The sequence below is a fragment of the Xenopus laevis genome, chromosome 9_10S (assembly GCF_017654675.1).
Source record: "Xenopus laevis strain J_2021 chromosome 9_10S, Xenopus_laevis_v10.1, whole genome shotgun sequence".
NCBI classification, from domain to species: Eukaryota; Metazoa; Chordata; class Amphibia; order Anura; family Pipidae; genus Xenopus; species Xenopus laevis.
The window spans coordinates 59775656-60064013 of record NC_054388.1 but is presented as its reverse complement, the minus strand read 5'-3'; the positions used below and the strand labels follow the sequence as shown (position 1 = coordinate 60064013).

Here is a 288358-nt window from a genome sequence, read left to right as displayed (position 1 = left end):
ACATGAATGCAATTGCAGTCGTAAATGAGTCCTTATATCTCCTATGTTCAGCAACAACCATTCCATTTACTTAAAGGAACAGTAACCGGAAAATATAAATAAAGTAATATAAATTTATAAATATAATGCAGTGTTGTGCTGCCCTGGTAAAACTGGTGTGTTTGCTTTAAAATCACTACTATTGTTTATATAAATAAGTTGCTGTGTTGCAATGGGGGCAGCTATTCAAAGAAGAACCCAGGTTACACAGCAGATAGCAGATAAGCTCTGTAGAACATAATGTTATCTGTTATCCACTATTTAACCTGTGCCATATATCATTTTTTCAATTTCACCATTGCTACACAAGCAGCTTGTTTATACGAACTATAGTAGAGTTTCTGAAGCAACCATATTCAGTTTTACCAGTGCAGGGCAACAGTACATGATATGTTCTTTACTTTAAAGGGGACCTGCATTCATAGCTATTGTAAACATTTCAGCTGTCAATCAAATATTGCCTGCTCCTCCTCTATGCCTTAGGCATAGAGGCGGGGCAGGCACTTACTTTTACTTTCCATTCAGCTTGCCTTAATAACAGTGTCAACAAAATGGCTCCTGTCTGCATGCTATAGTTATGAATTTCCAGACTGAAGGAAACAAGATTCAAATAATTTATATAGTGTAATTAAAGTTTATTTTGCTTGACTAACATGATAAAATAGGATTTGAATTTTTTTTTTAGGTTCACAGGTCCCCTTTAAAACACTTTCATTTTTTGGTGTTACTCTTCCTTTAATTAACACATTTGTAAGGGGTTGGGTGTTTGGCTCAGCCTAAACTTGGAGAGTAACACATATTTCATGAAACTACTTATGAGTCGGTACACTACAGGCCCCCTATATCTCTTGCGTTCCCCCCAGAAGCAACAGGCAGAGTAAAGTTTGCTGCACTACAAGGGATATAGCTTACCAGAACGTGATAGGGAATGTCATAAATGACATGCCAAAGATAAAAAAGGGGACATGGCCTATAATGTCCGTCCAGCCTGATTTGCAAATCTTTGGAGGTGTAGCACCCAATTTAACACTACCTGGCTAATGCCTATGGGTGACTTGAACTGGTAGAGTTTGCCTTTATATTATTATTGAAGTATTGCACCTCCTCCTTCAGCACTTTCATGCCACATTTTGACAGTCTCCAGCCAGTGGTTAAAGGTATCCTGGACTAGGAAACATAACATGATGCTGGTAGATTTCTACTGACACAGTAACAGACACCCATGAGGGTATTTCCTGACAGCAGCGTTTCCTTGGCCATTGCTCCTGCATGCATGCACGCCAAATGATGAATTGTACTTTAGGCCTTTGGACATTATAACTGGCTAATGAAATATTCACCTATTGATTCACCAGCTAGTGTCTGACTCATGCAGTATTTCACCCATGTTTGGGAAAGTACTTAGTAAATTAATTATATAGTTAAGTTCCTTATTAGTGATTGTGCATACAGTATAAACTTGGTATGTTCAGCATATTTAATTTCTTTTCCCTTTCCCCAAAACCTTTGAAAATGGAGATTTCACGGATGTATTAGTTGCAAAGGGTCAATAAAACAGATAAGGGCCGCAGGCTGAGTTATACAAGGGACTCTGAGTATCACTCATGTATTATAAGGGATAATGTACCCCCAAGGTGGATGGATGATTATGTTAGCTTGGGGGGGGGAGAGTTGTGTACCACTAGAGGGAGCTGCTTGTTAAAATGTTCTTTCATTGATATGTATTCTCTCTGCTAGTGGATATACTTTTCTAGCTTCATTTTCTCTTTTGCTCTCTATGGCGTCATATACTTCCACCTTGAAATGCATGTACAAAGTTGGCCATGTTGGAGCTCTAATAAACCAGTTGTTTAAGCATAACCAGTGAGTCCTGCACAACCTCCCCTGTGAAAGCAACATCCGTACTATAACTTTTAGAAGTAACTGAAGGGTTCTAAGACCATATAAAGGCACAAGGCTGCAGTCTGTGTTATACAGGGAGTATAACTCATGTATTATAATGAATAATGTACCCCTACTGTAAATTATAAGAATATTAGAAGTCACTGATGACCATATAAATGCACAATGCTGTGGGCTGAGTTATACAGGGAACCCTGAGTATCACTCCTGTATCATATGGGATCATATACCCCATACTGTAAGTTAGAAGGATACTCGAAGTCACTGAGGCATTCTATGACGAGTATAACTCATGTATTATAATGAATAATGTACCCCTACTGTAAATTATAAGAATATTAGAAGTCACTGATGACCATATAAATGCACAATGCTGTGGGCTGAGTTATACAGGGAACCCTGAGTATCACTCCTGTATCATATGGGATCATATACCCCATACTGTAAGTTAGAAGGATACTCGAAGTCACTGAGGCATTCTATGACTATCTAAAGGAACAAGACTGCGGGCTTAGTTATACAGGGGACTCTTGATTATCACACTTATTATAAGGTATAATATACTCCCTACTGTAATTTATAAGGGTATTAGCACTGAGGGGTTATGTGACCATATAAAGGCACATGGCTGCAGGCTGATTTATACAGAGGACAAGTGAGTATCAATCATGTACTATATATTATGTATAATGAATAATGTACCTACTACTCTAAAATATAAGGATATTAGAAGTCATCAAGGGGTTATGACAGCACATAAAGGCACAAGGTTACAGGCAGTGTTATACAGTGCCACAAATCCGGGCTTGTTCATGCCTTCCTAGGCCAAAGTATTTTCATGGCCTCTTCATGGCTTTACATGCAAGGATAATTATCTATCTTGTATATTTTAAACAGTAGAACATCGTGGGTATGTTTGACCTGCAGTATTTATGTGTATGTGTTGAAGTGACTGGCATTGTTCTGGCACTGGATGCTATGCAGTGTACTGTTTCTATAGACTCGTGGTTATGTACACCACATTTGTTCCCAGTGAAACCTACATTTGATACGACAAACAGGGAATAACAAAGCAAGAATAAAAAGTTGCTGAGAAGGAAATATTGACTCTAGTTCACCCATCTGAAAAGCTCCAGAGTACTTAGTATTATTTTCAGGCTATTTAGAGGCTTTTCTGTGAATATTATTTTGTACAAACTGAAGAGGATCAATTAGCTTTCATATGCAACAGTATCCCATGGAGTAAATATGGGTTCTGCTCTAATCTTTACCTGTACTATTGTGCAGCACTGGAATCAAATTATTCTGTAGGCTGTGAAAGACGGGCTTCACTCTGTGCACAAGCATCAACACGCAGGGAAACTGCTGAATGTTTAATGGCTTCCTGGCTACGGCAAGAGCTGCTGTAAATACCAGTCACGCTGAAAAAAGAGGAAAAGTGGCATTTTCCCATGGAGGTGGGAGGCAGAGCAGAGGGAAGCGTGTGCTTCTGGTAAAGGAGGTTAAACACAATGGGTGTAAAGTTACATGGGGTGAAATCTCAATTCACCGAGAGGCTGGCTGGTTTTATAGTAGGGGTGATAGGAGCAGAGCTGTTTTTAGGTGTGTTGCAAATAAGGGTCCCTGAGGCCACACAGAGCAGAAGTTGTTTGTATGGAGACTGCGTTAATAGCAGATATAGCAAGTAAATTTGGACACAGTAGGGCTACACGTTAAGGCCTATCTAAGTTTGACATCGTTGGTCAGAGGATAATTTCACCACTCTCTGTGTACTTGTATATGATTTTAAGGGGAAAATTTATCAAGCGATGAACCAAAGGTTGTATACGGGTGAATAGAGTGCTGAAGAGTAACCCCATGGTATACTTTTTCACTCTTTGATAAATATGCCCCATAACAGTGTTGGCCCTTACTGTGCTATTGATTTACCACCCAAGCCCCCTCAGACAGCCACCAGTTAGTCTCCCAGCCCTGTTTTATGGAATCTCAGAGAGGGCATTTGCCCTATCATAATCTTAGGTGACTATTTACAGTAGGTGATTTTAGCACCGCCTAGTTCAAATTTCTCTATATTATGACAAATATCTGATGTGTCAAAATGTTCAAGGCCTGGATAATATAAAAAAGGATGGCATACAAAGGTATCTATGGAACTATTGTGTGTTTGAGGGCCATAAAAATATTTGAGAACTCAGCGCTTAAAGCATTGGTTGCCATTTCTGTATGTGTGTGATACCATAAAGCATATGGACTAAAAGTGTGGAAAGTCACTATGGTTTTTACTAATGGCTGATATGGAATCTGTACATAAGTCTCACGTAGTATGATTTTATCTGCAAATAGTAACTGTTAGCCTATTTGATACCCTCCATGGTTTACTTCAAGTCTAGTAACCCACAGCATCCAATCAGTTATTTTCTATCAAAGACTTGAACATAAATGCTACACAATCTGCACTTGTTACATTACAACAATGAAGTGTCAAGGTTTTACACATAGGGACCCCTACTGGCAAATATGGCACTGGATAGTCTGGAGCTTGCTTATCTCCCCTCTATAATTTACCGTTGTCTCAATTAATACTTTAATTCTCCTTCTATAAACCCAGTAAGCAGTAATCTTTTCCCTTTTTCTCGTAAGTAGCTTTAGTTTGCCTTGATAGTTTTTTTTACCCGATAAAAATATCAAAAAAGAAGATAAGGGACACCAATTGCATGCAAGTTTCTGTACTAAAATTGGTAATTTTGGTAATTTTGGTAAATTCCTGTCATATTTCCTAGACACACCCCATTGTTGTAAAATTGAAATTCATACATTTTCTTAGTTTGCATATGACTATGCCAGCTGCTTGTTATTATTATCTGCAGTGGCTGTGAAATACATGCTAGTAAATTAAGAAATGATCACAATGCATCATGTAGCCAAATGATTGCAGAGTAATAGGAGACAGGATGGGAAATAAACCTTCTCACTCAGCTGCACAATGTTGCCAGTGTTACTTGTAATGAGTGGGCAAAATTCATAGGAGGATAAGTGGATAAAATGAGGGGGCAGGTGTGGGCTGAGTATTAGAAGAAGCAGGAGATGCGCTTGATTATGCACTTGCATAGATACACATAGTACTGCTGTTTATCTGTTCATGTCTAGGAGCACTCGAAGCACAACCAATGCATGGGAGTTGTAGTTTAAGAACATTGGGAAGATCATGTCCCATCCGACCATGTTATAGAATATGTAAATGCCACACAAGCACCATGAGAGGTAGAAAGGACGGTTGTGACGACAGAGGGGGGAGAATAATGGAGGCTCACATATAGCACAGGTTGAGTCGATGGCATCAAAATATGCGGGTAAGGCAGGGTAATTAGTATTAGCACTCAGGGCAATGCTACTTGGCCCAGTGCTTTCTGGTATGCCCCTTCCAACTACTCTTCCAGCTCCAAACTCCTGCTGCCACTACACTCACCACTTCACCCCAATCTCCCACCAGTTATTCATTTACTTGATTGCCTCCTTCCTCCCTCATTTTCACCTGCTGGTGGTTCACTTACAATCGATGCTCCTGGCAGGTTGTCTGTGATTGGCCATTGAGAAACAAACTTAAAGGAAAACTATACCCCCAAAATGAATACTTAAGCAACAGATGGTTTATATCAAATTGAATGACATATTAAAGAATCTTACCAAACTGGAATATATATTTACATAAATATTGCCCTTTTACATCTCTTGCCTTGAACCACCATTTCGTGACTCTATCTGTGCTGTCTCTGAGATCACCTGACCAGAAATACTACAACACTAACTGTAACAGGAAGAAGTGAGGAAGCAAAAGGCAGAACTCTGTCTGTTAATTGGCTCATGTGACCTTACATGTGGTTTGTATGTGTGCACAGTGAATCTTACGATCTCAGGGGGCAGCCCTTATTTTTTAAAATGGCAATTTTCTATTTATGATTACCCAATGGCACATACTACTAAAAAAGTATATTATTATGATAATGGTTCATTTACATGAAGCAGGGTTTTACACATGAGCTGTTTTACTCAGTATCTTTTAATAGAGACCTACATTGTTTGGGGGGTATAGTTTTCCTTTAAAGCAGCCATTTATTCTCTTATTATGTGTCCCTTCTCTTCAAAAGCCTTAGTTTGTTATGGGATCAAGTTGAAACTCATGATACCATTTTATTTACCCATGGGTTTGCACAGGTTTTACTGTAGGCAATAAGACCCAGTTGGGTTTGGTTTAATAACTGCATAATAATAGGCACAGGGATCCCAACAGATGCTGGGGGTCAAGGGCTATATGGTTTATGGGGTGGTGTTTCAATAATTGGGACAGGGGAACGTCTAGCTACACCACAGGTGCTTGGTCAATTCAGACCCTAATTGTTTGTGAGCATCCTTGTTTAAGCCTCAAAGCCAACTAGTGGTGTGTTGGTTCTTTTGTAAATGAAGGTTCATTATGGTTTCCAGATGCTAATCTTGGCAACTCATGTGGAAACCAGGATGCTGCTACAATGACATCCATGTTGGCAGGATAGGAAAATCATTTTCATTGTAAGTTGGATTTTGTGAATCAGATTGCCTTCATCTGCATTCCCAAACACACTTAATGTTAAATGATAGTTATGAGGCATGAAATCGTGCATCCAGAATACTTTCGCTACTAGAGCTACTGCTCTAAAAACACCTTTGCATCTTGAATGATACAATTACATCTTTAGCTTAGCAGAATACTGGTTTGTGTGTATAGATTTATTCATATAATGCTATCCAAGAGTGCCCCCTTTTTCGAAGGGCTGGACTTATGGGGTGCTAGACTCCCTTTTATCTGTACTGACAGTTTTATACTGCAGTCTTGTTTAGTGGGACAGAAGGTTCTGCCGTGACTATAAGGTTGTCTGTGGACTGATGGGTCTTTTGCATGGCTGTTAAACAAGATCTTTGCCCATTTCGACCACCTTATTGGTAGAACAGTAATAACTTGGTTATTTGGCTCCTTGACCAATGACTAGATCACACATGCAAGGCTAATTCAGACCTACCAGGAGAAGATCCTATCTATGACCCTTGGACCCAGGGTCCTTGCCATCAATATCTGTGAAAGCCTGATACATTTCCAACTTGATCAAAGTCGAGTAAGAAGTCAATATCAGCTTGTGTATGGCCAGGAGGTGAATGGAAACTCTTGCAATAACACGTGCTTGTGTTTTATGGTGTGATCCCCACTGCTCAGGAGTTGAATAATATGAGAAAAAAGTACTGCAGCTCCCTTTGCAGGCCTTTCACTTATATGAGCATTTTACACTGCTATGTTCTTTCCACAGAAATTGCCATTTTTGTGCTCTGTCAGTAAATTCTATGGTGGTCAGCAAATGCAGAGGCCTTTAGTCTTTATTTTAGATTTAGATGTCTGAGAGCTGCTATTAATACACATCAATCATGCCCATCCTGCAGGAATGTAGCAAACACTTTGAGAGAAGTGGTGGTTTGGCATCTGCCATGCCTTCTAGCTATGCATTGTGAGTTTACCAAGGGTCCTTAATGTGGTCCATGAGAGCTAAAGAGGCATATTTTGGATAGTCATATTTCATAATGTATTATATTATATGACAAAGTTAAAGGAACAGTAACACCAACAAATGAAAGTGCTTTAAATGAATGACAATATAATGTACTGTTGCCCTGCACTGTCTAGCTGCTGTGTAGCCATGGGGGCAGCCATTCAAGCACAGGATACACAGTAGATAACGGATAAGATCTGTAGAATCCCATTGTACACTACAGAGTTTATCTGTAACCTGCTGAGTATCCTTTTTCTCCCTTTTCCTCTTTAAATGGCTGCCCCCATGGCTACATAGCAGATTGTTTATATAAGCTATATTAGTGTTGCTGAAGCAAACATACTAGTTTACCAGTACAGAGCAACAGGACATTATATTTTCATTACTTTAAAAAGTTTTTTTTTCATATTACTGTTCCTTTAAGCAAACCATTTCTCTTAGTAATTTGGCAATTGGAGGGGGGTTATTCATTAGAATCTATTCATTAAGTTTACTGATCAGAACAATCACTGCCCAGTACCATGGGGGGTGGCAGCCCCATAGTCTGGGAAACCTTAGTTGCTACCTTGTGTCATGTTTTGTGCCTGATTGTGAGGGAAGATCTATCGATCGATCACTTAACTTTTGTGTGAAAACTGTGGATATACCATACAGTTTCCACAGTCCCTAATGCTCCCATTTTTACTCTGGCTTGTCCAATCTGTTTTTGTGGGGAAACCACCACACTCCTGTTAATGACGCCAGTATGCAAAGGACCTTAGAAGTGTCCTAGGCAGCTTTCTTTATGATCACTACCTCCAACATTGCAATTCATAGCACAAGGACTTAAACAAATACAAAAAGCAACCCATTTAATATCATGTAATTACCCACATTAAGTGTAATGGAGCATGCAGATATCAATTTATCCCTTTTGTAAAGAGTAGAAGGAAGGCCAAGTTGAAGCTTTTAGTTACTGATTGTTTTTTCCTTAGCCTTAACTCTCAAGGGTTGTTTGCACTGGGCAGTAGAAGAAGTACAGCCAGGCATATATATTCAGAGTTGTTATCACCTAAATATAGCTTGTCACTGCAGCACGTTATCGCCGTCTGTTTAATAAACTGATTTTGGCTGCCCACCAGAACGCTTCCCTGAGAGCTTTGGAACAGTATAACTATTTGATCCAGATTTCTCTGAAAAAAAGTGGCCTGCCAGAGAGCTGTGGTGGCTGGAATTTATAGTGCTCCCCCTCATTCTGTATTGTAGGCAGCTGACACCGCCTCACAACTGGGAATCAGGGGGGTGTCAATTCAAAATGAAACATTCCGACCAACTGCAGCTGTTTTATGTTATTAGTAGTGACGCTTCAAATGGGATAACCAGGGCATGCTTAAGGGCCTTAGATACTTGGTGCCAAAAATGGTGGTTCAAGGAAAAAATAAAATATATATATATATATATGTTTTGAATTTTATACGGATATTCAAGGACTGGCTGGTCAGGGTAAAAGAGATCCAGAAATTTGAGGAGCTTAAGTCTAACTCAGAAAAAGATACGACTCATTTTATAAAGAAATGGTACTATTGGTTCCAATTTATGGAAACAGACTAATTTAAAACCATGTGGCTAGGGACTCAGTGACCTCTGAGTGGTGTATGCTCGAACCAAACCTTCAAGGCGTTCGGACCACCTTCTACACTCATACTGCTAAGCAACACTTCGACTCCTCACTTAATCAGGGTCAACGTCTTCCGGGGATACCTCGCCTCCGGAGCTGACTCTTCCTCCCTCCTATCTCATTTTGTGAGGGATAGTCAGGAAGGTACCATTACTTACCGCTTTCCCGTGTTGGGAACCCTCTATTCCTTCTCTCTCTTTCTGTTCCCACTTTTCTCTTTTCTGGTTCTAACCATGTTCCATACATAGTAGACACATGTTTTTTTTTTGTTTTTTTTTGTAGATGGGGGAATTGTGATTTACTTATAGATCCTGGATTCACTCTGAAGGGCCATAGCTGCCCCCTGAAACCGTTACTTCAGGAACCTAACATTCCTTACCATGTGTACCACTAAGGGTTCCATCAGCACTGCCCTATTCCTACTATTGACCATAGACTATTATGCTTTTATTTTTTATTGTGTCATTGTGTACTACTGTGCTATTGTTCTATATGCTAAAAAATTTCTCAATAAAAAGACAAATTGAATTTTATACGGATATTAAAAGTTGGTTTTATGACCATATAAAGACATGCCCAAATGTCATAGGTTATAGGACAACTCCAAGCATATGACAGTCACCCTGCTATCACCCTTAGCATTCCCCAAAAAAGCATTCACCTTTGTGGTGCTATTAAACGAGTATATTGCCATGAAGCCATTCATATGTACGAAGAATAGAAATCGGTGTGTGCAGAGGGAAGGCTGGATTCACATAGGAGGACCTTCTTGCATCACTTGGGCTGTTGGGATAAGAAAAAAATATATTAATCTGTGCTGTAAGACTACAGTTCCCAGCATGCTTTATTGTTTGATTCATGACCAAATCTTTTTCCCCATAGGGGAAATAACTCCTACCCTTAAAGGTTTACTGTGATTGATTTAAATATTCACCCAGACTATAGCGAGTGCAAAATTCTTCACAAATAGATGTTTTTCTGAGATTAGAAATGGTTTGTTAGTGTTCCTTTTCCACCTAGCATTTTTTTCTACTGCTACAAACAACCCAACTATTCTGTGTGTCAGTCAGGGATCAGCCAGTCAGAGAAGGTGGAGATCTGTCATTGACTCACAGCATGGGTGTGTTGTTTGTTTGCCAGGGAAAAGTGTTGGGTTAAGGGAATTACAGCTACATCAGTGAATATAGAAAAGACTACAAGAGAAAAATAATAGCGGCTATAATATTTGTGAAATAGATTTATAAAACGCCCAAAGCCTCATATTCCACTGCAAGTGCGGTTGCACTAAAATCGATGCAGGTTGTGCACATATTGACTCTATTCTTAAACTGTACTTGTGCCTAAGATTCTACTTGCATGCATTTTTGCAAAAAAATTCTAGGAGATAGGAGAGGCATTTCAATAGGGAATGTTGTTTATAAATCTAAACATACAAAAAGACCCAAACATTTGCGTTGTTATGAATATGTTTTGATGGCAGGCTACAATCCCGGCCATCTGTGCAGAAATATTTGATGTGTGATAGGGGATTTTCTTTAGAAGTAATGTTATTTATAAACCTCGTAATTATTCAGCTCTTTCTTATTGGGTCTGTGGTGGAAGCATTGGTTGCAAGTTTTGCCTGATAACGCCCTGCAATTCACTGACTGGAATAGACTGACAGCCCAGTGAAAAAAAAGTCCAGATAAAGGGAGAGCCACAGAGATTACTTGGAATTAAGTTCAATTTCAGACCACCTAATTTTGACGAGATATACTGTATACTGTACATTTAACTTTTCCAACACCACTAACACTGTGTCCACGACACGAACACCAGTGAATAAATTATTGGCTCCATCTTAGTGACAGTTCTTCCTGCGTTAGAGCAGGATCATCCATAAAAGCTGCCCCCAGATAGGAGATATTATAAATATACTGGACATGTAGAAATCTATAAGCCCATTGAAATTATTGCTGTGTTGAGATTGTTCAAAACATCATTATTTTCTGGAAACAGATATTTAGAATGGCTGGTTAATATTAGATACTATATCTGCATTTCTATTATTATACACAGCCAGGCAGATACAGCAGGTACCTGTCATTTGTTTAACAGATTTTTGTTTTTATAGCCCCTTGTAAGCCAGAGTAGTCTGAATACAATCCAAATAATGTAATTGAACTAATATCAGTTGTGCTTTCATATAAAGTAGTTACTTTGTATGGATATCAGTGTCAATGGTGGTCATTATTACTGTTATATTATGAGATTTCTTGTGTTCATATGATATGATATAATAATTGCTAATTGCATATTGACTGGTGGCTTTCGGGCTTATCATCGTGACAAATTAGTGATGGAAGCTTTCAGATTTGGCTTCCTGTAAAGAAGAACTGATAAAAAAGTGTAATCCTATAAAAAAAACAGTGGTGGTGTTAATGGCTATGATAAAAGTTTCTGCAATGCGTATAGTAGCAGTGGGGATTAGTGATGACGCTTCGCTGGCGTGAATACATTTGCGAAACTCCCGAAAAAAATTTGGACGCACGGCGGAAAAGTCATTTGCGTTAAAACCGTTGCACGCCAACATGATTGGACACCCATTGACTTTGACGCGAGCGTCAAAAATCACAAATTTTTTGCCGTTTCACGAATTTCATGGGAAATTCGCAAATTGTTTGGCGAAACGGGAGAAATTCGCCCATCACTAGTGGGGATAATAGCCTCTGGTAAGGGACTGTATCCATGACATAGCAGGTATAGTAGAGAGAGAGATGGTGCCTATAGTAGCAGTGGTTATAATAGTCTCTGGGAAGGAACTGTGGCTGTGGGATAGCAGGTATAGTAGGGAAAGATGGAACCTATAGTAGCAGTGAAATAATAGTCTCTGGGAAGGGACTGTGGCTGTGGGATAGCAGGTATAGTAGGGAGAGATGGCGCCTATATTAACAGTGGAGATAATAGTCTCTGGCAGTGGACTGTGACTGTGGGATAGCAGCTTTAGTAGGGAGAGATGGTGCCTATAGAAGCAGTGGGATAATAGTCTCTGGGAAGGGACTGTGGCTGTGGAATAGCAGGTATAGTAGAGAGAGATGGTGCCTATAGAAGCAGTGGGATAATAGTCTCTGGGAATGGACAGTGACTGTCAGATAGCAGGTATAGTAGGGAGAGATGGTGCCTATAGTAGCATTGAAGATAACCTCTGGGAAGGGACTGTGGCTGTGGGATAGCAGGTTAAGGAGGAGCTAAATAAATTCTGTTTTGTCCTTGGCCAGCTACCACTAAAACAAACTATGGTTATAATCTCTGTTATTCAAATTGTCAATTTTATGAATGCAAGGTCCTTTTAGCTAATTATGGCTATTTGCATTTGTGCTGTAACATTGGAATAGAGAAACCAAAACTGGCACTTTTCACTGGGAAAGGTCCAAGAGAAGAGACTAAACTGAATTGTCTTAGAAGGTCTGTTGGATTCAGACAGATAATGACAATTTTGTGTGAAATGAAATTATTTGTAACGCAGGCTTGATCATATCTGCATCATGATATTGCTGTCTGTGATGGCTGTGATGTTTTCAATACTAGAATATGACATATAGTAAGGGACAAGTATTTGTAACTGTTTATACAGCTCATATTTTGTACTGCTTCTGTAAAAATGCACACCAAACCTTTAGTAGCTTTACTTTCCTCACTGTTTGGGTGAGCTAGAAACACTCAGCATTTTGTATTGTAGGAAACCAGCCAATCACCATTAGACAGGCAACCAGCAACTTGATGGACCAGACAGGGAACTGCATAGTATATTTCACTGTGTGAATGCAGAGCTGTGATTGGCTCCCCACATTTTGTGTACAAAAGAAAAAAATCTACACTGAAAGTGTTTGCTAACTCTCTTGTAGTCACAGGGACACAAAAATCTATTTTATTGGCATAAAACCCAATGGCAGTTATGTGAACTCTAGTGCACTGTATCATTGGTGTTTCTGCAGCCCATAGGCAGTAAAGCACCTAAGCATTATATTGCCAGCCAATGATGATAAAGCAAATTAAAATATGGATGAATGGTTAGCATTAGCTGTGCGGGTCGGCTCGATACCTGTGGGACCCGGCTGGGCTTATAGGTGCGCGCCTGTCCATGCCCCACCCCTTTTGTGATGTCATTGGCAGGGCGGGTCTATAAAAGGAAGGTGGAAGTCGGGTGTGGGCGATCGCGGATTAGGGATAGGTCGAGTTTTTCTCAACCTGCACATCACTAGTTAGCATGGCTCTCAACAATCGGGATACTGTCCACATTACTCTCCCTTGCATCGTGATGCACATGGTGACCAATGGATTTTGCCTTTATTTTATTCCTTTTCTATTTTTTGGGGTGGGGGTTTGTTAGGAACATTTAGAAGCAATGATTATTTATGAGGCACCGTGTATGGCAAAGTTTTCTAGTTGGTGGTAATGCAGTAATTTGGGTAGCTCACCTGTAATCAACTAATCCTTGTCATCAGGGTAATGATGATGGACTCCAGGCATTGAGATCTGATTTTATTTAACAACTGAGGAATAAAGCTCAATTAGGTTTAAAATAGTCCAGAACTCGATCACTCTAGTGACATGGAATAAGGTGACATCTCTGGATCTAGGTAGAATCTAGGTGTGTGCTTAGTTGATTGGGTCCTCCAGAACTGGACCCAGAGTACTGGGACCTTGTTATGAGCAAAAAAACACTATAAACTAAGGCTGTAGTGTAGAGGATCAACTCCATTATTGTCAACAAAAAGGTACACGCTGTTATATATTCCGTTATCCAGAAACCCGCTATGCAGAAAGCTTCAAATTACAGTATGGCCGTCTCCCATAATCTCCATTCTAATCAAATAATTCAAATTTGTAAAAAATTATTTCCTTATTCTCTGTAATTATAAAACAGTATCTTGTACTTGATCACAACTAACATATAATTAACCCTTATCCGGAAAACCCCAGGTCTCGAGCATTCTGCATAACAGGTCCCATACTTGTATAGTTACATGTTCTCAAATTAGTACCTGCCTCAAACAAAAATATCACCGTGTTCCTCTGTGGTTCTGTAACCTGGTTACAGTGCCTGGTTAAAGGCACCTAAAAAATTTCTAGAGCTCAAAGAGTCTGAAGACATCTGTCTTAAGGAGTAAATTTGCATGTCCTCCACATGATAAATCTTATTTTTGGTTTTTTTTAAGCAATAGTTCTCCTTACAGTTCTTAAAGTTATTAGCAACTTTTCGGTCATTCTTAATGATTATAGTTTTTTGATTTGCAATTACAAACTGCACAAAGTGCTAGTACTTGGCTGAATCAGAATCCTGGATAAGGTGTATTGCTAAAATACAGGCAGGTTAGGAAATGCTGAGATTAGATTTTGCAGCTCACTAAGCCAGTTTGTAATAGGGAGGATCATTCTTCTAATTCTCCATAACCTAATTGTGTCACTTCTTCCCAGCACAAACTCATTGACCAAAAGTAATGGACCAAAAATTGAACAAGAACAGGGACAGTTATTGGCTAAAATGATTGAGTTGGACACACAATTCTGAAACATTGGGCACACATAGTAAATCAGAAAAGTGCTCTTGTTTCAGGCATTATTATTTAACATGTATAAATAAAAGGTATAATTGCCCTTTAAGACTTTGCTCTTATGCAGGCTGAAGTGTAATGGAAATAATATCATATCCTGTTTTTAAATAGACCTATAAAATATAAGCAAAAAATAACCTTTATTTGTTTGTGCCAGTAGTTTTTTGTCTTTACATTGTAATATACAGGTTCAGTAAATAAGACATTAAAGGGGATCTGTCACCCTAAGAAATTATTCCAAATTCTTTTCTATTATGTTAGGTGAGCAAAATAAACTTTACTCACACTATATTTATTATTTCAATTTTGGAATTCTTAGAATTCACAGTCATCGTAAGCAGGCAGGTACAATTTTGTGGACAAGGCAAGTTGTGTATCGCCCCAAAATCATGTGTATGCACCAGAATGGGTGACTTTATGCCCATGCATGGTACTCTGCATAATTATATAGTGTGAGGAGGGAAGGGTAATGTTAAGAGTGCAGTGACATCTACGAAGGGCAGAATGGAAAGTGAAAGTGAGTGACTGCCCCAACTCTATGCCTGAGGCATAGAGGAGGGGCAGGCAATATATGATTGACAGCTGAGACTTTTAAATGAGTTTATTAAAGGTATGGATGTTTTGAAAAAAAAAAAGAATTTTGGTTTCATGTTTCATTTGCAAATTACTTTCATTATACAGCTTTTTATGTCTGGGTGACAAGTCCACTTTAAGCATTAGTTCGTATTTATGAATATGTTGCCCATGTTTGCCTTTATTTCATCTCAATTACTTTTGTCTATAGATAATACTCAACTTGTAGACTTTATAAACTAGAACTAACCACAGTATTGTCTGGCTGAGGATTCTGGGAGATCAATTACTGCACATTTGAATGCTTCTTTTTGGCATTTCATCAGCTTGGGGGTAGTGTGTTGTGTGTGTGTGTATGGAGAGAAAGCAAGATACATTTATTTCAATGGCTATTTGTGTTCTAACGTCTGACCTTTTGTAAGTAGCTGTAGATTAAAGGACACATACAGTCAAATGTGTTTCTAGGCAAGCACCCAACATCTTGGGCTGCTATTTCCTGCGCTGAGGAGGCACAGCAGTTTCATCGGAAGTCTATGGAGCAGTATTAGGTATCTAAAATAGATAGACTCTGGTTTGGAGAGTGTATTTTGTTTAACACATGAACCAAATAAATATAGAAAAAAGGTGAGGAGCAGAGGTAGAAGAATAAGGTGATCTATTACATATATATATATATATATATATATATATATATATATATATATATATATATATATATATATATATGTGTGTGTGTATATATATATATAGTGAATAAAGTACCCCCTCTTGTAAAATATAAGGATATTATAAGTTACCGAGGAGTTTCATGACCATATAAAAACACGAGGCCGAAGGCCGAGTGTTTTTATACGGGTCATGGAACTCCGAGGTAACTTCTAATATCCTCATATTTTACAACTGGGGGTACTTTATTTATTATAATACACAAATTTTAGTGAGTCATGTGACAGAAATGACATCACTACTCACCGTTTATAACTGATGACATCACTACTCACCGTTTATAAGGATATAATTTACAGGATATTCATGGCTTTTGTGTATTTTATATATATATATATATATATATATATATATATATATATATATATATATATATATATATATATATATGTTGACCACAGAGATGGGGGAAAAGTTGTTTTTCACTTAATTTCTCACCAGTAGTAAAGAAATGTGCATCCTCAATGTAGTTCATGCCCAGATGTTTACTAACAATCTTCTCTTATACTGGGCAAACTGCTTTGCTTAGCGCTTTATAAATGTCCCATAATAATATCCCATAATGGGATATTGATTGCTTAATGGGGATGTGGCTGCGCTACACCTCGGTGCATGATTTAACTGCTAATAATAATATATCCAAGTTTGCTGGAATTGCTAGTCTAGAAACCACCGAGATAAGTGTGCTGGAGCAACTGGGGCTCATTTGCTAACACTGTAAATTATCCTGTAAATTACACTAGTGCACATACTTTTGGTATCCAATCAAAGGTTTGCTTTAATGGAGAAGGAAAGTATAAATTAAAATCAGTTTGGCACACCCCAGAGATTAAAATCTCTTACCTGATTCTTCAATGCTTGAGGCAGATGCATTCGTAGTAGAATGAAAAAGTTCAACTTTCACTCTACAGCACAAAAAGCTAAACAGCTAAAAAGAAGATTCAGGAAGTGAGTTGGTCCATGGTGCTAGCTGAGAACCACAGACCAGTGCAGTTTTCTGCCAAAAGGAGCCCGACCATGAGCCACAGACAGAAAAAGGGGTGAAACTAATATGCAACTGTGAAGTGGTCAATGGAAAATCCCATGCCTGCTCCTGCTAGTGGGGTGATAGGACTCTTTACATAGGGAATAATGTAACAGGGGATATAGATATTCTATATGTAGAATAGACACATTTAAATGTCATGTGACACACACACACACCAATCACTAGTTCTAACTTGAGTCTATACACCATTTATACGGATACAATACAAAAAAGCCATGAATAGCCTGTAAATTATATCCTTATAAGTGGTGCTTAGTGATGTCATCAGTTATAATTAGTGCTTGGTAATGTCATTCTTTGCCACATGAATCACCAATTAAACTTCAAGATATATAGCTTGCTTGGTCATGGAACGCCTTAGTGACTTATATTGTCCTTAAATTTTACCAGTGGAACTACACGATTCACTAATCATTACAGGATTCGGTTAAAGGCAGAAGCGAGAGCCGAGACCAGGGAGCTTAGCTTGGGTTCTGGATATAGGGTGCCGGACGTGACAGGATCTTTCCTTAATTTGTATCTTCTGATTTATTATTACAGCAAAATTGGAAATAAAAACAATTTTGAATTATTTGTCTATGGGCGATAGCCTTCCAATAATTCAGAGCTTTCTGGATAGGAGTTTCTAAATAATGTATCACATACCCATGTATGGATATTTGAGGATTCAAAGTAAATGATATACATTTTTTAATTACATTAGTAATCATTTCATAGATACAAGTATCAGTTGTGCTACAGATAAAGGGAGAACAGACAATAAAGGGGTAATGTAAAAAAAAATTGCACTACTAACCTATAGCGACCAATCACATGTTTATTTTTAGGCAGGTGTTTAACAAGTGCTTCCTGCATATGAGTTGCTATGGGTTACTAGACTGATGTGAGTTTAAAGACTTCTCTTGTTATTCCCTAATGCCTATGACATTGTTTGCTGTTTGCATTGAAGATAGCTGATTGGATGGTTACATTTACACCCTGTGATGAATTGTTGTTGCAGGGTTCAGCAGATTCCTACACAAGCAGGCCATCCGATTCTGATGTCTCTCTGGAAGAGGACAGGGAAGCTATTCGGCAAGAGAGAGAACAGCAGGCTGCAGTCCAGCTTGAGAGAGCCAAAGTAATGCTTTTCTGCTTACTAAGGAACATCATGATCATGTCTTTATTGCAGCATTAACCTCTTCCCGATTAAACAGATTCAAAGAAATCTCCACCATCTCGTTGTGACAAAGGGTTTTTTTTCTCCAGCATAGAACTATTTCTCTTTCTATTTTTCTCTGAACACCTTAAATAATGCCGAAAATGATTTATTTGATTTGGTCTAACAGTTAGTCCTATCTTGCACATCTGATCGTAGTTTATCTAAAGCAGAAATCCTGAATTTTTATTTGTTAGATATCTGCTCTTCCATCTGTCGGATCAGCAAAACCTTGCATTTATATTCAGTGGAACATGATAATACATTACTCATTACCTTGGGAAAGTGAATCTATTTTATAGAGAGATATATAACTTGCTAGAAAAGATGCAGAATTGTCAAAAGTGCAGAGCAAGTAAATATTACGGGTAAAAGCGTGCAGGGCCTTCTGGTCCTATTTTTTATTATGTAAACCATATTTGTTAAATTATTACAAGGCAATGAAAAGCACCATGTAATGGTGGCCATAAACACACAGATCCTATCGTACGAATTAAGGATTCGTACGATTTTCGGATCGTGTGTGGGGAGTGCCGACAGCTTTCGTCCGGCGGAGATCGGTCGTTTGGAGCCCATGGCACATCGTAATCGGATCAGAATCAGATTACCCCCGATATAGCCATGCTCGTTAATGGCATATCGGGGAAAGATCCGCTCATTTGGCGATCTTTGCGTCTTTGGCCACCTTAACTTGGCGCTATACAAATAGATGATGATGATGAAGGCTATATGATCCTTTAACCCTTTGCCTGCCAAGCACGTACGGCGTACGTGCTGGCAGGCAAATGCTCAGGCTGCCAAGAACGTACATTGTACGTTCTTTAGCAGCTGAGCGCTCTCTCTGCTTCGGCGGCTTTTGCCGCCTCCGCAGAGAGTGGGGAGAGAAGACAGCCCCCTAGGCAACGAGGCTGGGGGGCTGTCAAGTCGGATCTGCGACTCGATTGTCGCAGATCCGACTTCAAAGTAGCAGACGCATCGCATGGAGCGTCTGCTACTACACTCACCTTCTTCCTGCCTGCAGAGCCGCCCACGCACTTCCTGCTGCGCAGCAACTCTGCAGACACGCTGCCAGGACTCCTCCAAAGAAGACAGCGATTCTCCTGCTCCAAAAACGGTAAGTGCACGTTTTTTTACACACTTACCTGCACCTACACATACTTACAGTACATTTATGCATTTTAGTAAAGATTGGAATTTTTTTAAATTTTTTTTTTTTAATTTTAGCACACTTGGTCCCTTTTGTACAGTTATTTACACTTATTTACACTTATTTACATGTATTTGCACACTCAGATAACTTTTATTAGTGCACAAATATGTATACACAAACAGGTGTTTTTTTTTTTTTTTACGAATTCATTATACTGTTATCTTTTGTTTTTTTTTGCCTAAAAACGTGTTATTTTGGCAGCGTGACTATTGGATAATCGATTTCGGCCACTAATTACACTGTCAGAACAATTATTTTGTTATTTCATTGATTTACGCTATTTTTGTGGTTTTATTGCAATTTTATCCCTGCATTATTGTTCCCTATGTATCTTTAGTATCGTTTTGCTGTTTGGTGCTTTGGTATAGAAAGATAGATTTTACTTAGTTTGATCCGCCAAAATATGTGCTTTCCAAAAATATATGGGTTTCTGGGGGTCTTTTTACAGTTTGGGGGTCTTACGGCACATAACGTACAGTTAGGGTTCTCTTTTCTGCAGCTTAGTTGGCTAGCGTGAAAATTCATAGTTACGTTTTTCATTTGGGGTCCATACACAACACATACTTTGGTAAATCTATACATATTGGGCATCAAACTATTTATTAGACCTCTGACGTCCATATTTAGAGAGATTTTTCTTTGTACGTAAAACATTGTGTCCGATAAATGCGGCAAACTGCAACATTTTTAGGCGATTTTCAGAAATGTTGTAAAAACCTATATGTTTAGAAAAGCTTTGCAGTTTGGTAGTTTCGTGTAGAAAGACGTCGTTATCTTTGTTGGAATCGGCAGAATGTGTACTTTCCAAAAATGTATGGTTTTGGGGGGTCATTGCTGTTAGGAGGGTCTTGAGGCAAATAATATGAAGTCAAGGGTCTATGTTCACAGAAGGCGAATGGGCAGCGGAGAAAACTCATATTCACTATTTTTATTTGGGGTCCGCACATGCCAGCTGCCTTGGTATATCTATGCATATTGGGCATCAAACTGTTCAGTAGACCCTTGGCATCAATATTTATGGTGTTTTACAATTGTATGTAAGAAATTGGGTGAGATAAATGCGGCCAATTGCAATATTTTTAGGCGATTTTCAGAAATGTAAAAACAGTTGCTTTTATCGCCAAATTTAGGAAAGGCTTGCGACTTGGTACTTTGGAGTACAAAGACATGCATACCCAATTTGGATTCGCAGGAATGTGTACTTTCCAAAAATATATGGTTTTATGGGGTGAACGCACTTTTTTCTACCTTTGCCCCCCCCAAAACAATGTAAATGTGTTGATTTTGCAGTACCTGAAATGACAGACCATATGGGGGTCTTTGTTTTGGGGCCCCTATACGCCACGTGCTTGGGTACACCTATACATATTGGGCATCAAACTGTTCAGAGGACCCCAGGCTTTCATATTTGGGGTGATTTGTCTTGATACCTAAAAGTATGTGGGTAATACAATGCTGCAGGGTCGAAATTTTGAAGTCATTTTTGGAAATGTCCCCCAAATCACCAAATTTAGGAATGGTTTGCGGCTTGGTACTTTGGAGTACAAAGACATGCATACCCAATTTAGATCCGTGGGAATGTGTACTTTCCGAAAATATATGGTTTTCTGGGGTGAACTTACTTTTTTCTACATTTTCCCCCCTCAAAACAATGTAAATGTGTTGATTTTGCAGTACCTGAAATGACAGACCATATGGGGGTCTTCGTTTTGGGGCCCCTATACGCCACGTGCTTGGGTACACCTATACATATTGGGCATCAAACTGTTCAGAGGACCCCAGGCTTTCATATTTGGGGTGATTTGTCTTGATACCTAAAAGTATGTGGGTAATACGATGCTGCAGGGTCGAAATTTTGAAGTCATTTTTGGAAATGTCCCCAAAATCACCAAATTTAGGAATGGTTTGCGGCTTGGTACTTTGGAGTACAAAGACATGCATACCCAATTTAGATCCGTGGGAATGTGTACTTTCCGAAAATATATGGTTTTCTGGGGTGAACTTACTTTTTTCTACATTTGCCCCCCTCAAAACAATGTAAATGTGTTGATTTTGCAGTACCTGAAATGACAGACCATATGGGGGTCTTCGTTTTGGGGCCCCTATACGCCACGTGCTTGGGTACACCTATACATATTGGGCATCAAACTGTTCAGAGGACCCCAGGCTTTCATATTTGGGGTGATTTGTCTTGATACCTAAAAGTATGTGGGTAATACGATGCTGCAGGGTCGAAATTTTGAAGTCATTTTTGGAAATGTCCCCAAAATCACCAAATTTAGGAATGGTTTGCGGCTTGGTACTTTGTAGTAGAAAGACATGCATACCCAATTTAGATTCGTGGGAATGTGTACTTTCCGAAAATATATGGTTTTCTGGGGTGAACTTACTTTTTGCTACCTTTGCCCCCCCCAAAACGATGTAAATGTGTTGATTTTGCAGTACCTGAAATGACAGAACATACAAGGGGGGGTCTTCCTTTTAGGGCCCCTATATGCCACGTGCTTGGGTACACCTATACATATTGGGCATCAAACTGTTCAGAGGACCCTAGGCTTTCATATTTGGGATGATTTCTCTTGATACCTAAAAGTATGTGGGTAATACGATGCTGCAGAGTAGATATTTTGAGGTGATTTTTGGAAATGTCACCTAAATCACCAAATTTAGGAATGATTTGCGGCTTGGTACTTTGGCGTAGAAAGACATGCATACCCAATTTGGATTCGTTGGAATGTGTACTTTCCGAAAATATATGGTTTTCTGGGGTGAACTTACTGTTTTCTACTTTTGCCCCCCCCAAATCGATGTAAATGTGTTGATTTTGCAGTACCTGAAATGACAGACTATATGGGGGTCTTCATTTTAGGGCCCCTATATGCCACATGCTTGGGTACACCTATACATATTGGGCATCAAACTGTTCAGAGGACCCTAGGCTTTCATATTTGGGGTGATTTGTCTTGATACCTAAAAGTATGTGTGTAATACGATGCTGCAGGGTAGATATTTTGAGGTGATTTTTGGAAATGTCACCTAAATCACCAAATTTAGGAATGATTTGCGGCTTGGTACTTTGGCGTAGAAAGACATGCATACCCAATTTGGATTCGTTGGAATGTGTACTTTCCGAAAATATATGGTTTTCTGGGGTGAACTTACTGTTTTCTACTTTTGCCCCCCCCAAATCGATGTAAATGTGTTGATTTTGCAGTACCTGAAATGACAGACTATATGGGGGTCTTCATTTTAGGGCCCCTATATGCCACATGCTTGGGTGCACCTATACATATTGGGCATCAAACTGTTCAGAGGACCCTAGGCTTTCATATTTGGGGTGATTTGTCTTGATACCTAAAAGTATGTGTGTAATAAGATGCTGCAGGGTAGATATTTTGAGGTGATTTTTGGAAATGTCACCTAAATCACCAAATTTAGGAATGATTTGCGGCTTGGTACTTTGGCGTAGAAAGACATGCATACCCAATTTGGATTCGTTGGAATGTGTACTTTCCGAAAATATATGGTTTTCTGGGGTGAACTTACTGTTTTCTACTTTTGCCCCCCCCAAATCGATGTAAATGTGTTGATTTGCAGTACCTGAAATGACAGACTATATGGGGGTCTTCCTTTTGGGGCCCCTGTATGCCACGTGCTTGGGTACACCTATACATATCGGGCATCAAACTGTTCAGAGGACCCTAGGCTTTCATATTTGGGGTGATTTGTCTTGATACCTAAAAGTATGTGGGTAATACGATGCTGCAGGGTAGATATTTTGAGGTGATTTTTGGAAATGTCACCTAAAGCACCAAATTTAGGAATGGTTTGCGGCTTGGTACTTTGGCGTAGAAAGACATGCATACCCAATTTGGATTCGTTGGAATGTGTACTTTCCGAAAATATATGGTTTTCTGGGGTGAACTTACTGTTTTCTACTTTTGCCCCCCCCCCTAACGATGTAAATGTGTTGATTTTGCAGTACCTGAAATGACAGACTATATGGGGGTCTTCCTTTTGGGGCCCCTGTATGCCACGTGCTTGGGTACACCTATACATATTGGGCATCAAACTGTTCAGAGGACCCTAGGCTTTCATATTTGGGGTGATTTCTCTTGATACCTAAAAGTATGTGGGTAATACGATGCTGCAGGGTAGATATTTTGAGGTGATTTTTGGAAATGTCACCAAAATCACCAAATTTAGGAATGATTTGCGGCTTGGTACTTTGGCGTAGAAAGACATGCATACCCAATTTGAATTCGTGGGAATGTGTACTTTCCGAAAATATATGGTTTTCTGGGGTGAACTTACTGTTTTCTACTTTTGCCCCCCCAAAACAATGTAAATGTGTTGATTTTGCAGTACCTGAAATGTCAGACTATATGGGGGTCTTCCTTTTAGGGCCCCTATATGCCACATGCTTGGGTACACCTATACATATTGGGCATCAAACTGTTCAGAGGACCCCAGGCTTTCATATTTGGGGTGATTTGTCTTGATACCTAAAAGTATGTGGGTAATACGATGCTGCAGGGTCGAAATTTTGAAGTCATTTTTGGAAATGTCCCCAAAATCACCAAATTTAGGAATGGTTTGCGGCTTGGTACTTTGGAGTACAAAGACATGCATACCCAATTTAGATCCGTGGGAATGTGTACTTTCCGAAAATATATGGTTTTCTGGGGTGAACTTACTTTTTTCTACATTTGCCCCCCTCAAAACAATGTAAATGTGTTGATTTTGCAGTACCTGAAATGACAGACCATATGGGGGTCTTCGTTTTGGGGCCCCTATACGCCACGTGCTTGGGTACACCTATACATATTGGGCATCAAACTGTTCAGAGGACCCCAGGCTTTCATATTTGGGGTGATTTGTCTTGATACCTAAAAGTATGTGGGTAATACGATGCTGCAGGGTCGAAATTTTGAAGTCATTTTTGGAAATGTCCCCAAAATCACCAAATTTAGGAATGATTTGCGGCTTGGTACTTTGGCGTAGAAAGACATGCATACCCAATTTAGATTCAGGGGAATGTGTACTTTCCGAAAATATATGGTTTTCTGGGGTGAACGTACTGTTTTCTACCTTTGCCGCCCCCCAAAACGATGTAAATGTGTTGATTTTGCAGTATCTGAAATTACAGAACAAACGGGGGGTCTTCCTTTTGGGGCCTCCTATGCCACGTGCTTGGGTACATCTATTCATATTGGGCATCAAACTGTTCAGTGGACCCAGGATTTTATATTTGGGGTGTTTTACATTGATACCTAATGATGTGTGGGAGATATGTTGCTGTAGAGTGGAAGCTTTGAGGTCATTTTTCAAAAAATTCACCAATTTCTATAAAACACTATAACTTTAGGAAACAATTGCAACTTGGTGGTTTGGAGTACAAAGATATTTCTACCCATTTTTGATTCACCAGAATCTGTTCTTTCTAGTAATGGGTAGTTTTCTTGGGTAAACCTACTGTTAGTGGAATGTTTGGCCTTGAAATCAAAAGTATGCCGTTTGGGGAGTGTTGCTTTGGAAATTTGGTTGTGTACTGCTTGTAGATTTTGAGCTATACAAGTGAGAAATCTCCATAAAACTATATATATTTGGTATTGTCGCGTTCAGGAGACATAGACCTTTCTAAATCAGCTGTGTTCTCGTACGTAAAATGAATGATGTTTCTGATATATGTGATTGTTCTTCGTGCAACATGATTTTTTTCATTTTATTTGACACTTAGAATCCAATATTTTTTTAGAGAAGTAGAATTACACCAAAATTCTTGCATATTGTGAAAGTTCAGGTTGTCCTGAAAAAAACAATATATTGTTTTCCTGGGTTAACTAAAAGACCACCCCAGGAAAGGCCCTTAAAGTGAAAGAGTGCAAAATATCTAAAAACTGCTTGGCAGTAGATGTTCGCATCTAGGACAAAACGGCTGGCAGGGAAAGGGTTAAAGGAGGGTCTAAGTCGACACTGACACTTTTGCACCCCTAGCTTACTAAAGCAGGCATTTTAAATTTAATTGCAGATAAAGAAAGAATTTTTTACAACCCTGATGAATTAGATCAACCTGAAAACTCGAATCAAATTAGAGTCGAATTTAAAAAACTTGATTCGCCCAAAAAAAAACCTCTAACGTCAAGAAGGCTGCAAACAACTCCAAATTGATCCCTGGACCTCTCCCATTGACTTAAATAGCTATTCAGCAAGTTTTAGGTGGCGAATAGTGGAATTTGAGTTCTTAAAGGGCCTGAGTATAATAAATCTCGAAAATCTAATTTTAATTTTTTTAAAAACTCGAATCGAATTTCAATAACTGCCTAGTCCAATTTGACAGTTTTGACCATAAAAAAATTTTAAATTTTGAATTAGACAAAATTAATTAATTAATAAATCTGGCCATAACTGTCATCTCACTGTTACCAAACATATTGAGATTATGGTACAATTGAGCTAAAGAGACAATTTTAGGGAAGGTTTTAGCCATGCTCGGTGTCTGTAGAGACCAGAGTTTAGAGACCAACAGGACAGTAATGAGCTGACCCTCATTATAAGCAGTACGTATCATATAAAGTTACAGATATGAGACAGTTTATGGGTATTCATGATGGGTCCTTATGCTTTTAGACAAAGCCGGTGGCATTCGCTGTGAGGACGAATGTGAGTTACTGCGGAGCATTGGATGAAGATGTCCCTGTGCCAGGCACTGCCATATCTTTTGATGCCAAGGACTTTTTACACATTAAAGAGGTAAATATAGGGTGAAGTGCTCTCGCCACCTGTCACTAGCAAGTAAAATATCAGCGGCAAGACTGCAGTTTAAGGCTAAAAGGGAAACTGTCCGGCTGCCAGCGTTTGGAACACATTAGCTGATTAACTATTTCAATAGTAGATGGTACTATTTCTAAATGTATACTATTCCTTTCATCTAGGAGGGGAAATGGTTAAACCTGCACCATCAGATCCTCATAGGCATGTCCTTTTTTTCATTTGCAAATTTCAGCTTTTTCAGAATTTATGGATATTTTGCTTTATTTAACTGAGCCTGAAAGAGTATTTTAGGGAATATTCGTATATTTTTGATTGGTCATTATCTACTTATGCGTTGCAATCAGAGGGAAAGTGACCAATATTGTACTGTGGCATAATGTGCAGGCACTTAATGCTGTCTCTTGTATTCAAAGGGGACTTTTAAATTAATTGCATCTGCTATGTATTGTCTTAGCCAAATATCAATATTGACTTTTTTATTTTTTAAGCTGTGACAAGTAGCTGCTACTCTAGCTTTCTTTGTCTTCACCCTATGGATGGTGGCAGACATGGCTACTGGGTCGCCCAGCAACAAATTGCCTCTTCTTCGGGCAACTAATCTCCCCTAAATGCCTTCCTGCCGGCTAGAATGTAAATCGCCGGCGGGATGACACCCGGAATACTTTTTTTTCTAAGTCGCCGGAACTTTCCTCCTGTGGCAACTTATAGTGACTTCGGAAAGCCAAATCGATCAGAGTGGCATCCTGCAGGCAATTTGTTGCTGGGCGACTAATAGTGATGTGCGGGTGGCCCGATACCTGCGGGACCCGTCAAATGCCGGCTTCCGACTTCTGGGTTCGTCTTTTATAGATGCTGTGCCTGCTCGCTCCGCCACTTTTGTGACATCGTTGACGGGGGGGCTCATTGCGGGCCTATAAAAGCAACCTGGAAGTCGGATGCAGGCGTTCGTGGGCCAAGGTTAGGGTCGGGGAATCCCATCACTAGCATCTAATCTCCCCCAGTAGCCAAGTTTGCCACCACCCTAAAGGAGCCTGATACTTCTCACTACTATAACTTGAATGTAAACAAACGATCAGTGTACAGCAACAACAGATAAATGTGTCTTCTTTTATTCCAGAAATACAACAACGACTGGTGGATAGGAAGGCTGGTGAAAGAAGGATGTGAGATTGGGTTCATTCCAAGCCCCCAGAGATTGGACTACATCAGAGTTCAGCAGGAGCAGAAGAGAGGACGACCACATGGAGGGTAAGAATTATTTCTGCTATAGTAAACTGTCTGTTAAGAATGGAAAATGGGTAATATTTTGCTCTATTGTCATTATTAAGTGAAACAAAGCTTTTATTCTAGTTCCAAACACAACATATTTCTTAGCTCCAGTTTATATAGTAGCTCAGGAAGTGAGCTTGTGACCTATATAAGGAATATATGTCCTATATAATTTCCCTGCTAGTTATTAAATCCTTAAATTCCAGCTGGCATTCTGCAGTGCATCTTCTAACTGGCAGATCTTTATATTAAGCTATATGATATGAGAAAAGTGGAGCAATGGAACAACCCAATACTAAATATTATGAAAATTCTTATTGTTATCACTGGTTCCATTACTGGATTGAATCCCAAGTGCTCTGGGTGCTGCAGCTTCAGACTCCATTTGGCCCAGATGGATCTGACCTCACTACGTTTTCAGGCATGCAAGACTGCTGCTTATGTCTGTAATGAAACTAATACTTTGCCACTTGCAGATGGAGCAGATTTGATAGACATGCAGAGCCACACTATATTCCTGTTAAAAAAGAGAGGTACACTGTGTACACCATGTATATTACATGTATTGATTAATTAATTGGCCCATCTCTAGGCCAATACATTGGTTTCATCCAGAAAAATATACTTTATTTGATAGATACAGTATCACTGATCTTACAAAACTTCAACTATTGGATCAACTGCTAGACCCAGATTTCTCCGACCAGTTATGCTTAATAATGGCAGTTGTAGTTCTGCAATTGTGGTACCACGTTGGTGTTAGTTTGATCATATTTTAAAGCTTTTAAGTGTACAGTTAAGAGAGAGAAAAAGCATCAATGTTTTGATCCTCTGGTTAATTTTATCCATTTTTTCCTACAGTAAATTAAGTGGAAATTCTTCTTCCAGTCTTGGGGAAATGGTATCTGGGACATTTCGAGCAACCCCTCCATCTGCTGGTGAGCACACACAGAGCATATAATTATGTTCTTAGAGCTGGGTACTGTTCAGCCCATGTGTTTGTCCATATGATCTCAGTGGGGATGGATTTGGAGCAAAATTCAGTGATCTGGGGTGATGAACTGGAAACGCCTCTAATCGCGCATGCCTTCCCAACGTTTGTCTTTATTTCAACCTTGAAAACAATGTAAGAACGACACATTAACACACAATGTGTAGTGGGGACTATATTTGGAAACTAAAACTGCACCCCTATCACAAATTATCAAGCAGAAAATTAGGTTGACCTGTAAAAAGCTGATGCACAAGGCTGATTATTAAATTATTATGCTAATTGCACTGGTTTCTGTGCTGCCATGTATTACTGATCAGCCTTATATTGTGGCAATTATATTTACTTATTATGTGTACTATGTTTACTGTATATTTTGAGTTGGTTTCTAAGCTTAGTAAGTGACAGCAGCACACGGCATGTGCAGATAATTAGCAGAAAAGAAGACGGGGAGCCACTGAGGCATGTTCATAGACCCAGATCTTCCTTGCTAAAAAAAACCGTGGTTGCCTTGAGTTGGTACAGAAGCTCAAAACATAATGTACAACATTTCTAGCCTACTTCTTTATTTATGCTTAGTTCTCCTTTAAGCACTGATGGATCTTCAAGGTAATGACATCACTGATGGATCTATATCAAAGGCTGTTCATGGCTTATGTATTACAGTCCCTTGGGAGAAAACAAGCCCCTGTCTAAGATATGTGACGCAAAACAGACGATTTAAACGCTTGTGTTTAAAGGCTAAGAATATCCTGGCTTGTAATCCCCAAGTATATCGGCGTGCCGAGTGATGTGCTGGCTGCACGCTGACACGTCTGTGATGTGAGTGAAAGGAGTTATCTTCAGAAAGCCGTCAGCGTGCATAACAAGCCTGGAAATTGTCTTCTAATATTAGACAGAGGAAAGCACAGCCGAGAAAGTAAGCGCTGAAAGAGGGAGGAGCATATTGGTACCCGGGGCCCGAGTTAGAAAATGGTTTTCAACAATAGGCTGTCCTTTGTATCATTATCTATAATCTCTAGCGCCCCCCTCTGCTTTAGTAAGCATTGACCCCCAATAGAAAACTGGAAAGAGTCAGTAGAAGAAGGCAATTAATTAAAATATACTATAACAAATTATGAAGACCATTTGAAAAGTTGCTTAGAATTAGCCATTCAATAGCATACTAAAAGTTAACTTAAAGGTGAACAATCCCTTTAGTGGCAAGCACCCTAGCTCATGCACAAAGAGAGGTGACCTTGCTATGGGTGCCATTAAATAACATAAGGAGTGGTGAGGCAGACATGGGTATGCCACTGTTTTCAGCTGGATGGCAGCAAAACATAAATTGTATTGTGTTGTTTGCCATAAGCCTAACCATCTTGGTCCTACCATTGTTTTTTACAGTTATCAGTTCTGATTTTGTTTTCTTTTTACTCCCTAGCCAAACAGAAGCAGAAAGTGGTAAGTCATTTAATCAATATAGATGTGTAAGAATATCCCTTGTGTTGCTTTTGCTCCAGTTGCATAATTGGCTTTGCTATTCTGTTTCCAGACCGAACTTGTTCCGCCTTATGATGTTGTGCCATCCATGCGACCTGTTGTGTTAGTGGGCCCGTCTCTGAAAGGTTATGAGGTACGAGAACGTCATCCAAAAAACTCCATGAACAGCAGAAATGAGCATAATTATGCATACATATCAGAGGTTGAATATTGAGGCTGGGTAATGATGATATCAAGTTTTACTGCATACATCGTGCCCAGCTACAACCACCTTGCCCTTCTATATCTACTATTCTCTAGTCTTCCTACCTGCAACTGCCCCTCTCCAAAACGCTACTATTTGTACCTCCATATGATTAAATATAAATAAATTTATATAGAGAACTTACAGTTTATGGAGACCTGAGAGAGATCTACACCAGGAATGATAGATGCTGAAACTGTCAAAAATTCTAGCCCTTCTATTTACAGATAAGGAGCAGTTTAGCTGTCAGGGGGGATCTTATTAAATCACTTTTCCTCCTTCCACAGTTGCTTTAAAGGGCCAGGAATTTGGAATGAAGTATAAACTGAAAGTGATCTTGAACTTCACTGTTACGTACGATTTCTTAGAGTAGACCATACTTAGAAAAGCTATAGATTACTTTACGTTTAAACAATGAGCAGAATGCACTTACAACACAAGTCCTGTTCCTGGGTTAATATTTAAAGTGTACAGTATAATCACCTACAGTTAAGGTGGCCATAGACTTAGAGATCCGCTCGTTTGGCGATGTCAGAGGCCAACCGGGCGGTCGGATCGCAGGGCCGCATCAATGAAAAGATGGGATTTTCTATCCTGCCCGATTGACATGAGGCATAATCAGCCCATCTTAACTCACATGAGTAGTTTTTTTAATGTATATTTAACTTTAGTGTGGTTAGGGCAAGATTCTAAACTTGCTAGACGTAGCTTTAGCAACTGCTACATTAACAGGACCTCCTGCAATAGGCAGGTGGCAATTACAAGGTTCTCCAAGGAGGATAGTGGGTACAACGCATGTGCACTTTTTGCAATAAGTCATTGGGCAATCTACCAGGGAATGTCATAAAAACCTGAAATTCCACCTGACAGCCTAGTAGGCAATACACAGCAAAGGCCCATTCATGCTTCATCCCCTAAGGCTTCGGCTGCTGTTGGTAATTCATGTAAACTATTGGCCAGCTCCAGGAAAAGTAATTAAATGCACCTTGGCGATTGTTGGGAGTAAGTACCATTTATACTGTATTGCTAAAACAAAGTAATAAACTCAACTAGCAAAGGGTGTGACAAACTTTTCTCTGGGGTCCACCTGAGGAAACGCCTTTCTTTGTGTATATGCTGTGCCAGCAGGTTGCATACTATTTGTGTCCTATTTGATCAAGTGGATTTTGGTAACATATTCAAGCAAAATCATGCAGACATTTGCCTTGTCTGTGACATGAGCAGAACAGGAGCCTTGTTGTAATCTACATAACATCAAATATTTTATCACCAATGTTTGCCTTTTCTGCTAGGAATGATGATCATTTGCTTCTTCTTTATCAGGGCTTAAATATCAAGAGTTGTGCTTCATCTTCACAGTCAATACCTAAGGGAAAGAAAGAACACCTGCAAGAATTTGTGGGTGTTAATTTGTTCTTTGTAGCATCACAGGAAAGCAGAATTCAGTGTAGCCACCCTTTGTATGACAGAGAAGTGTGAAGCAGTTTTTAATGAAGTTATGGGGCTCTTATACCACAATCTTCTTTTCTCATCTTTTCCTTTTCTCTTCCTTCCTGTCCTTCTTGGTATTCACATCTTCTTTCTACTGGGAAGGTGACTGACATGATGCAGAAAGCCCTATTTGACTTCCTGAAGCACAGGTTTGATGGGAGGTGAGGAATAAGCTCATTCATGTTCTGGCCTTGTCTTCTAATTAAGAACATCAAGCTAAAATAGGCTTTGTGTGGAAACTGGATGTGCATTCAGTTGTCTGTGAATTAGTGCAAATCTCATCATCATTCTTGACACTTGATTTCCTAACACAGCACTTTTTTTAAGGTATTTGTTGCCAAAAGCACATACTATCTATTAGGATCAGTCTTCTGGTGTTAACACATATATAATATATAGTATATATATAAAGTATTTGTTCTACACTCTACCCACTCTACCCACTCGCCCCTCCTTCTGTTTGAATATATATTTATATATATATATAGCCGAATTTACAAAAGCAAAATAGACATAGTTATGAGAAAAAGCCTATGTATGGTACATGTTATATGCTTCATCCTTTACCCCAGGATTATATTTGAACTGGTGAAAGCAAAGTTTGATGTGTCATGGCAAACACTTCTAAATATGAGGAATACCTCATTAAAAAGTACTTGTTGCACATATCATTCTATTGGGCTAAAAACACATTATGGCCTCACTTAATGGTTGACTGTCCATCCAAGGTAGTCACCTGTTTATTGGACAGGCTAGATGTAGTCCAATAGAAAGCAAAAAGGTCTGTCAAAACCACCTTTCAAAGGGAACATATATGTAGTGAAAAATTGTCTTTCCATCTTACTCTGTGTATGGCTACCTACGAATAGGTTATATGCCATTTCAGTGGAGAAAAAAAAAGGAGATAAGAAAACCAACTCCATTAAGGCTTCATCAGACTACAAATGAGCCTTACAACAGGGGTGTCCAGATCGGAATCTACCAGTAGACCTTTAATTGGTGATCAATAGATCTCAACACACTGTCATCAAACAGCTTGACTAAATTACCCTTCTGTTTTATTCTTTTCATTCAGATATTTATTGTAAGGTTACATAAGAAATAGTTGTTTTTTTTAAATATAGTAATACAAATGCTCTTATAAATCAATATAATATTTAAATAATATTTTCCATGGAACAGAATGCTGTTATTATGGATGTAGATCATAATGGGACAACATCACTAAAAGTAGACCCCTCATTAGTAAAGAATGGGCACTGCTGCCTTACAAGCTGGCTATACGCAGAACAATACTGGCACAATCCTTTGGCTAGATCTGACTCTATAAAGTGTGCTCTGTCACTGGCCCAGGCTAAAAATTTGACCGTCCGGATTAATATATGATTGGATCCAGTTGGGTATTAATCGGGAATATTGAAATATCGTATTGGGTTGATGTTTAATTAGTCCATGAATGCAGCAGTCTTCTGATAGGTCTGCAATGACCTCATACTGACTGTTGGCCAGGCTGAGAGGCCAGATAATTTCAAAATGACTTGGCCAATAACTTCTGTGGGCAAATGGGGCAATGATCTGCTCATTTGGTGACCTCAGCCCACGAGATAATCTACATGTTTATGGTCAGTTTAAGAAACATAGGCATAGAACACAAAACTTGATTTTACAAACCTAAAAAACTGCAGGGCTGAAGGAAACCCTTGTAGGCCAAAGCTATCAAACAAGGACAAAGTGGTTTTCTAAGATAGGAAAAAGTCAGATGGTACCTGAGTTTGTCTTCTCTGCTTGTTTCTCTTTAGAGAATAGAAAAAAACTTGGTATGTAACTCATAGCACATGCTGTGAGTCTTTGAAAGTGAGTAATGGGACATGTCTTCACTGCTCCTTAGCAAACTGCCTTTCCATTATACTTGGATATATTGGTTGAAGATACTGTAGTTTCTGTGCAAGAAGTTATTTGATGACTGTTAGCAAAGCAGTATAATCCCCACCTCCCACTAAAACATATCAAAGTTTTCAATACTCCTAAATCATTCAGACGTGGTACTTTATCATTTGAGGGGAACCCAAGGGTTTATCTCCAAAGGCAAGGCAAGGTGTAGTGACCGATGCTTTGTACCAATAGTAACAGCACCGTTAGGCGTGATTTTCTTTTTCTTAGGCTTAAAGGTGTGATGTGAGATTGAAGGTGCGATGGTGGGATGATTTGTAACCTTTTTTTTTTCTTTTTTAGGATATCAATAACTAGAGTAACGGCCGATATTTCTCTTGCTAAGAGGTCGGTGTTAAATAACCCAAGCAAGAAGATGATAATTGAACGTTCAAACACAAGATCTAGTTTGGGTAAGATTTTTTTTTTTTACATTTTCAGCCAACTGTAGCTGCTCTGTGGAAATGTCAAGCAGGCTTCAAACTCATTTTATAAACTGCAAATATTTTGAAAATGAGAAAAACAGAAAAACAGAGCTCTGAGCAATTATGACATTTATTGGTTTTGAGAGGTCACATTTCCTTTTATGTGTTTGTGTTGTTGCCATTCATTCTGAATAACCCAATTGTGCTGTGTGTGATCAACTGGCAACATTTCATAGACATGGATCAAATCAAAGTTTTATCCCATGCTCACATCATTCCTGAACTTGTTAAATCAGTTTATTGTGCTTTACAACCATTGACAGCTGAAGAACATTTCTAAGAGGAGAATGACAGAAATTCCTTACATTTCCCCTCTCGCTGTGATACTGGTGTCAGGCTGAGTTAACATACAGGCTAATGCCTCTGACTTTGTTATACACCAGGATGTATATTGCTGAGACTGGCAAGGCTGTAGCAGGGGGAAGCAAGAATCTGACACAAAATCAATTAGACTCTTTTGCTGCTTGAGGCTGTGCCAGCATGACCAGAAGAGGAGGTTCCTGGCAATGCACAAACACACTGGCACTTGTCTGAAACAACCTTTGGCCATTTGATTATAACCAAAAGATGAACGGATAAAAAAAAAAGAAACAACCTAAAAGAGAACCAAACCCCTTATTCATGAAAACTTCTACCCCGCTACCCTACATAGTCCCCCCATGATGCCCCCCAGCCTAGGTGTAAACTCCAGTAATTGCCCCTAAATCTAAGAGCTCACGGGGGCCATCTTCAGCACTTCCGTAATCTTCAGTAATAAGCACCGTATCGGCGCATGCCTGAACAACTGTGCATCCCCCGAAAGTCACGAAAATAGCCGAAGGGATGGAAGAAGACCCGATTACCGAAGCGCCGAAAGATGGTGCCCATGAGCTCTGCTGCACTGAATCTACAAAGAGAGGTAAGTAAAGACTTAGGGGAAAATACTGGAGTTTACACCTAGGCTGGGGGGCAGCAGTGGGGGCTATGTAGAGTAAGGGTTTTTATGAATAAGGGGTTTGGTTCTCCTTTAAAGGGATCCTGTCATCAGAAACGCATCAGTTAATAGTTCTACTCCAGCAGAATTCTGCACTGAAATCCATTTCTCAAAAGAACAAACAGATTTTTTTATATTCAATTTTGAAATCTGACATGGGGCTAGACATTTTGTCAATTTCCCAGCTGCCCCATGTCATGTGACTTGTGCCTGCACTTTAGGAGAGACATGCTTTCTGGCAGGCTGCTGTTTTTCCTTCTCAATGTAACTGAATGTGTCTCAGTGGGACATGGGTTTTTACTATTGAGTGTTGTTCTTAGATCTACCAGGCAGCTGTTATCTTGTGTTAGGGAGCTTGTGTTCGGTATTCTTTCGCAAAAGATTCGGGGGTTCGGCCGAATCCAAAATAGTGGATTCGGTGCATCCCTACTTCCCATGTATAATGCTCACATGGATTTAAGGTTTGGGAATGGAGCCACTCTAATTCATGATGCCAGCATTTTAACAATCAGCTGCTAAAACACCAATAAAGTCTGCTGTAATGAGCTGAAAGAATTCACATTTCTGTGATGAATGTTCAGTTGTGACTTTTCTCGCTTTATTTTTAAACCTCCTAGTATCCTGTGCATAGTGGAGGTAGATGTAGATAGCATTGTGGGGAAAAGTGATAATTAGATGAGAACTATTGGTAACATGTATTGTGTGAGGTTGTTAATTAGATGCTATACAAAGCACATTCAAACCCATGCGAACATATTTATATAGTATGTATATACCGTGTATATATATATTTTGTTTTGCGCCAAATTGAAACCGTTTACCTACCTAGTGCTTCTTTTTTTTATGTTTGGGCTCATGCTGTTTTAGGTGAGTAACCTGTGTCCCTCTCTTTCTGTAATTAGGGGATTAGGGTAGGCTATAATAGGGGGTTGGTGTGGAGTTGTAATGATGTGTATAAATATGCATGAATGTGCGGAGAATTTTTATTGATAACGAAAATTCAGGTTGATGCATATTTAGTTTTATATTTATATTTAACTACTGTTTTTCTTAGTAGTTGTATATCTGTATGTCTCTTTAGTTGCTTGTTTTTCAATAAAAAATTAGGCACTACATCAGGGATTAGCACAGGTCGACTCCTGCTGGCACGAATAGTAATAAAGTCATGGCAGTCGGGCACAATCGGGGCAGAGGGCTACTCACAAATTGCTGTTGAAATTGCTTTTCAAGTGCATTAAAACTTCCATCCATCTCTCTACATATATATTGGCAATGTAGTGAAAGCTGCTGCACTAGTTTTTTCTTTTTCTTGAAACTGTTCATAGACATCACTTGTAATTTAATTTAAAAAAATGCTGCAGAAGTGCAAACACTTTCTTCAAATGATATATATATATATATTGTTACTAAAATAAAAGAGCCAGCGCCAGAGGCACGGGAGACAGACAAACAGGCAAATAGGATAATATCGTTTTGCAATGTTGCCACCTCTTGTGTAGGGAACAGATCGCTTGTTACACCATATATGTGTGACCTTTCTTTACTGTCAACCTTCACCAAAAAGGGTTAGAAAGGACTCTCCTCAGGAGCTTGTTTAGGTGGGTACTCACAAACAAATAGTATCAGCTTGCACGTAAAATCTGGAGCGTGAAGGGATACAAGTGGGAGCCGTCCAACTGGAGGCCCCCCTGATTGAAGTCTTGGGACTTGTTGCTGTGGACTGGTGCAATCAGGGGGGCCTCCAGTTGGACGGTGCATAGATATGCTCTATTTTAACCATTGCCATGTGAGTGCATTTTAATCTTGTTTTACAATTATTAAAAAGTTTTTTACACTATTTGCTGCTATTTGTTGATCTACAGTCTACACGAAGGGAAACGCTCCAGATTTTACGTGCAAGCTGATACTATTTGTTTGTGAGTACCCACCTAAACAAGCTCCTGAGGAGAGTCCTTTCTAACCCTTTTTGGTGAAGGTTGACAGTAAAGGAAGGTCACACATATATGGTGTAACAAGCGATCTGTTCCCTACACAAGAGGTGGCAACATTGCAAAACGATATTACCCTATTTGCCTGTTTGTCTGTCTCCCGTGCCTCTGGCGCTGGCTCTTTTATTTTAGTAACAGAATTTGCGGACTTGAAGGGATACAAGTGGGAGCCGGCTGGGATCTGTGGACACAATCAAACCTGGGCCTATCTTTCTGGTTAAGATATATATATATATGCACAGTCAAAAATATGTACTTTTGCAAGTAGGACCAACACACACTTTTTTAATTTTATTTAATTTAATTTTTTTCAATTTATTTTACACAGCTTTTCACTCAGTTTTTCTGCGAATTTAGTTTTACACAGCATGCCCCTGGGTGTTTTATGTGCTTATTTGGGCTGGTCGCACTTACAACTAACTATATATACGCTGTCTAATGACCGATCTTATGTTTAATGTAAGCAAGTGATGAGCAATATGAAGCTCCCCAGAAATATAGAGCAAATAAATCAAAAGAGTTGCTTTTGTCAATCTTGTATTTTGCAGTACTGTGCTAACTGCAGCCAATATAAATAGAACACATTATTACGCTATGGTTTTATTTGCTCACACTTGACTGGATTGTATTTCTATCGCGCTAACACATATTTCCTTGATTTATCGCCAGCTGAAGTACAAAGCGAAATTGAAAGAATTTTTGAGTTGGCCCGATCTTTACAGCTGGTCATTCTAGATGCAGATACCATTAATCACCCGGCACAACTAATCAAGACATCGTTAGCACCGATTATTGTACATGTCAAGGTTTCATCTCCAAAGGTAACTATTGCTGTGTTTTTGTGTTGCTTTAAAATGGTTATTAAAGGAATGCCCTTGTGAAATTAGGACTAAATTCATGTGTAAACCTTTTTTCGTTTTTTTTTTATAAAGTTATGCGTAAATACCTTACCTGTAATATAACATAGGCAACCTTTTCCTGGGTACAGTAAGCTATAAAAACCAGTCAAATGTTTTCTGTCTTTATTTGAACTGCCATAGATCAGACTGAAACCTTTCTTTAATGGCAAATGTATAATATCTAAAAAAGGAAAGGAATTTTTTACAATGAATGCTGTTAATTGTTCTCATGATATGCATAGAAACAACATATAAATGTAGATAGAATCAATCTCAAGTCTGAAAATATTGACCACAACATGCAGTTGGGTGTGTTTTAACGCATCTGATGGGATTGCAGCAGGCAAAAATCCATATGCAGCTGCAAATTGCATCCAAAAATGCAGTTGGCACAATGTGGCAGCAGTGTAAAATAAGCCTCTAACTGAATGGCCATATAAAGTAGTTGCAAGTAGTTCTAAACATAATTATAATAGTAGTTTGAAAAAACAAAACAAAACAAAATGGAAGCATGCAACATTTTTTTTTTTCTTAGGTATTACAACGGCTCATTAAATCCAGAGGCAAATCCCAAAGTAAACACCTGAATGTTCAGTTAGTTGCTGCGGATAAGCTTGCACAGTGCCCTCCAGTAAGTACACAATCTACACAATCTTTCTTTCCATCAATTCAAATAAAAAAATATCAGTACCCAATGAGTCTTATCTTATCTGCAGTAATGCTGTACTTCCAGCAATTGTCTTCAAAGTATAAATGCTTATGGCAAGGAGATTCTTTTTTTAATATGAGCGGCAAAACTGGCAGTTGTGCTATCACCCTGGAAGTAGGAAGATTTAAGGCAACGTACCCAAAGGCAATGATTTCTCGGTTGGTGTGGAATGAGCGGGATGGAGCTCAAAACTTATTTCTGATGTCACTGGAGCTAAATTAAGGCAGTATTTTCCATTTGCTACTTAGTTAAGAGGCCCCAACCATATGTTTGATCATGGCAGGCAGGGTTTATAACAGTCTAAAAACTACTACCATGAGGCTTATTGTACATCATTCCTGTTTTAGTAAAGATAAATGCCCCTGAGTTGCTCCTCTTAAGCCCCATATCTGATCTTGGCTGGCCTTCCTTCTGGTATTATGGATCCTGCACATACTCCGTATACACTGGGGGGAGGGGCATATTTATTATGCTGTGTAAATAAAAAACATGGAGATAATACACCACACATTGCCATGCTTTGCCTTTTAAAAAATGGCATAACATTTTTACAAGCAGGTGGAGAAAATTAGATAGTGTGGGAAATACCAGTTCTGGACATTTACATGGTATCAAACTTTTGCTTCCAATTTACACATTAAAGGAGAAGTAACCCCCCCGATAAGAAAAGCCCCATCTACTACCCTCTCTGCTTTCTACCCACATAGTGCATAATTCCAGAAAGTGTCCCTGGACAGCACGCTCATTTATGCAGAATAACGCAGTGGTAGGCGCCATCTTCCAGGTCTTCAGTCTTCTTCGTATTCTGTACCTTCCCTTCGGCAGTTCACAGAACTTTTCAGCGCATGTGCAGTTGGTACGAATACCAGACTGCTCCAACTGCGCAAGTGCCAAATACGGCGTTCCCTTACAGAAGACTAAAGACCTGGAAGATGGCTCCCATGAGCTCCATTGCGCTACTCTGCATAAATAGCTGTCACTTTCTGGAATTATGCACTATGCTGTTAGGATCAGGGAGGGGGACTATCTAGGGTAGTGGATGGGGATTTTCTTATTGGGGGCAGTAATGTATCTAGAGGGGGTGGGCCCTGGTGCAGGACGTGCAGACGTCCCCCCCCCCCCCCACCGTACGCGATTTTCCGCCCGGAAATCAGTGGTGTGCGAGCGGCCGGGGGCTGCCCAATAGTTCCGCCACTGATTGGGGGGTTAGTTCTCCTTTAAACTTGTTTAAAATGTACCCAAAGTTCCTATAGGGTTTAAAAGGAAACAATCTGAGAAGGTACCTTTCAGGTAAAAGCTATCTTAATCAAGTAAATCTAGTAAATCCTATAAGAGACCTAAAGCACACAGGTACAGAAATTTCTGCAATAAACCATGGAGGTAGAAGAATTGTTTTTTCTCCCGGACATAGTTAAGTGGCATAGTTGTGAACAATCCCGATGGATAGCATCAACATCATTATCATACAGTATATTTGTCATCATAATGGTTTTATTTTGGATTTCTCTCCCCAAACAGGAAATGTTTGATGTCATTTTGGATGAGAATCAGTTAGAAGATGCATGTGAACATTTGGCAGAATATCTTGAAGCATATTGGAGAGCTACTCACACCACAAGCACCACACCCATGACTCCTCTTCTAGGACGAAATCTGGGATCTACAGCACTTACATCGTACCCAACAGCTATTTCCGGTTTACAGGTAGAAGGGGCAACCAATTAAGATGATCATATTTATATTCAGGCAAAACGTTTCATCCTGCAATATCCCATCTGGGATGATGGTGCTGTGAACAGTAAAAGAAAAAACTTGGCACTATTTTGGCAAGTGTAATTTTAGGTAGAGCTGGAATATCCTATGAGGCTTTGATTTAGCTGTCTCTAAAGCTGTCTTTTTGGTTTAGTTGTCCCTAAAGCTGTGAAGTTATGTAAAGAAATATTTGAATACAGGGTTGCGATGGTGCTTAAAGGTATAAGGGTCTATTAGGTGCCCAAGGTAGCAAATTTACAGAACATTAAAGAGATACTGACACCAGAATTGTTTTTAATATCTATCATATCATATCATTATCTTTGAATGCTATTAATAATGTAGCCATAAAAGTATCTGCCTGATGCTTTTACATTACCTTTCTTACGCCTATGTTACTCTATGAGGGGGCTGCCATATTTGTGCAACAGTAGTCGGTTAGCATTAGAAACTCTAAAAAAAGGTATTTTGGCTATAGGGACTAAAAAACTGTTTTAATTACACAAAGCATGACAGAGACCTCTAGTGACCAAACTGAGGTAATACTCAAAAAGTCCAAAAAAATTCTCTATAGTCATGCTATATTAAAAATATATATTTATTGAGTCATCTAAAATACAACATTACCCCACACAGGCTCCATGTGGGGTAATGTTGTATTTTAGATGATTCAATAAATATATTTTGTTAATACAGCATGACTATAGAGGATTTTTTGGACTTTATAAGCATTAGAAGCTGTGACAAGTTGAGATGGGAGAGTCAGGTTGGCAAAACAGTCAGGTTTAGGAACTTCAAGAAACAATTAATTACAAAACCAGAACTATCAATGAAAAACGATCAACATGACCTATAGGTAACTTTTAATGTAGATTAATATTTTGAAATAACATTTTTAGTGTCAGTATCACTTTAAGTCCTAGGATAGAGTATAAGGGTATCAGTAATAAAAACAGGTACAGAGGATGAAGATCCTTAGTTGGAGAAAATACTTAAAGTGAGATCATACAGATGGAAACAAAGCCAGTAGAGCTGTTTCACCTGGGTTAGAAGATGACAAATCCAGTTAGAAGATCATTGTTGAGATCTTTATGGTGTGTTAAAGACAGATAGCTAGTAGTAGGACCTGAAATCATCAGGTGAAACTCATGGGTGATGAGGTGCATGGTGGCCATAAACTATGGTGCTTTGTGTCTCTTCTTTTGGACTTTGCAACTTGCCCCATTATAACTAGTAACTGCTCCTTTGACAATACATGCTTAACCAAGACCTCCTGAGAGCAGTGGGTATGCCAGTCATTGTTCAAACTTAGACAAACACAAATGCTGGTGCTGAAATAGGAAAACTCCCAGTTCACAATCTATGGTCAACAGTTCCTGGTATGCCAGTCATGCTGATCTTGGGGTCACGTTAACCCCGTTAACCCCCCCTGTAAGTGAAGTATGTATGACTGGTAGCACCAGCATTTCTAAAAACGGTGTCAGAGGGAGGCGTTAAAAATTAGTTAAGGGTGGATTAAGATTAACATAATAGGAGTCTAGGATTATTTCCTACTGATACTGAAATTATCCCTAATGTTGATAGGAATGTGCCACTCCTTAAAGTTTTCCATTAGCACTTATATTATCTGCAATATCTTTTTATGTCTTAGAGCCAACGTATGAGACACAGCAATCATTCAACTGAAAACTCTCCAATAGAGAGAAGAAGTTTAATGACGTCTGATGAAAATTATCACAACGAAAGGGCTCGGAAGAGCAGGAACCGTTTGTCTTCCAGTTCCCAACACAGTCGCGACCATTACCCACTCGTGGAAGAAGAGTTCTCTGACTCATATCAGGACACTTACAAGCCTCACCGGAACCGTGGTTCACCGGGTGGATATAGCCATGATTCTAGGCATAGGCTTTGAGTCACAGAAAATGAACAAACTAAGTGGTCATCAACCCATTTGCTGTCCATTGAACCTACAGTGCAGCCAGAAGTTCTGATATGCATTGCAGGTTGAAAAACTGCATTGGGGTGATGTAACTTGCCACAACATATGGTAGATAGAATATACAAATCACTTTGTTTTGCCAGTTGTAACACGGTGTCATCTGATGCTATATCACAGGCAAAATAGTAACCATACCCATATGTATACGTGAAGGTAAACTTTATTGTGCCCTATCCACAGATATTTTACTAGAACATTAACATTATGGCAGTATCTGTTTCCATGGAGTATTACACACATCTATTTGTTATCTAGGGTACTCGTCAAGGCGCGTATATGTACAATTTCCTGAACTGGAAATTCCAAATGAACAGTTCCAGTTGGAACCAATTTATACGCCAATTCCTTTTGGAATTTGGGTTAATTGACTGGAAAGTCTATTTGAGCATGTTGCATTCATTTAAATATAATTATTACGTTGAACGGTTTGGGGGGAGGGGTTAAGAAAAAAAGGAACACCCAAGGAAAAAAAAATAGTAGCGATTTTTTATTTGAATATAGTGTTACAATTTTTCCTTTGCGGGCTGTAGAATTTAAGGCTGAATCATATCAGTGGAAACAATTTCGTTTTACAGGGCTCTAACGTTGAGTTTAAACTGAATCGAACTGGGCGAAAGATTTTTAATTAATTACTGATGGTGGATTTCTTTGCAAGGCTAAGGCAGTTGACGTGTATTTTTATTGGATGACAATATTGAGTTATTTTGCCATCAAAGATCTTTTTTTCCCATAGAATCAAAGATCAATTTGAAATCATTTTAGAATTTCTCAGCATCTATACAATTCTCTAATGACCAAATAACCCAATAGTTAGAATCTGGAAGGTGATTTTTATAGTATACTGAGCCATTAATCAACACAAATCCTAAATCATGTTCAATCGCAGGAAAAAAACATTGTTGCTTTCTGGAGCCATTCATAGTTGCATGCAAAAGAATGTGATTTTTTTTTTAAATTAGGTGATTATGGGGTTTCTATTTACCACGACTTTATTTTGATTTTCATATAACACTATTATAGCTGATTTTTAACCTGTACATTAGTGATGTACTAAATCAGTCTTTGGACAGTACAGATAAGTACCAAGTCCTCCGACGCGATAATGATTGGATAATGTATATTAGCAATGGGCCATTTTCCTTTGATTGACTGTAGTTCCACTGATGATAGTCAATTTGATGACTCCTGTATAACAAAATGGCTGTAAAACCAGGATTAGAATTGGGTTGCCAAATCCAAAGTATCTGGATGATGCTGGCTTTGGTGTGACACTAATGTATAGTATTATTTCATAATATTGATGAAATCTATGGTTCTTGGTTTAAACCCACAGAAAATTTACTCGAGATTCAATAACCTCACAAACTGCAAACCAAATTCTGTAAAACTTAAGACCAATTATCAAAATCACTACCACAGTCAGGTGCTCATGCGATTCAGGTTTAGGCTAATAATAGCCAATTGATTCCTAGTCACACAGGTAGGGGCCTATTGTGTTTATTGTTTAAAGATTATCATTTTAGCATAGATCTGGCTCTTTCTGTAATTATACAACTGCAAGTTGGAACCAGCTTGTATATAATGAAAATAAAAATACTGGACTTGGTGTGTAGTTACTCATTTTATGCTAGAAAAGCTGGGCCCTTCTTAGATCAGTGTGTGCAGGTATAACATAAGTTTTGAATTACACTATATTAATTTTGCAAAGTATTTGCACATATGGAACGCTACAATTGACTAAGGCTGTATATTGTTTTTGTTTCTTAGTTTGCGGTAACCTGTACAAAGAACGTCCTGTATAACTGCTGAATTTAGACATTGCTAATATAGAGTGTGAAATGCGGGGAATATCTTGGGCAGGTGAGAGATGGCCTTCCTGTTATCCGGATGTTATCGGGTTTTTCTATCTACTTAAATGGCTCATGACAAGACGCAAAATGTAGCCTAAATACTAGCAATGAGATTGTGTAAAACCTTCATCTGTACATATATAAAGCAAGAACAGTGACAAAAAATAAAGACAAAATTGATTTTTGACACCAAATACCCAACCTGCCCAGTAAACACTTAACCAGAGATTTGTACAATAAGATTCAGTCTTTGGTCAAATCCTAACAAAACACCCCAGCATAAACCACACAACACACCCCAGACCCTAAACAGAACTCAATACAACCCTGGAATCCTAATCCCATAGCAGAACCCACACATCATATTCTATCCTTACCCACATCAGCTCTTCATGTGGTGCCCATAGTATTCAACATATTTCAGTATCAATAAAAGTATTACATCCGTAGCTGATTTCTTCCTTTGCTAAATCAACGTACCAAATTGATTTACAAACAAAAGCCAGAGTAGTTTGAGACTTTAGTTTCCTTTTTCTAGTTTTTTGATGATGTGGGAATAAGGCAGAAAATAACTCCCAGTTACAGTATGTAGGAATATGCTAAAATAGGCTCTACTCAATTGCATAATATCTATATTATAGGTTTCAGTTATGTATCAACTTTCTATGTTTAGCAATATTGCAATCTATCCTAGATTATCTATTAATTTCTGTTTCATCCTGCACCTAAATACAGTTTATTTCTTAATATCACGCTACATGAGCTGATTTTTTTGCTGCAGCAAAATGTGAGAATTAGGGTTGTTTGAATCATGAGCATGCAAATGATTTGTTGTACATGCATTACGGAATGTATCTGCATGTAACTACCCTTAACCTTGATTAATTCAAGAAAGAGCAACTTGTTATTCAGGCAGTAGACCTTTCTAACTCATGTACTCATGTTTTCTTATATCTCATGGAAATATGGGCAAGAAACATGAATTAGTTCTAGATCATAGTGATTTCTTACTAATGAAGCTCCACACTTTCATCTGTCTATCCCAAAAGCAAGTTACACAGTTGCAGTTGATGACTAGTCCACATGTAGTTAGAATTTCATCCCTCATCCATAAATCTGATTGACACACACACAATGTATGCAAATGTTATGAGACTAGTAGTAGTTGATGACTAGTCTTCATGCAGTAGCAATTTTTTGCTTATGTAGCTTCATCCTGGCATGCAAATGTTCCAAAAGGTAGCTACCAAGTGGCTTCTAGTTCATGACTAGTCTTCATCCAGTAGTAATTTCTTGCTCATGTAGCTTCATCCTGACATCTGACTGTTCCAAAACAACGCTACACAATTAGCTTCTAATTCATGACGAATCTTAGCAATTTTTTGCTTATGTAGCTTCATCCTGGCATGCAACAGTTCCAAAAGGTAGCTACCAAGTGGCTTCTAGTTCATGACTAGTCTTCATCCAGTAGTAATTTCTTGCTCATATAGCTTCAGCCGGACACCTGACTGTTCCAAAACAAAGCTACACAATTAGCTTCTAATTCATGACTAATTTTCATCAAGAAACAATTTCTTGCTCATATAGCTTCATCCTGACATCTGGCTGTTCCACAAAGTAGCTACCAAATGGCTTCTAGGCATTTCTTAATCACTTACCTTCATCCTTATATCTGATTGACGTACAAAAGAGCTACACAAACGGCTTATAGTTCATGACTAGTCTTCATGCAGTAGCAATCTTTTACTCACTTACAGTGACGACCATAAATCTTTGGACATAGACATCTTTTTTCTAATTTTGGTTCTGTACATTACCACAATGAATTTTAAATGAAACAACTCAGATGCAGTTAAACATCAGACTTTCAGCTTTAATTCAGTGGGTTGAACAAAAAGATTGCATAAAAATTAAAGCCTTTTTTAAAAACAATCACTTAATTTCAGGGGCTCAAAAGTAAATAGACAAATTAAAAACTGAAAATAAAATGTTCATTTCTAATGGTTGAAAACCCTTTGCTGGCAATGACAGCCTGAAGTCTTGAACTCATGGACATAACCCGATTCTGGGTTTCAGGGCTGGACTGAGAATTAAAATAGGCCCTGGCATTTCAGGTACACAGAGGCCCAAATAACCCCAACCAGCCAACTAAATACTGACTTTCTATGGCACATTATAGCAGCCCCTCTGACATTTGCCAGAACCAACAGATTGCCAGTCATGGCCTGCTGGGTTTCCTTTGAATGCTCTGCCAGGCCTTTACTGCAGCGGCTTTCAGTTGCTGCTTGTTTGTGGCCCTTTCTGTCCAAAGTTTATTCTTCAACAAGTGAAATGCAGCTCAATTGGGTTCAGATCAGATGCCTGACTTGGCCATTTAAGAATATTCCACTTCTTTGCTTGAATAAACTCCTGGGTTGCTTTGGCTGTATGTTTTGGGTCATTATGAAACGCCTCCCAATCAATTTGACTGCATTTAGCTGTATTTGAGCAGACAGTGTCTCTGAACACCTCAGAATTAATTCGGCTGCTTCTGTCCTGTGTCACATCATGGATAAACACTAGTGTCCAAGTGCCACTGGCAGCCATGCACACCCAAGCCATCACACTGCCTCCGCCATGATTTATAGATGATGTGGTATGCTTTGGATCATGAGCTGTTCCACCTCTTCTCCATACTTTTTTCTTGCCGTCATTCTGGTAGAGGTTGATCTTGGTTTCATCTGTCCAAAGAATGTTTTTCCAGAACTGTGCTGGCTTTTTTAGATATTTTTAGCAAAGTCCAATCTAGCCTTTCTTTTATTGATGCTTATGAGTGGCTTTCACCTTGCAGTGCACCCTCTGTATTTACTTTCATGCAGTCTTCTCTTTATGGTAGACTTGGATATCGATACGCCTACCTCCTGGAGAGTGTTGTTCACTTTTTTGGTTTCTCTTCACCATGGAAATGATTCTAAGACCATCCACCACTGTTGTCTTCCTTGGATGTCCAGGTCTTTTTGCGTTCACCAGTGCTTTCTTTCTCATGATGTACCAAACTGTAGATTTTGCCACTCCTAATATTGTAGCAATTTCTCAGATGGGTTTTTTTCTGTTTTTGCAGCTTAAGGATGGCTTGTTTCACCTGCATGGAGAGCTCCTTTGACCACATGTTGTCTGTTCACAGCAAAATCTTCCACATACAAGCACCCCCCCCCTCACATCAACTCCAGGGCTTTTATCTGATTCACTGATAATGACATAATGAAGGAGTTGCCCACATCTGCCCATGAAATAGTCTTTGAGTCAATGGTCCAATTACTTTTGAGCCCCTGATTGTTTTAAAAAAAGGCTTTAGTTCCTCACATTTTTTATGCAATCTTCCTGTTCAACCCACTGAATTAAAGCTGAAAGTCTGCAGTTCGACTGCATCTGAGTTGTTTCATTTAAAATTCATTGTGGTAATGTACAGAACCAAAATTAGAAAAAAGGTGTCTCTGTCCAAAGATTTATGGGCCTAACTGAAGCTTCACCACTACATCCTATTGGAGAAGTAAAAAGCAATTAAGCAGAACATTTGAATTATGTTTAGAACATATAGTTTGTATGGGGCTAAATGCCCAAATGTCAAATCTCAATGTACATAGTCAGATGTGAGATGTGCAGTAATCAAGATTATCTCCACAATTTAAGCTTTTGCAAGTAAAAACATGATGTACTCTGTTGTTCATATCACTAACATGGAAGTTAAAATTTTGTTTATGGTTTATTTAAGCCCTACCTATTTGGCCTAATCCAAGTCTTGCCAAAAACTGAATCAAATCCCAAATCCAATGCATGCTGAACTTACTGCTACCGAGTATTTAGCCTCATCCTACTTTTGCACTATATCTGTGCTCTTTGAAGAATATTCTGAACAAATCTCTTCTGTGGTAAACATATTTTCAGGTATTTCAATATAATAAAATCTGTCTGTAGCATGGACTTTTAATGTAGTGTAGCCTTCTTAAAGTTCTGTGATGTGCCATAGTGTGATTTACAGAAGGTAGAGTGACATTGTGCCCTGATGCCTTTTTCCTAAAGGTTTGGTAGTGTACACTGTTTCTCGAAGAAAAATTCTACTTGTTGCTTAGAGATTTATCATAGCTTGTATGTATGCTGCCTTAATTATAAGGAATAATGTTACCACTCTAGTGCCTCTCCAGCACTGAACTCCTTATATCTTTCTGAACCCTAAACATTTTCACTTTCCTAAGGCAAAGAAGCTAAAAGAAGCCATTTCTGTGGATTAGCGATATCCAACCTGCCACTCTATCAATTCCCAGAATTAATAAATGCTGAAAGCCACAGGTTGGCTTATCAAAATAAAACTCAGTTGGGCTCATTTACTAACACTAGCTCAGAAAAGTTACTTTTACTAGTGCAGTAAACCATGGCAACCAATCAAAATTTTGCTGGCACTGTTCTACCTAGAGCTGGTTGAACAGATAGGTTGCCATGGCTTACTGCCTAGATACTAATATGCTCAAGAGTTGGAGTCTATATCTTAGTTGTAGCTTGGAACAAAACTGCATGTGCTTGCTTAGAAATGCTTCCCAGCCTGCCAATAACTCTCTTTTACCAGTAAGATCATGAGATTGTTTTCGATTTGTTAACACAAATGTGATACATTTATATTTGCCTGTTTTCTCTTCAAGGCCTTTTGACCTTCACGGTCTTCAGAAGCATGCAATATTATCAATATTTCATATAGGTTGTTAATATGTTTGTTAGTTCCATGCCTGTAACCAAACTAAGTCTCTCTAGCCAGACAGCCAACAATGGTTTTGTTTTAATTATCAATGATGCATTAGCTAGTGCAGAAATTAGGTTTTTTTCGATATATATATATATATATATATATATATATATATATATATATATATATATATATATATATATATATATATATATATATTTATATTTATAATTTTGTTTTAATATTTTTTTTAACCTGGGCAAAAATTAAGGGTTTTGAATTAAGGCATGGGTTTGGCATCTCTGCATAACAACTGAGTAGCATATTATTATTCAAAGCTGACAGCAATTGGCAAACTATACATGAAAGCTAGATTGCAAGGTTGAGACCAGGGCTGATTCTTCCCCCAAACAAAAGTTTTCTTGGTGCAACTGATTTATAATGTTCATCACTGAGTTTAATCATAATCCAGTTGTTTGAGTGCACCAGGGAAAGGTAGGTGTTTCTGTAGATATATCTCAGAAATACCTGGCTCCTCTACTTTATGCTCTACTCAACAGCAAAAAAACACGTGATTACTTTGAAAGCCTTTAATGTTTATTTTAAGTCTTCCGTTACATGCTTGAATATAGAGAGCGTTCAGATTAGTGTCACTGTCATTATTGCATACAAACATTGCATTTTCTGGAGTGCCAATAACAGCTGTGGTTAGTGCTAATGGATATAAAATATTTACACCTTCTTCGGTGAATGTTTTCTTATGGAAATGATTTCATGTTTCTGAAGCTTTCCTTTATTTCACTAGTTGTATGTTGGCCTTTATTTTGTAAATATGTTGGGTGAGGAAGCAGGATCCAAATATAGTAATATAAGGGTGATGCCGTTATCTATAATCTCCTGCTAAAGTTTTTGCACAGGATCCAGTAGAATTGCAAAGAGCACTGTTTCATGAATGTGTCTATTTACATGGATTTATGATTTTGTTGTGCAGTGGTCCTGCTTGACTTGGCTTTGTTGGTTTACTTTTGCTTCAGCCAAATTGGCGAACCATTGCTATATGTGTAGGCTCAGTGGGATGCAGCCATCATGCTATCCTAAGGAATTGAATCAATCTAGGTTGTTGGTGTTCCCCTCAGCACATGTAGGGGAAGAACCAACCTCCCACTTCCTTTTATAGGCACTCTTTCAGCCTTGCAGCCAAATTAGGTATCAATTCAATCTGCCAGTCCAGAATAAAAAGGAATCCTCCTCTGCCTGACCTCTTATAGAATAGCTTTGATTTTTTTAAACTCGCTTTTGACCTGTATGAACATTTCTAATGGATTGGTTTCAATGTAAGCTATTTTAGTCCAGGTTCAATATCTAAAGCTGGCCATAGATATAAAGATCTGATCGTTTGAATCCTCGAACGATCAGACTTCCCCATCTCCCGACCTGCCACTAACCATTCAGCCGACAGAAATCTTTTAACCTGTCCGATTGACCAAACGACCGATCTCCGCCAGCCAAAAATGTCGGGACTCTCCACACACGGTCCGAAAATTGTACGAATCCTCTATTCGTATGATCGGATCTTTTCGTCTATGGCCAGCTTTATAGAGGGTAGATGGGTTGTTGGGTACTGCCTACCTGTAGTATGATCCTGTTTTCAAGAGTTCCGTTTGTGCTGTTCGTGAAGTGTGATCAACACTCAGTTGTGGAATGAGTGACACAGGGTAGTGTGCAGTAATTAATCTTCTATCTTTATATGCCTTCATCACATCATCAAAATGCAAACATATAAACAGATACTCTACCATGCAGTGACTTTTAAAAGTGAGGAAGGGGTTGGAAGTTTCCAAAGCAGAAGTATTTAGAGGCAAGTTTACTGCTCCATTATAATTTTTTCTGTTCTGTTGTCCCTTCTGCAAAAGCACAGTACACAGAAGCCCCTTCGATAGAAATTAAGATAAAGCATTAGTCACAGAAACACATTTCCAGAACTTTTTAAATATAACCTGTGGTCTGTCACATCTCCTTTAGTCCCAACTAAGAAAAACCTCAAAGCCTAGGTGTCGGTATAACTCATGGCATAGTTTTCCCAAGTCACTGAAATTGGGTCAGTTCTATCATAAAATTAAACAATGAGACCCCAAAAGGAAATTTAAATCTTTGGGGGCTACATAAACATTGTACAGTTGCTCGGCTATCTCAAGAATTAGTTTTGTTTTATGGTACAACATTTGCTGCAGCTACAAAATACACAAGCCAGTCTAGGAGCACATATGGGCTATGGGTTGTGCGTTCCCATAGAGTTCACTGCTGGGCAACTGATTGGTGAACAGAAGAATTTGCTCATACTTACATTAGAAGGTACCTGCATTAGATGCAACAAAATAAGTTACGATTCATCAGATGAAGGTACTTGTGGATACAGTCAGATGCCTGGCTGGCAGTGAATGCTACTGGAACACAAACGGGTCAAGAACAATGTACTTTGTGGTGATAAATTATATATTTTATAGTGTTTCCAAGATATCAACTCCACAGAAGCCTCTGGGTACTTGGGGGCTCATGTCCTCTGCGTGATAATTACAATAATATCAGTCAAAAGTAAACATACTATTTTTACAAGACTAACAATGTAGAAGCAAAGATCATTTAACTATAAGTCAAAACAGAAAGAAGAATGAGAAAAATATAAACATTTTTGATAGATTTTTTAAAATTAAATAGCAAATATAACGGTCTCTTGTTGAAATGAAATATTTGGCTCCTGGATGCACTTATATATGCTGTATTTATTATATGCCTTACAGAGACTACAGAGAACCATTAGGATTAGAATGATGAGGCTTCAGTAAAGACTACTTTATCTGATGTCAATTAAAGTTAAATTCAACCCATCACCGGAAATCCAGTTTACATATCTGTAGAATACACAACAAAGCTACCTGTGTATCATACATGTTGGCAAAAAACCTCATGAACCGGACAATGGTTGCCAAAGCCAGTCCACCTCTTCCAGATAGCCTTATGCTGCTCCCAACATTAACTCATCTATTATATATCCACTTGTGGTGACCTCAGAGGTAACTGGTTCTGTACTAGACTGGTTTAAACAAGAACCACCAGACCCTTCTTTTTGGAATGTTTTTTTAGTGTTTTAACTCTGCAAATGTTTGCCACTTAATGCAAGCTTACAGATTCCCTGATTCTCTGGTGCTGCACGTAACCTTAGTAGTTAGTTGAGTTTCGTTTTCTGTGTGCTTTAGGAACTAATCAATGTAGCAAACGTTATATGGTCTATTCAGCAGAAACCAAGGCTGGAAGAATATTAATTTAATAGATGACATACCTAGCATATTAGTTTAGAACATCCCAAAGTGTCCAATGCAAAAGAAGTTTGTTCCCACCTAAGCAGTTGAATTGGGTTTTTTGCTTCTCCCAACATTTCAATTACCTATCTTGGGTGTTTTAAAAATGTTTTTATGTTTTTCACAATATGTTTTAGTAAGTTCATAGTAAAGCCTATGAAACCTGCAGCTGGCCTCGGCTCTAAAACTGGTGCAGGAATGTCAACTTGTTGCTGATTTAGCAGGTGATTGCTGGATAGAACATGGTGGATGCTAAATTGCATCATGAGCAAAGTTGCTTAGTCAGTGCAAGACCCCTATAATAAAGGTTTCATTGTTTTCCTATTTCATTGTTGCTACTTTTTGTAGACCAGGTGGCAATGAAAACAATAAAAAAATTTCTGATCCTGTAATATCAATTTGGGGCATATTCATCAATGGACCAAGAGAAATGTGTTCACGATTTACAGCTCCAACATCAGCAACTGGACTTTTAGAGTATTTTGGTGAGAAATCCTTTTATAAATTATCTATAGTAAAGTGGGAAGAAAATAAGCATGACTTGGCACTGTTCACTTCTATTGCAAGTGTCTTGAGTGTTATTTTAATTTTAATCAGGGCACTGTCTGTAAGGAATTTTATCTCAGTATCAATACAAGGAGGCAATATTGGAAGCATTATATTTATAGGCCTGCATTAGCCTAAAAAATGCAATCCCAGATATAAGAACTACTCATTTGGATTACTGCACACTGCCTCGGAGAAGAGGCAGCGCTTCTTAAGCAGTGCATCCTACAGGTCCTGAAAACGGTGATGCTAAAATATTATAACAGGTAAATTATAACAGGTAAACATTGTTGTGAGTATCTCATCAACACAAGATGAATTTGACCCTGGCCTGTTATATGAATGGGTGAGGGAAGAACTTTTGTAAACGACTCTGGGCCAGGGGCTCCGGTACATTATGATCAGTAACATGTCAGTAATTTATAAATAAAGGATAAAAAAAACCCTATATTTGTTATTTTTGTTATAAAAAAATCTTGCAAAAATGAAATCGCTGCCCCCAAGTGACAAAATAACTACTGGGCCTGTATTATACATATGTAGAGTATAATCTTGCTTCAAAATATGTAGTTTTACAAAAAGTTCTAAAATTTAAAAATGGATTTAGTGCATATTTTGGTAATTTTGTAGTGATATCAGAATCTCCATAACTAAAAAATATGTGCAATTTTGCCTCAACAGTTGCGTATGAAATTATTTTTGTAAAATAAACAAATTTTTGTAGAGTTTACAGAACAAATAGGGAATAGAGTTTCTTTTATCGACTGCAGGTTCTGAAAGCCTTTGGATAAAATGTATAATAAATACATTTATGATTTCAGTTTCATATTAGTGTCTTCACCGCACATTTCCACCCATACCATTTTCTGTTGAATAGACCAAATAATTGTATAGTACGAAAATAGATATATTTTGCCAATACGATTCAAGATTTGAAGCACATTTGTATTAGCACAAGTTGATACGTTTACAACAAAAAATGATTGTAAAGCTTGGCAGCTGTTTTTAAATAAAACATTTTAAAAAAGACAGAAATTAATGCCAGGTATAGGATGATTTCCAACGCTTTCTTTAAACCTTCACCTCATTGTAAGGATAATTTCCAGTAATTGCAGTTCGTGGATACTTCCACTTTTTCATGAAGATGTGTATTTTTCTTTTACAGGACACTGTAATGAAAAAAAATATATATATGTTTCTCTCTGTATAAAGTAATGTTGTTATCTTTGGTATCTTAATTACCATGACCAATAAAATAATGTGAACGCAAGTGTGATATTATGAAGAGCACAGAAGTAGTTTGTGTTAACTAAAAAAAAAATGTATAATTTCTGTATTTTCAAAATGAATCAGGACCTGAACCAATGCGTGGCTATACCGCTTTAAAGAATTAAAAATATTTAATATCTAAAAAATACAGGACAAAATTGTGATGTTTTTAAATCAGTGGAAATCAAAGTATTCATGCTCCAATAATGTTGCGAAAAAACATATCTACCCAAAGCAGATACAGTTGGACTGTGGAGTTCATTTTTGCCTTTAATAAACCAAAACAGTCTGAAGTTTGTATATGTTTTATTCAGATTTTTTTCCCTTTCTATTTTACTTATGGATATGTGTAGCATTCAACAAGGCATGCTGGGTAACAAAAATACTATGCAAAAACGTAGTGTTGCATGTTCCGCCCTCCCCTTGCTTTAGTAGCTTACAGAGATACAAAAGTGGTGTTATTTTTGTGATAAAAAGGAACATTTAACAAAGAAAATGCAGATTGCATGCTTACAGCATCCTAATTTCTCTGGGCTTGTTTTATGGAATTTAAAAGTGTAAAAATGAATTGCATTAACATGTTCTTTTTTTCTATAATAAATGCAAAATCTTGTAATGACCGTTTCCTGTGTTTTGATTTTATTTAATGGCTCAGTTTACTTGTATATAAGTAGGGCACATATATAGATAATTGGCAAATATTGGCACAGGTAATTTTGTTTGAATTTATCTATGTATTTGTGTGTTTTATATCAGTAGGGAAAAAAACATGATTGTTCCAAAACTGATCATATTCCTGGGCATCACCAGCTACCTTTTACAGCAGATTGGCATATTAACCGCCTGACTACAATATGGGGAAACATGGAAACAGATCCAAGCCTGAAAACCGAATGGACTGGTACTTCCACGACTCTCAAGATACTGACAGGGCCGCAGATGCGTATCCGCCTTCCCCAGCCTCGGACTGCCGTACTGGCAATGCCCCAGTACCTGAACCCACCAACGTGAAACTACTTAACGGCATTAAGGGAACCCATGCGTCCATGACCGCACAGTTAGAGACTATCAAGGTCGACTTGTCGCTCCTGCGTCAGGACTTCCAGAACCTTTGTGAGCGCACAACTGAAGCGGAACGCAGAGTGTCCGAAATAGGAGACACAATGCGCCCCATTCCTGATGAAATCACTCAGCTGTGCAAGTGCAAACAATTACTAACCGGGCCGAGGACAGGCACCACCAAAACAACCTTTGATTGGTAAGAAGGAAATGCCCCAGAAACCTATGCTAAGAGCTGGTTGCGGGAGCAGCGGGGAGCAGACAACTTCTCACAAGTGCTAATAATCTAACGCATTCACCGCATCCCCACAAGGACCCTACTACCTGGCTCCAACCCACGGCCATTTGTCATGCGATTTCTGAATTACTGAAATAGAAACGCAGCGCTAGGAGCAGCATGGAAGAAAGGCCCACTCACCTACAATGGAAGCCCTTTCAGTCTCTATCCGCATAACTCACCTGCGATACAAAAGCAACGCGCCTCCTTCCAAGGCATCAAAAGGAGACTGCGGGATGCTGGAATCACCTATTCAATGATCTACCTTACAAAACAAAAATTACTCTCCCTCAAAAAAAGATGGGTTAACAAGGTGTACCATGCCCCCATACTCCACATACTCCAAAGGAGTGTCTATTTTAGTTTGGAAAAATTAGCAATTTGAGATATTAAATGTCAATACGAATCATTTTTGTAGATTCATAATCATACATTGTAAAATCAATAACCAAGCAATGGTACTGGTCAATATCTATATTACCCCTCCCTTTACAGCGGAGTTGCTAGACCTTATTTTCACTAAACTCTCTGCATACCTGCCATGTCCACTTTGCATCATGGGGGACTTTAATACAGTACTAGATCAAACACTAGATAGATTACATGCCTCTACAGTGCAAGCTACCCCCCTCAATCAATGGCTCGGAGCTGTAGGCTTAACAAATATATTAGGGATGCACCGAATCCACTTTTTTGGATTAAGCCGAACCTCTGAATTGCTAAAGATTCGGACGAATAACCTAATTATATGCAAATTAGGAGTGGGAAGGGGAAAACATTTTTTACTTCCTTGTTTTGTGACAAAAAGTCACGTGATTTCCCTCCTGCCCCTAATTTACATATGCAAATTAGGATTCAGATTCGGTTTGGCCAGCCAGAAGGATTCGGCCGAATCCGAATCCTGCTTAAAAAGGCCGAATCCTGAACCGAATCCCATATTGATATGGCCCTTGGCTCTCCAGACTTCAACCAGTGGGTACAAGAAGCCACATACCTCCCTAGAGCCCTGTCTGGCCATGTCCCACTATCCCTGGTAATAAGCACTACACCCCAAACCAGGCACTTCCAGTGGAGACTCTCTCCCCTATAGCTTAACAAGTAGTAAGGAGTATGTGACATACTGGAAGGTAAACTCTCATTCAGCTTAAAGCAATATAGTATGGGAGGCCTCTAAAGCAGTAGCTTGGGGCTCTCTGATCTCAATGATCACCAGAGCACACACAGCTAAATAAGCAGTCACAGAAGCTGCTGATAAAGTCCTGGCATCTGAAAAAGCCTACTGTGACAAATGGGAATGTAGCAAGCCATCAAACCCTAGTTATTGCCCTAAGAGACCTAGACCTGGCACAGATTAATAACTCCACTTGCAAGAAGCTGCTATACACCAACCAGAAGGTCAAGGTGATAAAAATGGAAAGATCCTTGCTTATCTTGCCAAACTAAACAACCCCCCTAAAATGATTGCCAGAATCAGGGACATGCAGGACAATTATGTGACTAGAACAGAGGATATCGCATAGGCCTTTGCAGACTACTATCGGGACCTCAATACCACGCGCACCTCCTACACCCAAGAAGAAGTAGACCAATTCCTACAAGGAATTACATTTCCCAGACTAAGCCTGAGTCCACCTATCTAGATGGCCCAATAACCCTGGGGGAAGTGATGGAAGCCATTGGCAGCCTCTCCCCAAGAAAAACTCCTGGGCCAGACAGTTTGCCGACTGCTTGGTACCGACTCCTCTGTGAGCAACTAGTTTCCAAACTACATGCCACACTAGTAGGGGCGAGGGAAGCTGGCTCACTTCCCCAATCCTTCTACTCTGCTACAATAATACTTATACTCAAAGAAGGGAGGGACCCAGAGTCTTTCTTCTCTTATCAGCCCATCTCCCTTATAAATACGGACGTTAATATAATAGCAAAAATTCGGTCCCAACGTCTAAATAAAGCAATGACCACAATTGTGCACCCGGACCAAACAGGGTTTATGCCTAATAAAAGTACTGCCACCAACCTGAGGAGGTTATACTCCCACCTCCAAGTTGAGCATAGTAATGCCGGTACCAGAACCTTAGCGTCTCTAGTTCTCCAGCACCTGCCATAGGTATGGCCATTCAACAGAGTCAAATGCCTTGGTAACTCTAGATGTTACCAAGGCATTTGACTCTGTTGAATGGCCATACCTATGGCAGGTGCTGGAGAACTTTGGGATAGGGTGTTACTTTATAATATGGATTCAACTACTTTACCAATCCCCAATCGCTCGAATACAGGTAAATAATACTCTCTTCAAGGAATTAAAGAGCAGGCAGGGCTGTCTCCTGTCCCCCCTATTGTTTGCCCTGGCAATAGAATCATTGGTCATAATGATATGCCAGTCCCCTCAAGTTGTTGGAATTAAATATAAGAGGTTGTAGAAAAGATAGCCCTATACACTGACAACATTCTGCTATTCTTAGCAGACCCTGAGGAATTTCTGCATCATGCTCTAGACCTGGCAGACCACTTCAGTGTATTCAGTGGCCTTGTAATAAACAAAGGGAATCCACTCTTTCTATTAAGGTGCCTGATTGGAAGGTGACATACAAAGACTAAAATGAGTGACAAGGGTTAAATATCTAGGGTTCACTATTTCCTGTTCCTTCGCATGCTAATGGGCACCAATGGAAATCACCCCCTGACATGTGACTTAATTTAGCAAACACTGGGCAATTTCCTATAATGCCCCAGAGTGTTTTTTATTACATTGTCTCCCCTGGTATTGAGACTGGGTGGAGGTAGGGTGAGCAGGACATCAGAGCACCTGTTGCCGGATCATCATGTTGATTAGTACTCATTCAAGCTGGGAACTGGTGTTCAACTATGAATTTTCTTTTATCGCTTATCAACTGCCAGTGGTTTGGATTCATACTCCTCCAGAGAAACTTTGGAAACCTGCATTTGCTAGGTTCACAGCTTGATAGAGCATATATGCTGTTTGTGTGCTGTCCCTTTAAGGGAAGAGAGGCTGGTGCACACTCATTGCCTCCGGCATGCAAATGACTATTGGATTATTCTGAACCTTTTGGGAGGTGCTGTAGGTGTATGAGTGTAGCACACCCTTGAGTGTACTTTTGCTGTGTATTAAGGCGATGTGTGACCAGGCCAAAACTGCTTGTAGTGTGCCCCCGGCCCCCAGTGTACCCGTGCAACTCCCGGTACCTGGTGTAGATCAATGCAGCAGGATAATCAGCCAGACAAGTTTCTTTGCAGTAACATAATGTTGTTTATTAACAGAGAACCGTTGCAATGGAGTAGTTCAGAGATACTTAGATGTTCACAGGCATAATAGGATAGCTTCAAACAGCAATATTCCCTCCAGGGGGTACAAGGTGCTCCAGGTGAGATAATATCCAATATATCAAAGTAACAGCAATAATCGACTTAGGAGATAGTTACCACTCTCACTAGGCACTATCCCTCTGGAAGAACACTAAGGCTTGGGTTTCTCAGCCTGGGGTCTTGGCACCGGACTTGGTCCTCACCTCACCCACTGTATACAGCCTCGGGTCTTGGGTCTTGGCACCCTATCTGGTCCTCAACTCACCCACTGTAGTCCCTGCTCTAGTGGTTCAAATACCACGGGGTCCTAACCCCACTATTTCTCCTCGTTGGAGCCACATCTGCTCACTAGCTACCCTGTGCTGACTCTCACTCCTAGAGTGGCTATCACCATATTCACTATCACTAACTCACACTTAACTAACTTCATCGGCAGACCTGGACCTGTAGTACCTCAAAGTGAGACAAAGTCCCAGGACAGACCCAGACCACATGGTGCTAAACCCCTTTATATTATCACATAGTACCACCTAGTGGACAAACTCTGTGAACTGTGAACTAATGTGGACCCAGCAAGGGACATCGCTGCCTGAGTTAACTAAAGGACCCGTAGGTGTCCAAATACTAAAGGGGAACTGCCTGAGTAATTTAACCCAAATCTCAGGGTCCCTACATGAGTTTGAAGCAGCAAATTGGCTATCCAGCTATACCAATGAAAGATATTAATACAATTAATACAGGCTTTATTCAACACAGTGCTTCCCAATGCTAAAGCTCTATTAAACCTGTTGCCTCAATATGGTAGTGGAAATTGTTCAGCTTACTAAGTGCATATCTGTAGTAGGGATTCGGCCGAATACCGAACTAAATCCAAATCCTAATTTGCATAGGGTGGGAAGCGGAAAACATTTTTTACTTCCTTGTTTTGAGACTAAAAGTCACGTGATTTCCCTCTCCACCCCTAATTTGCATATGCAGATTAGGATTCGGTACGGCCGGGCAGAAGGATTCGGCTGAATCCGAATCCTGCTGGAAAAGGCCGAATCCCGAACCGAATCCTGGATGTATGCAGACATAAGTGCTATAATGATATAGCCTGTATTTATCTCACCCTTGCATTTTACCATGCTACTGTACTGCACATCCGTATTAAGCAGTTCTATCATGATACAGCCATTCAGCATATCATACTAAGTGCACGCCTGTAGTTCATTTTGCTACCATACTGCAACATCTGCATTTAACCAGCGCTACCATGAAATAGCCATTCAGTTTATGGATTAAGGCACTTCTACATTTCATTATTACTATATTGCAATTTATGTAACAATCAAAGTTAGCACTGTATAGCCATTCAGTTCACCTACAGTTCTCTATACTACCATATTGTGATGTCTGCATTTAACAGTACTAGCAGGATAACCATTCCTCATAGGGATACTAAGTGCACTTCTGCAGTTCATTATTGCTATATGTCTGCAGACATCAGTGCTATCATTATATAGCCATTCAGTGTATTTTCTGAGTGCTCACCTACAGTTAGGGATACTAAGTGCACTTCTGCAGTTATGTCAGCATTAGTACCATCATGATATGGCCATTCAGTATTTTGTACTTATCACATCCTTGCAGTTCAGCAGGCTACTGAATTAAGCAATTCTATCACGATACAAGGCTAACATACTTAGCATATGGATATTAAATTCACTTCTGCAGTTCCTTATTACTATAACAGTGTATAGTCATGCACTGTGTTGCTCACTTTCAGTTCTATATACTACCATATTGTAATGTTTGCAATTAACCAGTATTAGCAGCATATTATACTAAGAACACCCTTGTACTTCACTTTGCTACAATACTACAGGGGGCAGGGAGGCTTCTCCCACCTCGACCCAGGAGCACCTCTGGACCCCATGTCAACCGCGGGACATCTGCATTAACCAGCTCCATCATGATGTAGCCATTCAGTATATGAATATCAAGTGCACGTCTGCAGTTCATTTTTACTATATTACAACTATGTAACTACAAAGCTAACACTGTAAAGCCATTCAGGGTGTGGAATTAAGTGCATCCCTGCAATTCACTACATTACTATATTGCAACCTTACAATTGACAGCGCTATCATGATATAGTTATTCAGCATATGAATACAAAGGGCAGCATAGTAGTTCAACATGATTACAACATTGCAACTTCAGCAGTTATCAGTACATAATTACAACATTGCTATGCACCGCCTTTCAGCAATCCACAATTATACAGCTTGTGCAAGAAATATCATGAAATTATTCTCCATATTATGGTTCATGCACCATATTAACACGGCACTTCAGGTCATTGCATTTGATTCTGCAACTACTTAATATTGTTCTCCATGTTAATCCAGCTATTAAAGGGGTTGTTCCCCTTCCAACACTTTTTTTTAGTTCAGTTGGTTTCAGATAGATCACCAGAATTAAAGACTTTTCCCAATGACTTTCGATTTTCTGTGTGTAACAGTTTTTCTAATATTGAAGTGTAAAGTGTCATTTTTGACCTTCTAAAGCAGCTCTGGGAAGGGTGGGATCTCCGACCCTGTAAACTGTTCTAAATTGATACATTTAATTGATACATTTCCTATCTTTGTCCCTGCTGAGCTGAAGGCTGTTAGAATTGATACAATAATTGCTAATACTCCAGAGATGCAGCTGAGAAATGTCTCAACTCAATGTTCCAAAATTGTAACAGTTCAGAGTCTGCACCTGAATTACTGAGCTGCCAGACTCAAACACCAGAGACACGAACATTAAACTTTAAACTTAGATTTTGGAAAAACTGTAAAAAATAAGGAATGGAAAGTTATTGGCAAAAGTCTTTATTTCTGGTGAACAATCTGAAAACAACTGAACTGAAAAAAGTGCTTAAAGGTGAACCACCCCTTTACCACCCTCCAACTTCTGAAATCATCATCATACCACCCATTGCATTGCTGAAGCTCATCCGGCTTTCATGTTACAACATATTATGGGAGGAATCCTTGTAACTGCTCAATAAACTGTACTGGTTGTTGGGTGGAACCCTATAGTGGGCCTTTACCATTATTCTACCATACTGAGTACCTCTGCAGGTCTTAACTTGTGTTGTGTTCAATAGTAAGCATATCTACACTTACTGTGTTGCACCTACAGGTGCGAGTCCCAGCAGCTTATCTTGTAATTCAAGAATACATTGATACTGGTTAGATAATTGTTGTCTTATTCCAACGATACAGCTACTCGGTTTTAGGTGCATTCTACTGTCGTAACAAGTGATACAGCTTCCAAGTGTATTGAATACAGTGTACATCACTGCTCTTTTACTAAGGACATTAGATAATGGGGTAACTTCATGTACTGCAGTTCTCATTCTTATATTATGACTCCTCAGCATGCTACGTATAGTGTGCATATTCCCAGCTAGTGTTACCTTGTCCACTACGCAGTATTCATTTGTATACAATACTGCCATTCAACACCATTATATCATGCCCTTGCAGGGTACTAATGCTATGTGCAGGAAACCTTTGGATTATGAATGTATAGCTGTGGCAATATTATATTAATCATCTACAGTCATGAATTACTCACATGAGGCAGCTTCTTCTTATATATATATATAACTGTACTGTAATGCTCTAGATGGGCGTCTGTTGTAGTATAGTATTCAAAAGGAATATCATCATTTATGTTACAGTTCCTATGCTGTCCTGCATTTTATTATCTTTATCAGTATATAAAACTGGTACTGGCAGATGAGTATTATTAATACCACATGGTAGCTATTCAGCATTTATAATGTGGGCATGCAAGAGATTGTGAGTATGGGCCAGGAGACAGCTGCTTGGAATGTCAATGCTATTATTATGCCGGATTATATTCTTGTAGCAGATATGTTTCATCGCAGTAATGCGTATACAAATACACTATTCTGTAGGGTACAATGGTATTGGGTTCCCTCCCTATCTAAATTGAGAGCGTTTCACCAAATATAGTATTCATAGTATATATGAATTCTGGGGCACTACTGCAGTTATCCCTGCCACATTAGTCAGGGTCAATGCTCTACTGGATTTTCTTCAATGTCGATACTATGTCTGCGATTTATCTGCAGCACTTTTATTCATCTTGTTTGTTATGATGTTCTTCATTGTCATACGCAGGTCCGGACTGAGAATTAAAATAAGCCCTGGCATTTCAGGTACACAGAGGCCCAAACAGCCCCCACCAGCCCACTAAATAGTCACTTTCTATGGGATCTTATAGCAGCCGATCTGGCATTTGCCAGAACCCACAGATTGCCAGTCCGGGCCTGGACGGCACATGTAAAGTTATATCAGTATAATACACAAAAGCCAGGAATATCTTGTAAATTATATCCTTATAAACGGTGAATAGTGATGTCATCAGTTATAAACGGTGAGTAGTGATGTAATTTCTGTCACATGACTCACTAAAATTTGTGTATTATAATTAATAAAGTACCCCCAGTTGTAAAATATGAGGATATTATAAGTTACCTCGGAGTTCCATGACCTGTATAAAAACACTCGGCCTTCGGCCTCGTGTTTTTATATGGTCATGAAACTCCTCGGTAACTTATAATATCCTTATATTTTACAAGAGGGGGTACTTTATTCACTATATAAGTTGCAATGTTTTGCTGCTACTTAGCACACTTATTTAACACAAACGGCTGCAGTATAGCAAATTGGGATGTCAAATTTCCTGCGGTAACTGCAACGCGTCAGTATGATATTATTGCGGTATATAGATGTCAGTATATTGATATATTATTATACGTTATAGTGATGCAAATATAGGGGTAATGCTTACTGTTATTAAATAACGTGATCTACAGAGCTGCGCAATATGTTGGCACTCTAGAAATAATTCATAGGGATCACATGACATAATCCTGCCATAGGTATATCGCCATTTATCCAGTACATATTGGGTTTTCTGCATCAATTGTATTTTGAATTACTAATCTCTGTCTACAGCAGGTTTTAACCTGTCTAATAATGTAAGTATTGTCCATAAGAAGGAGCCCTAGTGCTACAAGTATAAGTCGAGTGTGGTGAGTCTGCTACAAGGTGAGGCTCTATTGTATCTCTATGTTATTTGCTAGAATTCATTTCTCAATAGAAAAAGCTTTTAATGCCTTTATTCTGACTCAGTCACCATTTCATTTTCCCAGTTAGGCCACAAAGTCGCAAGATAATTTGGTGAGGCATGTTCAGAGCGTGATGGATGTGCAGCCCTATTCTATTCAATGAAGAACCGGGAATCTAGAGAGAGCAGCACTGTGCTTTGAACAGGAGATATAGGAAGTATTGGAAGGTATACCTGTACCTGAGTTTTACAAAGCACAGCCGATCACATGATTCCCTGCACTGCTGCCCACTCACACCTTTTATTTCTACGTCAGAAATACTAAACAAGCCGGAAAAGTGGCCACTCCTGGCTTCGCGCATGCGTATTGTACATTGGCGTCATCAGCTGTGCGACACTGACAGCCGGGTGTACCGTAGCTCTTCCTGCCAGGGAGATGGACTAACCAGGAGGGATGTACGGGACAGAGCTGCCCAAGCTTGATTCCTTCCGGCGTTTAGCTTGAGATTGCTGATCCTGTATCATCTGATCATGGGAATCCTGTTCGCCAAGATATGGAGGCTGTTCAGTCACCAGGGTAAGGCTCGGGCTCCACAGTTATAGAGTAATGTAGATTTCCAAATGCTCACACAGTCAGCTGTTCAACTACAAATCTCAGAATTCTCTCTTACATCTACATAGTATAGTGGAGTTGTAGTTCAGCAGCTGCTAGTCGTCCAGCTTCTCTGGGCTCGAGTCTTCACATACTAAAGAACAATGTGGGAAACAACACATTTTCGCATCTTAATTTGTCATACATGGCAACAACTGTAGTAGGCGATATATTAACCTCTGGGAAGGGAATGTGGCTGTGGGATAGTAGGTAGAGATGGTGCCTATAGTAGCAGTGGGATAATAGTCTCTGGGAAGGGACTGTGACTGTTGGAAAGCAGGTATAGTAGGGAGAGATGATGACTATAGTAGCAGCAGGGATCATAGCCTCTGGGAAGGGACTGTGGGATAGCAGGTATAGGAGCGAGATATAGTGTCTATGGTAGCAGTGGGATAATAGTCTCTGGGAAGAGGCTGTGGGATAGTGGGCAGGGGCGATCCTGGCCCCTCCGCCACCTGAGGCAGCAGCAGTTGCTGCTGCCCCCCCTCCCCCGGTAATTCGCTCTTAAAGTACCAGGAGCAGCATTTTTGCAGCCCCTGGTACCTAGTGGGGCGATGCCGCCTGAGGCGACAGCCTCAACTTGCCTCATTGGCGAAGCACCCCTGATAGTGGGTATAGCAGGGAGAAATGATGACTATAGTAGCAGATGGGTAATAGCCTCTTGGAAGGGACTGTGGAAGAACAGCTATAGTAGGGAAAGATAGTATCTATAGTAGCAGTGGGGATAACAGTCTCTGGGAAGGGACTGTGATTGTGGGATAGCAGGTATAGAAGGGAGAGATGGTTCCTATAGTAGCAGTGGGATAATAGTCTCTGGGAAGGGACTGTGGCTGTGGGATAGCAGGGATTGCAGGTATAGTAGGGAGAGATGGTGACTATAGTAGCAGTGGGATAATAGTCTCTGCGAAGGGACTGAGACTTTGGGATATCAGGTATAGTAGGGAGAGATGGTGCCTATAGAAGCAGCAGGGATAATAGTCTCTGGGAAGGGACTGTGGGTAGCAGGTATAGCAGGGAGAAATTGCACCTGTTATAATTTAGGCAGTGTGTATGTATTGTTGTCTCTTGCAACTTATTTGAGTAGATGAAGTATGTTCTCTTTGATATGATATTTCACTCATGTTATTTGACCTGTAATTAAATCATCAAATGTTTATTTGCACAGTGATGCTTTTTCAAGAACAGGTCTAACAATTCTGAGTGGAGTAACCTATTTTTTTTTTCATTTGTATTTGTTTATATGTATGAATAATGTCAGGAACGGATGTATAAAAATGCCCCATCCCTGCAAAAAACAAACAAACAAGTAGAAGGTAGAACATAGTTTTACAGTTAAGAAGTGATTAATGATATTTATTTTATTATGGGTAACTTCATCTTTCACACGCAAACTGCTTCAGTCAAGATAAAAGGCTGTCCCATGCCAAGCGAAAGTTGGGCGTTGAATATTTGAAAGTGTTGACATTTGTGGTGTAATTTACTTTACAGGTAACTGTGTGCATAAATAAATAGTGTCTCTCATTTCAGAGACAACCCCTGATCCTGTGAAAAAGCAGGGATTCCTTTGGGGCAATCTGCTACAACAGTCATGGTTGCCAATAACTGAGCCCTAAAGTCAGTTCAAGAGATACAGTGTTCACTTTCCATCACATTGTCGGTCAATGGAATATGGATATTTACTTTTATACTGTGTGTCATTGTTAATATTGGGAGCTAGGGACTCTTCTTTTTACTGTAGAGAGTCTGACCCCTATTTCAGTATTTTTCAGGCTTCTTGGGTCACTCTTAGCTTTTCTGCTTGCAGCATGATTTCTCATACTGATCCTCAGCAACCCCCCCCCAGTACAAAGCATTCATTATATTGTCCTGATCTGCCATTGCAGGTAAAATACACCTATGCTAACTTAATTTCCATGTTATCCTCTACACAATGCTTAATTCCTTAAAGGAAAACTATACCCCTCAAACAATGTAGGTCTCTATAAAAATATATTGCATAAAACCGCTCATATGTAAAACCCTGCTTAATGTAAATAAACTATTTTCTTAATACTATACTTTTTTTAGTAGTATGTGCCATTGGGTAATCCTAATTAGAAAATTGCTAATTTAAAAAATGACAGCCCCCTGGGGTCCTAGGATTCATGGTGCACGCACACATACCAAACAAACTATACAGAGACAAAGTTCTGTCTTTTGCTTCCACACTTTTTCCTGTTACACAGTGGCGTAACTAGATGTTACTGGGCCCCACAGCAAATTAATTTTAGGGCCCCCAACATATTGAGAGGTTGCCCTGTTTTACCAATATATATTGTAATGGTTTAATAATTAGGGCCTCATGGGGCCCCTTATACCTCCTGGGCCCCCCTGCAGGCGCAGGGTCTGCTTCCTCTGTAGTTACGCCCCTGCTTTTACAGTTAGAGTTGTAGTATTTCTGGTCAGGTGATCTCTGAGTAATTGTGGAGGTTAGGAGCAGCTGATATCCCGTATCCACATGCAGGGAATCTGCGAACCGGTGTATCCAGAGGAACCGCTCTGGCCACGGCTTACAAACAATTCGGAATTTTGAAATATGTGCTCATATCCCCTGCCCGCATGTGATTTTAAAGTGATGTTCAATAAAGTATTTACAATTTTAAATACGTTGGTTTCCACGTGGTTATCATCCCATCCGGTGAAGTCCGTTTCCAAAATTTCCGAATCAGGTGATCTCTGAAGCAGCACACAGACCATCATGAAATGGTGATTCAAGGCAAGAGATGTAAAAGGGCAATATTTATTCACATATATATTTTAATAATATATCTGTTGCTCAAGTATTCATTTTGGGGGTATAGTTTTCCTTTAAGCATTATTATTCCTGTGCTGTGGGATAAAGGTGTCCTGCTTGGCTGGTGTGTTGCCTGGGACCTTTTCCATACTATGAATGATTTAGTAGGAACATGTCAGTACGTCACTGCTGAAACCGTTCATTATCTAACTGTCTTCAGTTACTAGTGTAAACATTATGATGCCTATAGAACAGTGCTGCACATTCTATTATTGTAAAATACTGTTATACTTTTATCTTGTTTTGAATACACAGTACTGAATGGGGCAAGTTTTGTGAGTTTTTTTTTTTTTTTATAATCACTTATGGGAGAGTATTAGTCACAAGTGAGTTACAGTCATTTTGCACTGTTTGGTGAACTTAGGACCTGTAAGGCACATGTGTCACACACCTGTATGGAGCAGTTATCATTAGCCTCTTTCTATAAAGTGCTGGTCTATTTCGCAGAACTTTACAGAGCAAGTTAATCATTTATATCAATCAGAGCCACAGTCCTCACACGTGGATACTCGCTAGGGTCTATATTAACAGGAGCCAGATAACCTGCCGGTATTCTGTGTGTGTGTGGGAGGAAAGCAAAGAACTTTGATTAATCTATACAAATACAAGGAGTACAAACAAACAAACTCCATTTTTATATAACAGACACAAGTTACTGACTGACTTCTTGTAACACAGCAGTCTTTTATTATAGAGAGTAAACATTATCTTTCCAGTTGTGATGAATAAACCCTTATTTTAATGGTGTGTAATGTACTGTATCTGAGCTTATACTGGCTAAATGCCTCATTGTTGTGTACCCTGTCCTAAAAAGCAGAATAGTTTTTAACACATAGTAGATTGTATCTATAGGTCACAGCGATACAAGGAAGGGAGTTCTGTCTTACAAACACAATATGTAATTGGTTGTCTATAACAAAATATATTTAAAGGGGTTTGTTCACCTTTAAGTTACCTTTTAGTATGATGTAGATAGTGATATTCTGAGACAATTTGCAATTAGTTATCATTTTATTATTATTTACAGTTTTTGAGCTTTTTATTTAGCAGCTCAAATTATTCTTGCAACCATACACTGATTTGACTAAGAGACTGGAATATGAATAGGAGAGGCCTGAATAGAAAGATGAGTAATAAAATGTAGCAATAACAATACATTTGTAGCCCTACAGAACATTTGTTATTTGGATGGGTTAAGTGACTCCCTTCTGAAAAAAAGGAAAGAGTCCGAAGAAGAAGGCAAATAATTCAAAAACTATAAAAAAAAGAAAAAATGTAAACGTGGCTTAGAATTAGCCATTCTATAAAATGCTAAAAGTTAACTTAAATGTCAACCACCCCTTTAACACAACTTTTCAAAGCCCTTGTTATGTTAATGCTAAACATATATATTTTTTTACAATTCTTTTCTGTTTTAGAACATAAAGTAATTATCGTGGGACTTGATAATGCCGGAAAAACAACTATACTATATCAGTTGTAAGTATACACCAGATAACATTACAGGTGCCAAGTGTATGATTATATGCCTACAAGAACCAATTACAAAGCTATTCAATTGCACCTTTTTGGCAATATGGCTTCATACAGCAGGACAAGTAGTACATTTTGGCAGACAAGATTCTGGCCACAGCTGAGCAGTAGCAAGGAAGGTTGGATAACGCCACAAGAGGCACTTCTTCCTACATAGGGAAGTTACTCAGTCTGTCTAGTTGCCTGCTTTCTGTTAAAGGATTTGTTCAGTATGAAAATAAAAACTGGCTAAATAGATGCATGTGGGAGCCAGAAGGAAAGGTTAAAACTAAGTAAGCCTTATCAGAAAGGTCCACCTAAATATACCAGTAAACCCTCAAAGTAGTGCTGCTCTGAGTCCTCTTTCAAAAGAAACACTGCATTTCTTTCCTTCTATTGTGTACACATTCTGTCTCTGTATCAGACTTCCTGCCCTCATCTTAAACCTCCTTGCCCCGGGCATGAGCATGCTCAGTTTGCTCCTCTCCCCCTCCCCCTTCTCTGCTGTAATCTGAGCCTGGAGTGTGATACGTGAGCAGGGAGAGACTCAGGAAGTGATGTCACACCAAGCTAATACTACAGCTGCGATCCTAAACAAGCAGAGAGCTTCTAGAGCTTTTTACTTTGGCATGGTAAAACATTCCACAGAATAAATAGAGCATTCTAGCTTGCACTATTGCAGCTTATCTATTGGGAATAAAATGCCTCTGTAGCTTTCCTTCTCCTTTAATTATTGACCAGAAGCATGGGCAATGGAAGCAGATGTGGTCGGCAGTTGCAGTCAGGATACCAAAAGCAGGATGTGACCTGAAGCAGAAGATGACACCCACTATCTCTCCTGTGCTACTTTGTAGGTCCATAGCCATGTATGGGTGCCAAAGGGGCAAGCACCAATGCAATTGTGGGTGAGGCTTTTACTTACAGAGGGGCGTTCAGTTCTCCTTTTAAGTGTCAGACATTGCCTTCATCTGTCCACACAAATGTCTGGCATATGGTAATTGTGTTTTATTTGTATCATACCAGTGATTATTAATATTAAAATATTAATTGTTAGATATTAACAAACACAGATTATTATCTTAGCATCTGTGTGTATTCATTATGCATGTTTATTACAAATGAGTGTCTCCATGACAGTTTGCAGTATGGCTAAAGTTCCTGCAGAGTAAGAGAGAAACATTTTCAGCCAGATGTCAATACATACTGTTGAATATCAGGCCCTTGTATTGTTGCTGAGCGTTGTATTATAGTAGCAGCTTTATAGGTGTAGGTACAAAATGCAAGATCGAATTGTTTCTTTTCCAATGATAACTATAATTAAGCTATTGATAGGGGCCTTATTCTGTTCATGTTCTTACCTTCTAGCTCTATGAATGAAGTTGTGCACACATCCCCTACAATAGGAAGCAATGTAGAAGAAATAGTCGTTAATAACACACGGTTTCTAATGTGGGATATTGGAGGTCAAGAATCACTTCGTTCTTCTTGGAATACCTATTACACAAACACAGAGGTAAGCGTCCCTGTGCATAGGGTTACACTGACCTTTACACTGTTTTGATTGGAGCTGTTACTTTTCCCCTGAAATAATGGGCTTGTGTTTTTTGTACGATAGGATTGCTTTAAAAATTAAAGGACATTTTCTGTAATCTTCCAGGAGTCACTCTAAAGTGAATTTTGAATTGCACCATGCTGCTAAGAATAGGGTCAGCCAGTTGTTTGAATTAAATGTTTGGAAATCTCCCTGTGACCCATAGACCCAAAGGGTGAAGTAGCACACCGGAAGTGAAACGGAATATAGACAAAACTATGGTCCATAAGTGTGTGACTTTTGAAACAGAAAACCGTACAGTGCTAATTATGGTGGTGCGTTAGTAGAATCTGCATGTAGTGTATATAATAGCTTTGTCTTGTAACGTTTTGTTTTCCTCTTGATATTTAGTTTGTAATCGTCGTTGTGGATAGCACAGACAGAGAGAGGATTTCTGTAACCAGAGAAGAATTATATAAAATGTTATCCCATGAGGTAAGTGTTAGATATCAGAGACTCACCCCTGCATTAGGCCTAATATACAGTACACATATATATATATATATATATATATAGCATTGAGCACAGTTAGACAAAATGTTAGGAACCCCCCCCCCCCCAGTGGAATAGATTGCTAAGTTTTTCCTTGGGATGGTGTTCCTTTTAGGAGGAAATTACACCAGACCTTGGAAAAACACTCTTACATGCTTACCTGGCCGGTGCATTTTTCTCCTAAAAAATAGACCATGAAATAGAATTTCCATGTCTTGAAAAGGACTGTCTGTTCTCGCAGCAACGAGCTCCTCACCCTCCAGTTAGGCTACCGTTGTATTGACTCGGTTGCAGGCACACACAGCTGATTTTGATGTAAGAATGCAACGTCTTGTATTTCTATGCCAAAATCAGCAGGGTGTGCCTGCACTTGAGTCAGTACAATGAGTTCCAGGTGCAGGCTGGAGATGAGTCTAATGCCCGTGTAGGGTCTAATTTTAGGCCTGCACATTTCAGGCTGACTTCAGCCCCTGTGGGATACTAGCCTTACAGAGTGGTCTAATCCCCTCCCTCACCTTGTTCCACTGTGATGTTATATATTCTGCATCTTGACGTTCCTTTGCTTTCCTGTGCACTGCCCACTATGAAAAGCATAGTTCTCAGAATCCATCACTTCACAGTGGAACAATAGGAAGGAGGTGTAGCATTACACTGTCTATTTATAAGGAATGTTGGGAAATAGTTGGGCAGAGTATCACGTTTTCTTTTCAGTCTGTGTAAAAAAATAATACAGGCATGGGATCAGATATCCAGAAACCCGTTATGCAGAAAACTCTGATGATTTCTAATTTATTTGTAATATTTTTAATAATAAAACACTACCTTGTACTTGATCTAAACTAAGATATAAACGATCCTTAGTAGAATCAAAACCAGCCCAATGGCTTTATTTAATGTTTACATGATTTTCTAGTAGACTTAAGATATGAAATTCCAAGTTATGGAAAGATGCATTATATGGAAGGATTCTGCATGATTGGTCCCATACCTGTACATTTACATATATTTTTGGAAATTCAGATTGTGTTTACGCACCTTTTCTACATAAGCCCAACTGCATGAGCTTGTGTCAAAAAAAAGGGGGTATATTTTCCCCTTTAACAAGGCAGCATGCACCTATGTTTAACATACACAAGAATGGTCAAATTTCAGCCAACATATATGCTGATAGGGGTCACTAGTTGGTGCACTTTTCCATTTTGGGAATTGGTTTAGGTGCAGTCACACCAGAAACTGAGATGAATGGATGCTTGTTTACATACACAGGTCACTGTCTCAATTTCTTTTTTCCCCCTCTTTATTAAGGACTTGAAGAAAGCGGGGCTGCTGGTTTTTGCAAACAAGCAAGATGTAAAGGAGTGTATGACGATTGCAGAAATATCGCAATTCTTGAAACTGACTTCTGTCAAGGACCATCCCTGGCACATACAAGCATGCTGTGCTTTAACAGGAGAAGGGTGTGTTGCTTTAATATGCTTAATCCTATGTCCCCCTGTTATTGTTTAACACCAACTACAAAATCTTTGATAAAGAGATTTATTGTTTATTTAGTCTGTTAAAAGTCCCACTAAACCCCTAGAAAAAATGCTGCATTGCCCCTAGGAATGTTTGGAGGCAGTTCATGTCAGAAACTTGCAGTCACAAGCATGCGACTTTTGGTGTTTTCAGTGTCAAATCCCCCTCTGTTTATAATTGTGTCTGTGTACAGAATAGATGGATCCATAAGAAAGGATCAAAAACTTCTATACTGTACATTGGAAAGTGCACAACAGTCCTTTGAACTGCACGTATCAGATATTTAAGTTGTAGAGAGATTGTAAGGGCTCTTACACATGAGCGTTTTTACCTGCGCTCCCCTGCGTTCCGTTTTTTGGCGTTCAGCCGCAGGGGAGCGCAGGAATAGACGAATTTCATTATTTCAAATGGGGCTGTACTCACACAGGCGCATGTAGGCGCCGAACGCAGGTTGAGACGCAACATGCTGCATTTTTCCTGCGTTCGGCGCCTACACGCGCCTGTGTGAGTACAGCCCCATTTGAAATAATGAAATGCGTCTATTCCTGCGCTCCCCTGTGGCTGAACGCCGAAAAACGGAAAGCAGGGGAGCGCAGGTAAAAACGCTCATGTGTAAGAGCCCTAACACTGCAGTAGGCCAATGAGAGGTGACAAAGGTTGTGCTCCTCCATATAATGGTATATTGACAAAGACAACAAAAAGGTCCCATACAGTACTAATAGCCATCATTCTTTTCATTGGTACAAATCTTTATTGTATGTTGACCTATAAATCTGTTCTTCAAGCATCATTTAATTCAGTGATCCCCAACCAGTAGCTCGTGAGCAACATGTTGCATCCAACCCCTTGGATGTTGCTCCCAGTGGCCTCAAAGCAGGTGCTTGTTTTTGAATTCCAGACAAGTTTTGGTTGCATAAAAAACAGATGCACTGCCAGTCCATATAGGGGCTACCAAATAGCCGATCACAGTCCTTATTTGACATCCGCATGGAATTTTTCATGCTTGTGTTGCTCTCCAAGTATTTTTACATTTAAATGTGGCTCACAAGTAAAAAAAGGTTGGGGACCTCTGATTTAATTGGAAGCAAAGCTGAGACTGTAGGCATATAATGTATTTTCACCTCCATTAAACCGATATAAAAGTAAAGTAGATGATACTTTTGTGGCCCTATAACAGTAAGAGTTATTACCCCAGGAATACAGCTCTTAGGGCTGATTTCTGTTTTATGTCAATTCCTGAGTTATTAATTACTGTTTTTTTCTTTTACTGAATCAGCCTGTGTCAAGGACTTGAATGGATGATGTCGAGACTTAAAGCTAGATGACCACAGTGACTCATGGAAAGGGACGGTACCTCTGCAAAATGCTGTGTTTATGACTCCCTGAACTGCTACAATCTAAAAAAAACATTGCATTCAAATGTGTCCATGGGCAAGAATGAATGTTCCAGAAGTCTGTGAATTTGGAAGCAAAACTCTATTCAGCTTTCCTTTTTCTTTTTAAAACGGTGACAGTCTCTGCAAGTTTATTCTTCCCTTCAATATGGGAAAGAAGAATTTTAAACACTCGGCTTTTTATAAAGTAATTTTACAAGTCTGAATCATAGGAGCCGAATGTAGCTGGGCCCGGTAACAACCTCTAGGAGCTAAATTTAGCACACACTTAATGACTGATCAGTATTTCTAGACTTAAATTGAATACAGAAACCTATGTTATGTACATATCACTTTGTATTTCCTGTGTGCTAGCATGCTTGCTCCTGTATTTGTACTAACAAGGAACTATCACCTTGTAACTATGAACACAACACCTTGTGGACAGGTATTGCTGGAAGGCTAGTGTATCTGGAACCACATCCAGTAAGCCAGCAACAGTGCCTCCTGCATATTCATCTGGGTATATGTGTAGATAACCCCAATTCACCTTTGGCTTAGGAGAGTTTTGTTTTTCATACTGGCCTTTAGTGCAGTAGGATGGTTTAGCTGTGGAAATGTTTCTTCTGAGTATTTTATTATTCTCTTGCTCTATAAGGAATGACATTTTCAGTGGCATACTCCAATGCAGGTGTCTCTAAACTCATGATGCTGAATTGTATCTCCAAGTATCCCAGTAATATCCAAGGCAACATCTGGAGGGCTGCAGGTATCTACATTTCTAGACTTTTGAAATGCCAGTGATTATTTCCTGCTGATCCTTGTGAGCTCAAGGCTACACCTGCCACCGTTATTATGGCACCCCAAGGATTTTCAGTTTCCTTTCAGCACCTTAAAGGACATTGTGAATGAGTCTTAACATTTGATTGCACTCTACTTTGTCCAAACAATTATCAATGATGGCTGGAAGTTGTCATAATAAAGTAGAGTTTAAACATCTTTTCTCCTAGGTGAATTATTTACAATATATGTATTGTATTTTTGTTTTGTTTTTCAGGAGCTAACCACCAAAAGGTATTGTATATAAAATGATTAGTTGTCATTTATTTTGTGTCCAGGACCTAGGTGTGTGTTGGATTGGAAATCCAGAACTAGGTTCAGAGCTTGCCACCAGCAGGTGCTGGTAAGTACAAGGACTTTGTTGTAGCTTGCACCTGCCAGTGATGCACAGGTTGGCCACCCATTCCTTCCAATGATTCCATGATGGTGAGGGCAGGTATGGGTAAATAAACATAGTGTAATAGGTTGGGTTACGGCTAGTTAGGTTTGGCGCAGCTCAAAGAATTTTTGACCCGAGCATCATTACTGCTGAACACAGGCTGCACTGTATTTATAGGGTGAAAGCAGTATCTATGGCAAATTGGTAAACAGTGGGGTTCATTTAATAGTGAATGAACCCCACTGTTGGTTTACATATATGCAACAAAAGGTGGTTGCTCCAATTTAGTTCAGGAACGCTGCTATGGGGCCTATGGAACACTGGGCATTCCCTTATGCAGGATTCGGATACTTTGAGCTGATGAACTCTGGAAGTCTCATTTGCAGCCGGAGAAAAAATGTTAAGCAGTAATTTTTTTTTTACTTATAAACCCAAAAATAAAAAAATAAATAAATATATATATATATATATATATATATATATATATATATATATATATATATATATATATTCATTTAATAAATCCAGGGTTTTTGAAGTTTATTTTTAAATGTAATTGCAGTTGTAAGCAGTAGGTCTATTTCTTTGTCGACTGCTGGTTCTGTCTCTTGAAACAATGTAGTCCACATTAGCTGTAATTACTTTGTCACATGTCTGTTAATCAGCTGGCTTCTGCTACAATGTGTCAAAAGTCAGAATCTGCTCTGCTAAGAAAGGGACAAATACGGTAGCTACTCAGAAACATCAGCTACTCAATAAAGCTTCTGCATTAATAGCTGCCACTGCTAAAGTAGCAATTACTCTTTGCAGTGGGGGAATATACAGTACAACTGCCATGCCAGCACTTCCATCTGGCTTCATCATCCTGCCAGATAAGGGTGATAAACACATTCCACCTGGGCTTGTACATCACTATCCATCAGGCACAACAGGTGTGGGTTCAGATGCTAGGGGCTGTTTGATGAGACACTCTGAAAGCCTGGCTTTTGTAAGCAACTGTAGCATTCGCTGATAGAACAGGTTTTTAAACAAAGTCATGCAGTAATTTGATGGCAGCACGTTAAAAGTATAAATGTGTTTTCCAAATATTGCTCTCTTTATATGGCTCTGAAAAGGTGCACTGAGGTCATTGCTTTGTTTCCAGCCATGGCACTACAGTTTTACTGTACAACCCCCATTTTTTTTTTTTTTTTATTGGACTTGACTATTTACAGGAAGAACCATGACAAAATAGTTTAGTATTTTAAAGACTTGAACTGACATGCACTTAAACCTGCACTCCCCCTGCATTCTGTTTTAAAGCACTTAGCCACAGGAAGGAGCGCATGTAATGCATTTAAAGGGGCCTGTGTTTGGAGCTCACATGCACCTGTGTCAGTATAGGTCCATTTAAAAGAGCTGGGCGTGTCCCTTCATGTGCTCCCCTGCAGCTGAGCACTTTATAACAGAACACAGGGGAGTGCAGTTTTAGCATTCGTCAGTATGAGACCTAAACCTATTAATTTCACCAATAACATTCACAGGATTTTTTGGGAACATCAGGACAAAATTCTGGTGTAAAATCCATGAAAACTTGTAAAATCAGGGAAAAGCACCCACTGAAATGCATTATATATTGGTAGGACCACAAAACCAGTTTAAATTGTGGGAATACTTAAAATTAGGTAATGCAATTTAAGGGTTCACTGTATCTTCTAGGAGTTTTTATGTTTTGTCCATGCTTCCAACACTCCAAAAGCACAGGGACAGGGGGGTACTGATGGGAATGATGTATAATCTCTGTGAAACACTGCAGAATATGTTGGTGCTTTTTAAGTAAATTATAATGTGTGAGTGTTATACCCTTTAAACCTAGACTTATTGCATTTATACAGACATAGAAGCTACCATATTCCTGTGGTATGTTCCAGAGCACACTAATGGCAAGAGGGTGGTTGTTTCATGGAAAGTTCCATGAACACATTTGTCTGTGACTTTATATTTTGCTTCTTCAAAAGAGAAAAATAAATGGGAGAAGAGCCCTGCTTAAACAATAATGTCTGGTTTTTTTTTTTATAATAAACCAGGAACTCCACCAAACATTTTTTATACATAATAAAACATAATGAAAGACAATGGCTCTTGAAATAACGAAGTAAAAGTTTGTTCTCCAGGTCTCTAATCAGCTGTTTCAGGAGGCAGAACTAGAGTATAAACAGCCAGACAGATACTGCTTTCAATAACAATTACAAATATGTTTAAACCATATGGAAAGCTCCTTAGAAAGATATTATCTTTCATTATACCATTAAGGTGATGTATATTTATAATCATTCTATATAATAAAATGGATTCCAATGAACTACAGAACATACTCATTCTAAAACTTTGGTTTATGGTAGGTTTTTATTAGGTAATTAAAGTCAGCTGAAGATAAGAAATGTGGACTCCACAGTAGTTGTATTTTCCCTATTGCTTCGCAAACGGCATAGGAAACTGCGGACCACATTCCAGTGCTTGCAATGCAGAACACTGAAATAGCCCCAGACCCATGAATTTGCCCCAAAAATGTAACCCATTTTATTCCCCGGTGACATGGTGAGAAACTACTTTTTTTTGTCTACAATGGAGCATGCTCCTATGCATTTGGATCAATGCTATTTTGTATCCAGTGCATACATCACTGTCTGAATAGTTTACATTTACAACAATACCATTTTATCTAGCCCAGATTGAGTTGTTTCAAATGCGACAGGCAGGGGGCAGTGGGGTAGCTCTACTTAAGATGCATTTCTCAGTTGCTGCTTGGCTTTGCAAGTACCGTATGTTTGTGCTTTATTAGAGGGAACTGATTCACCTATGCTAATCAACTGACAAACATATCTTTATGCTTATATTTAAAATAGGGTTCTGGCAAGTGTTGGTAGAACTCTGTATTTTTGCTGGTAATACTGTTTTCTTGGCTAGGCTCCTTAGGCCCTAAAAAAACTGTCAATCAAGGCTCACTATCAAAACGGTTATCAGTAGCCATTGATACAGTATATTATAGGTACTAGGTACTCTGACCAATCTGACCCTGTGTTGAAATTGTATGAATATGTCACAGATTGCATAACACATTTACCATAAAGTTGGTAAGTTCCCAACACATCCAAGGAACCTTCATTTTCAAGTGCCCCGATTTAATGTAAATATCTTTATATGGCATTTTTCCAGGAAATAATGCTTTTTTTTGTTCCACCTATCAATATTTGCTTGCTTGTTTTGTACCCTTTGCAGATTTGGGTTCAGTTCTTCATTTGGTCTGTCCCTTGCCTTACACTGTGACTGACCTGCTATATCTGACCATGGCTATTTCTTTGATTACTACCATATGCAGTCTATCCCAGCCAATGCCTGTGATTAAAATGTGTTGTTGGCATGGGACTTCTATCTCATCCTAGTCTGCATGGCTGCATCCTTAGACCATGATACCACCAAACACCCTGACCAAACAAACTGCATTCTCCTGGGTTTATATGCCCACCACCCTATTATTTTTAATGATGGTGCAATCCTATTTGGTGACCTCTACACAGGTACCCCATATACCTTTCGTTGAAGCAAAATAGTAAAGTGGAAAACTTTGAAGCAGAATTATACTGCACTGTCTTTTATTGGCCGCACCACATATTTAAGGCTTGGGATTAAGTGCATTTCTACTGAATGCTGACTGATGCTATTCCTCTGACAATGGAGCTGCTAATGATTGCTGAGACAAAACACTTCAAATCATCTCTATACAGTGTTTGGTCTACAGGTGATAGTGCTCAAGTCTAGTCTTTGGCCCTAATTACAGAGCCTGGATGATTTGGCAAGATTTAGAGAAGTGCCAGACTGAAGAAGTGGAGAGGCATGTGCCCAGTTCCCTCTTACTGTTGCACCCTAGGAAGGTGCCTCTTCTGCCTACCCTACCCTTCAGGCCCTATTCCTATGTACTATTTTGTTGGTTGGATACAGTCTCCCTGGGAATCATGTGCTCAGTTAACTTATGCATGCTGACTCAATTGGAATGGAATGTTTCATGTGCCAATTTCACAGCATATCACATGAGATCCGACTATACAGTGTGTGGAAGGAAAAGGCAACCTCTGTGCCGCTAAATGTTGTTGTACTAAAACTTCCACATTTCCCTCCATGGTGATTTGTGGTTTAACAACACGCATACTGTAGAGCTGCAAGTTGCCTATCATTGATGCACAAGCAAAATAATTATTGGAACAATTAATTTCAGTAAGAGAATGCATCCATTGCACAGACATCCAACTTTACAGCAGCCATCTTGAGCTTGAGAACTGTACAGAATTCCTGGTATTACATTACACAGGGCTTGTGTCACCCCCAGTGTACAGTCTCGGGGGCTCAGAGTTATAGGAGCTCAAATGCATGCACACACAATATGAAAGGGTCAGTGGGTGGATGAGACTACATTTACTGTGTATCCAGGACAGCAGCAATGCAACTTATTTTATAGAATAATAACAGAACTCATGGATTATGTTCAGTGCAATGGAGTCATTAGACTGCAGCAGAATTACACCACTACAGCAGCCCTATGATCCTCTATTTTACAAAACCAACCATCTCCAGGAAACTCATGGCCGCTGCACAATGTGTGATAATTGTCACATGCTCTATGGGGCTGACTAGGGAGCATCTGTTAGAAAGAAGCTGCTTTGTTGGTTATAATATTCCTTCATAGGGCTGCTGTGACTGCAAGCTCATACAACAGTTCTGTGACCCAAATGCACTAAATAAAAAAATATGGTTTAGAGTACCGTAGAACAGAGAGGGCAATTCATCAGAGGAACCGTCACCATATACAATTTAATGTACCACCTTCTAGCTGTTGTTGAAATGCAACTCCAACCATTGAAAGCTGTTCATTTATATCATCCCTACACTCAAACAGGGGTCCTACCCTTCTTGCATTGCCACAAGCCCTCCAGCCCTGAGTATTGGTAACCAGACCTCCATATTTTCACATTTCATAGACTTAGACGTAGACATTGCCTGCACACATATATGTATAAAGAGAGAGGTGTCAATACTTTTAGTGATTGGTTTCATTAAGTGCTTGTGTCGTGTTTCCCATGTGCAGATTCACAGTGCAGCTGTTGTTGCTACTCAGTCAGAAGAAGTAGGACAAGAGAAGATTAAGGTACTATGTTTTAACTCTCTTTTTGATATCCCCTTTATTTCTGTAACATAAAATAAGTGCACCGTTAGCAGTGCTTGATTTGGTTTAAAGGGGACCTGTCATAATCCTATGTTATCACACCAGTCAAGCAAAATAAACTTTAATTACACTGTATAAATTATTTGAATCTTGTTTCCTCCAGTCTGGGAATTCATAATTACAGCAAGCAGGCAGGAGCCATTTTGTGGACACTGTTATTAAGACAAGCCTTGTATCATCTCAGAATCTTGTTTGTGCACCAGAATGGATGGACCTGATGTCCATCCCCGTGCCCTGGTTACACAATTAAAGTGCAAAGAGAATGAGGGAATGTGGGAAAAGCAGTGACATCTAGGAAGTGCTGAATTGAAAGTGAAAGTAATTGTTTGCCCCGCCTCTATGCCCAGGGCATAGAGGAGGGGGCAGACAATATTTGATTGACAGCTGAGATGTTTAAATGAGCTTACAACAGCTATGAATGCTTTAATAAAAAATAGAAATTGGATTTCATGTTTAATTTGAAAAGGACTTTTGTTATACAGCTATTTGTGAGTGGCAGGTCCCCTTTAATTAGAGAATGGTGTGATGACTCTAGAGCACCTCCTGAAACATTGCTGAAATTACTGAATTAGCCTATATATTCTTGACACTACAGAGAGATTTCTAGACATACTTAGATGTATATTTATCAAAAGTGAAAACAGAATTTACCCTTTAATAATTATGCCCTTTAAACCTATGCAAGTGACTAGAAAGCTGTGAAACTCCCTCAGGCAAGCTACAGCAAGCACTATGTTCACTTTGTTCCTATCTAACAAAGGCTCTTTAAACTATAGTGTTCTTGCCATTTACTTAGTCTTAGTACAATACATTTTCACTGCTTAGTGAGAATCTTCCTTTCCTCTCTCCCAGCTGATTTTCCTTTGGCTTCATTTTGGGATTCCCTAAGGTCTGTTCAAATAACTGCATGTCAAATATCTAATAAGCAGGATACACTGCAGTGCAGAACTCCACAGTGTTACAGGACTTTTTCTCAGCCAAGCTCAAGTGTGGGTTGCCAACAGGTCAAAGCTTGTAAAAATGCTCCCTGATTCCAATTTATTGTACCAATGTATGCAGCAGTGGAGAGGGATGTGAAAGATAGGAAGGCTGAAACTGTAAAAACCCTAAAGGTAGTAAGAAATATAAGGCCTTATTTATCAATGATATTATGGAGCATTAAGAGGCACAAATAGGCCCACTTAGAACTGATGCAGGAAGCACTTGCTCCCTTTACCCTTCCTATATTTATATATATATATATGCGGAAAATAGCGACACTCACAGGACTTTACTGATGCAAAAAAAAAGCGATTATTTATTAAAAACTCAGCGTTTCGATCCCTCACATGGATCTTCGTCAGGAGAAAGCATCAGTAAAGTCCTGTGAGTGTCGCTATTTTCCTCATATATACCTATTCTACTATTGTGGGCACCCAAGCATTTGTTTGAGGAAACGGAGTGCACCTTTGGGACTTGTGTGTGTGTGTGTATATATATATATATATATATATATATATATATATATATATATATATATATATGCTGATGGTTATTGAATTGTACTGGCAAATTAGGTCAAATTATCATGTCATGCTGGACAATATCAATGAAACCAAAAAAGAATGCAACACTATCAGGTGAATTCATAAATCCGAAAATTAAATAGTTACAAAATTCAACAATAAATGTAGCTATAGGATAAATCAGAAAACGGCAAGGCACTAGCATCTTACCTTATCCAAAAGCTCAATAAAAGAATCTATAAAAATGAAACAAGTATAGTTAATATACAATGTTTCAACATTTAAATACAGTAATTACATACAAATATAACCTTACAGAAAACAAGCCATGTTAAAATCTTCATTTAATCCTCGAGGCTGTTTAGTTTGTAATAACCATATCCAGAAGCACTCCTTTTGTAGTAACTTTCTTTTTATTTCATTTTCATTTTGCACCTGAACCTTCTCTAGTATCTGCTTGCAGTTCATTGGGAGAGGCGCCGACCTCTCTAACCAACACTTGTTATTTTAGTAGAGAAACTGGAAAAAGATGCTTCTTTTCTTCCCTTCAGCCAGTAAAAAAGAGTATGTATAGAATACAGCTTAATGATGAGCTCCTATGAGTTGGAATCCAAATATGTATATACTCCCTTGATAACTTCTAGTTCTAGTATGTTTTGTTGTGTTTGTGTTGTCGTTATGTTTGATAAATGTAGCACCACTGATTAAACATTATATAAATCAAAAACTGTTTCATGCTGTGGAAAACAAAAAAACAATATATGACAGTATATGAAACATATTCCCGCATCAAGGAGAACAACATGTGTTCATTTTCTAAATTAAAGCTCTAAACGGAACGTGGTCATTGAGTAAACCACTATATTTTAACTCACCCTTACCGCTGTAGCTGATAATCTTCCATGATCTGCTTTCTATTAATGTCTGAACAGTCATAGTCATTGGGATAAGAAGAAAGGGCAACAGTTATTGTTGCATACTGCACATTTTGTTTTCTGCACTTGTGTCATCTTGTTGGAACTGGGAAAAGGAAAACGAAGGCCTGCTTTAACGTTTCTAGTACAATATAATGAATCTAATGCAGAAATTCTGTTGTCTGACAGCATCTGGTAACTTTTGCTCTTAAATGAAATATGTGGTAGTACAGTGTGCAAAATTACACTACAATGCTCACCTTTTCACATTTTTCAGTAAAGAAATTAAAGATTGCTTGCTCCTAAAGGTTTTAATTCAGTAGAGTGCATAATCCCACTGTGTGCTTTTATTTATGTGATGGAAGATCTCATGAGAAGCTGGGCTCAAGCCTGAAGGCCATTTAGGGTGACGTCTGGGGATAAGCTTTGTTTCCTCCTGCCTATACCCCTAAAAGAACAGGTAGAAAGTTAAATAGAATGAGATTTGTAACAGAAAACATATTTACTCCCCTAGATAATTTTGAAAATAGATGTAAATTGTTGTTACAGCAATGTAACCATAGCTGTAAATCCTGTTGTGAGCTAAGGGAAACCCCGTACAAATGCAAGTCCTCCAAAGGAGGCCTGAACCAAAAAAATCCAACACGCACTGGTTAAAGCATGTTTATCCAACTTTTACAAGAAGCACACCAGTCATCTGATTCAAGACATGTTGGCTGGTCAGATTAAAGTACAATAATGTTGGAATACAAATAGTCATACTGAGCATATGGGTAGGTTTATGGCAATTATAATGTGGATGTGGCAGTTGACCTCAATTGGACAACCCTAAGTTTTTGACTCATAGGCTCTTCTTTCCTCACCTACCCACTACACCTAATTGGCATAAGGACTCAATGGATGGAGTGCATGTGAGGGGGCCGCAAATGGTATGAGCTCCCTTTCATGAACACATGAAAGATTGAAACAGCAAAAAGTTTAGAGGAGCTGCATCAACTTCACTTGATCATGTACTGGCATGTACTAGCAAACATTTCAATTCAGCCAATAATGGTTCATATCTGGAAAGTAACAGTGGCTCGTATGAACCAAGTAACTTGTTTGGCTTCAGAATACGAGATAAAAAATGAAGCCCTTTACAGGAGAACAATCTAAAAATGAAGACCTTATTACATAAATGGATCAATCTAAATATTATCTGTATCTGTCATGGACTGGCAGGCAATGGGTAACCAGATATAGACTTATTTAAAGATGTGTCAAGGGGGTATGAAAATGTAGGAAACTGCTGGAGAGCTGCTGTGAGAGTGAATTCTAATGGAGATTACATATGAAAATAAAGATTTGACAATGCAGAGAGGTTATGTATGTCTCAGTATATCCTGTAGTACAGGATATACTGAGATTTGACCAAAACAGCACTGAGTAAATTCTGTGTAAATTGTGAAATTAATACATTTAACTCACATGAATTCAAAATTCAACCATTGATAAATCTGCCCCTTAGAGTTCAGATTGTAAATTGCAGGCTACCAGCTGCTGTGGGAATACAATATCCATGATCCTCAGCTAACCAAAATACAGGCACCTTCTCAGCAGTTGTCTTTTAGCACCAAAATACATCAACTTTTTTACATTGCCCTTGCATCTCACTATGAAGAAGACTTGATTAGGATATCACATCATTCTTTAAGGAGGAAAGTGTACCAGTTCAAGAAATGAGGGCAAGGCAGCCTGAAGTTTTATGATTCCCCATAAACGTAGATATTATGTACCACACTATAATGTTTTAAAACTATGATTTGGCTCTGATTGTCTTCATCTTGTATTTGTGTTAGACCTATCCCATAATTTGGTATGAGTGCTATTGTCTTGAAACATCCTAAATGAAACAGTGGTTACAACATAGGGTGCACCTAGTCATTTAAAATGCATTGGCCATGGGGCGTGGTCCGCATGGCTAGCTGAACGGACGTGTGTTCCAGAGCTCCGCGCCAAATTATCCTGTAAATCCATAAGGAACTCTTTGGGGTAACTCATAACCTCTGCCACGGTTATCCCACACACAGCACCCATGATGGGAGGCAATCGAACCCAGAAAGCCCGTTCAGATGCCGCCGCAATGCTGGAGCAATATGCGAGGAACGCTCCTCAAGATGGCGGAGTCTCCCCTCCCCGTGAGGAAGGAGCCACAGGCCCAGCGACGGGGCTCCAAGATCAAGCGGTGCAACTTCTGCTTAACGCAATCACTGACTGCAGAGCGGCCCTATCTACTAAAATAGAGGAGGTTAAAACAGACCTGTCTCTCCTACGAGCTGATCTCCACTCGTTGCGGGAAAGGACGGCCGAAGCGGAGCAACGGATATCCAGATTGGAGGATATGTGTAATCCTCTGGCGCAACAAATACAGGAACTCAGGGCCCAAAACAGCGGGCTCAGCTCCAAGCTGGATGATTATGAGAACAGACAGCGCAGGAATAACATCAGGGTGATAGGCCTTCCTGAGAAAGCGGAGGGTGCGGACCCTGCACAATTTATTGAACGCTGGATTCGGGAACATCTCCCTGAGGCCGCACTCTCTCCTCAATTTGTTGTGGAGCGTGCTCATCGAGTGCCTACTCGGCCACTGGCCCCTGGGGCCCCACCACGACCCTTCCTGCTTAAACTCCTGAATTACAGGGACCGGGATGAAGTGCTGAGAGCCTCTCGCCAACAGCCTCAACTAACCTACCAGAACAACCGGATTCATCTGTTCCCTGACTACTCTGCGGAGCTCCAGAAAGTGCGTGCAACGTTTGTCGGAGTCAAACGCAGACTGCGGGAAGCGAATCTGGCCTACGCTATGCTCTATCCGGCCAAGCTTAGAGTGCAAGCTGATGGCAAAGCGCAATTCTTCACGACCCCGCGAGCTGCGTCGGAGTGGCTGGATTCTCGGGGGCACCACAATGTGCGGGAGGAGGACCGCCAATAAGGGGCCGTGAGTACAACCTTGCCCGACTCGGGTTTGAGCCCCTATAGCCAGGATTTTGCACAGGGCCTGGGCCTTCCCGCAAGACTTACACTTAGTGTTGGCCACTGCTCCTAGCCTCTAGGGGCTGGAATACTTCACTGGACTGCCCTGGGGAGACCGGGTTCTCGTAGCTGCCCTACTGTTCTCCCTCAGCCCACCCCATTCGCTTTGTTCCTTCCTTTGCGTTTGATGGACTGTGGATATGCAGGACTGCCAGATCCTTTCGTTTTAATAGGTTGGGACGACGCTTGGGTTTATGGACTATATTGTAAGGACGCTGCACACCACTATGTGTGTGGGGACGATGCTGGTGCCCTTGAGGGTCGCGGTCAAGTTCTCTGAGAGATCCGGCGCCCCTTGCTTCGCACTTGCTTTAGGACATTGGCGGAATCCAGGCGCCCCTGCCGACAGTCCCCGGGAGCTTGCATACCGCAAGTATATGTCTTGTATCTTGTTGTTGTACATACTGTTTGCATACTTCTAACTACTTATACTGCTGGCTAGCTTGTTCTGCAGAGTGACCTGTATATTACAGAGATAGGGGGAACACAAAGCTGGAAATTTGGCTCCGGGTGGGCTGGAGGTGGGGTTATGACCCCTTATTAAGGGCGGTAGTCTTTCCACGTGTAGGCAGTACACAGGTATATTATTGTGGGAACTGCTATGGTCACCCAAAGTTAGCCTAATATTATAGCGGAAGCTGGTTAGACCCAACTGACCAACCCCTGTACTCAAGTTAAGTGAGTTAGTTATGGGATCAGAGACCTGCCACGTTCTCCGGCAGGTAGGGAAGTTCGACGGGAATGTAAGTAGTTTTTCTTTAGGTTACCCCCCAACCCTGTTCCCGCCCCCTCTTGCAGGTACACAGTCTCTTTTTGGTACATCGCTACCTGATGTCATTGATTCTACTACAATTTGCGATGGAGTCACTTAGTATTATGAGTTGGAATGTTAGGGGTTTAAATACGAGATTTAAACGTGCCCTGGTGTTCGATTACGTTCGGAAACACTCGCCCCATATTTTAATGTTACAGGAGACACATTTGGAAGGGCAGCGTTTGCTGGCCCTGAAAAGACCATGGGTGGCGCGGATGTATAACTCCACCTTCTCCACACACGCTAGGGGCACCTCAATCCTAATTAGGAAGAATCTCCCCTCTGAGCTACTTCATCTAACTACTGACCGGTATGGTAGGTTTATTATACTGTCCCTGCTTATAGCGAACAAACCTATCAACCTAATTAGCTTGTATGCCCCCCCACCGCTGGCACCTTCACTGTTAGACCTATTGTTTACTACCCTGGCTAGACACCCGATAGCGCCCTTATGTATAATGGGAGATTTCAATGCCACAATGGAGGCGGATAAGGACAGACTCAACATCACTTCACCGCATAATAGCAAACTGTCACAATGGGCAGGGGCCATGCAATTAACTGACATCTGGCGCTGGAAAAATCCGGATGAGAGAGTGTTCTCATGTTACTCTGCTACGCACAATACCATGTCCAGGATTGACCTGGCCCTAGTCTCCACTGACCTATTGCCTTGTGTGCGTACAGCACATTATTTACCCCGTGGCGTCTCCGATCATGCCCCCCTACTTATCACACTAGGATTGCTCTCACCCAGAGCAGCCAAACCCTGGAGATTGTCCCCACTATGGTTATCCAATGACACAGTAGCAGAGTCATCAGCTCGAGCTGTAGCAGACTACTGGGCCTTAAACGATGAGTCCGCAGCCCCTCCTGTAGTTTGGGATGCCTTCAAAGCTACAATGAGAGGAACCCTAATTAGTGCCATAGCGGGTGCTAGGGCCAAAGCTGCGGAAGAAATCCAAACAACGCAAAACTCTTCCGCTAGGGCTGAGTCCCAGTATATAGCAGACCCCTCTCCTGCCAATCTTCAGGGGTATTAAACAGCACAGGCTGAGCTGGAAAGAGCCCGTGTTAAAGCAACTAGGAAGAAAATGTTGTATGCCACCCAACGCACATTTGACAAGGGGGAAAAGAATGGGAAGCTATTGGCCTATCTGGCTAGCTCACACTCCGTCACTATGGCGGTTCCTAGAATCCGGATGGCGTCGGGTACTATAGCCACAGATCCTCATAGCATTGCTGCAGTGTTCTCCACTTATTATCAGGACATATACACCACACGAACCACTGCCGACCACTCCCAATTGAATAGGTATCTAGACACTATACCCATCCCGAGGCTCCCACATGACCTGAGAGCGGTACTAAATGCCCCACTCACTGTGGGTGAATTTTCCCTGGCCATTAACTCTATGCCTGCAAACAAGGCCCCAGGTCCTGATGGCTATCTGGCAGAATGGTACAAACTTCATACTGATGTCATAGCTCCACACATGCACAAAACCATTGGTGATGCGATAGCCCGAGGTTCCCTTCCACACTCTTATCACGAGGCCACGATAGTAGTAATCCATAAAGAGGGTAAGGATCCGATGCTTCCAGGATCATACCGGCCGATTTCCCTACTTAATGTAGACACTAAAATTTTGGCCAAAATACTGGCTAACAGGTTGAAGCAGGTTATCACTGAAATAATACACCCGGATCAGTCGGGCTTTATGCCAGAGAAATCGACGGATATTAATGTCAGGAGACTGTATACTAATATACTAGCAAAACACAGGGTAGTAGGCTCTAGGATGGTGGTCTCTTTAGATGCGGCCAAAGCCTTCGACTCGGTCGAGTGGTCGTACCTGTGGGAAGTAATGGCGAGATTCGGTCTAGGTGACCAGTTTATTTCGTGGGTGCGGCTCCTGTATCAAAACCCCCGGGCCCGTATTAGTATCAATAATATATTATCCGGTACTTTTCCGCTGAGTCGTGGGACCCGCCAGGGCTGCCCCCTCTCGCCGCTACTGTTCGCTTTGGCGATAGAACCAATGGCTATTTTAATACGTACTGCTCACAGTATTGAAGGTTTGCGGCTAGGAAGGGTGGAGGAGCGTATCTCTCTGTATGCTGATGATGTGTTATTGTACCTAAATGACCCTGGCCCCTCGCTACAATCTACGTTAGCAATTATAGACACATTTGGAGACTTTTCAGGCCTATGTATGAACTGGGAGAAATCCAGCGTTTTCCCGATAGATGACGGCATGGACCCCGTTAACTACCCCCCCTCCCCTCTGCGGTGGGTAAACTCCTTCAAATACTTGGGCATTATTATTTCTAGGGATAGTGCTAAATATACCGAGCTCAATCTCTCCCCAATAACGGACACGATGGCGCTCAAACTCAGGCAGTGGGGGAATCTTCCCCTAACTATATGGGGGAGGATCAACCTGATCAAAATGGTGTATCTGCCAAAATTTTTGTACATCCTCCACAACTCACCTGTATATATCCCCAAATCAGTATTCCGACCTATTGAACAGATGCAATCCTCGTTCATATGGGGTAATAAGTCTCCGAGATTTGCCAGATCTAAGCTAAGGGCCCCAATTAGTGAGGGAGGACTGGGTTTCCCAGACTTGTATTTTTATTTTTTAGCCTCTCAACTATACTATTTGAGCTGGTGGTTCGTACTGGACCCCAATAACCCCAATTTTCAACTACAAGCCACTCTGGCGGGCTCGGCTGAGACCTTGAAATATATAATATATAGGAGACTGGCAGACCTGAGAGTACGACACCCTATTCTCACCACCCCACACAAGGTCTGGACAGCACTTCTACGAATTGCACGCCTGAAAAACCCACTACTCACACCGGATCTGCCCCTTTGGGGCAACTCACACCTCCCTCACTTTCACCAGATCTTGCCTTATATTAATTGGCCCAGAGCCGGAATCAAAACTTTGGGAGATGCGGCACCGAATGGGCAGTTGCTCACCAGAGACCAATTCTTACTGAATCACCCTGGGGCCCATGTTCACCCCTTAGTGTATTTACAATTTAGGCATGCCTTTATTACACAATTTGCATCATCTAGAGTGGACTTGGTCACGTCTCCCTTCTTAGAGACCCTAAAGTTGCCAGACCAGAAGAAAATGGTTGCCAATCTGTATGCGAAATTGCTGTCTACACTTCCCTCACCATTCGCCAAAGCATATGTGGCTTGGCACGTAGATATCCCTACTTTGACGATGGAAGAGTGGGAGGAATGTACGGATAAGCCGTACCAGTATCTTATTGCCACTAGAGACAGGCTAATCCAATTTAAGATATTACACAGGATTCATATAACACCATTACGCCTAAGCCGTATGGGAGATGTGGCCAAGTCCTATTGCCCAAAATGTCGCCAACATGAGGCCGACTACATACATATGCTGTGGAATTGTCCTCAAATCAGTAACTACTGGAATAGAGTTATGTCCCATATACAAGACAAAACTACCTTCCCCAAGATAATGTCTCCGCAGGTCTGTATACTAGGGGTGATAGATGATGTGGTTCCGTTAAATGCCAAAAGGGATCTGTGGCGATCCTTGCTGTTTTATGCGAGGAAAGCCTTACTTATGAAGTGGATGGATCCGCAACCACCTTCCCTCCAATTCTGGCTCGACCTAATAAACAAACATCTCCCACTCATACAATTGACGTATCTAGCTAGAGGGTGCCCGAGCAAGTATGAGAAGATTTGGGATGAGTGGACGGAGGCCAACTCTTAATGTCTGTCGTGGTTGCTGGAACTTAGTTGATTGTACCCAACCTCTTCTCTAGTGCACTGCTGTGACTTGCAAATTGTCTGTGAGAATGGTTATGTGATGTGATACCTCTTGTGATTTGTTTGTACCTGAATCCCCCCTCCCCTCTTTCCTTCTGTACCCCCCCTCCCCCCTTTTGGTTTTTTGAAATTGAAAAATAAAAACTTTTAAAAAAAAAAAATGCATTGGCCATAATCCCTAAATGCACAAGAAGAATTTTGGCTAATATTTGACCAGTACATACAGTACAAGCATTGTGGGGAAATAAGCATAAGTGACTGCTGCAGAGGACATGTGGAATAGCAGTCAGCACATTCATTAAAATGCCTGTCTTTCTCTGACAATTTATCTTTGTTATCTCATAGCATGCATACTTTTCTTTTGCTCTGCATATGATGACTACCTGCCATAATTTGAGCTAAAACTTTTGCAACCCTTAAAATTTACCAAGTGGGTTTTCCTTGTTGGGATATTAATATAAAGTAATAAATGTATTTGAGGCTTGGTTATCCACTGGTAACACAACAGGCCCACCCAAATTCTAAAGCACATAATAATTAAGCCACCAATGGGTTAAATATAAGAACAGATACATAGATAAGCACATACTAGATATGAAAGAGATAGATCCCATTAAAAAGCAGCTAACCAGACATGGGAACTTTAGTTATGTTCACAAGGAGCCACTCCAAGATACCTTATAAAATATTCCTTTAATTTATGTTTAACAAGCACTTTGCCATCTGTAAATGAGCCCTAATATGTTTTATGCAACCAGGTTACTGTCTCGGCAAGACTCATCCCTTCATTAGTCAAATACAACTTTTTGATCAGAATTTGAGTTTGTAATTACTAAGGGGCAGATTTATCAAGAGTCGAAGTGAAAATTCTAATTTTGAATTTAAAAATTCGTATTTTTTGAGTTTATTTTAGTGTAATTTAACTAGGGAATAGTTAAAATTCGATTTGAGTTTTTAAAAAAAAATGTAATTAGAATTTTGAAATTTTCATGTACTTGCCCTTAATAATTCTATTTGCCACCTTAAACCTGGCTTATTGTTGTTTTAGCCTATGGGAGGACGTCCTGGAATTTTTTGTTGTTGTTGAAAAAACTCGATTTCAATTTGATTTGAGTTTGCGGGTCAATCCCATTCACCCGAATTTGAATTTATTTATTTTTCTCGAAATTTCGAGTTTATGAACTTGAACCAAATACAACCCTTGAACTTCGGTTCAGATTTATCAAGGGTCGAATTTCAAGTTCATGGGAGTTTCTAAAAACTCCCATAAACCCGAAATTGAAAAAAAAACGATCAATCAAAATTAATTAATAAAAATAATGTTTTTAAAATTCGGGTGAACAGGATTGACCCGCAAACTCAAATCAAATTAGAATTGAATAGGCTAAAACACCAATTCGGCAGGTTTTAGATGGCGAGTAGTCGAATTTGAATTCTTAAAGGGACAAATTAAAAAAAAAATGGAAAAACTCAAATCGAATGTGGACTATTCCCTAGTCAAATTACACTAAGATAAACTTGAAAATACAAATTTTTAAATTCAAAATTAGAATTAGAAATTAGAATTTTCAATTTGACCCTTGATAAAATCTGTTCCTTAGTGTATATGAAAATTTAAAAAAGTGTTTATTTTACATGTACAGAAGGACATTTCTGATTCCATCCTATTTATGTAATCCATCAAATCAGCAACTGTACAGTATTACTACCTGTGCAATCAAATGACATTTAGTAGTGTTGAATACATATCTAATTGTGGAGCATGACACGTAAATATATGACAGCAGAGAGGCATCCTCTGGCTTTATGAGCATGCTTGCTTATCCATCTGTTATGAAGTTTCAACTTGAGATCAATCAGTCAAATCTGTTGCCCTAAATCAGAGGTATTCTCTTGAGTTAAACCCCAACTTTTTATCCAATTTTCACTCAGATCTCCTTAGCTCTTAACGAGGCATCTAAAACCATGGTCGTATTAGCCTTCCTGATAGAGTTCCCTTAGATTCAAAGGAAAACACAGCTGGGGATCAAACGCCAACCATTTTTGTAAGAATATGCGTTAAAGGGATACTGTCATGGGAAAAATTTGTTTTTTTATATTCAATTTTGAAATCTTACATGGAGCTAGACATATTGTACATTTCCCAGCTGCTCCAAGTCATGTGACTTGTGCTCTGATAAACTTCAAGTACTGCAAGTTAGAGTGAGATCACCCCCTCCCCTTTTCCCCTCAGCAGCCAAACAAAAGAACAATGGGAAGGTAACCAGATAGCATCTCCCTAACACAAGATAACAGCTGCCTGGTAGATCTAAGAACAGCACTCAATAGTAAAAACCCATGTCTCACTGAGACACATTCAGTTACATTGAGAAGGAAAAACAGCAGCCTGCCAGAAAGCATCTCCTAAAGTGCAGGCACAAGTCACATGACCAGGGGCAGCTGGGAGATTGACAAAATGTCTAGCCCCATGTCAGATTTCAAAACTGAATATAAAAAATTCTGTTTGCTCTTTTGAGAAATGGATTTCAGTGCAGAAGTCTGCTGGAGTAGCACTATTAACTGATTCATTTTGAAAAAAAACATGTTTTCTGATGACAGGATCCCTTTAAATAAAAAAAATACAAAAATAAAAGGTTTAATTAGTAATGATAGCTACTTTGACACTAAAGAATCCATGCATACCAACCAACAAGTTAGACCATGCCTAGTTACAGCTGAACACCCCCACAATCCATCCTAACCCCACCCACCTCCCATGAAGCCCTGCCTCCTTTCAGGTCTGTGATGTGATCTTCTAATTATTCTGTTCCTATGCATTGGGAGCCAAGGCTAGCAAGGGTGACTGAAGCTGAGTAACACTGAGCACTATCAACCCATAAAGCAAAACGGTGTTTGACTACCGGAGATTTTTGAATACATTCTGATGATCTGGCACTGGTATAAACTTAATAAATATGTTCACAAGTTAAAAGCTTTCCTGATCACGGATCACATTGCTGGGAATACGTCTAGATTCCTCAGTTTTATTGACAATTAAATCTCCTCCATGTCTGTAGTTCATGGATTAAGCTTTTATTATTTCAATTAATGTTTCCATACTCCTCACTCCTCACTCAAGGCTTGCCTTGTCTTCTGGTCACATGACCTCCCTGGGGAATACACAGACTCAAACTGTGTCCATTTTACTTTTGGCAATTTTACTTTTACAGTAACAGAAATGTAGCATATGCAGCCTATTCAGATAAACCTAAAGTGAAGTTCAAGGTCACTTATGTGGCAACGGAGCAATTTCAGGTGGTTTGCCTAATAACACTTGTTGGATCTATGCTTTTAGGCAACAATTACCTGACAGTTGATACACAAAGAAAGCAATTGGAGTGATTCAAACTATTCAGTCCCCTGTCCCAAGCTTCTAAAAAAATATAGTAGTTAATGTAAAGTGTGTGCCTTACATTGTACATTCTGCCACATCCACTTGAGAGATGGTAAACTAACATTCCCAGAATCCTCAGCCAACCAACTGAAGCTGGGAGCTACACTTCCCATAAGCTAAAGGGCTCTGGGATCATTCATAACCCTTGCAGCATGCTGTGCATAACTTCCTTCCCAGTTAAATCTGTACATGTATAAATATGGATCACTATGACCTAGGCTAAACTTTATGCAGCCCGCGTAGCTTATTAAAGGATACAGGTGAATTTTTTTTAGTACACATCAATTTGCAGCTCCTCCTTTAACCTGACATTTAAAACCATAATCATTTAAGGCTACCATTCAAACTATACATTGTTGGCTAAGGTAAGTTGAATCTTACAGTGTCATTTCTGTTATAATGCAAGGTGAGAAACTTAACTCAGGAGCCACTTTACCAGGGGAAGCAAAAAGGTGAATTTCCATTTATAAACCAGAAATGAGTCTCTTTTTTAATTAGGGAGCCAAATAGCAGAACTAAAAACACTTTAGTAGCTATAAATCACCCCATACGCTGCACTTGCTTCCAGCATTTGGCTGCACTTTGCTCTTGGCACAGATTAAAAAATCCGGCATTAGGTTCAACGTGTATTTTCAGCAGGAGTGTATTTTCAGCAAGAGCAAGGCAGACCAGTCTTTACCAACTGTCATATGGCAGACAGTAAGTACATGGCCCAGTTATGGATGTTCACTCTAACTAGCAAATCTAAATGACATCCATGTTAGAGAAAAGTTGGGAGACTAGAGGGCAGTGTGCCTACCTTCCTGCCCCTTATGAATACAGCAACGTTGAGCATAGACATGGGTATCTGCTGGGAATGGGTATCTGCTGGGCATGGGTATCTGCCCTTTTTTTTAAAGCTCATAGACCTGTGGCAATTTTGTATGGGCAAGGAACAAAGTACAAAAAACTTGGCTGACTGTGCTGTTTTTATGAGCCTTTTTTGACCCTGCCCTCAGATCTCATTCTATTAGACTTTTAGCTGGTTTGTCAGGGGTGTATAACAGAACAAATGGCTTTATTCCCAAATCTCACTATTGCCTCCCCTGCCCACCACTCCAGCCCCGTCCAAAGAGAGGGTCAGTTGCACAGGTTAGGAACCAGTGGTCTACGTCATACTAAAAATTACAGTTAAAAACATGGCCTTCCAAGGGAAGTGTTGGAAAGGATGTGAATTTGGGTGAATGTGGATTTCTTACTGAGGAATATTATAATAGTAGGATAAGTGAATAGGAAATCTGTACATGGATTCAAGAGAAGACAACAGTGATACACCAGAAAAAGCTCATTGTTATGCAACCTCCCTTTGCACAAAGATGCTAAATGTATACTGGTGTGTTTGCGCCTGTATATGTGTTGTGCATGATATAAGCATGGTGTCACATCAATTGATTCTTTAGCGCGAACCCTTCTTCTACTTATTAGCCAGAAAATACATATATATTTGTATATAATATTTGGACTCAACCTTACATGTTATGATTTGATCAGAATGCAAGCAATTGGCCCTGCTCTCTGTGGATTTTATGAACAGGTGGTCTGTAGCGGGGTCACTAGGTATATTTAGACATGTGAAACCTGAGCAAGCTGGCCAGCCATTGGCTGGAAGTACCACATGATAATTTAGAAGCTGGAACATTTGCTTTGCTCTTGCCCAGCGTTTCTGAGGAGGGAAGCGTTGAAGAGGCTTTGCTGCTAAGGATATTAATTTAATATTACTGGTAAGACTTCTTTCCTCCACATTTTCCCCCCATATATCTGCATGGTTAATAACAGAAGGGATCCGGAATTATTTGTAGGTACGATGGGCCAGAACCAGGAAAAGTATTCTTTGGATTATATTGGAAGCATCTCATCTGGTAATGGGTCTACTTTGTCCCTTGGTATACAGGGGTTTGTGTGGATCTTTCATTACTTGCATTGAGGACTTTGTTCCATTGAAAGCAGTTAAAGCAAGTTGCAATATGTTTTACTCAGAATTCCAGTGGGAATATTCATAAAAAAGGGGACCCACAGCCAAAGCAGATGGTCTGGGGCTCCTGAAAATATTTTTTAGATCACGGTTTTAGCCTTCAGCTGTGGTTGAACTACAACCCCCAGAACCCCCTGTGAATCTTTCAGATTGAATAATCCTGACACCAATACAAAGAATTTCAACACAATGGAACCAGCTGTCATTGTCCTTTGAATAATGACATGTCTGGCCCCTCTGATGTTGCGGGTACTAGGAAAACACCCTCTGTGTGTCCGACCCTAAAACCAGCTCTGGTGCACTGTACTTTACTAATAAAATTCAGATTTTTAAAATGTCTTTACATTTGGGGAATCTGATCATTTATTTAAAAAAAAATATGTTTCCATTTTCATCTGCCACTAAAAAGGAGCAGCATTAAATGTTCCTATATTTAAACTGCACTAGTGGGCTTCAGTTGCCTCAGAAGGATTAAGCTATCTGAGCTGGCTAAATAAATCCAGCCAATCAATCGGCGGTATTAATTTTCATGTCAAATTTCTTTGGATTAAGGAACAGCTGCTGTGATGCTTCAGGGGGATAACTTTGGTGTACTGTCATCCACTATTATAAAAACTCAAGCTAAAAAAACCTGGATGACCTGACTGTAACGCATTCTATTTGACATAAAGGGGGAAAAAAATAATCTTATTGCATTTTTTTTCAACAACATAAATTATGATTTTTTAAATTTTTCAGGTTTGATCCAAAAACAAATACCAGCTGCAGAAACAGGCACATGCTGCATGGAACACAATTAATCTCGCTACCCTAAGGTCATTATCATTGTGTTATATCTGTGCCACATTTTGTCTATTTGTACTGATTATAAAAGTGTAATAATAAATGGCTAATTTGTTTCTACATTGTCAGTTAATGTGTATTATGTAAAAAGATAGAAAACTTGCACAAACAGGTGGTAGTGATATTAACATGCTATATTAATATTTATTAATTTCATTGTGTTTTGGAATCTGGAAATATGCATAGACATAACTATATTATAGGAAAACCTTTTAATTGTAATTCTTTTATTAGCTTGTAGGTGACAGAGTAAAAGGCAACCATGGCGGACGATGAAGAGAATGTGGAATATGAGGTAAGAACTGTTCCTTGCAGGGACCCACTGGGGCCATGGGAAAAAGCAGTGTTTGGAGATCTAAAAAAATAATGTGGCATTACTATGTTTAGCCAGGAAATAACAAGTTGGAAATTCATTGTGCCACCTCAGCTAATGGTAACGAGGACTGTACCTATGTGATATTGTACCTACTGTGATACCTATGAAGTCAGCAGATATAGACCTATGGAACTTAATGGTGGGTAGAGGAGCTGTTCCAGCGCTGGCACCTGAACTTTCCATTTGGGTGGCATTTTCTATGGTCCATGAGTCTCATGCTCAGATTCTGTTATATCAGCAAAGTTTTGATCCCTGGAGTTAGAGAGCTCCTGTCAAAGGGGATCTAATTCAAGGAGGGAAATTATGTAAATTACGGATGCCTTGTGCAACACAATTTATTGTATATTTTTTTTTATATAAAAAGTTCAGTAGCAACTATACCATGTGGAGCATACCTTTTGCATATAATGAAAATATCTAGTAATTAGTATACAATAAAGGTCTGTATTTTTTTTTAAATGGGACCCCCTTTGGTTATAGACCCTAAACCAGCCCTGCCAATTAGCTTTAGCTTAGACACCGTTTAAACATTACAGCAAGAACATACCTGCTTTAAAAGGAGAATTTAGGTTTGCTGACCTTTCAGGAATTAGCAATTATATTTTTCTGTAACAGTTTTTAAGGGTCATTCATTTTACACTAAGTAAGAAGCCGTGGCGACTACTCAGCACAAGATGGATTTGTGTTAGTGTTGCACCAGGGTCATCGTTAAAACACTAATATTAATGCCAGTAGGTGTATAAATTAATTGCATTTTAGATATGATTGTATGCCAGGGCCCAGGGGCAATACTGAGATGACTTGGTCTTGTTCCAGAAACACATTCCATAGCACACCCCTGCTTAGCACACAGTTATTAATAACCCCCCTATGGGTTTGCCAACTAGCTTCATAACAGCTAGCCAGTTTGATCTGTTTTAAAACCCACTAGAATCAAATCAGACAAGCTGGATAGGTTTGGTACAGAAAAGACAAAGGTACTACAATTATATGGTGGGCCAAACAAGGCCCTACTTCATTTGTTACAGATAGGACCATATTTGCCCTACCAGAGAATCGGTGTATCTCCATCGTCTTTATAGCACAGTGGAAAGCAGTATTTTGGTTAGCATGTACTGACCAAAATACGGCTGAACGTTTTCCTCTGCTTTATACAGAACTATTCTTTAAAGTTCAGTTGAAAGAAAATTCAGGCCTCTTTGAACAGTATTAAGATCCAATGGGGGAATGTAATATGTTTCATTAGCCAAAAACACTTGTGAGAACATTAGCGATCATGTTTTCGTCCTTTTTTCCTGATTACAGACCTCAACTTCCATGCAATGTACATTGATATTCGACCATCGAAGTAAAATCCTTCGACTTCGAATATCGAAGTTGAAGGATTTAACGCAATTCGTTCATTCGAACGATTGTAGGAAAAATTAAATCATTCGAATAGAACAATTCGAAGGATTTTAATTCATCGATCGAACGATTTTCCGTCGCTAAAATAAAACTTAGAAAGCCTATGGGGACCTTCCCCATAGGCTAACATTGGTGCTCGGTAGGTTTTAGGTGGCGAAGTAGGTGGTGGTAGTTTTTTTTAAAGAGACAGTACTTCGACTATCGAATGGTCGAATAGTCGAACGATTTTTAGTTCGAATCATTCGATTCGAAGTCAAAGTCGTGGTCGAAGTAGCCAAAAAAAAACCTTTGAAATTCGAAGTTTTTTTCCTTCTAATCCTTCACTCGAGCTAAGTAAATGTGCCTCGCAGTGTATGTAATAAAATTTTGCAATTGCAAAGCGTTTTTTTTTAGATAAAATATTTAACAAAACTCCAGAGCAGGTGTTAATGCTAATCTTTGCTTGCACCAGACTATTGAGTCATGACAGGGTCATTTTTTCACTTAGGCTGATAGCTTATGTGCTTTGCAATTTCAGTTATTTTCTTTGATTGCTGATACTCTTTCCCTGAAAAGTCGAATACATAAAATTCATGGAACTGGAGGTAGACTTATCAGATTTGAATTGTGGGTAGTGATTTCAGTTCAGGACTACCTGAGGATCATCCCATTGTAGTCAATGGAAAGAAACCCTGAGCAATTCCTGAAATTATGTTCTTTTATTATACTGTATTCAGATAATCTATTGTCATTTTTGTGTGTGTGACAGTGACCCTTGCATTCTGTGATTTAGTTATGCAAAACCCCCATGGCAATAGTTCTAAATTTATTTTAAACCACGTCAAAGAGACAATGACAGTCGCTCTGGAGAATTTGCGGATGGAAAAATATACTCAGACATAAGTGAGCTGTGAGTACAGATTATAAAAATAGCAATCCCAACTTTAAGCAGGTGTCCAAAAAAAGAGCTACCATTGTGTGCAAAGATTTCAGAAAAACAAGTAAAAGTATTGTAAATTATAAGCAAAAGTATTGTAAATCTGTGTGTTCCTTCTAAATGTTGTTAATTTGTTTTTAAGGTTATTCTTATTTGAGAGCAAACATGTTATTTCAAATATTTTTTTTCATAACGGTGGTACATAGAATAGTGTCTGTAGAGTCTATTTTAAAATCTAGGGCTTTCACTTTGTTTCTTCATGCCATGTTTGTTCGTATTTGGCTAGCAACCCTCAAAATCTTTTTTTCCAGGCAATTCCCTCATGTAAGTTATGGGCAGATTGAGAATAACAATTGTTTAGACAGATACTATTGGCGAGTCATTGATACTCTGTAAAAGTTATGGTGTCTAATTGTACTGTTGTATATTTGTACTTATCTAGTTTCTGAGGATATATGATTTATTTTCTATAGGATTCTATACAATAGATGTTGAAAATCCTACATAGTTATATAGTTAGATCGAGTTGAACAAAGAACAAAGTCCATAAAGTTCAATTCCTCCAAATGAAACCCAGCATCCATACATACAGTATGCACACTTGAAACAATGAGGAATAAGATGGAGCACACGATCCGCAGTCTCTGCTGCAAAATACTTTATTTGATAACAACATGTTTCGGATCACATGGATCCTTTTTCAAGTGTAGAATACAAATATCGACAATCCAAACCCACAAAGTTACTCCTGCCCTTGTGACATAAGAGAAGCTTCAATTCTTCCAAAACATGCTTCCAAAGTGATTCTTTCATGTCCACAATTAAAGTGCAGCCTTTCACCAAGTCCAAAGGGGTGTTTTACTGTCCAATGATAAGATATGGTATACTCTTTTAAATAGACGGTGTCGTTTCCCACATTTTAGACACTGCAACATTACAATACTGCAAAATTAAAATGTAACCTTTGTTATATCCTTGCAACAATTGTTGCAGAAAATAAAAAAAGTTTCAATAACCTGCTATAAAAATACCTTACTTGAAACTAGGAACTAATGTCACTGGAGTCTACCTACCAATTCAAATCCAAAAACATGTCTCTCCAATGGAGAAAATATCCCTTACGTCTGTCAATCAAGCAGTATTAACGTAATATATTTCATTTATTAATTGCAGTAGAGGTGGATTGTCGACATTTGTATTTTACACTTGAAAAAGGATCTGTAACGCTAATCTGGGCTATCCAGACCACAGATAGTTAATGTCCAGCTAAATGGTAATGAGCATGGGTTATATTGGACTCACACATCAGGATTAGGGCCTTCACTAAGTGGAAGCTGTCCCTTTAAGGTGTAGTGCAACTACAACACACAGGCTACTGTATATAAAATAGATTGATTGGACGCCAGGAGGGTCTTTGGATAACAAAATGGTAATTTATTGTTCAAAGACAATGTCCCCAGGTTTACTCACAGTTGGTAACTTGGTAAGAGGCAGATGTAGCATATCACAGAGGAAGGAGGATAGCAAAGGATGATACAGCAAAATGAAGACTGTCACTCCCATAAGGCATAGTAGTCAAGTGTACATCAATTCCCAGAAGACAGATATACCTTTGTGGGGATCGGGATCACCAGTGGAGTAGTTAGGGAGATGAAGTCTAAAGCCAAACACCTTATCCACAAACAAGGTGGCAAACAAAGGCAAACAAAGAAGCCTTTGGGAAGCTACTCACTACTACTATCCTTGATGGAGCACACAGCTGCTCATGCTGTATATATGCTGTCTAACTCACTCTCCTAGAGAGTCTATTAAAAATCTGCCCTGTGATAGCTAACCTCGTTCACGGGGTTGCCTGGTCCCCGACTAAATCACCAAAGGTACAGGTCCTTTGGGGTGATGGCTTAACTGGGGCCTTGGTGATCCCAGGCTCAATGGGAAACAACCTGCTGGAAGGACACCAGGAGCCAAAGAGGAAGAGGCCACTCCTTTCCAACACTATTTAGAAGTGTGGCAGGAAGTGGTCATTACACCTTTGGCCAATAATTAGTGGTGTACTAAAGGAAATGTTACAGAGTTTATACCCAATAACAAAAGAGTACAGAATGAAGGTAGGGATTTAATTCTATAGGGGCATAGCAATCCTATAGGTCCCTACAGATCCATGTGATCCGAAACATGTTGTGATCAAAAAAGTATTTTCCAGCAGAGTCTGCGGATCGTGTGCTCCATTCTATTCCTCATTGTTTCAAGCAATTACATTGGTCTGCTGGTGTGACCAACAAGGAAAGAGAGCAGTAACACAGGTGGCCATTATTTCAACTAAGTTTTATATTCAGTTTGTTTACATACACACAATGGCCCCTCCATACACTCACTAACTATAGTTTTTGGTATCATAATAGCCTTGCATATTATGTTTGTCCAAAAAACCATCATAACCACTCTAAAAGGCATTAACAGAAACGGCCATCACAACATCATCTGGCCGTGCATTCAACAACCTCACTGTCCTCACTGTGAAGAACCACCTACGCTCCTTCAAATGAAAGTTCCCCTGCTATTTGTCTATATTATACTCCAATATACTGTAAAGTGTAAACATGTCCCATCTCAAGTGTCTTTTTTCCAGAGAAAACAACCTTAGCCTTGACAGTCTACACCAGGGATCCCCAACCTTTAGAACCCGTGAGCAACATTCAGAAGTAAAAGGAGTTGGGGAACAACACTAGCATAAAAAATGTTCTTGGGGTGCCAAAAAAGTGCTGTGGTTGGCCATTTAGTAGCCCCTATGTGGATTGTCAACCTACATTGAGGCTCTGTTTGGCAGTGCACCTGGTTTTTATGCAACTAAAATTTGCCTCCAAGCCTGAAATTTAAAATAAGCTCCTGTTTGAGGCCAATGGGAGCAACATCCAAAGGGGTTGGAGAGCAACATGTTGCTCACGAGCTACTGGTTGGGGATCACTGGTCTACACTCATAATTTACCTCCCATCCCTCTAACCAGTTTAGTTGCACATCTCTGCACTCTCTCCAGCTCATTTATTATGTTTTCATCCCTTAAATTTTTGCCTTTTTTATGCAAAACAGAACTTTATTTTCTTTAGTGGTCACGGAATGACACTGGCCAAAATTAAACAACTTGTTATCTACAAAAACCCTAAATCCTCACAGTACTTTCAATGCCCACTTCCAGGTCATTAATAAACAAGTTGAAAAGCAAAGGATCAAGTACAAAGGATCAAGTACAGAGCCCTGCAGTACTCCACTAACAACACTGGTCCAATTAGAAAATGTTCCATTTACCACCTCTCCCTGTAATCTTTTAACCAGTTCTCTATCCAGGTACAAATACTATGTTCCAGCCAACATTCCTTAATTTAACCAGTATCCTTCTGTGTGGCACTGTATCAAATGCTTTAGCATTTGATACAGCAAAGTAGATCACATTTAGCAAAGTAGATCACATTTAGCAAAAGTAGATCACATCCACTGCCTTCCCAGAATCGAGGTCCCTGCTCACCTTCTCATAAAAGGAAATTAAATTAGTCTTGCAAGATCTATTGCCATCATGTTCTACAATATATTGACTTTTCCATCATGTCGCACCCTATTCCCATACAACTTAAGTGGGAAAACCAAAGCTAATGTCTTCAAAATAAGTACCAAAAGAATAAGTGTATTTTTCATTTTTCTTGAAGAAAGTCAAGTAGTAATACTTACTATATAGTTGATAGCACATAATACATTCAGATCTGCATATGCTAGTTATTCAAACTTCATTTTGTATCCTTAAATTCACTATCTCTTGTGAATAAAGAATTTTTGCTACAAATGCTGGAAACTGTAATCTGTGTTCTTGAGTTGCTAACATTTTAAATGTTTTTTTTTTTAAATCAACCATGAATTATAGAGGTCCTCATGAGGATTGCGTCTGTTTTTGATATTTGTGTGTTATTGAGTGAGTAACATTATGGAACAGAAAAGAACATATGACATTTTCTTCCTTGGTGTTCCAATGAGATGTGCTGTAGGATAAGACTGATTCAATGTAGCAAGTGATCTCCATTTACCATTTTTTATAGTACTATTATGAAGAAACAATCACTGAAGATGGTGGAGTGGTGGAGGTAGAGGTAAAACACAGTGGAACAAACATAACCAAATCATAAATCATTCATTTTAACCTGCTATTAAATCATGCTGTGCAAAGCTATTTTTTTCACCGTAAATTCTGAAACTTTGGTTTTATAGGTAAAATATAACCTTGTGATCCAGTTACAAAGACAATTTCAGCCCCTTCTGACCTATTATAAAGAACTCCTATTACAAAGGGGGATTCCCCAAAAACAACATCAGCCTTAAAGGATGTTTTTCAACTGATTCAAACTGATTTGACCAAGCAGAGCTTCTTTCAATACATGACCAGATTTGATTTCTCTAATTATATTACCTTATGGAATAGACAAATAATAATAAAGGCTTAGGGAGACTTGGCAAACTTAAAACTAGGCCAGCTTCTATATATTTATATATGGATAAAGTCCTTCTTATAATAAGTCCTTATTTTTATTGTCACCACCTGGACATAGGCATCAAATTTTTGAACTGTTAAATTAAGGCATGATAATATTTATAGTGGGCTAGCTAGACAGCCTTGGGCCTTGCAAATATTTTTGACTGAAAAATCCCAGCACCCTACAAAACATGGAACATACTGAAGCTGGAACACTTGAAATCTTTAATAAACCATATTTACGGTGAAAAAAAACCTTTACCTGCTAATGAAGATATTTAGCTTTCAGATTTATAGTTGCCAAAATGTAAGAAGCTAATTAATCCTTTGCTGCTTGGAGCTTGTGGGAAAATATCTTGCCCACTGCAGGCTTGGCCATCTGAACAGCGCATCAGCTCAATCCAGAAGCAGGTTTATATTGTAAAAAAAACCTTCATCCAGTGAAATTGGTTAAGCCATGTTTTACTTAACAATTTACAATTAGAAATGTTTTTATATCTATAAACCTAAAAAGAAAATCAGTGGCTTCAACCTGCTGCTGCATTGATAAAATCTTTATTAACCACATTTCTCTTACATTAATGTTTTTTGGCAACAGATCCTTTTTCATCCCATGTTTGCAATCTTATATACATTTCCTTCCGTTTATGTTGTGAGCTGTGTTGCATTTTGTAACTAATTATAGTACTTTTCTTGAGCTTATTCCAAATGGGCATTGTGCATTAATTCCTAGAGGTGTTCAGACCTTGAAATACTGTTATTTCTTTAGATTATTTTATGAGAAATTCACACCCCAAATGAAGTTGGGGAAATTACAAAAATTAGGGAAAAGTCACTACACTGACCAACACTGCTCTTCTCGCTGGGACAAGAAGGTCACTATATGAAGCTAAAGGCGACATTCCTATTCTTGGCCCATTACAGCTGGGCCAAGTATTGACATTTGAAACAGAAGGCAATAGAGCAAAAACTGAAAAACCACAAGCGAAAGAGCATTCAAATGATATGCCCATGTTGAATAACTAGCGTTTAACTTTTCATTTGTCTGTTTGTATTCATGTCCTGGATCTATGTGGTTCTTGCTTTAAAAATCTACTTATGGTAAATCTTAAAGTATTTTCTATTTACTCAAATATCTTTACAGATAAGATTTACCATAATGGATCTTAAGTTCTGACACTGTCAGCTTTCACTTTTTTTTGTTTTGAAATATCTTTGGAGCAATTCCTTTCAATTCCTTATACATTGCTGACATATAATAATGTCTAATTTTTAGTTAATTTGTATTCCAAATTTTGGAAACTTGTCACTTTTGTTTTACCCAAACATATGCCACATTTTTCATATATTGTCTTTAGATCACAAGTGCAATCATCAGATTCTGTTAAAATGACATATAATATTAAATTTCAAGTGCAATTAGTTTTCTAATTTGGTGGTTCAATCTTCCTGCATTTCCTGGGACTGTTTAATAAATTACCCACATTTCCCTAAACAACCATGATAAAAAAAGCTTATCTAATGTCTTTTCTATCTTTTCATTTTACCTTTTTACCTTTTGGAAATTAAATAAACACATCCAGTATGTTTCCCTTCATCTCACACTAACACAAATATTTCTTGGTTACATAGCAAAAAGGTTCTGGACCAGCTGTCCCAGCTGTCCCAGCTGTCTCCACTGGTCAACCAGAACGAAAGAGGGTGAAGAAAAAAGTGGACACTTCTAAGTTCATGACTCCTTATCTGGCCCACAGCAAGAAGATGCAAGAAATGTTCAGTCAGGTAACAAAATACTTTGAAATAATTTAGTAAATGCTAAATGATTTTAGTCTGTGGAGGAATTAAGAAATCATTTGATGGAGATTTTCTTTAGCTAGGAGCCACTAGGCTTGGCACACTTGGAGATTCTCTGGTAGTCCTGTTTGCCCTGAAAAATGTATTCTAGCAGTGTTCTAGTCTTGTTTGTTAACACAGATTTGTTAAAGTAGAAAGGGGTGCCAAGAGTATCCGAAGTGAATGAGAAGTGTAACGTCAGCTTTTAAACAAAACAATAATCAAGTTTTTATTTTTGTTCACAATTTTTTCTTTTTTGAATTTTTCCCCACTGAAAAACATCATCATAGGTTTTGAGTTTTTTTCCGCAATCGTTTGGAAATGAATAAATAAGCCTCTTAATGTGGTTTTTAACAAATCATTTTCATTTAAAGATAATGCAGTTTTGTTGACTTTTGCAAGTTATGCAATAGCAATTAGGAAAACTGAAAAGTATCCTTTATTCTGACCTAACATTTAAATTCTATACAATTTCTTGCACACAAATTTGTTGTTTTAGAACAAGTACAAGGAGAAATATGAGAAGCACAGAGGGGAACCCTATGCCATCACAACCGATACTCCTGAGCTGCGAAGGATAAAAAAAGTTCAAAATCAGCTGAGTGAGGTATAAAACACTAGAGTTGACTCTTTCTCTGCCTCTTTCACTATCTACAATGTGTTGCTGGTCACATAATGCCTACCTATCAGTATAACTACAAATCTATCTAGATATCCATCTGTCTATCATTCATTTCTATGTATCTCTTCAAATCTATCGATCTGTCTATCTGCCTTTATTTCTCTTATTGACATCAGTCTCCAAAATGTAAGACATTTGTGATCCTCCACAAAGAAAATATTACAAGAGGAAGAGGGTGACATTTTTTAGGCTACTGATGGAAGGTTTTTCACTGGAAAATAAAAGCTATAAAACAATATATGGCAATTAAGCCTCCCTAAATCCATCTATTATGATATGACCTATAATGGCCTTTACATATTTATTTTAAAACAGGTAAAGTATCGCATGGGTGGCCAGATTGCCAGGACTGACTGTCACGTTGATGGGAAGGCCAGGGATATTGAGCACGCAAAGAAAGTCTCACAACAATTTAGCAAGGTATGTGTGTGATTAGTGCTTCCTCCATGTCTAGTAATATGTTTATCAAGCAGGCTTACAAAAGTCAATAATCAGAAGTGAATCGTCATAAATGCATTATACATTTTTGGACAAGCTTTTGTTTCCCCCAGACACCCACCTCTTAATAACAAGCTGAACCTGAGTCAGGAATAGGAAACAGAATATTCTACTGACTTACATGTCTTAGGCACTTATACTGTATTTTGATGTTTTCTCCCCCAGGTTTTATATAAGCAGAATTGGGAAGACACTAAAGAAAAGTACCTGCTTCCACCAGATGCTCCAGAACTTGTTCAGGCTGTGAAAAACACAACAATGTTTAGCAAGGTAAATTCTACTTCAGTGATGGAAAACCAACAGCTACATTATCGTTATTGAACTACAAACCTCTTATGTAATGAAAAGAATGGCTTTTGCCTATTTACAATTGAATACTATTATGGGTTTTGCTTTTGAAGGGCATAAACGTTTACAGTGTACTTGTATAACATTTTGAGTGATGCAAGAACTGGCTGCTGTTCTATCTGCCACTCTAACATCCTTATGAATGAAGACCATTTCCCAGTACATGGTTTGCTTGTGCTCTGCACGTGCCAAGATTTTTTCGAAGTGAGTCACTGTAAGCAGCAACAGCAGACAGTGATGAAATTTGGGGAGAGGATGAAAGTTTCTTTCAACTAGATATTTTTGTTCTATTTTCTAACACAGTTGTAACAACAGAGGGGCAGTATCTAGTAGTAAGTCAAAAGCAACTGGGCATAAAATGTTTCACCACTCATCCAAGCAGCTTCTTAACTTGAACTGAAAAAGTTGCTTGGGTGAGTGGTGACATTTTTTTCAAAATCACTCAGCAAATTTAGTTGTTTTAGACTTCACAGCTTCTAGAAATTGTATGTCATAACTTGTATGAAGAAAAACCTTTCTAGACTTTTAATAACACATCAGTTCAGATCTATTGTTATTTTCTATAACTATATAACCTTCTTATGCGCATCGTGGGGTCCAACCAAATGACCCAAAACGAAAAAGTTGGAGACAAACTTTTTATGATACAAAGAGTTCTATGTATAAACCACTGAAGCTTGAAGCAAGAACTAAATATTGCTTTGATGAATGTTTGGCTCTTTATAAAGCATTTTAATTGAAATCAAACTTTATAGCAATTTTAATTTAAAAAAAATGGTTTAAAATAGAAATACTTTTAGGGGCACATTTACTAAGGGTCGAATATTCAAGGGTTAACCCTCGATATTCGACCATCAAAGTAAAATCCTTCGGCTTCGAATATCGAAGTCGAAGGATTTACCGATCAAATGATTAAATCCTTCGAATCGAACGATTCGAAGGATTTTAATCCATCGATTGAAGGATTTTCCTTTGATCAGAAAAAGCTTAGAAACCTTATGGGGAAGGTCCCCATAGGCTAACATTGGTGCTCGGTAGGTTTAAAGTGGCGAAGTAGGTAGTCAAAGTTTTTTTTTAAAGAGACAGTACTTCGACTATCGAATGGTCGAATAGTCGAACAATTTTTAGTTTGAATCGTTCGATTCAAAGTCGTAGTTGAAGGTCGAAGTAACCTATTCGAGTACCCTAAAAAAAACTTCGAAATTCGAAGTTTTTTTACTTCGAATCCTTCACTCGATCTTAGTAAATGTGCCCCTTAATGTTTATAGCTGAAGGAAAACTAGTGAAACTTGACAAATTTTGACCAGTTTTCCAATTTTAACAGGTTAGAAATAGGGTCCAAAATAAAAAAAATGCTGGAGGGTATTAAATGCATACAAACAATGCACATCTGTGTTTTAAAGCACATAAAGTGTTTCCTACTTATGAAAAGTGTATTTGTTTTTCTATTATTAGAAATTGTACACAGCTGACTGGGATGAAGATAAAACATTGTATTTCCCCTACTCTGATAGTCCAGAACTAAGAAGAGTGGCCAAAGCTCAGAAAGCTCTGAGTGATGTGAGTATAATGTGGCTCAATAGGAAACATGTCTTTATTCCTGACATACAATAATGGTGTCTGCAAGGATTAAATGAGGAGAAAGGAATTGGTTGCAAAATATCTAACATGTCTAACATGTATTATTTGCAGATAAATTATAAAAAAGGACACAATGAGCAAAAGTTACAGTTTAGCTCAGTGGCTGACCGACCTGATATTGAGATGGCAAAGAAGGTGACTCAACAACTGAGCGATGTAAGTTTCTATTTCAAGTTTTGTTCCTGCCTTGATTCTCTTACTTGTATTCAGTGTATCTTTATACATTATACGGAAACCCGTAATCCAGAAAGCTCTGATTTACTGAAAGGCCATCGCTCATAGGCTCTATTATAATCAAATAATTCACATTTTAAAAAAATAATTTCCTTTTTCACTATAATAACAAAACCTTGTACTTGATCCAATCTAAGATTTAATTGATCTTTATTGGAGGCAAAACAATTCTATTGGGTTTATTTAATGTTTAAATTATTTATAAGTAGACAAAGTATGGAGATACAAATTATGGAAATAACCCTCTGGAAAACCCCAGGTTCAAAACATTCTGGATAAAAGGTCCCATACCTGTGCTGTTACCATCTTCTAAATTTTTATTTTCTTCAACATTCTCCTCCCTCGGTTTCTCCTCCCTAGAAACCTTTATTAGTCCATAGCTATGTTTTTACATCATCCATCCATTCATTTATCTATCCACCATCCATCGTAACCGATATAAGGCTATGTGCTAATTTTTATATCCCTCAATCCATCTTTTCATTTGATTGTCGCCAATTCATCTTCTTATTTTTCTGTCCCTCCATATATCCATACAGTCATCTACTATATTTATTCATCATCATTTCCAGGAACCATCCATGCCCTTATGAATCCATCATTCTATCTATCTTTCTTTCCATCTGTTCAGTCATCCATTTATCCATTATTTTTTCATAATTCCTTAATTAATTGGTTTTGAACAAATTGCTGTTATGTTCCTCCTACCAATATGTCATGTTTTCATGCATTTTATGACAGATAAAATATCGTGAGGATTATCAGAAGAAAATCAAAGGAAAATGGAGCCAGACACCATGCTATGAAATTGCAGTTGCAAGAATGAATGCAGATAATCTTAGTGATGTAAGTATATTTACACAATAGAACTAACACCAGCGGATGTTTATAGCCCATACTGTGCACAGAAACCATCTTAAATTCAATTTCTCTGAGAAAGGCTTAATGTCAGTCTTTATTTTTATACTGTATACTTTATATACTTTGCCAACAGAGGAAATACCAAGAAGATTTTGAGAATGCAAAAGACCAAATTTACTTCATGCAAACAGAAACTCCGGAATACAAAGTCAATAAGAAAGCCAGGCTCAATGCTAGCACGGTAAGGGGGTCTTACTAAAATTTACAGTATGTCCTTGAAATCATCATAACTCAAAATTTGTGTTGATAAAGGATTCAGAACATCTTAAAAAAAGAGCCAATGATCTTAATGGGAATGAGCCTTGACTTTGGGGTGTTAATAAAAAGTGGTAAATGTTTTAAAATCTTTGTGAAAGGGCCCTTTCCAACCTCCTTTACTCCCAAATATTCTTCTTGTATGGAGGCAATAATAATAGTAATTACTCCCTTGATGGCATCATACACAGCTGCAAGGAGGATGGGTGAGCTTAAATATTTTTTTTTTAAATTGTCATTTTCTTATAGTCCCAGCTCCTGTTTACTATTGAGTCTTCATTGTTATTATTATCTAGTATAGGTAAATCTTTAGCAAGTCCAGTTGTTTTTAGATTTACCTATACTAGATATACCATGAACTGGATGAATGAAAATCTTCATAGTCATATTGTTATTATTATGCTGCCACACAAATAGATTTCATGCTGATTTAATTTTCTATTGTTTTCCTGTTTTGCAGGTACAATACAAAGCTGATTATGAGAAATCAAAGGGACCCACAGCTTACCATACTCTTCCTGCCACAGAAAATCCCCTGCTCAGGCAACTAAGATTTGCAGGCAATGCCCTAAGTGATGTGAGTTATAAGGATTTGGCTTGGATTTTAAACTTTCAACGGTGAAAGGTGTTTGGCCGTTATATGATAATATTCTGACAGTTCTGTAGGCACTGTGTGATATCTAAATTAAAAAAAATAAAATATATATATATATAATTATTATACATGTATAATAATTCAGATAACTCTAGTTGAGAACTGTTTTTATGATACATAATTCATCAGAAAAAGCAGTGATCATTGGAAAGAGATATACTTAAACGGGGGCTCATACACTAAAATATAGTTTTGACTTGTCTCACTAATCTTCTGTTTTACCATCTTATTTCATCATGTTGTCCATCTCCTTCAATTTGGGTTTCCTATTCTAGATTTTTTTATTCCTTTCTCTTTTTTAATTTTCTTCTTTGTCATTCTGTCTCTTCTCTATGTTCACTGTCTCTTTCTTTTCCAACCAACTTATTTCTATATATCTTTTCTTCTGCCTTATGAGCTATTTTGTGACTAAAAGCTAGAGAACCCTTTAACCCACTGCTAGGCTGCACCTGGTATAAATCCCCCACAGGGTTGCATACATGGGACAATAAAGCTCTTGTTGACACCATGTTTAGTGGCACACTAAAAGCTGCAGCATCCCAGCCCTGAAACTATGTGCATCAGAAAAAGCAGGAACTAATACAGTATATTCCCGTATTGGCCCATCACCTACAAACTGCAGTGGATGCTACTTAGGGACGGTTGCAATTACCCTGGAATTCTGAAGGGAAATGTTGTATTGTGGGTAAGAATCTAAGATTAAAATCCAAAGTGTCTCTTTTTTTCTTTTTCCAGAAATTATACAAGGATTTATATGAAAAAGCAAAAGGAACAAGTATTAATTACTGTGACACACCTAAGTTTAAAATCGACAATGATCTGAAAAACTTCAGTGACGTAAGCATGTATTTTTATTTTTGTACACACAACAAAAATAGTTTTTGTTTGGTGAATCAAAACTACCGTTACTAGAATTCCCATGGCATTCCAAATGCAAGCTATATAAGCCTTTTGTATATGTTTTTGTAATTCAAACGTAATAGTTCCATAGCTGCAACATACACTCTTGAGCAGTTAAAAATAGCCCACCTGGCTAATATTAAATGCATATAACTTGTTAAGCAGTAGTATCTTTCTTTTTATATTGCTGTGCAGAAAGAACATTTATTTTCTACCTGTTCATATAGTGGGCACTGTTAGAGTTCTTCCTTCTGCTAAGACTACTATTATCAACTAAAATCGTCTGTATAGTAGAATATTCAGCCCTGGATACATTCTATGTGTGTCAATCAAATATCAATCAATATATTTATTTATCCCTTTACATTTCAGCTTAAATACAAAGATCACTACCAAAAGAACATTGTGGGACAATATGCTGGCAGCTATGAAGATCCATACATGCTACATTGTGCCAAAGTATCAAATATAACTAGCAACGTAAGTAAAGATAAGAAGCAATGTAACTAAAAATGCCAAAATGGATGAAATATATCTAAAGAGCTATTTTCTGCCTTTACTAGAAAAATTATAAAGCTGATTATGAAGAGGAGAAGGCAAACTGCTACTTTCCACAGACAATTACTCAGGAGTATGAAGCTACTAAGAAATTAAATCAATGCAAAGATGTAAGCACTGTAAAACATATTTTTCTCATGTGTCTAGTTGTCTACAACTATTATTGATTATTTTGCACAGATTCTCAAGTTAAAATGACTAACATAACAGTTATTTTTAATAATTACATTAATATTAATTGATTCACGTTGTTTTCATGTACTCAAAGAATAGGCTGCAGGCTTCTTAATCTATTTATTTTTTCTGGTTACTTTGTTATGTAAAATCTGATGATTAGCTACTATGGAGCTATGGATAGTGTTATTACCTTAACTGTAGTTACATCGGGGGAGTGGGGCAGCATAGTTTAAAAACAACGTATTGGATTGACACCAAAAAAACTAACATCCCATTATAAGGGCCTCTGCATGGTCCAAACTACCCAACCTGTGAGGAAGGCAAATGCTTTACTTTAAAATTTCATTGCTTCTTATTATCATCCATCTTACCATCTTTCTTTCACCAGTGATGTCCAACTGCAAACATCATTAGACTGCTGAGTATACTTACAGTACATTGTATTTATTTAGCTTTTGTTGTGTGAATTATATTTATGAAGCTAGATTAGTTACACTAATTAGTTACAGCACTTTAAACCCCAAACCAGTTCAGCTTGTGGGGGATGCTCGCAATTATAGCTTTGCTCCTTACAGAAGGCACCTACCTACCACCTACCAATTCATGAATGCACTATAATGTACTTACACAACACTGTATTGAAGAATACATTTTCATTTGATATTTTCTATGTGTCTTGTCTATTAGTATTAAGTACAATGAATCCTGGAAATATCATATACTCTGTTTCTTTAGTATGTCTACAAACAACGCCCAGATCAAATCAACTTTACTCAAGTGGTTGATTCTCCTGTGAGTGTCCAAGCACAAAAGAATTCCAAGCAGCTAAGTGATGTGAGTAATAAGTGTGCAAAATGGCTTAATTTTAGTCACATTCAACACTAATTAGCCCACCCACGTTTCATTCAACCATTATTCTTTACTCTAAATTTTCCCACTAGTGGCTTGTAGTTAAGTTTTCTTAGTGACATTTTATTCAGTCAGTCAGGAAGGATCTGTCAATCATTAAAATGAGAAAATTACATGGCATCCTTATTGGTCTCAAGATTTTGGTCTCAAAATGCCAGCCATTCTGATTTTTTATTAACCTTCATATACATTTTATGAGAAAGGATATGATGTAAAAGTTTAATAACTTAGGCACAAACCTATCTGATGAGCTAGCTTCAGCTGGAAAGTTCAACCTAAGTTTAAAAAAAGCTCAGTATCTCCAAATTGATCTGTCTTGGGATAAGGCCAAGCCAAGATGAAAGTTTGATCTTGACCTCTGTCATTTTTTTTTTAATGAATAGCACAGGTCACATGCCATGACCATATCAAGGAGTTATAAAGCACAACACTTTGACATCTATTATTATCATAAAAATGAGTAAAGAGAATGTTAACACCATGAAGATTTCACCATTAGTTTATTATTATTCTATTATTCAAATGACTTTGTTTTAATTTATTTTAGCTAAACTATAAAGAGAAGTATGAAAAAGAAAAATCCAAGTGCTCTATTCCTGAGGATTCACCCTTTATACTACAGTCCAGACTTAATGCATATAACCTTAGTGATGTAAGTATGATTTACTTTTTGTACTAATTACCTGTTGAGTACAGAACATTGATTGTGGAATATCCATGCCAAGTAAAGATATTCTGCTTGGTTAGATCAAAATTGCTATTTAATTTTTTTTAAATGACACTATTGTTTTTAATGTCATTTATATGCCCTCTTTTATTATGTAAACTGATTATTACTAATAATATTTTTATTAAATTATTTTTATTTGCATACCCACAATATTTGAAAGTCTAATAAACCTCATACTAACGTTCCATTTTCGTAAAGTGTGCTAAGGAAAACCATGAAACAGGGGGTATTTAAATTTATCTGAATCAGACAGATATGCTTGACATCCCAACTCACATTAAATCCATTAACACTTATAAACAGAAATATTAACATATCTTGCCTACAGTTATTTTGGAATTTGTATTTCAACAGAAATGGTACAAATACGACTGGGATAGAGCCAAAGCTAAAAAGTTTGACATTAATATAGATGCAATTCCACTTGTGGCTGCGAAAGCCAACAGAAAAAAAGCCAGTGATGTAAGTAAAAAAAAGTTTCCATTTCCATTTCTTCAAGCATTATTTTATCAATAGAAATCCTTACCTACACTGTCTCTTCTTGATTTATAGGTAGAGTATAAAAAAGATTATGAAAGGAACAAAGGGAAGATGGTTGGCGCACTTAGCATCCAGGATGATCCCAAGATGTTGCTTGCGGCACAATCGTCTCGTAATCAAAGTGATGTAAGTTTCTTTGTTCCTCTTCATCACATTATATTGTGAGGCCGAATTTTAAGCAACAAAAAAGCACAAAAACAATGCAATTTCCTATAGTTTCTCATTAAAACAAAAAAAAAAACTCCACAATTCTTTTTACTTGTTTACAATTGTTTTTACTTGTTAGTTTTTTCTCTGAAATAAGAGAATGCCATGTCCTTAATGATAACTAAGCGAGCATAAAACATGTTGGTGGCAAAACACTCCTATTGGGGTTTTTACAATAAAGCAGGTTGATTCACAATATGAAAATACACCTTAGGATCCAAGAATTCTAAATAATAAAGTCTATACTTGTAATTTTGTTTTTACTTAGTCATATGAATTCATTTAGTTAAGGTTAAGCAGCAACTGTCTTAGAGGGCTCCCACATCTTTGAGTGGGTGTGGGGTCTTGCAGGCAGAACAATCCCCTTGCTGCTGACATAACCAGAATGCTCTATCTGATCAGCGGAACAAATAGGGGCTTCTTATCTCTTCATTGACAAGCAATTGGCTCTGGGAGAAGATATTCCCAGCAGCAGCATGTTATAGATACCTTGTAAAAGTTCCCCATATATATGGCTCTAATCTAAGGGGTTTGTTTATTAAAATCTGTTTTTTTTCTATTTGGCGTCTTAAAGGGGAAAAGACATTTTTTTTGTGGGAAAAAAACCTAGAATAAAAAAGTACCCCATCTCAAACCTACCAAGGTCATGTAGAAGCCAATGGCAGATGTCCTATTTATAATTGGAAGATATCATGATCTGCGGTGGGTTTTGTCCAATAATCTGAAGAATTTGTGGTTTTTGGGCAATAATCTGAATTAATTTTACAAAAACAGAACATTTTAGAAGTGAATTTATTAGGTTTTATATAAATTATTTAACAAAGCAACAGCACAATCTATTTTTTAATAAAACTTTATACTTATTAACTAGTGCATAATGTCAGCCTTCTGTTTCAACCATGTTTATTTTAATAAATTTTATATGTTTATACTGGAGAATGTACTGACATATCAATATTCCTTTTGCTTCTTTAGATTTTATATAAAAAGGATTATGAAAATTCAAAGACCAAATATTCTGCACCTCTAGATATGATCTCTGTTCAATTGGCCAAGAAATCGCAGTCCATCGCCAGCAATTTGGATTATAAACACTTGATTCATTCTTACTTTTGCCCTCCTGATAGTGTGAACCTTTCCTTAGCAAAGAAGGCCTATACTATGCAGAGCGATGTAAGTTTTCTGTTAGCATGCTGCTCATTTAAATATGATTATACAACAGAAACAACCCTGGATAACCTTTACATTATTAAAGACTAGTGATGGGCGAATTTATTCGCCAGGCGCGAATTCGCGGCGAATTTGCGCGATTCGCCGCCAGCGAATAAATTCGTGAAACTCCCGCGAAATTCGCGGAAAAAATTCGCCGGCGTCAAAATTTTTTTTTCGAAAAACGAATGCCGGCGTCAAAAACGGGCGCCGGCGTCGGAAAAACGGGCGCCGGCGTCAAAAACGGGTGCCGGCGTCAAAAACGAGACGCCGGCGCCGTTTCGCGAATTTTTCGCCGTTTCGCGAATTTCGCGCGAAATTCGCGAATTTTTCGGCGAAGCAAAACGGCCCAAATTCGCCCATCACTATTAAAGACAGTGATAGTAAATCATGCATGCAGAATATATCAAAGGAAACCTTATTTAGCAGAGTGATAGATATGTTCAACAACTTTTTCCAAACAAATGGAATGTACAGTATGGCTGAAGGTGCCAACCTCTTTTCGTTGAGACCCACTTGTTTGGCACATTGGCTGTGCGATGTGGCCATATAGTCTAATACAAGGCAGATTGATCTGATGACCCAAAAACTGGCCCTTGAATCTGTGCCTTTGAGCTTAATTTTTTTAACATGAACCCACAATGCTATACTGTCACTAAAAAATGTTTTTTTGAAAAATATCAGTATATCTATGAGTGTGTACTTTTCTCAATTCATACAAAAATAAAGCTCACAACTTTTCTCTTGTCCTGTCAAATTACAAGCATATACCAACACCAAGGATTAGTTAATTGAATTTTTTCCCTACAGGAAAAGTGATTGCCCACCTGGATTGTATTTATTACTGATTTTACCACTATTTATTTATAAATTATGTATTGTTTTTTCTGGCAGGCCAGTGTTTTAGTGATTGTATAATAAATTGTATTTTAAATATATTGGTTTTTGCAATCCACCTTCTATTTATTTTTGTATTTGGGCATTTATCCCCAATAGGACCTTGGGGATTGAAGGTGTGCAGTCTTGACCAGTATAACACCCTTCCCCCACCTGTCACAAGATTTCTAATTGTACTATTTTTCTCAATTCATACTCACAAGTGTCAAAAGTGTCTGACTGGTCATGTTTTGATCATTGTCTTTGCCTAAAGAAGTGATAGTTCTGACAAATACTGTGTATATGTATGTATATATATATATATATATATATATATATATATATATATATATATATATATATTCAACAAATTATAGTTATTGCATGACAAAAAGGCCTTCAAGCAATTGAAAATGATCCAATTAAATTGACATTTAAACCAACTTCATAATTAAAAGTTGTTACACTGTAGCTAGACTTAGTAAAATGTACATTATTATTATTTCAAACCTCTGATTCAGTTATTCTGCACACAATCAGTCTAACTCAGCTGTGATGCTACATGTAAAAGAAATAAATCAATATGGTTTGTATCTTTCAGATCGACTACAAATCTGATTATAACAACTGGGTTAAAGGTTGCGGATGGGTGCCCTATGGATCCCTGGATGTAGAAAACGCCAACAAAGCTTCACAGATTCTTAATGAGGTATTGGTTCAGGGGAACATTGTATCATGTTGATACCAATAACAATGGTCGTATAACTCATGAAAAGTGCTCTACAATGCCCATGGGTCAAGGTTTAAAGTCCTTTTATCAAAAGAAACTCTACTATACATTTTTTTTTAACTACAAAATTACTATGGCTATGGCAATGGATTTTGATTATCCATCCTTGAGGGCCTCTACCTTGCAATATCTTATGCATAATCTCATGTATACGCATTTATAGTCTTTAGCGATCTCACTAGTTTCTGCTTCTTTTCCACCATAACCATATCAACATGTGAATCCATTCCTATTTCTTTTAAATTGTTCCTATCAAATTGTATGTGTTTCTATGTACTGCAGTTCATTAAACCCTCTTAACTTGACTCCATGTCTTCTACTTTATTATTGATAATGCCTCTGAATTAGCATAAATCCCAGTGGTAAATGACCTTAACTTATTCTTGAGGATCTCTACCTTGAACATCTCATGTTCTATATCTTGAGCCTCATTCATGATCACTTATCTCCCACTAAGTTCTCCTCATTTTTCCATAACTATTTGCTTCATATACAAATCTGAATCTATTCTTACATCCATTATATTGTTTGTCACATATACCAATGAACTCTTCTTTGTGTAGTATCTATACAAAGAGGTTTATCAAACCATCTAAACTTGACACTGTCTTTTACTTGACTATTAGTAATGCATCCAAATTAGTATAATTGCCAATTTATTCAACAGCAAAGAAATCATATGTAATAATGTTTTTATTCTGCTCTAACAGAAGAAATACCGTCAGCACCCAGATACGATTAAGTTTACCTCAATAGAAGATGATCCAGTTATGGTCCAGTCAAAACTTAACCAGAAGATGAGAAGTGATGTAAGTTTTTTTTCTAAAAAATAATTTTCTATGTAAGCAAAGCTAATAGAAGAAATTGTTTTTTTTTTTTAATGTTTGAAACAAATAATAAAACTTTGCTTAAACCACTTCTATGCACTGTTTTTTTCAGATACTTTATAAATCTGAAGGAGAGAAAGTAATTCACAAGTATTCGCTACCAGCAGATGTTCCTGAACTTATTCAAGCACGAGTTAATGCTTACAATTTAAGTGATGTAAGAATGTATCTTCATGAAATCTCACATTTACAGTGTTAATATTACCTATTAGCTCTAAATCAATTATATATTTTTCTGCTTCTTAGAATTGCTATAAACAAGGACTGGAAGAATTAAAGTTAAAGGGATATGACCTCAAGGCTGATGCTATCTCAGTTAAAGCTGCCAAAGCCGCCTGCCATGCTGCAAGTGATGTAAGTAGCTGCTAAAACTTTCTACAACATTTTTTAGTCATTAAAACATATAAATAACCAAGTCGTAAAAATGTTTTTGCTTTTATGTAAATGTCCATGTAAATAGCTGTTTCAATACTGTAATAATGTGTATAAAACAGAAATATATTCCATCAGCCAATAAACATATAGCCAGCATAGTGTGCATACCATGATTGTGATAATGTGAACACAAACATTTAACTAGAATAGTGTCCATGTAGAACCAAGACTAAGTTCTGAGCAGTGATCAAAAGGTGAATATACAGCCCGTGTATACTATCCATAAAAACAATTCTTACCCTGAGGACGAGAGTACAGCAGCTGGATTGTGTTCTCCCTCTGTCGCCCCTGTAGCAGTAGACGTAACCCAATGAAGTGCCGGTAAATCCCTCAATTGACCACAGCCATGGCTTAGGTTTGCGCATAGCCATGGTTTACCAAAGGATATATATACAGTATATATATATATATATATATATATATATATATATATATATATATATATATATTATTTTTTTTTTTTTACAACGATTACATAATGTTATCATTGCTATTACCAATATGATGAAGCGGATATTTAAACACTTTTAATTAAATATTTAGAAAAACACATAATGTTTAATATTGAGGTCAATTCAACAGGTGTTCTGCTGTTCTGCTGTCCTGCTCGTTGGTGCTAACCACCCAGATATGTAATCAGCAGAAAGTGAGAAGAAACCATAGATGTTTTCTACAGAACCTTCTTACTTCCTGCTGTTTCCATCATTAGAGTGGATGCCATATGGCCCATTATATGGTACCTATCCATCTGACCTGTGGGCCAACTGGTTATATCTATAACTGTCATATCTGTCATATTTATTTGTTTGTATATCTCAAAATAGATAAGTTAACCATCATTTGCTTTGATTTTTTGATTGGCAATCAAATTGAAATTAATTGCTGTGTTGTTGCAACTGTATTAGGCAGTTTATTTGTTATGAAATGGCCTCCAATATGTAGTCATGTCATATCAGTACAAATAGTACAAAGCCATATTATTATTATTGATATTATTATTATTATTATTATTATTATTATTATTATTATTATTATTATTATTATTATTATCAATAATAATAATATTATTATTATTAATAATAATAATAATAATAATAATAATAATAATAATAATAATAATAATAATAATAATTTAAACATAGATACAGACTGTGTCTACATAAAACGAGTTGCTATTAGTTGATAAGACAATATATTTTATTAAATATATTATATTATTTATTAAGGACATATTATTTTCTAAACATCCTCTTTTGTTTATTACAGGTGCAGTATAAAAAAGCTTATGAGAAGCAGAAAGGCAAACTTGTTGGTTTCCGTAGTTTACAAGATGATCCTAAGCTGGTCCATTTTATGCATGTTGCTAAAATGCAATCTGGAAGGGAGTATAGGAAGGACTATGAGATAGCAAAGACCAAATATAACACTCCATTAGATATGGTCAATGTTGTTGCTGCCAAGAAGGCACAAGACATTGCCAGTGGTATTCATTATAAGCAGTTACTCCATCACTATACCTACCTCCCAGATGCAATGAGTGTTGAACTATCAAAGAAGATGATGGAGATTCAAAGCGATGTGAGTGAGACAAGCCTCAGTAAATCAAATTCAACATGGTTTTGTGTGATTACCTTTTTTTCACAACTGTGTTATGTTTTCATAGAATCTCTACAAAGCAGACATGAACTGGATGAAAGGAATTGGTTGGATCCCACTTGGGTCTCTGGATGTTGAGAAAGCCAAAAAGGCAACAGCAGCTATGGATGAAAAGAAATATCGTCAGCGCCCTGATACAATTAAATTTACAAGTGTTGTTGATTCCCCAGTTATGGTCCAGGCTAAAACCAACGCTCTTCAACTTAGTGATGTAAGAAAAAGTAGTAAACAAAAATAACTTTAATGACCAATCAAAAATAAAAGTTATTATAATTGGGAAGCTGAAATTTTCCAGTTTTCCCTTTCTGCATTAGTAAAAATATCCTTCTATGTTAGCTGTTTTGATGACTGACTTGTAATTGTATTTACCCAAATAGCTGTTATTCTGGGTAGGAAGTAATGTGTTATTTTTGATGACCCAAAATCAGATTTTTCCCCCTCCACCATTTTCAAATCAAAATATGAGCTGATTTTTATATTCACATTGAGTGAAACTTTTCCCCCATATTTTCTCTCCGATTCAAACTCAAATATCAGTATAATATATACAGTAGATGAATATTCCATTAATTGAAAATGTATGCACCAAACACAATTAGTTCTTATAGTTTACCAAAAAACTTACTGTGATTTTTCATTTACAAGAAAAAAGGTACAAAGTACAAACATAATGCATTCTTGATTCCATTTATAGTTATAGTGACAAACCAAAAAAGTTTTAAATCAGTTTCATTTTCATTTATATAGGTATGCAGTGATTGTGCATTTAGAATTTTTACAGCCATTTAAAATAAAGCAAAATAGGAGTAAAACTGGACTTGTTCTTTTAATCATGTTTATTTCTTATCCCCTTCACAGAGGCTGTATAAATCATCAAATGAAAAGATTATTCATAAGTACCGTTTACCTCCAGATGTTCCTCAGTTTATTCAAGCTCGATGCAATGCAGCCAACATTAGTGATGTAAGTCAATTTGGCATCTGCTCAACAATTTATTGTTACGGTTTTATCAGATGTTAATCCTTAATGAGTTATTACTGTATAATCAAACCTCTCTGCATGTATAATAGTTGTATATCCATTAATAATCACATTTTGCCTGTTTAAGGGAATTTAAAATAAGGTTTTGCAATTAACCTTTTTGCTGTCCTCTATGGGACATCTGTGTTGCAAAGTGTCATTTGTATAGAATAACTAAGAACTAATTGCTTAAGGCACTTGTAGTCAAGTACTGCACTGACAATTTCTGTGAATTCTGTTTCCAAAATCTGTGTATAGAATAAAGGTTGACAAAAGAATGGTTTTGAAGATGTTGTCTAGAAACATGAAACATGGAGCAGACATAATAATAATAAAAAAAAGGCTTGCCCAAAACCAAAAACATTGCATGAGGAAAAATCTCATAAACATGGATAATGCTGTTTAATAATTGTATTACAAAAAAAAAAAGTTTACCTTCAGTCATTGCCCACTAATCCTATGATAACCCCTAGCTACACTGCTTAATAAATGGTTGCCAATTGACTATGTGGAATAGCCTGGATTACTGCTCTTGCATTTCATCTCTGACTTTAGTGTGAAAATGTTTTCATTAAATACTGTAGTTATTCAAACTCTAGTTAAGTATTTGCATTAAGGCAGTTTATGTTATAGGAAGTTTTATGGGCTCAAATAGGTGAAAGTTTTATGGGCTCAAACACTTGGATGGTATTGACCAAATATCAACACAACTTAAATTAAAGGAAAACTACACCCCTGAACAATACAGGAATCTATACGAAATATATTGCATAAAACAGCACATGTATGTAAGACTCTGCTTCATGTAAATAAACCATTTTACAATAATATACTTTTCTAGTAGTATGTTCCATTGGGTAATGCTAAATAAGGGCTGACTCTGGGATCCTACTAACAAAGTTCTTTTTTTACTTCCACACTTCTTCCTGTTACAGATCGAGTTGTAGTATTTCTGATCAGGTGATCTCTTTAATATGCCACTTAATGTGATGTAAACTATCTGCTGCTTAAGTATACATTAAGGGGCAGATTTATTGAGGGTCGAAGTGAAAATTCGAATTTTGAATTATCCAAACTCAATTTGAGTTTTAATTTATGTGCTTTTCTTGCAGAAATATTATAAACAGGACTGGTTGAAGACTATAGCCAAAGGTCATCATGTCCTGGGTGATGCCATTTCTATCGTTGCTGCTAAGTCTTCAAGAAACATTGCTAGTGATGTAAGTTCCCATTATTTTTCATAAGCTTTACTCAATGTCCTGTATAAAATTTATGGGAAAGAAAATTAGCTTCATGAGATTTTATTTATTTTGTAATGATTAAGTGGGGTGGGAAGTGAGGAAGAAGATATATTGCCATGATAAAACATGTATGTAAAACCGTTATGCAGAGATCAACAGTAGACACCACATCCTCAATTCACCATCTTAATATTTTCTCCCTTTGAACAATGATATTGCAGTACAAATACAAACAAGCCTATGAAAAAGCTAGAGGAAAGCATGTTGGCTTTAGAAGTCTTCAGGATGATCCAAAGCTTGTCCATTTTATGGATGTGGCAAAGAAGCAATCAGACAGAGAATATAAGAAGGACTATGAAAAGACCAAGACCAAATATCACACTCCTCTGGACATGGTTAGCATTACATCTGCCAAAAAGTCCCAGGAGGTGGCCACCAACATCAACTACAAACAACCTCTTCATCACTATACATACTTACCTGATGCTATGAGCGTTGAACTGTCTAGAAAAGGAATGGAAATCCAGAGTGATGTAAGTAAATATCTTGGGTAATATAGTCTTGGGTGTTGTTTTTGTCAGGGGTTTATTTTTAATGTATTTATTATACATTACAGTATGAATATTTCCACCAAGATTTCATCTTAATAATGTCTACTGTTTATTAACTGATTCCCATTAGATACAAAATCATCCATGTTCTCCTCTCCCTCATGCCATTCTCTCACTTATGCCATTAGCACTTCTCTAGAACAGCCCCATATCCATTGCTTCACTAGGACTCTGCTTCTCTGTACCTGCTGTCAAACATTTAAGGTCCACATTTCAAAAAAGTCCATTTTGCTTTATCAGCTCATAACACCTTTTTTCTGCGGTACTCCTAATATATCTTTAGTATTCATACCTGCCTCCAGATATGCTCAGATATGCTAAATATGTCAGGCATGGCACAACACATTTATGCAACATCATCACAAGCCTTACCGAGTGTATTCCGTTGTAGTGCAATGTTCCTAGATCAATGATTTCCAAATGTTGAGGCAGTGACTAGGGTCAGACTGAAGGGCTGAAGTTGTTTCCCTTCGCCAAAAAATTTGCGAATTTCGCGAAACGGCGAAAAATTCGCGAAACGTTTTTGCCGTGAATTTTCGCGGGCATTTTGCGAATTTATTCGCTGGCGGTAAATCGCGCAAATTCGCCACGAATTCGCCCATCACTATTGTTGAGCTAAAGGGGATCCTGACTAAGAGGCAAATTTATCAAAGGTCGAGGTAAATTTCCTAATGAAAAATAAACGAATTTTCGAGCTATTTTTTGTGTACTTCGACTAGGGAATAGTTCAAATTCGATTTGAATTTGAAAAAAATTCAAAAAGAATTTGAATATCGAAATTTATCTTGTACTGTCTCTTTAAAAATTCAACTTCGACCATTCGCCATCTAAAACCTGCTGAATTGCTGTTTTAGCCTATGGGGGACCTCCTAGAACCCATTTGGAGTCAATTGGTGGACTTTAAAAAATCAAAGTTTTTTTTTTGGGAAAAACTTTGATTTGAATTCGATCGATTGCGCTATTAATTCGATTCGAACAATTCGAATTCGATTGGTCTTTTTGAATTCGAATTTCGAAGTTTTTTCAATTCGAAATTCGACCCTTGATAAATATGCCCCCAAGTGTCAAAGGGGGACTTAAGCTACAAAAGCCTAAAACAAATGACCCAAAATAGAAAGATTTGATAGACAGGACTCTCTCACTTTATATCTGGTGTATGATTGTTGAATTGTGTGTTGTTGGTCTGTCAACAATCATTCTATTGTACAGAACTGTGGAACATGCTGGTGCTTTATAACCATTTTTGTTTTTTTACCCTCTCAGAATTTATACAAACAAGATTATAACAGTTGGTTTAAGGGGATAGGATGGATTCCTCTGGGGTCTTTGGAAGTGGAAAAAGTGAAAAAGGCTGGAGACGCTTTAAGTGAAAATAAATACCGTCAGCGCCCAGACACCATCAAATTTACAAGTGTTTCTGATTCAATGGAACTTGCTCTAGCCCAGAACAACAGCAAACAGAGGAGTGATGTGAGTATTTTATATCTGCACTATATTTTAGATTGGTCTTATCAATCACTTCTCGAATATCAGTACACGTATGGGATTAGTTATCCGGAAACCCGTTATACAGAAAGCTCCGAATTACAGGAAGGCCATCTTCCATAGACGCCATTATAATTAAATAATTAAAATTTTCAAATAAATATAAAACAGCACCTTGTACTTGATGCCAACTAAGATATAATTAATCCTTATTGGAGGCAAAACAATCCTATTTGATTTTTTTAATATTACATTCATTTTTAAGTAGACTTATGGTATGGATCCCTTATCCGGAAAAAAACTGATACCAAGCATCCTGGACAACAGTTTGCTTACCTGTATAGCCATTTTAATAAGCAAGAAAATCCATGCAGATGGCCAGTTTAAGATATTTTCCCTTATGGTGCCAATCAGCCTAATAAATAGGGCCTGTAAACATAGCTCTTTGAATTTCAAGAGACAAAGGCAGGTGCCTTTTGGCACTCATTTTTTAAAAAAAAAATACATTTACATTTATATGCTGGAGACAAATATCTTAACCAAAACGTATATTATATCAGAGTACATTTGTTTTGAAACCAGTACTATTACAATTCAATTACAATTCAATACTGCCAGGATCTTATAAATTGTGCTGGGTTTCACTGTATTTTACAAATCAGCATTTCTTGTTATATTTTTCTTAGTTATTATATAAAGCAGAAGGAGAAAAAATGAAGCACAAATATTCACTGAACCCAGATGATCCTAATTTCATTCAAGCCAAAGTCAACGCTCTCAATATAAGTGAAGTGAGTATGGCACTTTATACAAAGAACTAACCATAACAATTGTGTATCATTTTCATTGGCAATATATATTTATCAGGGTAAAATTATTATTGTATGAAATCCTGTTTATAAAATTGTTATCATCTAATAATTATGATATAAGTTTTAGATTATTGCACTGCAGTTGCAATGTTGCTGCATTGCACACAACTAACATTTTCAAAAATAAATATAAATCCAGTGGTCCGTCAAAATTTGGACATCTGGAATCTGGATTCACCAAGGGCATGTACTATTGAACCCAGACAAATGCCTGTCCTAAACCTCACCCCCTTTATTAAAAGCCCCTCCCTATTTCAGATTTGCTAATCAAATTGACCTGCCTAAAAAGAGACGGACATCCATTATCAGAAATGCTGAATTTGTTGGCACATGACAGAATTACTTGACCTTTCTCATCTCTGTTATAGATCAACACTAGCTGACACCTATGAGTTCCATTTCCTGTGCACACGGGCCTGTAACCTCATGTCTTTTTATAGTAATAAGGCACAGGAAACATTAACATTACACAACTTGTATAAACACTGTATGTCTCTGTTACATTGCAGTCTTACTACAAAGCCAACTGGATCAAGCACCTTGCTAAAGGCTACGATCTCAAGCCAGATGCTATTTCTGTTAAGGCCGCTAAAGCATCAAGAAATATTGCAAGTGACGTAAGTACAGTCATATTTTTAAAATCAAGACATTTTACAAATCTTTGTTTTCTCTGGATGCTTGGGCTTTGCATCATTTTATAATTTACAGAAATATCATTACTAGAGTACAGTAGACCACCTTATATCATCCACATACACTGTAGCAGAACTGATGGAATAGCAGTACATTTTATTAAATTGCAATGGATTTCACATTTTGTATTTGAATTGGTTGTTATTGCAGATTGTACAGAAGCAGTGTAATCAATATAAATCATAGCCTGTGCTTTTTTGTACATTTTTGTCAGTGTATATGAAACACGGATGTGTTATTCATACATTTAAGTACATATTTATTATGCCATGTAAAAAACAGAGGGATAATAAACCACACATCACCAGGCTTCTCTGTGTAAAAAACAGCATTCATTTTTTAAACGTTTGTTCTTAGAGTGATTTCCACTGGAACCAAAGTAAAATAACAGCATCAAATCAAAATTTTGTTTTACACAGCATAATAAATATGCCTTTTATTCGCATATACCACAGGCCCAATCAGGGTCTGCACTACAACAACCAACACAGTGTCGGACTGGGATGCCAGGGGCCCACCAGAAAACCTTAGACCATGGGCCCACTTTCCAAACTATTATTCCTCCTCTCCTCACTTAACCGCTTTATTCTCCAATCTTTTATATCTACTTACTATACTATATTGTTCTATTATTAAGCCTCTTTTTTCCTAAAAAGAAATAGGGAATGACCATGATATATGCCAAATGGTTAGAAGCAAGAGGGCCCACCGGGAGTTTTCCTGGTATAATAGTGGGCCAGTCAAACACTGAACCAAAACAAATATTTATAGAAAGTTCAAAAACATCAGATATCCTACAACTGGAGGTAGCCTCCAAACTAAAACTTAATTGCTAGAGGTAACTTCTAAACTAAATTTAATTGATGTAGTAACCTTGGAAATCCCTGATATGTATATCTTTGGCCATGTGTCCTATATGGCAATGATATAGGGATGGGCGAATTTGACGCACAATGCCATACAAGTCCATGGGCATCATTTGCGCGGCAAAAAAAGGCAAAAATTCACCCATCCCTAGCAACGAACCTTCTTAATTTTTTAAAATATTCTTATAAGTTACAGCAGGGGGTACCGTATATACCCGTGTATAAGCCAAGTTTTTCAACATCCAAAATGTGCTGAAAATAGGGTCAGCGGTACCCGACCCGAGTAGCTGAGATTGCACTCACTTTTAATCATTCCTATACCAACAGTACACTTGGGGAGAGACTGCAATATCCCACAATGCCCTCTGTTGGTTTTATGAAAGAATAACAGTGCGCCCTCTGATTGGTTATATGAAAGAATAACAGTGACTGCAATATCACACAGCGCCATCTGTTGGTTGTATGAAAGAATAACAGTGACTGCAATATCACACAGCGCCATCTGTTGGTTGTATGAAAGAATAACAGTGACTGCAATATCACACAGCGCCATCTGTTGGTTGTATGAAAGAATAACAGTGACTGCAATATCACACAGCGCCATCTGTTGGTTGTATGAAAGAATAACAGTGACTGCAATATCACAGCACCCTCTGTTGGTTATATGAAAGATTAACAGTGACTGCAATATCACACAGTGCCATCTGTTGGTTGTATGAAAGAATAACAGTGACTGCAATATCACACAGCGCCATCTGTTGGTTGTATGAAAGAATAACAGTGACTGCAATATCACAGCGCCCTCTGTTGGTTATATGAAAGATAAACAGTGACTGCAATATCACACAGTGCCCTCTGTTGGTTATACGAAAGATTAACAGTGATGGCAATATCAAACAGCACCCTCTGCACATGGTAGTGGGACAGTGGGACAGTGCACACAGTAATCCGTTTGGCAATTCTCTGTCACCATCAACTTTGCAAAGAAGTCCGGTTGATCGCTGGGGGGGTCGCTTTGGCAGAATGTGCGCTGCTGGGAGACAGGGCTGTAGTTGTGTCTAGGCTTATACTAGAGTCAATAAGTTTTCCCAGTTTTCGTAGGTAAAATTAGGTACCTCGGCTTATACCCGGGTCGGCTTATACTCGAGTGTATACGGTACATTATCCCTTATAATACATGAGTGATACATTTCCCTGTATAACTCATCCTGCAGCCTTGTGCCTTTATATGGTCAAAGTACCCCTCAGTGACTTCTAATACCCTTATAATTTACAGTAGGGGGTACATTATATTTATGTATATAAATAAATATAGTCAAATACAAGAGTCCTCTGCACTCAACCCATTATCAATATATTTAAGACAGCGACATTTTGTGCATACTGCTACTAAAAAATGCCTTACCCTTTAAACAAAACAGGGATTGTTTGTCCATATATTGCAATATATTTAAGCTGGCCAACTACGTCAAAGTCATCCCATATCTGGCCAGTCCTATGCTCAATTTTATCTGATTCATTAAGAATTCTATTGCTTCATTATACATTTTACAAAGGGACTAGGTTTTACCTGCAACTTACTTGCTGCTTTCAAAGTAAACCCCCATACTTGGCTGCCCTTTTATTAGACACCAGTGGGATCACCTGACTATAGCTGGGAGGGGTGGGAGCTACAACATGGAGCTGGTCACTGCTCCTGTATAACTATAACAAACAAGGGAAAGTTGTGCTCACCACTATTTTTTAAATAAAATATAAATATATATATATATATACTGTTCTGTGACTATATATATATATATATATATATATATATATATATATATATATATATATATATATATATATATAGTCACAGAACAGTGACTCTGTTTTTAATAATATGAGCATCTACAGTACTTGACTAAGTTGACAGGAGATATTCAACTGTGCCATTAAACATTTGAGATTTTTCCCACATATCATACAGAACACATTTTCCCTTTTTTTTCTTTTTTTTTCAAAAATCAAAATGACATTCTTTTCATGCTCAAACCCTAAAAATTTGTAGAGCAGGCACTCAAATGAAGGCAATCTTCCACCAGACAATAGCTATAAGTAAAATTATTTATTATGTCACATATAGAGCCTTACGAGTTTTGTGTTACAAACACTTAGGGGCAGATGTATTAAGGGTCGAATATCGAGGGTTAATTAACCCTCGATATTCGACTAGGAACTAAAATCCTTCGACTTCGAATATCGAAGTCGAAGGATTTAGCGCAAATGCTGCGATCGAACGATCGAAGGATTATTCCTTCAATCGAACGATTAAATCCTACGAATCGAACGATTCGAAGGATTTTAATCCAACGATCGAAGGAATATCCTTCGATCAAAAAAACTTAGGCAAGCCTATGGGGACCTTCCCCATAGGCTAACATTGACTTCGGTAGCTTTTAGCTGCCGAAGTAGGGGGTCGAAGTTTTTTTTAAAGAGGCAGTAATTCGACTATCGAATGGTCGAATAGTCGAACGATTTTTAGTTCGAATCCTTCGATTCGTAGTCGTAGTCGAAGGTCGAAGTAGCCCATTCGATGGTCGAAGTAGCCCAAAAAACACTTCGAAATTCGAAGTTTTTTTACTTCGAATCCTTCACTCGAGCTTCATGAATCGGCCCCTTAGTCATAGGCCTATGACTAAGTGTTTGTAACATCAAACACGTAAGGCTAAATGTGTGATATAATAAATAATTTTACTTATATTTATTGCCTGGTGGAAGATTGCCTTCATTTGAGTGCCTGCTCTACAAATTTTTGGTTTTGAACCGCTCCATTTGCTGGAGGCTCAGGTTGGTGCATCTGGGCCTCTTCCTTAACCTGGTGAGTTACTTATTGATGTTGGAGTACCATATTTTGCATGCAAACTAAATGACAGCACCATCAAGGAATTCAATTAAAAAGCCTTTGTTACTTTTTGGCTTCATAATCTGGACAGTTATGAAGCCAAAAAGTATCAAATAAATGCTTTTTAATTGAATTCCTTGATGATGCTGTCTGCTACATTTTGTTTGGATATTTGAAGTCGGTTGCAGTGGACACGGAATGACGTGCACCAGATTATTAACAAGAAATTGAAACACTTGGTGAGTGCTGGCTAAATTGCCTTTTCATACGATATTTTGCATATATTTCTTTTCATGCACTTTCTTTAGTTCAAATATAAAGAGGCATACCAGAAAGCCAAAGGAAAACATGTGGGATTCCGCAGCCTACAAGATGATCCAAAGCTGGTCCATTACATGCATGTTGCCAAAATCCAGTCAGATAGAGAGTATAAGAAAGATTATGAGAAGAGCAAGACAAAATACCACACACCTCTTGATATGTTCAGTGTCATGGCTGCAAAGAAAGCACAGGAAGTATCTACAAATACCAATTACAAGCAGCCCCTCCATGCATACACACTGCTGCCAGATGCCATGAACCTTGAGCTGTCCAGGAACATGATGCATATCCAGAGTGATGTAAGTAAATAAGTTTAGAATGCTTCTATAATGAGTCATTATAATTTTAAGATTCAGGTTAGTTTACTTCACACTGTAATCCTGCAGTAGCATTAGCCTTACATACTATTGACAGAAAATCTGTTTGCCCTCTTCTATTCTCTGTAGAACCTCTACAAATCTGACTTCAATAATTGGTTGAGAGGAGTTGGCTGGGTTCCAATCGGTTCATTGGATGTTGAGAAGGCCAAGAAGGCTAAAGACATAATCAGTGATAGTAAATATCGCCAGAATCCAGACCAATGGAAGTTCTCCATCCCAATAGATGCAATGGATCAAGTACTTGCTAAAACGAATGCCCAGACAATGAACAAGGTATAACTTTTGTGCTCCAAGCTAAAGTAATACAAATTTTAATAATATCTTGTTGGATCTTTGACATGATTGTTATAAATTCAAATATACTGTATAAAGTGTAAATCCTTTTAAAATGTAAACCCCTTCTGACTAAATGGAAAGTTGTGTAGTTATTGGTGTAACCTTGACTGTCCTTGTTGTTTATACAGAGACTTTACACGGACGCTTGGGAAAAAGATAAAACCAAAACTCATATGATGTCAGACACCCCCGAAATCCTTCAGTCTAGAGTCAACCAACAAAATACAAGTGATGTAAGTAAAATGATATATTGTGTGGGATGATATTGCTTCTTGTTTTAGCTGCAGCCAATGTATCTACTCAGTATAACTTGTTTTATGTGTTACTTTCAGAAACTCTACAAGTTGGCTTGGGAAGAGCATAAGAAGAAGGGTTATGATTTGAAACCAGATTCCATCTCCATAAAGGCAGCCAAAGCTTCAAGAGACATTGCCAGTGATGTAAGTTTACACACTTACATATTATATTATTTATTATTATTATATTATAATAATATCTAGTTATATTCTTTTTACACTTACATTATTATATATGTAATAGTGTACTGTATATAGTGAGTGGGATTATACTTTTTCATACTCTATTGTGCTTTGAACTCTGTTTCAGTTTCATGTGTCAATATATTTTATATATTTATTTTATATATTATATATAAATATATATTCATTTCAGGAATTCCCCTTATAGGAAATTATATGTAAAATATTAATTATTATTATTGGTTTTTTTTTTAGTACAAATACAAGAAAGCATATGAACAAACAAGAGGAAAGCATATTGGGTTTAGAAGTCTTCAGGATGATCCTAAACTGGTGCACTTTATGAAAGTAGCAAAGATGCAATCTGACCGTGAATATAAAAAGAACTATGAACTATTAAAAACAAAATTCCATACCCCTGTTGACATGCTCAGTGTGACTGCTGCAAAACTGGCCCAAAATGTTGCTACAAACACAAACTACAAACGGCTGATTCATCACTATAATCTTCTGCCTGACGCTATGCCCCTGGAACTCACCAGGAAAATGATGCATATCCAGAGCGATGTAAGTCATTATGGACAAAAAAACAGTTTACCTTCAGAGAACTTATACTTATGTAGCATGTTGTCAAGATGATCTGTTATTTACTGTCTGTGGTCCTAGATTGTATGCAAAGTATTGGTAGGTTGTTTTAAAATATGGTGTCACCACATGAAATTGTTAAAAAATAGCATTTATTATACATTAGTGAGCTTCAAAGTTTAATTAAGTTATTATCTTTAAAAATCATATAGATTATTTTTAATAAGTTATCTCTCTGTAAAGCAACATACAGTAAAGCTAAATACAAATGACTAGAGAGTTTAAAATATATTTTTCTAATGCTTTCTGCAGCTGTTGCCTTTCTACTAAATATTGTAATTATTTACCTCATTTTATCATATCTACAATGAGTATTAATATAAGTAACCAATAGTGCTTTGGCAAAAAAGTGTATGTGTAAAGCATGGACAACTGACACTTGCTTATGCATAATTCTATGTTCTTGCCATTATCAGAATATTTACAAGTCTGAGTACAATGAATGCTTGAAAGGTGTGGGGTGGATTCCATTCCTATCACAAGAGGCTGAGAAGAACAAAAAAGCAATGGAGATCCTCAATGAGAAGAAATATCGTCAACATCCAGACACCCTTAAATTTACTAGCATCCCTGACTCAATGGAGATGGTTTTGGCAAAGAATAATGCTCTCACATTGAATAAGGTATTTTCCTCTCATTCAATATTATTCCAACTATTAATGTGATTATTAGCCACTACTGCTAAAGTTGAAGAAAGAGTTTATTTTTTATGACAAATTACATTCCCATTGGCAGTAGTAAAAATTCATTCACGTATCTGTGCTTATTTTTAACATCTCCTCTAAAAGAGTTTCCTTATCAATGATGGACAAAATGAAGGTTGTACACATTAATACCATAATGTATGTTACTTTTCATGACACATTCGTTGTGCAATTTAGTTGGGAATGGATATGAGAGCTAATATTACATCTAATCTAATATCTAATACATGAGGCTACTGAGTCTATGTTTATGCTCATTAAAAGAGAAAAAAGAAAAGAAAATACAAAATGAAGCTTAACCTGAGTTACTTTTTTATTACTGAACCTTTAAATATTTATCTTTGCTAATCTGCTTCTGTCCTTACTCTAAGGGTAAGGACACACGAGGAGATTCAGGGAGATTTTGTCGCCTGGCTACTAATCTCCTTGTCTTTTGAGCAACTATCTCCCTGAACTGCCTCAGCGTTTTTCCCCATAGGCTACAATGAAAAGTCGCCTGCGCTAATGCACACACGGTGATGCGTTTTCAATAGTTGCCCAAAGTTGCCTCAGTATTTTATATCCAATGAATGGGATGATTAGTATATAAATTGCCTATAATATATGTTCAGACCAGTACAAAAAAACTAATTTAAATACAGTATGATTTGTAAAGAAATAAAATAAATATTGATTTTGTGTTTGCCTTGTTTACTTCTTTTCTAGAGCTTGTATACACAAGCTTGGGATAAAGATAAGACTGCCATCCATGTTATGCCAGATGCACCAGAGTTTCTACAAGCTAAAGTCAATGCCATCAACATCAGTGAGGTAATAATTCTTGTGGGAAAAAACAAGAATACATTTATTTCAAATCCCTTTTAGTTAATTTTACTAAAATATTTGTAGGCAACCTTCGTGGAGGCTTTGGAATGGAAACATTTTTTTTAAACTAGTAATACCAAAGCAATATTTACACTATTATAAATCCCTTGTACTAGAACAGATTCCCTATAGTCCCAACATTCCACTTCAAATAATTAAGCCCACTCATTTAAATATTTTTCATTTTAAACATGCAGAAAAAATACAAGGAAGCTCTGGAGAAGTCAAAAAAGAAAGGATATGATCTCAGGGCTGATGCGATTTCCATCAAGGCTGCTAAAGTTTCCAGAGATATTGCAAGTGATGTAAGTTTTGATTGATTGCTTTATTAATGTATATATATATATATATATATATATATACTGTATATATATATATATATATATATATATATATATATATATATATATATATATATATATATATATATATATATAATATTATAATATTTATTTTTGTGTTAGGTTAATTAACCAATTTGACATTTCTATTTGTTTCTTTCAGTATAAATATAAGAAGAACTATGAAATGGGAAAAGGTAAAATGGTTGGATTCCGTAGCCTGCAAGATGATCCTAAACTTGTCCATTACATGAATGTTGCTAAGATGCAATCTGACCGTGAATATAAGAAAGACTATGAGAAGACCAAGACCAAGTACCATACACCAGTCACCATGTTCAGTGTCATGGCAGCAAAGGAGGCCCAGGCTGTTGCAACAAATCTAAACTATAAGCATCTGATACACAAATATATTCTTCTTCCAGATGCAATGCATGTACAGCTTGCAAAGAATATGAACCAAATTCAGAGTGATGTAAGTGAATTTCTTGCCATGTTTCTTGCCATCTCCTTTAGAATACTTCAGTATACTTAAGGAGATATTTCATTGTTTCAGGTCATGAGAGCATCTACCCAGCCTATACTTAACAAGAGCCAAATTTTTTTATGATTATTTTGGAATGCATCTCTAAGATTGTAACATAACATCAAATACAAACATGAAAACTAGAATACTTAACATTTATTAACAATTCAGTATCTATTTCTGTTAATTAATGTAATGTATTTACACATTTTACTTTGCCTGTGTTTTCTGCAGAATGAATACAAATCAGACTACAATGCCTGGTACAAGGGAATGGGCTGGACTCCAATTGGTTCTTTAGATGTTGAGAAATCTAAAAAAGCAATGGAAATTATGAGTGATTCTAAGTATCGCCAACATCCAAGCAAATTCCCATTCACCAGACATACTGATGCTATGGATATGGAACTTGCCAAGCAAAATGCTGAAATTATGAACAAGGTAAAGAAATAATGAGATAAAGTTGTTTGCTGCTTTTGTAAACTAAAGTTTAAGTTGTAAAGTTGTAAAAAAATGTACTCACAGACCATCATGTTATAAACTGGCCAATACATATAGTACTGGAATGGAATAACTGATATAAAGGAAAACATGCTAACAACTTTAAGATTCATTGTTTTGATGTATGAACAAAACAAACTTAGTTTCTACCAAAATTACTAAATGCATATTACTCATTGTATAGCTATAAACTGAGGTCAGACTTGCTTTAATTTCAAATCAGACTCATGCAGTTTATATATATATATATATATATAAAAAAAAAAAAATATATATATATATATATATATATATATATATATATATATATATACAGTCCTCCATGAAGCCGGCACTCTCGATACATGGTTTCAAACGCCTGGGTGCAGTATCAACAATTCCAATCTGTAAATGCAAAAAAGATCCGCACTCACAGGTCTTATGAAAATTTTAGAACATTTATTACACGAGTCTAATGTTTCGGCCTCCTCCGAGGCCTTTTTCAAAGTAAAAGGCCTCTGAGGAGGCTGAAACGTTAGACTCGTGTAATAAATGTTCTAAAATTTTCATAAGACCTGTGAGTGCGGATCTTTTTTGCATTTATATATATATATATATATAAGAAACGGAAATAAAAATTGTTATTTATATAGAAAACGTAATATGCTGACCATATGCTGAACCAAATCCAAAGAACCATTAGGGTCAGTGTCAGACTGGGACACCAGGGGCCCACCCAAAAACCTTAGACCAGGGGCCCACCAAAATTACTAAATGCATATTACTCATTGTATAGCTATAAACTGAGGTCAGACTTGCTATAATTTCAAATCAGACTCATGCAGTTTATATATATATATATATATATATATATATATATAAGAAACAGAAATAAAAATTGTTATTTATATAGAAAACATAATATGCTGACCATATGCTGAACCAAATCCAAAGAACCATTATAGTCAGTGTCAGACTGGGACACCAGGGGCCCACCCAAAAACCTTAGACCCGGGGCCCACCAAAATACCTTTTTCTAGTCTCTATTCTTTACATACTATAATATATTATTCCATATATTTAGCCTCTTTGTTCTCAAAGAAATAGGGAATGACCATGAAATAGGCCAAATCTTTAGCAGCATGAGGGCCCCCTGACACCTGGGCCCACCGGGAGTATTCCTGGTATCCCTGTGGGCCAGTCCGACACTGATTAGGGTTTGGGGCAATTCCTATTTGCTCCTTGATACTCCAGTGTGAGGTCAATTAGGGTGAATTCAGGATGAAAATTATTTACCATCTTTCATATTCTAAGTGCTATGGCAGAATGGTGGATGTAACAATATTTTTTGTATATATCTCTAAAATTGCTATGAGCTAAGGGGTTTTTTAAACAAAGGCCGAACTTCTTAATGGGTCTTTTTCTGTATATGTCAGATAAACACTAGGGGGTTAGGTTAACTAAGGGTTAGGTTTCAATTTCAGTTAAATGCTAAGGATTTGTCCAAATCCTGTAAAATTAGAATTAGACATATCATATTAATGGGCGTAGCAAAGAAAGGGTTTAACAAAGCATTCCTTAATACCTGTTTAATAAACTATATCCTTTTATTTTTGTCAGCGCAAATACATTGATGACTGGGAGAAAGAGAAAATAAAGATCCATGTCATGCCAGACACACCAGAAATTCTTCAGGCAAAGCAAAATATGACCACTTTCAGTCAGGTATCTTGTGCTCACTGACATGTCAAAAAAACATAATTTTGTACAAAATAGAAAAACAAAGCAGTAAAATTATATTCTTTATATTTACAAATACACTAAAAGCTGTATATTATCCTATATAGTAGACTGGGTTTATTAATATAATAACTACTGTGTATTAAATATCATACATCACAATAACACAAATGACTTATTCCACGATTGAAACTGAATAATATTTAATTTTTTTCTCTAGAAACAATACAGACTTGGATGGGAAGAGACCATTAAGAAGGGCTATGACCTTCGACCAGATGCCATTTCAATTAAAGCTGCCAAAGCATCTAGAGATATTGCCAGCGATGTATGTATGCTTAGCAGGAACTGCCTGTTGTAGACTTTATTCATGTAGGCAGGCATGCTCATAATGTTCCATAATGGTTATGATGAAGTCAGTTATCAAGAATATGCTGAGGTTTATATTACCTTAAAAGTGATCATCTACATTGATATGTAGGCATATCAGTACAACATGGCATTTGTGTGATTGTCATCATATTATCAATGAGTTTCCCTTATCAATTTAGCATCATCGTGTCATTGTGAAATGAGAGATACAGTGGTGCTAAAATGACTTTATATGCTCAGATCTTCTCAACCTGGGTATGTGCCCTGTTGTAGGTCTCTGTTCCCACTGATTAAATTAAAGTCTGTGAACTGACCTATATGTCTGCATAACGTTAACTTACTTTTCCTCCCTTAGTTTAAATACAAAACAGCTTATCGCAAGCAACAAGGGCATCATGTTGGATTCCGCAGTCTTCAGGATGATCCAAAGTCTGTATGGGCCATGCATGTGGCAAAGATCCAAAGTGACAGAGAATATAAGAAAGACTTTGAGAAATGGAAGACAAAGTTTAACATGCCCGTTGACATGCTGGGCTTCCTGCTAGCTAAGAAATGCCAGACTTTGGTCAGTGATGTTGATTACAAAAGACCTCTGCACAGCTGGACTTGCCTACCTGATCAGATTGCCTTTACTCAAGCTCAGAAGGTGTATGAAATACAGAGTGATGTAAGTTGAGAGGATAGAACCTCATAAAAGTGCCCATAAATGGACTGTCAGGTTAAACATACAGTATTTGCTAAATTGCTTCTTTGGCTGAACAATAGATCCTATGTAAAGTTTATATCTTGGTATTGCAAAGACAGCCTTTTACTTCTCATATACTAATTGATCAACTGATTTTTAATTGATCCAGTTAGATTGTCAGTGTTTATTAATGGTCAGCCATTTTTATAATTACCAAACTGGCCACCAATATTGTACTATGCATTAATGTACTTTCCCCCCTAATTCTAGATATACTGTATGATCTTGCATGAATATAAAGTTATGATTTAAATTCTCATAAGTATTTTTCTACTTCTTTTTGAAATTTTCTCTGCGCTCTCTACTATAGAATAGCTACAAGGCAGATTATAATGAGTTTATGAAAGGTGTTGGTTGGATTCCTTATGGCTCCCAAGAGGCAGAGAAGAACAAAAAGGCAATGGAGATTGTCAGTGAGACGAAATACCGTCAGCATCCAGATACTCTCAAATTTACCAGCCTACCTGATTCCATGGAGTTAGTTCTGGCAAAAAATAATGCTCAAATAATGAATCGGGTAAGATACTTTTGAGTCGTTCTGTATTATATATAGGTGGCCTTAAGGCATTACTCTAGTATATGTTACCTAGTCATTTGAAAATGTACTGTTTGCTTGCAATATTTCATTCAAAGGCATACAAAATAGATCTCAACAATAGATTCTGAACACGTTTCTGCAGAGGATGATTGCTGCTAACCTTGAATATATTTTCCTTTTTCAGAAACTATATACAGAAGCCTGGGAAAAAGACAAGCTACAAATTCATGTTATGCCAGATACCCCTGAAATTCTGCAGGCTAAAGAGAACTTAATCAACACCAGTGACGTAAGAACTCACAAAGTTCTCTGATAAAGATACATATAAAAGCAGTACAAAGTAAAAGCCATGTGTATAAGAGTAAAGATAGAGTGGGTCAGTGGTGGGTTTTAACGAAGAAATATTATTTTGGGATTTCAATGTTCTATTTTTCTTTTTCGTGATTTTTCTTTGTATTTTGAATTCTAAGGGGATTATGTAATAAAAGGCATTATGTTTGCTCATGAGCAGTAGCTTATAGCAGTTGTAGGTATCATTTACTGGTCACTTGTTTAAAGCAAGCCATCTTATTGTTTGCTATGGATTACTGCTCCTGGGCAAACTTTTTTTTTACATTTTATTTTATATGGGGGTATGTGTCCTCCATAAGTGATCCCAAACACATGTACAGCTAACTGGATTTCTGTCCTTGAAAGTTTAGGTGCTATACATAATTTTTCTATGATGTTAATAGGAGATTTGTACAGCATAAAACCATTGGAATAAAATTCAGACTATGAAACGATCACTAAATGAATAAGGACTATATGTTGTACAAAAACATTCTAACTAATACAATGAAGTTTAGATGCAGTGAAGGGTGTTTATAACATTTACAGTTAGATATTTTCCCCATTAGGTATTAAAAATCCAGGCCATTACCATTTGGGGTAAAGTAGTAGCTGATAATGAGATGATAAGATGAATTCTAGTCACACATACTAAAAGAAAGTTACACATAAATATTCATGATTGAAATTTAACATGATTACTCTCAATTGTTATCAATATGTGACATCTTTTAACAGAAACACTACAAGTCTGGGTATGAAGAGATAAAGAAGAAAGGCTATGATCTGAGACCCGATGCCATATCGATTAAGGCTGCAAAGGCATCAAGAGACATTGTCAGTGAGGTAAGAACTTTCATGACTAGAAAATGTAATATATAAAATAATATATATATATATATATATATATATAAAAAATTGACATTTACAATATTAAGACTGTAAGCTCTCTGGGGATAGGGACCTCCACACTGCGGCTGCTTTAAGACTTAGCTTGTATGGAACTGTATTTTTTTTATTGTATTGGCCTTGGCTGTTCTATTAACATATTGTTATACTGTACAGTGTTACATGCACAAGTAGCACTATATACATACAAATACAGAATATATAAAAAAAACTAAAATATATGCTATACATATACTGATAGCTCCCATATTGGTTTTTGATATGCTTAAATTTGCGCCTGGATTTTGCACCAGTTTTTAGCTTGTGCAAATAGTCTGCAATTCTAAGGGAAAATGCTGCAGCTTGCAAACATATTTACATTATTGCTGTGTTTTTTACCTTCCTATACTTTTACCTTTTGATAGTTTAAATACAAAGCTGCCTACCGCAAGCAGCAAGGCCATCACATTGGTTTCCGCAGCCTCCAGGATGATCCTAAGTCTGTGTGGGCCATGCATATTGCCAAGATCCAGAGCGACAGAGAATACAAGAAAGACTTTGAGAAATGGAGGACAAAGTTTAATATGCCTGTTGACATGCTGGGCATCCTTCTGGCTAAGAAATGCCAGACCCTAGTCAGTGACATTGACTACAAAAACATTTTGCACAAGTGGACCTGTCTGCCAGATCAAAACGATATAGTTCAGGCCAGGAAAACATATGATATTCAGAGTGATGTAAGTATGTTTCCTGCTACTATACTAGACCAACCAGTAAAATGTAGATTAGTTTAACACTAATCAAAATCTGAAAAGTTCTCACTATTTTCTGAAAACTACTGTGACCAAATCTGCGTGGACTTCCCCCCTCCCCATTATCAATACATTTTTCATATTTTCGCTGAAAACTGCAACTTTTTTGGATTTGACGCCCACAACCTGAGACTTTTTCCAATTTTAATCCAAAAAACATTTTTGGATTATTGAACGAAACCCAGAGCAGATCAGGATATCAACAGGACATATGCCATCTACATGAACATGGCAGGTCTGTGTTCTTGTACTTTTTTTATTCAGACTTTCAACACCATCGGATTTTAATAAAACTTGGAAAATTCGAGATTTTTTTTCTATAAAAAAATTGTGGTTTTCCCCTTTAACAGTCTGACCAGAAAAAATTGGACTTTAATAAATAACGCCCTTAGAGTTGCTTTATTGGGATCAGTACACATTTTATGAATTCAAGGCTGTGATAATTAGCTGGAGCCTATATAAAGCACTTTTCATGGTTATACTTTATTGGTTTATAGCTGTGAAAACATTTATCTCACCATTGCTTTCTATCTTTTAGGTTGCATACAAGGCTGACCTTCAGTGGCTTAGAGGCATTGGATGGTCACCTACTGGCTCCTTGGACAATGAGAAAAACAAGAGGGCAACTTTGATTCTAAGTGAGAATAAGTACCGCCAGCATCCAGACAAATTTAAATTTACTAGTATAACAGACTCTATGGAGATGACTTTGGCAAAAGCAAATGCTGATATTATGAATAAGGTACAGTATGTCCATTTAATAAAGAAAAAGAGTAAATAAAATAGTTATTTAACAATTGTAAGGTCCATATTAGCATAACATTTTACATAGAATAACTGCTTACTTACACACTAGTGCATACACAATGAACAGTAAAAACCTCTATTGCTCAAGGGTAAGTGTATACTGTAAGTCACGCAAATCTTATCAATCATGTCTTAAAATCTGTTTTATTAATGATAGACTGTAGTGTATGTATTTCAATGGATTTTTTTTGCTGAAAAGGGATTTTATTAATGTTTAAATTTCGTTTAAATTGTGTTCTAAAATATTTTGTATACATTGCTACTACTTTATGAATATTTTACATTGTTGTATTTTCCCCATCTTTTAGAACCTTTATACTCAGGCCTGGAACAAAGATAAGCTCCAAATCCATATAATGCCAGATACACCAGAAGTTGAATTGGCAAAACAAAACAAGATCAACTTTAGTGAAGTAAGTGTGAATAAAATGTGTATAAATCTCTCTCTGTATCTCATGTAAATACTAACTTCTTGTCTATCTTGGTAAATACATTCAGCATGACTAAGTAGCATTTCTTCTTTTTAGAAAAAATACAGGGAAGCTATGGAACTTGCTAAGCAGAAAGGTTATGATTTGCGCCCTGATGCCATCTCTATCAAAGCAGCTCGAGCCTCCAGAGACATTGCCAGCGATGTAAGTTTTTTATTTTTCTCGAAGATCTTACCATGGAAACATGGGTTTCTCCATCACATCAGGAGTCATCAAACGTAGTCACACACTTCCGACTAATTGGGTTGAACATGGTTAGATACAATTAAGTAGTTTTCCTAGTAGTTTTCAAGTATTTTTACAATTTATTATTTACATTTTTTTTATTATATTGTAAATAGATCCCTATATTAGTTCTGATTGGCAGAGGCTCCTATAAATCATTTCATATTTAGTATGTCTTTATACTGAGTGGTTTGCTTTATTTTAGATTATGTTATATTCACAGTTGAACTTCTGTGATCCTTTTATACAACTCTAAATTCTATTAAATGTACAATATGACAATGGATTTTATTGTCTACAATTTTATTCTTGTTAGTCAAAGCTATTTTCCTGATTTAAAACACAAATGTTTTCCCCATAGTTCAAGTACAAAACAGCTTACAGAAAGCAGCTCGGACACCATGTTGGATGCCGCAATATACGAGATGACCCTAAACTTGTGTGGTCTATGCATGTGGCTAAGATCCAGAGTGACAGAGAGTACAAAAAAGACTTTGAGAACTCAAAGACAAAGTTTAACATGCCAGTAGATGTGCTGGGTTTCCTTCTGGCAAAGAAATGCCAGACCTTAGTCAGTGACATTGATTACAAGCGTCCATTGCACCAGTGGACTTGTCTGCCAGATCAGAATGATGTTATCCATGCCAGAAAAGCCTATGATTTGCAGAGTGATGTAAGTATATATTTACAATAATTTAATAGTAAGATATGTTATTCCTCTGAAGAAATAATACAGAACAGTTAGTGAACACAATTTGAATTGTGTATCAACTGTCATTTCCTATATCTGCAGAATCAATACAAAGCTGATCTTCAGTGGATGAAGGGCATTGGCTGGGTTCCCATTGGTTCCCTTGATGTTGAAAAGGCCAAGAAAGCTGGAGAAATCATAAGTGATAATAAATATCGTCAGCGTCCAGACACCATCAAATTTACCAGTGTAACAGATTCAATGGATGTGGTACTGGCTAAGAATAATGCAGACATCATGAACAAGGTAAAGCTTGTTTAATTAACATCACATGGTAAAATACACAATAAGCTTTGAAAATGTTAGCCTTTCATGAAACCTTAACCTAAGCCTGATATCTTTGACCTGAGCCACATAAACCTGTATGGAGATCACATGGCATTCAATAATTAATAAAACAGCATATGTTGGGAAAATAAGTTTTATATAACCAATCAATATAATCTTTTTTTATGCACCCTTCTAGCGACTGTATACAGGAGCATGGGAAAAAGACAAAATAAAGATTCATATCATGCCTGATACTCCAGAAATTACCCTGGCAAGACAGAACAAAATTAATTTCAGTGAGGTAGGTTTCATATTTTTTTTGAGGTGGTTTTATTTATAGATCTTCATTAATTTATAGTTATTCAACTTTAAGTATAAGTATGCAGGAACTGATGTGTTTTTTTATTTTTAGAGTCTTTATAAACAGTCCGTGGAAGAAGCAAAGAAAAAAGGCTATGATCTGAGAGTGGATGCTATTCCTATCAAAGCTGCTAAAGCATCTAGAGATATTGCCAGTGATGTAAGTTCCAGCAGAGAATCCCTTTGTTAGTGCATCATATTAGTGAGGATGCCAGATATTATAACATATAACAACATATTTGGGCAGAATCTGAGTCAGTACCATCTAGTAAAAATATTCAGAGAACATTGTTCTAAAACTATTGCAAAAATTACTTTACCTCAAGTTAGCACCAGTTTTAAATATTTGCAATATGCATATTTAAAGTATATACTGTAGCTTCCAAATCAATTTTTACCACCCATTTAATTTCAGTTCAAATATAAAACTGGATACCGCAAACAGTTGGGACACCACGTGGGCTTCCGAAATATGCAAGATGATCCGAAATCTGTGTGGGCCATGCACGTGGGTAAGATTCAGAGTGAAAAAGAGTACAAGAAGGACTTTGAGAAATGGAGGACAAAGTTTAACATGCCTGTAGACATGTTGGGTATCCTTTTGGCAAAGAAATGCCAGACCTTGGTCAGTGATATTGATTACAAGCATCCCCTACACAAGTGGACTTGTCTACCAGACCAGAATGATGTCATCCATGCCCGTAAAACATATGATATCCAAAGTGATGTGAGTATTACCATAATGTTACCAATGTAAGGGGAGTTTTAAATATATGTAATATTTGCCATTGTCAAAGATCTATGGCTTAATTCGTGCTGATTACCATTGCGTAGGAGTTTTAAATTCTTCTTGCTTCTAATTGATGACAGAATCAATACAAAGCTGACCTGTCATGGATGAGAGGTATTGGATGGGTCCCCATTGGCTCACTAGAGGTGGAGAAGAACAAAAGGGCTGGTGAGATTTTAAGTGACAATAAATATCGTCAAAAACCTGACACCATAAAGTTTACCAGTGTGACAGATTCCTTGGAGATGACTCTTGCCAAAGCAAATGCTGAGCTCATGAACAAGGTAAAAACTGAAACATTGTATGAAAGCTACATAGAGTTAATGAAGCAATTGATACATAATATCATAAGACCTTTGTACTTTTGTGGTATAATTGATGGCAATTAAAGGATATACTAGACTACCACCAATTCTAAAATTTCTACTTGATTTGAAGTCTGAGTTAAATGTTAAATGTTGAAAGGGCACATAGGGCATTCATAACATCTTTAACTAAGAGGATTAATACATCCATATTTATATATATATATCTATCTAGCATTTCTTTTGGGAAAGGGGGGACTAATGTTGTGATTAAAACTTTATTTAAGTACTATGTTTTATTATGGTTTTCTTGTAGCGTTTATACACTGGTGCTTGGAACCAAGATAAAACTCAGATTCATGTAATGCCAGACACTCCAGAGATTCTTCTGGCAAAAGAAAACCGCATCAACTATAGCGAGGTAAGTACTGACATTAGAAACTTGACTGGGTATGGTATATTTTCCATGAAAAATGTGGTTACATTTTTATGCTGTGCTGTTTTCATGTAGAAACTCTACAAACTTGCCCTGGAAGAAAGCAAGAAGAAAGGATATGACCTGCGCAGTGATGCTATTGCAATTAAAGCTGCCAAGGCTTCACGAGATATCATCAGTGATGTGAGTATGCCAAGGAGTGAAAGAATCTTACCACCCACAAAGCAGATTTTCCCTTATTAACATGATTGGAATTTGCTAAAAATAGATGTAGAACAGAAGTGAAAAGTTTAAGAGAGATATGATGTTCAATATAAAACCAAGAACATGGCCTATTCATGTATCCATTTCTTTTGGAAGGTGGGAGTAGGATTAAATAATGACATCATTATCAAAGGAACAGAATATTGGACAGAGCCATATTTAGCAATTTTGACTATTGGTGTGTTAATCAGCATTCTAATTTACATTTTCAAATCATTCTATATTCATACAGTTCAAATACAAAACTGGATATCGCAAGCAGCAAGGACATCATGTTGGGTTCAGAAGTCTGGCAGATGATCCCAAGTCTGTGTGGGCCATGCATGTGGCAAAGATCCAGAGTGACCGTGAATACAAGAAGGACTTTGAAAAACAAAAGACCAAGTACAACAGTCCAGTGGAAATGCTGTCTGTATTGTTAGCCAAAAATTGTCAGAAACTGGTCAGTGATATTGACTATCGTCACTACCTCCACCAGTGGACATGTCTGCCAGACCAGAATGATGTCATTCAAGCAAGGAAGGCTTATGATTTGCAAAGTGATGTAGGTTATGGTTTGAGTTTTGTGATATTAAATATTTCAGCCTGAATCTTTCTTTCAGTAAGTGTGAAGTTTTATTGTATCCTCCAAGCTGCATTGGGAACTTATATCTAAAGATGCTACCTTTGTATCAATATGTATTATATGTTTTTAACAAATTAGTATTTTATGAAATTATTATACATTTTTTACTGACATATTTAAAGGGGAAAATGTTTTTTTGCATTCTTACGCAAATTGGCTTTTTTCGATGTTCAGGTTGTGTACAAATCTGATCTGGAGTGGCTGAAAGGCATTGGCTGGGTTCCTGTTGGTTCACTTGAAGTTGAAAAATCAAAGAGGGCTTCAGAAATCCTTAGTGAAAATAAATATCGCCAGAAACCTGATACTCTCAAATTTACCTCCATTGTTGACTCCTTACCACTGGTTCTTGCCAAAAATAATGCTCTTCAGTTAAGCAATGTAAGTACAGATCTATTTTTTTCAGTTTTACACATTTAATATGATCTGTTTTAAAGAAAAGTATAAATAACAAAACTGGTTATTTAGTGAACTCCATTTTCCCCATTACTTAATCAGAATTGTTCCTCTGGAGTTTTATATTCAGTATTTTATTACTGACGTTCTGCCCAAGTCACCCCGATTTGTGGCTCCATTACAGGCAAAAACTTAACTGCAATTTATTTTACACATTTATTATGATTTATTATGATATTATGGCTGGTTCTAGAGGTATTTTCAGGAACATGCAGGGCCGGATATGCCCTGAGGGCGCCCACAGGCTGGCGTCCTCTGTTGCCCCCTCCCTCTTAAAGTATAGCGAGCATGCGCATACTTTCTTCTTGCCAGAGCACTAGCACCTAGTGGCTAGTGCTCCGGAAGTAATAGGCCTTGCCACAAATTCAGGCCTGGGAACATGTAATAAGTTAAACTTTTTATAAGGACTAGATAAAAACAGTAAGGGACTGTAGTATAAAAATTAGAGACTGCTCACAATTTCTTTTTTCATCTTTTTTTCCCAGAAACTATATACAGAAGCATGGGATACTGACAAAAGAACCATTCACGTCATGCCAGATACACCTGAGATTGAACTTGCTAAGAGCAACTCTGTGAATATCAGCAATGTGAGTATTTTTGTGGTGGAAAAGATAATAAAAGAGCTAATATCAGATTCTCCATCACTATAAAAGTAAGGGGGTTGTTTGTAAATTCATTTGTGATTGGATGGAACTCCTTTTTCTCTGTTAACTCCAAATTTGGCATTCATACTTATCCCCACTACATAGTAACAAGTCCGTTCCTTTTTTTTTACCAGAAAGCGTACACTCTAGGATGGGAAGAAACCAAGAAGAAAGGATATGACTTAAGAGTTGATGCCATCTCAATCAAAAGTGCAAAGGCCTCAAGAAACATTATTAGTGATGTATGTACTTATATATATTATACTTATTGGTGATGTAAGCAGTTGTACACTGTCCTGTTTTTTTTTTGTCATCACACAGTGCTAAAAAATATATACCACTAACCACTGAAGATGGAATGCAGAAAAATAGATTTGAATGTAGTTCATACGTATCACAGCTGTACACTAAAGAAAAAGAGTTGAATTATTAACTTGGTAACCTACACCGGATGCAGTTGAAATATATCTCTAAGCATCCATTAATTATCTGAGTTGGTTGTTGGCGAAGGGGTGGTAGGATTTGTAGTATTGTAGATACGAAATATTAAAGGTTGCGTGTTCATGCACTATAAAATAGTACTGGAAAAGAACAATGCATCTTTTTGACATCAAATGAATCTTTAACTATATTTAGTCTATATTATAACTTTAGTACATAATAAAGCTACATATTTAACATATTCTGAATATTTGTATTGTTCTTTAGTTTAAGTATAAAACTGGATATCGCAAACAACAAGGACACCATGTTGGATTCAGAAGTCTAGCAGATGATCCCAAGGCTGTGTGGGCCATGCATATGGGAAAGATCCAGAGTGACCGTGAATACAAGAAGGACTTTGAAAAACAAAAGACCAAGTACAACAGTCCAGTTGAAATGCTGTCTGTGCTGTTAGCCAAGAACTGCCAGAAACTGGTCAGTGACATTGATTATCGGCACTACCTTCACCAGTGGACATGCCTCCCAGACCAGAATGATGTCATTCAAGCAAAGAAGGCTTATGATTTGCAGAGTGATGTAAGTGATTTATAGACCATTTCTTGCTGAATTTTAAGACTTAAAGCATACTGTGAAATATATCATTATATTTGCCATACTCTGATGCCATAGGGCAAAAGAAGTAAACATATTTTAGTCATGATGCGGTCTCTCACCTTATGGAGTTGTGCCGTGTGTACCCGTCAGAGACTGATATGCTCCACCTACAGTGCTACTCTGATGCTTTATAATTTGATTTGGGCCCATCATTTACTCTCAAACTCATTGGTTGAAAGTCTTTAAAGTCTGTCCATCTTCAATCTGATTATACTCTAACATTTTGTATAATAGCCTAGTATAGCTCTCCAGCTCTCTGCATGTTTATTCCCCTCATTGTCTTCCAAAAGCACTTGGCCCAAGGTTTTGTGTAATATAAGGTTAAGAAATCTTGGCACTTGTATAAAAGTACTCGGCCTGGGTTCTTTTGCTTTGTTATAGTTACAAAACCTTATGGTGTTTGATACCCTCATATTATCGGGTAGAAATACTAGTTATGTATATGCATTTACTGAATAAATATTATATTTACACATATACATGTTCTGATGATCCAAGTACCAGATATGTATTTTAGGATTCTTTTTTTTTTTTTTACCAGGCTGTTTACAAGTCTGATATGGAATGGATTCGTGGTTGTGGCTGGATACCAAATGATTCTTTGGAAGTGAATAAAGTGAAGAAAGCACAGGAAATCATAAGTGACAGAAAATACAAACAAGCTCCAGATACTTTGAAGTTCACCAGTGTTGTAGACAGTATGCCTAATGTCTTGGCTAAAGCAAATGCTCTGCAGCTCAGCAAGGTGAGATTTTAAATTCCTGAATTTTTAAAGGTTGTCACCCTGAGATCACAGTCAGTCTATCCAAACTGAAAAATTATCTGCTGGTGCCCCGTTGCTTTAGGTAAGAGGGGTATTGTTAAATGAAAAAGTGAAAGGTGAAGCAGTGCCAACTGTACTCCATATGTAAGTCTGGCCAGAGCATGGCCCCATCTGTGCCCAAAAACAAGAGTCTAAAGGCAGATGTGGGGGGCTTCCAATGCACAACATTGCAACTCCTTCTTAGTGAAAAAAACTTTACATAAACTAGGGATGTACAACTTAAGAAGCTCCAGCTATTTATGAACTAGTCTTTCCTGAATACCAGTCTTCCTTACCTAAATTTATTTTTCCACTTTTTTCAGAAATTATACACAGAAGCATGGGATAACGACAAACGAACCATTCATGTCATGCCAGATACACCTGAGATTTTGCTTTCCAAGAGCAACTCTGTGAATGTTAGCAAAGTGAGTATTACAATAATTGATTGTGAACACAATTTAAGTGTAGCAGATAAGAACAGTGCCATATTTTGACTATAAACGGCAAATACTTTTAGCCTTTATGTACTGTATATAATGGAGAGTTAATATTTTCAATATGCCAAATTTAATCATTATTACACCAAAGAAATTGGGATGAATGGCATAAGCAATTTACTTAAAATAATATTGATGGAATAGATGGCCAAGATTCTTTCCTCATTACTTGCACACAACCAGGCTATAATATGAATATTTCAGTGTATGTAAAAATGGCTGGATCTGTTAGGCTTACATTTACATTTCTTGTGCTCTTTTAATATATATATTATGATTACATCATTATGAATTTGGTGTCAGTGATAAAACAGTGAAAGTGATCCGTAATAAATAAATCAGCTAATTAAAAATAGTAAAACAAACTAACAACCATCATGTTTACAGAAACTATATGAACTTGCCTGGGAAGAAACCAAGAAGAAAGGATATGATCTGAGAGTTGATGCTATTCCAATTAAGAGTGCCAGAGCTTCAAGAGATATTGCCAGTGATGTGAGTTGGCCATTTAATTCAATTCATTAAATTTGAATTAGTTATAGTTACACAGTAATACTAATGTCCTGTAATTATACTGAAAGTCTGTTTATTTTTATTTATTTTTGGAAGGTGGGAGTAGGATTAAATAATGACATCATTATCAAAGGAACAGAATATTGGACAGAACTCTATTTAGCAATTTTGACTATTGGTGTGTTAACAAGCATTCTGATTTGCATTTCCAAAACATTCTATATTCATACAGTTCAAATACAAAACTGGATATCGCAAGCAGCTAGGTCATCATGTTGGATTCAGAAGTTTGGCAGATGATCCGAAGTCTGTGTGGGCCATGTATGTGGCAAAGATCCAGAGTGACCGTGAATACAAGAAGGACTTTGAAAAACAGAAGACCAAGTACAACAGTCCAGTGGAAATGCTGTCTGTGTTGTTAGCCAAGAACTGCCAGAAACTGGTCAGCGACATTGACTATCGTCACTACCTCCACCAGTGGACATGTCTGCCAGACCAGAACGATGTCATTCAAGCAAAGAAAGCTTATAATTTGCAGAGTGATGTAAGTGCTGTATCTGTTTTCATTTGGCTTTTGTGCTTTTGCAACTAGGATTACACTATTGTATATTTGATTCCAATTTTTTCTCTAGTTTATTTATAGATAGATATGTTATTTAAATTATTTATATTTCAATATATAGCTGGAATAAACCAAACTTTTAAGAGTTTATGTAGAAGTATCATTGTATCAAAAAGTATAATTAACATGTGTGTGATACCATTTTGGTAAATGCAGGCAGTGTACAAATCAGACTTGGAATGGATTCGTGGTTGTGGCTGGATTCCTAATGACTCTCTGGAAGTGAACAAAGTGAAGAAAGCACAAGAAATTCTGAGTGATAAGCAATATCGCCAGAATCCAGCCACCGTGAAATTTACCAGCGTAGTTGACCTTCCGGCAATTGTACTGTCCAAGGCGAACGCTCTCCAACTGAGTGATGTTAGTAACCGACTTTTTATTTATTTCTGCTAACAAAACTTCTTTATATTATAATAATATATCAGGTACTCCAAAAAATATCTTCTTCTACTTACATCTGTATTGATAAATATAATAATAATTGACAAACTGCACATGTCTAAATACCTCATAATTAAATATACTAGTTACTATATTAACTCACTGGTTCGAATTATAGCATTTTAAGATTAAAATAAATAGTTACTTAATAAAAACAAAAACATACAGAAATGATAAGATGACTTTTACGTGTTTACAGAACTAGAGATTATGTGAACACTGTAGAAATTATGAAAAAATGAAAACATTTTATTATAGATTCAGAATCTAATTGAAATAATGACAGAATCATTTTTAAAACAGGTAACGACATTGTGTATGCAAAATGTGGTTATACTTTAGGATATTTTTAAAGATTAAACTATTACAGGTATTGGATCCATTAGTGAGAAGTCCTGTAACAAATGGTCTGTAAAATGGCACCATGGAAGCATAAATCTGGCAAATACCAAAGTTTTGAGAGATTACCCCTGCTTTCTAACCTAGAAAATAAAGTAGAAAGAAGGAGAAGCAGGATTTTTACCTCTTTAATAAAATGCATTTTAGCAAGAGCTTCAAATTCCAGAACGAATTCGGAGGATTTGGAATGAGCAGAACCTAATCTGTAAATATAACAAATGTTCCTGATTTAATAATAACTACAACAATATATACTATAACAATAAAAGTATTTCTTGGCATTCATTTTTGTTTTAAATCAAAAGCATTAACTGTTTTTTGCCCATCTTATACAGAATGTGTACAGAGATGCATGGAATAAAGAGAAAACAAAATTCAGCCTTCCTACAGACACTCCCGAATTGGTTTTGTCCAAAGCTAACTCCATCAACATCAGCGATGTAAGTCTTTACATCTTGCTTGTACCTGCAAGTCAAGATTCCAAATGTACTTGACGAATACATTTTATATCTATTTTGGCTATTTACAAAATGTGTATATTGTTGAAATGTTTTGTTTCTTATTTCTACTGTGCATATATATATGAGTATATTTGTAAGCATATAACAATATATATTTCAACCAAATTTTTAATTAGATATGTTAGCCTTGCATTCTATTTTCTATGGAAGACATGTTATAGTCAGGTCTTTCTAGCCCATCAGAAATACAGTATATTGTATTAAGAACTGAATATTCTCCTTATAATATTTTGTTATTTTAATTTTTAAAAGTTTAATTTGTATATACTTTATACAGTTTGTATAAAGTCACACACCTTAAAATGGGGTTTTAATGTTGGTTAGTGGTTGGGAGAGTAACCTTTTTTAGAGTGATCCAAAGAGTCCCAGGAATCAAAAGACCCTCTTCCAGTAAGTAGTGTGTTAGCTCTTAGGGCTATACCACACTTATTTACAAAAAAATTTCAGATTGATTAATAAATAAAATCCACCCAAAGTAGGATCCACAATTTACTCTTATTTACCCTTAAAAAAACACAAAAAACTCAACTTTTTCGGATTGTCACACAACAAACTGTTACTTTTTCAGATTGTCGCATGAAAAATCAGAATTTTTTTGGATTTGACATCCAAAAAGGCAGAATTTTTTGTGAAATCTGCAGAAAATCAGAAATGTTCAGATTATTGTACAAAACCCAGCACATCATATATTTAAATTGCAAATAGGATCTCTCCCATTACCTACTACAGGACCTCAACAGTTTAAAGATGTTAAAAAAAATGTTTTTTGTTTTTAGCATCCGGACTTTAATAAATAATCCCATTACAATTTTTTGCCACTACTTGTGGCCCAAATCAAAATGCCAGTATTGCATGCAATAGCTGTCAATTTGCACTTGAAAAGATGTGTTTTTAAGCACTATGTGCTATGTGCAACTTACCCCATACAGGTGACTTCAATAGTGCTACAAATATTGGTCATCAGAATACTGTATGTGTCTTAGCACAAATACTATTATTTGTTATTTTTCACATTTAGTCATATTTCCAGATCAACTAATAAATAGTTTCCTTCTCTCTTTTCTTCTTGTATTTTTGCCTCCCACCAGTTATTTTTGACGTTTTGGTGAAATATATTTAAATTTTGAGGCTATAGCTATTGCTCTAAAATAGCTTTTCAAGCCGCTACAACTAACTACTCCAGAAAAAAATTCACCAGGCTTTTAATCAAGGATATTCACACTTGATTAAATATTTCCATTCAAGCATTCCTCTTAAGGGTTTCTGGATTTTTTTAGCCCATAAACATGTTATCTACTACCAAATACAGTATTTAAGATTTTGGTAAAGGACCAAAGACCAGTGAATCAGGCCTGCTGTATTCTCACCCAGGAGCATATTGTGGTTTGGTTCGGTGCCACCCTGGGCACTTTGAACTGTATGTGGCTGTGTGCCACAGACCCTCTACCCCACTGCTGTCATATTTAATGGGGAAGTATCTGGCAGCAGAGGAAGCAGCTTTTTTGTGTGAAACTTTTATTTACCATAAGGGCCTCCCCCTTAAAGCTCTAGGCACAGTCCTTCAAGTGCCAATATGGTAAATACTCCTCTGGTCTCTCTCTCTCCATATTATTCACAATAATCTGCCTCTCTATGTCCCAAAACAGGCACCAGATGCTGTAGTTACATGACATCATAAAATGAACATGTAAACATATAAATGGTGGCTGTGTTTTATAACTTTGCATGGCATGTTTGTCTTTATTTCACTTCAGAAACTCTACAGGCTGGCAATGGAAGAAAATAAGAAGAAGGGTTATGACCTACGCAGTGATGCTATTCCAATCAAAGCAGCCAAAGCATCTAGAGATATAGTCAGTGATGTAAGTATGTCATGGTATTAATATGGCTATTTATCCCAAGGGCAGATTTGATTACAGGTATAATACAGTAGATTTGAGACCTTCTGAGATATACTGTAGAGGAGACATTTCATAACATTAGTAAAATGTATAAAATTAATACAGTTAATAATAAAAGTTTATACAAAGTTTTCACCAGGTGAACATAAATTCTACCTCCCCATTGTTTGCTATAAGTTACTAGTTCAGTGAGGCTTTTATAACATTTCCTCAAAGAGAACAACTGTATAGACCTATAAATATGACTAATGCATGATTTCAAATTTAAATATTTGGTGTGAAAATCACATTCTCTAGTCCTAGTACTGGATAGCACGATAGTGGACAGGGAATTTGCAATTTACAGACATGAATTCTGATTAACATCTTTGAATTCATTCAGTACAAATACAAAACTGGATATCGCAAGCAGCAAGGACATCATGTTGGCTTCAGAAGCCTACAGGACGATCCCAAGTCTGTGTGGGCCATGCACGTGGCAAGGATCCAAAGTGACCGTGAATACAAGAAAGATTTTGAGAAACAAAAGACCAAATACAACACTCCAGTGGAAATGATGTCTGTGCTGTTAGCCAAGAACTGCCAGAAACTGGTCAGCGACATAGACTATCGACACTACCTCCACCAGTGGACATGTCTGCCAGACCAGAATGATGTAATTCAAGCAAAGAAGGCATATGAACTGCAAAGTGATGTAGGTTATGGTTTTGGTTCTATATACTGTTTTTCCCAATATATATATATATATATATATATATATATATATAGTCACAGAACAGTGACTCTGTTTTTAATAATATGAGCATCTACTTGACTAAGTTGACAGGAGATATTCAACTGTGCCATTAAACATTTGAGATTTTTCCCACATATCATACAGAACACATTTTCCCTTTTTTTCCTTTTTTTTCAAAAATCAAAATGACATTCTTTTCATGCTCAAACCCTAAAAATTTGTAGAGCAGGCACTCAAATGAAGGCAACAGAAAAATCATAATAGATGTCTTGATCTTGGGAAAGCATTCCAGTAAATTATTACTGGAAAATTTAATTACAAATCAAAAACTATTGGTAACAAATTACCAATAGTAATGAAGAAAGGAGGCACTATGATGTAAAACATGTAAATGCTGTTTCATGCAGTTTTCTAAATCTGTGATCATCCCATTGATTGGTTAGCTTTTGCTGCAGACTGTTGGTTTTTAATTTTAAAATATTTACAAATACCAGTTATATGTTATATTTTCTTTTTTTCACAAATGCAGAACCTGTACAAATCCGATTTAGAATGGATCCGTGGATGTGGCTGGTTCCCTAATGACTCTCTGGAAGTTAAGAAAGTGAAGAATGCCCAAACTATTTTGAATGATCACGTTTACCGTCAGCCTCCTAGCAGCATAAAATTCACCAGTGTTGTTGACCTGCCCTCAATTGTCTTGGCTAAAACAAATGCTGATCAAATTAGTGATGTAAGCTGACTATAGTAATTCAGTATGGTGGGTAATCTTTTCTTTAATATTTTCTTACAAACCTATATTTCCTTTTAAAAACAGAGTAAATATAAAGAAGCTTGGGAGACAGACAAGAGAACAATACATGTCATGCCAGATACTCCTGAAATCATGCTATCAAGAGCCAATGCCATTAATATCAGCAATGTAAGTGACTGAATTTTGAATGTAACGACTATATAAGCGTTAGCAAATGCCTTTTGAACATTTAAGTAGTCAACAATGAAGAGTCTTTCCTTTATGCAGCAGTTTTTCTTAAAAATGTATAAAACACATTAAGGTTCATTTAGCAAGTTAATACTAAGGGGCACATTTTTCAAAGTTAAAAACTTCGAATTTCAAAAAATTTTTGAGTACTTTGACCATCGAATAGGCCTAAATTCGACTTCAACTTCGATTCGAAGTAAAAAAGTTTGACTTCGAAAATCGAAGTACTGTCTCTTTAAAAAAGTTTGACTTCGACACTTCGCCACCCTTAACCTGACGAATTGCTATGTTAGCCTATGGGGACCTTCTAGAACCCATAGCCAACATTTGGCTAAGTTTTTAGAAGTTGAAGTAAAATCGTTTGATCGATTAAATTATTCGAATTGTTCATTTCGAAGGATTTCATTGTACGTTCAAACGATTTTATGTCGACCGAATATGGTCAAATTTGATAGAAAAAACCTTTGACTTCGAATATCGAAGTAATGCAATTCGATGGTTGAAGTTTTTTACACTTCGAAATTCGACCCTTGATAAATCTTCCCCATACGGGTCGAAATCACAAAGCATACAACAGATTTATGAGGATTTTTGGATGTATTCAAGAAAATTGATCAGATCAGATTTATCCGCCAGGAAAGTGGAATACATTAAATATTGAAGAGTATCTATAAAGTAGAACCCGACTTTATTTACCCAGAATTTAATGGTTTCCTGGAGTTGATTACTTTTTTTGTTGTCCCATACAGACAAGGGGTGTATTTCTTTGCCCCTTAATTTATGGTTTACTGGAGTTTACACCATTTCTCAAGTCCAATGTTCTCCAGGCACAGAATATTATGTTGCACCTTTTCGTAAATAGCAGAGATCAACACTGAACATTTTGTTTGTCTATTTTGCATCATAACAAAGTTAACAAAGTTAACAAGTCACAAATAATGTTGGTAATTAGGTCGATAACTGAAATCAAATCAGGCTTGGAGGAGAAGTTACTTTAATTTCAGTTTGCATTGGCTATGCTACATGGTGTGACCATATCAATGTAATTTAACCACAAGAATCAGTTGATAATATATTCAGTTTTCTGCTGCTGCTACAAATGTAATTTTTTTTTCTATTGACAGTTTAATTAACTTTGTATTGTTTGCTTGACTCTAGAAACTCTACAGGATGGGCTGGGACAAAGTTAAGATGATCTATGACCTCAAACCAGATGCAATTGCAATAAAGGCCGCCAAAGCCTCAAGAGAAATTGCAAGTGATGTAAGTAATCTGATCTCAACATAATTTTCTTTGTTTATTTATACCCAGAGTCCTCTGCACATGCAACAGATATCTTCTTTTAGCTTGAGCTAGACATATGAAGATAAAATATAATGGATATATACTAGATAGATTGACTGATTTTATAAACAAAGAAACTTTAATGTTAGGGTCTGTACATCACCAAAAATGGTCCCAGATAAGGTCCATATCTAAATGAACAAATTCAAATAGTTTGTTTATAAAATACAAAGACAGAGGTTAGCCATTTTTACTTTTAAATATCTATAAAATAATTGTTATCATTATTCCTAATACGGTGTATAATAATAGAACCTTGGTACAATAATGGTTTCAAATTCTCATTTTTTTTCCTGTAGTATAAATACAAGAAAACCCATGAAAAAGAAAAAGGTCACTACATAGGCACCAAATCAGCTAAGGATGATAATAAAATTTCTTGGTACCTACATGCTTCTAAACTTCCCAGTGACCTTGAATACAAAAAGAACTTTGAGAAAACAAAGACTAAGATAAACCTTCCAGTCGATATGGTTTCCATCCTGTCAGCCAAACTGTGCCAGACTCTGGTCAGTGATATTGATTATCGGCGATACCTGCACCAATGGACCTGCCTCCCAGATCAGAATGATGTCATACAAGCAAGGAAAGCATACGAGTTGCAGAGTGATGTAAGAAAATGCTTATTACTATTATTCATTCTTTATAGTGTTTTATTATATAGCACTTTATAGAACGTGATCATCAGATATTTACCCTGCCCCAGTGGAGTTTACAATCTAAAATCCCTATAATATACAAACAGGCACTATTGTTAGTTTCATCAGATAAGGGGGGACATACAAAAAACATGCAGATCTTTCAGGAGTAATGGTATTTAATGACACAGTAACCAATAATCATCAATCATCAAAGATATCATCCATCTCACTGGGGGGTGAATAATTAGTTAGGACTAAATATGCTTAACATGTTGGGCATATAGCAACACTTGCATATAATTTCAAACTTTTATTTTATATCATTTCTCATATTTTTAGGCTGTTTATAAATCTGATTTAGAATGGATTCGGGGTATTGGATGGATGCCTAATGACTCCTGTGAAGTGAAGAAGGTTAAATACGCACAGGACATTTTGAGTGAGGTATGTATTTTTTATACTGTACTTTCTCCTGAGTACTACAACACATATATCAAGATGTAGTTCCAGATCAGTTTACTACTCAAATATATTAAATCTGATCTTTATTATTTTACAGAGAAAATATCGAACCAAACCCGACACTATGAAGTTCACTGCTGTTGCTGACAGAGTGGATTATGTTTCTGCTAAACAAGGAGCTGAAATTCTAAGTGATGTAAGTATCATGCAGACGGCATACAGATGCAGATCAAATGGTTTGCTAGGCATACTCAGTGCAATTTTTGTAGGTGGAGGCTTGTGAGAATATTCTCATGAATAAATATATCCATATTTAAGCAGAATTGCATTATGTCTGCAGCTTTAGTCTTCTATGCTGCATGAAGCGTACATGAAGAGTAGCAAGTTGCTGAATTAGTTGACTGTGGGGCATAACTTATGGTGTCCTGAGCATCTTAATTCCTTTTTTACAACTAAATTGCAAGTAGCAAAATACTAAATTTGCCTTGTGAGACAAAGTAACGAAACAAAGATTGCCTTGGCTGCCTGTAGATGACTGGCAAGCGTCATTGTTACCATAACCATTTTATTAATGGGTGCAGGGTCAGACTGGTGGGTGCAGGGCTCACCGGGGCTGCCACCCCAGGGGCCCCCACACCCCCTAAGAGGGAGGGAGATCAGCAGACTGGGAGAGTGCCAGCGGGAATCAGGTCTGGGTTGGAGGGGCCCACCGGGTTTGATCCTGGTGTCCCGCCGGCCCAGTCTGACCCTGAATGGGTATGATTGCACTGGGGTTGTGTATATTAAAGTGATCCAGTATTCCTATTTTTTATTTTGGGATAATTCCTCCTAGTATTTAATATTATTGAGAAAGAAGCCCCATTGTAAATATGTCTTAAATCCAAAATTTGAACAATTTGTTTTTCCTTAAAAAAGTTGAAAGTTTAGCATTGTGCAACAAATTATGGCAGTAGATTATAAATTTATGCAGTGACAACAGGTAAAAAGTTAATGGATATGTATATTATTTTGAGGAAATGTAAATGTTCCTGGAATTTTTTTTTCTACTAGGACATTCAGAAGGACACAATTTCCCAATTTCTTTAGCTGTCATAATAACATTTTGTTTGTTCTTTAGATCAAATACCATGAAGCATGGAACAATATCAAGATCAAGTACACTTCTGTGAATGACTCCCCTCTACTTTTAACAGCACGAGAAGCAGCCAAAAATGTCAATGATGTAGGTATTCTTGTAATTTCTATGTTGTGCAAAGATATTGATGTGAAGCAAATGATGATTTACAGAAGGTGCTACTGTTAGCACCAATGGTTCCTTTGCTCACCCCTGTCCAGAAGCAGATAATAGGCACTGCTACTGATGCTCAATAAAGTAAGCACTGACAGAAATGTTCACAAGCTTTAGACATACTATGTGGATTGAATAAAATTGCAGTTTTCCATCATCTTAAGGACATTGCATAACTTAAAGCTATCTCATTTGCTCATTGGTTTTTTTTTTCTTTCAGAAACTCTACAAATCAGGTTGGGAGAATATCAAGGCCACTGGCTACCTACTCCCTAAAGATGCTGTGCAACTTACCCATGCCAAAAAGAGCAGCTTGGTCCAGAGTGAGGTACGTTCTTTTTGAATTTCTAGAAAATCAAGGTAATAATTTATTTTCATCCCAGGTATAGGATCCATTATCCGGAAACCCATTATACAGAAAGCTCAAAACTATGGGAAGGCCATCTCCATCTAAACAAAATAATTCAAAATTTTTAAAAATGATTTGCTTTTTCTCTTTAATAATAAAACAGTACCTTGTACTTGATAGATAGAAATTAACATATTGGAGTGAAAACAATCCTATAAGGTTTATATAAAATTTAAAAGTTTTTAATAGCCTTAAAGCACAGGGGTACAAATTATGGAACGACTTCTTGTCTGGAAAACCCCAGTTCCGGGGCATTCTGGTTAACAGGTTCCATTCCTCTATGAATATGGAAAAATATTTTTATTTCTTAAAATGCTAGTTATTACTTTTGGACATTGGAAATAATATCTTCATCCTTATTTACCTATATTTAGCTGAAGTACAAAGCAGAACACATCAAACAAAGAGGCCACTATGTCGGAGTCCCAAGTCTTAATGATGATCCAAAGCTCCGCTGGTTCAAACATATAAACCTGGTTCAGAACGACAGAGAATACCAAAAGAATTATCAAAACAATAAGTCAAAGATCCACATCCCTGGTGATATGGTATCAATCGAATCAGCCAAGCAAGGCCAGCAATTGGCTAGTGATATTGACTATCGTCATTATCTACATCAATGGACATGTCACCCAGATCAGAATGACTGTATACAAGCTAAAAAGGCATATGACCTGCAGAGTGATGTAAGTAGCTTTTTAATTTTTGCAACATAGAGTGTGAATGTAAAATGAATACAGCTGTGCATTTGGTTGTTAGTGTCTGAATGTTATATATTTTTGACCATCATAAATTTAGATAAGTAAATAATACTGAGCATTGTTGTTCTAGGCAATTTACAAATCTGATCTAGAATGGATCCGAGGATGTGGATGGGTTCCTCTTGACTCTGTGGAACACCAGAAAGTCAGGAAAGCTCAGGAACTTGTTAATGAGGTGAGGATGACTTTAAAAGTGTTCTGCACTAATCATACATGAATAGCTTTCCAAAAGGTGAAATAATGCATACTTTCTCATTGCAGAGAGTCTACAAAAAAGATGCACAGGATAATTTCTCCAAATATACTCATGTGGTTGACACGCCACCAATTGTACTTGCCAAGCTCAATGCTGTCATTACAAGTGATGTAAGTCTGATCCTTCTAGTTATTACTCTGTCTTTTTCTAGTATTATTAAAATCCCCAGTATGAAATAACTTAATCTGAGCTTTTATCTTCTAAATGATGGCTGTTGTGTGGTTTTATTAATTTTTTTTACTTTTATTTTTTTCTCTTTCAGCTGAAATACAAAGAAACCTTCAATCTAGAGAAAGGCCACTACATCGGATCTGCAGACACTCCACAGCTTAGCCATGCCAGGGATATGTCCAAACTCACTAGTGAGGTACTCGGCAACGCTAAGTCATTTACATACTGCACATAACAACTAAAAATGTCTTTGTATGTGAAAGAACACAGGTTGTTGCAGAGAGAGAAGGGCATAGAGAAAGAGAGAATGTATTTTTAATTTAGTTAATTTTATCTATTTATCTAAAATGTCTATATGTGGGGTTGTTCATTTGCATAGTATTTAAAGAAACCCATTAAGCCTATAGTGTCAGTAGAAAATAACAGTAATCTTTTTAGGTATTACAGTGCTAAGTTTCTCTTTGATCTATACCATGCCATGCGTGATACACAGAATGGCAAGAATAAAGGGAAGCCAGCACAAGTAGGGGATCATGTGCTCCATGATTGTTATCAACCCTAACCTGCTACGGGTTCTTTTCTTTGCACAACATCATTATTTTATTTAATCTGGCACAAATAACTGAATAATTGGCCAACTACTGTACTTGTAATTGGAAATCTCTGATTTAAACAGAAATACAATTGGAGGACCTTGTGCTTGCATTCACAAATTATCCCCACATTGTTTAGGAAATAACTAACAAGGAGTGTGCTATTTCTATATTTGTCTATACAAGGCTACCAATGATTCCCTACAACTCCTAAAGTGTCATAAATACTGTAAGCACAATGTTATGTGCTAGATATTTCTATTAAAGATTTGACCAAAACTTGCTGCTTTGCCATTTTAAATGTTCCTGAGTAGAATAAGTACAGAAATCTCTGTATTGTGGTAAACATTTTTTTTTAGTTCTTGTAGACTGTGTGGTTTGCCCGTTAGAAACAATGCTCTTGACATGCACAAGTAGTTGGTATAATATCAGATTATATGACTTTGGGTAAGTGAAGTATCTTCCATATAGCTGTCTAAAGACACAGATCCTCATGTGTTTGGGAATTAGAGGGTTCTGGGTTAAAGAAAATGATGGTGGTCAAATCTGTGTGGTTCTAGCATTATGATTACCTGAATACATTTTACATTTCATCTGGACTGTTTACAATTTCCAGAAATTATACAAAGATTCATGGGACAACAGCAAGGCCTTAGGATACCAGATACCTCCTGATTACTTGCCTTTGGTCGGAGCTAAACACGCAAAGATTGTATCAAGTGATGTAAGTTTCCTCATTAAAAAATCAAAGAGTTTTTCTTTTAAGTGTGAGCATAACATTTGCTAAGAACCCTTTTTTTTGTTTTGTTTTTTGTAGCTAAAATACAAAGAGCTCTTTGAAAAGGAGAAGGGACATTACCTTGCTGGAGGCCAGATTAATGATTTCCAGAATGTGGTTCAGTCCTTACAGTTCCAGAAGATGAGGAGCATGGTAATGGGTTTAATGTTTTTTAATTTTAAATAGTAGATCATCTGATCTAAATACATGAGATTTAATTGTGCTCACAGAAACAGTTATTGTATATGGCAACTGAATATGTGTTACCAGGGCAGATATGAAAATCATTGAATGGAACAGCTAATAGTGAAAAGTATCGGGACTAAATAAAATAAATGACATGTTTAGTTGTAGGGTTGAAAATTTAACAAAAATGTCATTTACTTTGTATAAGAAGGGAGGGTACTGGGTGAATACCTACACTAACATTTTTTTAAATGGCGGCATCTCTGCTATAAACTTTGGGCAGTAGTTGTTGCATAACTCCACCATTCCACCATATTGTCCTGATTCTCTTCGTTTGTATTGTATACTTTGTATAAGATGTTGTCTGGCAAATTTAGAAACTTTGTAATGTTTCCACATTTCAGCTGGCCTACCATAAAGCTTATGAAGACAACAAAACCAAGATCAATATTCCTAAAGACATGTTGAACAATGTTCTTGCAAAGAAGTGTCAGCAGATCCTGAGTGACATTGAATACCGCCACTACCTTCATGAATGGACATGTCTGCCTGATGAGCAAGGAGTAATCCATGCAAGGAAAGCCAATGAGATTTTGAGTGATGTATGTACCACAAATCATCATAATACTGATATGAGCATTTGTCAGAATACACAGGAAGAATCATGCAACCATTAGCTATGTTTGAAAGTAGATGATTAATTGATTATTCTATTCATTCTCCTGGAATAATGTAGAGGTGTAACTATTGCGTAGTATTATTTTGTACCTAAGCTGAACTGTACTGTTACTGACATGTATGTTTCTGTTATCTCAGTGAGTACTAAAATAAATCTAAAATGTTATGTATTATTATGAATATTCATTTCCATGTTATTTTTCATTTTAATGAAAACTTTTTTTTTTCTAGGTATTATATAAAGATGATCTGAATTGGCTTAAGGGCATAGGGTGCTATGTGTGGGATACACCAGAAATCATCCATGCTAAGTCATCATATAACCTTCAGAGTCAAGTAAGCATCTGCTGGTTTGAGGAATGATTCATCAAATAAGGAAAAAATTGATGGGTGTACGATAGTCTTATCATAAATAATCACAAATATCTTATTAAACACAAAAAAAGAACAAAATTAAATGTATTAAAATTCAAGATAAAGTTTTCCATGATTTAATTATTTCTTTTATTATTTTCCAATTTGAGTTTTCCAATTAAATTTAAAAAAAATGGCACTCAAAGTCTTGCAAGCTTCAAGCTTTGTGACTCAAAGACTCGTTTTTAAATATATTGATGGAGTAAAATCAATATGGGATTTAATTCTTTTTCATTTTGTTGATAGACAAGTTTTTAACTAAGGGGGGGGGCATAAGGAAAGTTCCATTTTAAAAAATTTAATTTAAATATGCATCTTTTTACAGATAAAATACACAGCTGGTGGCAAAGAAAACTTCAAGAACTACTCTGTTGTTACTGACACTCCTGTATACGTCACAGCAGTTCAGAGTGGCATAAATGCTAGTGATGTGAGTATCTGTAAGAAAAACTGCATAATCACTCTGGGATCTGTTTAATGTTTCCTTAACTTACACAAATTCCTTTTACTTTCAGCTGAAATATAAAGAAGATTTCAACAAAAACAAGGACAAGTATACAACTGTTTTAGAAACAGTGGACTATGACCGCACCCAAAACCTCAAGGGTTTGTTTAGCCATGTGAGTCTCAAAATATAACTGCATGCTCTTCCATCTAAACAATGCCAACAAAAAGGTTTTACAATAGATACACATCCATTAGTAGGATACAAAACATTTTAATTGTTAAATGTGCATTTAAATAAAAAATAGAAAATGCTTTTTCTAACCCATAGGGGTCTAAATTCTTTTGATCTACGTTATTGGGGCATATTCAATTATACAAACATGCAGTGCTTGCAGTACATGTGACAAGCAAACAACAAGTAAATAAAGTCATATTGGGATGTTAGTGTTAAGATAATGTTTCTATAGAAATTTAAAAGCACTAAATCCTGTCTTTATTTATCCTTTAGAACATATACAAACATGCCTGGGATAAAATCAAAGCCACAAGCTACCAGCTGCCACCTGATGCTGTTCCATTGGCATTTGCAAAGCACAATAAGCACATTGCCAGCAAGGTAAGTTTACATTTTGTTTTTCTAATAGACAGGCAAAGAGAAGAAAATAAAAACATAATCTCTTCTTCAAATAGGAAATGTAGCTTCTCCTTTATTTTTGACATTAACACTAATTGGTAACATCCCCCCCAAAATGTCATAAGTGCCCATAATTTGTTGTGCGGATAATTTTGTCCTTGTGATCCAAACACATAAGTATGTATAGTGCCTTAGGAGGCCAGCTTTGACAGATCAAGTTATGGTGAAACTTACATGCAACATAAACTAGAAAAATGCTTTATTCATGCAAAGGTTTTCCTTTAGCCTTTAAAATATTCATTTTTAACTCTTAGCTGAAGTACCGGGAAGAATATGAGAAATTCAAAGCACTTTACACCTTGCCAAGAGGTGTCCAGGATGATCCAGCTACTGAAAGATGTCTTAGAGTCGGCAAGCTTCCTCTTGATGTGAGTAAGAGTTTGAGTAAGAGTTTGTTTTTTGCGGTCTAAAAAAATGGATACTATCTAGTTACTGTGCACAATCACATTCTCTACATGTGTACACAGTCAGTGGCTGAATGGAATGCCTGACTTTAAAGTGACTACCAACACACCAGATCTGGGTTTTAGGATATTTTAGGTTATCCTGGCTGCTTTAAACTACAATCTGAAAACTTTGTGTTAAAGTAATGCAACAAAACTCACTGGTTTTATTTCCAACATTGTGCCTGTAGATTAATATACTATTTTAAGCCTAAAATAATTCATTGTCTTTCCCAACAGCGTCTCTACAAAGAAAATTATGAGAAGAATAAGGCGAAGATTCACATTGCACCAGACATGCTTGAAATTGTTGCTGCCAGGGAGACCCAGGATAAAGTCAGTGAAATTGATTATCGCAAATACCTCCATGAATGGACCTGTCTGCCTGACCTTCAACTGTATGTCCACGCCCGCAAGGTCAACGAACAGTTGAGCGATGTAAGATATCAATTCTTAACCTATTGCTATGCTGACTGCAGAATACCTTGACTTATATTTAATATAAGCCCATCTAGGGGTGCCACAAGTAGTACAGCAACATCCAGGACGTTGTAGGGTATACATTCCTCAAGTTTTACTGTGGTGTGCCACCCAAGTGAGCAACATGACAAGAGCAAAGAAGCTGCACCCCAACACCCTCTTCAAAGCATGAAATGATAAAGAAATTACAAAGTCTGATTAGTAAACTAAAACAAATGGATTTAAATGAATTGATGAAAGAAAAGCATAAAGTAGCTTTTAGTATTTATTATTGTAGATGAATACACAGATTATATTTAATTGTTTAATACCATACATTCTCTCTTCTCATCTTCTGTTCTAGATTGTCTACAAAGATGATCTCCACTGGCTGAAGGGAATTGGCTGTTTTGTGTGGGACACACCAGAAATTCTACACGCCAAGCATGCCTATGATCTGCGTAGTGATGTAAGTATAATAAACTAGATGCTCAAAGGATTCATCAGAATACAATAAAAATCCAATAAACCCTAGTGGATTTTTAATAAATCAGCCTCATACATAATCATAGATCTATAAGTGACAAGAGTGATAAGAGTTTGCAAGGTATTAAAGTAATTAACAAATCTGATCTAGTTAGTTTCTTAATTGGCCCAGATAAATTAAATGATCTATGTAATCATTCCTCTGTTAGACTGGACTGCAATTGTTCACTATTAATATTGATAGAGTTAACAGTAAGACAAAAATAAATCCTTGTCAATAGCCTATTATAGTACTAGACATTCCAGATCAGTCATTCTTTTAAGGATCTTAATTAATTGATTCCTTAAGGCTTGGACAAGGTTAGACACTGATTTGGCCTATTGCATCAATCACAATGATAGGCCATATATTAATCCATTTTTGAACAATTCTTAAGCAGACTAAAACTGGGAATCCTGAAGGAAACCTCTAGTTTGATATTTGCTAAATCTGCCCCATAGCTATTTTTCATTTATTTCTGATTTGTATAATTTGTACAGTATCCCTAGAAAATGAACAATTATTATAATAATTATTTCCCATAACTTGCTTCTCCCTAACATTTTTTAGTAAATTATTTGTTGAGTTCCACAACCTAACATTTTTTCCAATCCAATGATTTTATTCCAGGACAATTAGTCAATATAGAAATCCCAATTCCAAATTTTTAGTAGCAAGAAAAAAAGGTGTAAAACAGAATGAACACCTTAATAATCCATTAATATCTCAATAATTATGAATCAATATTATAATAAAACCTGTAGATGATTTATTAAACATCACCATGTTTTGGTGAAAATATTGTATGCCCTCTACAGTGCATACTGTCCTGTATAAACAGTATTTAGAAATGGATATTTAAATGACAGTATGTCTTTGTCCTCTAATCACATTTGTATCTTTTACAGTTTAAGTACAAAGCTAAAGCAGAGGAAATGAAGAAGAATTTTTCATCAGTTGTGGACACTCCAGTCTATGTGCAGGCTGTGACCAGTGGCAAACAGAGTAGTGATGTAAGTTTATAGTTATTTTTTTTAAGTAACGTTATATTTTCGAACCATAGCTGTATGCTCTGTACATACAATTTGGATTCTTATATATCCCTTTAATAAGTCCATAGTAGCTAGTTTTGCAGTAAATTACCAAATCTTTATTGCTGGCTTGGACACCTTTAGCTATATGCATACAAGAGAGTTATGGTGTACATGTTCGGTAAATAACACACCATGTTTTGGTGGACTGAAAGTACAGTTTGAAATTCCTGCAATGTCCTATGGTACGAAGGGGAGCCATGGTGCTTTTGGAGGTTAATTTTGACAAGTTGTCTGGGTTTACTGGAGAGCCGACCTGTCAGTGATACTAATCCCATCACTGGCCATGCACAGTTACATTATACTTTCAAAATGAATCATGGGTACAATGGGCTGAACCTGTTGACTGTAGGCAATGTAAATTGTATGTAGTACATACACACCCCTTAAAAAATAAACTGCAAAGATATATAAATTAAACAAAAATGCCAAAAATTATTCTGTATAGTTGTGCATTTAAAAATCTTTACTGAGCATTTAAATTTCTGATGTGATGGTAAATGACAATGATCCTTTTTACTTTGCAGGTTGTATACCATTCAGATTATGAACAAAATGTTAAAGGCAAAGTTACTTCCACGCCCAACACAGTTGATTTGGAGAGAGCTAGCAATGCTAACAAGATACAGAGTGATGTAAGTGCATTAGACTAGTGCCTTGAAATTGGGTAGTATGAGGAGATGTATGATATTATACATTTTAACAATGATTTAAAAAATTAATTAGATTTTATGAATCTATGTTTTTTTTAAATCCAGAACCTGTACAGGGAGGATGGTGTAAAATTGCGTCCTAAAGGATACACCCTTCCTAATGACACCCCAATGATTATTCAAGCTAAGAAGGCCCAACTCATTGGAAGTGATGTAAGTTTATATTTCACTAAGTATATTCTATATATTATATTCAGTACATTATCTATATAGAAATACAGCAAATAAGAATGTGATGGCATTAAAGTTAATATAAAAGTTAAAATATTTAGATTTAGTTTTGAAATGCCTTTCAGTATTAGAATATCAAAGTTGCTTGTGGTATCTGACTCACTGAATCCATATCATTTGAATTTTCCAGACTACAATATTTTGAGATTTATTAATAAAATTAAAGATCTCAAAAAGCTGAATGAAAATATTCAGCAACTAAAATCAGATAAGCTTCAATAGAAGTCAATTGCAAATATATTTTTTATGTATTAACTATTTTACTGTTCTAGTTTTTCTCACAGTCAGATTGTTTAAATTGAACAGAACAATGCATTTTTTTCTTCCATCATTGAAGCAGATCTGGTTTTTCCTGATTTAAGTTTTTTTTTCATAAATATGCTTGCAATCACAAAAAACAGTTTAGATCGTGAATTATTTTCTATCAACTTGTTTTTACTGTCAATATGAATACACTCACATATTTTTTAAAATACTTTTCATATCAAGTGACCTTTGCTAGTCAGTAAAATGCCATGGGAGAGTCATAAGAGATATGAGCTATTAGTGAATTCTAATAAAGAATTAGACAAATCCTTTATTCCAGTGACAGCAACAAAATGTGATTAGGCACTTAAAACTATGGTACATTGTAGTTAAGATGGTTCTAAACTTCAGTTTGGCTAAATTCTATGAACTTAAATGATACTAATGCCCTTCTTAAATGTTTTCCCCCTAGGTAAAATATAAGGAAGTCTATGAACATGTGAAGGCCAAAGCTTACACTCTGGGACCACAAGATGTTGGCATGGTGAACATTAGGAAAGTTAATAAGATCCTTAATGAGGTATGTGGTATGAAGTTCAGTGAAGTTGAAACCTATGATTGCCTGTGTATGTGTATTTAGTGACATCCAGGTTGTTTCTGTCTCTTGCAGAGGCTCTACCGAGAAGTGTATCATAAACAGAAGGATAAAATCCACACCACTCCCGATACCCCAGAGATCCGCCAAGTCAAAGCCACACAAGATGCTATCAGTGATGTAAGTTCTGTTCTCCTAATAGATTAAATTAACATTCCCATTCCTCTGCTTAAAAAAACCCATCAATTTACTTAATTCATTATTTATTTCTCTGTTTCAGTTGATCTACAAATCTGACTACCACAAACTGCAAGGACATATGATTTCCATGCCTTTCACCCCCCAAACTATGCACTGCCGCTATGTTGGAGAAATAACCAGTGATGTAAGTACAGTGTTAAGGCTTAAGGGATTTGTATCTTAACTGGGGAAATATATCATTGACTTGATGTACTGTGATGTAGCTACACACATTATAATTGACTCTAATGTAACAAACAGTTAAAGGAGTTGTTCACCTTTCAATTAACTTTTAGTATGATGCAGAGAATGATATTCTGAGACAATTTGCAGTTGGTTTTCATTTTTTATTTGGGTTTTTGGGTTATTTTCCTTTTTATTTAGCAGCTCTCCAGTTTCCTACTACAGCAATCTGTATTCATTTGTAGCCTTACAGAGCATTTGTTTTTTAGATGGGGTCATTGACCCCCATTTGAAAGCTAGGAAGATTTTTAAGAAGAATGCAAATAATTAAAAAAACAGAATTAGAATCAGCCATTCTGTAACATACTAAAGTTAACTTTTGAGCGAAACAACCCTTTAAGGGACACATTCTGTTAGTCTTACACAATCCTTCAGGAATTTCACTGGGGTTGTATCAACCAGAAAACTCCAAAACTAAAAATGTAGGAATCCTTTGCAATAAATAGTTCTCCTTGGTTTTTTTTCTGTTCACATGTCAATTTTTTGTTTGCTTTCTCATTAGAATAAATACAAAGAGGACTTGCAGTGGCTGAAAGGCTTGGGATGTTTCTTGTATGACACTCCTGACATGGTTAGAGCTCGAGACCTGCGTAAACTTTGGGTATGTAACCATATGGGTGCATCGCTTAATGGGTATGGCACTGAAAGGGAAAGTGATTACAATTCTTTTTTATACTGGTGGCATTCCGGGAGCAATATAGATTTTGCAGGAAACCATTATAACCAAAAGAGTTTTGGATATGCATTTGTTACTCAAACATGTGTTACTCTTGCCATGTTCCCTTACAGTTTCCATTTCACTTTACCATACCAAAAACAAGCCCCAACCTGCATATTTCGACTCTATAAAGACAGTATTGAATCAGAACAAGCTAAATGACCTTCGGTCAAAAGAAGGAATAGGCGACTGTCATATTTAAGCTTGAGGTCACTGAGGTTATGAAAGCAATTTGGTAGGCCATGTGTTTTTACTACTAGGTCAATCTCCATGGCACTGATAAATTATTTAAGCCTAGTATTTTGATTTATTGCCCTTTTTGTTGACCGTAGATGCCTGAACAGACATCCACAAACATACCATGGTATGCTTTTGCACTTAATCAGAGAGTGCAATGGCTTTCTATACTGTGTTACATGTATAGTTCTTATGTTTTTTATGTCATAAAAAGACTTTTAGCAAATGAACATTAATTATGGCTGCTTGCCATTGCCATATGGTGGCTTACTATTAATGCAGGGAAGGTCCATATGTGGTGTAGGGGAGGTTAAAAGGGAAGGTTAAAAGGTGGTGTACAAGGAGGTTAATATGTGAGTGTGTGGGTTAATATATGGGTATGTATATAACTATATTATAGCATCCTCCTAATACTGTATGTATGCCCTTATTTACAGTTTGTGTATGGCTCTAGTACATGGGCTTGTTCTAACTAGATTCCCAAGATAACAACTGACAATTATCTTTGCTTTATTAGTCTAAATCCTATTACACCACAACTGCCAAGAAGATGCTGGACAAAGTCAGTGTTGTCATGGACACTCCAGAATACAGGACAGTCCAGGAGCTAAAGACACACCTGAGCCAGGTAAGAATATGTTTTATTTTGCTTTATTTGTATATGTTGTTTGTTTTGAAAATGCAAAATAAAAACCTTTAAAAAAAAAGAATATAATTTGTTCTGTATTAGTATATGCTGATAATTCTGTATATTGGGAATTACTATATATGATTTACTAGTACTTAAAAGGACAATATTCGCTATTGGTAGGGTTTATCACCTATTGGCTTGAACTCTTGACATGAAAACTGCAGATAAAAATATGTCATTTATATTGATTTTCCTTATTTCTCCATTACATTATACTAATTCTGGCCATTTACAGAACGTGTATAAAGCAGAGGGCAATAAGCAGAAGACCATTTATACATCTGTTCTTGATACGCCAGACTTCTTGAGAGCCAAGAAAGGACAAGAAATGCAGAGTCAGGTGAGTGGCACAAGAAAGCTTCCAAGATCATAGAGGTCTTAAAGGTAGAAGCATAATTGTTGATTTGTAATAAGAAGCCACTGGTTTGGTCCCAAACTCTATACCATTCATTCTTCAACTAACCATGGGTGCAAACCACGGTATGTTAGACATGCTATCGGATTAGCTTACGTGCTCTCATCTGGAATGTTTGTGTAGGAAGAATGAAGCATCAGTGAAATATATACCTACCATCTACAAGTCAAGTACTTTCCAGTGCATAAATGCATAAATGATTTAGGGAATAATGTATCCTCCTACTAATTTTTAGGATATTAGAAAGTCACTGTGTATTATAAGGAATAATGTAACTTCTACTGTAAATAATGAGAATATTAGAAGTCTCTGAGGAGTTCTGTCACCATTTAAGGGAACAAGACTGTAGGCTTTATTATATAGGTAGGTCTGAGTATCACTTATATATTAGAAGGGATAATGTACCCCTACTGTACATTATAAATATTATTTATAATATTATTAGAATTCACTGAGGAGTTCAGTGAAGTCATTATTCATTCAGTGAAGTCATTATTATTATTAGAAGTCACTGAGGAGTTCTGTGACCATATAAAGGTACAAAGCTGCAGGCTGAGTTATACAGGGAACTCTGAGGATCACTCATGTATTATATAAATTATAATTATTATAAAATATAAGGATATTAGAAGTGAGTCCTATAACCTTATAAGGCATGAGGCTGAAGGCAGAATTACTTTATACAGACCAAAAACTTGTAGATTATGAAGGATAATATACACCCACTAAAATTTTACATTTTGGAAGTCACCTCAGAGTAATAAAGCTGAAGACCTGAGTATCAGCACACCAAGGCATAATACATATTACAAAAATACCTATATTGTATATAAAGACTCATTCTTTCAGTAGATGTAAATGTGAGTTTCTGGGGAAAAGATGTGTAGAAAAAGTAGTCTTCCTTGTCATTTAAATAGGAAGCTACAGTCTACAGTCTACAGCTACTGATACTTTAATATTAAACATTGTTACAATGCTGTAACAGTATTATTATGTGTAATATAACTATACTTTATAGTTAAAATGAGATTGACATTACTAATTACTTTGTTTTCATATAGTACCTGTATACAGAGGTGGCTTCAAAAGAAAGACCACACCACCATGCTGATGGACAGACCACAAACCTTACACATGCCAAGCATGTTAAGGATTTCATCAGTGAGGTACATTAACTAATCTTTACTGAATCTGTAATAATCTGCTTGTTTTATTTTTCACACAATTAAACTTGTGTTTTTGTATCATCTGTGTCTCCTTTACAGAAAAAATACAAAGCTCAGTATGAAAAATTCAAGCATAAGTATACATCTGTTGCTGATACACCCATCCTTCTCCGGGCCAAGAAATCCTACTGGAATGCCAGTGATGTAAGTCTACTTTACCACTAACAAAACATTTTAATATATAAAACAACCTAGATGATTATTTTTCAAATAAAAATGTAAATTTTCAATTACAACATTTTTTAATTTTTTTTAACTGTTGGGTAATGATATTCATATTTGCACTTGCTATTTCAATAGTGTTTTGTGCTAAATGGCTTATACCCTCTGCTTCACTATCAACATATTGATCAAAGGAGTTATACAAGGTATTAAATAATAAAATATACAATATCTCCTCAATTTATAGCTGCGCTACAAAGAATCCTTTGAGAGTGCCAAAGGAAAGTATCACACAGTGAAGGATGCTCTGGACATTGTCTATCACCGCAAGGTTACAGATGACATTAGTAATGTAAGTATCTATACACTGGAAGAATATTAACTGGTTGCATAAAATCTGATGGAAAATAACAACACATCTTATGATTTATTAATTTTTTTTCTTCTCAGGTAAAATACAAGGAGAAATATGTCAACCAGTTGGGCATTTGGAGGTCCATCCCAGACCGTCCAGAATACTTCCACCATCGCATGGTCACGGATTCTGTTAGTGATGTACGTTGGCAAGTTTCATTTATCATTCTCTCAAAACAACACAACAAACATATCAACAGACATAGTATAAACTGATTATAACTAGTGGAATGATATTGGTTTATTATATTCTCCCATTGATTATATACCAATACCAACCATGAATAAGAAATACTTCACTTTTTGTTTCTTCTCTTACATATTGTACATTGCAATATATAATACTAGAAACTAGATATATGTAGCGGGATCTGGGTTATGTTGGCAGTAATATAACTTCTAATTTTTATTGCAGAATAAATATAAAGAAGATTTGACTTGGCTGAAAGGCATTGGATGTTATGCCTGGGATACCCCAGATTTTTCCCTTGCAGAGCAGAACAAATCCTTGTATAGTGCGGTAAGAACAGTACAATGTCCACAAAAATTTGAAGGACAGAATTAACCTAAACATTGTTGGCTCTTTCAGATGGCATTTTTCTTTGGTTCCAATTATTTAAATTTTTAAATTTGATGACTGAGATTTACCAATTAAAAAAATATTGCAAATGTGATTGAAAAAACGCGGCAGATAAAACTATATTGCCCTTCTATAGAATTCAATAGGGGGAATATTTTAAACCTTCAAGCAATTTGAATTTTCTAGATTTTCTTAAAAGTCCTATTTTTACAGGCTTATTGAAAATGAATGAAACAACATGATTTTTCATTTTGACTTGTTTTTTTCCACAACTCAAGGTTTTCTGATTTAATTTTGTTTCTGTCTGTAGTATAAATACAAGGAGTCTTTCGAAAAGACAAAATCTAAATTCAAGTACACTGCGGACACTCCTTTGTTTAATCACTTCAAGTTTGCAACACAGCTGGCCAATGAGGTAAAGTAAACATTTCTACACAGTAGTATTGATAAATCAATTTTATCCCAAATAGAAACATGGATATTGTGGGATCCAAAAATACTAGAAGTCAACTTTTGTGCTCATCATTTTAGCCTCTTCAGCTGCTAGTGAAAGTTTATATGTAAAAATCAAAAGATAATAAGGTTTATGTAAAAACATGTGTCAAAAAAAGAATATGTTTTATGAAGTCATACATATTAAGACTCTTTGATACATCATGGAGAATAATGTAGATTATAAATAAAACTTGTGAGTCACAACACCATTTTTTTCTATATGTGCTTGATAAATAATATTTATTATAATGCATTTACTTCAATTTGAAATGTTTTATATTCCTGTCTAATAATGTTTTATTCTAATAAAATTCAATTTAAAGGTTTAGCTTCTGAAATGACATGTATTCATGTTTTATTATACATGAATCTCAAAAGGCACAATACAGGTATTAATTATGGAAAAAAATTATTTTGCGAAACTATAACTAATATGCTATTCTGAGCAGAAATTGTACAAAGCTGATTATGAGAAGGAGAAAACGCACTACAGTGTTGTGGTGGATGATCCTAGACATCTTCTGGCTAAAACCGCAAGTGAACAGATCAGTCAGGTAACCCTGTTGCCTGGTACTGATATTTGGTGCATCCCCATACTGTGGTGTCTTCGTCTGCACTGGGAGTTTTCAGAAGAGGATGTATTTTGTTCATATCTGTTGACACAAATATCTTCTGTATTTGTGTGAGCCATGTCTATGTAACATGATATCATCATAGCAGGCAAGCAACTCAACTGGATAAAAAATAATACCATGTTTAAAAACAATGTATGCAAATTTTTTTGTAATAATTTCACCACTGTTAAAATGTTTATGCTGCTTGCTATGATATATCTGTTTACATATACAGGTGTTGTCTAAATCCCTTTTCATGCAATGCAAGGGATCTAGTGTTGTCTAATGTCTTCTTTGTACTTCGTTCGTTTCTGCATGGACAGAAAAAGTACAAGTCTAGTGCCAAGATCCTGCTTGAACATGGGTGTAATGAAATCAGGAGGCCAGATATGTTACGAGCACTTTACAACACAAGAATGTGGAGTCAGGTAAAACTAGGCTATGTTGCTCACTATCTACTGCCATGTGCTTTTATATCCCCTGACAAAGCTGCTAATATTCATAATTTCTAAAAAAAACACTAGGGCATATTTATTAATGTTTGAGTTTATTTTTTAGTGATTTGAGAAAATCAGGGGCAAAAAGCATAAATTCAAATATTATGAACTCAAAGATTTATCAATTGAAATAAAAATCTCAAATGCTCAAATATGAACTTTTGGTAACCAAAACCTGTCAAGCTTTTTTTTATTTGTCACTATTAGGGATGGGCGAATTTTTTCACCTTGTTTCGCTGCGGAAATGACGCCCATAGACTTGTATGGTGCCGCGTGTTAAAAAAAATTCAGCGTGCGTCAAATTTTTTTTGAATCCCATAGACTTTTTAATGGGTGTTGTGACATTTTGCCGGCTGCAAGTTTTTGTCGAAGCAAAACGGGTCAATTTCGCCCAAGCCTAGTCACTATGGATTTGTATTAATCAACTTTAAAACAATTACATTTTTAGAGTTTTTAAAACAGTTTTTCAGGATCGGGTTTTTGCAATTTAATCTTTTTCCTAAAAAAGGTAGCAATTGAGATTTTCATGAAATCTACTGTAATCGACTAAAATTTCAATATTTCAATTGCAACATTAATAAACCTCAAAAAGTTTTATTTTGATTTCATTTGTATGGTTTCTTTCAAACTACAGATTATAACATGTCATTGGAAAGTCTGTTTGCTTCCAAGGCTTTACAGTATAAATCATCCATATTGGGTTAATTTAAAAAAAATTAAATAGATGAAGTTTAAGTGAAAAAATAAATTATATTTTTTCAGATAGTATGAGGTAACATTATAATCCCCCGTTGCTTTTTTTTTGCTTTTACATCTTTGCATTTGGCTACTTCTATGAAACTTTACCCGAGTGCTGTAATCACTTATTTTGCCTCTAAGCATTTAATCAATAAGCCTTTATATTTTTCACATATTTTAGTAATTATTTGAAAATAAAAAAATGGTTTCCAGTTATGTGTTGAGGAATATACAACTAAATGGTTTGGCTTTGTAATCTTTCTCAGTCTGCTAACACCAGTTCTTGCATACCACATCCATGTAAGTATTTGCTTTAAAACTATGTTATCCAAACACTAAAGAGCACATTCACATGGTCTGGAAAACATAATAGTGTGCCACCAAGGAGCACTAATGTGGGGAGTTGATGTACATAGTTACATAATAAAATCGGTTTGTAAAAAGACAAAGTCCATCAAGTTCAGCCCCTCCAAATGAAAACCCAGCATCCATACACACACCCCTCCATACCTTCACATAAATTATATACACCCATATCTATACTAACTATAGAGTTTAGTATCACAATAGCCTTTGATATTATGTCTGTCCAAGAAATCATCCAAGCCATTCTTAAAGGCATTAACTGAATCAGCCATCACAACATCAACCGGCAGTGCATTCCACAACCTCACTGTCCTCACTGTGAAGAACCACCTACGTTGCTTCAAATGAAAGTTTTTTACTTCTAGTCTGTAGGGGTGCGGTGATCCTCTTTATGGGTAAAAAGGTCCCCTGCTATTTGTCTATAATGTCCTCTAATGTCCTTGTAAAGTGTAATCATGTCCCCTAGCAAGCACCTTTTTTCTAGAGAAAACAACCCTAACCTTAAGTCTTCCATCCCTCTAACCAGTTTAGCTGCACGTCTCTGCACTCTCTCCAGCTCATTTTAGGCCTTACCAGGGAGCTATAAAGAGGCATAATTATGTTTTTGTGCCTTGAGTTAATGCTCTTTTTTATGCAAGACAGAACTTTATTTGCTTTAGTGGGCACAGAATGACACTGCCCAGAATTAGACAACTTGTTATCTACAAAAGCCCCTAGATCCTTCTCAGTTAAGGAAACCCTCAACACACTGCCATTTAGTCTATAAGTTGCATTTATATTATTTTTGCCAAAGTGCATAACCTTGCATTTATCAACATTGAACCTCAATTTACAGTTTGCTGCCCAGTTTTCCAATTTAGACAAATCACTCTGCAAAGTGGCAGCATCCTGCATGGAACCTATACTTCTGCACAATTTAGTATCATCTGCAAAAATAGAAACAGTACTTTCAATGCCCACCTCCAGGTCATTAATAAACATTCAATCCACTTTCAAAAAGTAAGAAACAGATATCACTGTTGATATTGCTTACTTTAGGGACAAAGATTAGGCATGTACAGGTATAGGATCTGTTATCCAGAAAACTTTAAAATACTGCAAATAATTTTTCCATGTCCAATTTAAGGAACAATTTTTAACTTCCAACTGATTTTTCTCTGGTGCTCCAGTATATGGAAGGACCCCTTATCTGAAAAAGGCCACAGCCCAAGAACACTTGATAGTAGATCCTTTATGTACCTTTACATTTTTGAAAAATCTAATTTAAGAAAAAGATCTCAATTCTAGATAGAAAAACAGTACATAAAGCATTTGTGTGTTTACTTTAGTTTGTGTGCTAGTTCTGTTTTATTTTGTGTTATATGTCATCAATTGAGTGTCTGTTTTCATACTGCTTGCATGGGAATGCTTTGTGTGGATTGCTTGCTATAGAATCTTTTCTTACTTTGTAAATAGTGTAATTAGAACCCTATATACAGTACAGTTTATATATGGGCATATTTATAAATAACCAAAATGAAAGTTATTTTGATTTTGTGCATTATTTTAAGTAATGGTGGAAAAAACACAAAAATGCTGAAAAATATAATACTACATAAAAAATATAAGTGGTTTATAAATATGCCCCTTAATTGCAAACACTCAATTAATAAGGGGGTTATTTATCAAAATCGGAATTTATCTCACTATTTTTGGACCAAACCACACCCCCCTATTTATCATAAAATGTCGCCGATAAGATCGCAAAAAAAATCCAAATCCACAACTTTTTCAGATTTGATGCCCGAATACTGAGACTTTTTCAGAAACCCATTGCAAATCAGGATATCTTCGAGATGTCTGCCATTGACTTCTACATGACCTCGATAGGTCTGAGTTGGTGTACTTTTTTATTCAGACTTTTAATACCGTTGGACTTTATTAAAGCACGCAAAAAAAGAAAAATGGTGTTTTCCCTTTAAAAGTCTGAATAGAAAAAAGTCGTACTTTAATAAATAACCCCCTAATTGTGCAATTTATATATATATATATATATATATATATATATATATATATATATATATATATATATATATATATATATATATATTAGAATTAAAATAATTTTTTATACTTTTTTTTAAAATAAAAACACATTCAGTGATTTTAAAATGAACTTATAAATATTCATTCCTGATTGCTATGTATTGTAGCAAATAGCTTTATAGTTTCACTTTACAATAAAAAAAAAACACACATACTTTCCAAAACTATTTACAGTATATATACTCCTTTGCACATTGTTACACTTTTTAACTTTATACAAAGTTGACCCCTTTTGGCTATTGTCAGTGAATAGGTTACACTCCCCTTGAAAAATGTTTTAACATTAAAGTTGTATTAATGAGCTGTTCCTCTTTAGTGGAAGTACAAGGAGAGTTATGAAAAGGGTAAAGACAAGTACACATCTGTCCTGGATACACCGGAAAACCTGCGCTCATGCAAAGCCAACAAGCAAATAAGTGATGTGAGTATGTTTTTCTCAGAACAGTGATCCCATACCTGAGGACAGTTTGCGATTGCAGTTCAATATTTTTCCTATTTTTAACATGCAGTCAGTAAATTTTTTTTAAGAATTGACATCCGGGATTGGGATATGGGATGTGGGATTGAGAACTATCACCTGTCTGAGTGAAGTTTCTTATCTATGAGATGCTGCAAATCAGTAATACTAAATTGTGATATTTATTTCCAATCTCTACAGATCATTTACAAACTGGAATATAACAAGGGCAAGGCCAAAGGATTCACTTCAATCCATGACACCCCATCCTTACTCCATGCACGCAAAGTGAAAGACAGGATTAGTGAAGTAAGTCGTTTTATGTTCCGAATCAGATGGCAACACATCATGCCAGTTTTAACAGTACATTGCAATACATTGGAAACTGGTAACGTTCATCCTTAAATATTGTAAATTAAAAGGCAGACTTATGACAAGATAGAAGTGTAAAACCCAGCAATTAAGTCCTTTGTAAGATGTTAGAAAAACGTTCCTAAAAGTCAGGAAAGCCGATAACAAATGCATTAATTTGCGATATTAGCCTAGTTGCTGCAATGAGCACTGATAGCCATATAAATTAGTAATCTCCAATAAATATTACACACAAGCATGAACAGTTCTGGCACTTATATTTGTTCCAGCAGGGAAAATAAATAGTTAAATCAATCTGTTTGCTTGGTAAGCCTGGAAAGATAATGAAAGTTAAAAAATTAGGCCCTTAATATTTAAATGTGTTCTTTGTACTGTTTGTGTCTTAACTCACCTTTTTATTTTGCTTCTGGCATTGGTTAGTCCTGTATGTCATTGCTATGGTTCCCAGATCATACAAAAGATATAGAAATCTCAAAGGGCATTTTGGAGTGTGCAAAATTTTGATGATCAAACAATATATGGCTGGACCCCTTCTACTGACAGAATCAGCATCTATTAATTTTGCAGATCACGAGGGACTGATTCAGTAAGGATCTGAGATAATTTTTTGCAGAAGTTCATTCCCTCCTGTATATAGGGTGATGGTTGTTGCATTAAGTACAAGTATATGAATATTAATAAACAACTGTTGTTTTGCAGCTGAAGTACAAAGAACTGTATGAGAAGAGCCGTGGCCATTGTACCCTTGGGCCAGATGCTGTTCAGATCCAGACTGCCAAGGATGCCTATAAATCAATCAGCAATGTGAGTTCACTGCATTTGTTGTTACATTTCAATAGAAATCATTTTAAACAGATTTTTCTACTATTATCTTTCTTTTTTGAAAGCCTCTCTAAAATATTTTCTTTTCCTATACACAGCTGGATTACAAGAAGAAGTATGAATCTACTAAAGCCCAATGGCAATTGACTTTGGATAGACCAGACTTTCTCCAGAACGCAAAAGCATCTTTACAGCAAAGCGATGTAAAGACTTCACTCTATGCAGGACAGAAACCTAAGGATTGCTTATGCTCCTAGAACTGATTTAGTATACAGTACCACAAATATATATATCCTGCAATGGTGGATGAATTAAGTTTTACCAAAAAATTCCTAGCCAAATAGAAAAGTCTACTACTTACAATATGATGCCATCTAGTTATTATTGATTTTCATCATTATTTTACTTCAAAATGTATATTATAGGTTGGGTGTGATTCCACGCATACATATTTTAATGGTGGATCTGGTAATTTAGGTTTCCCATTGGGATTCAAATGACTAAGCCTTCTAGCTTATAATGTTATTTAAAAAGTATGAAAATATAGTTGTAACAATAATTTTACTATAGTTTCAAGGATATTCTAACAATTGTAACAAATGTTCAACAAATGTTTGGCAACCAGTACCAGTACAACTAGTAGAATATTTGAAGGCTTGTAAAATATAATCCAAAACAAATAACAATATTTGTACAACGTATACTTATATTATATTATTGTATTATATGTTTTTGAGTATAAGATATTTTCTTTACTGATTTTCGTGGTTTCTTCTCATAGTATGAATATAAGCTGGACAAAGAATACTATAAAGGATGCAAACTCTCTGTCACTGATGACAAGAACACTGTCCTGGCTCTGAAGAACGCAGAAATGAATAGTAATGTAAGTACCTGAGAGAGTATTTGGAAAAGAAACCATAGAAACCTGGATTATATACTGTATGCTTGTTAAAGCCTTTTCCCAAATAAGGTCTTGCATTTACTACAGGAAACGTTACCTTTTATGTTGTCTTCATCTTTTTCCTAAATCCCAACCCCACACTCAGGGATACAATTAGTCAAATTTGCATTTTTGAACTTTATCATTTGAAAATATTTTGAAAATACAAATGAAGAAATTTGGCAACTAAATTTGATTCTACGTTTTTGCCACATTTCGAGACAATTGCTGCTCAAATTTGAATATTTTTGAATTCAAGTTCCCAATACTCAGAATTTGGAAATTTATCATTTGAAAAATTCTTGAATGAAACAATGAATGAAAAATAATACCTGCCAAACATTAATTTTATATTTTTAGTTTTATTTTAAAGTTTAATTTTTTAAAAAATTAATGAAAGTGATTTTTGTGACAATGGATTTTATTGGGCAATGAAGAAGGTTAGGTTTTTTTTTCATTAATATGCTAATAAAATGTGATGGCAAAAAAATGAATTCAATTTATTCAAGAAGTCTTTTTCAAGTTTTGAAAAAAGTGCACAAAGGGAACATCTCAACTTGCAAGGTTTTGCAAGACAAGTTTATTTGATTGTTTCATTATATTTTTAGGTCAAGTACAAGAAGAAATATGAAAAAGGAACATACCAAGGAGAGTTTGGAGTGGTTGCAGATACCCCTCAGATAATCCATGCCAAATCTGTTAGCACCATTGTATCTGATGTAAGGAACCGTTCCTGAGACTTTTACTAAATTTCTCTTGACTGAAGTAGATTATAAATATTTTGGCATGAATAAGAAATACCAATGATTATGAGTAAAAATAAAAATTGTGGATATTTCTTCTTACATAGAATAAATATAAAGAACACAGCAAGAAGCAATTGCCACATGGCACATATACGACCCTCTCTGACAGACTTGACACATCTCATGTCAAAGATGTGACTAAACATATCAGTGAAGTAAGTACCACCATTAACTGTTATTTCAACAAACTACCTTAAATATCCAATGAATAAAATATTTCTTACAGAGCTGTGTAAGAGAGGGGACTAACTTTAATTGTACAGTATGTGTGTACTATTTTGCAATACTTAAATTATAGTCATAGTACAGTTTAATGTTGAATAAAATGCTGACAAGTTCCATTTTATAGAAACGCTATCAATTTAAAGAATGAATTGCCCTTTACCACTGCCTTCACCCCACTTCTCTCTTTATGAACTATAGTACTGCTCTACCTTGGCTGCTGCTCTGTATGTAGATGGAGTGCACTATATTTAAACTTCTGAGAACCATACATTTTAATTTTTAAAAATTTTGTCTTTGCCAGATGCATCAGAAGTCGGATCCAACTGTATTTTAGCTGTATAACTTAACACCACTGTCAAAACATAATAAAACAAATTCAGTGTCAGATTTCTTTATTTTGAAGGGACATTTTAGGACAGAATTTGAGAATTCTTTATGAATTTGCGTTTGCCTTTGAAATAATAAGCTTATTTTTGTTGCCTATATAATATAATATCAGGTATCAGATGAGATGCGAATATTATGGTATTATAGTTTTCACAGAGATAAGGTTTTTCTGCTTCTGAATTATGTGGCAATGTTTTTCTTTTAGAAACAATACAAAGAAAAGTTTGCTAAGGAGAGAGGCAAGTCAAACTACTCGATAATGTTCGAGCCTCCAGATGTGAAGCATGCCATGGATGTGGCTAAGGCCCAGAGTAATGTAAGTCACTTATGAATCTTTCAATAAATAATGAGTCCTACAAAACTGTAAATGATATGAAATGAACACTGGTACTAGGATGTTGCTATGTGTCCAGTTTATTGTTCCAAGAAAAAAAATGTATCAAATGCTGTTGTGTAGTCGATCATTGCTGTTCTTGGAAAATGTATCCCTTCATTTAAGTTAAAAAGGTAAATAAAAGTTATTTTTTTAATATTCAGGTGTCTTACAAGAAACAAGCCAAAGCAAACCTTAACTACACCTCCATTGCTGATAGACCTGACATTCAGAAGGCATCTCAAGCGGCTAAGTTAATCAGTGATGTGAGTATTTATTGTACATGAAGCCAATTGCTTATATGGCTATGGTTCCAGTCTGTCACCTAACAAGCGAATATTTATTGTTTAGATCCAATACAAAGCCAAGTTCCGCGAGGAAGCTGGACGCGGCATATCTATTGTTGGCCGGCCAGACATTGAATTGGCTCAGGAAGTGTCCAAACTTACCAGTCAGGTATGAAAAGCCAAAAGGAACATGTATAGTCTTTATTAAAGGTTTATTATTATTCTACATACACTTTGACATTATTGGATTTCTCTATACTTCTGTTTTCACACATGCAGACCTAAACCTTCAACTTTGATTGATCATTGATTATCCATAAATGAATGACTCTTTATGGCAGATACTTTTGTTCTAATTACATTTTTCTTGGCTCATTTGAGACTGGCTCTCTATGTAGCTCCTTATGCTGCAGCTGGTAAACTTGGGTCCACATAGAATTATGTTGTAATAGAGAAAAAGTGACCTGGCTGTCAAAATTCAGTCAGTGGTTAGTCTGCTGCAGTAAAAGTAGCCCAAAACTAGCCTGACTCACTTGGATGCAAATTCGATGGTGATTGTGCTGTTCCTGAAAAAAGAAGGTTTAGACAACTATAATTTTAACTTTAGTTTTAGCTTTTAGTCCCCCTTTAAAAGCTAAGTAAAAATAAAATTGAAGGAAGCTTCTCAGTAAATGGGTATAGAACCCAGTTGTTAAGTTATACAGTACTGCATTCTGCATTGTGAGGTCCACAAAATTCCTAAATTAGAAGCAGCAATACATTTATTTGTCAGTTATTCTAATGGAAACATGTCAGGTTAAACATTTAATGCTAAACGTGAATTGCACGTTATTTGCCTTTTCCCCCATCTGTTCACAGAGCTAAAAACTGGGACTGCAATTAAAGTAACATCTCTCATTATGTTCTAACCCGCTTTGCTAATTTGACTTTAATGTTTTGCTACACATTGTAGACTGAGTACACCAAAGGAAAGATGAGGGGACACGGAGCAGCGTCTTATGACACACCCATGATGAGACAACTTAAGAAAGCAAATGAGCTCACTAGTGATGTAAGATATATTTGCCCAGCATCCACCTATTACCGGTCCTTAGTGTGGGATCCCTTTGAGGATTACCCATGATGCACTGTTTGTAATGGAATATGTCATTGATATGAGATGCCGATATGAGCAACTGATGAAAGCCAATTTCTTTTAAAACCAGCTAATTTCTTTAAAAACAGCTCATAGGAAAGACTACCACCATATGCAGATGGAGAAAGAAACATGGAGCCTCAGCAATGAGCATACCTCAGTGCCTGGGTCTTGTAATTTTAAAGTACAAGGTAGATTCATGGTACAACACTGAGCCAATTCTTCAAAGGGGAAACATTTGTATTAATGCTAAAGCCTCAAATGCTCTCTTATAATAAAAAATAGCAACATTGAGCATATTAATATACATAACAACCACAAATTTATCAATGTCAATTTTAGAGGAAAATGGCTTTCATGGCAGTTGTTTCAACATACTGACTGTGCATTTTAGTGTTTAAAGTTTATTATATGCATGCCAGTTCAGCATGCCCTATTATAAAATTATAGCCCACCACACACGCATGCACATTAAGTCACAGAAACTTTGTGTATCTCAATAAATAGATTGTAGAGTAATTGATAGGCATTTTATAGATGGCAGATTGAATCTGAGCATAGAGGTAACACCACACTCTGTAGCCATAACACTAGTTTGCATTATTTACAGTTTTTTTTATTTCATTTAAAATATGTAAGTAAATATTTTGCCTTGCTAAAGACACATTTCCATTCCTCATTTTACTGAATAATATTTTTTTAAAGCACTAAAATACAAAATTTGCTTTTGAGAGAAATCTTGAGAAAATGTTTATGAACCGAACTATGCTGTTAGAATAAATATTTCATCCCTACAAATTACAATTTTGTGGAGCCTCCTATTGTATATATAAAAACTATTAAAAGTATTTTGGCATATGCTTTGCACACGCTTAGGCAGTGATTTTGGCCCCTTGTTCCAGGAAGGTTGCTCAGTTTTGCCGGACTACGTTTATGCACCTTAGGTTGAGAAAGGGCTCAACTGGATTGAGATCAGGGAATTGACTGTGGCTACTGTAGGACATTTAGTTTTCCATTCTTCAGCCACTTCAGTGATATTTAGGCTGCATATTAGGTATATTTGTCCTGCTTAAAGATTACATTTTTGACAAGAATTAAATTATTTTGCCATTTAAATTAAGACCAAAGAACAGTTTAGACTGAACAGTATATTTTGGGTTTTTTTTGATTATTTTTTCTATCTTAAAACAATGGTATATTGAACTAATTATATGTTTTAGTGCTTTGAAAATAAAATAAAAAAATCTTATTGCATGATTAATTATTAAAAATGTTATATTATTATATATCCACAATAATAACTTTATGAACAATGTTCTTTAAGTTAAGAACCTTTAATCAAGGGAGGTCTATGCATCTTATGCATCTTGCACTAAGCTGGTTCTTCTTTAAAGCTAACATATCATGCTACTTGAATAATACAGTGACCCAACAAATCATGTTTTTTCACTAACATTCTTTTTTGTGAAAATATTCATCATATGCATTGAAAAGATCAGAATTATATTTTCATTTGTAGCAAAAAATATGGTTGATAGACAATTGATTTTGCTACTTTGAAATACAAGTACAATTAAATGCAATTTGTAAATTAAACAAACATACACAAATCGAAACTGCTAAGGTCCATGGTAACTGGGCATGGTGATCAAAATACTCTTTTCCTGACAACCACTTTACATTTATTTGAAAGGAAAATGTCTCGGTTATATACTGACTTCCATTTTTTTTAAAATTATACCTACCGGCTGACACAACAGTCTATCACAACAATTCCCATCGCTGCAGGCAAGGAGTCTTGATCACCATAGTTCTTCCTAAGATTTCTAAAGCAATCAAAATATCCCATGTGCCAGGGGACTTATAATGTTGTTATGTTGATTTTTTCATGCTGGTTGGCTTTGTGAATGCACATTTACTTTTTGTTCCCAAGCAGCAAAAGATACTGTGCCTTGTTTCCATTATGCCCAGGTTCCCAGCATGCACATACCTGATTTGTTTTACTTAATGTCATTTATTCTTTATAGGTAAAATACAAGGAAAATTTTTCAAAAGATAAAAAAAAGAGACCACACTATGACCTCAAAGAGGCAACAATCTATCAGACCTTTAAAGATGCAAACACGCTTGCTAGTGAGGTATGGTTGCCAAGTTTTTCCCACAGTATTACTTGCTGTACATGCCTTGCCATTGCAATCCTTTTTTTAATAAGTTTGTTATTCTGAAATGTTATATAATGTTAGGCTGATTCTAGATTTCATTTTGAATCTTTTAGTTTTTTTTGCTCTGACTGAGCTGTTGTCATTCTTTACAGCACAGATTTCAAAAATGCGGATCTCTACTTTATGGGGGAGATTTATCAACATTCATATACATAGTTTTACCACAATTTATTTGCAAGTTGAGATTTATTAAGCGCAAAAAAACTTGAATGTTAAAAATTGCCATCTCAAAGCTGCCAGGTTCGTGCAGAAGTAAATCCATTTTTCAATTCAAGTTTTTGAGATTTGAAAATGAATTTAATTCTAAATTTGGCAGACTCATTTAAAATTAAGTGTAACGTGATTTACTGCTTTACAGTTATTTTTTCAAAATTTTAAGCAATCAAGTTTTTAGATTTCAAGTATCAAACACATTTGAAATGTTTGCATTTTCAATTTTTTTTTTCAAATTCGAAAACAAATGGAAAATTCAGATTTTCATATATCTGCCCTTAAAACTCTTGACATGACCATAGCTAGAGGTCTGCATATCAGCATTATGCTTCAAACACTGCATAAACTATAGATTCATATGCAAAATGGCAACATGTGGGGGGGTCTATTAACATTGGTCAAAACTCCTAGTCTGACATTACCCTTAGGCTTTAAGCATTGTAGCTTAATTAAACATTATAAAAAGAAAAAAACTATTTTTTTTCATTGACTTAAAGGAACAGTTCAGTGTGAAAATAAAAACTAGGTAAATAGATAGGCTGTGCAAAATAAAACATGTTTTTCATATAGTTAGTTAGGCAAAAATGTAATGTATTAAGGCTGGAGTGACTGGATGTCTAACATAATAGCCAGAACACTACTTCCAGCTTTTCAGCTCTCTAACTCTGAGTTAGTCAGCAACTTGAAGGGGGGCCACATGTGACATAACTGTTCAGTGAGTTTGTAATTGATCCTTAGCATGCAGCACAGATTCAAAAGCAAACAGTTATTACCCATGTGCCCCTCCCTTGAGTCACTTATTGGTTACTGCCCGATAATCAAATAGTAGAAACCAGGAGAGCTGAAAATCAGGAAGTAGTGTTCTATTCTGCTATGTTAGACATCCAGGCACTCCAGCCTTTATAGATTACATTTTTAGCTAACTAACTATATTAGAAACATTTTTTATTTTTATCTATTTACCCAGTTTTAATTTTTACACTGCACTATTCCTTTAAAGGAGAAATCAACCAACCTGTGGGGAAAAAATCCCATACCCCCCCACCCCAGGTAGACCTCCCTCCCCCCAGGCTAACTACCCCCCACGGGAAATACCCCATACTCCAAACTTACCCCTCGGCACAGAATCTTCCAGCAAAGTTCCACGTGACCATCTTCCGGCTCCTCGGTAAGCTGACTCGGCAATTTCCGTGTAATACCGCACAGTTGTCGCAAACCAGCTAACTGTTCCAACTGCGCATGTGCAGAAATACTGATCTCTCAGTGAGCTTACCGAGGAGCCAGAAGATGGACACGTGGAACTTCGCTGGAAGAATCTGCACCGATGGGTAAGTATGGAGTATGGGGCATTTGGGGCAAAGTTAGCCTGGGGGGAGGAGGGAGGGAGGTCTACCTGGGGTGGGGGGTACGGAGTTTTTTCCCCACAGGTTGATTTCTCCTTTAAAATGCCATTACCACCCTGCTAATGTCTGCAAAGCTGTAGCTTTTCATATATTATTTATATTAAAGATTACAAGTATATTACTCTGTGGTTCTCATATGCATCTGACAAATTGTCCATCAGTGCAATAAACGGTAATTTGTCTTCTTGTGTTTGGGTTGCAGGTTAAGTACAAGGCAGATCTCAAGAAGCTTCACAAACCAGTAACAGATATGGCTGAATCCTTGAACATGCAGCATATAACAAGCACAAGCAAATTGGCCAGTGATGTAAGATCTTCAAATAGAGTGCTTATAATACTGTATTAATATTTATCCCCTATTATTTATAATTCCTTCTTGTGTATGATTTGCTAACTGTTCTGTAATACCTTCCCGCTTTACTCCAAATTTGGCAGCATCTGGTAGTGAACCTTCCTCATTTACAAACACTTATGTTCCTTCTATCTTCTTAGTACTATTAATACACTTTTTTGTGTGCTGATATAGAATTAAAAAAATAAAATAGAACATCTGCTAATACAAAGAATTCTAACATTATTTTGGTTTTTACTTAATCCAAACTATTAACTAACCAGTCAAAGGATTTATAAATAATTATTTTTTAACTTTTTTTTAGGCAGTCTTTACTATATATTTTAAAAATCTTCTTCATTTTTACTTAATGTTCATTAGAGAAATACTTTTCTAATTCATCTTCATTATAAGAAATATATGATAACATTTAGAACATATTTTATAAATATGCATAATGGAAGGGCAAGTTATGCTATCCAGGAGTCAAGAGATGACATTATAGACTATAATTGAGGCAGTTCTTGACACTTCCCTTCAGTACCAGTACAAGAAGGAGTTTGAGAAGAGTAAGGGTCACTACCATGAGGTGCCTGATACACTTGAACAACTTCATGTAAAGGAGGCAACAGAATTACAAAGTCAAGTAAGTCATTTATATAGTCTTCATGCCACTTACCCAACCATTCATTCCATTTAGTTATTAATTTTAAAATTAACAAAAAAACCATTTCCATAAACTCATGTATATATTTGAGAACTAACACTAATGTTTTATTTAAAAAAAAAAAAGTATACAAACATTTCCACAAATGTTTAAAAAAACGAGTAAGTAAATGTAATATTTAACAATTAATATATTAATTTGCAAGTTTTTTTTTCTTTTGGAATTTATTTCTGTCATGGGGACTGAAATACAGCTTTCCATTTTAAAAAAAAATTAAAATTAGTTCACAACTTTGCATAGGATTCTGTTATGCTGCAATATCTACAGGCTATTTTCTGTTCTGTGTGCATAAACCTTTGATTTTAACTCACAAATTAAGCCTTAAAAATCACATAGTTCCTGATTTAAAATGTTACTAAATACACTTTCTTATTAAATGAATTTGTATTCTAGGTTTAGTGGACCATTAATGAGAGTAAATTCTTGTGAATATAGTGAATCCTTTATTGCATATGTGCAATCTGCAGGACAAGTAAATTACTGATAAAAAAAACACCATAAATTCTAAACAAATGTCATAACAAATTGAGCAAAACTCCAATATTGATCAATATAATTGTATAAAGATGTGCAAACCTCTACTGACATTTTCTTCTACTGACAGGTAAAATATAAGGAGAAGTATGAAAAGGAGAGAGGTAAAGCAATGCTGGACTTTGAGACGCCAACATTTGTCACAGCTATGGAGTCTCAACATATGCAAAGTGAGGTAAGTTTATCATTTTTGTGAATAGTATTAAAAATATTATAATCCCACAATTATATATAAAATCTAGTGATCACTGAAGCCTAATGCCACATGTGCCATTTCATTACTGATGAAATAGATAAGCACTGTTGTGCACATTCCCATTATAATCATTGGTGTTTGGTGTGTGTAGCAGATTTATGTTCTAAATTGCTATGATCTGCATTTTCAAGTGATAATCAAATTAATTTGCATAATTATGGTGATATCCGTTCAATATAATATGAAATGACTCTTCTTGAAATGAGTAGAGAAAACCACCTCTGCTTTTCAATATCAGGCTTTTTCCATTACAGACAGAGAAGTGGCTAGGTCGTGTTTTTGTCCACCAACTGAAATATACTAGCAAAGAATTGGTCTAAAAGCTAATTCTATAAAATTTCTAGAAAACATGATATTTACTGTATATCTGGAAATACCTGTCATATTCCTGGTATAGTTTTTTGGGAGCAGCTCTTCAATAATACTGTATATAAGGATCCTTTGAACACAATAAAGCAGGTGGGTTTAGACAATAAATAAAATATAACCCTAACATAATTAGGGTTGATAAACATTATGAAATTAAAACTTTTACTGTTACTTGAGAGACACATTTTTAGATGCACAGGATAGAAATAAATAGTATCTAAACTCAATTAACACTTGTCACTTTTGGTCCTTTCAGGCTTATTGGATCATTTGAGATACATTTCAAACTGGACAATTCAGTGATTTATCTATACTGCATAAACAAATTCTGTCAAGAACAAATAATTATTTTATTTATTAAAGGAAAATTACATCTTAACTGAAGTAGTAGGGCAGAAATGTACATTATGTTTTGGGGGTTTGAACCAGCCAAGGGCAACCACAGTGAAGAATTGTGCCTCCAAAGAGGACCCTGTAGCTCCCCATCTTCTTTGTCAACTTTGAAGGCCTTTATTGTTACTAATATAGAGATGCTGAACCTTTAGGCTGGTTCAATAGATTTAGTTTATAAAATATGACTATTCTAGCAATATTAATTTTATGGCTTGGTTCATAAAGGTGTCCAAAATGATGTGTAACATTCTATTTTGGTACAATATTTATCATAGGCTTCTTTTGTTTTGTTTCACAATTATGAACATAACAATGGTTCTTATGGTTTCCCATAATAAAGTGTGTTTATATTAATAAAGTTCAGCATCAAATGCAAATATATTATTTAAAAACACCTAACAAAGGTATTTTAATTTGCAACATATATCCTTTTTATTATATCAGTTGATGGACTTCATTTGGCCTGTGGGCATATATCTGCCTATATATTTATAGGGTGTAGGTTTAGAAATGCTTGTGTGTGAACACTATCTCGAATATACTGGAGAGAACTGATGGGATGTTTAAAAGATGGGATAGATGGAAAATACTCTTTAGTACATAGAAAGACATGGTGATCCTCTTAAACTGTCTTTATAGTCTGAAGGCTTATGAATATTTATATTGTTTTGTGACAGATACAATTAGTCCCTTCAGAGTAATTAAATTGCTCAATGATCAAACAATAGTTGTAAAGTTAGTTTCATATTTATTCATGTACTTTTTGACTTGTCACTCTTTCCTTCAAGCCGAAATACTTGAAGTTGATAATGTTATGTCAAAACCAAAAACTTATACAAGCTGCAATATGCTAGTATAAGAATTTAATTGTACCGTTTTTATTCTTTCCAGTGTATTTATGTTTGTCTATGAATGAAGGAAAAACATTCAGTATATCACCTCCATTTTGCGGTACTAGGAAAAACTTTTGGGTTATGGCACACATTTTTTATACTGCTACTGGGTGGGGTATCACGACAGAAGAACTTAAATTGGCATCAAGCAAAAGGAAGCAAATTGTATGCATGTCTGCATAATAATAAAGAGGCAGAGCAGAAGGGGCATTTGCCTTGGAATCAAAGGCCCCCCTTGGGGTAAAATAAGTTACACAGGTATGGGACCTGTTATCCAGAATGCTTGGAACCCGGAGTTTTCCGGATAATGGATTTTTCATAATTTGGATCTTCATACCTTAAGTCTACTAGAAAAACATTAAATAACCCAAATAGGTTGGGTTTGCTTCCAGTAAGGATTAACTATATCTTAGTTTTGATCAAGTACAAGGTACTGTTTAATTTATACAGAAAAAAAGAAAATATATTTTAAAAATTTGCCAAAAGCCATGAATATCCTGTAAATTTTATCCTTATAAACGGTGAGTTCTGATGTCATCAGTTATAAACGGTGAGTTCTGATGTCATTTCTGTCACACGACTCACTGAAACGTGTGTATTATAATAAATACAGTACCCCCAGTTGTAAAATATGAGGATATTAGAAGTTACCAGTTTCATGACCTATATAAAAACACTCGGCCTTCGGCCTCGGTAACTTATAATATCCTTATATTTTACAAGAGGGGGTATTTTATTCACTATTTAATGGAATCTACTGGAGACGGCCTTTCCATAATTTGGAGCTTTCTGGATAATGGGTTTCTGGATAACAGATCCCATACCTGTATTTCAATCACTGGAGGACCACAGATTGCATATCCCACATGTATCTTATTCTCCCCATTGGAGCCGTATACTCTATGCATTGCCACTGTCTCTAACTTTGACTCTCTTGTTAATTAAGGTAGACAGTGCTTTTGGCCCTTACCATTGCCATAAGTGGGAAGAAAACATTGGACACTGGTGGCATTACAATCTCCACACCTAGGGGCAGATTTAGCAAAGGTCGAAGTGAAAATTCAAATTAAAAAAATTTAAATTTCAAGCTAATTTTTGTGTACTTCGACTAGGGAATAGTCCAAATTCTATTCGAATTTGAAATAAAAATAAAATTTGACTTCGACCATTCGCCATCTAAAACCTGCTTAGTTGCTGTTTTAGCCTATGGGGGACCTCCTAGAACCTACTTGGAGTCAAATGGTGGACTTTGAAAAATCTAAGGTTTTTTTTGGAAAAACTTTGAATTGAATCCGATTGAATGTGCTATGACTTTGATTCGTACAATTCGAATTTGTTTGAAAACGGACCTATTCTGCCAAAAAAAAAACCTTTGATTTAATTTCGGTTGGTCTTTTTGAATTCTAATTTCGACCCTTGATAAACCTGCCCCCTAGTATGCCATATTCCTTGTGCCAATTATTACGATAAATTGCACCAATCCTTGGTTTATTTTGGAGGTGAAGACTTTCACTTGTACTAAATCACTGTGTATGTCACTTTTCTTCCTGACTCCATCAGAAAGAATATAAGAAGGACTTGGAAGAATGTATTAAAGGCAGAAACCTTTCGGGGTTGGAGGTTACGCCATCACTGTTACATGTCAGATATGCTACAAAAATAGCGAGCGAGGTAGCACCTGCTCTCCATTGCCGTCCTATAATCAGAATAATGCCACTAATATTGGCTACACAACACCTTAATATATGTTGCTATATTGTGTTTGTCTCCTTTATATATTTGTCATGCTTTGTCTCATTAACTGCAAAACAATATCCATTAAATGTGTTTTCTGTTAAATGTAATAAACATACATATTAACATCACTCAATACTCAATACTTAATGCTCATTAAGCAATATATTGCACATAACATGTTTGGCTTAACTGATGGTTCCATAGTTATCCCACATTCTACCTGGTTATAATAAGAATTCAGAATGTTTCCTGATCTTGTATTATCCATTGCTATATTACTCCCAGGAAGGCAAAAATGCAATCAAGACAATATATATATATATATATATATATATATATATATATATATATATATATATATATATATATATATATATATATATATATATGTAAATAGTAAGTCATAATTTGCAAAGCGGGATAACTGTGGCCCCATAGTCAATAATTACACTGTATATGGCTATGTAATATGTATTAGATGTCTGTCTTGCTATGTTTATTATCTTACAACTAATATTTTATAGGTGTTGTGCCTAAAATGATTCTGCATTTGTAGAAAGAGTACAGGAAGGATCTCGATGAAACCATCAAAGGTAGAGGCCTTACTGTTCTGGAAGAGACTCCAGAGCTCTTAAGGGCAAAGAATGCAACTCATATCTTAAATGAGGTATGGTCATATCATAATAACAAATGTAATATTAGAATAATTATTTGATGTTTCTCTATGACACGCAGCTAGCGTTCTTGTGAAATTGACTGAATGGGCAGATATGAGCAGTGGACGTTTTTATTTTCAACATTGAGCTGTATGGATGATGGATACTTTTTGAAACATATGGCACACAAACACCACAATAAATTTAAGCCACGTTGTTTCAGCACAATGATACATATATTAGTGTCAGAAACATGGTTATAGCAAAAAGAAAGGAACACAGTAAACAGCCAAAAGGTATAGCACAAGAGAGTGAGTAATGCAAATATTGGAAAAGGGAATGTATATTAAATATGGAACATTTAAGATAAAGGCAAGGATAGAAAATAATAGTAAGGGACACAGTAGGAAATGAAAAACATCTGGAGAGAAGCAGCAGAACAAGATTGAAATAGAATCCAAAATGGAAGGCAGGACAAGATGTGATCACAAAAGAGAAAAGGTAAATTGAAAGTTATAAAAAGCGGAAAAGAAAATGTAGTAAGATTGCAAGTAGTAGATATTGCTTATTGTTTTTGAGTCTTTGTAGACCACCATTGTGGTTACACATTTATGATGCTTTATATATGTCTCAGCTGATACATTTCCTATGGGAAAATGTAATTTGCATTTGTTCACACAGTCCCTTTATTGCAAGGTAAAATAAGTTTAATTTAAAAAGGTGACCATGCCGAACAACAAAGATTTAAGTTGTTGCTGCTTGTACATTGTAGCTGACAACTTAAAGATGTACATATAATGTAGGAAACTTCATAGACTAATATTACTAAATTGCCTGAAGCATATTTTTTATTTTTTTTACCTGCAAATTCAAATTTGTGACACTATTTACCGTTATCCAAAATAGACAATATTGTGCTTCAACCACCTTATTTAACCTTGTAGGTTGGGTGCAAAGCAGTCCGGAAAACCCTAGCCAGGGGTTTGCATAGACATAAAGTAAAAAAAATACCGCTGCAGCATCTCAGATTTATTAGGTCAAACAACCAGGCAACGTTTCGGGCTTACTCTTGCCCTTTCTCAAGCCTTGGGAAAGGGCAAGAGTAAGCCCGAAATGTTGCCTGGTTGTTTGACCTAATAAATCCAAATTTTCATTTTTTGCAACAAAGAGGTGCTGCAGCGGTATTTTTTTCCTGAATGACTATTTACAGTTATGACTAAGATGTTTTTACTAATAGTTTGTTTTTTTCAAGGCAAGTTGCTATTTCTATCATTTAACTTAAATGAATTCAAGTGTGCTACTCTAGCTATATTTCTATTTTTTTAACCTGACAGAAAGAATATAAGAAAACGCTAGAAATGGACATTAAAGGAAAAGGGGTATCTGTGGGTCTTGAAACTCCTGACTTCCAGAGAGCAATGAATGCTACCGATATTGCCAGTCAGGTAAGCAGTCATCCTAAATAAGGCAAGTTAGCTTTTATCATCAAAGTCAGAACTCAAACTGATATTTTTACTGCCATTTACAGATAAAGTACAAACAGTCTGCAGAAATGGATAAGGCCAACTATACAACAGTTGTAGACACTCCAGAGATTATCCACGCTCAGCAAGTCAGAAATCTTTCCAGCAAGGTACCAAGTCATACATATGTAAATTTAGCAGTGTGTACTGTATGTGTGTTAAAATATTTTTTTCTAGTAAGATTGGAACCTTTATAATTTAGACTTTTTTTGGGTGCAAAACAGCATTTTTTTTAAATTAAAGGCCAAAATAAATGTAATCAAACCTAAATAGAATAAAACATTTACTTTATCATTGTTATTTTAGAATTCTATTTAGCATAGTATCCATTATTGGGTAAGATTTTATAAAGTATGATGAGCAAGAATTTGCCCATTCCAATAACCCACCCAGCAGTTCACTATTACTGGACTAAAGCAAACAAAATACTGTTTAGAATACTGAAAGCAATTATCTGATTGGTCGATATAGGTTACTGGAACAGGACAAACTTTGCGCATAATACTACCTAACCTACTTCTTATCCATAAACAGCCAGCATTATTTGTTCATGGCAACAAATGAGAATGTCTATAAATATAATATAGCCTGTGTTCTACACTCCACTACACTCTACACTGATGATGGAATGGTTAATTGCATCCATGAGCTCTAACAAATGTAAACTTATACCAGATTCTTTTTGTGAAAACACTATGAATATCTCAAAGACTTATGTGATTTAGTATTTTTGCAGTGAGTTAATGATCAGTGAAGTCAACGGGTGTAAATTTCTCTCTCAACAGAAAAAATATAAAGAGGAGGCAGAAAGGAACATGTCTTACTATGTTTCAGTATTCGATACCCCAGAAATGCATAGAGTGCGTGAAAACCAAAAGAATTTCAGCACTGTAAGTCATTTAATTTTATCCATTTATATATTTATCTCTGTTAGTATCTATATTTGTGTCAGCAGTGGCAAAAACCAATTCTTTAAGAATAATAGCAGGGTAGAAATACATTTTAGGAAACTCCTTTTCAACATAAGATAGGTAAATCAAAGATGTTTATGAATACGTTAAGATACGATCAGAATATAATTTACTGATGCATCTGGTGCACACAATGAACATGGCTCACCACTTAAATGGAAAAAGAGCACATCTGAGAGCCTACTCCATCTGTAGGTCTCACAACCAGTGCTCTTGCTGGACTAGACAACAGCTACAGATTAGAATAGATCTGGATAAGTATAATCTATATAATTGTGAAGACGTCATACATTTATGTTAGAGATATTCTTCTGACATAAATGTGCAGTGTCCCCCTACCTATATACATAGAAGTATTTTCCTTCAGTGGAAATACTTTGGATATCTGTGTCTTGGCAATCAGTCTGTATATTTAAATGTTGTTATTTTGATCCAGATCACTCTAGCGGTTCAGTTATGCCACAATCAGATGAAAATGAACATGTTACACTACTGAGACCTGTACGTACCTTAACAATATTTTTTACTCTTTTCTTATAGCTTCAGTACCAAGGTGACCTTAAAAACATTAAAGGGAAAGTCACAGTGGTAAAAGACACGCCAGAAATACTGCGTGTTAAAGAAAACCAAAAGAATTTCAGCTCGGTACATGATTTTAAATATTGCTTTTTAAAATGCTAACCCAAATAATAGTGTGATGAAACAGAGGCAGAATTTGTTTTTCAACGCAGCTGGCTATCAATCAAGCTAACCTTAACTGCATCTCATTTACGCCATATGCTGCTTTTTACTGTATACAACACTGTTTCTTCAGAGCTGCCACTCCTATATTGCCCCCCCCCAAGCCTACACTAGATATCCAATCAAAATTGTCTCTGGTTCATTATGTATGTTGTAAGTGTGTTAACCATGTCCATTGTAAGTAGCTATTAATACTCTTATGTACAACAGATTGGTGTTGGTTTTATTGTGTTGTCTGTTTTGTGCTTCTTGTAAAACTTGTCAGGCTTTAAGAAACACCTAGGGGCCGATTCATGAAGCTCGAGTGAAGGATTCGAATTAAAAAAAAAAAAAGTCGAATTTCGAAGTGTTTTTTGGGCTACTTCGACCATCGAATGGGCTACTTCGACCTTCGACTACGACTACGAATTGAACGATTCGAACTAAAAATCGTTCAACTATTCGACCATTCGATAGTCGAAGTACTGTCTCTTTAAAAAAAACTTCGACCCCCTACTTCGGCAGCTAAAAGCTACCGAAGTCAATGTTAGCCTATGGGGAAGGTCCCCATAGGCTTGCCTATGTTTTTTTGATCGAAGGATATTCCTTCGATCGTTGTATTAAAATCCTTCGAATCGTTCGATTCGAAAGATTTAATCGTTCGATCGAGGGAATAATCCTTCGATCGTTCGATCGTAGGATTTGCGCTAAATCCTTCGACTTCGATATTCGAAGTCGAAGGATTTTAGTTCCTAGTCGAATATCGAGGGTTAATTAACCCTCGATATTCGACCCTTCATACATCTGCCCCTTATTCTACAGAAATGGTTCTGATGTTGATATATCATACATGATCACAAATAAATCTGGTCCCATTACTCAGAGACATTAGATTGAGACGGCACTATTACAGGTAAAAAATATACTATATTTATGTAATGTTTAGCTTCCATTGATCTTCTCCCAATATATAGCAAATTGTAAGGGTATAAAATTTTTTGGGTATATACAGTTTACCATTATTTAAAAAGAGCTGCCATTTTGTCTGTCTTAGTGGAAACATTCTTCAAAGAGAAGCACAGCTAGTCATAAACACAACAGTTCAGTTACTGTTCGTGGCTTGGCAATAAAACCCTCAGTAGGGGGCTCCCATCTTGCATATAGTTGAAGCATGGACAACTATGAGTATATTTTCCTTTCTAGTTCAACAGGATATAGGCCAACATCTTATTTGTGACTATTACAACCTTCTTTCATGTAGCAACAAGGTCTATGTTTCTTTTAACAATGCCCTTGGTCCAGTTTAGGCACTAATCCTTTGTAAAAAGAAATTAAAATGTAGAACTATGTTTAATCTGGAAGCATTCCCTAAAGGTATAATATCTAGCAGATATTAACATGTCACCTTGATTCTGATTATTAAGATATTGTACAAAGAAGAAGTTGGAACAGGAACATCTATTGGTCAAACTCCTGAGATGGAGAGAATTAAGAAAACACAGGATGCCATTAGCACGGTACAAAGAAAACAGTTTGAGCTTCTGAGCTGCTTGAATAACCTGTTAGGGCATCTCAACAGCCAGGCTAACAAATCAAACAAGAAAAGCTGCCCAAACATGAATTAATTTCCTACTTTAAAGGGGAACAGTCACATCCATAAACAAGAAGAGCACCTTAATGGTGTTAAATTAAACTGTTTAAGCAAAAGTTTTATTATTTATAAAGTTTTAAAATGTCATGTGTGATGTCAACCTAAGATTTTTTTTCCTGCTACAAACAACTCATTTATGCTATTGGCCAGTAGGACCTTCAAGTTCAGTGGAATTAACCCAGGGAAATAAGTCTATGACTTACAGCAGGAGTGAGCAGGAAAAAATATGTTAGAGAGCTCACAAATGATAAATTAAAAAATATGATAATCAATAAACAAATATAAAGGCTATCCAGATGAGCAGCAGGTGCAGGATAATTGAAGCCGGAAAAACTCTAATTTCCTGGCATTGACTGCCTTTTTCTAATTTGTGTGGAGTTTCTTTTGCACAGTTGGGATAAAAAAAATAAATAAAAAGCTCACAGCTAAAAACTTGGACCCCCCCCCCAGATTGTAAAAAAGAAATTCCCACACAAAGGGAAAGAATTATGCCAGAAAACACGACAGAGTTAACTCGCTCTCTGACATTAAGTGGGGTTTTTTTTTGTATCATCAGGTTTTGTTAAAAAATTAAAAGCATGCCACCTGATGAGGTTTTAATTGTTTAAAAAAGACACATTATGTGAAAAACTCCCACATGAAAGATTTTTGGCATCAATTATGCCATTCCTAATTATTTTGTTTTATCGTAATGAAAGTTCCCCTTTAATAATTAATTTAATCATATTCCTCCAAAAAGATACAATACAATGTTTACAAATTCTGAAAAGAAATATCATCTTGATAAAATAAGAAAAAAATTCTGTTGTCATTTACTCACTAATATTAATAATAATAATAATAATAATAATAATAATATCATAATCCCATAAAATAATTACTATGTTATACAATATTAAATATACACATATAATATGATCTTAAATAGTAATATTAATAGTAATATTTGCCAAAATCAAAGGCTACGGAATCAGCTGAATAAGAATATTAACATTTTTATACTCTTTGCAAGCTAATAATTATTACTAATCTTTTATTAAATCTTAACAACATATAATATAAGTGAATATAATTATGTTTAATTAATCTGACTCAAACTAAGTTACGTACAACTCCTTAGAGGTGAAAGGGGATGAGTTTTTCAATTGTTTTAAGGGTATTTTAAATGTAATTGCACTAGAAGCTGTATTTGTCTCCACTGCTTTTCCTATCCATACCACTGAAATATTGTATATTTTGTTCTTCGATCAAGATTCCAATTCCATCCATGCCTTGCATGTTCTGTAACAGACCTGAGAAGAAGAAGACTGAGAAGTAGAAGTATTGCAGTAGGATCAAATTCTCACAATGCCCTATCCCTATAGTACTTTTCCTCCTATTTGTTTTATTAACTCCACTGCTGGTCCTGACCATATTTACTGTACCAATATAACAATGTAGCAATTCCAGCCAAGATTCCAATTACCGTGATGCCTTGCATTGTAGTTAATAGACATTTAAGTAGAAAGCTCACAGAAGTGTGCACAGAGCCTTGGCTGGAGAAGTTGTTTAAATTGTACCAGCAGCAAAGAAGCAATGGAGAGATACTGCTTTCAATACCAATTACATTTACAAATTACTTTAATATAATTGAAATTGTTTATTATTGTAAAATTGCTCAAGATTGAATTCTTGTTTATTATCTGACATGTAAAGTTGAGTTTACTTCCCCTTGAAGTTTATAATGTGGTTTTTATACTACCATTCTTTACCAAAGAAAAGCCCCAAGTAAAATAAATTATCTCAGGAGTTTGTTAAACTAAAGTAGCTACACACTTGTAGTACATGTACATACTTACTCTTCAGGAAATCATGCTGTGTTTAGCATACATGCAGTCATGTATGGGAATGTCCTTTGTGCCTAATGTGCTTCGTCTCTTTGTTTTTCCATTGTATGTGATTTATGTAGATTAAGTACAAGGAAAGCATTGGAAAGGGAACTTCGATTCCTGACCTTCCTGAAGTGAAACGCGTAAAGGAGACACAGAGGAACATCAGCTCGGTAGTAGCTGATACTTTTTTTTTTAAGTTTAATGTGTTTGGAGGTGTCCTTTACTTTATTAACTAAAGAATCTGCCTTTCCCTTTCTAACAACAATATATTTCTTTTCACTTGACACATAACCGTTTTCCTTTGTCCCTTCTTAATTCCCAGTAGATAAGAGTTGAACTACTGATACTACTTGTAGGTCCTTTTTATTAGTGCATTCATTGTAGAATTAACTCAGTAACATTAGCATTTTATTCTTCTTTTACTCCTTCTCATTGTGTTGTTACAGTTTTGCAGTTTTATATTTTCTAACACTTGGCTAAGTAGCATTAGTGCCTACTGCTTAGGTTATTCTCATTTAACAAGGTAGTGAAAATAACTATGTAACAAGAATCTCCATGAAGATGTCTAATTAATTGGTATTTTGGTATAAGATTATTTCATTTTTTTTATAGCTTTTGAAGTATTTATCTTCTTCTGACTCTTTTCAGCTTTCACTGACCTCATCCAAAAAAAACAAACAAATGCTCTGTAAGGCTACAAATGTATTGTTACTACTACTTATTATTACTCATCTTTCTATTCAGGCCTCTCCTATTTATATTTCAAATCATCATATCAATGCATGGTTGCTAGGGACTTTGGGACCATATCAACCAGATTGCTGAAATTGCAAACGGGAGAGCTGCTGAATAAAAAGCTAAATAACTCAAGAACTTATAACAAATAATAAATGAAAAATTATAAAATAATAATAAATCAAAACCAATGTAAATTGTCTCAAATAATCACTCTCTATAACATACTAAAAGTTAATTTAAAGGTGAACAGCCCCTTTAAGACTACATGGGCAAACAACTATAAACATACTGTAAAACAAGGTTAACTATAAAGCGTAGGACCAAGGCAGTCCAAGGCAGTGATTTTAACTGCATAAAGTTTTATTGAGGCACTAAACCAGTACCTGCTGAGAAATTTCTGGTTAAACCAATATCCTGTAACTTTACTATAATGATTGCCAGTCATGGGGAAGTTACAGTTGCTTTTATTTGCTATTTAGGCTTTGAACCAACATTTTTGACTAATTACAAAAAAATCTTATGACTAATTACATTTATGAGATTTTTTTGGGGGGGGTTCATTATTCAGTGGCTGTAGTACAATGCAGGAGACATCAAGGTGTAGATTCATCAAACGTTTGTTAAAAAAAAAAGTAAAAAGTGGAGAAAAAAGAAAAAAATATTGAGAAAATGGGTAGTATAATACATCATAAAAAAAATAGTGCCACTTTAAAGGTACACCTATCAAATATTAGGATTTAACAAGTCACAAAGGGGTTTCTAAATCTGTCTTTTATACAGATCTTTGGACTTCTTTGTGACTTCTAATATACTCATATTTTACAGGGGGTACCACATTTTTTATAATTTGAAAATATCAGTGAATTGTGTGGCATAAATTACATCACAAAAGATTATAACTTATGACATGATTTATAAGAATATACTTTACAGGATATTGAAGACTCTTGTGTATTATATAGTGAATAAACTTTCCCCTCTTGTAAAATATAAGGATATTATAAGTTACCGAGGAGTTTCATGACCATATAAAAACACGAGGCCGAAGGCCGAGTGCTTTTATACAGGTCATGGAACTCCAAGCTAACTTCTAATATCCTCATATTTTGCAACTGGGGGTACTTTATTTATTATAATACACATGTTTCAGTGAGTCATGTGACAGAAATGACATCAGAACTCACTTTTTATAACTGATGAGATCAGAACTCACCATTTATAAGGATATAATTTACAAGATATTCATAGCTTTTGTTTATTATAAGTGTATAAACACATTTCATGCTTAGCAACAACATCCACCTTTATACTGTATTTGTTTGGTCAATTTCAGTCCTATCTGTAATCAGTATACTTGCCAAATAGTAGCACTGATTCTTTAGGGCTATATTATATATAATTACTAAGATGGAGAAAATTTTTATAGCTTAAAGGAGAACTAAACCCATATAAATGAATATGGCTAAAAATACCATGTATTTATTTAGTAACAGGAAAACATTAAGCACTTAAATTCAATTGTCTTTGTATACAAAATTATCATTTTACTCCATACAGACCCAAATAATAATATAAACAAGTATTATATTGTAGAATATATTGTATCAATAAATAGCCACATTGATCGGTGTGATCTTGAATGCTCTTTTATACCTCTAGGTATTATACAAAGAAAGCTTGGGGCAAGGAACCCCTACACCTGTGACTCCAGAGATTGAGAGAGTCAAACGAAACCAAGAGAACATTAGCATGGTATATCAAAATCAGAGTAATTGTTTTTTTATATTAAAAACTTAGACTTAAAAACCTAACCACCACAACTCTAAAACAGTTGACGTTCTAACAAACTGTCTAACAAACAAATTAATAAGTGCTTTGAATGTCAAGTGTGCTTAACATTTAAAAATATAGCACACACTTGAATACTGTAGGTATAATAATGCTAATAATATTTAAGTAGCACCTGTTCCACAAATCAGTGTTCCTCAAGCTCAAGTCCTTATTTATAACAGGTCTGATAATAAAGAATAAGTATAGTAGTAGGTTGACCTGTTTAAATTGTGTGGCTGCAAGCATTTAATTAGAGATAAGCAAAACTGGTCGTTTTTGCTTTGCCTGAAATATTATGCAAAGTGTAGAAAAATTCCTGAAACTTTTAATTTTTAAAATGTTAAAAGCTTGCCAGGTTTTAGGTAGGGATCTGATTATTTTTTGAAAAAACGGAATCATGGAAAAACAGAGAAGACTTATTTAATAAAAAAGTAAATGCATAAAAAAAGAGTATGTTTTTGCTGGTTTTTGCCTTTGTATACCCTGACCTGAACCAATAACTTAGTAATAATAATTACTTAATGAGAAATAAGTACAAGACAAGATAATGATTCGGCATCAATATTTTAGCAGTTCTGTTACAGTATAACAGCTTAAATGTTAGAGGAAAGACTAAAGGGCTGATTAAGGATCCTTATGATCACTTAAAACCTGGCAAGCTTTTATTTTTTGCAAAAAAACACTTTTTTTAAAACAGTGCAGGAAAAATGCAGAAAAGATGTGTGGGTTCAGGAAATTTCCTAAAGGATCATAAATCAACCATTACAGCCATGAGACAGGAAATGGTCTTTTGTTTAATGGCTCAAGCAAACTTTGAGACAAGATTTTGATCTATACTAATTCCAGCCATCAGAATTTTAACGTTAAATGAAATTTCCCATTTAAGGACAGAATTTGTGGAACCTTTTAAGACTCTTTTACAGCATATTACTTACAACATAGACCAGTTCCCTTGTGTTACAATACCCAACTAAAAAAGGTTGTGCAGTGGCATAACAGTACTGTGGAATAAATAATAATAATAATACATAATAATCATCATAACTGTAGAAATTTAAAGCAATTCTTTTGCAGCTCAGATGATGAGAAATTGTATAGCCTCTAAAATGTGTTCAAAGCTTATACTGTAAATAGAGTCAGCATCTGCAAGCGTTTTCTTTGATGTATCCGTATTATATGTGGAGGCTTTTTTTTATTAAGGGTTGAATTTTAGTGGTTTTAGAGGTTTTCGAAAACACAACTAAACCCACAAACTCTAAAACCATGATTGCCATTGAATTGTAAAAAATAAAATCAACTACAAAAAGTATGAACAATGAAAACCCATAAAAATTAATTTTTTCGGACAATTACCTAGGGGAAAAAATATCTAGAAACCTCTAAAAGTCCAAATTGTTTTAAAGCAGTCCAATTCGATCAGCGCAGCTTCCATTGACTTCTATAGGACAACTTTTACTTGGTGAATTTTTGCCATAGAGGTGTTTGTGGTTTTTACACAGTAAAAGGTCCCAGAGAATTTATATATATATATATATATATATATATATAAAAATTCACAAAGTACCTGCACTCCTTCCTTGTTAGTCGAAAGTGGTCAATCGGAGTAAACAATGTTAAAATGGACCAGCACACGTCAAGGCCCTAATGTGGGCCGAAACGTTGGACACATGAGTGATGTTGAAATAAACCTCTTTTCTGATTGAAGATTTGGTGTGCTGGTTTGAACATTATATATATATATATATATATATATATATATATATATATATATATATATATATAGCGATAAGGAAGATAAGCACTCAAATATTACTGGTCAATAATCATTTATTTCACTGTGCATACCAACGTTTCGGTCCACCTTTATCAAGATAAAGGTCCAAACGTGAACCGAAACGTTGATATGCACAGTGGAATAAATGATTATTGACCAGTAATATTTGAGTGCCTATCTTCCTTATCGCTTTTTATCATATTTTGATATAGCACCCACTTGGACAAGTCAGAGTGCGGATACACACCTGGACTGTATATATATATATATATATATATATATATATATATATATATGGGCATAATGCTTTATTTACATGATGTTTTCCATGTTGCTGTGAAAAAATGTCCTAAAGACAGGTGCATTGTTAAAATCAGGGCCATGCCAAGCTGGCTGACCACCTCCCTTGTGCGCGGGACGGGGATGCTAAAGGAAGAGTGGGCATGCCGGCCAGTCAGAGGACAAGGGTCAGGACTAGGGGGTAAGCAGTTAAAGAGGTACGTGCTTAGTGCCCCCACCTTTGCAACCTAGATATGTGCCTCTTCTGCCTACCCCTAGTTCTGGCCCTGCTTAAAAATAGCTTAAAGAAGCATATCTGAGAAGGCAAGAGCAAGCAGACAGAAAAATAAAAAATAATTATAAATAAGACTTTTAAAAAGCACCAAAGAAACAATCTATTGCAGATGCTGTTAAGCTTCTTTTCTTGGATATATTTTTGCTCCGGTGTTATTCATCAATGACATTTATTACATTTCATCTATAATCCATTCTAGGTCTCTGTTTACTATTTTTATTTGACATTCCAGAGAGTCTTATTTTTAGTTTGCTTATTTATTTAGATTGTATTGTACATTTATCATATATTGGGATAATCTCTTGCATCTCTAGGTTGCGTACAAAGAAAACTTGGGGATAGCAACACCCGTACCAGTGACTCCAGAGATTGAGAGAGTCAAACGCAATCAAGAAAATATTAGCTCGGTATATGTTAAAATGTAAAAAGATCCCTCTAACATTACATTAATCAAGAAGTAACCCTTTAAACAACTTCATGTGACATTAAAAAAAAAAATAATACATTTCTTACCTTAAAAATAACATTAGACCTGTGGTATGTGGGACATGCTGTGTTTATGGCAGGTGGTTCCATGTTTGTGAAGCAGTGACAGAAATTTGTGGTGGTCATTGAAGTTAAAATGCCCCATGACCCACAGGTCTTACATTTTAAAATTTAATCCCAGTTTCTTTCCTTGAATAAAAAGAAATAAAATAACTAAAATGTTTGAAATTTTAGGATTTAATCACTCATTTTTTTCCACTGCTTTTGTATCCTGGATCATTTGCTTTCATCCTCCATTTCAACTGCTGTTGTTTAATTGTAGTTTTTCTTTGCTAATTTTTTATTTTTTTTATACGAGCATATATCTTTTATTGCCCAAAGAGTCAAAAGTATTTTGTAGCTTTAAAGTAAGGATTCAAGACAAGGACAATTACTGTTTTAGAATTTCTGAACAAAACAGGTCCAGGAACTGGTTAACGGGCTTTCCACTATAGTAAAAACTTCCTAAAAATTTCATATTGGACAACAAAAAATGTAACCTGGGGATGAGTAACCAAAGGCATATAGTTTATTTGCAAGCTCAGCATGTCCATGATGGCTTGCTGATGTTTCCACATGATGGAGCCACAATATTTTGTTTATGACTGTTGTAATATCATAGCTGCTCAAACAAGCCTATAGGAAACTCCAATAACTGTAGCTTCAGTTTTCCCTTTTGAGAATCTTTAATATTGGACAGAGCCATTGACTAAATTGTGGTTAACCACTTTTCATATTTTATTCAGCAGACGAAAGTGCACTAATTTGCTAAGATGAAATCCTGAGAAAGGAACCACCCAAAAATATGTGCACTTTCATCTGCTAAAATATGTAAGGCAGTTGTCTATGTTAGTCCATGTGCCCTGCCCATTATTGTATATTCTGTTCTGCAAGTGTGAAGTGGACGTGGACAAGGTTACAATGGCAGCATCTGACTAGACGTGATGTTCTGACATTTTATATTGTATACCTCTCAGCTAGGAATAACAAATAGATTTTAGCCATATCAATAATAGCTGATCTAGATATTTTTGGGATCAGAATTATTTAGCCATACAGGATATAGAATGTTGTGAACCACTCAAACATTACCTTTAATGTAATTGTACAGTTCTCTTTACCACTGTTATTTTGGGCCTTCAGGTGTTATACAAAGATCAGTTTGGAGTGGGAACCCCCACACCCATTACCCCAGAGATGGAAAGAGTAAAACGCAATCAAGAAAATATTAGCTCGGTATATTTTTTTGCAGAGAAAGTAACATTCTAATTTGATTTCTTGAGTTGATTTTTTTCCCTCTTAATTGCAGAACCTTATTATATACTGTATATATTACCTCATTTGGGCATAACAGTGACTTTGCTTCTACCCTTTCTAAACCTTAATCGGATTTTTCCCATTAACTGCCATGAATATTTAATTTTTCCTTCTTATTTTCAATTCAACTTTATTTCCCCATTTTATTCCCCCATCTTTATTAATTTAAAGCTGTATGAAGACCTTGCTATTGAGTGCATTAATGATGCAGTTATAAATCATCCTTTTACTCTTTTTTTACTCTTGTGAAAAATTGTAAATACACATGGTGCAGCTTGAATATGACAAGCATTGTGGGTATATTATTAGCCTGTAATGGTAGGAAGACCAACCATAATTGACTGGGTTATACATCTGTGGTCTTGAAAATGTTGCTTTGAGTCAAAGGATTGTCAGTCTAGATTTACTTGGCTTTTGAGGGACTGTAAGCACACATGACATATTATAAATACAAAAACCATTACAGAAAAGTGGTTTAAAAATGATTAAACACATTCTGGTTGGGGGTATGTGATACAAATGATGTCCCTGTTTTTATGAATGACAAGCAGGCTTTCCCATATTTGCAAAATGTTCACTTAAAAATGCAAGGGTACAATATCAAAATATTCTCTGCATGATATTGCTGACTTTATTACCTTTAGGTTTCATACAAAGAGAATTTGGGGAAAGGAACCCCCACACCCGTCACTCCAGAGATGGAGAGGGTCAAACGCAATCAAGAAAACATTAGCATGGTACCTGAATAGTTCTTAAAATATTCATTGCTTTTCCATTTTAACATCTATCTGTCACCCCTAATACTCATTAGCAATCATTTATTAATGAATTTACATTAATGGGTGTATGTATTGTGGTGAAAGGTGAAAATCTAGGCATATATACACTTTTCTATGGGGCAACTACTGTGACACAGGAATTTAGGGGGTAATGTAATAAAAACCACAAAGTTTTCACCAGATCTTGCTTCACCCTGATAGTAAATGCTATTGTTACTACCAGTTTGTGATACTTCTTTCTCCCCTTTCAGGTGATTGTGTATGATTGGTTGTGTTATAATGTGAATGCATTGTCTGCTTCATCAAACTTAATGTGACATTGGGACTAAAAATCCATTTCATATTATATATACTAGTGGGGTCATGATATGTGCACTGATGGGCAGAAAACGATAGCCCTTGTGCACGGTCAATCTGCAGAGCCCCTGTGTGCCTTTAATGCAAGGAGCAGGGTGCAGTGCTCAGTGGGCAAGAGAGCATAAGGCAGGCTTTAAGTACAGCTCTCCTGAGAAACTTTTCATTCACAGGTCTTCTGAATCCCACACAAGGGATGTCTGAGCCACTCCTTTACATCTGCAAAATTCAGCCAGCTGCATCCCATACTGAAGGTGCAAATATTTGTACCTGGCAGTGGCAGGTGCAAAAGAGCAGGGACAAGGTGCATTGCAGGCAAAGACATGGTGCACTTTGCCCCTGTTCATAAATGAGCACTATTGTCTATTTTTAATGGGTGTAATTTCGTTTTTTTAACCTTTGTGTGATTTTCACTGTTAACCTAATTCCTTAACCATTCTTTGCTTTACATTTATAGCTGAGTGCAGTTACACAATTAAATGAATGAAAAGTTAAGGACTGAATCTCTAGTGACATGTCAATGTGCTTCTCTGTATGCTGTAGGTTTTGTACAAGGAAGGCTTGGGAAAAGCAACTCCAACAACTGTTACTCCAGAGATGGAGCGTGTTAAACGCAATCAAGAAAACATTAGCTCGGTATTTGAGGCCAGAAGAGATAAAACCCTGTGTTCTTAATATGTGCTGTCCCAATCCTGTTAAAATACCCCTTTTACAGTTCCTTTGTACACTCCTGACCAAATACTAAAATACTCTCTACCCTTCAACCTTCCCTAATTGTATTTAAATGTTTCCCAGGAGCCTGTTATTCTAATGGGTATGAATTATTTAACTGGAGTGGCATTACATAAACATTAACATACTACAGTTCAATAAAAAAAAGGTAAACCTGGCCTGAAACTAAGAAGTCAGAAAGCATATAATTTTGCAATCTTTCCTACATTTAGCTTAGAGAAGAACCCAGTATTGTCCAGAAATACATTAAAGGCCTCTGGTTGAAGTTGGCTGACCTTTTTGGTTCAAGCACCAATTTAGGGTCCAGAATTTAGCCATAAACAAATGTTTACCATATATCTGACTCTAATGGACCCGCAGTCTAGGTCTCCTGAAGTGCCTAGGAGGGCAATCTGATCTTGCACTTGGATTTAGGACATGTTTAATAACACACAATAAAATGATGATAGGTAATAGTAATTGACTTGCTGTTGACAGGCTTAAAAGGGTAAACAGCTCATAGAATTTTAGAGAGGAAAGACAACTAAACAGTGGAATAAAATATCATATGTAAATAAATATGTGCCCAAATAGGGTGTTTCTCTTCTCTTAACATTGGGCGACAAGGTTTCTGTGGCTCGGGACCCACTACATTCCACAATTCAACATTCCAACTACCTTTATTTTATAATCTACTTATTGATATTAATATTTTACTATATCACACAGTGAAGTTCTGATGTTTATTTATAAATGGTAAGCAATGCCATGCAAATATATTGCTTTTACTATAATTTCTGCCCAGCAAACTTTAGGATAACCAGGTAAGAAACAATTCTCTGTTGTAGTATCTTCAAATCAGTATCCTTAGCACGAGTGGAATTTAGAAACACAAAAACTAATTTTTTGTAAAGGGCTTGTTTCACTTATGGTTTGTTGCTAATTTACATTACTAGCACTCAGAAATAACGTCCCTACCTAGTTGGACTATACAGTTAGTTCAAAGGCCCTGTGTTAATCCATTTCCTTTGTCATCCATTAGGTTCTATATTCTGACAGCTTCCGTAAGCAGATACAGGGCAAAGCTGCCTACTTAATGGATACTCCTGAGATGAGACGTGTTCGGGAATCTCAAAAACACATTTCAGTGGTGAGATCTGTTTTATTTCAATAGATGACTTCAAATATCCTAAAGATAAGCCTGTGACCTGAAATAACTGTATTCAGAAACAAATATTCACAAAGACTGGATTTTAGACATTTTTCTGACTATTGGGATAATGAATTTTGGACTCATACCTCTTTTTTTAAATTAAAAAACTCCAGTAGAATCTCAAGTGTGAGGGGCTGTGAAAACAATGTTCCATTTTAACATGATTTACTGCTAACTTTCTGTGCCAAAGAGCTTTTTAAATCGGTCCAGAGGATGTCCCGAGACTACTCCCATGAAAACTTCTCGTGGGGCTATTAAATTGAATAAAATATTGGTCTCTTTTTCACTCATTGAGGATTTTTTTTACCTTCCCCATTAGTGTTTTCCCATTTGTAGCTGATACTATTACTGCCCTTTTGTGCCATGCGTTCTCAAGTGCTTGTTAGATTACTCCATTTACGAACATTATTGCTTTGTTCAGATCTAGACTTCTGGACAGCGTTACTGCATGGTTCAATGTAGACCCTAGTTACCTACTGCTTCTTCTATGTTTTATCCCATTTAATCTCTGCCTCCCCCTTATACAGATTACCTTGCATATTGTGTCCCAAGCTAGTTCATTCATGTATAACGATTTCACAAAATATCACTGCAGGATTTCTTTGTCTACTGATTAAAGGAGACATTTTGTGTGAAAAACAAGAATGTACCAGTGTATTATACTGTTTATCTATAGTGCTTAAAAAAGTAGTGTTTCAGGCTGATTTGTTGAATATTTCTGCAAAGACATTACTAACTCTGCCCATCTATTTTACTTCCTGTTACATTTCCCAGGCTGTGCAGGGGAGCCTGCAGCACTCAGCACACTGCACTATTGTATAGGAACCAATCAGCAGCTAGGCTGACCTGATAGGGAACTGATGTCTGTCCTTGCTTGTGTGACTGCAGGGCTGTCCCCCTCCTACTGTGCTTCTGGCAGGGACAGTTAGGACACACCCACCCGTCAATTGAAACTTGGACAGGGACCATTGCAGATCTATAGGGAGGTTCATTTTTGAAGATATTAATTTTTAGCTCCAAGTAAATCCAGCACTATTGTTCATCAGTTGAGTTTTTTACATATCCTAAATGTCTTCTTTAAGTTTATAGCAGGTCAGGTATATACTGCAGGTTTACAATAAGGAAGGAGGAGAGATTTTCTCTTTAATATCCTCTGCCTGCCTTTCCATGGGTGGATAGAGGACATTTCCAACATATTCAAAAAGATCTTGAGCAATCGTAATTGGCAGAAAGTCATTTGATATATGTGGTTTTTAACAAATTACACTTTTAGAGTTTGTTATTAAAGAGGATTGGATTGGGGGCATTAGATAAATGTGTCTCTTTGACTTCAACTACTTTACAACATGAAGAAGACATTGAGACATACAGTACAGGCACTTGGGGAACATCTCCATTCTGTAGAGAAGTTACCACAACCACTGCCTCCTCCAATTCACTTGAATGGGTAACATCATGAAATCTATAGTACTGGTACTTTTCAGTCTGACAGTCCTCATGAATGAGTAGTATTGCTGTCATGTTTTGCATATAAACTAATTGGAGTTTGCAATGACAGTCTTTGACCCTTCCCTGAAAGTTGTAGCCTTGACAATTCTCTTCTTAGAATTGTAAAATAGTTTGGGTTGTCCTATATTTCATTTGAATTACAGACTGACCAGGACATACTGTAAATTTAGGAATTAACATTTTATGCTTTTTTTGTGTTTCAGGTACGATACCATGAAGACTTTGAGAAACAAAAAGGCAGCTTCACACCAGTTGTCACTGACCCAATCACAGAACGTGTTAAGAAGAACATGATTGACTTCAGTGACATTAACTATCGTGGAATACAGAGGAAGGTTGTAGAAATGGAACAAAGAAGAAATGATCAGGAACAGGAAGTCAGCGGTATATATATATCATTTAGTCTTCATCTGCATCGGAATTTAATTTTCTTCAATTAATATGATATATATATATATATATATATATATATATATATATATATATATATATATATATATATTTTTACCTGGGCTCCATGGGATCTTCTCATTTGGGCAACTATTTACCCTCTTGCATAAATACCCAAAAGCAGTATTAGTGCTCTTCCAACTACAGTACCACCTAAAATAGTGATCCCCAACCAGTGGCTTGTGAGCAACATGTTGCTCAGCAACTTCTTGCTTTCAGTGGCTTCAAAACATGTGCTTATTTTTGAATTCCAGACTTGGAGGAAAGTTTTAATTGCATAAATACTAACTAATTTTCCTAATGTGCAGGAAAATTCATTTTGACAATTAAGACCTTTAGTGTTGTGTTGCACCATGATGTCAAAACTAATTTTACCCCTTATGAAGTATATTTAATCAATATAAAACAGATACAAAATAGATGTCACAGTTTGCAGCTCATTGGTAAAAAAAATGACAGTTTATGTTTACGTCATGCTTTCTACAGATCTCAGAGTCTGGCGTACTAATCCAGGATCAGTCTTTGACTATGACCCAGCAGAAGACAACATTCAGTCTAGGAGCCTGCACATGCTCTCTGGTGAGTTGTCTTTGACTTTTAGTTTTTAGGTCATTTTTCACACAAACCCTTTATATCCCACTTGGCTATTTTTTCTTTTTTTTTCAATAATCTTTACTGAGTTTTTATTTGTTTTCTACATGTATTACATATTGTCACAGATAGATAATCAGCCGATTATCCATTTTACATGTAAATTACCACATTACATTGCATGTTTACTTGCCTCGTGGTTCCTTCTAGCCACGTGGCTCCAAAGGGATCCATTTATGCTAACAGCTTTCAATGAGGTTGCCCACCAACTGAAGGATTAGTTACATCTATACATCATCCATGGGGACCACATTTTTTGGAACAATTTCTGTGCATCCTTGTGTATATAGGTTAGCTTCTCCATCACCATTATATTATCTACCCTAACTTTCACCATATTGAAATTTAATGTGGGGGTACACCACGATTTAGCGATGACTTGTTTAGTGGCACTAAATATTATCATGATAAGCTTAAATTGTAAATTGTTCAAAAAAATTCTCATTTGGTTAGTTTAGCAGGGCTTCATAAGGATCCTTTCTAGATGGAATATTAAAAACATTATCTATCATTGTGTAGGTACGAATCCATAGCCGTTTCACTGTAGGGCAATCCCACCAAATATGGCCCATTGTACCCAAAGTTTTACAGCTTCTGAGGCAGTTTTGCGAGTGACCATGGAACAATTTGGCTAAACTTACTGGGACCATAATAAAAGTGGTCTCTTGGATGAGGGCATAGATAGAACCACTAGTTGGTTGTTGTAAAATATTCTCCCATACTTCCTCAGTTTGTGGGTTACCCAACTCTCGATGACAGTCATTAATGTACTTCAGATGTAATATAGGGGTTATTGAGATCAAATCCCTGTTGAGTACTGAAACACTTTTGGGGCCTAGAGGCTTAGAGATACACATGTGTTCACATTGGGTAAAAGGTGGCACCTCTTTGTCTGTCCTGTTCAAAAGGGAAGACGCATAATGATGTTGGATATAATTGTTGAATAATGTTTTCAACACTCATCTTGCAGTGCAAGCCCGCCGAAGCCGTGAGCAATCTCGATCTGCCAGTGCCTTGAGTCTGAGTGCTGGAGATGAAAAGTCTGAACACTCGGAGGCGGCTGACCACCACCATTCCTTCTACAGCAACTCAGGATTATACACCACTACAGTAACAGGTAATGAGAACAACACGGTCTTACAGTGCTATATGTCTCATGGTAGACAGAGTGCAAATACTTAATATGAATATTTCACAATACTTGTAGGCCACAAGGAGAGTACACAAATACTGTTTTATAAGGGTAAGTACATCTTTCTGTAGAGCTATACAAAGTAGCATCAAGGCTTTTTTTGGCAATGAATGATGGCTTTTGACACAACTTCTTTCATCTTGCAAATACTTCTTGCACTAGACAAAGTGGCATTGAGGCTTGTCTTCTTTGGCAGTGAATGCTGGCTTTTACCACATAATTTGCTTCTTTTCTCTAATTAAAATGTAACTTTTATTTGTAGGTTACAAACAGGCAAAAACCACAGAGCTTCCACAACAGAGGTCTTCTTCTGTAGCCACTCAACTAACAACTGCTTCTTCAGTCCCATCACACCCTTCTACTACTGGAGTAAGTGCCTTAAATTAAAGTAACACGTTGAATATAACCAAACCGGAAGGAACACGTGTAACCAATTTATTTTACCAAAACCTCTCAATACTACAGACATGCAAAAACATTTTTAAACATCTTGTCAATCCACCACATAAACAGCGTAGTCCAATGACTAAATGTTCAATGATTTCACATAGGTAAATCTAAGAGAAAACTTTCCTCAAACATTAATTTAGTTAGAGTAACTGGGTCTTCTCCTTTATTTCACCATTTTTCTTCTCTTCCTCTTGCCCAGTGAGCTCATTTAATTATCCAAACCTAAACAATAGTTCTCTGCTTGTGTTGCAGTCATCCTCCCTTCACTTACTAGGCATCGCATGCAATGGGATTTGCAGCTGAAATTTGTCTTTCACGTGTATCAGCAGCTTTCTTAATGAAGCAATTTTATACAGCACTAAATTTACTGCACCAGCCCAGACAGTCCAGCAGCCCTATTACAGTAATACTCTTCACCTTCAAAGTTGTCATCAATTACTGATCTGATTTTGTTAGGCTGGTGTCAGAGAGACTGCACATGCTCAATGTGCTTTGCACAAATGTCAATAAGCTCATATTGGGGGTTGTCAGAATATGTCAAAACATTAGCAGAAAGTGAAGTTACATCTGTTACAGAACATGATGCTACAGGGTTGATGAGGGATAAACCCGTGAGAAAGTATGTCAACCCTTCATATCACGGAAGGCTAGGGTGTGCTGGTGGAACACTGAGTAGAAATGGATCTTAGAGATTCATCTTTGTTCTCCATGACAATGTGTCCAATCAACTGAGTCATTCCTGCTAAAAAGGTAAGCACCCCAGTTGATTGAGGGGTGTGGAAAGTGAAGCAAGCTGCCAAGACACTGCGTGCTGTAGATAAAAACCTTTTCTTTAGGTAGACACTTCTACTAGAATAAACAACTAATGCCTGGAGGACATATTAAAGGGGGCTTTGATGTTGAATTAGTGTAGTATTTTTGAATACCCTATAGTGCACAACAATGTCTCAGACACATTCTAAACATTGTATCAGCCAGTTATTTCTAAGAATCACTGACAGGGAATGTGTTTGCCTAAAATGTCTGCTCTTTATGATGGACTTCCAGAAGTTCCCAGGCAGCAAACATGTATTCTCCCCAACTCACACAAATCTTGTTAGGCCACACCATCGTTTGTTGGTTCTTCTACACATCATTGCATTTTAATGCGTTCCCATGTTTGTTTTTTTTACAGAAATCCTTTAAAGCCATGTATGATTACAGAGCAGCCGACGACGATGAAGTGTCATTTAAGGATGGTGATACCATAGTAAATGTTCAGACTATCGATGAAGGCTGGATGTACGGAACAGTCCAGAGAACTGGCAAGACTGGAATGTTGCCAGCCAACTATCTTGAAACCATCTAAGCAACCAGATTCATAAGCGGCAACACTGAAACAAATGTGGTGTAACATTCATCTACAAAAGTGCTGCCACTTGGAGCTTGCCTTGTTTATATAATAGATTCCAACATAAAGCACTTTGACATCATAACAGTCAAACTAAGACTTTGGTTTTTACTATTGTGCCCTCCTAGTATATCTCTTCCCCTGTATGGTTGCACAGTTGCACAGTATTAACACGTATTAAATACAACACAGAAAATGCTCCAAAGGGTTATCAATAGCGGATGTATGTGTTTCCAACATGTTCCATGTCAACCAATAGTTTTTTTTTTTTTTTAAAGCATCATATTAGATGATAAAATAAGCAAGCACCCTAGCAATCGCAGAAATGAAAAAGCCTCTCCTCTTCTGCTTACTGAACGCTGCATGCACGTGATTTTGTTCTAGGGTAAATGAACAAGTAACTCCTGTACATTGGAGTATAATAAAGCTGGAGTTTCTGCAGTATTTCAGTGCGTCACTTTGTGGGTACTTTATCTTCAAGGTAAAGAATATAGCTTAAATATAAGGAAAAATATTTATGTTTCTGTATTGGTAAAAACATATAACACCACAAACACATTAATGGGGTCAAAAAAAATTGAGAAATAGCATTATTTGCTATATGAATGTATAAGAAATTCCCATTTTAAACAGAAAGGCAAAAATAAATGTCTGTTGGGATTATTAGCATCCCACAGAAAAGCTGAAACAAGAGACATTATTTTTAATGTAGTTTAATCATTTTTAAGTTAAGTCTTTGTTAGAATATACAGTTCAGAATAGCAGGGTGTTTGAATAAAGCTCAAAATCCTTATAGTAATAGCTTTAATTTTCATACACGCAAATGCATTGGGAACACTGCACATTCTATTCCAAATCAAAATGAAGAAAAAAGTTATCAAATTGTGTTATTTCTTTACAAAAATTGAAGCAAAGTGAATACTGCATTGGGCTGCTCCAAAAAGTAGCAGTGTCTGCATTTTTTTTTTTTTTTACAAACTCATTCACTGTGTAAACTGAAAATTTTTTAAGCAGTGTTTCTGAGAACTGCTGCACGTCTGTGTTACATGGAGTCCACCAACTTCTGGCACCTGTTACATTCCACAATTCTTCTACATTTCTTGGTTTTAACTAAGAAACAGCATTTTTATGTCACCCCACAAGTTTTCTATTGAATTAAGGTCCAGGGATTGGGCTGAACTTACCATGTGTATCTTGTTCGTTGCTCATTTACTGGTATGTTTGGGGTCTTTGTCTTGTTGAAACAGCCATTTCAAGGGCATTTCCTCTTCGGCATAAGGCAACTTGACCTCCAAGTATTTTGATGAGTTGAAACTGATCCCTGGTATGTGATAAATAGGCCCAACACCATAGTATGAGAAACATCAGGATACTTGTGCCACCATGCTAAAAACTGGAATGTCAGGATGAGCCAGGCCAACATCATTACCAATAATATTAAATATAAATAGCAAACTACCAACAACAATGTTCAAAAATCTAGTGAAAAGCCTTCCCAGTAATGTAGTTGCAAAAAGATGACCAATTTCATATTTAAACCTTAGATTTCTGGAAAGGCAGTTGGCTTCATATGTGGTCATGTAGATAATCTGGCCTTCAGGTGAAATGGATGCTTTAAAGATTAAAGAATATCAAGCTTTTTTTTTTGTTTTTAATTAAAGAACTATTCTTTAAGCTTTGCTTAATTCAAAGGCTTATGCTATACATTGAGCAACTTTTTCCTTGAGTCAATTACAAGAATTCTGCCATTTCTGGATCAGGCAATCTTTACAAGTACAGTTTAGAACAAAGTTAGGGACTGCTGTTTGTATTGTTAAAGCAGCAGCTATAACCAAGCACCATGGGCAACATTTAAATCAAAGCATGGTTACTTGTATAAAAGCACCGAATTTAAATTTTCTTCTAAAATTTGGACAAATCCTGAAATAAATCCTAGTTTGAATATGCAAATCAGGGTAATTATGGGGTGCATGCAAAAAAAATAGCTATTTATATAGTCACATGAGCTAAAGTGACATGATTTTAAGAGTTTGGAATTTGTCTAATCCCAAACTGAATCCAGGATTTGGTGCACCACTAGTTACTTTTAAGCAAAGACCATTAAAAAAAACCAACTGCACAACATGTGTCCTTGGTATTTCAAAAGTCAATCCATAGCCCTCTCTGTTTTTGACATTGAAGCTTTGACTGTACAAAGCCATTCTTAAAGGCATTAACTGAATCAGCCATCACAACATCACCCGGCAGTGCATTCCACAACCTCACTGTCCTGACTGTGAAGAACCCCCTACGTTGCTTCAAATGAAAGTTATTTTCTTCTAGTCTAAAGGGGTGGCCTCTGGTACGGTGATCCACTTTATGGGTAAAAAGGTCCGCTGCTATTTGTCTATAATGTCCTCTAATGTACTATGTCCTCTCGCAATCGCTTTTTTCGCCAGACTTAAACAGTCTACCCTCATAATTAAGTCTTCCATCCCTCTAACCAGTTTAGTTGCACATCTCTGCACTCTCTCCAGCTTATCATTTCCCTCTTAAGGACTGGAGTCCAAAACTGAACTGCATACTCCAGATGAGGCCTAGATGAGGCCTTACCAGGGACCTATAAAGAGGCATAATTTTGTTTTCATCCCTTGAGTTAATGCCTTTTTTATGCAAGACAGAACTTTATTTGCTTTAGTAGCCACAGAATGACACTGCCCAGAATTAGACAACGTGTTATCTACAAAGACCCCTAGATCCTTCTCATTTAAGGAAACTCCCAACACACTGCCATTTAGTGTATAACTTGCATTTATATTATTTTTGCAAAAGTGCATAACCTTGCATTTATCAACATTGAACCTCATTTTCCAGTTTGCTGCCCAGTTTTCCAACATAGTCAAATTACTCTGCAAAGTGGCAGCATCCTGCATGGAACCTATAGTTCTGCACAACTTTATATCAGCAAAAATAGAAACAGTAATTTTAATGCCCTCCACCAGGTCATTAAACAAGTTGAAAAGCAAAGGACCAAGTACAGAGCCCTGCGGTTCTCCACTAATAACACTGGTCCAATTATATTACAAAGAGTGGTGGTAAATGGAACAAATTCTCTCTTTTAGCCAGTTCTTTATCCAAGTACAAATACTATGTTCCAGGCCAACATTTCTTAATTTAAGCAGTAGCCTCATGTGTGGCACTGTATCAAATGCTTTAGCAAAGTCTAAGTAAATCACATCCACTGCCATCCCAGAATCAAGGTCCCTGCTCACCTTCTCATAAAAAGAAATTAAGTTAGTCTGGTTGTTATGTTACACCAAGTAAGATTTAGTTGGACCAGACGTTTAGGAGAACTGGGACTTATCAGATGAATGACAGCAAATTTGATACAGGTATTGGCCCTTGTTTGTCCTTAGGCTGATGGTCATAGTTTTGATTGTCCAGCTTTAAATTGTGTATGAGCAAAGCACCTTCCTGAGTCTGCAGCAAAAAACGAAACCTGTTGCGTATTGTATAAAAAAAAAAAAAAAAAAAAAAAAAAATAATCACATTTTAACACTAGCTAATAGTTACCAGGAAAATTTTATTAGCAAAGAATAATCCTTTATATGGGTTTGAAAATACCGCTGGAATTCAAATCCATGACTGCCACGTAGTTAACGAAATCCCATTGTTTTAATTAATGAAGATCTTCGGCAACAGTCCAGAATGCCTTTTTTTTTTAGATTTCATTAAACTTTCATAAAAGTTAGTGGCAAGAACAGAATCGCAAGTTTTAAAGGTAAACTGCACACTCAAAAAAAAAAGAAATCTGAAAATGTATGTTTCACAAATTAATTCCAAAGAACTGCCATCAGAAAAAAACTCACTTTAATACTTTTTATTTTACAAATCTAAAACATTTTCAGAAAATGACAATAAGAAGCTTGTGTATAAGTGACCATTAATTTATATATACAATGTGTATTACTAACTGGAAAGTTAAGTTGCTTACAGTGCACTTTATATATACATAATATGCAATATCTGAATGCCTACTTCCCAAGAATATTATAAAACTACAATGGCAGGCCAACAGTGAATGTCTATAAAACTAGTCTGGGCAGAAGTGCTGCTTAGAAAATTTGCTCCAAAATGAATATTGCAGTACATCAAGCTCGTAAGAGCATATTTATGGCAAATCTTGTAAAAATTATTCTGTAGCCATCCCAAAATTTCAAATTAGCAATCGCAATACAAACTTTTTATACACAAACCACATAGTTCATTTACATTAGTAGGTGGTAGTTACTGATGTATGTAGCATTGGATCTTGGGTTCAGTTGGAATCACACATTTAGAACACTACTCTGTTGCAGATATATGCTTTAATTAAGCTGAAACATTATCAGTAGAACATTTAGTTACCTTAAATGTAACGCAGTCCTGATGTAGGAACTTGAAATAAAAGCATATATTTGCACAAGTGCAGTGCACAATTGCATATTTCACAACACAAGCAACCAAAAAGCATCAGCAGTAGTCGATGTGAAGTGAACGCAGGTACTGATGTGTGGCTGCAGGCTGTGGAGTATCTCTACACCTGAGAAATTCACTTCTGCATCAGGTAAGATGCTTAGAAAAACAGCAGCAAGAAAATAGTTTTCCCTCTTAAGTTATCTTCTGTTCAAACTCCTAGCCATAAGCATCATATAGAAGCAATGGAACTAAAAGAAATGCAAGCATATGACCAACAGGATGCTTTGTAAAATCTACATCTATCACCAAATGCTTTTGTAAAATGAACCTTCTCAGGAAACTGGAATAAAAGGAGTCCTTTAATCAGGAAAGTCTGTTATATAGAGTTTTCATGAGATGGAGACCTCCATCGTGACTGCAAATGTCGAATGATGCAGTTGGACATGCTTCCAAGCTTCTCCTGCATGTCGAAGAGCTGGCTGGCCGAGTATTTACAGAGGCCCTCAGAGGAGAATTGGAGAGAAAGTGCAGCGATCTGGGACTGCAGGTCTGGTGAAGGAGCAGCGTCCATAGCACCAGTAGGCAGTTCAGCCAAGTCTTATAAAAAAAAAAAAAAAACCTTTAGTTTATAGCAATTTTAACCAATAACTAGTTTATCAAGATCACCACCAAGTAAACAATATACCAATCTTTCCCCCCATATGTAATAAAAAGCACTAAGTTTGCTCTGGAGCAGTAAGGCATAGCAACCAATAACATACTTGCATTTAAACAAGTGACCAGTAATTACTGCCTTTGCTGGTCCTGGGCAACCTCAGTGCCATTTATTACACAACTCCATTGGCCCACAATGTGACATCTAGCATTTAAGATATTTTAAGGCTTTAGTGGTTAACCTTTAAGGGGTGGTTCACCGTTCAGTGTAAAATAAAAAACTGGGTAAATAGGCTGTGCAAAATAAAAAAAAGTTTCTAATATAGTTAGCCAAAAAAATGTAATCTATAAAGGCTGAAGTGAATGGATGTGTAACATAACACTACATCCTGCTTTTCAGCTCTCTTGATTTCCACTGACTGGTTACCCTGGTGACCAAGCAGTAACCAATCAGTTGAGGGGGTCCACATGGGCTATAACTGTTGCTTTTAAATCTGACCTGCATGCTAAGAATGAATTGCAAGTTGGTGCTACTATTTTATCAATCATCTTTCTATTCAGGCCCATTCATATTCCAATAAATGCAAGGTTGTTAAGAGTAATTTGGGCCCTAAAAAAAACTAAACTGTAAAAAATAAAAAAATGAAAACCAGTAGCAAACCGTCTCAGGATATCACTCTCCATTTAGATTCCATTGACAGTAATTTTTACACTATTCCTATGAAGTGTAACAGAGTAAAACGTATTAAAGTGATACACGTTCCTATAAAAATCATACGAATGTGTCTATGTCATAGAGGTACTGCATGCTAAATATTTACCTCCAAAAGCTCCACCCAAACCACCCTCAGCCTGCAAACCTTTGTGAAGCGGACCCTCTGAAACAACCGCAGAAGATCTGATAGTATCAATCACGCTGAAGTCCTGTTTTTATTTGTAATAAGCCTATGGAAGGATTGCACCGCCCCAGCCCAGATTGACTGAAACAACCGCATAAGAACCATTAGCAGTGTTGGAGGGTCAGCTTCACTAAGGTTTGTGGGGCTGGAGTGGCTTTGGAGGTAAATATTTAGCATGCAGCTCCTTTTTGATATGGGCACGTTCCTATGATTTTTATAGGAAAGTGTCAGTATCGCTTTAAAGGAAGAGTTTCTTGATGCTCAGTTTTCACAGAGAGATTATAATAAATAAATAAATACCTGTTGCAAGTTTCTCTTCTTCTATGGAAGTGTTTTTTTCATCAAGAATACTTAAAGGTTTTTCAGTCTCGTCAAGAACAGCAAATTCATCAAACCCTTTGACTTTGGTCTGTAAGTAATTTTGGCAAAACAAATTAAGGATTAGCTGAATGGTCTGAATCACAGATAAATACAGATGACAATTCTACGAGGTCAATCTTGTGTTTTGTTCTAAATGAATTGTTCTGTAATATTTCTTTTATTGCAAAATCTACAAAAGTCGAGCAAAATGTCCTGCTTTTACTCTTTGTTTATTAAAAAATGCCAATAAACATAATTGAAAAAGACAATTCTACGAAGACATTTTAGTCTAGATTATAAATTTAAGACCAGTCATTTTAAATATTTTCCAAGTTACTGTACCTGCTGCTCATGATAAACTCTAAGAGCTTTTTTCACCGTAGAGACTTTAGGAGATCGGATGGGCAGAGTCTTGATCTCTGGGGGTGTGAGCGTGCTTAGATCACCAATTGTCTTTATGTTCTTTGCACGTATGAGCTGCCCAAGCCCTCTGGCCCTAAACAAAAGACAAAAAAAATCCATAATGTGGCGGCAACATTTTTTTCTGGGAATATAAAATACAAGTTGTTGAAGAATTTACCATGCAAGAGATGTAATCTGAGGAAGGATGACATCAACTGGGGTTGTGCAGTTCATAAGCGCAGGGTAAACGCTTTCTTTAGGAGAGGGCATGGACTCTTTGGTCATTTCTGAAATCTAAAAGCAACATATAACTGTAAGACAAACTAGGAAACCATTAAGTAGTCACAAAACACTTTCCACAAGCAATATTATTTTACGAGCATTTTTGAGTTCAATGTTCACAATGTTAAAAAGGAAAGTCCTCCAAATAATTAGAGCCAACAGGTTTAAGGACAGAAGGCACAGAACGGGTTATTAAATGAGGATCTTTCAAAGGAAAAACGCAAAAAAAGAAAATTTATGTACTTACTGTTAAATTCTTTTCTCTCCAGTCGTAAGGGGGACACAGGGACCGTGGGGTAAAGGGTCCCGCCCATCAGGAGGACACTGATGACATCAGAGCTGACAGCCCTCCCACTCTCCCTTTATCCCCTGTCATGCCCAGAGGGCGCCAGTTTGTAACTAAGAACTAAAAACAGGAACGTAACTGCATAACACACTCTCACTATGGAGAAAAAACAGAAGAACAAGAGTTCAGGGGGGGGAAGCCCTGTGTCCCCCTTACGACTGGAGAGAAAAGAATTTAACAGTAAGTACATAAATTTTCTTTTCTCTCACGTCTAGGGGGACACAGGGACCGTGGGGATGTACCAAAGCACCCCCACAGTAGGGAGGGAGAACTCTGACAGTTCAGGAAACTACTGCCTGGAGAACCTTCCTGCCGAAGGCTGCCTCTGCAGACATGTAGGTAAATGATAAAATTTCGTGAATGTATGCAGGGAGGACCAAGTAGCTGCCCTACACACTTGCTCAGCTGAGGCCGAATTTCTGAAAGCCCAAGAGGTGCCGAGGGCTCTGGTGGAGTGAGCTCGAAGCTTAATGGGAGGCGTCCTCTTCCGCGCCAGGTAGGAACGTCTCACTGTCTCTTTGATCCAACGAGCAATGGTGGTTTTGGAGGCTGGGAGGCCCTTCCAGGCCCAGAAGGAACAATGAAGAGAGAGTCAGTCTTCCGAATGGTCTTAGTGCGGGAGACGTAGGATTTGAGAGCTCTGACCACATCCTGGCGATGCAGGCGCGCTTCCTTGTCGTTGGACGGTTTGTTACAAAACGAAGGTAGAATGATCTCCGCGTTGATGTGGAAGGCAGAGACCACCTTGGGAAGGAAGCTGGGAACAGTACGAAGAACAGCCTTATCTTCGTGGAAAACGAGGAATGGTTCCACACAGGATAGTGCCCCGAGCTCTGACACTCGCCTGGCCGATGAGATTGCCACCAGGAATGCCGTCTTCCATGTGAGAACGTCCAACCCCACATCAGCAAGTGGCTCGAAGGGAGGATCGAGAAGAGCCGACAGAACTAAATTCAGATCCCATGGAGGCAGGGGTTGCCTGAATTGAGGTGACACACGGGCGACGCCCTGAAGAAAGGTCCGAACATCTTCCTCCAGAGCAATCCGCTGCTGGAAAAGGATGGATAGAGCAGATATTTGAGCTTTGAGAGAGCCGAGGCCTTTGTCCAGCCCTGTTTGAAGAAACTTCAGAATCCAGGGAAGTCTGAAAACCCCAAAGGGAACCTCCTCTGCGCTACACCAGGAACGGTATGTTTCCCACACCCTGTGGTAGACCTTGGAGGTGACCGGTTTTCGTGCTTTGATCATGGTGTGAATGACGTCTTCCGAAAACACTTTGTCTTAGTACTGCCGCCTCAAGAGCCATCCCGTTAAGGCAAAGAACTGAGGGTTGTGGTGAAAAATTGGACATTGACGTAACAGCTGAGGAGACGGAGGCAGTGGTACAGGAGGCTCCAAGGACAGATCGAGGAGAGCGGAGTACCATGACCTCCGGGGCCAGAGAGGTGCCACGAGAATCACTGTGACTGGATCTCTGGCGATTTTTCTTAACACTCGAGGTAGCATGGGAAGTGGAGGGAATACATACGCCAGTCGAAAGTGCCAGGGCATGGTCATGGCATCTATGCCCGCCGCCAGAGGGTCTCTGCGCCGTGCGAAGAAGGTGGGCACCTTCCGATTTTCTCTGGTTGCCATGAGGTCGATCTGCGGCCGTCCCCATTTGGCTACTAGCAACTGAAATGAGTCCTGGTGCAGTTCCCATTCGCCTGGGTCGAGATGGTGACGGCTGAGGAAATTGGCTTCCACGTTGTCCACTCCTGGAATGTGGATTGCGGATATCTGGGTTGTCGTTCTTTCTGCCCATTCCAGGATGAGGGCCACCTCTTGATTTGCTAGAGTGCTTCTGGTGCCTCCCTGACGGTTGATGTATGCCACCGCCGTGGCGTTGTCCGACTGGATCCGGACAGCTTGATTTCTCAGCAGGTGGTCCCATACGAGAAGTGCTTTGAGGATGGCTCGTAGTTCCAGAATGTTGATCGGTAGACTCGACTCGTCTGGGGACCAGCGACCCTGAGAGGATAGGCCCTGGAACGTCGCCCCCCAGCCCGTGAGGCTTGCATCTGTGGTGACTATCTGCCAGGACGGTTCCTGGAAGTTCCTCCCCTGGTTGAGACGGCCTGGGGCTAGCCACCAGTTCAAGGATTTCCTCGTTGTTGTCGGGAGGGCTATCCGCTGGCGAAGGGATGTCCTGTTCCACCGTTGTAGGACAGTCGTCTGAAGTGGCCGGAGTCGAAACTGGGCAAAAGGTACCACCTCCATCGAGGAAACCATCAGCCCTAGTACTCTCATGCACGTCTGTATTGTCGGGAACGTGGAGGACCGCAGGGACCGGACAGCTGCCTGGATCTTGGTCTGCTTGTCGGGAGGCAGAAATATCTGTTGCCGGGCTGTGTCGAATTGCAGACCCAGAAAAAGGAGGGACTGGCGAGGTGTTGGGGAGGACTTCTCGAAGTTGATTGTCCAACCGAACCTCTGCAGACTCCGTATGGTGAATTGAATGTTGTGTTCCGCTATGTCCTTGGATCTGGCCTTGAGAAGGAGGTCGTCCAAGTAGGGCATAATGAACACTCCCCTCACTCGGAGGAAGGCAGCCATGGCTGCCATTATCTTCGTGAAGATCCGCGGAGCAGAGGACAGCCCAAAGGGCAGGGCCACGAACTGAAAATGAAGGTTTCTGAAGGCGAACCTCAGGAATTTTTGATGTTGAGGGAAGATCGGAACATGCAGATAGGCGTCTCGAATGTCCAGAGATGCCAGGAAGTCCCCATGCTCCAGTGCCCTGATGACGGTGCGAACCGATTCCATCTTGAATTTGTGGTATACTACCCACTTGTTCAGCTGTTTGAGGCGAGGATGGGACGAAAGGAGCCATCTTTCTTTGGCACAATAAAGATGTTTGAATAAAACCCCTGAAACCTTTGATGAGGAGGAACAGGGACTATGACCCCGGATTCTGTTAGTGAGTCTATGATGGATAGAAAGGCTCGCCGTTTCGTGTCTTGCACTGGTACCCTGGACATGAAGAAATGACGTGGGGGGAGTTGATGAAACTCTAGCCGGTAACCGGAGGAGACCGTCTGAGTGACCCAGGAGTCGTCGATGAGATGGACCCAGGTATCTGCAAAAAACTGAAGTCTTCCCCCTAGTCTTCCTACAGCTGTAGGATTGGTGGGAACCTAGTCAGGATGAAGAATGCGTGTCTCCTGACGGCTTGGGCTGTGGTTTACGATGTTGCCAAGTCGATTTCCCCTTGTTTGGGAAACGGGTCTTGAAGGAGGAGTGTGAACTTGCGGAAGGATTGGTCTTGTGGTGGCGAAAACTTTGGTTCCGAAAGGACTGACCCTTCCTGAAGGAGAATGCTGACTTGGTTCTCTGCTGAGGCAGGAGCGTGCTCTTGCCCCCAGTAGCCTGAGAAATTATTTTGTCCAACTCATCCCCAAATAGTTTGGAGCCTAGAAAGGGAATGGAGATGAGTGACTTTTTGGAACTAAGGTCCGCAGACCACAGTTTGAGCCAAAGAGCCCTGCAGGCCGCCACTGAGAGAGATGAAGCTCTGGCGAGAACTCTTGCTGCGTCAAGAGAAGCGTCCGCTAGGAATTGGTTGGCCTCCTGGATGTAGGAGGCTAGTTGAACAATCTGGTCTCTTGGGCCCCCTTCATGTGCCATCTGTAGTAGCGAATTGGACCAGGTCTCAACCGCTTGGGTCACCCAGGCGGAAGCTAGGACAGGTCGAAGTGCCGAACCCACCGAAATGAAGTTGGCCTTGAGTATGCCCTCTAGTTTTTTGTCGGTAGGGTCTTTAAAGGCAGATGCATCCGGCACGGGCAGGGTGGTGGCCTTGGAAAGGCGCGAGACAGGTGCATCCACCACTGGGGGTGTGCTCCACTTGTCGGTACATTCCTTGGGAAAGGGGTACTGTTTGGCGAAGTGTTTGGTAATTTGAAACTTTGTCTGGATTTTGCCACTCTTCTAGGACTATGGCCTGTAGCTGTTCGTGAGCAGGAAAACAAACAGATGTCTTGTGTTTTCTCTTGAAGAGAGTCGATTTCTTCTGAGCTGTATCCTCTTCCTGGATATGCAGTGTCTCCAGTACTGCCCTTATGAGGCTGTCAACCGCAGGGGCTGCTTCAGCCGCTTCGTCTTCCCCAGAGTCAGATGCATCTGAAGAGGAAAGAACTTCACCCTCACTGGCCTCCTCGTCGGAAGAAGGAAGTGTAGGGGACCCCCTAAGTGCATCCTTCAGGTTGTGTGATCGCTTGCGCTTGGAGGAGGTCACAGGTTTGGCAGTTATTTGTGCCAGCATTTTGTCAATAGAAGAGGCCAGATGAGGAATGCATTGCAGGCTGGAGAGGGACTGAGAGAGTGAAACAGCCCACCCTGGTGCGTCAGAGGTGCCTAGGGAAGTAGGGTCCCCTCTATGTGAAGGCCCAGGATCTGAGATTGCTGGGGCTGAGAGGTCAGAGGCTGTAAAATTGGAAGCCTGTGCCTGGAGGTTGCTACAAGCAAAGCATAGGGGATCTACTTGGCCCTCCCGGAACTTGGTGAGGCATTTAGAGCATGCAAAAAACATGACTGATTGAGAGAGAACGCCCCCCCTAGAGAAAAGTTCCCCCCTGCCTTCTGCCATGTGAGAGTGTTCGCAATATGCACGAATTCCCCAGGTACCTGAAGCCTAAGAGGCTGAGGGAGAGAGGAAGGGCTGTGGTCCGTGTGGTCTAGGCTGCTGAGCTGCCGAGCGACGCAGGGCCCTTGTCTGTGAGGCGGGAGTGAAAAGAGCGCGAAGAGTAGAGCAGAGGGAAGACGCGCGCTGTGACGTCACCAGGGCGCGACCCGCTGACTAGACTGCTCCTCCCGCAAGGACGGCTCGCGAAGGGGAGCGCGCCGGGAATAGTGGCAGAAGGCAGGTGGGACTATAAGGGGGGCGTGTGTCTCACCTGTCCGGTAGGGAGAGCGCTGATGCTGCGCATTCGGCTCTCCCTGGGAATGTGTTGCCGGTGCGCCAGTCGGTTCCTCTACTTGGGGCCTTCTCGCGTCGACACCGGTCTGCGTTGGGGGCTAGCACGAGTGAACAGGCTAAGCCTGACACGGCATCACGCCTGGTGCTGATGCTAATCATTCAGCCGATGAGTCCTATCGTTGGGCCTTCCTAAGGCCGGTCCAACCTCCTGAGGAGGACACTGAAAAACTGGCGCCCTCTGGGCATGACAGGGGATAAAGGGAGAGTGGGAGGGCTGTCAGCTCTGATGTCATCAGTGTCCTCCTCCTGATGGGCGGGACCCTTTACCCCACGGTCCCTGTGTCCCCCTAGACGTGAGAGAAAAATGAGAGAAAAATACAAGCACTTTGTCCTCAAACATCGGTAGGAGGAGGCGGCCTTTCACTACATTAGAAGCCCAAATTAAATTAGTCAGCAAAACATAACGTGAAGATATGCATTGTAGCAGGAAAAACAATACAGGCTAACCGCTTCTCCACTTGTTAAGTAATCAGAGAGACAGACTGGAGAGGACTCCGTGTGCCTTTGCAATCAGAAGCAAGGGAAGGGAAACTTGGGTAATGGACATGTCTAGCCCCATGCAGGAGAAGCACTATTAACTGATGCATTTTGTAAAAAATATGTTTTCCATTTAACACTTTCTTGCTGATCTGTATCAGGTGTCCAGGTGCCAGTGCATATGATTTCTGAACACAATCCTAAGGATTTTAACTCACCAAATTTTTCTTTGAGCTTTTGAATCCAAGTACTCTTGAGCTTGGAGAAACAAAACCTTTTGTAGGAGTTGTGTTATGCTGGAATACATAAAATACACAAAAAAAAAAATCAATACTACATCATAAAATGTATATCCACCTAAAACTTTTTGCATAGGGATATACAAAATGCTATTTTTGCAAATTGGCCAAATCCTGAATCTTTCATACAGGATTTGTTTAAACAGATGCAGATTTGTTTTGTAGCAACTGCCTGGCAAACCTCTAAATATTCAGCACTCTAAGCCATACTTCTTGACTTCAAAAAGCCATTCTAAACATGAAAAACCCATAAATGCAATACAATTCTCTGTACACTACCACCTTAATATTAAAAAAAAAAAAATCCACAAAGCTCGATATAAAGAAATCTTACCTTAGGCTGATTGCTTGTTAGAAGTTTCAGACTTCGAGAGGATGGGGAATTTGAAGAGCTACACCTTACAACAGGGCTTTTTCGGTCTATGTCATCTGCCAGTCCTTCTTGATATATTGGATTAGCAAATGAAACTCTGCGAATCTAAGTAGTGATACAGATTCAACATTTAAAAACATTAAACAACCAAAATGTTTAATAGTTACTTAAAATTTTTAAGCTTTGCATTGCTAGGAGAGGTTTGTTTATACATTGATTAAATCTTGTGGAAGGATAGAGCCCAAAAACAGATTTTGTAAAATTGTTATTCACTGTACAGCTATAAGTTTCCAATGTTCAGTATCTGCTCATTGTCCTGAGCAAATATAAAATTCCTTTAGGGCACAGTAGAAACATTGATCAGTGTAAAAATTGAATAATTACCTTGTTAAGAGGTGACGGAGAGTCATTTTCCTGTTGTCTCTTTACACCTTTCTTTAATATGCTAGTTGATGGTGATGCTGAAGGAGACCAGCAAGAATTTCCTCCTGGACTATCATTAGCCAAGGTGAAATTGACCAATCCTTTCATTTTTGGAGGAGAGTCGGTGTCTGCCCTTCCTTCAGTCACTTTGTCTTCCATAGCCACGTTTTCAGGTACATCAGGAGTTGCAAGCTTTTCTGAAGCAACACAAACATCTTCTATGGTTTCTTTTTCGGGTTCTGCTGGGTTACTGCTACAGTCTATGAAACCTGATAAACAGTGACTGGATTCTGGTTTAATAAGAGTGTTTTCAGCTATATTTTCAGCACTGGCCACCCCCATTTCAGGGTCAATGTTTTCACTAGCAGTTGCAGTTTTTGTCTCCATGTCTTTGGTGACATTTAATACTCTGATAAAATTGTTATCCAGCTGAGGAATGTAATTTTCTTTATCCTCATCACATATTTTCGGAATATCGGAATCTTTACCCTGAACTACAGTTTGTCCTGAAATTTCATCAGGTAGTCTCTGGGCAACTTTAGGTACTGCAGAACCTCTCTCTAGAATCTCCATGGTCTCATGTGAAGCTTCTAAATTCTGTTCTGGATTGCTCATAGTCTCTTCAAAAGCTGCTACCTCTTTTCCTGGAGCCTCCATAAGCTCTTCTAGCACTTTAATGTGCTCTTCTGGAGCCTGAATGACCGGAGTCTCGATAGTCTCTTCTAAAGACTCCATGGTTTCTTCAAGAGCTTCTGTGTTCTCTTTTGTAGCCTTAATGCTGTCTTCTCGAGGCTCAGCATTCTCTTCCACAGATTCCATGGTCTCTTCAAGAGCTTCTGTGTTCTCTTTTGTAGCCTTAATGGTGTCTTCCTGAGGCTCAGCATTCTTTTCCACAGATTCCATGGTCTCTTCTGGAGCTGCCACAGTTTTTGTTTCAACAAAAATCTGTGTTACTTCCTCTACTTCACTTTTAGTTTCTTCATTTAAGGGAACCACTGTATTTTCCTGTTCAGATTCTGTATCAGATTTCAATTCACTAACAGATGGCTTGAAAAAACACTTGTCTTTGGTTTCAACTAATGGTGTGCTAACAGCACATGGTCCCAAAAATACAGTTTCATCAAATGGGGTGTCAGACATCTCAGAAGCAACAAGACTTGAATGGACCTTCTTTGGTTTGAGATCTGCCTTTGCAGAAGAGTTCAATACTGTATGGGTTGACTCCTTATTGTTTGATGCTTTTCCACAGCAGTCACAGCTCTTAGACCTTCTTGCCCTTTTGGTTCGTTTATGAAAGCAGTCGGATACATGCAGGTTACTTTCAGATGGCTGGAACACCTCAGAAACTGCTGTGGAAAAATCACTAGCTGTGGGTTCGGTCAATAAACTTTGGAGCCTGCTGTAACTTTTTGTGACATCATAAGTTTTGTTTGTTTCTGTGGCAACATTTGCCTCAGACACTGTACTATCTGAAATTAAAGTATAAGTCTTGCTACTAATTTCTTTTGTTTTAGAGTGATAAACCTCTGACTCCATTTCTGAGCCACTCTCTAGGTTATTTTCTTCAAGAGATTGTTTTTCAGGATCATTTTCTCCATTAGGGACAGTTTCTGTTGGCTCGTTGTCTTGCGAAAGTGGTGATGGAGTATTTACATTATCATCCTTCTCAATGCTCTTCGTTTTACTCCTCCAAGATCTTTTTCTTTTTGTACTTTCTTCCCGTGTTTCCGAATGGTCAGACTCAGAGTTCTCACTTGCAAGAACAAGCCCTTGTGAAGAACGTCTTGTCTGATATCTTGTTCTGCTTCTTGTGATCTCCTGGCTTTCGCCCTGTTCTTCATCCTGTTTCATAGCTGTAGCCTTGACTTTATCAAGGTCTGCTTCTGGAAGGTTCTTTTTGTCATGATCCAGGCCATCTTTTTCTTGTGTTTTGACTACCTTTTCACGTTGCGGTTTCTGCCCTTTGTCAGCTATACTCTTTACACCATCTAATATTTCTGACTGCCTTCGGGAAGATCGCCTCAAGGATTTCTGATTAGAGGTTGCTTGTTGAATTTGTGAAGTGTCATTGTTTGCATGATTAATGGTTTCTGGAGGAGTGTTTTCTTTACATTCAGCGTTATCCTTACTTTCTTTGACAGTCTCTGCAACTTCTGACTCCAATTCCTGAGTCTGAGAATCTGGTACCCAGTCTTTATTTTCATGTCGCTCAAGATCACCAACATTATTCTGAGGCTCGCTGGAAGAGTCACCTTTTACATCCTCTGTTTTCACTGCATTTTCTGGCATAAGTAAAGACTTTGGCTTTCTACCTCTTTTTGAGACTGGTTTTGAAACCTCTGTTTTAGAAGACACCAATTCCATATTTTCCTTTTCTTTAGAGGTCTGTGAATTTTCTACTTTCACAGCTTCTTGGCTATCAGGAACTAAAACTTCAGTTGCCTTTGGGAATTGTGTGTTTGATAAAGGACTGAAAGAATTACTCATGGAACTGTCAAACTTCTCTAATGTAATGAATGATTGCCTTCTGCTAACAGGTGGGGGTGGTGTACCTTGCACCATGTCTGAAGAGGTAGAACTGTTGCTAATATTTGATGTGTTTTGAACTTCAGTGTTGGTTTCACCAACTGCTGAAGCATCTGTACTTTCTGTCTGAGCTCTCTTGCCATCCGAAATGTCATGGTCACATTTTGCCACTGGCTTGATTTCCTTTGAAAAACCATTTTCATTCAGCAAAACTTTAGGAACATTTTCCTACAAAGAGATAACAAGCATAAACTAGTTTGCTACTTTTACACAGAACAACAAAACACAATTTAGTGGTGGCAACAGTGAAATCATCAAAACTTCAAATGGCATTAAAAACCTTAATATAAACCTTTTAATTCACATAGCTTGTTTGTAGGTAGGAATGTCTGGTAAATCTCACAGTGGTGACTGAAATCTTAATATCTATAATTGACTTCACACTATTGAATATATATATTATAAAAAAAAAAAAAGAAAAAAAGAGAGAGTGAATATGGGAGTGACGATAGACAAGTACCTTTGCTTCAGATGCCTTTTCTTCTTGTCCTGCAAGTGTGGGCATTTCCCTATGAGAACATTTTTAATAAAGTGATTTAGAATTTAAATATATTAAGTCGGTAAAAAAATCATTTGTAAATATACTCACAATGAATTGTCTTGGCTCTGAGAATACTGGGTAAATAGTGTGGTATCCTGAGATGCATCTAGATTGTTGTACATTGTCGGTATATCAACCCTAGAAAGTGACACACAAATGTTTTGCTACTTTTGAATAGCACTTCCAAAAAAAATGTAGAATAATAGGTTATGCAACTGAAAAGATATCAATGAAGGGACTTTTGAAATTAAAGTCTTGCTAACAGTTACTATGGAGGCACCTCAACCTAAATATCATCCTATTTTAAAAGCATTATAGATTTCAGCCTAAATCCATGTTCAAATAGCCTGTGTTGTAAAGGGATGTATGTATGTGAATTCTTAACCAACCTCTTTGTTCGAAGGACTTCTTTTTGGTGTTCAGTTAATAGTCTCTCTTTTGTTTCAGGTGGAATAAAAACAAAGTCAACAGATCTTTCTTCGTCCAACAGCTTCTCTTTAGGTTTTGGTGAAGAGAAATCCAATTTTAACTAACAGGAAAAGAAAATGTGAGATGAAAATGCATTCTGTCACTGCAGTTGTTACTGAAACAATAGTGTGTGTATTCCTAAAACAGGTCAAACAATTACTTTAGCTTGCGTTGGTCTCGGTGGAGTCCCTTTATCCTTTGCTTGTTCAACGCGCACTAGTAAAGAGTCACGTTTTCCAGTGGATCTGACTTCAATCCCACTGATCTTTGCTTCTAGCTGGGAGTTGTCCATCTGTTGAGGATAAAGTCAAGAGCCTCTTAGTAGAACTATTTTAAAAATTAGGTTTAATATAGCAAACCTATATATTAAAGAACTTACATTTTCAGAATGAGGTCCACTTAAGTCTTCAGATAAAAATGTAAACCCTGGTAAAAGGAGTGGAGTCTTTGATTTCACCTGGCTTAATACTGGCCTATATGACAAATACAGAATTTACAATTAATGCCATCTCTGCACACTAGAACACCACCTCCCGATCTGTGTCCCCCAAGCAGACCTAGAGAAAAGACTTTCAATTGCTTTCCATTATTTTTTACCGTTTTTCCAAATTTTAAGTTTAAAGTTGAATGTTACCGTCTCTGGTGTTTCAGTCTGGCAGCTCAATAATGCAAGTGCAGTCTAAATGGTTACAATTTTGCAAGATTTAGTTGATACATTTCTCAGCAACTATTGTTTCAATTCTAATAGCTGCCTGTAATGAAACCCAGAGATTCTACTCAGCAGGGACAAAGATAAGAAATGCATCAACTAAATTGTTTCAATTTAGAAGTTTACAAGGTCGCAACCTCCCCACACAGAGCTACTTTAGAAGGTGAAAAATTACATTTTACACTTCATTAGAAAAACCGTGACAGAAAATTATTGTATAAAGTCATTATTTCTGGTGATTTGTCTGAAAACAACTAGTTGTTTGAAGGCGAACTACCCCTTTAAAGTAAATGGAAATCATGCAAATTTTCCAGCCTCTCCGCGGTTGAAAAAAAATGAAACTAAAAATGCCCAAGAAAAACACTCTGGAATTTCTCACATGTAACGAATATCCAAAAGAAAGGTTGTATTTTGATAAAGCACGCCTTGTGTGTAACTCCTGAGATATTCTCCCAATATGCCACCAACCTATTTCTCAGGGCCCCAAGCATGAGAGTTAGTTGCACTTTATGCATTAAAATATTAAGACATTAAATATTGTACACAATATTGTCCTTATCAGCATGACTGCAGAATGGTAGCACCTATTTCTCTAGATAAAGACAGCAGCACACTGAATAGCTATACTTGTTCGGATAGAAAAGAGTTGTAGTTTAAAACCAAAAGCATTACTAGAATAACAAATATACATATAAAGTCATACTTTAGCTCCTCTGGATAGGTCAGCATTGTTGCCTTAGCAAAGGATCCATTCCAAAATTGTGCTGCTTGGTTTCGAGTCTGTTTATTTTTATGCAGAAACAGCAAACACAAGATCGGTGAGAGGGTTTCCAGTAGGTCACTGTCATAGGGTCCATTGAATCGAGAGCCAAGACAGACAATAACATCTCCAAGTAGCTTTTCCAGCTTAAAGAAAAACAAAATTCACATTAGCACTGCGTAAATTACAGAAAAAAAGCAGGGGCATACAAAGCAAATACTTAGGGGGGGGGAAACTAAACAGTGGCAATTTTAACACACATTAGAAGTGCAAAAAACAACAGAATTCATACCTTGTTGTTGAGACCATTATAGACTTTATTACTTTCAGACCTAAAATAAAAAAAAAGAAAAAGAAAAATTGCGTTACTAATATTTGTTCACAACGGAAATTAAATGGATGAAAATACAACGGTCTACAAAGGCAAGTTGTTAGAATATAGAATAGTCAGAATGACAAATGATGCTTAAAGTGATGGACACTAAAAATGTTCTTTTCAAAAATATTAATCTACATAAAAATGTACCTATAGGTCATGTTGATCGTTTCTCATGGATAGTTCTGCTTTTGCAAGTAATGGTTACTTGAAGTTCCAAAACCTGACTGCTTTGTCAACCTGACTGTCCTGTCTTAACATGTCAGTTTCCAATACGAACGGACTACTGCTGCATAAATACGACAGCCCCCTCACAGCTGCCCATTAGTAGCCTATCAACAGAACAATGGGAAGGTAACCAGCACCCTGACACCTCTGCTGAAGGATTTGTTTACACTGCTAAAGGTGCTCCCTAGCCTAGTATTAGACATGAGAATAGCACCCAAGCAAGAAAACCCCATTGTGTTGGAAATGTATTACAATGGGAAGGGGAGAAACCAAAGCTGTCTCAAAGCAGTTCCATCTCAAATTGCTGGCTCTTTTCAAAGCTCAGTCAGGCACAATGCACAGAGTTAGCTGCCTCCACAATAATATTACAGTTAAAAAAAAAAAAAAAAAAAAAAAAAAAAAAAAAAAAAAAAACACATTCTCAGCAGCTTTAATATGGGCTAAATAATATGCAATTTCCATTTTGACATTTAATATGGGAGAACCTTTAGAACCTGTTAGGCAGACACTTCAACAACCATCAAAAAGCATGTATACTTTCTTTAAAACTAAAAACTGAAACTTACTGGGTCTTTTTAAAGAGCAGTGAAAGTGGTTTTGTGATCATTGTAAAAACAGTCCTGATCACTGAAGGTAATGTTACATGGCTGACACACGCTGAAAGAACTCCAATGAGGGAGCTACCAGTGGAAATTAAAGTGACACTGTTTGCTTCTAATTGGCATTCTTCCAATCCCAGACCGTGGAAAGAGTCAATTAATTTCACAAGTAGTTTCAGCATTGAGTTCAAGTTTCCAAGAGGCTCCCTCTTCTTCTTGGCCCAGTCAGTTGGTGTATGTGGTGCTAAAAATGAAAAAGTATTTTTACATTTGTGGAAACATTATCTGCAATGATCATGTAGTTTAAGAAAGAACTTTATATTTCATTTGAAAACAAGACAGTGCTAGGTTTCTGCATATCGTGCTACAGAAAGCCTAGAAGTATAATGTAAATAATCTGTAAAAAGCAAGATGGAGATGAATACCTCGTAGATAAAATATACATAAAAATGGCAGCAATTTAACCACACATGGTCTTCTAGTGTAAAATTATGGCTTGTGTAGGGAATACAGAAATTCATTGGTTTCAGTGAAACCATTCATTTTGTATTGTTGCAATATAGCTCATTTAGTGGCTTCACAACAAAGGGGGTGACTGCTTAAGGCAACAATCAAGATTTTCAGTCTATTTGTAAATACATTTTAAAGCAGTTGATTTTCCCCTCCCTTTACATCACTAAAATAAAATGACATTCATTTTCGATCTATCTTGTAAAAAAAAAAAAAAAAAAAAGTGGAAACATTTAGGGGGTTATTAAAATCTAAAAAGTTCTTACTATTTTCTGAAAACGACTACGACCAAATCCGCACAGACTTTCCCCCTCCTATTTAATCAATACACATTCACAATTTTTTCTTGTGCAGAAAGTCATGATAAAATTATAAAAAATCCAAATCCGATTTTGCACTCTAAACCTATGATTTATTCATAAAATCGACTGAAAGTTAAGATTTTCTCACAACTCGGAAAATCTTCCAATTGCTAATGGGACATCTGCATTGACTTTTACATGTTAAGACAGGTCTGAGTTGGGAGTACTTCTTTCATCTGCCATTGGACTTTTTCCTCCGAAAAAAGGAGATTTTGTGTACTCACCGTTCAATTTCATTTCTCTCTTCAGTCACTTGGGGGACACAGGAGACAGTGGGGTATAGCTGTGCCACTAGGAGGCAGGACAAACACGAATAGAAAAAAAAAAAAAAAAAAAAGGGGGCTCCTCCTCTGTTGGCTATACCCCAGCAGTAGGCAGAGCACAAGTCAGTTTGTACCATAGATAGGAACAGTATAACTAAGTAATAAGAACAACAAGAATTAACATACTGGCTAGTGCTAGAACCATGTCAGAAGGATAGAGGGCCTGCATCCAGGCAAGGAAGTCCTATGACCCCCAAGCAACTGAAGAGAAAAATTTAACGGTGAGTATACAAAATCTTCTTTTCTCCATTGTCGGCTTGGGGGGACACAGGAGACAGGGAGGATGTCCAAAAGCTGTCCTCTTTCCTCAGGGCGGGAAGGATAGGCCCTATGTGGAAGTAACCACTGCTGCTTGAAGGACCTTTCTGCCGAAGCGTGTCGGATGTCGCAAATGTATTGCAGAGCTGGTCTGCCGAGACTTAGTTTCCCAGGATGTGCTTATCTCCCTGGTGGAGTGAGACTTAACTCTGTCAGGTGGAGTCTATCCCTGTGCAGTGTATGCTCTTTAGATAGCTTGCTTTATCCATCTGGATATAGAGGATTTTGCGGCTGGCATGCCCTGTCTTGGTCCTGAGGGGAGGGCGAATAGTGTCCGACCTGCGGATGTCTTGGACTATATGTAGGTAAAACTAAGAGCACTGACTGGGTCCAAGGCATGCAGCGCTGCCTCCTTTGGACTGGAAGGTGAAGGGCAGAATGTTGGAATCTCTCGATTCGGGTGGAAGGCTGAAACGCCCTTTGGCAGGAAAGAAGGTAGAGTACGTAGAGCCACTTTGTCATGGTGAAAGATGAGGAAGGGACGCGCATAGCTGACGCTATTGCCAGAAGGAAAACAGTTTTCCTAGTAGCCCACTGAAGTCCATTGGCTTGAAGGGAGCTCTTTGCAGTGCCCTTAGCACTAGCGTGGGCTACTCCTTGTGGCTTATTGGTCCTTGTAGCACTAGATCTGAACGAGGTGGTAGGGTCCAGGGTCCTGCTAATGAGAGGTTCAGGAGGTCCGAAAACCAGGTGTGACTAGGCCACTTGGGCGCTATCAGGATTAATGTGGTGTGCTCCCTCTGCAACTTCCGGATTGCTCGGGGTATCAGAGGAAGTGGAGGGAACGCACAAGATAGACGAAAGTTCCAAGGAGCTGTGAGCCTTTGCAGCCAGTCCTAGTGGGTCTCGGTAGCGAGCGAAGGTCGGCACCTTTCCATTTTTTCTGGTTGCTATGATATCCACCTCTGGCATCCCCCACTGTTGAGTCACCTCGGAGAAGAACTCCTCGTTTAGTGACCACTCACCGGGATCTAAGGTCTGGCAGCTGAGGAAGTCTACCTCCCAGTTTTGGAGGCCCAGGATGTAGATGGCTAACACCAGACAAGTCTTGTTGCCAGTGGAGGAAGCCTAGACGAATCGCTTGGATTTCTAGCAGATTGATTGGTAAGCAACGTTCCTCCTGAGACCACCTGCCCTGTGCAGAGCATCAGATAAAGGTTTGCGTCTGTCAGGAGGTACCACTGGGGTTCCCAAATCACCTGTCTGGAGAAGGTTGGCAATCACATGTCGAAAAAGCCCTTTGTTTGGTTGGTTCCTGAGGGATTCTAGACATGAAGAAACGATGAGGGGGCCGTGAGGAGAATTCCAGGCGGTACCGCCTGCGTAATGGAGAGCCAGGTATCTGCAAAGTGTTGAAGCCTTCTTCCTAAGGGTACCTGGTCTGACGGGTGGGGGTAACCAGTCATGCCGAGGTGGACTTGTCCGCAGCCCTGAAGGAGGGCTTGCGGTTCTGCAATGTGGATATGGGCTTGTCCTCTAGCAGAAGGGGTGTGCCATGGGGGAGATGACAGGATGCTTTTGTTTTGTAAAGGGGCAAAAAAACTTCCCCCTTCTAAAGAAGGAACGGGCCTTAGGCTGTGGAAGCAATGTGCTCTTGCCCACTGTAGCATGGCTGATGATTTTGTCGATGTTGGGGCTGAATAGGAGCTTTCCCTTGAACGGGAGAGAGGTGAGAGACTTCTTGGAAGAGATCTGCTGCCCACAGCGTTCATCCAGAGAGATCTGCGCGCCGTGACAATACTGAGGTTCTGCCGATTAGTTGTGCTGCATCAAGTGAGGCTTTACAAATGTAATCGGTTGCTTCCTTTATTTTAGATGCCCATTGGAAAAGTTCATAGCGTGGGGCCCCTGACGAAATTGCCTTAAGGAGAGAATCGGACCATGCTTGAATAGCCATTCTTACCCAGGCGGTGGCTAGCAGTGGGCAGAGGGATGTCCCTGAAGCAGAGAATAAGGAACAAAGCAAGCCCTCTAACTTTTTGTCCATATGGTCTTTGAAGGAGAAGGCGTCTGGGACTGGCAAGGCTGTATTCTTGGACAGCCGAGAGAGCAGGGCATCTACAAAAGATGGTGAAGACCACTTCTCAGTCGAATCAGGCAGGAACGGATATAGTTTTAAGAATCTGTTTGCCTGAAAACGCCTCTCGGGCTCGTCCCACTGCTGCTGAATGATCTGTTCAAGCTGTGAGTGAACAGGGAAGGTGGGCAAAGCTCTGCTGTTTTGCTTAAAGGGGAAGGAAACCTAGTTGGCGCAAAAACCCTCCCCCCTGGCCTACCCGTCCCGCTGGGCAAATGCCCCTAACTTGTTACTTACCCTTCTGCGCAGGTCCAGTCCAGGGAGTTCACAGACGACATCTTCTTCCACGCGATCTTCTTCCTGCTTTGAACGGCGTTTTGGCACATGCACAGTAGGAGCATTTTGCCGGTACGTATCTACTGCACATGCGCCAAAAGTCACGAGGTACTTTTGGCGCATGCGCAGTAGATCGTACCAGCGAAATGCTCCTACTGCGCATGCCCCGGCCAAAGCAGGAAGATCGCGTGGAAGATGTCGTCTGTGAACTCCCTGGACTGGACTTGCGCAGAAGGGTAAGTAACAAGTTAGGGGCATTTGCCCAGCGGGACGAGTAGGCCAGGGGGGAGGAGGGGGGGAGGAGGGTGGGAGGGTTTTTGCACCAACTAGGTTTCCTTCCCCTTTAAAGGGTGTCTGAAGTCTTAGGGTTATCCTCAGGTTCCTACAGGTTGAGCGTCTCTAGGACTGATGGTCAGGGAATTGACTGCATCGGATGAGAATTTTGTGGACTCGTCCTCCTGCATGTCTGAACTGTGGGACAATTCGCTGGGAGAGTAGCTTCCACTCTCCTTGCCTGAGGGAGAGGGGGCCCTACGTTTGGGTTGTCCAGCCGAGAGAGTAGCTTGTCTAAGGAAAGCGCTAGTTTAGGAATTCCCTTGGCTAGGTGTGTTGCCCAATCTGGGATAGATTGCAATCCAGAATCTGACGGATCTGCACGGGAAGGTTCAAAAAACCTGAGTGGATGGTTTACACCTGGAACATATGGGTTCTTTGTAGCCTGCTGGTAGCCTTTTGTGGCATTTGGCACAGGCTCCTGTGTGAGTGGGGGCAGAGGTTGGGCCCAATTCCCTGTGGTGTGGAGGGTTTGCCCATGAAGTTGTTGGAACCCCTGGGCGCCGGTTCCTTCCTCGTCTCCCAGCCAGATGACAGTCTTCCTGAAGGGGAGAAGAGAGTCTGTAAGGTTGGTCAGAGCAATATAGCTTTTTTTGACCCCAGGGACAGAATCCTACATTGGGAGATATCAGGGTAGGCACTCTACTCAGTGTAGGTGACTTTGAATCTCCAGTGTGAGAATGGTCTTGGGGAAAAAAAAAAAAAAAAAATTGCTGAGTCCTAACCTCCTTAGGACAACAAAAAACTGACCTAGGCTCTGCCTACTGCTGGGGGGGGGGGGGGGTGTATAGCCAGGGGAGGAGGAGACAATTTTTTTTTTCTTTCCTGCCTCCTAGTGGCATTAGGTATACCCCACTGTCTCCCAAGCCGACAGTGGAGAAATTGGTATTTTTCCCTTTAAAAGTCCGACCAGAAAACTTTGGAGCTTAATAAATAACCCCCTTGGAGGGGGATAACTATGCAAAGCACTTTTAATTTATTGTATGCAAGGGATTTCACCAGTTTGACACTGTAGTCGCAGAAACCAATGGATGAGGTTCCAACTTGAAACAGTTAAATACAAAATGAATGGCTTTGCATTTAAATAAATAATTTTCTTACTCTTGGTTTTTGGCTGAAACTTTGTGGTGTACGGGGAGAAGTTAAAGTTTTCCACAATTACGGTAACAATTTGGACAATCCTTTCCAACATGACTAAATTCTGAAAAGAAAAAAAAAATGTCACATGTAGATCAAGAGCAAATACAGTTGTCAGCATTAAACAATAAATGTACCTCGTCATATCCCAATCCATATCAAATCACATTTTATACCAAGGAATGAGATGGTAGAGTAGATTCCTAGGAGGTGTATGGCAGAAGATAAGTGACAGAAGAACCTGTATTTCAAAGATTTATCAATGGAAAGCCATGCTAGCTGGAGCAACATTTTAAATTTATGCCTAACCCACCACAAAGGCCAGACTGGGGTAAAAGTACACACAGGGGGCTATGTAATAAAAGATGCCAAGTTTGCCCAGGAGCAGTAACCATTGGCAACCAATCAACATTTACTGGTCACCTGTACATCTTATTGGTTGCCATGGGTAACTGCTCCTGCGCAAACTTAGTGCCTTTATTATATTTAGGAGACAAACGATAGCTGAAATCTCGCCACTAATAAAGTCAGAATTTATAATTGATGCTTACCAAGCTGAGATCTTCTAATACAACCAAAATTCTGGAACACAGCTCTTCACACCATACATTCTCTTCTGCTGTGGCAACCAAAGCTGCACAGCGAGCAAAAACTTTGTACAGTTCTGACCAAGAGCGCAACAAAGTCTTCATCGTGGGCTTTAACAGAAAATAAATGCAATAAGAACAATAACGCACACATAAATTGGGCTGAAGGGGCTACTAAAAACAGCTGTTATTAAAAGTCCAGTAAAATAAACACCATAACTGATGGTTAATAAACTTACAAATATTTATTACCACCACAGTATCTGCGCTAAATTCAGTTTTGACATTTATAAACTAAAATGATTGATTATATCCCTACTTAGTGCTCCAGTACCATTCATGGGAAACTCCATATTGATAAAAACATTAAAGCCTTCAACCTACCTGCGGAAATGCTGGGATAGGAAAGATATGAGTTATGGGTAACATCAATGCACTGTGCATGGCTCTAAAGTTATGTTCCAAAGCATCACCTTGATTTACTTCGTTAGTCTGAAAGAAAAAAAAAAGTTTAAATCAGTTAAAGAACAAAGCATGTAACTAAGTAGTCAAGGATTAACTAAAACCACCAGCCAGCTACATACCTGGTTAATCCTTTCAGTTAATGGATTAATCAGAACACTCCACATTCTCCAAAGGCGCTCTTTATTTTCAATGAATTGCGCAATTTGATTTAGCTCACCAAGCACAGATTCGCTAAATGCCAGAGGGGATGTTGGTCCCGTAAGAGCATAGCTTACTAGGGTTTCAAAGTTAGTGAAAAACCTGAAAATGTAGAAATGCATCCCACTTTTAGAGGAGTTATATTCACAACCAGATGAGGGTAAGAAGTAAAGTTTATGTATATTTCACACACACATATATACACTTTTTAAAACTCACATTTCTTTCAAGTAATTTTTTTTCCCCTTTTACAGTTAGTGTATATATTCATCTGCAAACAAAACAAAAACCTCACCTTTCACCCGTTACACTTTTCTCTAACAGCCCAGTATGGAAATGAAGCTGAATTAGAAACAACGCTGGTGTGCCCTAAAGGAAGAGGCATACATTTAGTGAAAATACTAAAATATAGTAAACAGCTGCAAAAAATGTGCCAAAGCACTGAAAAATCTGCATTAGCTAGTGGTTTCATAGGTTTGTTATCTAAATGCACTACAGATTATTGCACTACTGTACTGATATTACAACATCCTAAAATACTTCTATTCTTACATTAAGAAGATCCATATTTGCCACCTGATATGCTGCAGATCCAAGTACTTTTTGAGGGAGACCCTTTATGGTGTACTCCAGAAGGTTCTAAAAGAGGGAGACAAAAATATACATTAAAAAGGAGATTTTGTGTACTCACCGTTAAATCTCTTTCTCTTCGGTCGCTTGGGGGACACAGGGACAGTGGGTATAGCTGGAACCACTAGGAGGCAGGACACAATAAAAAAAAAATAGAAACTTGACCCCTCCTCCTCCTGCTATACCCCTCCTCTGTAGGCAGAGACACTCAGTTCGTACCAAAGGAGAAACAGGAGGTTATTAATAATCAACAGAAAATCTGATAACTAATTACAAGTAGAACAGAGTCAACCAAGTCTGAAGCCAAGAAAAGGCCTTTATCCAGGGAGGGAAGCCCTGTGTCCCCCAAGCGACCGAAGAGAAAGAGATTTAACGGTGAGTACACAAAATCTCCTTTTCTCTAGGTCTGCTTGGGGGACACAGGGACAGTGGGGATGTACCAAAGCTGTCCCCTGAATCTAGGGTGGGAAATAGAGGCCTACGTGGAACCAGCCACTGCAGCCTGAAGTACCTTCCTGCCGTAGCGGGTGTCAGATGCCACAAGATGCCAAACTGGTAAAATTTGGCAAAAGTATGGATTGAAGTCCACATTGCAGCCTTGTTCTGCGGAGGCTTGGTTTCGAAAAGCCCTCTGGTGGAATGTGCCTGATTGATCTGGGGGAACCTGACCCTGTGATGAATAGGATCTCTGGATGGCCTATTTTATCCATCGGGATATGGTGGTCTAAGTAGCTGGTGTGCCTCTGAGGGCCTGAGGGAAGGACGAACAAGTAGTCCGATAGACGATGTCCTCGACCCGGTGCAGGAAAAACTTGAGGGCCCTAACGGGGTCGAGGGTGTGCAGTGCTGCTTCCTTTGCATTGAAAAGGGATGGGCAGAAGGTAGGAATCGTAATTTCCTGGTTGAGGTGGAAAAGTGGAAACCACCTTGGCAAGAAAAGAGGGAGAAGTATGAAGTACTGCCCTGTCGTTGTGGAAGGTCAACAGAGGAGACCTACAGGAGAGGGCAGAGATCTCAGATACTCTCCATGCTGAGGCAATAGCCAGCAGAAAAAACAAAAACAAAAACTGTTTTCCATGTGAGCCACTGAAGTGGAATAGAATCCATGGGTTTAAAGGGAGCGTGTTGCAGGGCACATAGGACTAGGGTTAAGTCCCAATTTGGCACCGGTGAAGTACCAGGCACTTTATGTGGGCCATTCCCGGAAGAAAAAATCCTAACATCTGGGAACAAGGCAAGAGGTCTTTGAAACAGGATGGAAGTGCCGAAAACTGAGATTTCAGCGCTCCTGTATAAGGCCAGAAGGAGTGGAGTGGAAAACTTCAGTGAATTGAAACCATTACATTGGCACCACCAATGGTAAGTGAACCAGACCCAATGGTACGTCTTGGCGGAGACCGGTTTGCGGGCTGCACGCATGGTAGAATGACAGTGTCAGAGAACCCCTTCCGTCTCAGGATCGCGGTTTCAGTAGCCACACCATCAAATTGAGGTTGGCAGGACAGTGGTGAAGGATTGGACCCTGAGAGAGAAGGTTCAGGATGAGAGGTCAAGGTTCCTCTACTGAGAGATGTACTAGATCCGAGACCCAGGATCGACGGGGCCATGTTGGAGCTATGAGGATGAGAGTAATGAGTTCTCTCTGAAGCTTCTTGATCTTTCTTGGAATGAAAGCAAGATGAAAGTCCCAGGGAGAGGTGAGGGCGTCTGCCGCCAGAGGGTCCCTGGACCTTGCAAAGAAGAGAGGAACTTTACGATTGTGATGTGATCGACCTCTGGCATCCCCCATCTTTGAGTGATCTTGTGGAAGATGTTGTCCTTTACAGGCCACACGCAGGGATCTAGGGATTGTCTGCTGAGATAATCTGCTTCCCAGTTTAAGAGACCTGGAATGAAGATAGCTGACAGGCGAGTCGGATTGCCCGTATCTCAAGAAGGTTGATGTGAAGACATTGTTCCGATAGAGACCAGCGACCTTGCGCTGACCGACCCTCTGATGCATACTGATGCACTGCTCCCCAACCGGAGAGGCTTGCATCTGGGGTGAGCAGTCACCATTTTGGATCCTCTAGGGGTCTGCCCCTGGTCAGGTGACTGGGTTGCATCAACCAGAGAAGAGAGATTCGAGTCCTGCGGGATAAACAAAATTCCAGGAGAAGGGATTTGTGCCTCCAGGCCACAAGAATATTCCACTGAAGCTCCCTGAGGTGATGCTGGGTGAAGGGAACTGATTCTATCATCGAAACCATGACTCCCAACACCTTCATGTAGAATCTCTCGGGGTGGGACTTCGGGAGGAGAGACCGCACAAGGGTCCGTAGATGCTGGACCTTGTCACTGGGACAGTTTGTGTCTGGGTGTTGAACTGCATCCAGAGGAAAACCATGGATTGGCTTGGGGTTAACAAGGACTTGTCCAGGTTGATCAAACTCCTGTAATCGAACCATGGTGAAGTGCGACGCCTGCTGGGCCACTGCAAATGAAGGTGCCTTGATCGGGAGATCGTCCAGATAAGGAGTTATGGAGATCCCCCTGGTGCGGATTAGAGCAGTGGCCACTGACATGATCTTGGTAAAGACAACGGGCCGAATTCAGGCCAGGGGGAAGGTCCGTGAGTTGGAAGTGGCGATTTTGGAAGGCAAATCGCAAGAATCTGATGGGGACAGAAAATTGGGGCCGCGATGACAGACCTGAGGGATTCCAACTTGAACCTTCGTGGTCGAATGAAAGTATGGAGTTCCTTGAGGTCCAGGATTGGCCGAACAGATACATCCTTCTTGGGAACTACAAACAAGTTTGAGTAATAGCCTCGGAATCTCTCCTCAGTCGGAAAAGGGATGATGACCTCTGAACGGATAAGCTTGCCGACTGCGTCGTGCAGCGCCTGAGGATATCTGGACATGAAGAACCGGCAGGGCGGGAGAGAAACGAATTCTAGGTGGTAAAACCTGCAAAGTCTCCCCCCCCCCACGGCTGAGTCGCTGAAGGGAAGAAGGGTGAGTAATGCAGACGTGGGCTAGCGGGACTGCCAGGATGGCCTGGACCTTCCACTGAAGCGTCCTCTGCAGGTCGTGGAGTGTCATGAGAGACTTTTTTGAAAACAAGTCCGCAGTTCCATCCAGAGAGATCTGCGAACCGATACCAACAAGTCAAGTCGGCTGAAGTTCTGCTAATCACCTGTAGCGCATCGAGGGAGGCTTCACATATGTAGTCAGCCTCCTTGACTTGCGAGGCCAAATGAGCGACTTCTTCACGGTGGACCCTTGTTGCAATCACTCGGCATAAGGCGTCCGACCAAGTTTGGACGGCTGTACTTACCCAAGCCGAGTCTAGAACCGGCCGAAGGGAGGTACCTGAAGCAGAGAAGAGGGAACTTAGAATGCCCTCAAGCTTCTTGTCCACGGAGTCCTTGAAGGAGGCTGCATCAGGAACTGGTAAAGCAGTGTCCTTAGATAGTTGAGAGACAGGCGCGTCCACTGAAGGTGGGGAGGTCCACTTTTCCGTTACAAAAGGATATAGTTTGAGAAAACGGCGGTTAGCCTGGAAACATCCCTCTGGCTTGTACCATTCCAGTTGGATAATTTGCTCGAGTTGAGCATGAGAGAGCAAAGGAAGGTGAGGACCTGCTGCGGCGCTTAAACAAGGAGGTACTGCAACTAGGTTCAGGCTCCTTTAAGTGAAGGGTCTCTAATACTGAAATGAGGGAATCAATGGCCTCAGAGGAGAGTTTGGGGGGATTCCCCTTCCTCTGGGTCGGAACTGTGAGATAGTTCACCAACAGACAGAGCCGGATCCTCCTCGGAGTCAGGCGGCAGGGATGAAGTAGTGATGGACTCCGCCTCACACTCATCCTCGGAAGGAGAGGGGGCTCTACATTTTGGAGGCTTAGACCGAGGCTCATCTAGCCACGCTAGCAGTTTATCAAGGGAGAGAGCCAATTTAGGAATGCCTGCGGCAAGTTCAGATGCCCATTCTGGGGGAGGCTGGGGGTCCAGGGGGGGTGGAGTCCCGGGGCTGGCCTTATGGGTCCCCATGGGAGGCTTGGCTTACCTGAGGACGGAGTTCTGAAGTTTCCGAAATTGCCTCAGGTGGCTTGCATGTGGAACACAGAGGGTCCTTGTGACCAGATGCGGCATTTGGCACAAGCTAAATACTTAACCGATGAAGTAGTTGCTGGCCTGGAAAAAAGGTGATCACCTGTACCTTCAGACATGGTGTACACAAGCTGTTCCTGTAAGAGAGGAATTAAGTTAACAATATATATAATGTATGTTATATATAACTGAAAATGCCTCCCCAGGGTACTGCTGGGAGCAAAGCCTTGGAGGAGAGTAAAGCCTGATAAGGCAGTAATTACAAAGCCTGCTGCCCTGTGGCAATAGCTAAACACCCCACTGTGTCAGAAGTACTGCCCTGTTGTGTTCTTAGAAAAAACAGGGGGGGGGGGCTGCGCTGCAGAGAAGCTGGGAAAGAGTTCTGCCCAGCGTGGTGAGTCTGCTAGTAATGGAACCTCCTCCAGAATCAATGGGAAGTAGCTGCCTGGGCGCACAATGGAGAGTGCGAAGAATGGCCCCTCCCCTAGCAGTGACATATGGTGCAGACGCACACCTTAGAAAAATGGTGCATAAGGCACTGGCGCGCACTTTTTGGGTTGCACACAGGGTGCACGTACAGTAAGTGCAAAATCTGCCCCAGCTGTTGCCTCCCCAGGTAGAGTGAAAGACAGCCCAAGTGAAGGCTCTCGTAAAATAGTGGTGCGCAACTGGTGTTAAGCCCACAATAACTCTCTTGCACTGCTGACAGTGAAACATAAGTGCCATTCCCATTCTGGACAATTTGTAGAGATGATTTGGCAGCTGTGCTCTCAATCTCAGTAAGCCACCCCCGCTCCAGGTGTAGGAAATTAACCAATTAGTTAGAGTACTGAGAGAAAGCAAGTGAAAAGGCAGAACTTGCTACTAGGTGCTCTTTATTGCACACAACATGTTTCAGGCCAGAAGCCCTTTATCAAGTGCCTGTGTGTTTGCTGGAGGCTGATTAACATACTGCCTGGGTCTGAACTAGTGACCTGCAGGTTGCAACAAAGTCTCCTATACTGCTGTGCAAGGCAGATGGTTTGTGCAGAGGGGGAGGGGGGCTCAGAGAGTGAATAGGCTGCTATTAAGGATATATGCTTACCTTAAATGAGCCACGGCAGGAGTTCCCAGACTGTAGTGTAGGGATCCTTGGGGCATATAAGGAGGATTGAGCAACAGGATGAACCTGGCTATACCTCAGCCCTGTGTCCCGGCCAGCGCATCCTCTCTCTGTATGTCAGAGGGAGGGAATCAATGCTGGATGGTCAGTGCACAGCACAAGAGACCCCGGTGACATCCTCAAGTAATGGATCAGACTACTCAGTGTAGCTGTCCAGCTCCATATCATGTGAAGGAATTGTAGTGAAATAAAAATAAAAGAGCAAAATAGTAAAATACTCCTGAATGCAGGAGACGGTCCTAACCTCCTGAGGACACAACGAAACTGAGTGTCTCTGCCTACAGAGGAGGGGTATAGCAGGAGGAGGAGGGGTCAAGTTTCTATTTTTTTTTATTGTGTCTTGCCTCCTAGTGGTTCCAGCTATACCCACTGTCCCTGTGTCCCCCAAGCAGACCTAGAGAAAAGTAACAGTGAAGGGTTCCAGGTTTTACAAGAATATAAAAAGTTAAATTACCATTGTCTTTTCTACTTGAAGTGCATCAGATGTGACTATATTCTTCAGAGCCTGCAACAAATGTGTCAGTACCTCCGAGCCCTGACGTTCTTTCTTATTACCTGCCATGAAAAATTAAAAACTGTTACAGGATTGGTGTTCTCTTACACTAACACCTATCAGGAGGCAGTTTAGCAAGACCATAACACAGCCAGCTACAGTGAGATCAAAAGGGAAAAGCCAGACTTCAATACAAAGTCTTAATGCTTCAGGATCTGTTCAGCCACTTCCCCTCATATGTATGACTATTAAAGGAAAGACAAGAGGTGGAGTTTTAAGCTGGGGGGGTCACTCATATGAAGGCAGCTAAGTGGGACTCCTCTGGCTAAAGGATCAGCAAACATTGATGCAAACAAACATACAAGGATATCGAATAAACCTCTAATTGGGCAAAACTTCTTTTGCAAGAGAGATTATCAACATAGAAAACACATCTTGGTGTTAAAAAGCTGGACTCTTAGAATGGCTTGACTTAATATAGCTGTAGGGAAAAAAAACCTGACACAGATGGAGGCTTTCCTACCTGTATCAATGGCAGCTTTTGTAAAAACGATCATATCCTTCCATACAGCATTCAGTACAGCATCTGGAATGAAAGAGGGCTAACCATCTTAGTAGCAATAATATAATAAACAAATACTGTTTTGTTTAACAAAAAGTTAATAGCGGAGCTTGAGAACTAGAGTATTTTAAACTTCCATAGTTACCAATATGTAAGTTTCTAGCAACTATTGCTTCAGAAACAATAAAATAGAATTGATCAGAAATTCAATCAGCACAAAACAGGTGATTAGCAACCTGTGTCAAACGATGACACACGTGGGAGTTAAAAAGCAGAAAACAAAGGGTTCTTTTACTTTGAATTTAACATTTCAGTAGTTTAACCCTTTAAGTGCCAGCAGAATTTCACATTTTGGTTACGCGAAATGCCAGCCGTTTTTGAAACATTTTGTGCTCTCTCACTTTAGGGGCATTTTCTGAGGGGAAACCTATAGTTTACCTAGGAAAACTATACATTGTTTTTTTCGGTAGAAACTGAGCTTTCTAAATCTGCCTGAGTTTTCATGTATTTCCACCTGTGCAAAAAAATTTATAGTGCTAAATACCAAAAAAAAATGAAAAATTATCATTTTTCATTGTATATCAATTTATACCAGAAAAATATTTCATTTTACGGATGAAAATCCAACTGATTTGGAAAGCCTTATGTCTCTCGAACGTGCCAATACCAGATATGTATAGTTTTAGGGAGATTTAGGACTTCTGTACCTCAAAAACTCCCGGCAGTATATTGCCGAATTTTGAAAGCACTAAGGCAGAAAACGGCATGCTTTAGATTCCAAGGCAAAAACTCCTGAAACCTTAGGTTTACCCCAGAAAACCATACATTTTTGAAAAGTACACATTCTGCCGATTACAAAATGGGTAACTATGTCTCTCTACTCCCAACTACCAAACATAAAAGCTTGTCTGAACATAGCGGTTTTTCAAAAAAAAATTCAAAATTCTGAAAAATCATTTCAAAGGTTTTATTTTGCTGCTCCGCATATCCCAAACTATATTAGGTACCAAGAAAAAGCACCTGAAATATGATTGCCAGGGGTCCACTGAACAGTTTGATACCCATTATGCATAGGTTTACCAAAGTATCTGGCATTTAGAGACACCAATATGAAGTTAGCACATCCAAATTGATCAGGACTTTACTTCAGCTACTGAGAAATCAACACTGACTGCATTTTTTGTGGGGTAAAAACACAGAAATATATGTTTACCCCCCAAACCCATATATTTTTGGAAAGTACACATTCTACCGAATCTAAAATGGGTACCCATGCCTTTCTGCTCCAAACTACTGAGTCGCAAGGCTTTCCCACAATTGTCGGTTTTGGTGAAATATGTGAAAATTGCCTCAAACCTTCAACTTCTCAGCACCATATCACCCATGTATTGTTATGCACCAAGAAAAAGCACCCTAAATATGATTGCCAGGGTTCCTCCAAACAGTTTGGTGGCCATTGTTCATAGGTTTACCAAAGTATCTGGCATTTAGAGGCCCCAAAATGAAGTTAGCGCATACAAACAGTCCCGTGGGTAACTTCAGCTAATGAAAAATCAACACATTGACTGCATTTTTGTGGGGTAAAAACACAGAAATATATGTTTACCCCCAAAACCCATATATTTTTGGAAGTACACATTCTACCGAATCTAAAATGGGTACCCATGCCTTTCTGCTCCAAACTACTGAGTCGCAAGGCTTTCCCACAATTGTCGGTTTTGGTGAAATATCTGAAAATTACCTCAAAGCTTCAACTTCTCAGCACCATATCGCCCATGTATCGTTACGCACCAAGAAAAAGCACCCTAAATATGATTGCCAGGGTTCCTCTAAACAGTTTGGTGGCCATTGTTCATAGGTTTACCAAAGTATCTGGCATTTAGAGGCCTCAAAATGAAGTTAGCGCAGACAAATAGTCCTGTAGGTAACTTCATCTAATGAGAAATCAACACATTGACTGCATTTTTGTGGGGTAAAAACACAGAAATATATGTTTACCCCCCAAACCCATATATTTTTGGAAAGTACACATTCTACTGAATCTAAAATGGGTACCCATGCCTTTCTGCTCCAAACTACTGAGTCGCAAGGCTTTCCCACAATTGTCGGTTTTGGTGAAATATCTGAAAATTGCCTCAAAGCTTCAACTTCCCAGCACTATATCACCCATGTATCATTACGTACTAAGAAAAAGCACCCTAAATATGATTGCCAGGGTTCCTCTGAACATTTTGGTGGCCATTGTTCATAAGTTTACCAAAGTATCTGGCATTTAGAGGCCCCAAAATGAAGTTAGCGCATACAAACAGTTCCGTGGGTAACTTCAGCTAATGAAAAATCAACACATTGACTGCATTTTTGTGGGGTAAAAACACAGAAATATATGTTTACCCCCCAAACCCATACATTTTTGGAAAGTACACATTCTACAGAATCTAAAATGGGTACCCATGCCTTATTGCTCCAAACTACTGAGTCGCAAGGGCTTTCCCAAAGTTGTCTGTTTTGGTGAAATATCTGAAAATTGCCTCAATTCTTCAACTTTCCAGCATCATATCGCCCATGTATCATTACGTATCACAAAAAAGCACCCAAATTGTGATTGCCAGGGGTCCTCCAAACAGTTTGGTGCCCACTGTGCATAGGTTTACCAAAGTATATGGCATTTAGAGGCCCCAAAATGAAGTTAGCACATACAAATTGTCCTGTGGGTAACTTCAGCTAATGAAAAATCAGCACATTGTCTGCATTTTTGTGGGGTAAAAACACAGAAATATATGTTTACCCCCCAAACCCATACATTTTTGGAAAGTACACATTCTACAGAATCTAAAATGGGTACCCATGCTTTTCTGCTCCAAACTACTGAGTCGCAAGGCTTTGCCAAATTTGGCGGTTTTGGTGAAATATCTGAAAATTGCCTCAAAGCTTCAACTTTCCAGCATCGTATTGTCCATGTATCATTACCAGCATAAAGCATCCTAAATATAAACATACGGGTCTACTAAATAGTTTGATGCCCAATGTGCATAGATATACCAAACTATGTGGCGCACAGAGACCCCCAAATGACAATATGTATAGACATTTTCACGGCTGACGCGCTGGCTGCTGCAACATAACCACCCGGTGTGTGTATTATGCGACATTAGACCACCTAACAGTACAGAGACCCCAGAAAACCATATATTTTCAGAAAGTACACATTCTGACGAATCCAATATGGGTAAATAAGTGTTTCTACTACAAACTGCCAAACTGCCAAAGCAATGCTGAACATAACGGTTTTTATCAAATTTCTGAAAATCGTCACAAAGCTTGAATTTTACCCCATTATATGCCCCACATTTCGTAACTTATCAGCATAAAACATCCTAAATATGAACGCCAGGGGTCTACTGAACACTTTGATGCCCAATATGCATAGATATACCAAACTATGTGGCGCACAGAGACCCCCAAATGACAATACTGTATATACATTTTCACGGCTGACGCGCTGGCTGCTGCAATATAAGCACCTGGTGTGTGTATTATGCGACATTAGACCCCCCTAACAGTACAGAGACCCCAGAAAACCATATATTTTCAGAAAGTACACATTCTGACGAATCCAATATGGGTAAATAAGTGTTTCTACTACAAACTGCCAAACTGCAAAGCAATGCTGAACATAACGGTTTTTATCAAATTTCTGAAAATCGTCACAAAGCTTGAATTTTACCCCATTATATGCTCCACGGTTTGTAACGTATCAGCATAAAACATCCTAAATATGAACGCCAGGGGTCTACTGAACACTTTGATGCCCAATATGCATAGATATACCAAACTATGTGGCGCACAGAGACCCCCAAATGACAATAGTGTATATACATTTTCACGGCTGACGCGCTGGCTGCTGCAATATAAGCACCTGGTGTGTGTATTATGCGACATTAGACCCCCCTAACAGTACAGAGACCCCAGAAAACCAGATATTTTCAGAAAGTACACATTCTGACGAATCCAATATGGGTAAATAAGTGTTTCTACTACAAACTGCCAAACTGCAAAGCAATGCTGAACATAACGGTTTTTATCAAATTTCTGAAAATCGTCACAAAGCTTGAATTTTACCCCATTATATGCTCCACGTTTCGTAACGTATCAGCATAAAACATCCTAAATATGAACGCCAGGGGTCTACTAAATAGTTTGAAGCCCAATGTGCATAGATATACCAAACTATGTGGCGCACAGAGACCCCCAAATGACAATAGTGTATATACATTTTCACGGCTGACGCGCTGGCTGCTGCAATATAAGCACCTGGTGTGTGTATTATGCGATATTAGACCCCCCTAACAGTACAGAGACCCCAGAAAACCATATATTTTCAGAAAGTACACATTCTGATGAATCCAATATGGGTAAATAAGTGTTTCTACTACAAACTGCCAAACTGCAAAGCAATGCTGAACATAACGGTTTTTATCAAATTTCTGAAAATCGTCACAAAGCTTGAATTTTACCCCATTATATGCTCCACGTTTCGTAACGTATCAGCATAAAACATCCTAAATATGAACGCCAGGGGTCTACTAAATAGTTTGATGCCCAATGTGCATAGATATACCAAACTATGTGGCGCACAGAGACCCCCAAATGACAATAGTGTATATACATTTTCACGGCTGACGCGCTGGCTGCTGCAATATAAGCACCTGGTGTGTGTATTATGCGACATTAGACCCCCCTAACAGTACAGAGACCCCAGAAAACCAGATATTTTCAGAAAGTACACATTCTGACAAATCCAATATGGGTAAATAAGTGTTTCTACTACAAACTGCCAAACTGCAAAGCAATGCTGAACATAACGGTTTTTATCAAATTTCTGAAAATCGTCACAAAGCTTGAATTTTACCCCATTATATGCTCCACGTTTCGTAACGTATCAGCATAAAACATCCTAAATATGAACGCCAGAGGTCTACTGAACACTTTGATGCTCAATATGCATAGATATACCAAACTATGTGGCGCACAGAGACCACCAAATGACAATAGTGTATATACATTTTCACAGCTGACGCGCTGGCTGCTGCAATATAAGCGCCTGGTGTGTGTATTATGCGACATTAGACCCCCCTAACAGTACAGAGACCCCAGAAAACCATATATTTTCAGAAAGTACACATTCTGACAAATCCAATATGGGTAAATAAGTGTTTCTACTACAAACTGCCAAACTGCAAAGCAATGCTGAACATAACGGTTTTTATCAAATTTCTGAAAATCGTCACAAAGCTTGAATTTTACCCCATTATATGCCCCACATTTCGTAACGTATCAGCATAAAACATCCTAAATATGAACGCCAGGGGTCTACTGAACACTTTGATGCCTAATATGCATAGATATACCAAACTATGTGGCGCACAGAGACCCCCAAATGGATATATAGTAGATAAAATTTAAAAGGCAAAACAAAATAAGGCAGTAAAGAGTGAAATGAAAAAAATCCAATAAAACCACAAAAATGTTTTTTTTCCAGAATAGTGTTATCGGCCATCAGAATCACAGTTTGAATATTTTAGCTGGGCCAAACAGGTTATACGGCTAGAAACAAGTGAACACAACATATGCAGAGCTGAAAATGCAATAAAATGGCTAAAAATTCAATAAAATGGCTAAAAATGCACCAAAATACCCAAAATTGCAATATAATCACCGAAATAACATACAAAAGATATTGCACAGTACGGTTAGCGAATACGCTATTCGTAATGGCAATAAAACATTTTTTTCAGCAAAAAAAAGAGACGATGCGATAAGAAAAAAAAAAAAAAAAGCCACAATGCCATGTATGTGCGTGTGCGTGTGTACAAATGGTAAATTACATGTTATGTGCGCGTGTGTGCGTGTGCACGTGTGTGTAAGTGCAGTGAGTGTAAGTGACCCCCCCAATCCCCAAAAATGTATGTGTAAGTGTGTGTAAGTGTGAATCTAAGTGTGTATTACTGTAATAAGTGTGTGTTGGTGTGTTTGTGTGTGTAATTGTTGCACTAACCTGAAAAAGTCGCTGAAGACTGTTGCACACGATGTGGAGGGGTCCCAGGAAGACATCTGCGACGATCTGCGTGTCTCTGTGCTGTGGGGGCGGAGCTGGATGGCGCAGTGCAGGCTGCAGCAGCAGGACACGTAAGGAACACGTGCCTGCTGCTGTTTTTGGGCCCCTGGGCGATCGCGCCCCAGGGGCCACTCGATCCCCTGCTCTGCTCGTTGCCTAGGGGCAGGGGATCGAAGCGGAACGGAGCGAGCGGCTCTAACAGCCGCTCCTCCGCTCCAGAACCCGGAAGTGCTGCAGAACGTAGAATCTACGTTCTGTGGCATTTCAAGTTACTTTTCCACAGAACGTAGATTCTACGTTCTGTGGCACTTAAAGGGTTAAATTAGGTCTGTTGTCCTATTCCTAAGAAATGTAAGCTGTGTGGCGTTTAATCCCATTCCAAATCATGTTTGGTGAAAATTCATAATGTGTTAATTTTACAGTGCATAAATAGTTACTAGCATAAATTTTAAATAAGCATGAACTTTTATAGCAACTTTAATATTAATCTTACCAGAAGCATCTTTTCCTATAGTGATAAAACCATCTTGTACTGCAGTCAAAAGAGTACCGGCATGTTTACAGAAGAACGAGGAACTGCTCACTAATGGATGCTGAAGAGGTTCTGCAAGGAACAATAAAACACACATTGCATAAAATGCCATAGATATTAGTTTTAATCACTGCAGGCAACACTTAATTATGATTAAACAGGCACTTACCTAAACTCAACACAATCTTGTGCTGTGCTGCAAAGCTTACAACTTCTGGACCCAACATAAAGTGAAGTAGCATTTCAATACCAAGAAGGTGAAGAGAAGGGAAAGATACAGATGTCAAAAGACTAGAATTCAAGTTGATTTTCGGTGTAGTCGGACTACCAAAAGGTAAAGATCCTACAAAAACGGAAAAAACAAAAAAAAAACTTTGCTGTAGAGTGCAATGTTTAAGTTGTTTGATTCAGGTTATGAAGCTAAAGTGCATAATGGCAGTGGACACAAAGTCAATTCACACAATATATTCGTAGAGGTTTTCCTCAACCGATTCGTTGACAGAAAAAGAAGAAGAACTAAGAAGACTCTGGTAAAATCCTTGCCATAAGGAAAACCTGCAAAGGCTTGATAAAGGGCCCTGTGAGGCCCAAAACTTTGCCACTTGTTTGCATATATGATTTGAGCCAATGAAATCACCTGCTCAAAAGTACTTCACGTCAGTGTGCTACAGTATGTTGGACTATTGCATATATTTTTGACTTGTGGCAGGTTGGATACATTACGGTTTGAAGCACCTGATCCTAAGGGATTCACGGGTGAGGTTTTGAGCACTCCACTCGTGTGGAAGGATTTTACCAAAGGCTTAACATGGCAATGAGCACCTTTAGCCTTCACTCCCTACTAGATACTTTGGAGTACAGTTCTTTCAAAAACCATTCAAGTTAAAGGGGCATATAGCATACATTTTCACAATGCATCAAACCATGTAAAATAGAAGAAAGTTTTTATTTTAATACCTTTTGGATCAAAAACCTCCATTAGCTTGAAAACTGTTCTCAGCCCTCCCCTTTGCAACTTCCTGTCCCAGACTCTTCAGTATCTGAGCTGCAGCCTACGACTTTTTCTGTATAAACTACACAGCAGCAGCCAATGAAGGAGTGGGCGTGTCTGTGATGTCACACTCAGCCCTTCCCTGCAGATATCTGTTAAACCTTACTGTTGGTTTTCCCTTCCCTGCTCCCTTCTCTCCCTCTCAGTCCTATTTATTTAACCCCCTCTCTGTCCTATTTATTTAACCCCCTCTCTGCCCTGTTTGTTTTCCTCCCCCTCCCGTCACTGCTGGTTCCTTTCTCTTGCACTGCAATAATTGTGGAAAAGAAAGAAAAGCAAACTGCTGTATAAATAATATATAATCTGCTACTAAAAGTATTGTATTCTCTTCTGGGGGCAATGTGTATCAGCAGTTAGTCTAACTACCATAGTCACTTTCTACACAGTATTATGTTGTATACAAAAAGCAATCAACATCTTTTGGGTTTTCCTTTGTAAAGTCCCCACATCTGTTATTATATGTTGTACAATTCCAGAACATCAGCTGCATTTCCCCTTGCAACTCCCTGCACCTATTATCCCAGAAGAGCTGCATTTATTCCCTTGCAGCTCCCTGCACCTGAGCATTAACTGTTCCCCAACAGCTGCATTTCCCCTTGCAACTCCCTGCACCTGATCATAAATTATCCCAGAACAGCTGCATTTAATTCCCTTGCAACTCCCTGCACCTGAGCATAAACTGTTCCACGACAGTTGCATTTCCCCTTGCAACTCCCTGTACCTGATCATAAATGGTTCCACAACAGCTGCATTTTACCTTGCAACTTCCTGCACCTGAGCATAAACTGTTCCGGAACAGCTGCATTTTACCTTGCAACTCCCTTCACCTGAGCATAAACTGTTACACAACAGCTGCATTTATTCCCTTGCAGCTCCCTGTAATTAAAGGAGAAGGAAAGCTCCAAGACGGTTTATTGCCAACAGATTAGCCACAATAGTGCAAGCTAGAATGCTATATTTACTCTGCAGAATGCTTTACCATACCTGAGTAAACAGCTGTAGACACTGTCTCTGGTTGTTTAGGATAGAAGTTGCCATATAAACTTGGTGTGACATCACTTCCTGCCCGAGTCTCTCCCTGCTCACTTACAGCTCTGAGCTCAGATTACAGCAGGGATGGGAGGAAGGAGGGGGAGAGCAGCAAACTGAGCATGCTCAAGCCCTGCCCTGGAGGTTTATGCTGAAAACAGGAAGTCTGATACAGAATACCATGTGTACACAAAATGAGAAATACTGTGTTTCTTTTGACAGAGGACTAACAAGAGCAGCATTATGAAGGTTCACTGGTGTATTTATATAGGCCTTTCTGATAAAGCTTACTTAATTTTAGCCTTTCCTTCTCCTTTAAACATAATTTGTATCAGAACAGCTGCATTTATTCCCTTGCAACTCCCTGCACCTTTTCATAAATTGTTCCAGAACAGCTGCATTTCTCCTTGCAACTCCCTACACCTGGTCATATCAATATGAAGGAAAACAAACCTACAGCTGATGTTCTGGAATTTCATACCAGTAAATACTAAATGTACACCGTTTGTATAACTTTTATAATGTAATAGAGGCAGGGAGATGGATAGTGTATAACAATATATTATGGATTATAGATTATGTCCAGTTGGGCAGGTACATTTGTGACTGATGCCTTTGCTGTGGAACATAGGAGCACTGTTGTACTTTAAATGAAAGAAAATATTACTATGACAGTTTGTATTAACCTTCACATCTATTGCTTTATGTTGCACATTTAAGATATATAGTTATAAGTGAATGATCAGGCAGCAGCATAAAACAGTTATGTGCAGGCTGGATAAACACAGGACAGAGGATGTGAGGGGTTTGGCTACTACAGTTCCAGAATTCAGCCTGTCAGTCAGTGTTGTGACCACTTCCTGTGAGAGAATGAACAGACACTCCAACTCTTCATTTCAGCCTAGACACAGAGCAGAGAAGCTCTCCCTTTCAAAACGTTTTTCTTTCTGCATCATTACATGTTTTGAGGAAGGATGAGTAATATATCTGAATATGTAGGTTATATGAAATGTCCCCTTTAATGTCACATGGTGGTTTCACTGTTGAACACCTGAGCAGGCTACCTTTAAAGGAATTGTTCAGTATAAAAATAAAAACTGGGTAAATAGATAGGCTGTGCAAAATAAAAAATGTTTAATATAGTTAGTTAGCCAAAAATGTAATGTATAAAGACTGGAGTGATTCGATGTATAACAAGTCAGTCACAACTCTACTTCCTGCTTTTCAGCTCTCTTGGTTTACATTGACTGGTTACCCTGGCTACCAGGCAGTAACCAATCAGAGACTTTAGGGGGGGGCCACATGGGTCATATCTGTTGCTTTTGAATCTGAGCTGAATGCTGAGGATCAATTACAAACTCACTGAACAGAAATGTACCATGTGGCCCCCCTTCAAGTCGCTGACTAACTCAGAGTTATAGAGCTGAAAAGCAGGAAGTTGGATTCTGGCTGTTTTATTAGACATCCAGTCACTCCAGCCTTTATACATTACATTTTTGGCTAACTAAGTATATTAGAAACATTGTTTATTTTGCACAGCCTATCTATTTACACAGTTTTTAGTTTCACACTGAACTATTCCTTTAATGTGAATTATAAGACCAAAATCAGTATTTTCCGGCCTGTCCCTGTCTGTGTAAGTGTTGAAGCACAGGTTCTGGTAAGGGAGAAGGGAAGACAATGGCAGTCTTGAGTGTCTCTCTGCTGGGAAAAAAAAATCCCTTGTGTAATAGTATCCTTAAAATGGCATTGTGACCTGAGGGACTAGTGCCATGAGGTTACCCAATATATTGGAATAGGATTAAAACTAACATGTGAAACTCCCTTAAAGAATTGTCCTGAGAACCGTTATACATTTTCCCAGTATCGAGGTTATAATCCTACATACCTTTCTGCAAAGGTGTAGATGCAGCCATACTTTGGTTATTTGTTCGTAATGGAGTACCTGGTGTTGAAAAGGATTCTACACTTAAAGCACTCTGAAGTAAAGGTAAGCAAACCTATGGAAATCAAGAAAAGAGTTACAAGCAAAACAGTACAACAGATTCCGTCTAACAGAGCTAATCTCATTACACCCTGGCACAGCACTCACAGAGCAATAAAGAGACGGCAACTCCTCAAATATACAGTATGGACACACGAAAAAGTAGCTGGTGAGTTGCAGTGTGGCTATAGGCACGTGTGCATTGGTTACCTGTTCAAAATGTGCAGAAAGCTGAGAGCCAAGCCTCATCAGAAGATACCACCAGACTTCTATCTTGGTCAGTGCAAGGGCCTCTGTTCTGACATGGATAGAACTTAAAGGCTGCATAAGCAACTTTAGCCTTTTGGTACTGCACAGAATATCTGCAGAAACAAACGAGGAGTGAAAGCCCATTTAATCATTTAACTTCAAAATCTAATTGCAATTGGTTGTATTGTGTTTTTTCATAACAACGTAGCATGTTAATCTTTCACTTGGAGGCAAATAGTTTATAAGCACCATACAGCCATATTTATTGTACCCCTCTAGCGGGGTATAGAGGAGATATTTGGCCACGCTCTCTCAGTGCTAGAAGCAATTAGGAGTTCCTCTCTGTACTGAGAGGAACAAAAATCTGCAACAAACTCACCGCTATACACGACCATTTCATTGCAAATTCCTTTAACCTACTCGCACTTACTGAAACCTGGCTTTGTCCTACTGACACTGCCTAACCTGCTGCCCTGTCCTATGGGGGCCTACACCTTACTCATACTCCCAGACCTGGTAACAGAACTGGAGGTGGGGTAGGTTTGCTTCTCTCTCCCCGCTGTACTTTTAAAGTTCTTCCACCTGTTCCCTCTCTATCATTCTCCTCATTTGAGGCCCATTGCATTAGGCTCTTTTCTCCTGTTTCACTCTGCATTGCTGTTATATATCGACCACCAGGACCAACTGCACAATTTCTGGACAACTTTGCTCAGACTCCCCCTCCAATGGTAATGCTCTGGATCTCATATTTACCAGACTGTTCAACCACCAATTTTACTAACTCACCATTTCCCCTCTCTGATCACAATATGCTCACATTTCAACTCTCACTAACTCCCTCCTCACCCCCTGCTATTCCCCAAACACGTACTTAACGTGACTTGCAAGCTGTAGACGTGTCACATCTCTATTCTTCCTTTTGACTCTCTTCACTCTAATATCTCAGCCATCTCATGTCCTAATGTGGCTACCTCTGTCTACTATAGTACTCTCACCACTGCACTAAATGAGCTTGCTCCTATAAAAACTAAACGTTCTAGACCCAAACCACTTCAACCTTGGCATACTGCTCATACAAAAGCACTCCAAAGACATTCACGTGCACTTGAGCGTCGCTGGCGCAAATCCCGTTCAGAGCTACAAATCTGCCCTGCGCTCCTATAACACCAGCCTCTTCCAAGCCAAACAAACTTTACTTCACTCATTAACTCCCTTTCTAAAAAACCAGCACAACTTTTCTCCACCTTTAACACTCTCCTTTCCCCTTCTCCACCCCCTCCATGCACATCTGTCTCTGCTCAAGATGTTGCTGAGCACTTCAAAAACAAAATTGACACTCAGAAGGGACATTACACTACTCAACCCACCTAGACTTCCACCACCCTCCCTCCACACTCCCCAGTCTCCTGTGCTCCTTCACCCGTCACTGATGAGGAAGTCTCAAAGCTTTTGGCCTCTTCTCACCTTACCACCTGCCCACTTGATCCAATTCCCTCAAGACTTCTTTGCAATACCAATCTTTGTCTAATAAAAGCCTTAACTCACCTATTTAATCTTTCGCTCTCAACTGGACCGTTTCCTTCTCAACTAAAACATGCTCTTGTCATCCCCATTTTGAAAAAACCCTCTCTTGATCCCTCTAATCTTGACAACCTCCGACCTATCTCTCTGCTACCTTTCATCTCTAAACTACTTGAGCACCTAGTCTACAACTGACTAACCTCATTCCTCTGACAATAACCTGCTGGACCCCCTACAATCTGGTTTTAAGCCACAACACTCCACGGAAACTGCCCTGACTCGACTAATGACCTTTTAACCGCTAAAGCCAACAATCATTTCTCACTACTAATACTGCTTGATCTCTCAGCCACATTTGACACTGTAGATCACCCTCTCCTCCTCCAGTCCCTCCATTCGCTTGGCCTTCGTGACACAGCCCTGTCCTGGTTCTCTTCTTACATCACCAATGGTTCCTTCAGTGTCTCCTACAATGGAGTATCATCTTCTCCCCTACCTCTTTCTGTTGGAGTTCCTCAAGGCTCTGTCCTGGGACCATTACTATTCTCCCTCTATACTTCCTCCCTCGGCAAATTAATCAACTCATTTGGTTTCCACTACCACCTCTATGCTGACGATACGCAGATCTATCTATCATCTCCTGATCTCAACCCAGAACTCCTAACTCGTGTCTCCTCCTGCCTGTCCGTTATCTCTACCTGGATGTCGCAACGCTACCTTAAATTAAACCTCACTAAAACTGAAATGGTTCTCTTTCATCCAGCTAACACCAGTAACATCCCGGAAGTATCCATCATAGATAACAATTCCACTATCACCCCCTCTCCCCAGGCCCGGTGCCTTGGGGTTATCCTAGATTCTGCTCTGTCATTCACTCCTCTTAGTCACTTATTAAATCATGTCAATTCCACCTAAAGAACATATCCAAAATACGATCATTTATCACCCAAGATGCTGCCAAAATTCGAATTCACTCTCTCATCATATCACATTTTAATTGGCCTTCCCCTCAAGAGACTGTCACCTCTCCAGTCCATAATGAAGACTGCTGCGAGGCACATATACCTCAGCAACCGCTTCTCCTCTGCCTCGCCATTCTGTCAATCCCTGCACTGGCTTCCGTTACCTTTCAGAATCAAATTCAAATTAATGACACTGACTTTCATAGCACTTCATAACTCTGCCCCACCCTACATCTCTGAACTCATCTCTATATACTCACCCAACCGCTTATTATGCTCCTCCACTCTTCTCTCATTACCTCCTCACATGCCTGCATTCAAGACTTTGCAAGGGCTGCACCCCTCCTCTGGAACTCTTCCACGGTCTGTCCGACTTTCTCCCAACTTTTCTGCTTTCAAGAAATCTCTTAAAACACACTTCTTCCGAGAAGCCTACCCTCACTCTGCTTAACTACCAAACGCAACACCACATACAGTACCACATTTCTCACCCACTTAATTTGATCTTGCCCACTCCATTTGCTTTACAGTGCTACGCAACATGTTGGCGCTATATAAATACATGTTAATAATAATCAATGGGAACCCATGACAGGTGATGCCAATAACCATCATGGCCATTTACCTGGATTTGAAGCAAAATTATCAATAAGGCTCTTCCATGCAATGAATGCGATTTTCTTCACTGCTGGAGAACCACTTCTAAATCCCAATTCTTCCAGTTGCAGTAAAGAGTTGATAAAGCTTCCACTACGATGCAGTGTCTTATAAAAAAAAAAAAAAATTAAAAGCACATTATGATCAACGTTCCAGTGCTTAAATTATAGAGATCACACAATTCTGGCAACTTTACCTTTCCAAGTAACTTGACAAACAGTGGCCACAGTTTTAAGACATAGGTTTCATTCTTAGTTGAAAACAGTTTCTGCAATTCAGCGACAATTTTCTGAAATATATACAGTATATATGTGTTAATAAATTATGACTTCATAACTCATTTCCTGATTTGTAGTAGGCTACTGAAAATAATGAATGGTTGGTTGCTAAACAGTCTATTACAAGTCTGAATAAAAGCAAATACCAAACTGATTCCTAATGGGAACTGAACTTCTGTAAGTTTAAATATTACCTAGTAGTGACAGAAAAAGCTTATATAATTTGCATACAGACTTTGTTACACCCATTTATCCGACTGAGTTTTAAGAAATCACAGCTATTTGTTTCTAATCATTTAAAGGCAGGGGAAATGGTAGTGAAAAGGCAAGGTCTGCATAATTACAGCAGCCCTATATAATGAAAAGTTGGCACTTTTTTTATACCAGTCTGAAGGCAACAAGAAGTGGGCCATCTTTGGTGCAAATGTGGTGTGGAGGGCAGCCTATCACCCTGTTAATACAACTGTCTGCATGTTTGTCCCACCAGAAGGAAATGAACAGGTTCAAAAATGAGAAGCGGGTGAGAATAAACAGTCCGAGTCATGTGAAAGCCAAATGATTAAAGGCAGCCATACATGTGCTTGAGACTGTGTTATACAAGCTGTTGGCAGTTTGAACTAGCAATGTGCAAAGCCAAAGGTGGCCATAACACAAAATGGTACTTTATAAGGTTAGGAGATTATTCTTTATTTATACGGCTCTGACGTATTACACAGCTCTTTACAGAAATTACATATTCACATCCGTATCTTATAAGGTGCCCATCACACTTACACACTGGGGGTCATTTATAAAGTTTGCACAGCGCATATTTTTTCGCAAATGGTTGTATTGCCCATGTTTTTTTTCCTGAACGCTAATATATACACTGCTCTGCCTGTCTTTCCGGTTTTTGCAAATTCACATTGTGAATAAATTTTCACAAATGGCGCACAAACGAGACAGGAGTTTGTGCGAGTGCACCCAATGTGCGAAGTTGTTGTGCGCGAAAATATCGTTGACAGTAATTTAAATTCGCAGAGTGTGCGCATAAATATTCACAATGAGATTTTTTTACATATTTAAAAAGCTCTTAGACATTAGCATTATGAAAAAAAAATTTGCAATTCTGTTTGCACCACACTTATTCAGCTTTATAAATATAACCATGCACATGGCAAATATATTCACTTTGCAAACCAATCTGCCTTGCTCCAAGTTTATAAATGACCCCCATTATGGTCAATTTTATCAGCAGCAAAATAACTTGCATGTATGTTTTTATCATGTGGGAGGAAACTCACATAAAAACAGGATGACATCATACAACTTTCAAATAGGGGCCTAGCTGTACTTGAACCTAGGTCCTGAGCGAAGCAAGGCAGCAGTGCTAACCACTGCCAACTTTTAAAGTAGTTGGGACTTGCAAGGGGGCTGTGCTCAGGACCTATACAAATTGTATCCTATGTTCAAAAGAATATAAAGACTCATGTCCTGTGTAATGGGCATATAACATGAACAGAAGAAATGTATACTTACAGAAGTCATCAGTTGTTCAGTTAAGGCAGACACATCTTGTTGCTTCTGAAGCAAAAGAGGCAATCCAATTTCCAAAGAAGTGGCAGCTCTTAATCGAACTTTTGGTGCTGAATGGACAACTAATGGGATAATAAGCTTAGACCATCTGACAGCTTCATGTGTCATCTGTGTAGGTGCCTGCTCCAATAGCCTGAAAACAGCATCAAGCAATAGAATGTGATTCTAGAAAGAATATTGTAACAAAAGTATAATATAAAGTGATAGTAAAAAGAATACTATTGTCCTACATGGAAGGTGTTACTATTTAAAGGGGTTCTCCTTTGAGTTAGCTTTTAGTATGATATAGAGGCATATTCCGAGACATTTTGCCATTGGTTTTCATTTTCTATTTGTGGTTTTAGAGTTTCGTTTTTTTTTATTCAGCAGCTCTCCTGTTTGAAATTTCAGCCATCTGGTTCAAATTACCGTAGCAACCATGTACCGATTTGAAACTAGAATATGAATAGGAGAGCCTCTGAATAGAAAGAGGAATAAAAAGTAGCAAAAACTAAATTTGTAACTTAACAGAGCATTTGTTTTTTTAGACTGGTTCAGTGACCCATCCCCCCATCAATAAGCATCCATGAATTTATACTTTTATTTCCAGCTTACCGTATGACTACATTCAGTGCTTCATATTCAATGACAAGTGACTGAACATCTTTATTAAGAACACTTTCTAATGTAGAAAGTATTGAGGGTACCTAGGAGAAAGAAAAACATATATAAACAAAAGTTCCAATCTCTTATTGGCACTGCCAGATAGGAATACATTATAGCAGGGGTGTCCAAACTTTTTGTAAGAAGGGCCAGATTTGGTGAGGTGAAAATGTGTGGGGGCCAACATTCAGCGTGACATTCTTTGAGATAAGGAGATATGTGATGGTGGGAGCAATAAGCAGTGTCTGACTGGCCCACCAGGATACCTGGAAAACTCCCGGTGGGCCCAGATATCAGTGGAACCTCATGCTGCTAAACTTTTGGCCTATTTCATGGCCATTCCCTATTTCTATGAGAACAAAGAGGCTGAATAGATGGAATAATTGATTATAGTATAAAGAAAACAGACTAGGAGAATAGAGGTTGATTGAGGAGATGAAGAATATTAGTACTGAGAGTGGGCCCCTGGTCTAAGGTTTTTGGGTGTGTCCCAGTCCGACACTGGGACATGGTGGGAGCAGGATGGCTGGCCGCAGTTTGTCACAAATCTGATACCATCTTGCTGAAAATCTTTCAGTAGAAGAACATTGACCACAATTTGAAAGTGGATGCAGGACGTATTGGTGCCAATCAAAGCTAAGCAGCAGTTTTAGATGCCATTATTTTTGCACTGCCATTTTTCAGGGAAATGACTGCACCGGCCAAATCCACACAGGGTACTGGTACAATGTCGAATTTTACTTTCCCAGACCACTCCTCACTCACTGGCTTAAGTAAATGGGAAAAGGAAGGCGGTGTCTCCCAGACACACCGAGCCCTGTACAAAACAGTTGCCGACAGGTTGGCTGTTGGTCTGCAGCAGTGGGAGCCAGACTTTCGGTTTAGTCACCCAGTGACGCCGTGATGTCATGCGCACACACTAACGTGCGGTTAAGTCACTGCGTGCAGCCGGCACGACAAGAAGCTCTGCTCATCTCTGCTCAGGCTGCGGGCCAGTCTAAAATTGAGAACGGGCCGCAATTGACATGCGGGCCGTAGTTTGGACATGCCTGCATTATAGGTATGGGTTCTTTATCCAGAAACCAATTATCTAGAAAGCTCAGAATTACAGAAAAGCCATCTCTCAGAGACTCCATTTTATCAAAAATAATCCAAATGTTTAAAAATGATTTCCTTTTTCTCTGTAATAAAACAGTACCTTGTACTTGATCCAAACTAAGATATAATCAATCATTATTGGAAGCAGAACAAGCTTTTTGAGTTTATTAAACGTTTACAAGATTTTCTACTAGAGGTATGAAGATCCAAATTATGGAAAGATCCATTATCTGGAAAGCCCCAGGTCCCAAGCATTCTGGATAACAGGTCCCATACCTGTATCTGAATTATTTTTAACCTTGAATATTGTAGACGCACCACTATTAAATAGTTAACTGTACCCTGCTCCGAGCAGCAAGCACAAATAATCACTGCAAGTAGTATAAGAAAACGAAAGGTTTACATTTACGAACTCACCAATTTTTCAACTTCCTCAGAAGGAAAATTCTGTTTTGAAATCACCCAAAGTGCTCGTGTGCAAGTATTTTTATCTGTTGCTGTAACAGCAATACGGTTTAGTGCTGTAAGTAATTCTTCAGTCTCCAATGCTAGAAAAAAAAAATATATATACCACACGTATTAGTCAGTATTTCAAAAGGATTTACTTTGTAAGTCTACATAGAGCAGTGATCGCCAACCAGTGGCTCGTGAGCAACACGTTACTCTCCGACCCCTTGGATGTGGCTGCAAGTGGCTTCAAAGCAAGTGCTTATTTTTGAATTACTTGCTTGGAGGCAAGTTTAGTTGCATAAAATCCAGGTGTACTACCAAAATGAGCCTCCTGTAGGTTGACAGTCCACATAGTAGCTACAAACCACAGCCATTATTCGACATCCAAAGGAAAATTATTCATGCTTGTGTTGCTCCCCAACTGCTTTAACATCTGAATGTGACTCAGGGGTAAAAAAGGTTGGGGATCCCTAATAGAGGTGATGGTCATACTTGAAGCCCCAAGACACAGGGAGGAATACTAGTATGTAAATAAAGCCTTGAGAAACTAACATATACAGCGTGATAAGGTATTAGATATCGATTATGCCAAGTGTTTAAAAATATTCCTTACAAATAAAAAAAAAAAAAATTAATCCAGGATACACTGGAAATACTATGACTAACCTGATAAACCAGATGCAATTTTATTGTTAAATAGACAAAATCCCAATGCCTGCAGTGCTGCATTGCTCAGATCAGAGTTCTGGTTAGAGATGTGTGCCTAGAGGGTTAAAAAACAACTTTAGTATTAATATGATGCAGGCCAGTACATGAATACTGTACATCAGAGCAGATGCAAATTCTTCCCATTTGTACCTTAAAAGCTTTACAAAGTCGTGAAAATTGGCCTCCAACCAGTACACCGAAATCCTTTCCTTCCTCTCCACTCAGTCGGCTGAAGAAAGATGGAAAGAAAATGAACAAGTTGAAATGGAACATATAAGCAAAAATATGGATAATGTATTCAAAAACACACAACCATGTAAAGTTAATCCAGCTAAATATATGGCCATCCACACATTATAGGAGCTATAAACCTCTAGAGACTGAGTGAAAAAGTCACCTAGATAACAGACAGGGCTACCTATAGAAGGGGTACATTCAACTAAGAAAGCACACCTATGCACCCCTTCCACATATAATAAAAGGGGCATTTCACCTTTGCATTAACTTGCGTAATTAAAACAAATCCCATTCTTTGCAACTTTGATTTTTTTTTTTAAATATGATTGAACTTTAATTATGTGCCTTCCTTTTATGCCTTTTTCAAGGTTAATTTTATTGATACTTTTTATCATCAATGTTTATATTTAGGCCTCTCCTACTGTTCTTCCAGTCTCATATTAAAACCATTTCCTGGGTGCTAAGTTAAATTGACCCCATCACCACTAGTACTGGAACCCTGTGAAGAAAGACCTAAAATGCATCAAGGTTTCAGATATTCATTTAGTTTCACTGCACGTTACAGAAAATTGTTTTTGTATACATAAAACTGAAGCTCCATTGATATATATATATACTTATATGTACATATCTATATGTGTGTGTGAGTGTATATCAGTAAAGGATGCAGGCAGCCCTGCTCCTGGTACCCCCCCATGTGTCAGTGCTAGTCACTGACCAACAAGTCACAGATCCTAGTACTCTCTGGTTAAGTGTCACAGGGTTTTCTGTGGTTTAGGGTCATGCCTGTTTGCTGCTACTTGTTCTACGTCACTTCCCATATCGATGAAGGGAAAGCACAACAGCTTACCGTGGTTGCCAGATTTTTATTTCAAGCACGAATGGTGCTTGGCAATAAGCTAAACATAAAGAAGCATAGTACAATGGGCAACAGACAAATAAAACCCATGTATGCCATGACAAAAATGACATATGGCATGGCAAACAAGTGTTATGGACTCACTTAGCAATAGAAAGGTATGCATCGGTCTGTTCAGTATGAGAGATAGCGGCGTCTTCTAACGTTTCCAGTAAAGGCAACAAGTGTGAATCCACAGAACAGACGACAGCCATCTTATCTAGAGACGACAGAGGAGCAAATTTTTACAGAGGCAAAAATTATCATTGACGTTTATTTACATAATAAATATATAACTTGCCAATTCCATAACTGTATTAATAAACTAATGAAACAAATTAAATATTTGAGACCCTGCTCCCAGGTAGTTGATCTGCAAAATGAACTCCTAAAACTGGGGCTGTGAAGCAGACTCCCATATTTAATGTGGGGGCCCCTTCAGCTCTCTGAACTTCAGATTTGGGACTTGCAGTTCATCACCTGGAGAATTTCAGAGTTTGTTGGGAAGGCGACTCCTGTCTGTGGGATAATAGTACTTGTAAATCATATCTATGGATCACAATTTTGGAGCTGGAGGGTCAAAGGTAAAGCAAATCTGGTCCAGGGCTATGTTACGGCCTCATTACTATGGGACTCATGGATGGTGGGGGGTTAGGAAACAGCAGCATTGGGGAGTACTTTAATGTCATTCAGGGACCACCCACAACCCAATCCTTTTAAAGGGGAAATAAACCTAAAATGAAAGGAGAGTGCTTAGAGTGACATTTTATTTTAGGGTTTACATATCCTTTATTTATTTAAAGAATAGAATTAACGTACTACTGGAACAGATTCTGTAGCAGTTGCTGTAAGCCTGCAAATGTTTCTATACCGACCTGTTCCACCGAAAGATAAAAGCGCCCCATTTAATGAGTTATGACAGAAGACATAGGCTTATTGCAGTGCCCCCTGTCAGATAGGCATAAGGCCGCTAATTACATGTGCCAAAGCCTCCAGCATGGCCCTGACAGAAGCGATTTTGCACCAGGACCCCACTGAGGCCACACAGTTACCTGGCAAAGGATTAACCTCTCCGCTCTACTTCATGGAGGAGTGAGGCAGCAGCGAGGCCTGACAATCAAATTCCCCAGTTTCTCCGGATCCCCTGTGACACCGCAGCGCTTCTATCCCGCCACCTCCTGATTTACCCGCGCTCTACAGCCACCTCCTGATTTACCCGCGCTCTGCAGGCACCTCCTTCCACAGCTCCCGCCTCTAAAATGGCGCCACGCAATGCCGCAGGGAGGCTAGTAGATAGCCAAGCACGTCGATGAATTCGCCGCGCACAACTAGTAATGCTGGGAAAGCAGCGGGGTCGCCAATAAGACACCGAGCAGATTGATGTAGCGAGAAAGCTAAAATGAAGCCTCAGAGGCTGCCTGGGTGCCGCTATTGAACTGTATAGGATAGGAATTGTAATAGAACACAGAGCGTAGCGTCAAGTGAATAACATGATAGGCTGCTAGGTGCTGGGAAACTAACAGAATATCGAGAAATCGTCATAAATAAATAGGGACGAAAAAGTTGCGGCGATTTTTTTTGACCGCGCTTAATTTTGTGACCACACCCCTAATTACCATGTTCATTTTACAAATTTTGGCAGGTTATGAAAATTTTGAACATATTTCTGTTTTTCCTCCCCAGTTATTACAGTTTTGTTAAAGAAGACGAATTGCCCTTAAGGCTGTGAGTCTAACTTCTCCCAAGAGACCTGTTCTCTAAATGTTGTTTCAATTACTTATTTGCTTATCTCAAAATTGTTACAAAAGTATCTTATTTGCAGCTGTGGCTGTTCTGGGCTCTCTGCCAAAAGCCAATTAAGTTAGAAACATTGTTTCTTTTTCTGCCTGTGCAGCGAAGAGAAAATCGGGACTTTCCAGTCGAAATGAGGGACTGTCCCTCTAAAAACGGGACAGTTGGGATGTATTATTATCGTCATGTTATAATGGGAAGGAGAATGAACTAACGCCAAAACGATAATTTTAGTTCCTTTTTTGCTAGTAATTCAGTGCAGGAAGGTTGGAATGGGGAAATGAGTGCTTATATAGTGTCTAGTCACAAAACAGCAACCTTCTGAAAGGTTTAAGTGTCCAACAGCATTTTCGGGCCATAAATGGGTGGCCACTGGTCAGCTCCATGCTTGGAGACCTCTGCACCAGGGAGGTACATAAGTCCTGCATTGTAGAAAACATAATTCTTATTTACATCAACGCAGGGCCAGAACTAAGGGTAGACAGAGTAGGCACATAGGGTTGACACCTGGCCGGTAAAAATGATGGTTAATATCAATGTTATTAATAGGGGGAAAAAGATAAATATAAAGGAAGGCCGGTATTTTTTTATCACAAAAGGTGGTAACCCTACACATGCCTAGGGTGCAAAGCTGGGGGTGGGGGGTGCCAGCCATGTACCTTCTCTGCCTCATACCCCTATTTATACTGCCCACATTTTCTTCTTTTAATAAGTGAATATTTTTTTTAATAAGTGATGGCACCAAATGATTTACCCGCGCTTTACAGCCACCTCCTGATTTACCAGGTGCTCTACAGCCACCTCCGGATTTACCCGCGCTCTGCAGGCACCTCCTTCCACAGCTCCCACCTCTAAAATGGCGCCACGCAATGCCGCAGGGAGGCTAGTAGATAGCCAAGCACGTCGATGAATTAGCCGTGCACAACTAGTAATACTGGGAAAGCAGCGGGGTCGCCAATAAGACACCGAGCAGATTGATGTAGCGAGAAAGCTAAAATGAAGCCTCAGAGGCTGCCTGGGTGCCGCTATTGAACAGTATAGGATAGGAATTGTAATAGAACACAGAGCATAGCGTCAAGTGAATAACATGATAGGCTGCTAGGTGCTGGGAAACTAACAGAATATCGAGAAATCGTCATAAATAAATAGGGACGAAAAAGTTGCGGCGATTTTTTTGACCGCGCTTAATTTTGTAACCACACCCCTAATTACCATGTTCATTTTACAAATTTTGGCAGGTTATGAAAATTTTTAACATATTTCTGTTTTTTCCCCCCCAGTTATTACAGTTTTGTTAAAGGAAAACTATACCTCCCAAACAATGTAGGTCTCTATAAAAATATATTGCATAAAACAGCTCATATGCAAAACGCTGCTTCATGTATTTAAACCATTTTCATAATAATATGCTATTTTAGTAGTATGAGCGATTGGGTAATCATAAATAGAAAATTGCCATTTTAAAAAATAAGGGCCGCCCCCTGGGATCCTACGATTCACTATGCACACAAACAAACCAACAAACTATACTTGTTAGGTCACATGAGCCAATTAACAGACAGAGTTCTGTCTTTTGATCTCTGAGGCAGCACACAGACCATCACGAAATGGTGGCTCAAGGCAAGAGATGTAAAAGGGCAAGATTTACTTAAATATATATTCCAGTTTGGTAAGATTCTTTAATATGCCACTTAATATGATGTAAACTATCTGTTGCTTAAGTGTTCATTTGGGGGTATAGTTTTCCTTTAAAGAAGACGAATTGCCCTTAAGGCTGTGAGTCTAACTTCTCCCAAGAGACCTGTTCTCTAATGTTGTTACAATTACTTATTTGCTTATCTCAAAATTGTTACAAAAGTATCTTATTTGCAGCTGTGGCTGTTCTGGGCTCTCTGCCAAAAGCCAATTAAGTTAGAAACATTGTTTCTTTTTCTGCCTGTGCAGCGAAGAGAAAATCGGGACTTTCCAGTACAAATGAGGGACTGCGGGTTGAGCTGTCAAAAGAGGGACTGTCCCTCTAAAAACGGGACAGTTGGGATGTATGATTATCGTCATGTTATAATGGGAAGGAGAAAGAACTAACGCCAAACCGATAATTTTAGTTCCTTTTTTGCTAGTATTTCAGTGCAGGAAGGTTGGAATGGGGAAATGAGTGCTTATATAGTGTCTAGGCACAAAACAGCAACCTTCTGAAAGGTTTAAGTGTCCAACAGCATTTTCGGGCCATAAATGGGTGGCCACTGGTCAGCTCCATGCTTGGAGACCTCTGCACCAGGGAGGTACATAAGTCCTGCATTGTAGAAAACATAATTCTTATTTACATCAATGCAGGGCCGGAACTAAGGGTAGACAGAGTAGGCACATAGGGTTGACACCTGGCCGGTAAAAATGATGGTTAATATCAATGTTATTAATAGGGGGAAAAAGATAAATATAGTGTAAAGGAAGGCCGGTATTTTTTTTCCACAAAAGGTGGCAACCCTACATGTGCCTAGGGTGCAAAGCTGGGGGTGGGGGGTGCCAGCCATGTACCTTCTCTGCCTCATACCCCTATTTATACTGCCCACATTTTCTTCTTTTAATAAGTGAATATTTTTTTTAATAAGTGATGGCACCAAATCAGTGATCAGGAGAAACAGTTTACAAAAGCAAGGTGTGGCCAAAAGGTTTCTTCATTCTTTGTTAATGCGGTTGTTTATTGACCTTGGTGTACCCCTTGATTTTTATGATCAGGTATAATGACTCCGTGTGCAGCTTAACCTTTGATAAATGGTATAACAAACTGGCATTGAGACAACTGCAAAATTTGTTGCGCAGTGACTCTCTGGTGAGATCTCATGTTTCACTTCAAATGTCCCTTAAATACCACTTTTTGTGTGGCTCATTATTACCTTGTGCATTGGAATTAGTGAAAAAATGCAATGTCACAACTGCAGAATTTATACCAGCCATTGCAATGACACTGCCAACATTCCTCCCCTTTTATACTGCCTTAGAAAAGTAAACTGTGGGGGCTAGTCTAGTGCAGGATTGCCAGTTGGAGCTAGAAATTAGGGGCAGAGAGCCCTTGTGTATTACACTTGCCTTTAAATTACAGAGGCATTATACCCTACAAGTAAAAACATTGCAACTTGCATCAAAGTTCCCTGGCCATCTCCTGGCAGCATAACAATTTGGGTTCATCCATGCACCAGTCAGACACAGAAGGGTTAACAAGCAATCTTACAAATACCCACCCCCTTCCTGCCCTCACCAGTCTTTTTTCCTTCTGTCCTGGCCAGACCAGAAATCGGTAAGCTCTCCCCACTTGGTTCATCGGAACCAGATTCCAATTGCAGCTTTCTCATGCACTTTCTCCACCTGAAGCTCCTCCACTGTGATCGCCATAGTGCCTTCTCAGGAGTGAGTCACTATACTGCCAGGGGGAGATTGCATCCATTGTCACGCAGGGAAGCATCTATGTAATCGCAGTGTGCATCTTATCTTGCCTCTGAACGAGTGCAGTTTAGCCTATGCATTCACATTGACGCATATGTGAAATGGATCCGGCTTCCGAGAAAGCTGCTACCTCGAAGGCTTCATGGTGGGTTCAGAGCAGAGAAAAAAGTGCATTACTAATTGGGTGTTTGTCACATTCGTCTTACTTCAACTGTTGAAGATTCTGCCAGGAAAACACAAAGTTCTCAGGATAAGGACATTAGAGCCTGTAAAGCCTGCAAGAGGCCTAGAGATTATGTGGTGACTATTGTGGAGATATTAGAAGGGTACTCGGATATTCTACTTGCGCAGAAGGAGATCCCTTCAACATCTAAAGGTGGCCATACACTGAGAAATCCGCTCGTTGGGGATGTCACCAAATGAATGGATCTCTCACCAATATGCCCCCCCCCCTTATTTTTAGTCCTGTCCGATTGACATCTGGCCAACTTTCGGCCAGATATCGATCAGGAAAGCCAGTTGGAGGGCCCCATACACCGGCCAAATAGCTGCCGATGCAGTCTGTCAGCAGCTTTTATCAGACCGTGTATGGCCACCTTTAGAATACTTATCAAGCAGATTTATTAGCCTGGATTAAGCAGGTAGTAGCCTTAGGAATTCAAGAGGCAAAGGGTTCTGAAAGTCAGGTGCCTGCTGGCCCACAGTCTAGCCTAATTGAAGTGATCAGACTGTTCTTCTTCAGATGAGGAGGAAGAAAGTTTATTTTTATATGAACTATGTTCCAGACCTTATTAAGGCAGAGAGAAACACTTTAGTCATTAAAGGAAAACTATACCCCCCAAACAATGTTGGTCTCTATTAAAAGATACTGAGTAAGACAGCTCATGTGTAAAACCCTGCTTCATGTAAATGAACCATTATCATAATAATATACTTTTTTAGTAGTATGTGCCATTGGGTAATCATAAATAGAAAATTGCCATTTTAAAAAATAAGGGCCACCCCCTGAGATCGTAAGATTCACTGTGTACACATACAAACCACATGTAAGGTCACATGAGCCAATTAACAGACAGAGTTCTGCCTTTTGCTTCCTCACTTCTTCCTGTTACAGTTAGTGTTGTAGTATTTCTGGTCAGGTGATCTCTGAGGCAGCACAGATAGAGTCACGAAATGGTGGCTCAAGGCAAGAGATGTAAAAGGGCAATATTTATGTAAATATATATTCCAGTTTGGTAAGATTCTTTAATATGTCATTCAATTTGATATAAACTATCTGTTGCTTAAGTATTCATTTTGGGGGTATAGTTTTCCTTTAAAGAGTAAGACCAGAGAGTCGGGTGGTTTTTGTCAGGAAGAGAAAACATGTCTTCCCAGTGCACATGGACGTGCAAGATGTCATGTCTTTAAGTGGCAAAAAATGGCTAGAAAGTTTTTGGTGGAGGCTTAAATGGAGAAGCCCTATCCCTCCAGAGTCTCAGGAAATTTGGAACAATCCTCCAACTGTGGATGCTCCACTCGCTAGACTGTTCAGGAAGACTGTGCTACCAATAGACTTTGACAGCCAATGTAGAGAAGGATGGAAATGAAATTGATAAATGATGATGGGAGCCATGTTAAAACCATCAGTATCATTAGTTTCAGTGGTCAAGGCCCTGTCGATGTGGATAGAGGATTTAGAGCAAAGGACCAGAAAAGGGGTCCTGGTTGCAAGGGTCTTACTCTAGCAAACAAGGCACTTTTTTTGACAAGAGGCTGGAATATGAACAAGAGAGGGGCTGCATAGAAAGATAAGTAATAAAAAGTAACAATAAAATTGTAGTGTCATAGAAAATTATGAAAACCAATTGCAAAGTTGTTAGGAATAGGCCATTATATAAGATTAGTATCCTGCCTGAGCTTGTTGTGACCATTGGGGGTATTCCAGAGCTAAGGTACAACTTTGTCTGTCTAGTGTGTTTTGCAGCCAGTTGTGACTTTGGCTTTGTCAAGGGCATAATAAGTGAGCTGCTTTGCCTCTGCAAAATAAATAGTGTTTGATTCTGTACTCACAGAATGCATATCTCCAATTCTGGAACTACATATAATTGAATACATCATTAATATGATTTACGATAGAGGTGTCCTTTTTTCTGATGTCTTTTTTTCTGATTTCTTTCTCAGTTCCCGGGTTGTTTTGCCAATCTATTTTTCCCAATTACCAAATTCCATTATACAGACTACCCCCTATTTTATATATTCACTAATCTCATAGATTTCTGTGTCGATCTTGCATAGCAATATTTTGTAGATTTATTACTCTGTGTAAAAACTCTGGCAAAATTTGCAACACATTGCCAGGCTTTTCCATGTAAAAAACAGCATCATTTTTTTACCTGTTTTTCTCAGTATAGGAAAAAAAAACACCTTGATAAATTCACCATTTTTTTGGCAAATTTAGTTTTAAACAGCATAATAAATTGGCCTCTATATGTGTTCTTATGACAAATGAGAATTTTCCACTTTGAAAACAGCCCTTATTTCTGTTTCTGTTTGTCAGCCATTCGTCCCTTTTAGATGCTCTCCAAACTTTTGAAGAACAGGCGGTCACTGTTGGAACATGATAAATTAAGGCAGGAAGCTTATTTATAGTTACATTTTACACATTTTGTGCCTAACATGGGCACTTAATCATAGGCAATGGCGTACTTTCTACTAGCTTTCTTCCACAGTCAATGGTAGAATTTTCCATCCAAAGTGTAAAAGGGCTTGGTCAACATGCACAACATGCAACAAACCACTAGGCTGGTATCACCAACAGTAACCAGTGATCAGTCGGTTTTGATTAGACTACTACAACTTAGAAAGCAAAGTAAAGATCTGATTTGTTTACTGACTGTTACTTTGATAGTAAAACATCCCTGCGTTTATTTATATGTTCCACAAGGTGGCAGAGTTTTCTAAAAGTGTTGTATTAAAAGTTGTCTATTTTTAATTGCAGCCTGACTAAGGCAAAGTATATCATTGTTCCAGTCATTTTCAATGTTATAGACAACTTCTTATTTAGGTGTTTTTACTGTAAGAGTTCAGCAATAATTGTTTCCCATGTAAAAACTCCCAAGTTAGAATACAGTGAGAGTAAATGTGTATTTGTAGTTAATTAAAATCATAATTAACAGAATTGGGTTCTGCCTCTGTTTGAAACATAGACCCATAGAGGTTCCTACTGTAGATCCCTAGCTACTGTACTATACAGAGTGTTACTACATCTTAATAGGTCTTAGCTGTTCTCCTAAACTGCACTGTTATTCCTCCCCAATGCTGCTTATCATTAGCTACATCTTGGGGTTTTAGTAGATCAGAGCATTGAATAATGTTATTTCCCCTATAATGTTTTTATTCCCACTTTGCTTAGTCATTTCATCATTCCATCTTATATTGGCACCATGTGTAGTTCTTTTCTTTTTTTTTTTTGTATTTCTTTATGTGTCTAGAACTATTATCATTTCATTCATGCCATATGTTAAATTTTTTACTGTTGCGTCATCAAAGGGATAGAATGAAAGGCTATTTTGCAACTGGATAATTAACCTGCAAGAAAAGCATATCTGATTGGTCCCCAGTGCCATAAAATTGCCAGGCCTGCCCCCTCCTGAGACTGAAGGTCTCCGTATTATGTACTTATGGACAGATCTGCATCAGAGCAAGGGCTGCTGAGTTATTAGGTGAAATGTAGGTAGGGCAATTTATCAGTCTTTCAGTTATTTCAAAACACAATTATAAGGAACGTTGCAATTGTATTTGATAACATTTTATGCCTGCAATTTCTGCAAAGACAGAAAAGCTTGATCTTGTTAAGCTGCAAAGAAAACCTCAAGTTCAACTGCTACAAAAATGACATTATTAAATGTATTTTTGCACATTCAACTGTTTAACAATGCCTATATAATAGCTTGAATGCTGATCATTCAGCTCCCATTGACTATATAAGTTCACCAGGTTTTAGAGGCCAATCTGTCCATTTAAATTTTCAAGATTTTTTGATAAATCTTGAAAACTAGAGTTCGAAATAGAAGAACTGGGAAAAAAACTTGCTGATATTTTTAAATTACTGAAAAATAAGCAATCTCTAATTTATGAAAATTTGAATTTGCTTTATTTTCACTATTCGAGAAAAATGCTTTCTTTTCAACCTTGAAAATTAGTAAATAGGCACATCAAGAAAACCATAAACTTCTCACCAACATTTTTTTCCTCTCCACTTGCATTAAAGGGAACCTGTTACCCGAAAAAAAAATCTAAATTATATTTTATCATGTTTATCAAGCAAAATAAACTTTAATTACACTGTATAAATTATTTGAATCTGGTTTCCTTCGATCTGGGAATTTAAAAATGTAGCAAGCAGGCAGGAGCCATATAATGGACACAGTTTTTAAAGGGGAAGTAAAAGTCTAAAATAATTCTTTCAAAGTTGGTCACAGGGGGTCACCATCTTGTAACTTTGTTAAACATCAAAACAAAACAAAAAGTCAAATAATATATGCCAGAAGCCGATACAGTACGACTGATTAGGAATCATAATAGGCAGACTGTACTGGGTCCTGTGTTGTCATGTAATCTAATGTGGATTTTATAGTTTTTGTATTGTTTAATACAAACTTTCTTCAACTCATACAGTCAGGTTTCTTATAAAAATGTTACACATTTTTTAATTAAAGTATATTGGAGAAAGGTTTCTTTTTCATTAAAGAAAAATGGGAAGGGGACCTGTCACCCTAAGAAATAATTCCATATTATTGAGCAAAATAAACTTTACTTACACTATATTTATTATTTAAATTTTGTTTCCTTCAGTCTTGGAATTACACAATCAAAGCAAACAGTCAGGTGCAATTTTGTGAACACTGTTATAAAGACAAATTAAATATCACCCCAAAATCTTGTGTATGCACCAGAATGGGGGGCCTAATGCCCATGCATAGTACCCTACACAATTATAGAGCGTCAGGAGGGTAGGGGGAATGTGTGGAATGCAGAGACCTGTAGGAAGTGCTGAATGTAAAGTTAAAGTAATTGACTGCCCCACTTCTATGCCTCGGGCATAGAGGTGGGGCAGGTAATGTTTGATTGACAGCTCAAATATAAAAACCCTTTTATAACAGGTATGAATATTTTAATGATAAAAAGAATTTAGGTTCGATGTTTAATTTGCAAATGACTTTCAGTATACAGCTTTTAATGTGTTGATGACAGGTCCGCTTTAAAGAGAAACTATTGTGAAAATCAAAATGTAATATAAGCTTCATCATACTGAAATAAGAAACTTTTAAATACAATCAATAAATATTCTGCATCGTTTCTGAAGTAATCAAGTTTATCTTCACTATCCCTCTCTCAGCATCTGTTTCTCTTCATTCTGTCTTCTTGCAGCAGTTAGGTGTCAGATATTAATTGACAGTTAGATCCAATATACCTGTATCTTATAGAGGGAACCTCCTTTCCTAGCAGATGAATTAGAGCTCACTCAAATACAATACCAGTACAAACAAAATCTAACAAAATAACTGCCTTTTGCAGAAATCCTGCATGTAGAGAGGCATAATTTCTGGTGATTGTAATAGAGTGAGGTTTAATACATCTTCTAGGCAAAAGGAGCTTCCCTACAAGATATATTGGATCTAACTGTCAATGAATATCTGACACTCAACTCCTGCATGAAGAGACAATGAAAAGAAACAAATGAGAAAGGGATAGTGAACATAAACTTGATTATTTCAGAAATATTGCAGAATTTTTAATTGATTATATTTAGAAAACATCTCATTTCAGTGTGCTGAAGCGTATATTACATTTTCATGATAGTTCCCCTTTAAGGTAGGGATGAACCAAATTTGGCCTTTGTGTTAAATTGAAGCAAATACAAACCCTTAAAGCCACATAACATAAAGCTACTCCATTAGACAGGGAGTCTAATGGAGGCGGCCGTTATTTTTTAAAATGGCAATTTTCTATTTATAATTACCTAATGGCACATACTACTAGTTTTCACTAAATACACTAAAACTAAACTTAGTTAAAGTTTTAGTTTCACCAAATTAACAAGACTGAACTTGAACTCTAGTTTCATATTTTAGCTTTGAACAAAAGCTAAGTGGTGTAAGTACATCGGATGGAGGCAAGGGATTTAACTTTACCTACCCACTGACTGCTCATTATATTTTTTTTATAAGTTTGTGATCACAACTAAAAATCCAGAAAACATAAACATTTTTATTCAGAATTTGCATTTTTGGTTGTTGCGCCAGATATTTATATAATTATCCAGACCTAAATAAAGTTACGATTCCATTTAAGGGTTAAATTTACTAACCTGCGAAAATTTACCAGTGACGGCTTTGCACCCATCTCTACAGTTCGCCAGGCAAAAATTCGTTCAGACAACGCTAATTTACTAGAATGCAAAGTTACATCCAGGCCGCCGAACGAGGGCTAACTTTAGCTAGCATTACGTCGGCATCAAAGTGAAGATGCACTAGCGTTCAATTATGCCTAGCGCAACTTCTTTAGAGGCTAATTTGCATACGGCAGGAAATTATAAAGTTGAGTGGACGTATATGTTGCAGCAAATACATCACATTACACAAGTCCAGGGAACCTTAATATGTATAGTTTGTGTTCCATATGTTAGAAAATGTATGGGGCAACTTGGTTACCCAAATAACATTTTTAAGGACTTTTGCAGGCTATCACTCTGAAAAAAGGAAAAAGACGTTTTTTGGGACTTAAGAAAAATTTTCCACTAAAAATTGAGGAAGTCCTATGCACTCCATCGAACTTTGCCTGGTCTGAGCTGGCGAAGGCAAGTCTGACGAAAGAGGTAACATTGAGTAATATCCGCATCTTGGTGAATTTGCAGAGTTATGTCTATTCCCCAGAGTGAAAATTCGCCTGGCATTAGAGCGTGAAGCAGAGCTAGCATCTATCTCCTTCGCTAGTGAAGTGACGCCTGCGCCCGTTAGTAAATCGCCAAAGTAATAAAATGAAATGACGAAGGAATCATCGTCAGTGTTAGTCACTTCGTCCTTTGGTAAATGTGCCCCCAAGTTTGGTCAGTAAGGTAGGATATGTTATATTCATAATACATCTTTGGAATCTTTCTATCATCATTTATTTGACTGCCTTAGTGTAGACAACATGATAAACAGGTGGATGAATGAAGAATATTTTGTTTAGAGGCACATTTTATAGAGTGCACCCCTAGAGGAGTTGGCAGTTAAATTGTGAATGAACATTTAAAATATTTGGCTACAGGTTTATCTTAGCCTGTAAATTGGATGGACAGTCCAACATAATACAGCTAAATTCTTCCCAACACGAAACAATATAACATAACAAAACAAAACTTTCACAAGACCTGCCAGCACATAAAAAGCATAAAGCTTGCATATAAGAACTACAACTGTGCATCATAGAAGCCCCCCCTCCATTTATGGGATAATCAAGATATAATGACAGAACTTGTGAAATTCTGATGGTGTTATTGGATAAATTATAAAGTGATTACATTTGGGTCCATCAAATAGGTAATCATCATCATCATCTCTTTTAGTCAGTTGGAGATGTACCCTAAGAGCTGTACCAGCTTCAGTATCAATTAAATTTATGTGATTGTAGAAGTTTTAGTGTGCCCATGTCCCATGCATATTAAATGCCAGGTTCTGATCATGCAGAAAGGTAAGTTCTCTGTAAGATATGCCACTGAAGACTTTCCTTGTGTTGTTTGACACAAAAAAATCATACATTGTGAATGTGTTATGTCGGCATTGTCAATATTCTAATTCGTTGTTAGCTTCAGAGGATGTATTGGCTCCATTTCTTTCTGAATCTAAAGCAGTGTACTTGATCTGGAAACCTCCTCCTGTTACTGAGCCATCTGATAGGAACTTTAAAGTCATGACGTTACCTGGAAGAGAAACATTCCATTACTATAAGGGTGATATTCCATGAAATGTCTTGCAAAAGCTTGTCTCACTGCAAGCTGGTCACAAGCTTTTTGTTTGGGTATGGTATGGCAACTTTGCGGGCATGGCCTACTGGTAGAGACCAGAAACTACTTAGGTTTTATCATAACTGCAGAGAGGTATGATTAGACTAGCATAAGGGTTGGCCTCTACCACACGTAATTCTATTGGAAAATGTTAGGTAATAATGTGCCTATACTGGAGGTTTCTAAGTCTTAATCAGTATAAACCAGAGGAGTGGGACCTCTGCTCTGAATGCATTAGTTGCATGGCATCAAGCAAAGCCTTTAGCTGATCACGTATGTGTGGCTTCAACCTAAATAATGTTCCCCATTGAAGTTTTCCCTCTGCAAAGTTCTTGATAGACTTAGGGGGCTACAGATGAAACAATTACAATCTTTCCTGTGACAGTTGGTTTGTTTTCAATACAGAAGTTTTAGAGCTGAATTATCAGGTATACTGTTAGAAACAATAGAATTCCCTCCCCATTCAATAAAGCCACACAAAAATGGATGACACTTATTCCCTCTTTAGAGGAGGACCAACTGGAAGAGGCAACGGATAATTTGTACCCCTGCCTAATATCATTTAGGGACAGAATGGTTCAACTTAAAATGATCCATCAAATTTATATTACCCCTATGGGTAGATCAGAGAGAGCCAAATGTGTGAAATGCGGTAGAGGAGAAGCGGGCTTCCTTCGTTTGATATGGAATTTCCCTAGATTAGCAGTGTACTGGTCAGAAGTAATCTGATACACTAATATATTCCTATACTTTCCTGGAATTAAGTCCCTGGAGACTTTTTTATTGGGTATTATAGATGAGGCAGTGCTCCTACAAAAATCCAGAATACTTTTACGATCTATTTTGTTTTACGGAAAAAAAGTTAGTAATAATAAAATGAATGCACCCCAACTCCCCTACACTTCAGCAATGGATTGAATTAATAAATGGTACATTGCCTCAAATCAAACTGACGTACAATGCTAGGGGAACACACTGTAAATTTGAGAACATATGGGAACCTTGGCTAGATGTCAACCCCCACACATCCCTACCAGATGACTGAGCTCTAGGTTGGCCCTGAAGCGTACGCCGATAACTGGAAAATATGTTACATGCTCTAAGTTTTGAAACTGTTACTAAATATACATAATAACTGTAAACAGCAGTCATGTAAGTGTCAAGCCTGATGGTTTGCTTTATTTGTATTTTTGTTTGTCTTTTTAAATGCAAAATAAAAACCTTTGAAAAAAAGAAACAATAGAATTCAACAATAGAATTCTGATTATATCTGTCAGCAGCAATAGTGGCCGATGTTCGGACACTGTCTATGGCCACCTTTAGCCTGATGAAATTCTTACTCTCTAGGAGCCATTGGGCTCATTTGAGATCTTTAGAGGTAGTGCTATGTGCACAACTATGTGCACAACTGTTAAAACACCACAGTGCTCATCTATACTTCTACTATCTAGTGGAAATTTTACTCTGGAATTCTGAGTAAAAATCGTTGTCCTTTTTGTGCAACTTCTCTAAAGACTTGATATTTTTACCATTAATTTGTAAGGTGTTATGTACAGGGCTACTATGTTCTCTGTACCTTGTGTCAGATTTTTAATCTATGCAGAGCTCAGATTGTGCTGCTAAAATGTGCAATTGGTAACATTAGGTTCCTTGGTCATTTCTGTAACAGGGTATACTCCTAATGATTTAATTTGGGTACTTTATCCTCCTACTGTTCACTGTAATGGGTAAGTATTCCACAAATGTACTACAGGTGTCAGGCACTGCCACCTATATCTTACCTGTACTAATGATGCTTTCAGGTATCTCATATCCACAGTACCTGAAATAAAATAATTAGAAGGGTCATTTACAACAGCAGCCACAAATGTGGTCATGTTAAAATGCATGCAAATGCTGAGTGAATTGATGCCATAGAGTCCATCCTGCCTCTTCTGCAGAATCATATGCAAATGGGCCTGTTGACACTGGAGAACCCTAGAGTTAATACAAGCCTGAACATGGCGGTAATACCAGGGTTTCTACAGTGAGTTGCCAATACTGTTTTGTACTGTGAAAATCCATCAGGTGTAATTGCAACACATTTATGTAGGAATTATGGCAAAAAAACACTGCATTATTGATGTTGCTGAACTTAAATCAATTATACATCCTAAACCCTGAAAGAGTGCAAGTGTAAGGATTACACTGAATTACTTCAAGGTTCAATGAGGGTTAGGAAGCAATACTTGGATGGGGATTCCATTTAACTATGTATGTGTTGTTAGAAGTAGAAGATACCAAGAAGAGAGTGTATGAAATTACCTCCCTACTAATCCATGAACGTCATCATAACTGTCGTATATTTCAAAGTAATCGGAAAGGCAGTCAATGTACTCTTCAATGTCAAGGTCCAGAAACTCTATGAAAATGCGTTGGCCATAATTGACTCTGATGTGCCAGTAGCAAATCTGATCGTTTTCATAGTGATCTGGATAGCCAGGGGATTTAATGATTCGCTCTTGCTCTGTGAGCACTCCGCCACACTCTTTTGCTGAAACATATACAGAAATGTAGTTATTTCTTCTAATGTGCTTGTTTGTTAAATCATAAAATATTTCTATTAGTATACTGGACAAGTGTTTGATACTGTACACAGGTTTCACATTTAATTTTTTTTAAATGGATTATTTTGAATTTGGCTGTGTTTTATTGGCTAGGCCAGGTGTTCTCAAAATAAGAAAACCAACAGTGGTAATTAGATAACTGAATATTTCAGTGAAATCCTCTATAGGTGTCCTCTGTAGGTGTCATATTCAAGTATCCTTATTTTAAAAATGGTTTCCTTTTCCCTGTATTAGTAAAACAGTAGCTTGTACTTGATGGTAACTAAGCTGCATGAATCCTCATTGGTGGCAAACTAACCTTTTGGGTTTATTTAATGGTTACATTTTTTTTAGCAAACTTAAGGTATTGTGCGCCAAATTACAGAAGAAACGCTTCTCTGGAAACCCCAGGTTTTAAGCATTTCATATACATCCAATATATGTAGATATATTAGATGTGTTAGATACCTTGGGGATTGTAGCAATAGGCGTCCCATCTTTCACTCTTGTTTAGCCGAAATCCATAGTCTATGATGCCTTTCTTTCCAAACCCACAGTTAAATGTTGGCTTTACTATGGGATAGCCGACTCTTCCTCTGTGCAACCATCCTGCGGCACATACGTGAAAACCTGCAAAAGAAGCAAAGAAGACCTATACTTTAGGTTACTCTAATAAAATTCAAAACATCTGCGCTATAGCTATTAAACCATACCTACAAATCAAGTAGCATTTACTTGTCACATGTCTCAAACTGGTTGCTCTGTCTAGACCGGGGGTTCAGTCCTTGTTTCTTTTATTTCCTTGTGCCTAAGGATATTAGTAGTAGTAAAATTTGTATGTGCTTCCACTTGTAAGAACTTGTGAAGTTGGTGCAAAGCAGTCCAGAAACCCTTGCCAGGGGTTACATCGACATACCGGAAAAAAATACCGCTGCAACGCCTCTTAGTTGCAAAAGTAATATTTTAATTTATTAGATCTGACAACCAGGCAACGTTTCACAAGGGCGAGAGTGAGCCTGAAACGGTGCCTGGTTGTCTGACCTATTAAATTGAATTTTTCACTTTTGAAACTAAGAGGTACTGCAGCGGTATTTTTTTTCACCTTGGGGTTTCATGACTAGCCATTAATGACTCACATTCCTACTGGTAGAGCTGTTACTGAACAAGTTTGGAAATCTTCATAATTTTAACTTTAACATTTCCCACATGCCCTGGAATAATCAGGACCAGGAAGGAATAATTGGCTCCCTGTGTTACTCAGCCTTTGAATAACACTCTTTTAATCCATTAAAAACAGTCCCCTCTTGTCTTCTTTTCTTATTTGAACTAATCAGTAACTGACCAATAAGCAATGACAAGAGCCAAAGCCGTGGGCACAAGAGATGCCTGTATGTGGGTCCCTAGTTATTCTGATAGTGAACTAATCACAGACTAATGTTACAAGGCAGCTCTTGACTCCATATTAGGTCATATGGCAACTGGAAGGAAATGATCTCATGAAAGCACCAAGTCACTGCTAGAATTACACAATGCCATTATTCTTTTTGTGCCAAACCCAAATCACTTGCACATGGTTTGGAAAGTAAAGGCCCATGAGGAGTATTTTTAGAAGAGATCAAATACATTTACACAATGGGAACGAAGATTAGAATGCGTAAGACCATTTCCTACACATCCACGTTGCTTCAGTTGAAAACTGTGATTGAACTTCTGTCATG

General features: G+C 37.9%; 5 protein-coding genes across 28 annotated transcripts in view; 3 read left to right on the top strand and 2 right to left on the bottom strand.

The window, feature by feature from the left end:
• The window catches only part of LOC108702958 (voltage-dependent L-type calcium channel subunit beta-4), a 67746-nt gene extending 23638 nt beyond the window's left edge, over positions 1-44108 (top strand). For all 3 annotated transcript variants that reach the window (XM_018238781.2, XM_018238782.2, XM_018238783.2), the window contains 12 exons: positions 18110-18229; positions 26148-26270; positions 27409-27539; positions 28422-28498; positions 29975-29994; positions 30086-30166; positions 31871-31929; positions 34001-34110; positions 37813-37964; positions 38578-38673; positions 40270-40455; positions 42155-44108. In XM_018238781.2, the coding sequence (XP_018094270.1) occupies positions 18110-18229; positions 26148-26270; positions 27409-27539; positions 28422-28498; positions 29975-29994; positions 30086-30166; positions 31871-31929; positions 34001-34110; positions 37813-37964; positions 38578-38673; positions 40270-40455; positions 42155-42415 (1416 nt within the window). In that variant the 3' untranslated portion in view covers positions 42416-44108. The remainder of the gene's footprint in view (positions 1-18109; positions 18230-26147; positions 26271-27408; positions 27540-28421; positions 28499-29974; positions 29995-30085; positions 30167-31870; positions 31930-34000; positions 34111-37812; positions 37965-38577; positions 38674-40269; positions 40456-42154) is intronic.
• Positions 44109-64402: 20294 nt separating this feature from the next.
• Positions 64403-74996, top strand: arl5a.S (ADP ribosylation factor like GTPase 5A S homeolog). Its single transcript, NM_001091463.1, is given in 6 exon segments — positions 64403-64610; positions 68937-68997; positions 70396-70543; positions 70973-71056; positions 72419-72570; positions 73905-74996. Coding segments are annotated over 6 exon segments (540 nt in total). The 5' UTR covers positions 64403-64564; the 3' UTR covers positions 73954-74996.
• Positions 74997-95740: 20744 nt separating this feature from the next.
• neb.S (nebulin S homeolog) lies at positions 95741-217492 on the top strand. Of its 19 annotated transcripts, XM_041577934.1 has the most exons (147): positions 95741-95807; positions 96797-96873; positions 97136-97196; positions 103684-103734; positions 105747-105896; positions 106447-106554; positions 106945-107049; positions 107293-107397; positions 108931-109035; positions 109168-109272; positions 110092-110196; positions 110345-110452; positions 110987-111103; positions 111917-112018; positions 112454-112561; positions 112645-112749; positions 113552-113650; positions 114273-114377; positions 114810-114917; positions 115008-115121; positions 116178-116375; positions 117889-117996; positions 118788-118886; positions 119017-119121; positions 119211-119318; positions 120666-120977; positions 121063-121266; positions 121914-122018; positions 123188-123295; positions 123538-123849; positions 125191-125397; positions 126099-126203; positions 126794-126901; positions 131036-131347; positions 131495-131701; positions 131893-131997; positions 132097-132204; positions 132499-132810; positions 133305-133511; positions 134298-134402; positions 134654-134761; positions 134961-135272; positions 135558-135764; positions 137424-137528; positions 137764-137871; positions 138271-138582; positions 138971-139177; positions 139383-139487; positions 140267-140374; positions 140842-141153; positions 141767-141970; positions 142344-142448; positions 142563-142670; positions 143113-143424; positions 143545-143748; positions 143969-144073; positions 144185-144292; positions 144548-144859; positions 145003-145206; positions 145544-145648; positions 145739-145846; positions 146160-146471; positions 146727-146930; positions 147491-147595; positions 147787-147894; positions 148361-148672; positions 149292-149495; positions 149876-149980; positions 150440-150547; positions 150798-151109; positions 151344-151547; positions 152363-152467; positions 154303-154410; positions 154832-155143; positions 155715-155918; positions 156003-156107; positions 157326-157430; positions 157811-158122; positions 158492-158596; positions 158712-158810; positions 159732-159836; positions 160123-160230; positions 160686-160997; positions 161143-161247; positions 161334-161438; positions 161591-161695; positions 162709-162816; positions 162910-163023; positions 163461-163658; positions 163966-164070; positions 164474-164578; positions 164664-164768; positions 165104-165211; positions 165544-165657; positions 165973-166170; positions 166556-166660; positions 167626-167730; positions 168336-168443; positions 168567-168674; positions 169471-169578; positions 169669-169773; positions 169874-169978; positions 170579-170677; positions 171549-171659; positions 171958-172062; positions 173199-173303; positions 173403-173507; positions 173773-173877; positions 173976-174080; positions 174355-174459; positions 174830-174934; positions 175464-175568; positions 179631-179735; positions 179973-180080; positions 180843-180947; positions 181064-181168; positions 181747-181851; positions 182517-182627; positions 182759-182869; positions 183532-183642; positions 183864-183965; positions 184051-184155; positions 184939-185037; positions 187149-187259; positions 189162-189266; positions 189832-189936; positions 190622-190726; positions 194023-194133; positions 194756-194866; positions 196190-196300; positions 196384-196488; positions 197164-197268; positions 197890-197994; positions 199494-199586; positions 201669-201761; positions 203989-204081; positions 206822-206914; positions 208176-208268; positions 208994-209086; positions 210026-210118; positions 211236-211343; positions 213119-213299; positions 213852-213944; positions 214987-215133; positions 215224-215259; positions 215471-215577; positions 216833-217492. In XM_041577934.1, the coding sequence occupies exons 3-147, from the start codon at positions 97164-97166 to the stop codon at positions 217004-217006; spliced, it is 19983 nt and encodes a 6660-aa protein (XP_041433868.1). In that variant the 5' UTR covers positions 95741-95807; positions 96797-96873; positions 97136-97163; the 3' UTR covers positions 217007-217492. The 19 variants fall into 19 exon arrangements, with proteins under 19 accessions (XP_041433868.1, XP_041433874.1, XP_041433873.1 ...); XM_041577933.1 differs by lacking the exons at positions 95741-95807; positions 175464-175568 and adding an exon at positions 175952-176056 and having other exon boundaries at positions 96781-96873; XM_041577940.1 differs by lacking the exons at positions 95741-95807; positions 175464-175568; positions 184939-185037 and adding an exon at positions 175952-176056 and having other exon boundaries at positions 96780-96873.
• A 3400-nt stretch (positions 217493-220892) lies between these two features.
• Positions 220893-272184, bottom strand: rif1.S (replication timing regulatory factor 1 S homeolog). 4 transcript variants are annotated; one of them, NM_001280649.1, is given in 40 exon segments: positions 221862-222082; positions 223339-223447; positions 223741-223894; positions 223979-224094; positions 230141-230218; positions 230556-230699; positions 230979-233426; positions 233429-233439; positions 233442-233445; positions 233448-233455; positions 233457-233466; positions 233469-233771; positions 234064-234112; positions 234193-234282; positions 234534-234673; positions 234773-234904; positions 234992-235085; positions 236025-236227; positions 236374-236413; positions 237252-237528; positions 242585-242684; positions 243172-243318; positions 243592-243699; positions 243792-243972; positions 244166-244239; positions 244423-244509; positions 250211-250311; positions 250773-250835; positions 257420-257530; positions 257628-257801; positions 261427-261538; positions 261733-261884; positions 264880-265018; positions 265108-265200; positions 266708-266897; positions 267359-267450; positions 268922-269052; positions 269621-269717; positions 269813-269891; positions 270903-271012. In NM_001280649.1, coding segments are annotated over 40 exon segments (6972 nt in total).
• A 10975-nt stretch (positions 272185-283159) lies between these two features.
• The window catches only part of tnfaip6.S (TNF alpha induced protein 6 S homeolog), a 13169-nt gene continuing 7970 nt past the window's right edge, over positions 283160-288358 (bottom strand). Inside the window, exons 3-6 of the mRNA XM_018238779.2 lie at positions 287109-287270; positions 286360-286588; positions 285837-285877; positions 283160-283971 (exon numbers count right to left, since the gene is read on the bottom strand). Coding sequence (XP_018094268.1) covers positions 283835-283971; positions 285837-285877; positions 286360-286588; positions 287109-287270 — 569 coding nt within the window. The 3' untranslated portion in view covers positions 283160-283834. The remainder of the gene's footprint in view (positions 283972-285836; positions 285878-286359; positions 286589-287108; positions 287271-288358) is intronic.

Bases quoted from the DNA above. Each gene is read 5' to 3' on its own strand.
- rif1.S (XM_018237150.2), bottom strand. From the start codon at position 271,012: ATGGCTGTCGTCTGTTCTGTGGATTCACACTTGTTGCCTTTACTGGAA. The intron at 269,053-269,620 runs GTTAGTCATAGT...TTTTTTTTCTAG, and splicing joins AATTGCATCTGGTTTATCAG to CATTGGAGACTGAAGAATTA. The intron at 261,539-261,732 runs GTAACCAATGCA...TGATTTCCATAG, and splicing joins TTTCTGCACATTTTGAACAG to GTTTGCTTACCTTTACTTCA.
- neb.S (XM_041577934.1), top strand. From the start codon at position 97,164: ATGGCGGACGATGAAGAGAATGTGGAATATGAG. The intron at 163,659-163,965 runs GTATGTACCACA...TTTTTTTTCTAG, and splicing joins CCAATGAGATTTTGAGTGAT to GTATTATATAAAGATGATCT. The intron at 189,267-189,831 runs GTAAGATCTTCA...ACTTCCCTTCAG, and splicing joins CAAGCAAATTGGCCAGTGAT to TACCAGTACAAGAAGGAGTT.